Here is a 280,832-nt window from a genome sequence, read left to right as displayed (position 1 = left end):
GGCAGCCCCTGCTCGCAGGTTTATAATCTGTAAGGCATGACACAAAAGGAAAGGGGATGGGGAGGGAAGAGGAAAAAGGGGCTGGAGCAGTGGTGCAGTGGCACTGGGTTTCACGGGGTTGAAGTGCCAGGACATTTTGATTAGCAGGGACGGTAACGTCATCTGCCACCCCCCGCAGGCTTCCCTGTTCTTCTGAGCTGAGCTGCAAGCCCCACAGTAGCTGTGGGGGAAGTGGATTTTCCCAGCAGCAATATATCGTTGTAAGTTATCCCTGTTTGTAATGCAAAGTATTTGGGGGTGGCTTGGTCTTGATTAGACCCACTAGCTTTACAAAAGACCTGCTCCTGGTGGAGATGAAGGGTGTTTCTACATTAAGCAAAAAACCCACAAAAGCCCACATCCTTTCTGGAGCTTCCTGCCTTCAAAGGCCGCCTTTACATGGCAGCCATGTGGTTTGAACTGAGGGAGTGCCTTCGTCCCTCCCTGGCATGTGTGCAAAGGGAGGGGGGAAGTCTTGTTTTCGCAGCTTAACTTCTGCTGTACTCTTTTCTCGCATTCCCCAGGAAACCTCTGACTTACTTCTGAGTAGAGATAATACCGCACTGTAAGTCTGCAACCCTGGGCACACTTACTTGGGAGTAAGCCCCATTGAACTTAATGAGGTGCTCTGTATCAATAGAGGACATTGCTTCTGTGCTTGGTGGAGTGGGGGATCAGATGTGTCTCCCTTCGTTGCAGGGAAGCATTTTACCCTCTTCTCCCTCCAGTTGAGAAATGCAGAGGCAGGAGATGCAATCAGCAGGCAATTCTTACCCTCGCACCTGTCAAATCTCATCCTGATCACGCCCCCCACAACTGAAAACAAACGCCCACAGCAGGCAGACACAGCAGTTTCTCCCACTGTTGGAGAATTTCACGGGGAGGTCATGGCGCTCCTGTTCCATGGGATGGAAAAAATACCACATTTTTTGCATTTGGGGAAAGCACAACATAGGCTGGAGGAAATGGCAGGAGACACCCTGGAGGGTAACGGCGCCATCTAAGGAGCCCGCAAACTTCCGAGAGAGAGCCATCTCAATAGCAGGATAAAAGCTCCATGTGATGAACCCCAAAAACTGCTGGACTGGTTTGTTGACTTTGAGATCGATGTTTCTCCCTGGTGCTGGGGGAAAAAAAACCCTCCCGAATAATCTTGAGCTGGTGGTCTCATGCTGTTTGGGGACATGTGGGGTCCCTCTCTTTCCCTTCCTCATGCAATCTCAGGTCTTTCCAGCCAAAAGTCCAATCTGCTAAACACTACACTGCTCTTAGTCAGCTCACTATTCTGTGACTGTCAGCTGATCCTAATAAATTGGGTACCAGGGCGTTATGCTGTGTATACACAGAGAGAGAAAGAGAAAGAGATCAACGTGGCTGCTTGCATTTCAGGACTCTCCCTGGGAGCGTGGCTATGGGGACGGTCATGAGGTCATTTTGCACACAGACCAAGGAAATGTCAAACTGCTAAACAGTGATGCAATTTGGTCATTTCTAGAGATGTAAATGCCCGGGGGAAAAAACAGAAAAATTCAGAAAAAGAACAGTTTCTTTCCAAGGACAATTTTTGTTTTTTTTCCAAAAAATTGGAAAAATTGAACAGCTTTGGATGATGAAATATTTTCTTTTGGAATTTAAGACAAAGTATTTATATATTGTTACCCACCCTTTACTCCCTTCCAAATGATTTCTAAAAACTATGTAATAAGAACACTTTTATAGAAAGACTAGAGATGTAAATTGTCTGGAAATAATGAAGCCATGGGGAAATACTTTTTTTATCCTGTCTGTAAGATTCCCAGCATAGTTAGTTCTTTCATTCCTTATTAAAATTATTGGTCTAAACTATATTTTACTGATAGACGATTATGCTCAGTTTCCCAACATGTGAGCAGAGTCACCATTGTGCATTCTTGGCAGCTTGGCTTTTGTTCTACAGAGTCCTGTGTTTCTGATGCTGTAGCAGTCATTTAATGTAGTCATTTAAGGCGCAATCCTATGCGGATAGGCGGCCACCTCCGAACTCGGAGGCGACCACCTATCCAATGCAGGGCAGGAGAAGCATGGAGGGGATCTTTCCCTCCGTGTTTCTCCTGCCCTGCATTTGCGGCTAGACAGCCGATTTCGGCTGTCTAGCCGCAGGACAGCGGAGCTGGGGAGGAGGCTGCTGGACGACATGTAGGATGTGTCGTCCCAGCATTTCCACCTGGAACGCCCCGTTTCAGCCACTCCGCGCTCCTTTTCCAAGCGGGAAGCGCAGGGCCGTTCCATGCTGCCTGCAAGGCAGTGCAGAAGCGGGGGAAGGCTGGTTCTCCAGAAACCGACCTCGGAACCGACCAGAAAATCACATATCCTACGGCCGTCTAGGCGCTGACCAGCAGCCATAGGATTGCTCCCTTAATGTAATTCTAATCTATTCAGATTATAATTACACATTTACTAACTGAGCTTATTTTTAAAGGTTTTACAATATAATGATACTTTTATGAACAAACTAAGTCATACATAAAATAACTTTAGAAACAGAAAGGCTGCTTTATCTTCCTAAAGCAGCCCTCCCCAACCGGCTGCCCCCCGGATGTTTTGGAGTACAGTGCCCAGCATCCCTGATCATTGCCCATGATGCCTGAGGTTGATGGGAGCTGAAGTCCACAATATCTGGAGGGGACCAGGTTGGGGAAGGCTGTCTTAAAGCAACAAAGTGGTGCTAAAGAGTGCTAAAAAAAAATAAGTATTGCTTATTTTTCAGTTTTTCCAACATTTTCAATTTTTCCAGGGGAAAACGAGTGGGGGAGTATTTTTCCCCCATGGCCTCAACATTTCCGGAAATTTTACATCGCTAATCATTTCAGACTCTGGACTTAATGGCCTTACCAGAGGTTGGGGAAACTTTTCAGATGGTGCTATGTACTATTTTACTTACTTCAAAATGTGGTGAGTCAGCCTTGCTCTCTTTGGGGACCTCCTGCTCATTTTGTAATTTTGGCCCCACCCCTTTTCCTTTGGTGCAGCCCACCCCTGGAAGGCAGCCCCACAAGTTTGTCCATGCTTCCTTTCGCTTTCACAAATAAATGCCACATTTTCCCTGCTCTAAAAAAAACTCGCCAGAAGTGCTGGTTAGACACAGAGGTGAAACTGGGGGGTCACATTGTTGTCTCAAGAACTCGTAAACAACCATGAGTAGGAAATGACAAGTGTGTGATAAATGTCTTGTGTAGAAAAGCCCTAAGACTCCATGCATCTGATGAATTGGGCTATTGGCCACAAAAGTTTGGGCCAGAATAAGGCTGCAATCCTATGCATGTTTAGACAGAAAAAAGTCCTACCTCTCCCAGAATTCCCCACCCAGCTGGCTGGGGAATTCTGGGAGATGTAGGACTTTTTTCTGTCTAAACATGCATAGAATTGCAACCTAAATTTGTTAGTCTAAGGTGCCATAAGACGCCTTGTTGTTGTACTATACAACTTGTTCTGTCAACATAGGAACATGCCTTATCCCAAGCCAGACCATCGGTCTATATAGCCCAGTATTGCTGGGCCATCATGGCTGGCTAGGGAATGCTGGGAGCTGTAGGACTTTTTTCCGTCTAAACGTGTATAGGATTCTGCCCCAGGGTTTCAGGCAGAGAAACCCTGCTACTTGATCCTTTTTTCCATTGAGAATACTGATGCTTGAACCTGGGACCGTCTCTGTGCTAAGCATGTGCTCCAGCACTGAGAGATGTCCAGTGTAAAGCCAGGGCAGACAAAGGAAAGAAATCAACACACATCATTTAGCAGGGACCCTCCCTAAGGTCTGTGATACATTCATGGCTTTACTCATTTGTTTTCCTGGATGATTGTAATGGCATGTTTTGGCACTACAGACAGGCCTTTTTTGGTGGTGGCCCCATATCTCTGGAGTTCCTTCCCTAAGGAGGAATATATGGCCCCGACTCCACTGGGTTTTAAATGGACTTTGAAGAGGATGTGTGTCTGTCCGTCTGTGCCATAGCACCAAAACCTAGACACCTGAAACTTGGCTTGCATAATAGGGGGACCCTATGTGTTCTTCTTGGTGTTCTTTTGTTTTTTAAAATGCATTAATTAATTTAAATGTGTCCATGTGATTGAAGCCTGCAGTAACACCTTCAGCCACCAGGGACCAGCTTCCCTAACTAGCACACAGCTTTGCTGTCCATATAATCTGAATCATAGAATCATAGAATAGTAGGGTTGGAAGGGGCCTACAAGACAATTGAGTCCAACCCCCTGCTCAGTGCAGGAATCCAAGTCAAAGCATCCCTGACAGATGGCTGTCCAGCTTCATCTTGGATGGCTGCAGTGTGGGAGAGGTAATTTGTTCCATTGTCGTATTGCTCTAACCGTCAGGACGTTTTTCCTGATGTTTAGCCGGAATCTGGCTTCCTGTAACTTGAGCCCATTATTCCATGTCCTGCATTCTGGGATGATCAAGAAGAGATCCTGGCCTTCCTGTCTGTGACAACCTTTCAAGTACTTGAACAGTACTATCCTATCTCCCTTCAGTCTTCTCTTCTCAAGGCTAAACACACCCAGTTCTTTCAGTTCCTCCTCACAGGGCTTTGTTTCCAGTCCCTTGATCATCTTCATTGCCCTCCTCTGAACCCTCTCCAGTTTGTCTGCATCCTTCTTGAAGTGTGATACCCAGAACTGGACACAGTGCTCCAGATGAGGCCTCACCAGTGCTGAGTAGAGGGGAACTAGTACTTCCCGGGATTTGGAAGCTATGCTTCTATTAATGCAGCCCAAAAGAGCATTTGCCTTTTTTGCAGCCACATCACACTGTTGGCTCATATTCAGCTTGTGATCAACAACAATCCCAAGATCCTTCTCGCTTGTAGTGTTGTTGAGCTGCGTATCCCCCATCTGGTAACTGTGCATTTGGTTTCTTTTTCCTAGGTGCAGAACTTGGCATTGATCCTTCTTAAATATCATTCTGTTGTTTTCTGCTCAGCACTCCAGCCTATCAAGATCACTTTGAATTCTGTTTCTGTCTTCCAGGGTATTAGCTGCCCCGCCCAACTTTGTGTCATCTGCAAATTTGATCAGCATTCCCTGCACCTCCTCATCCAAGTCATGAATAAACATGTTGAAGAGCACTGGGCCCAGGACTGAGCCCTGCGGTATCCCACTTGTTACCTCTCCCTAGTTTGAGAAGATCCCATTGATCTTCTTTGAGTCCGATTCTGTAGCCAACTGTGGATCCACCTGATAGTTGTTTCATCTAGCCCACTTTGAGCTAGTTTGCTCATCAGGATATCATGGGCACTTTGTCGAGAGCTTTGCTGAAGTCGAGGTATATTATGTCCACAGCATTCCCACAGTCCACAAGGGAGGCTACCTGATCCAAAAATGAGATCAGATTTGTCGGGCAGGATTTGTTCTTGACAAATCCATGTTGGCTTCGAGTGCTCACTGCATTGTTTTCAAGGTGCTTCCAGATGGATTGCTTTATCATCTGCTCCAGAATTTTCCCAGGGATTGATGTCAGACTGACTGGTCTGTAGTTCCCAGGTTCCTCCTTTTTACCCTTTTTGAAGATAGGGACAACACTGGCCCTCCTCCAGGCATCTGGCACTTCACCTGTCCTCCATGATTTCTCAAATATAATAGGCAGTGGCTCTGAGAGTTCTTCTGCCAGTTCCTTTATTACTCTAGAATGCAATTCATCTGGCCCTGGAGATTTGAACTCATTCAAAGTAATTAGGTGTTCCTTGACCATATGCTTATCGATCTCAAGCTGCAATCCTGCCCATTCAGCCTGTACTTTGCCTTTGCCAGTGGGGGTCATAGACCCTCTTTTGGGAGAAGACTGAGCCAAAGTAGGAACTGAGCACCTCTGCCTTTTCTTTGTCATCCATTATCATTTTGCCATCCTTATTTAGTAGTTGAACCACCATTTCTTTCCTCTGTCGTTTACTATGCACATAGCTGAAGAAAGCTTTTTCGTTGTTTTTAGCATCCCTCGCTAACCTCAGCTCGTTCTCAGCCTTCCTGACGCCATCCCTGCAATTCTGTGCTACCTGCCTGTACTCTTCCTTTGTAGCTCAGGCTTCCTTCCACTTCCTATATGTGTCCTTTTTTGTTTTCAGGTCATGCCTAAGCTTTTTGTGAAGCCACATTGGCTCCTTCTGTTGTCTTCCACCTTTTTTTCTTGTTGGAATTGTTTGTAATTTTGCCTTTAGAATTTCCTTTTTTAAAAACTCCCACCCATCTTAGACTCCTTTTCTCGTTAGAGTCGCTTGCCATGGGACCCTACTCATCATTGTTCTGAGTTTATTAAAATCAGCGTTCCAGGGTACACGTTTGACTACACTCACCTTTTGCTTCCCTTAGAACCAAGAACTCAAGTACAACATAGTCGCTTTCCCCCAGAGTTCCTGTAACTGCTACTTGATCCACTAAGTCATCTCTATTGGTTAGGATCAAGTCAAGGATAGCCGATCCTCTAGTTCCTTCCTCTACTTTCTGTAGGAGGAAATTATCTGCCACACAAATCAGGAATTTCTTGGAGAGGCCATGTTTTGCAGAATTTGTCTCCCAACAAATATTGGGGAAATTGAAGTCCCCCATTACTACTACATCATGATTCCTTGAAACATTGGCTATTTGCTTTTCAAAAGTTTCATCCTCGTCTTCTCCTTGATTGGGTGGCTGGTAGTAGACTCCGACCACCATGTTCCTTTTATTCTTTGCTCCATTTATTTTAACCCAGATGCTCTCGATGGGGCTACCAAGCTCATCCTCCTGTATTTCTGTGCAGAGATATGTATTTTTCACATATAGTGCAACCCCACCTCTCTTTCTGTTCCTCCTGTTCTTTTTGAACAAGTTATATCCTTCAATTGCTGTATTCCAGTCATGGGAATCATACCACCAAGTCTCAGTTACCCCTATCAAGTCATAATTTCCCTCCTGTATTAAGAGTTCAAGTTTGTTCTGTTTGTTTCCCATACTCTGGGCATTAGTATATAGACACCGAAGACCATGTGCTTCATAGTCTGGCTTTCTTCCTACATGTTTGTGAAGACTATGATTGGGCGCTATTAGAGCTGTTCTCTCCGTTGCGGTGCATGAGCCTTACCCCCCAACTTTACGTTTCCCTTCCCCATAGGATTCAGTTTAAAGCCATCCTGATGAAGTTTGTCATGCTGTGGCCAAACACATTCTTCCCAGCCTTTGTGAGGTGCAACCCGTCCCTTGCCAACAGCCCATCTTCCAGGAAGTATAGCCCGTGGTCCCAGAATCCAAATCTCTCTCGTCGGCACCACCTTCGTAGCCAGTCATTCTCCCGGAGTATTTTTCTTTCCCTTTCTGTCCGTTTTCTAACTACTGGAAGGGTGGATGAGAAAACTATCTGGGCCGCAAAGTTCTTGAGTTTCCTGCCCAAAGCTTCAAAGTCTGATGTGATTTTTTCGTAGCTCCGCTTGGCGGTATTATTTGTTCCCACATGGATGAGAAGAAGGGGATACCTGTCAGTGGGCTTTACGAGTGCAGGCAACCCTTCAGTCACGTCTCTAATCCGTCCTCCCAGGAGACAGCATGCCTGGCAAGTCCACGGGTCTTCGCATACTTGAGTTTCAATCCCAGGCAACAAGGAGTCTCCCACTACTACTACTCTTCTGTTCTGCTTGTTGTAGGCCTGGGTTTCATCCCCTCTGCTTGGCTGACCTTCAGCCTCTTGCTCGCTCTCTTGCAGGTTCCCCTGTAATTCTTCCTCTGCAGGCTGTCCTCCAGTCTCATCCGCAAGTACCTGGAATCGGTTCCACAGCTCCACTGCTTCCACTGGTGCAGAGTGGCGTCTAGTTCTTCTGCTCCTAACTGTCACCCTTTTCCAAGGAGTATCCTCTACTGCATTTTTCCTCACCTCTGCATTTTCCTCTTTTGCCTCAGCTTGCTGTTGCTCTTCAAGCTTCTGTTCTTCTCTTTGCTGCTGTAGTTCCACCGTTCTGTCCAAGAACTCCTCATCTCTCTTACTCCCTTGAGGGTCGACACTCGCTGCTCCAGTCCTCTTACTTTTTCTTCCAGCAGTGTGATCAACTTGCACTTTTTGCACGTGTAGGCCATGTTGATCTCAGGCAAGAAAACAAACACTGCACACACCTTGCTTGTCACCACCACTGGAGAGTCTTGTCCTTCCATAGTCTCTATTTGCTTTATGTTTCTAGCTTTCTGATTGTACTGGGATAGCCTGTGCTTTGTCCTCTATTCTCTGGGGGTTAACAACAGAGTCCCCTGGTATGGAAGCGTGTGTTACAAGAAAAAGAAATTTTTAAAAAAATGTTAAGGGCCTCCCCCTTGGCCTCCCCTGCTGAACTCCTGTTTGCTCTCCCTGTTTGCTCGCCCTAATCGCTCGCTCTCCAGGAGCTTGCTTGCTTGTATAGCCCCAAGACCGGCTGGAGCAGCTTCCTCTGCTGTGCTCTGCTCTGCTCAACTAGGAGGTGGGAAACAGACTGAAACTTCCTGCCCACACAGCTGCTGGGAGTACTCAGGCCACACCCCTTCAACTCAATTGGAGCTCTCAGAAGCACATGGTGAGAGCACAGCAACTCAGGATGGAAAGGACAGTCCCCTGGGCTTACTCCAGCCCACTCACCACTTTGCCTTTGTCTCCTCTTCCACTGCAACTCCCCTTCCGAACTCCTGTTTGCTCGCCCTGTTTGCTCGCCCTGATCGCTTGCTCTCTGGGAGCTTGCTTGTATAGCCCCAAGACCAGCTGGAGCAGCTTCCTCTGCTCGGCTAGGAGGCGGGAGACAGGGGGACAGAAGCCAGGGGAGACGGGGACAAAATTATATGCCTCCCCTCTTCCCTGCTGTGGGGACCCCACCCCACAGAGAAATGGAGTAGACAGACCCCTCCCCCAGGGCTATCGGGGTGCACCATAGCAAGGGCCATCTCTAGGGGAGCCAGTCTCTAGGGGCCCCCTCAGGGGAATGGAGTGGACAGAACCCACCTTCAGAGGTTTGTAGGGATGCGCCGTGGCAGGGACCATGCCCAGTGGTTGTGGCTTCACTCAGACAGGCCAGGCACAGTGTGTCCAACTCTGACAGCTGCGTGAGGTTGCTTGAAGGCCTTGCTGTATCAAACGAAAGGCTATTCCAATCCGTGTAAAGCCAGGCCCATTTGCTCGCAAAGAAAGCCATGTTTTCATTGATCTGAGGCATTGTTTCTCCAGTGGCTTTCATTTGGGTTTCCCTCTTTATTCCAGCAGGTGATGTGTGGGAGAGCGAGGATGAGGGGGAACTGCCTGGGATGTCATCAGAAACAGGCACACATGAGGCGCTGAAAGAGAACTTCTGGAATCAAGATGGATCAGAAAGGCAAGAGGGAATTCACCTGGAAAAGGGGAGCGATAAAGTAATTCCTTGTCAGGATGAGGACTTCCACGAAATCATAATTCAAGAAGAAGAACAAACAGACAAGAGAAGGAACACGTGCCTTGGCGCACGTTGGAGAATCCACCCAGGGGAGAAACCCAACAAAAGCTTCATGTTTGGGAAGAGCTTTAATCCACACAGAAACATGACTGAATATCCGATGCTCCACTCAGGGGTGAAGCCATATAAATGCCTGGAATGTGGAAAGAGTTTCAGTCAGAGCACACACCTTACTTCACATCAAAGAATCCACACAGGGGAGAGACCATACAGCTGCACGAATTGTAGCAAGAGCTTCAATCAGAGCACCAGCCTTATTCAGCATCAAAGAATTCACACAGGGGAGAAACCATATAAATGCCCAGAGTGTGGAAAGAGCTTCCGTCATAGCACGAGCCTTACGTCACATCAAAGAATTCACACAGGGGAGAAACCGTATAAATGTTCTGATTGCGGGAAGGGCTTCTGTAACCAATCCGGCCTTATTAACCATAAGACAATTCACACTGGGGAGAGGCCATATAAATGCCTGGAGTGTGGAAAAAGTTTCAGTCAGAGCACGCATCTTACTTCACATCAGAGAATCCACACAGGGGAGAGACCGTATAAATGTTCAGACTGCAACAAGACCTTTTGCGATCAATCAGGGCTTGTTAAACATCAAAGGATTCATACAGGGCAGAAACCATATAAATGCCTGGCCTGCGGAAAGAGCTTCAGTCAGAGCACAAACCTTATTAGACATCAGAGAATCCACACAGGGGGCGAAGCACCCATATTGACATCAACATACTCATAAAGCAGCAGACGAGGCCCTGCTCAAAATGCCTTCAGTTTCCAAGGCTTGGAAGTTAGTTTCATCAAGCAGGGTCTCTTCAGTGGCTGCTCCTTTGTGCTCCTCCCTGTGTCAGGTTTGTGACTCATTTGTGGTTTTAATTGGATAGTTTCAATTGCATGTTTTAATTAATTAGTTTTAATGGTGCAAATACTTTAATTGGGTTAATTGTTTCATGTAAATTGCCTGGCGGATTCTTCTGGATCGGAAGGTGGAGCTGAAATGATGTCATAAAATAGTTGGGAGTATGGAAAGTGCCCTAATCAGAGCTCTTGTCTAAATTCGCATTAAATAATCTATTGGGGGGGGAACATACATAAATCAAGTTTCCCCCCCCCCCGTCCCGTCCCCCCCACACACAGTAATCATAGCTGCCATCTTATTTATTGTCTGGGTATTGTCACTACAGAGAAGCCATATAAATGAGGGGTGTTGAACCTCTTTCGGCCCAAGGGCCAAATCCCATTTTGGAGAAGCTCTCAGGGGACGCATTTCAGCAGTGGGCAGGACTGAAGGCAAAAGGGGTAGAGCCCCAAATGCCAGCATATTCTAGTTTAAAGCTCTTACTGCCCAGTAACGAGGCCTTAGGAGAGGCAGTTCAACCTTATAGAAGGGGGAGGGGGTTGCACAAAAGTCCGGAAACCACCAAACAATTTGTGTGGCGGGGAAGGTGGCGGGGCCTTTTGAGGACCCCTAGAAGGTCAGATGTGGCCCCCGGGCCTGACATTCTGCACCCCTGATATAAATGCTCAGATTGAAGCTTTCGTGATAAATAGGTGGGATTATGCATCAGGGTAACCATGCAGGGGACTGTGGTGAAAAATTGAATCAACATTGAAGAAAGACGGAGGAGAGAGAGGGAGATAAATGTTTGCAAGGCTTCTGTCATTTCTGCATCATGCAGTCAAATTGTAAACTGGGACACTAGGTGCAGCTGCTTTTGAGAGCAACATTTTATTTGGTAATAGTTTAACAGCCCAGTCCTGTGCAAGAATTCCAGGTGTCTAAGCAGATGGATTTCAAAGGGCCTTTGAGGCTGCAATCCTATTGCAGCCTCAAAGGCCCTTTGAACCTTCCCCAACCTGGTGCCCACCAGATGTTTGGGACTACAACTCCCGCCATGGCTGACCATTGTCCATGCTGGCTGGGGCTGATGGGAGTTGTAGCTCAAAGCATCTGGAGGTCGCCAGATTGGGAAAGGCTGCCCTAGGAAGTCACCCCCATGCGATACTGCTGAGTAAACATGCCAAGATTGCACTGTGCTTAGGATCATGCTGAGACTGTGTGATCATGTAATGAGTATCGTGTGTTTGTTTTCACTAGCAGGCTCTATATGTCTTCCCCCCCCCTGCTATATTTTATTACATTTCCAGTTATAAACTAGAAGAGTGACATAGCTTAGGAATTAAATTACAGCTGTACACCAAGGAGTACAGTTCTGAAAAGGAAACCAGATTTTTTGAAATTCAGACGGCTGTCTCTGCCTTTCCCAACTGGCTGCAGTATTCATACCATCCAGCCAACTGCGGATCTCTCAAGCAGATCTAGATTGCCGTCCTGATTTAGTCGCTAATCCAACCTCTTTGAAGCCAAAGTTCTTCATACCCAATTGATAGGAAAACATCCCGTAACAATATGTCGACATAGTAGGGACAGAACTGTTCCCTCTATTTCCAGTGTTCAGGTTGTGAGTGCCATAGCTTTTGTAGCCAAAAATGGTACCACCCACACAATTGAAGAAGTACAAAAGCGGGGGGGGGGGGGGGGTCGGTCCAAAAAAGTTCAGTGTAGACTGAGCTTGCTGAGTGGGTACAGAATGCTGACTGATTGTTGGAGGGAAGGAACAGAAAACCAGGGGAGGGGAATATATGACTGGAATCCTGAACAGAAGCAGGATTCATTTTGTTGCAGGTCCCACTTATTATACTCGTATTATGATGTGCTTATAGGAGCCTCCAACACTGTTTGACTGAGCTGGTTCATCAACATTCCAACTGCTGAGCGAGAGTCGTCAGGAGGTCTGCTGTCTGTCTAGCTTCTGTGAGGGAAGGGAAAATTGTCAGTAAGGAAAGGGCACAGGAGAACTAGGCTCTATTAACAGGGAGGATGGAGGCAGCCAAGAAGACGTAAAGCAGAGCTGCATTGAAAGGGAATTCTGCCAGTTGTACCGGGGTGCTACTAGGTTGTGGGCTCTCCCACACTGGAGGCATTCAAGACGAGGCTGGACAGCCACCTGTCAGGGATGCTCTGACTTGGATTCCTGCATTGAGCAGGGGGTTGGACTCGATGGCCTTGTAGGCCCCTTCCAACCCTACTATTCTAGGATTCTAGGACCAAAGTCTAGGGCCCCGCAGACCAGTCGGTGGGCGGCAAAAGCAAACTCCATTTTATTCTTGTTGTCATGATAGTGCTACGATTTAAGTGAGGTTAAAATGCAAACATGCACATGCTTGGAGTTTGCTTTTTTAAAATCAGGGTTGGCAAACAGCATGGTTGTTCTAACATATCAGGAATGTAAAAGCAGTTGTAAAGCGTGGAAAGGCATTGGCAGGGCGATAAATGTTAGCTGTTCGCTTCCCAACTTCACCCATGGCCAGCGAAAGGGACCATTAGACCAGGCAGTCCAGGCAGGGTCTGACGTGACTTAGCTGCACTAGTGATTGTGGCTTCTACAGTCACCACAGCATTGTGACCTAACCATCTTAGGGCGCAAACCTGTGCATGTTTAACCAGAAAAAAGTCCTGCAACTCCCAGCATGCCTCAGCCAGCAACTTGCATATGCTCATTCATATGCACTGATGCAATTTTGAAAATAACTTCTATAATTTAAATAGGAAGGTGAAACATCACACTGTGGTGGGAAAGATTGACTAAGGGCACAATCCTATGTTTGTTTAGATAGAAAAAAAAGTCCTACAACTCCCAGGATTCCTCAGCCAGCCCATGCTGGCTGGGGCATGCTGGGAGTTTAGGCCTTGTTCTGGCTAAACATGCATAGGATTGCAGCCTTAAGGACCCCAAAAACTTCGTTATAGAGTCATCCCATACGTGACACTAAACCTTCACGTTGATCCACCTCTCCCTCCAGCAGGTATGCTTTACGTTACACCCCAACAGATAAGAAGGGAGCGGTATGGAAAATGAGAACACAAGTCAGTATACAACCCTAAAAACACCATAAAACACACGCAAAATGTCTGATAAAAGCTTGCAGCGGCCTTCCCCCACCTGGTGCCCTCCAGATGTTTTGGACTATAGCTCCTATGAGCCCCAGGCAGCATGGACAATAGTCCGAAGTAGTCCGAAACATCTGGAGGTCAGCAGGTTGGCTTTCAGGTAACATCATAATTTAAAACTCTGGGTGAGTCAAACGCTTCTTCTGCCTGGGGCCTAAAAGATGGTGCTGGGTGAGCCTTCTTGGGAAGAGTCTTCCCTGGTGGACATCCCCCTTGTCTATGAAGGAGGAGGCATTCTGAGAAGGGTGTCAGTAGAAGATCTTAAGGTACAGGCAGGTTGGTTTGAGATGGAGTCCATTCTCCCTTCAGGTCCCAGGGTCTCCAGCCAGAGCTGGATCTAATGGGCTTAAGTTACAGGAGGGTAGTACGCCTTGACTGAGCATCAGCAGAAACATCTGGACAGAAAGAGAATGGAACCAGTTATTTAGAGAGCTGTTCGGTTCTTCCATGCTGGAGGTCTTCAGGTAGAAATGGGACAGCATTGAGCAGGGGTGCAGAACCTCAGACCTGGGGGCCAAATCTGGCCCGCCGAGATGCTAATCTGGCCCTCTGGGATTCCCCAGAAGGCCATGCCCCCTTCACTTGGCCCCACCCCCTTTCCCTCCATCACCCTTCATTTGCTGGTTTTCCGGCATTTGTGCAGTTCCCCCCACCCCCTTCTAAAAGGCTGGGATGCCTCACCCAAGGCTGAATTACTAGCAGTAAAACTTTCAGCTAAAATATTATGGTATTTGGGGCTCTGCCCCTTTTGTCTTTGGCCACGTCCGCTGGTGCGGCCCCCCGAGAGGTTCTCTGGAATGGAATTTGGCCCTCGGGCAGAAATTGGTTCTGCACCCCTGGACTAGATGGCCTACAAGCCCCCCTCCAAATCATTGGTTCAAAGCCGTTTAAAACTTTGAAGGTACGTTGCAGTATTTTAAGAATGTAAGAGCTGCGCTGGATCAAAACAAAAGCCTATCTAGTCTGGCATCCTGTTTCCCATATTGGCCAACCACTGGTAGGCAAGCCTGTAGCTGGCAGGGGGTGCTGGAGGGGACTGTCCCCATACATTTTCTCCCCCCACCCTATTTTTTTTTTTACAAACAATTAAAAAAGTTTACGATTTTGTCTTTAAAAGGCCTGCAAACCCGATGAACTCCCGCCCCGCACTTTTTGGGTCCCCCCCTCCAAGAACTTTTAGGCTAGCTATGTGCCTGCTGGTAGGGTGGCCTTGTGTCCTACATTACAGAGGACAGCCTTCTGTGTGAAGCATTGTCAGGGGGGAAGTCCTCTATTTGAAGTACTGCCCACTCCAAGCCCGAAGATAAAGAACCCTAAGAAAAGAGAGCAGAGAGGCTTTGAAGTTGTGCCTGGAGAGTGAACTGAGCAGGTTATATGGTCACAGTCTTCCTTACTATAGTGAGATGCATTTTTTTATTTAAATTATAGTAATCATTTCTAAATTTGCACCTCTCTAGAAAAAGGAGCACACGCACATTTTATGCAAATGTGTGACCTTTTTTTGTGGTGTGTTTCCTCTTTGGGGGGCAATTCCTATGTGGCTATCCTACCAACCAGATGCCGCAATGGGAAACCCACAAGAAAGACACCAGTTGTGACCTATAAAGCCCTATACGGCTTGGGACCAGGCTACCTGAAAGACCGCCTTCTCCCATACGAGCCTGCCCGGTCCTTGAGATCTTCTGGAGAGGCCCTTCTTTCAAGACCAGCACCTTCAGAGGCACGTTTGGTGGCGACACAAGAGAGGGCCGTTTTTGGTGGCCACTCCCAGGATGTGGAACTCCCTCCCAAGGGAAGCGAGTTTCGCTCCCTCTCTGCTGTCTTTCTGACGGCAGGCAAAGACCTCTTCATTCAAGAAAGCCTTTGGCCTGCAAGCGGGTATGTGGTCTGGGTGCTGTTTTTATTCTGTAATTGTGATGTTTTTATTGTATTTAATGTGTTTTATTCTTTTAATCTGTTTTAAATTGTTTTGTAAGCCACCTTGAGTGCCATTTTTAGGTAGAAAGGTGGGGTATAAATCAAATAAATACAAAAATATGAGAATAGCCCACTCCTGTTGTTGTCCTCCAACAAATGCTGTTCAGAGGCATTCCAGCTCTGATCCTGGAAGTAACCTATAGCCAATATGACTTTGTAGCCATGGATAGATGTCTCCTATATGAATTTGCCTAATCCCCTTATAAAGCCATCCAAGTTGGAAGCCATCATCCCCACTGTCTTGTGTCAGTGAGTTCCATAAGTGAACTATGCGTTGTGTGAAGAAGGACTTTCCTTTGGTCAGTCCTGAATCTCCAGCCAGCCAGCGGCCTGTGTTCTTGCTGTTTCTTAATAAAATTGCAGCCTTGTACACCATTAAATATTTTTTAAAAAATAGCCTGGGAGTCTGAACTGCAGGCAAAGGGATTGTGACTCTACATGTTTTACATCTATGATGCAAAGGGAGGGCGTCTGAGCAAATGCTCTGCCAGGGGAAAAAGAAGAGTGTGGGCAGGACAGAGCAAGCAAACAAATAAAAATCAAAGCCCACCTTGCCTAAGGAGAGCTCAGCGAGGAACAGAGCCTGGATGCCTAGAGAGGAGTTGCAAATTATAGAGATAAGAAAAATTAGAGGCATAGGTCAATTCGGAGTTTAGATAGGAAAAGCCATTTCTTAAACGACCCCTGGTGTGGAAATTTGTGAACCGCCCAGAGAGCTTCGGCTATTGGGCGGTATAGAAATGAAATGAAATGAAATGAAATAAATAAATAAATAATGAATGAGAGCTGCCCATAGGAATCAATGGAGAAATCCAAGATTTTAACATAGCTTTGAGCGACTGGGCACCAGTATGTCTCCCTAACCCACACAAAGTAATGTACCTGCTCCGTCTAATTCAGGTCTTCCTTTGTGTGAACCATTTAGGGTGCAATCCTATCTTTGTTTAGACAGAAAAAGGTCCTACAACTTCCAGCATTCCCCAGCCAGTATGGCTGGCTGGAGAATGCTGGGAGTTGTAGGACTTTTTTTCTGTCTAAACATGCATAGGATTGCACCCCTGTTTTTTTTAAAGTTCCTAAACATTTGAAAAATAGCTGCACCAATCTAAATTCCACTGCCAATACATTCCATACATGACCCCTATATTACGGGTTAGAGCAGGGCTAAGCCCTCCAGACATTTAGGACTACAACCCCACCCAGCATGGCCAGTGGCCTGGGACCAAAACATCTGGAGAGCACAATGTTGATCTAACAGAAGGGTTATGCATAGAATGTATTGGCACTGGAATTTGTATCAGTTGCTGTAGCTGGGAGAGAGTAAGTGTTTTACAACAGCCCTGCAGTGTTGTTGTTGTTGTTCAGTCGTTCAGTCGTGTCCGACTCTTCGTGACCCCATGGACCATAGCACGCCAGGCCTTCCTGTCCTGCGCTCTCTCCCGGAGTGTGCTCAATTTCATATTCATTGCATCCGTGATGCTATCTAGCCATCTCATCCTCTGCCGTCCCCTTCTCCTTTTGCCTTCAGTCTTTCCCAGCATCAGGGTCTTTTCCAGGGAGTTTTCTCTTCGCATTAGGTGGCCAAAATATTGGAGCTTCAGCTTCATTATCTGTCCTTCCAATGAGCAGTCAGGGTTGATTTCCTTTAGGATGGACTGATTTGACCTCCTTGCAGTCCAGGGGACTCGTAAGAGTCTTCTCCAGCACCACAGTTCGAAAGCATCAATTCTTTGGCGCTCAGCCTTCCTTATAGTCCAGCTCTCCCAGCCATACATTACTACGGGGAAAACCATAGCTTTCATTAGACGGACCTTTGTCGGCAAGGTGATGTCTCTGCTTCTTACTATGCTGTCTAGGTTGGCCATAGCTTTCCTCCCAAGGAGCAAGCGTCTTTTAATTTCATGGCTACAGTCACCGTCTGCGGTGATCTTGGAGCCCAAGAAAGTAAAATCTGTCACTGCTTCCATTTCTTCCCCTTCTATATGCCAGGAAGTGATGGGGCCAGATGCCATGATCTTCGTTTTTTTAATGTTGAGTTTCAAACCAGCTTTTGCACTCTCCTCTTTCACCCTCAACAAGAGGCTCTTGAGATCCTCTTCGCTTTCTGCCATTAGGGTGGTATCGTCTGCATATCGGAGGTTGTTGATAATTCTCCCAGCAATCTTAATTCCGACCTCTGATTCACCCCAAATATTGCAGGTTTGTTAGCGGAGGGACTCAGATTTAGCGAAAACCTTATAGTGTAGTCCAGGATTAATCATGCACATTGGGGTCAGGCTGAGAGTGGTCTACAGTGTGGGTCAATTTTGCAGGTTGGGGGTCAAATGGCAGCTGAGAGAGCAGCATACAACAACCCTGCAATATGGTCCACTGTTAATATTGGAAGTCATAAGGTGGGGCTGAGGCTGGTTTGGTATGCCCGTTAACAGTTGCCCCCATAACTCTCAGGTTGCAGCAGTCGCCCCTTCGGACCCCCTCCCAGGCCAAATCCAGCACTCAATTGCATGCCAAAGCCATTGGTTTGGATGCAAACATCTTTCACTTTTAAACAATGAAAAACCCAAGAAAAGAAGATCCAAATTAGAAAGAGCACGGACTCCTGTCTTTGCTGCAATTTCCAGAGGGTGGCTGTGTAAGTCTGTTGAAGCAAAAACAACAAAGGGTCTTATGGCACCTTAAAGACTAAGAAATAAAATTATTCTGCACAAGCTTTCCTGGACACTTTCTACTTCATCAGATGCATGAAGCCTTAACCTCAAAGTGGCAGATTTAAATACACCGGGGGGGGGGGGGGGATGTAAACTGTGTTACCAGAGGAAATTGAAATGCAAAAAGTACAGACAGTGACTATTACCTTAACAGTAGCCATTCACAAATGTTGTGGGGTGATTACACAGACATCATCGCAGTAGGGAGCCTGTTAATATGTGTAGCATGATGATGATGATAAAAAAAAACATCCTTGTTCAAACCACAGGAAATAGAGTTGAATTTCCTAACGAATTGTACTTCAGCAATTTCACCTTACTATCTTTCTTAGAAATTCCTTTGTTCAAGAATGGCCACCTTTGCCTAAGAAATTTAGGGCACCATCCTATTCATGTTTAGACAGAAAAATGCTGGCTGGGGCATGCTGGGAGTTGTAGGACTTTTTTTTTCCAGGGGAGGCCGGTGGATCCGATTTCGGTGGGGCTGAGATTCCATTCTGGGTTTTCATTACAACCAGCCAGAACGCTAAAGAAGCTATCCATGGTGCTGGACTGTATTCCCATATGGGTCCAGCACCTTGGATAGCTCCTTTAGAGTCGTGGCTGGCTGTAACTAAAACCCAGAATGGAATCTCTGTCCTACTGTAATCGAATCCACCAGACTCCCCTGCTTTTTTCTGTCTCAACCTTCATAGAATCATAGAATAGTAGGGTTGGAAAGGGCCTGCAAGACCATCTAGTCCAACCCCCTGCCCAGTGCAGGAACCCAAGCCAGACCATCCCTGACTTATTTTGTTTGTGGGGGAATCAGGGGAGGCATACTAATTGCCCAGTCACATCTGCTCTAAAATCCTGGATTTCTTCTTTCTTTTTAACGGGACTGGGGCAGAGGGAGGTTGGAGAACTTCATCTGAAACCAGAGAGAGCCCCTCACGCATTAGTCTACACGCTGACAAATCTATGTTCCGAATTCGGGTCCACCCCTTTTTCCTGCTCCGTTCCTTCTCTTCTCGCCACCCCCTCCGGAAATTAACCTACTGGCTGCTCTTTTGAACGTGCTTCCCTCCCACCGCTGCAGCTGCCGCTGCTTTGTGGACCTTGCTTGGCTTTCTGGGTGAGTTTAAAGAACGGGGTGGGGGTCCGTCCTTCCTTCCTTCCTTCCTTCCTTTTTTTTGGATGCTTCCAGAGAAAAGAGAAGCAGAAAAGAGGAGATCTCTGGCTGGGGGCAAGGAAGGTGGCCAAGAAGGCAGGACAGGAGGTGGAAGGGGCTTATTTGGGCTGCTGCATGCAGGGGGTCCTTGCAGCAATGCCAGTCGCACGCACTGCCGGCTGGGGGATGCTGGGAGTTGTAGTCCAACACATCTGGAGGGCAGCAGGTTGGAGGAGGCTGTGGCAAGGCGGGATTCTGAGGCAGCTGCTCTTGCGACCCCCCAAAACAGAAGGGTGGAGGTTAGGGCTTTAAAGTGCTGCCCAAGCAGACTGGGCGGAGAGTGGGATGCAGTGGCGGCTCCGATGCTAGTGGGGCGGAGAATTTTATTTATTTATTTTATTTATTATTGCATTTATATCCTGCCTTTATTCCTCTTGCAAGGAACCCAAGGCGGCCTACATTATCATCCTCCTCTCCATTTTATCCTCACAACAACGACCCTGTGAGGTAGGTTGGGCTGAGAGTGTGTGACTGGCCCAAAGTCACCCAGTGAGCTTCCATGGCCGAGTGGGGACTAGAACCCGGATCTCCCAGCCCAACACTCTTGCCACTACACCACGAATCCACTCCGGGTTTCAGTCAGAGCCAGCCAGAACTCGAAAGGAGCAGTCCAGGGTGCTTGGATGGCTCCTTTAGAGTTCTGACTGAAACCCTGAGCGGACCCACCGCCCCACTGGCATCGGAGCCACCAGCTTCCACTGGTGGGATGTTTCAAAGAAATGTCATTGAGGGACTGGTAGTTTGAGGGGGAAAGCAGCGAGACTGCTTTAAGGATCGTTTCCTGGCCTGCCTTCTTCGGGAGGGCGGACCACTGCAGGGGAGAGCACATGCTTTGCGCACAGAAAGCCCCAGGTTTGATCCTTGACAACTCCGGTTTTGTGTGTTTTTTTAAAAACACGTAGTAAGCAGGCGATGCGGAAGACCTCTCTCTGCTGGAGATCGTAGAGGGATGCCACTGGCAGTCTCCGAGTACAGTAGATGACACTGTATAATGGGCAAATATCCTGTCTTGGTCTAAGGCAGCTTCCTATGTTTCTAGTCCTCAGTGAGGATGCAGCTGATCCTGAAACATAGATTGTCTGTGTGCTGCACCCTACTCCATCTGTCGGGGGGGGGGGTTGAACCTAGCCCCTTCCCTGTATGAGAGTCAGCTAGCTACCTTTAATTTGGGGGGCAGGCTGAGCTTAGAGGTCAATGATCCTCTTCCTTTTCTTGTACCTTGGAGCTTGTTATGAGTGCAAAATGAAGCAATTTTGGCCCAAAGTAACTGTTGGTCCATCTAGTCCAGTATTGTCTACTCGGTGCCTCCCCTGGATGTTTTCGACTGCAACTCCCATCATTCCCAACCAAGGGCATGCTGGCTGGGGCTGATGGGAATTGAAGTCCAAAACATCTGGAGCATGCCAGTTGCCTACCCCTGCCTTAAGGTATGGAAGAGTAAATTTCACCCAGTACTGTTTCTCTTTCCCCTGCATGACAAGCTGCATTGGCTAAAATTCCCTCTTTAGCCCAGCTGCTGGAAGCTGTCCTGCTTACTTCTGAGTATTATTTATTTATTTATTGCATTGATATCCTGCTTTTTTTTCCTCCAGGGAACCCAAGACAGCTTACATGGTCCCCTCCCCTCCATTTTATCCTCACAACAACAACAACCCTGTGAGGTAGGTTGGGCTGAGAGTCTGTGACTGGCCCAAAGTCACCCAGTGAGCTTCCATGGCAGAGTGGGGACTAGAACCCAGATCTCCTGGCTCATGGTCAAACACTCTAACCACTACACCACACTGAGTATACATTCTTCCTACTATAAATTGGGAACAACAGGATTTGGGGGCGGCTGGGGAGGAGGGTGGATTTTTCAGCCCCACCCACTTCCCTGTGGCCCCGCCCACCCCCAGAATGTAGCCCCAGGGGTTTCTCCAAAATGGAACCAAGCCCTCGGGCCGCAAAAGGTTCCTCAGCCCTGTTATACAGCTTTGGACCTCAGTAGCAACTTTCGGAATGCGCCAGCATGAGAGCAGTTGGAGGCTGATGGCTTAGATAGCTTTAAAGGGGGATTCAACCAGTTCAGTGAGGATGCAGCTCTCTGCAGCCGTTAACCATGATGGGCCAGCGATGGACCCTCTACGCGTAGAGCCTGTCTGCTTCTCGAAAGGAGTTGCTGCAGATACCTGACATTGGCCTGGGCGTGGTGAACCTTAGGTGGGAGCAGCCAGTGGGGAGTAGGTGTGGCTAGTTACCACGGAGACAGGAGAGTAGGCAAGGAGGGGAGTCGGATAAGGGGGCAATGGGAGGAAAGGGGAGGAAAGTGATGAGAGCTGCTGGGGATCTCGGAACTATAAAGATATTTCTGCTGCTGCTCTTACACAGGGTGGTTTTCTGTCTTTCCCCCTTCCTTTAAAAAAAAAAAAAAGTACATTTCCCCTCCCTGGGTTAATTTCACATTCCTTGTTTACCCAAACTATTCTGGTCCTGTTCTTTGTAACCCTCTTTCTGAGGAAAGTCCAGAAGTGTACTGTTTTCCAGGCAGAACCTGCAGTGGCTGGGTTTGAACACCACCCCAAGAAATATTAAACTTTACAGCAGGGCCGTGTGGAACCACAGGCTTCATTAGTGGCAGTAGGAGCTTTAAGGTACAATGTGCCGATATTTTGGCCTTGCTGCTTTTGCCTTCGGCCCACCACCACCACCAGAACGTGGGCCCCAAGACTGAATTTGGCCCTCGGGATTCGACATCCGTGCTTTACAAGCATTAGCACAGCATCCTATTCACAGCGGCCAGACAGGCATATGCTTGGCCACTCTGAACAAAAAGATAAGTCCGAGGGTCCATCTAGTCCAGTATTCTGATCACACAGTGGCCAACCAGCTGCCCACAGGAAACCCACAACCAGGACAGGCGTGCAACAGCACCCTCCCGCCCATGTTCCCCAGCAACTGGTGTTCTGCCTCTGAGACTGGAGGTAACACATAGTCGTCAGGACCCATAACCATCGATAGCCTTCTCCTCCAAGAATTTGTCCAACCTCCTTTTAAAGCCATCCAAATGGGTGGCCATCACTGCATCTTGTGGTAGCGAGTTCCATAGTTTAACTCTTGCACCATGTGAAGAAGTCCTTCTTTTTATCTGTCCTGAATCAGCTTCATGGGATGACCCATTTGGGTTCTAGCATTATGAAAGAGGGAGAAAAATGTCTCCCTTTCCACTTTCTCCACACCATGCATGATTTTGTACACCCCTATCATGTCCCCCCTTACTCACCTTTTTTCCAAGCTAAACAGGCTCCGGCCATTTGCCTGACTAATGGACAGTAAGTCTGATCCTATGCCTTTACTTTAATAAATAATAAATTAATAAATAATAATAATAATAAATTAATAAATTTGTTAAAGGCTACTGGAGCTTCCAAGGGCTGGGTATATTCTCCCTCATTTCTGAACTCTTTTTTCTCCTCCGCCACCATCCAGGACAAAGCCCAACTGAAGGATAAGGTTATGGCCTTGGAGAAGCCGTCAAGGTCAGGATTTGGCCTCCAGTTCCCAGCAGAGCTGGAGCAACGACAGCCGACAGGCTTCAAAGTGGAGAGTCAAGATACAGTGGGCCTCGGTTCAGAGGGGGAATCAGGGGGTGCAGGAAACTCTCCCATCCTGGGTGACAGGAAGCGTGTCGGTGAGTTCCTGCAAAGGCCCCCAGGAGAACAAGTGAAAAAGGAACCAGGTGAGGCTGTCCTTCAGCAGTGGGAAGTCCAGTGGCAGGAGTTTCTGAAGACAGTGGAGTCTCCTCGTTCAGGCTGGGGGCCCCCACAGTTGCCAGAGGAGCCCACCCCGTGGGAGGACGCTATGGCCTTCTTGGCCTCCTTCGAGCAAGTGGCCAGTGCCTGCCAGTGGCCCAAGGAAGAGTGGGCGGCCCGGCTCCTGCCAGCCCTCAGCGGAGAGGCCGAGCAGGCCTTTAGCAGTCTGGAGGCTGGAGACAAAGAGGATTATGGGAAAGTGAAGGCCATCATCTTGCGATGGGACGCTCTGGCCAGGGAGAGGTGGCGTCAACACTTCAGGCATTTCCGCTACCAGGAGGCCGAGGGGCCGAGAGGGGTCTACAGTCAGCTACAGGAGCTTTGCCGTCAGTGGCTGAAGGTCGAGAGACACACGAAGGAACAGATCATGGAGCTACTGATCCTGGAGCAGTTCCTGACTGTCCTGCCGCCGGAGACACAGAGCTGGGTGAGGGAGCACGGCCCAGAGACCTGCTCCCAAGCAGTGGCCTTGGCAGAGGAATTCCTCCAGCTGCAGCGAGAGGCTGACGAGAGGCTGGAACAACAGGTAAAGGGGATTTTGTTTCTTTCTTTTTTGAGTCTCTCAAGTAGACTTGCCAACTGACCAGAAAAAATGGGGTGGCCTGCACCTGGGCCTTTAACAACAACATGTCCTGCAGAAGCTGGAGCTTCTCACAACATGGAGATAATGCTACTGACTGCAAGAGAACCTGCTGTTAAAGTCGCAGGAGCACCATCCAGCAAAATGAAGTCAGCAACCTTAGTCCCAAAGTTTTCTGCCTGCCTCAATCAGTAAGAGAAGGTGTGGGATGGGATTTATTTATTTATTTTCTAGCCTGGCTTTCCACCAAAAAGTAGCACGCAAATGGCTAACAATAGCAACCATGTTAATAAAATCTTAATTAAAATGTAACATAAAAACCAACACATTAAGAAATACTGTTAAAACACAGCAATAAAAGAATTAAACAGCACCAACCAATTAAAAAACTCTTTGAGAACAGACTGGATTATATGCCAAAGGCCTGCTGGAATACAAATGTCTTCGCTTGCCAGCCAAGGGACTAGCTGTGGCCGTCCCAGTGGAACATCTGGTTGGCCACTGTGTGAGCAGAATGCTGGATTAGATGGACCCTTGTTCTGATCCAGCAAGGCTCTTGCTATGTTCTTATGTTAACAGAGAGTGAGCCAACCTAGCCTCCCTCAGCAGGGAATTCCAGAGCTTGGGAGCAGCCACCAAGAAGGCCCTCTCTTGTGCCCCCACCAAACCTGCCTCCGATGGTGGAGGGACCAAGAGAAAGGCCTCCCCTGAGGATCTTAAAACCTGGGTAGGCTCCAATGGGAGAAAGTGGTCTTTCAGAGAGCCTGGTCCTGAACTACCTTGTCGTCTTCTTTTGTCTCTTGGATTGCTGAGCAACCAGGGAAAACCTTAGCCTGGATTCGACCTCTCGTGGATTGTCTGTCATGGGGTGTGTTGGGGAGGAAAAGGCCTTCCTTTTTGTTAGCAGAATCAATTCATAAAAATGAGATACAGAAGTGAACAACAACACAGAAAACCCCCGAGAAGTGGTAAACGCAAGAGTGGTGGGCAAAACTGAGGAAAAGTAAACAACAAATTCATTCCCAGTCAGGCTACCGCTACCTGATTCCCCCAAAACTATAAGCATAAAGCATAAAATGATGCGGCCAACAGGGCCTATGTAGAGAGGGCATTGTACAAGAAAGGGAACATGGTTGTGAAGGCCCTGTTTGTGAAGACCCACCCACCAAACTTCAGACAGAGGCAGAGATCAAGCTTGAGGGGTACAGAGCATGAGTATTGCATGCTGATGCCCTTGGGTTCAATCCTCAGCATGTCCAGGCAGGGCTGGGGAAGACACTAATGAATATAGAGGAACTGGAACAGGTTAGGAGGGCAACCAAGATGGGCAGCAGGGTGGAAAACCAATTCTATGAGGATAGGTAGATGCCCTACTCTAAACTGAGTCCTGGCTCTTTGCTAAGGAAATAAAGGGATGTATACAATAGTCAATCTGGCAGGCAAATGGTTAAGCCCAGTTTTAGCAGACACATCAAGGTTTCCGGAGCAAGGTTGGAGGTGCAGCCAGGGTCATAGAGTCATAGAATAGTAGGGTTGGAAGGGGCCTATAAGACCAATGAGTCCAACCCCCAAAGCCAGGAGATTAATCAAGTAAAAACGCACTCCAAAACTAGAGTCAGACAGAAGTCCAGGGGTCTGTAGCAAAGAGATCCAAACACCCGGCAGGGTCAGGGAGGAAACAGGATAAGAACAGCCCTGCTGGATCAGACGAAAGGTCCATTTAGTCCAGCATTCTGTTCCCACTGAGAAACCTACAAGCAGGGCATGAGCGCAACAGCACCCTCCCACCCATGCTCCCCAGCAACTGGTGCGCATAAGCCTATTGCCTCTGAGACTGGAGGTAGCATATGACATCAGGACTCATAGCCATTGATAGCCTGATCCTCCAGGAATTTGCTGAACCCCCTTTCAGAGACATCCAAATTGGTGGCCATCACTATGTCACGTGGTAGCAAATTCTATAGTTAGACTCTGCGCTGTGTGAAGAACTCTGCACTTCCTTTGATCTGTGCTGAATCTCTCACAATTCACTTCATGGGATGACCCCATTGCGTTCTAATATTTTGAGAGAGGGAGAAAAATGTCTCCCTATCCACATTCTCCACACCACGCATAATTTTGTACACCTCTATCACGCCTCCCCTCACCTTCCTTTTTTCCCAGCTAAACAATCCCAGCTGTTGCAACCTTCCCTCCTAGGGAGTTGCTCCAGCCCCTTGATCATTTCAATTGCCCTTTTCTACATTTTTTCCAACGCCACAGTATCTTTTTTTAGGCACAGTGACCTGAATTGTACACAGCAGTCTTAACTGTGGTCACACCATAGATCTGTAGAAGGGCGCAGAGAATACAGCTGAAGATCAGGCACTGTTTCTAACAGCTTTCAAGTTACCAGTGAGAGCTGATAGAGCCAGAGCTCCAACAGCCCCACCCAGGGCTCAGCTGCATCACATTGGAGGCTTGTCTGGTGTCCTCCTCATGAGGAGAGCCTGACTCGTGAGTAGTCCTCTTCAATAAGCGAGCACTCCTCCTGGCCGCTGTCCTGTCATGGATCTTAAAGTGCTGGCATTCTCGGGCGACGGGTGGGGAAGCTGAGCAATCTGCCTCTCCAGGAGGCATATCCAAAGGCATCACACCTAAGGGTCCGGACTGTCTTGACCATAGTGCCAGGGTCTTCTGAGGGGCCGACTGGCTCAGAAGGTTCTAGCTCCTCCTCCAAAGATGACGCCAATGGTGGCATGACACCTGGGACCATGACAGTAGAAGACTAAGCAGGGAATCCTTCAGATACTTGAAGGGCTGCCACCTAGAAGAGAGCAGAGACTTTTTCTCCACTGCACCTGAGCTCAGAAATAGACTTAACAGGCTTCAGTTCCAACACGGTCGATTTCGTATGAACATTAGGAGGCATGTCTTAATGTGAAGAGGAACTGGGCAATGGAACCCGTTACCTAGAAGGCCGTTGGGTTCTGCCTCTCTGGAGGTCTTCTGACAGAGGCTGGGCAGCCATCTTTTGAGGAGATGGCTGCCCAGCCTCTAGCTGTGGATTTCCTGCATCGAGGAAGGGGTTGGACGAGCTGGCCCAGACGGCCCCTCTCTAACTCTTGGTTTCTATGAAACACTGGAGAGGACGCATGAGCCCACATCAGGGGTGTCTAACCAGTGGACGCTGGTGTGGCTCCGATGTCAGTGGGGCAGTGAATCCGCTCCGGGTTTCAGTCAGAGCCAGTCAGAACTCTAAAGAGGCTATCCAAGGGGCAAAGCACCTTAAATAGCTCCTTTAGAGTTCTGACTGAAACCTGGAGAGGATTCACTGCCCCACTGACATCAGAGCCACTGTGTCTAACCTCAGGCCATGGGCCAAATCCAGCCTACCTGAGCTCCCAGATGGCCCCGTCCTTTTCTCCCCAACTGCCAGTTATTTGGTGGTTTCCCGGCTTTCTCACACCTTCCAAAATGTTGAAATGCCTCTCCTAAGGCTTAGTTCCTGGCAGTGAGAGCTTTAAGCTAGAATATGCGAGTAGTTTTTATATTTTGGGGCCCGCCCCTTTTTGCCTTTGGCTCCGCCCAGCACTGGAATGCGGCCCCCAAGAGCTTCTCTGAAATTGAATTTGGCCCTCAGGCTGAAAGAGTTTCCACACTCCTGGTGTGAACAATACCAGTTTAAGTAGACCCATGGTCTGACTCAGTAGCAGCCCCGTTGGGTGGGCAAAGAGCAGGACCTCAGACGTTAATCTGCGTAGTGGAGAGGGAAGAGAACTTGTATTATTATTATAAATTATTATTATTATTATTAGAAATTATTGTAATAATTTATAATTATAAACATATCATTATAAATATTATAATTTATATATTTATAAATTATAAATATATTTAATTTATAAATAGAAATTATAAATATATAATTATAAATTATAATTAATAATTATGAATTATTATGATTATTATTTCAGTTCTATACCGTCCAATAGCCGAAGCTCTCTGGGTGCTTCATAAAAATGCACATCACAATACAAGATAACAAAAACAAAATATAAAAACCTCTAACATACAAAATTTAAAACAATTTAAACAGCTACAACATTCACAATAAGTTACTGGACCTGATAGAAACAACATATATAAATACCCCGTCATATGCTGTCAAATGCCTGAGAGCAGAGGACAGTCTAAACCTGGCCCCGAAAAGATGTCAGGGTTGGTGCCAGGCAGACCGCAGTGGAGAGAGCATTCCATAATCGGGGGGGGGGGGGACCACTGAGAAGGCCCTCTCCCTTGTTGCCACCTTATTTATTTCTTTATTTTGTTGTTGTTGTTCAGTCATTCAGTCGTGTCCGACTCTTCGTGACCCCATGGACCATAGCACGCCAGGCCTTCCTGTCCTGCGCTCTCTCCCGGAGCGTGCTCAAGTTCATATTCATTGCATCGGTGATGCTATCCAGCCATCTCATCCTCTGCCGTCCCCTTCTCCTTTTGCCTTCAGTCTTTCCCAGCATCAGGGTCTTTTCCAGAGAGTTTTCTCTTCGCATTAGGTGGCCAAAATATTTGAGCTTCAGCTTCAGTATCTGTCCTTCCAATGAGCACTCAGGGTTGATTTCCTTTAGGATGGACTGACTTGACCTCCTTGCAGTCCAGGGGAATCGTAAGAGTCTTCTCCAGCACCACAGTTCGAAAGCATCAATTCTTCGGCGCTCAGCCTTCCTTATAGTCCAGCTCTCACAGCCATACATTACTACTGGGAAAACCATAGCTTTGATTAGACGGACCTTTGTCGGTAAGGTGATGTCTCTGCTTCTTACTCTGCTGTCTAGGTTTGCCATAGCTTTCCTCCCAAGGAGCAAGCGTCTTTTAATTTCATGGCTACAGTCACCGTCTGCGGTGATCTTGGAGCCCAAGAAAGTAAAGTCTGTCACTGCTTCCATTTCTTCCCCTTCTATATGCCAGGAAGTGATAGGGCCAGATGCCATGATCTTAGTTTTGTTAATGTTGAGTTTCAAACCAGCTTTTGCACTCTCCTCTTTCACCCTCAACAAGAGGCTCTTGAGATCCTCTTCGCTTTCTGCCATTTGGGTGGTATCGTCTGCATATCGGAGGTTGTTGATAATTCTCCCAGCAATCTTAATTCCGACCTCTGATTCATCCAACCCGGCATTTCTCATGATGTACTCTGCATATAAGTTAAATAAGCAGGGTGACAATATACAGCCTTGTCGTACTCCTTTCCCAATTTTGAACCACTCGGTTGTTCTATGTCTGGTTCTTACTGTTGCTTCTTGACCCTCGTACAGGTTTCTTAGGAGACAGGTAAGGTGGTCTGGTACTCCCATCACTTTAAGAATTTGCCACAGTTTGTTGTGATCCACACAATCAAAGGATTTAGCGTAGTCAATGAAGCAGAAATAGACGTTTTTCTGGAATTCTCTTGCTTTCTCGATGATCCAGCGAATGTTGGCGATTTGATCTCTAGTTCCTCTGCCTCTTCGAAACCCAGCTTGTACTTCTGGTAGTTCTCGGTTCGCATACAGCTGAAGCCTAGCTTCTGGATTTTGAGCATCACCTTGCTGGCATGTGAAATGAGCGCAATTGTGCGGTAGTTTGAACACTCTTTGGCGTTGCCCTTCTTTCGAACTGGAATGTAAACTGACCTTTTCCAGTCTTGCGGCCATTGTTGAGTGTTCCAAATTTGTTGGCATATTGAATGCAGCACTTTAACAGCATCATCTTTTAGGATTTTAAATAGCTCAGCTGGAATACTGTCATCTCCGCTAGCTTTGTTGTTAGTAATGCTTCCTAAGGCCCACTTGACTTCACTCTCTAGGATGTCCGGCTCAAGTTCAGTGACCGAACTATCATGGCTATCAGGGACATTCAGATCTTTCCTGTATAGTTCTTCTGTGTATTCTTTCCACCTCTTCTTAATCTCATCTGCTTCTGTTAGGTCCCTGCCTTCTTTGTCCTTTATCATGCCCATCTTTGCACAAAACGTTCCCTTGAGATCACCAATTTTCTTGAAGAGATCTCTAGTCTTTCCCATTCTGTTGTTTTCCTCCATTTCTTTGCATTGTTCATTTAAGAAGGCCTTCTTGTCTCTCCTTGCTATTCTCTGGAACTCTGCATTCAGTTGGATATATCTTCCCCTTTCTCCCTTGCTTTTTGCTTCCCTTCTTTCCTCAGCTACTTGTAAAGCCTCATCAGACAGCCACTTGGCTTTCTTGCATTTCTTTTTCTTTGGGACGGATTTCGTTGCTGCCTCCTGAACAATGTTACGGACCTCCGTCCATAGTTCCTCAGGCACTCTGTCTATCAGGTCTAATCCCTGAAATCTATTCCTCACCTCCACTGTATATTCATAAGGGATATGATTTAGGTCATACCTGAATGGTTTGGTGGTTTTCCCTACGTTCTTCAATTTAAGCCGAAATTTTGCAACAAGAAGCTCATGATCTGAGCCACAGTCAGCTCCAGGTCTTGTTTTTACTGACTGTATGGAGATTCTCCATCTTTGGCTGCAAAGTACATAATCAATCTGATTTCGATATTGACCATCTGGTGATGTCCATGTGTAGAGTCGTCTCTTGTGCTGTTGGAAAAGAGTGTTTGCTATGATCAGCGTGTTCTCTTGGCAAAACTCTATTAGCTTTTGTCCTGCTTCATTTTGTACACCCAGGCCATGCCTGCCTGTTATCCCAGTGATTTCTTGACTTCCTACTTTAGCATTCCAATCCCCTATGATGAAGAGGACATCTTTTTTTGGTGTTAGTTCTAGAAGGTGTTGTAGGTCTTCATAGAACTGATCAACCTCAGCTTCTTCGGCCTCAGTGGTTGGGGCATAGACTTGTATTACTGTGATGTTGAATGGTTTGCCTTGGATTCGTACTGAGATCATTCTATCATTTTTAAGATTGTACCCCAGTACTGCTTTTCCCACCCTTTTGTTGACTATGAGTGCTACTCCATTTCTTCTAAGGGATTCTTGCCCACAATAGTAGATATGATGGTCACCTGAATTAAATTCGCCCATGCCTGTCCATTTGAGTTCACTGATTCCCAAGATGTCGATGTTCAATCTTGCCATCTCATGTTTGACCACCTCCAGCTTACCTTGATTCATTGATCTGACATTCCAGGTTCCTAAACAATATTGTTCTTTACAGCATCAGATTTTCTTTTCACCACCAGACACATCCACAGCTGAGTGTCCTTTTGGCTTTGGCCCAGCCACTTCACTGTTTCTGGCGCTGCTTGGAAATACCCTCTGCTCTTCCCCAGTAGTATATTGGACACCATCCGACCTGAGGGTCTCATCTTCCGGCGTCATATCTTTTAGCCTTGTGATATGTTCCATGGGGTTTTCTTGGCAAGAATACTGGAGTGGGTTGCCATTTCCTTCTCCAGTGGACCACATTTTGTCAGAACTCTCTGCCATGACCTGTCCGTCTTGGGTGGCCCTGCACGGCATAGCTTATGGCTTTACTGAGTTATGCAAGCCCCTTCGCCACAACAAGGCAGTGATCCATGAAGGGGATTATTTATTTAGTTTATTTATTATTATTTATTTAGGGGATTATTTATTTCTTTATTTAGTTCAGTTCTATACTGCCCAATAGCCCAAACTCTCTGAGCGGTTCACAAAAACTAAAACCACAAGGTCCAACATAAAACAATGCAAAATATGAAAGCTTTAAAATACAGTATAAAAGTCCAACCAGGATAAAACCTAGCAGCAATGCAGAAATTTGGAATACAGATTTAAAACAGCAGAGCTAAAAGACTAGAATGCTAAAATGCTGGGAAAATAAAAAGGTCTTCACCTGGTGCCAAAAAGAGTATAATGTAGGTGCCAGGCAAACCTCTATCAGGAGCTCATTCCACAGCTGGAGTGCCACAGTAGAAAAGGCCCTCTTTCTGGTAGCCACCCATCTTACTTCCTTTGGCAGGGGCTCCTGGAGAAGGATCCCTTCTGAGCCTCCCAGCTTTGCTTCCCTATGTTGAAAGCCAACCTTCCTAATGTTTCAGATGCCAGTGCCAGCAGCAGTACCCATCTCCGAAGCAGAGCAGGCCCAATCTGACAGTGGGAAGAACGACCTGTCTGGAGAGGCCAAACAGGAGGAGGAGGATGGAGAGATGAGCTCCCATGCTGAGCCGCTAGGTAAGGCTTCCTGGCTCCTGATTTCTAAGGCAATGGAATAGTATCATTCCCTCTTTTTCCGATGTTCAGGTGGAGAGTGCCGTTGCTTATGTAGCCAAAACAGCACGACCCACACAAAAGAGGGAGGTATCTGCAGACTTGGAGGAACACGGAGGCTTGCAGAAGCCCAAAGAAAATCTTCAGGAAAGCCTCCGAAGGTCTGGGAAACACATCCCAGTAGGGACTGAGCGTTGTCACTGAAAGCTGATTGACTGTTGAGATACAAAAAAGGTAACCCAGGTGGGAGAGGGATAAGAACATAAGAACCTAAGAATATCCATGCCTGATCAGACCAAGGGTCCATCTAGACCAGCATTCTGTTCACACAGTGTCCAACCAGCTGCCCCAATAGGAAACCCACAAGCAGGATATGAGTGCAGCAGCAGTCTCCCACCCATTTTCCCCAGCAACAGGTGTACATAACCATACTGCCTCTGATACCGGAGGTAGCACATAGCCATCAGGACTAGTAGCCATTGATAGCCTTTTCCTCCAGGAATTTGTCCAACCCCCTTTGAAAGCCATCCAAATTGGTGGCCGTTGCTACACCCTGTGGTAGTAAGTTCCATAGTTTGACTCTGCACTGTGTGAAGAAGTACTCCCTTTTATCTGTCCTCAATCTCTCACCTATCAGCTTCATGGGATAACTCCAGATACTAGTAATGGAAGAGGGGACAACTAGCTGGCATGGAACAGCGATTGGGAGCTTTCCACGCTGCAACGTTTTGTTGCAGTTCCCACTTGATTTTTGCGTTGTGGTTGTGGTTGTGGTGGGGGAATACTTCCCTTCCCTCTAGGGCAGCATCACACTGACCCACATTTTGTAGGTTGAAATGTGAGCAATTTAAATTTAAAATATCCCAGTGTCCCATTGCTGACACCTTTAATATACAGTAGGTCTAATCATGCAAATTACATACTTGTTTTCCCCACATATTCCCCCCCATATTTTCCTCTAGTATAGGGGGACCCAACCTTTCTGGGTCAGTGGACACATTTGGACTGCTGAGAGTGTTGTGGGCACTCTCACAAAATGGCTGCTGAGGGGGCAGCTTGCCCGTTCATAAAATGGCTGCCGTGGTGGGCACAGCTGGTCACAAAGCACTCATTTCCCAGAAGACAAACTGGTGAGATTAAAAGAAAAGTAACTTGCCCCAGAACCTAAGTCCAAGGCAGAGGTGAGGTCTGAGCTCCAAAGCCCAAAACCACCTTTTTGAACCCAAATAAAGATGGCTGGTGGGCAGCACTTTGCTTTGCAGCAGGCTAACTTCCCAGTTAACAAAAACGAATTTTAAAAGATCTTAAATAAAAGTGAGGAGGGCCAGCTACTTGGTCTTATTCCCTTTCCACCAAGCACCTCTTTGCTTATCACTGAAAAATAGATATGAGGGAGACAACAGAAGAAGGGGATGGAAATTCAGGGGGAAGAGTATGCAATTGTTGCACAACGGAGACTGACCTTCACACGCCACGCACCCTCCCAAGCAGGATGGCAGGCAGCGTGTGAATGTGCCCTCCAGATGTTTGGGACTACAACTCCCAGCATTCCTGACCATTGGCCGTACTGGCTGGGGGTGATGGGAGGTGAAGTCCAAACCATCTGGAGGGCCCCAGGTTGGGGAAAGCTGATTTTAGCCCCTCACTCAGCACCCATCAGGCCTCATCTGGAGTACTGTGTCCAGTTCTGGGCACCGCACTTTAAGAAGGATGCGGACAAACTGGAGAGGGTTCAGAGGGGGGCAACGAGGATGATCAGGGGACTGGAAACAAAGCCCTACGAGGAGAGACGGAAAGAACTGGGCATGTTTAGCCTTGAGAAGAGAAGACTGAGGGGAGAGATGATAGCGCTCTTCAAGTACTTGAAAGGTTGTCACAGGGAGGAAGACCAGGATCTTTTCTCGATCATCCCAGAGTGCAGGACGCGGAATAATGGGCTCAAGTTTCAGGAAGCCAGATTCCGGCTGAACATCAGGAGAAACTTCCTGACTGTTAGAGCAATACGACAATGGAACCAGTAACCTCGGGAGGCGGTGGGCTCTCCCACACTGGAGGCATTCAGGACGAGGCTGGACAGCCATCTGTCAGGGATGCTCTGACCTGGATTCCTGCACTGAGCAGGGGGTTGGACTCGAGGGTCTTGTAGGCTTCTTCCAGCCCTGCCATTCTATGATTCTATGCTTCTATGAACCCCTGGGTGTGGCTGTCTTTGGCTTTCCCTGCGATACAATGATTTATTGTTTGCTAAGGCACATTTCTTGGCTGCTGGCTTATTACAAAGGAAATGAGCATGTACAGAGCCGGAAGGAGAAAGAAGCAGACCTGGGTCTCTGAGAGAGGAAGGCCTTTGCCAGCCCGGCGTCTTGATCTCCTTTCGATGAAGATGCTGAGGACCTTGGACCTCATGTAGGTATGCAAAGCATGTACTGTGCACTGAACTATGGTCCGTCCGTCAGTGGGGCAGGGAATCCGCTCCAGGTTTCAGTCAGAAGCAGTCAGAACTCTAAAGGAGCTCTCCAAGGTGCAGAATGACCACTGAAACCCGGAGCGGATTCACCACCCCACTGACATCGGAGCCGCCAGCCTCCACTGGGTCCATCCCTTTTGCCGAGCTGTTAGTTCAGTTTGATCACTACTTAAAGAGGTGCTGTGTCTTCCTTTTCTTCATCTTCTCCATCTCTTTATTCCAGCAGGTGATGTGTGGGAGAGCGAGAATGAGGAGGAACCGGACAGCGTCCGGTCAGAAATAGCAGAGCCTCGAGAGCCAGACGAGCACATTGCGGTTCCAGAGGGACCAAAGAGAAAGGAGGATAAACACCGAACAGAGAAATGGAGGAAAAAACCCAGTAGTGGTCACTGCAGTGCCCCCCAAGAAATCCAAACCCAGCAAAAAACGTACAAAGGAAAGAGATGGATTAAGTGCCCTGTCTGCGGGAAAATCTTCTGTCGTCAGTCCAGCTTTAATGCACATTGGAGGGTCCACACGGGGGAGAAGCCAAATAAAAACTTGCATTTTGGGAAGAGCTTTGGCTGGAGCACAAGCCTTACATCACATCAAAGAGTCCAAACAGGGGAGAAAGCTTATCAGTGCCCGGGCTGCGACAAGAGCTTTTCTGATCTGCCGAGGCTTAAAAGGCACCAGAGAACCCACACGGGCGAGAAACCATACAAATGCTCATACTGTGGAAAGAGCTTCAGCCAGAGGCACCACTGTGCTTCTCACGAAAGAATCCACACAGGCGAGAAGCCGTATAACTGCTCGGACTGTAGCAAGAGCTTTTGTACTAAATCGAGTCTTAATGCACATCGAAGAATCCACACAGGAGAGAAGCCCCACAAATGCTTGGATTGTGGGAAGAGCTTCAGCAAGAGCACCAACCTTACTTCGCATAAAAGGCTCCATACAGGAGAGAAACCCTACAAATGCTTGGTGTGCGGAAGGAGCTTCAGTCGGAGTGAACACCTTACTTCCCATCAAAGAATCCACACAGGGGAGAAACCATACATCTGCTCATACTGTAGCAAGAACTTTTGTAGCAAATCCAGCCTTAAGGCACATCAGAGAATTCACACAGGGGAGAAACCGTATAAATGCTTGGAGTGTGGCAAAAGCTTCAGGTGGAGCACATACCTTGCTTCACATCAAGAAATCCACAAAGAGGAGAAGGAGTATAAATGCTCAGAGTGTGGAAAGAGCGAACACCTTACTTTACATCATGGAATGCACACGAAGTAAACACTGTGGAAATCCTGTCCGAGCATTCAAGCCTTATTTGCCGTCAGAAAACTCACACAGGGGGAAACTTTATACTTGTTCAGAAAATGGCAGCACATTCAAACAATGGGCAGCTTGTGATACATGTTTGTGTATTTAGGAACATTTGGGACAGGAACATTCTGAGCATGGGGAAAGACTTAGTTTTGAACCAGAACATCTCGCGAGGCAAGTAGCCATGTAACTAGTAGGGCTTCAGCGTTTACCCAATTAATCAGTTAGGTTGTTCCATTTAAATGAATGTTTAATAGAATAAAAAGGTGCCCCAATTAATTGGGCAACAAATGTGTTAATAAAGTAATTGTTAAATTTTAAGACAAGAGCTTATTAAAACTGCATCACTTTAAAAGAGGCATTTTCCCTTCTTTCACACACAGAACAAATGCCTCTTAAACTCAGACAAGTCGGATATGCAACAAGACATTATAGTGTGGAGCGACTCTGTACACTGTTTCAGCCAGCCATGCCCTCTTCCATGATATTCCATTCCGTTCCCCCTCCCCCCTGGTTTTCTTTTTTTCCCCATGGGCAGTCAGCATTCTGTAACAGCTGAGCATGCTCAGACCTCACTTGGATATTTTTGGAGTCCCCTCCCCTTATGTTCCCCCTCCCTTTTTTTGTACTTCTGCAAATCTTGGTGTTTCCACAAGCCTGCCAATACTTCCCTCTTGTGCACGAGTGCTGCCATTTTGGCTACATAAGGATTGGCACTCACAGCCTGAACATCAGAAATAGAGGGAATGATAAAACAAAACAAAAAATATTTATTGCTGCAGAAATACTGTATTTACCCATCTGCAAATTTCATCTATAGATCGGTTGGTTTAAAATTGATTTGGGGAGCAATCCTATAGCCCTCACACAGCATCAGAGGGGTCATGGGGTACTTTGGATTCCCAGATCTGAAGTCGGAGAACTGTCTGATCTTGGAGGGGGGTATCTGCGCTTAACACACACACCCCTTGCAGCTGGCATAGAACCAACTGCACCAGCTGCTCTCCAAGGTCAGGAGAGGGGGACAAGGGGGCATTTCAGGGGGAGGGGAGGGGACGAGACTGGAGAGGACAAGATATCATGAGCCTCTGCTTCCCTCCCCCTCTGAAATGCCTTTGCTAGACTGGTAAAAAAGCCCATCTATCGAAAAAAGCGGGAGGACAGGGAGGCAAAGATCGCCTCTGCCATTCCTGCTGCTCTGCACTGGAGGATTGTAAGCCTCCGAGTTCAGTGGCTTACGATCAGATCTCAGTTTAGTAACTACGTGGGCTATCACCTAATTAAAGGAACTAATTGTATGTTTTTTAATTGATTTTAATCTAGTGATTAACTCTATATGCATTTGCATAAGTGAAAAAAACAATATTGTAAAGAAAAAAAGAGACACACTTCGTTTTAAGGTAGTCATAGAATCATAGAGTCATAGAATAGTAGGGTTGGAAGGGGCCTACAAGGCCATCAAGTCCAACCCCCTGCTCAGTGCAGGAATCCAAGTCAGAGCATCCCTGACAGATGGCTGTCCAGCCTCGTCTTGAACGCCTCCAGTGTGGGAGAGCCCACCACCTCCCTGGGTCATTGGTTCCATTGTCGTATTGCTCTAACAGAAGGTTTTTCCTGATGTTCAGCCGGAATCTGGCTTCCTGTAACTTGAGCCCATTATTCCATGTCCTGCAATCTCAGATGATCGAGGAGAGATCCTGGCCTTCTTCTCTGTGACAACCTTTCAAGTACTTGAAGAGTGCTATCATATCTCCCCTCAGTCTTCTCAAGGCTAAACATGCCCAGTTCTTTCAGTCTCTCCTCGTAGGGCTTTGTTTCCAGTCCCCTGATCATCCTCGTTGCCCTCCTCTGAACCCTCCCCAGTTTGTCTGCATCCTTCTTAAAGTGTGGTGCCCAGAACTGGACACAGTACTCCAGATGAGGCCTAACCAGTGCTGAGTAGAGGGGAACTAGTACTTCCCGGGATTTGGAAGCTATGCTTCTATTAATGCAGCCCAAAAGAGCATTGGCCTTTTTTGCAGCCACATCACATTGTTGGCTCATATCCAGCTTGTGATCGACAACAATTCCAAGATCCTTCTCGCTTGTAGTGTTGTTGAGCCACGTATCGCCCATCTTGTAACTGTGCATTTGGTTTCTTTTTCCTAGGTGCAGAACTTGGCATTTATCCCTATTAAATGTCATTCTGTTGTTTTCTGCCCAGCACTCCAGTCTATCCAGATCACTTTGAATTTTGTTTCTGTCTTCCAAAGTATTAGCTATCCCGCCCAATGACCCACCGGATCGTTGTTTCATCTAGCCCACTTTGAGCTAGTTTGCTCATCAGGATATCATGGGGCACTTTGTCGAAAGCTTTGCTGAAGTCGAGGTATATGATGTCTACAGCATTCCCACGGTCTACAAGGGAGCTTACTTGATCAAAAAATGAGATCAGGTTTGTCTGGCAGGACTTGTTTTTGACAAATCCATGTTGGCTTCGAGTAATCATGGCATTGTTTTCAAGGTGCTTCCAGATGGATTGCTTTATCATCTGCTCCAGAATGTTCCCAGGGATTGATGTCAGACTGACTGGTCTGTAGTTCCCAGGTTCCTCTTTTTTACCCTTTTTGAAGATAGGGTCATCATTATCCCTCCTCCAGTCATCTGGCACTTCCCCCGTCCTCCATGATTTCTTAAAGAGAATAGACAGCGGTTCTGAGAGTTCTTCTGCCAGTTCCTTTATTACTCTAGGGTGCAGTTCATCTGGCCCTGGAGATTTGAACTCATTCAAAGTAATTAGGTGTTCCTTGACCATATGCCTATCGATCTCAAGCTGCAATCCTGCCCCTTCAGCCTGTACTTCGCCTTTGCCGGGTGGGGTGGGGTGTCATACACCCTGTTTTGGGAGAAGACTGAGCCAAAGTAGGAATTGAGCACCTCTGCCTTTTCTTTGTCATCTGTTATCATTTTGCCATCCTTATTTAATAGCTGAACCACCATTTCTTTCCTCTGTCTTTTACTATGCATGTAGCTGAAGAAAGCCTTTTGTTACTTTTAGCATCCCTCGCTAACCTCAGCTCGTTCTCAGCTTTAGCCTTCCTGATGCCATCCCTGCAATTCTGTGCTACCTGCCTGTACTCTTCCTTTGTTACTTGGCCTTCTTTCCACTTCCTATATGTGTCCTTTTTTGTTTTCAGGTCATCCTTAAGCTTTTTGTGAGGCCACATTGGCTTCTTCTGTTGTCTTCCACCTTTTCTTCTTGTTGGAATTGTTTGTGATTGTGCCTTGAGAATTTCCTTTTTTAAAAGCTCCCACCCATCTTGGACTCCTTTTCTCGTTAGCGTCGCTTGCCATGGGACCTTACTGATCATTGTTCTGAGTTTATTAAAATCAGCTTCCCTAAAATCCAGGGTACGCGTTTGACTACACTTGGCTTTTGCTTCCCTTAGAACCAAGAACTCAAGTGCAACATGGTCGCTTTCCCCCAGAGTTCCTGTAACTGCTACTTTATCCACTAAGTCATCTCTGTTGGTTAGGATCAAGTCAAGGATAGCCGATCCTCTAGTTCCTTCCTCTACTTTCTGTAGGAGGAAGTTATCCGCCACACAAGTCAGGAATTTCTTGGAGGGGCCATGTTTTGCAGAATTTGTCTCCCAACAAATATCAGGGAAATTGAAGTCCCCCATTACTACTACATCATGCTTCCTTAAAACACTGGCTATTTGCTTTTCAAAAGTTTCATACTCGTCTTCTCCTTGGTTGGGTGGCCGGTAGTAGACACCGACCACCAGGTTCCTTTTATTCTTTGATCCATTTATTTTGATCCAGATGCTCTCGATGGGGCTACCAAGCTCATCCTCCTGTATTTCTGTGCAGAGATAGGTATTTTCACATACAGTGCAACCCCACCTCCCTTTCTGTTCCTCCTGTTCTTTCTGAACAAGTTATATCCTTCAATTGCTGTATTCCAGTCATGAGAGTCATCCCACCAAGTCTCAGTTATACCTATCAAGTCATAATTTCCCTCCTGTATTAAGAGTTCAAGTTTGTTCTGTTTGTTTCCCATACTCTGGGCATTAGTATATAGACATCGAAGACCATGTGCTTCATAGTCTGGCTTTCTTCCTACATGTGTCTGAAGACTATTATTGGGTGCTATCAGAGCTGTTCTCTCCGTTGCAGTGCATGCGCCTACATCCACTGTTACCCCCAACGTTACATCTCCCTTCCCCGTAGGATTCAGTTTAAGGCCCTCCTGATGAAGTTCTTCATGCTGTGTCCAAACACATTCTTCCCAGCCTTCGTGAGGTGCAACCCGTCCCTTGCCAACAGCCCATCTTCCTGGAAGTATAGTCCGTGGTCCCAGAATCCAAATCTCTCTCGTCAGCACCACCTTCGTAGCCAGTCATTCACCCAGAGTATTTTTCGTTCCCTTTCTATCCCTCTTCTAAGTACTGGAAGGATGGATGAGAAAACTATCTGGGCCCAAAGTTCTTGAGTTTCCTTCCCAAAGCTTCAAAGTCTGACGTGATCTCTTCGTAGCTCCGCTTGGCGGTATCATTTGTTCCCACATGGATGAGAAGAAAGGGATACCTGTCAGTGGGCTTTATGAGTGCAGGCAACCTTTCAGTCACGTCTCTAATTCGTCCTCCCGGGAGACAACATACCTGGCGAGTCCACGGGTCTTCGCAACATACTTGGGTCTCGATCCCACGCAGCAAGGAGTCTCCCACTACAACCACTCTTCTCTTCTTGTTGTTGTAAACCTGGGTTTCATCGCCTCTGTTTGACTGACCTTCAGCCTCTTGCTCACTCTCATGTAGGTTCCCCTGTGATTCTTCCTCTGCAGGCTGTCCTCCAGTCTCATCCGCAAGTACCTGGAATCGGTTCCACAGCTCCACTGCTTCCACTGGTGCAGAGTGGCGTCTAGTTCTTCTTCTCCTGTCACCCTTTTCCAAGGAGTATCCTCTACTCCATTTTTCTTCACCTCAGCATTTCCCACTGTCTCATCTTGCTGTTGCTCTTCAAGCTTCTGATCTTCCCTTTGCTGCTGTAATTCCCCCATTCTGTCCAAGAACTCTTCGTGTTCTCTTATTCCCCAGAGGGTCGACAGTCGCCACTCCAGTCCACTTACTTTTTCTTCCAGCAGCGTGATCAACTTGCACTTGTTGCAGGTGTAGGCCATGTTGTTCTCAGGCAAGAAAACAAACATTGCACACACCTTGCAGGTCACCACCACTGGAGAGTCTTGTCCTTCCATAGCCTCTTCTCCCTTTTTGTGTCTAGCTTTGTGATTGTTCTAGACTAGCCTGTGCCTGTTCTTCTACTCAGTAGAGGTTAAAAGCAGAGTCCCACTTGTGTGAAAGTGTGTGTTACAAGACAAATAAATGGAAAAAAGTTAGTTAAAAAATAAAATAAAATAAAAACTGGGGAAAAAAGTTAGGGGCTTCCCCCTTGACCTCCCCTGCCGAACTCCCCTGGCCAACTCCTGTTTGCTCCCCCTGTTTGTTCACTCTGGTTGCTCGCTCTCTGGGAGCTTGCTAGCTTCTGTAGTCCCTGGACCAGCTGGAGAAGCTTGCTCTGCTCTGCTCTGCTCAGCTGGGAGGCGGGAAACAGACCGAAGCTTCCCGCCCAGTCAGCTGCTGGGAGTACTCAGGCCACACCCCGCCAATTCAGTTAGAGCTCTCAGAAGCACCCGGTGAGCTCACAGCCAATCAGAAGGATAAAGGGCAGCCCCCTGGGCTTCCTGCAGCCCACTTACCTCTTAGCCTCTGTCTCCTTTGTCTCCTTTGTCTCTTCAGCCACTGCAACTCCCCTGGCCAACTCCTGTTTGCTCCCCCTGTTTGCTCGCACTGGTCGCTCGCTCTCTGGGAGCTTGCTTGCTTCTGTAGTCCCTGGACCAGCTGGAGCAGCTTGCTCTGCTCTGCTCTGCTCTGCTCAGCTGGGAGGCGGGAAACAGGTAATGCACGTCTATGTCTCATCTTGGAGAAGATATTCTGCTTCCTATCTAAAACCAGAGACAGAATGTCTTGTGTTGCTCTTTGTTCCTCCCCATGGTTAGCATAGTTTTAATTCTCCTTTAATTTGCATGATTTATGCAGATCTCAGAATTCTGAACTTTCCTAGGTACAGAATTTTGAGTTTTCTCTAAGTGTAGAGTATATTCCGCCCCGTTACTGTTGCCAAATTAACTGTATGATAATAACTGTATCAAACTGGCAGTTATAAATCTGATAGCTCTATAATAATAAATAATAATAATATATTAGGCTGACCACTGATTAAAGAAATCTGTCAGTTTGATGTATGAGTTACATCAATGTATAATCTAGGGGTGCATGGATGCAGCCCTCCAATGCCTTAAATGTGGCCCTCCAAGGGAGCGCTTATGTCCCCGCTGCCACCAAATTCCCCCACTTCCTGTACTCTCCACTCCCTCCCCCAGAGATCCTCATACAGATTGTTCTTTCCCAGGCACTGCTAGCAGTGAGGAAAGAGCAATCTTTTATCAGCCATTCAGCCAGCCACGCCCTCCCGCATGATATTCCATTCCATTCCCCTTCCCACCTGGGTTCTTTCCCAACAGGCAGTCAGCATTCCGTAGCAACTGAGCATGCTCAGGCCTCGCTGGAATATTTTTAGAGTGCTCTCCCCCTTATGCTTTCCCCACCCCTAAATATTTTGTTGTACTTCTGCAAACCTTGGTGTTCCCACAAACGCACTGATACTTCCCTGTGTTCGTAAGTGCCCCTCAATATCCAAACCACCCTCAGGGCCAAATAAGTTGTGCTCCCCCTGGTACAATCCATTTACCTGCAGAAGTTTGCATATGAGAAAACAATAATTATGCTGAAAAATGCACACTTCCCGTATTTTTTACATGACGTGTTATAGGAGGCCCCTTTCTCACTCACATAGGATAGGGAGTATCTCTTCTAAGATGACATCTGTACTCTGTAGCTTTTCAAAAATATATATGTTTTATTGATTTCAAACATTTCATTAGAAACATTCAACAGTTAACAATTCATAACTAACTGTAAGTGGGATGAAAATCATCAGCATGGCTGGCTGGGGCATGCTGGGAGTTGTAGGACTTTTTTTCCTATCTAATCATGCATGGGATTGCACCTTAAGAGATGGAGATTATTTCCACATGGACTGTTGCCAAGCCAGCCATCTGCCACTGTATACATGTGCCTTTGATTTTTTTATTATTATTGTCATTATTTTTGCAGCTATACTGGCTGGGGAATACTGTAGGGCTTTTTTCTGACTAAATATGCATAGGACTGAGCCCTAACATAGTCCTCCGATTTATTTGTGGTAGTTTAAGGTAGCCCAATAAATTCTTCCGTAGGTGTCTCATCTGCAGCTTTTAGAAGTACTTGTAGTTAAAAAAAAAAAAACCATGCTCAGAAATTTACAATGTTAGCCTTCATAAATAAAAACAAAGAAACTGAAATAAATGGATTTGGGGGGGTGTTTTAGTACCTCCAAGCCACATTCCAGTGTATCTTTGAGCGGTAAATGTCCCCCAAACAGAAGAAGGGCGCTTTCTGCATCCCTGTATCATGGAGCATTTTTTATCCCAGTTCTGGAACAAAGAAACACCATAATGGCAAAACTCAATCAATCTATTTCTTGGGGGCGGGGTGGGGGGATATTGTTTTTCCCCTATCCCAGGCGCTTTTTGGTTTTCAGACAGAAAACCCGGCACGGAGACATAAAACCTGCTTCCCTGGATCAGTTTTTTCTGGAAGATATTTTTACCCCCAACAAGTTAGATTGGCTGGGGCAAAAAAGCACCCCTAAATGCCAGAATCAGTTGGGGGTTTATGGACGCTTTTATCCCAGGTGCTTTTTGAGTTCAGCTACAGCCAAATTCAATTTCAGAGAGGCTTCAGGGGGCCACATTCCAGCAGTGGGCAGAGCCAAAGGCAAAAATAAGCAGCGCCGAAATACCGGCATATTTTAGCTTAAAGCTCTTGCTGCCGGTACATAAGCCTTAGGAGAGGCATTTAATAACCTAAGAAGAGCCCTGCTGGATCAGACCAAGGGCCTATCTAGGCCAGCATTCTGTTCACACAGGGGCCCACCAGCTGCCCACGTGAAACCCACAAGCAGGACAAGAGTGCAACAGCACCCTCCCACCCATGTTCCCCAGCAACTGGTGTACACAGGCACACTACCTCTGATACTGGACGTAGCACATAGCCATCAAGACTAGTAGCCATCGATAGCCTCCTCCTCCATGAATTTGCCCAGCCCCCTTTTAAAGCCTTCCAAATTGGTGGCCATCTTGTGGAAGTGAATTGAACTCTGTGCTGTGTGAAGACATCCTTCCTTTATCTATCCTGAAACTCCCACCAATCAGCCTCATGGGATGACCCCATCGGGTTCTAGTATTTTGGGAGAGGGAGAAAAATGTCCATATCCGCATTCTCCACACCATGCATAATTTTGTACACCTCTATCATTTCAGGCTTTTAGAAAGGCATGGGGGGGGACCACACAAAAGCCAAGAAACCACCAAATGATCAGTAGCTGGGGGAAGGGGGTGGAGCCAGTGAACAGGAAGTAGCCATCTGGGGAAACCAGAAAGGCCGGATTTGGCCCCCAAGCGGACAAGACTTGGCCCGCTGACATTCGGTTCTGCACCCCAATGTACACACAAAAACTGTAAATGGTAAATGGCTGAAATTTGGGGAATCGATTTACGACCGTGCAGGTGGCAATCTCCCAGAAGGACTACATTGTACTACTTCTGTGTAAACTGTACAATGAAAAGTCCAGCCTGGGTAGAATCTTCCCAGTACCATTGGAAGATGAATTCAGTGCAACTTCTTAGATGACGAAGGGGAGGGCAAGGCCTTTCTTTTTGTTAGCAGAATCATTTCATAAAAATGAGATGCAGAAGAGAACAAAAACACAGAAAACCCCCAAGAACCCATAAATGCAAGTGTGGCAGGCAAAACTGATGAAAAGTAAACAACAAATTCATTTCCAGTCAGGCTACCGCTACCTGATCCCCCAAGAACTATAAGCACAAAATGATGTGGCCAGGAGGACTATGTAGAGAGGGCATTGTACAACAAAGGGGACACGATTGTGAAGGCCCTGTTTGTGAAGAGCCACCCACCAAAGTTCAGACAGAGGCAGAGATCAAGCTTGAGGGGTACAGAGCATGTGTATTGCGTGCTGATGCCCCTGGGTTCAATCCTCAGCATGTCCAGGCATGGCTGGGAAAGACACTTGTCAGATATAGAGAAACTGGAACAGATTAGGAGGGCAACCAAGATGGTCAGCAGGATGGAAAACCAATCCTACGAGGATAGGTGGATGCCCTGCCCTAAACTGAGGCCTGGCTCTTTGCGAAGCAAGTAAAGGGATGTATACAATACAGTAGTCAATTTAGCAAGCAAATGGTCAAGCCCAATTTTACCAGACACATCAGGGGGTTTCCAGAGCGAGGTCTGAGGCGCAACCAGGGTCAAAAGCCAGGAGATTGATCGAGTAAAACCGCACTCCAAAAGCAGAGTCAGATAGAAGTACAGGGGTCTGTAGCAGAGCAATCCAAACACACAGCAGGGTCAGGGAGAAAACAGGGTAAGAACAGCCCTGCTGGATCAGACCAAGGGTCCATCTAGTCCAGCATTCTGTTTACACAATGGCCAACCAGCTGCCCACCCACCAGCAGGGCATGAGTGCAGCAGCACCCTCCCACCCATGTTCCCCAGCAACTAGGGTACAGAGGCACACTGCCTCTGATACTGGAGGCAGCATATAACCATGAGGACTAGTAGCCATTGACAGCCTGATCCTCCAGAAATGTATCTAAACCCTTCTAAAGCCATCCTAATTGGTGGCCAGCACTCCATCTTGTGGAAGTGAATTCTACAGTTTAATTATGTGCTGCATGAAGAAGTCCGTCCTTTTATCTGTCCTGAATCTCCCACCAATCTGCTTCAGGGGATGAGGCCTTTGGGTTGTAGGATTACAAGAGAGGGAGAAAAATGTCTCCCTATTCACTTTCTCCACACTACGCTTAATTTTGTACAATTCTATCGTGTCTCTCCTCACTCGCCTCTTTTCTAAGCTAAACAGTCCCAGCTGTTGTAACCTTTCCTCATAGGGGAGTTGCTCCGGCCCCTTGATCATTTTAGTGGCCTTTTTCTGCACTTTTTCCAACTCCGCCCTTCCAACAACAGTGCCATTCACGATTCGAACTCGAGGTCATGAGTCTAAAAAGCAGGAAGGAAGCAGCCAGGCACCAGCAAAGCTTCTACTGTTACCCCTCAGCTAAAAACAGGCAACAGTTTGAAGAGTGGCAGGCAGAGCAGTCCTACCAAGACAGGGGAGGGAGAAGCCACGGCATATGAACTGCCAAATCCGAAAGCCCACCCCGGCTCGTACCAGCAGGTCGAGGGCCTCTGTATTTCCACTTCTTTGGCTTTTTTCTTAAAAAAATATTCCCTGCCCGTTGCTCTCAATGGGAGGGAAATTTGTTTAAGTAAAATATTTTTATCCCGCTCCTCAGCCAAATGGGGTTCTCAAACTGAAAAAAGGACATTATTTTTCATATCTAAAAACAGCATGATTCGGCTAACCACGAGGCCTATGGGTATTTGTTTTATTTAAAATATTTACATATCATTTTGCCCAGAGCTTAGGTACAAACATAATTAAAAAAATAAATAAATTACAAAACAGTATGTTTCTTGTAAGTACATTTAAAAAAAAACGTAATAAAGCATTTTTTAAAAAAGCAGCAATTTAAATGTAAATCAGCAAAGGACGTTTGAACAGCTTACACAGGGCCTCAGCGGCCATGAGGTTTCCAAAGTCAGTTTTACAAGCCCTCCAAAGATGTGGCCCTCCAGTGGGTCAGCCTGTTAAACCACCTCAGGCTCCATGGCATCCATTTTTTTACATGCAGGAAAGCTTTGACCCAAGGGATTTTTAAAAAAAATTGCATCCCTGACATGCAGTTGGAAGCAGTACAGGCTGTTCTATCACCACAACATACTACTGCCTCCTCCTTACTTCCTGGGATCCACCAGGCTCAGTTTCAAGTGCACGAAGGGGAAATGGGCCATTCCGTCCTGCACATGCTTTGCTTGCTCTGTGCTGGGGAGACTCCCTGTATTAACATCAGCTCAACCTCATGAGTGTTAAACTTTGAGGTACAAGCAATGGCCCTTTTTTCAGACTCTCCTAGTAATCAAGGTCTCTCTTGCCTACGTTTGTGCCAAATTCCATCTTCCTAGCTAGCATGGGAACAAGCTCAACCACATTTTGAGGGACACTTCTCAAAACATTTTGAGGGACACTCTCCCACACTGGAGGCATTCAAGACGAGGCTGGACAGCCATCTGTCAGGGATGCTCTGACTTGGATTCCTGCACTGAGCAGGGGGTTGGACTCGATGGCCTTGTAGGCCCCTTCCAACCCTACTATTCTATGACTCTATGACTTTTTGACACCCACACCCACCATTTTGAGGGAGAGAGGTGTACCAATGTTTCTCCTTCAGACTTTCCTAGCAGCCAAGAGGGCCTGAGGCTATGCGTGTTCCACATTTAATTCCTCTCCCCCACACGGCCACCCTGTAGAAGTAAACTCAAACATTCTGGGGAGGGACACACTTTGAATGCCCCTGTTTTCAAAGAGAGATATATACATACACCCCATTTCTGAGCAGAAGGCCTCCCTTGCCTTATCAGGCAGTTGAACACATGGAAGAATCCCCTCTCAAAGCTTCGCGTTCAACGTCCAACCACTGGGAATGGAGGCGGTGGGGGCAGCATGTGCAGAGCCATTGGGGGCAGGGGCAGCGCATGTGTCCTTGCCCCACAACACACGTTGTGCCCTCACACAGTCAGGCTGAACACCACACAGCAGGGGTGGACAATTGGTGGCCCTCCAGATGTTTTGGCTCCCATCGCTCTCACCATTGGCTATGGTGGGCAAGGCTGATGGGAGCTGTAAGCCAAAACATCTGGAGGGCCAAAGTTGTCCACCCCTGTTTTAGAGTCTACTAGTCTTCAGGCTCTCTTGGGCTATGTGTGCCAATGTTAGGCCTCTTGGGGGAAACCACCATAACAACTTCACTGTGAATGGGAGTGTCAGTGAGGCCTACCTTGATAGATCAGGAGTGGGTAACTCGTGGCCCTCTGGGTGTTAGACAACAATTCCCATCAGCCCTAGCCAGCATAGTCAATGGTGAGCGATGATGGGAGTGGTGGCCCTCCAGATGTTTTGGCCTGCATTCTCCCTCATCCCTTCTCAGCCTCAGGATGGATTTTTTTAGTTATTTTAGTAGGAATCTTGAAGGGCTTCGGAGAGTGTCGAGAACATGTTCACAAGTTGATGTTTTGTTGTGGCGCAAGTGTGCAGGAGCAAATGATTGCCGCTAGAATATTTTTGTGATTTCCCCCTCCGTTTTACTGCCCTGCCATGAGATTTGCACAATTTCCTCCTCCGTTTCGCTGCCCTCCCGTGAGATTTGTTCAGTGTTCCCCTTAGTTTTGCTGCTTTGCAGTAAGGCATGGGGTGGGGAGCCGAAAGCAGCTGGTGGTTGAAGGAGTTTTAGGGACAGGTGTTACTTCAGCGTAACGTGAAGCAGCCTTTAAAAAAAAAAAAAGTGTTAGCTAGCAAGGGAAGCGCCAAAACAGAGGACATTGACAAGAGGGGGATAGGGATATGCTTGTCTAAATAGGGGACAGGTGCTTTTGCGGTCTTGCTCACTGGCATAAAACTCCCCCCCCCCCGCCCCGTGAATGCATTCCCGCATTTCTAAGGGCTCAGAAAACTATTTCCTTTTTTGCAATCTGATGTCGGGGAGGGGGGTTCCCTTGTCAGGGGGTGGGGTGGAGTTTCCCTCATCAGCCAGCAACCACAGCAGACCAGTTACAGAAAGGGCACTTCCTTTCCTAGTGAACACCATTTATTGTTAAAGTCTGCTTCACATTACACTAAAGTAATAACACCTACCCCTAAAGGACCTTCTCTCCTGCAGCCACCAAGCATTCAGTTTCTCCCTGCCTTTGTGCTTGCTGCTTCCCTTCACTGGTCTCCATCACTAGCTGTCAGGTTATATGAGAGTTACAGAGCAGGGTCACAAACATTACGCAAAATTCATGGCAGAGCAGTAAAACAGAGGAGAAATTTGCGCGAATTTCATGGCAGGAAACATGAGAAGAAAATGTTTGCGAACACCTTCCCGTGTTCGTAAGGGCTCAGAAAATTATTTCATTTTTGCGATCTGGGGTGGAGGGGTTCCCTTGTCAGCTGGCAACCACAGCAGAGCAATTGCAAGAAAGGGTGCCAAAGGAGGGAAAGAGGATTTCTGCCACAAAGACCTCTGGGATATGTGCCAGCAGCAGGCTGGAGGACTGAGAAACTGATGGAGAAACCAACCACAGGAAGCCACCAAGCGGGTGATTGTTGTCAGGAGTAAGGGACAAGCCATCCACCCAACGTGGCTTCTTCTCAGGGTGGCTTAGTGTGATGTGCGAACGCACCCAGTAGCTGAAGGTTACTTGGCTTTTCCAGGCAACAATATATTATTTGTTCCCTGCTGTAATGCTAAGTATTTTGGGTGGCTTGATCTTGAATGGGCAAATAAGAGCCATGAGCTTTACCAAGGGCCTGCTCTCGGTTAGAACTGGTTTGTTGATATGGATCCGTTAAGGTCTCCCGCTTCCTTTAGCGGAGAGGCAGAGTCTGCGGGAAGCACACCGTGTTAGCTGGCTACCAAAATTTGTGATGTGTGGGGACTACAACTCTCACCATCCCAAACCAGCAGGAGTACTCAAGCAGATTGGGGAAGCTTGTGCCAGAGCAGGGGCAGAGAACCTTTTTCGGGCCACATTCCATTTCGGAGAAGCTCTGGGGGGCTGCATTCCAGTGGTGGGTGGGGCCACAGGCAAAAGGGGTGGGGCCAAACATACCAGCATATTTTAGCTGAAAGCTCCTATTGCCAGGCATTAAGCCTTAGGAGAGGCATTTCAACCTTTTAGAATGGGGGGAAAAACAGCACAAATGCTGGGAAGCCACCAAATGATCGGAGAGAGAGGGGAAGGGGAGGGAACCGGGGAAAGGGGAATGGACAATTGGGGAAACCCGGAGGGCTGGATTGCAACTTCATGTGGGCCAGATTTGGCCCCTGGGCCTAAGGGTCTGCTCCCCCATGCTAGGGGATGGAGTTATGGAAGAGGGAAACTTTGGTTCTTGAAGAGCTAGATTGGAGGAGTCTGCCCACCACCTCAACCTGAAGAAGTTGGCCATCACTGACTTACAGGAGCCAAAGAGAGAGAGAGATTAAGAAAGCGATTTTCAATGCCCCACATCAAACAAATCAAGAACACCTCTCTTAAGAAACCTCTGATGTTTTTATTGTTTATGAAGCCCTGCCTTTTGAAACAGCGAATCCACAGTGGAGAGAAGCGTACACATGGAGAAAAACACTACTCCCTTTTTTTAAAAAAACAATTAGGAATGACTACAAAGAATACATGAGAGCACTTTCACAAACAAGGCAAAGACACGAAGCATCCAGCTACCTGTCTGTTTCTCCCACCGTTCCGTCACATGCTGGGGTGACCAAGGAACAGAAACCAGGACGGGGCAATGCCAAAAGAGAAAGAGGCTCCATTCTGAATGGCAGGCAGGTGACAAGGCAGAGAGGAGATTCCTGAGTGCACCCCTGTACTTTCTCCTATATAAGCGAGTGGCTGTTATGCATTCCTATACAGAGGGGCAAGGGGTGAAGCAAAGCGCTACCCTTGCAGTGTGGGACAAACCTAACCACCACCATTCCCACATCTGGCTGAGGAGGGGAATGGTGTCTTTTCTCCCTTTCTTATTGCCCGAATTGCAGCAGAGGGGGAAAGCAGAGGAGGAGATCAGATTTTTATGTTTATTTCTTCCTAGCTCTTGACCCCTCTCCTACTCCATGATTGGACACACTGGTACTGTAACAGGTGGAAGAAAGGTACGGTTGGCAGACCGGCCAGTTGAACAGTCAAATATTTGTCAATCTCATAATAATGTTATTTGTTAATATTGTCATTATTATCTGAACATGGTCAAATATTGGTAGGTATTCCAAGAAAGCCACTGCAAAGATGGCAGCTCATCTCTTTTATCGCATCCTGGTGTCATTTGTTAGCAAGGTTGGGGGTGTCTTGCTTTTAGTCTTAGCATATACCTGCATGCCCAAGTCACCATTTTGCACCTGGGCTCGGTGGGTCTAGGGGTTCTAGTAAAAAATCAACACAACCCCAAAGTAGACCCTACAAGCCTAGTCCTACAATTTTTGTGAGTTGAGAAAAGCCAAAACAAAATTTCAGGAGGTGTGCAGAAAACGCTGTTTTTGTTTTACGTTTATATACTTTGTGCAACCTCTGTGATAATGCAGCCTTCTCCAACTCTCCAGATGGTATCACGCTTGCTTATAAATGCCACATAAGCATTTTAGCCTGGCAAAGCTTTCTCCCTCCTTGCGGAGGCTCACTACAGCCGCAATATATGGCTTCTGGTCTGCTTGCCTCTGGTGCGTAAGCTTGACTTTGGGGGAGAGGAAACTGTGGCCCTTCCAGATGTTGTTGGACTGCAACTCCAATCAGCCCCAGCCAGCACAGCCAATGGTCAGGAATGCTGGGAGTTGAAATCCAACTGGAAGCCACCAGTTTCGGGGAGGCTGTTATCATTTAACTTGAGCAGGCCAGAGGCCTAGCTTTGTCACCGTGTATTTGGCCTAAACTAGTCACGGTGGCTTATGAAGGGAGGCTTCAGGCAGTGACTCAGTTCACACAACACGCTAACCCACACTCAGCAGCCGAGTGTGGGTTGTTGTTGAACTGTGGGTTAGTGTGTTGTCTGAACGCAGGATATTTTTCACAGAGTGGCTTGTTAACCATGCAGTGTGGCTTATTTTTCTCAAACAAGCCACCTTGAGAACCCATGGTTTGTTGCTAGGTTGTTCAGTGTCACACAAGCCACACTGCATGGATTACAAGCCACCCTGCAGAGAATGTCCTGGGTTCAGACAACATGCTAACCCATGGTTCAACAAACAACCCTATGGTTCAGCAATACCCCACACTCAACCACTTAGTGTGGGTTAGCATGTTGTGTGAACAGCCCCTGAGTTTAAAATGTCTAGGGGAAGAAGATACCTTTGTTTGGATTGGCCAAGTGGGTCAGACAAAACCAAGTGGGAGCTCCATATGGAACATGGTTGGCCAGGAGATTTGAAAAATGGTCAGTTAAGATACAATTAGAGTCAGCTGGTATCAGGGCAGCTGAAGTCAATGGTTGTTGGCTGAAGGAAGCAGTGCTCAGAGGTGGAATCCGGAGCTGGTGGCTGTGGAGAGCAGGCCAGGCTGTGTGAGGCTGCGATGTTACCTCAGGCAGGCTGCAAAGCCCAACACCACAGGGATTCAGTCACAGGTCTCACCACAGGGGACTCCAGGGAGACTACTTGAAACTATCATCATCCTAGATAGTTAGAGGCAACAGGAAGAGTTGGAAGCAGAGGAAGGCTACTGTACAGCTTCTGTTCCTGGTTGTGAGGGCCTGGCTGCAGTGGCGTTTAGGGGAATTCGAGCTGATGGGAAAGCTACTGAGAACTTATTAGCAGGGAAGACTATGGCTGGCTTCAGAATGCTGGCAGTTGTAGGACTTTTTCCTGTCTAAACCCGCATAGGTTTGCGCCCTTAAGCATTCCCATCCTATTATTTGAAAAATAACACTCTATTCCCATATGTATATAAATCCATTCATAAACCTCTTCGTTTCAGTTATTTTGTCTCTAGTGGTAGTGTCAATCCCATCCCATGCCTAGGCCTTGTTACCAGGCTACTGAGGTGTACAAGATACACTGGGTTTATTTTGGTGACAGCGGTTTTATGGTTAAGGGGTGTTTTTATTGTTCAAGACAGGGCGTTCCATAGGTCCAACTCTCAAAGTGTTAAAAAGGGAACAGCATGGAAAGCCTATGTGGTTATTCCACATTTAACTCACAGCTGTTCCTCCACATTTGATGTTAGCAGCAAGATGCCCTGAAGGATTCCTTCATGGGATGCAATATTTTTAAATATCTGACCAGTGTTTGACAACATCCGACAATACGTGACAATATTTGATGGTTTAATTGACCAAAGGTATTTTGACAAAAGCCCAGACCTAAACAAGGGTGAAGGTCTGCTTGAGTAGATGTGGTGAATGGGAAGTGGAAGTGGTCCCAGAGACCAGAACTTGACATTCCTCCTTCTTCCCTCAAGCCTGAGAGGCCTAGAGCCAGTTACCAAATAGCAGCAGCATATACTGTTGCCCAGTTTGTATTTCCACCAAAGGATGGAAACCCTTCAAGTATTTATATTGCCCTTTTTGCAGTGATGGCATTTACGCATGTGGCTGTAATCCCTGTTGGAGCGGAAGCTCATCTGGTCACCAGGACGCAAACTCAACTCGCCATAGGCAACCCATCAAGAGACTAATTACTAGGATGCTCAGAAGTCTCATAAGATGTTGTCTCCAACTGAAGTTTTTCCCCAGATTCGAAAACATTGATAGTGTCACTCAGTGTGTACACTTTCTGATGTGCCACGCACAATGCATGCTGATTTAAGTTTTGGCCATATTCAGGGCATTTATATGGTTTGTCCTCAGCGTTAATTCTCTGATGGTGAATGAGGCTGGCTTGCTCGGAAAAGCTCCTAGTGCAGTCTACATTTTTATATGTTCTCTCTCCCGTGTGTATTCTTTGATGGGAAGCAAGGTAGGTGCTTCGACTGAAGCTGTTTCCACACTCCATGCATTTATGTGGTTTCTCCCCTGTGTGAATTCGTTGATGTGAATTAAGGATTGCCTTCTGACTGAAGCTCTTGCCACACTCCATACACACGTATGGCTTTTCCCCAGTGTGAATTCGCCGATGTTTAATAAGGGTGGATAAATCGCAGAAGCTCTTTCCGCAGTATGAACAGCTATATGGTTTCTCTCCTGTGTGGATTCTTTGGTGCGATGCAAGGAGGTCACTCCGAATGAAGCTCTTCCCACACTCCAGGCATTTATATGGTTTCTCCCCTGTGTGGATTCTGAGGTGTATTTTAAGGCTTGACTTATAACTGAAGAATTTCCCACAGACGTTACACTTATACTTTCGCTTTTCATTTGGTTTATCTTCTGGGACGGAAGCATTATGGAACCCGGCACCCTGACAAGCAACGGGGGTTTTCTTCCATTTGTCTGTTTGGTGGTTTCTCGCCCTCCTCCTTGGCGCACCTTGATTCCCAATGTTCTCTTCCAGCTTTTGCTGCTCAGCCCTTTCTGATGGGACCCCAAGCAGTTCCCTGCTGTTCTCACTCTGCCAGACATCACCTGCTGGAATGGAGAGAGGTTTGACAGAAAGGCAGAAGGGAGCACACAGCCTCTAAACTAGGAACTGAACTGAATTAACCAGCCTTGTAAATAAGCCCACAAAAGTTACTAGCCTACTAAGCTGGTCCAGACTACTGTGGCCAGACTGTTTACCAGGTTACAGGGGGCACGTGATTCCCTTGTTACAAGAGCTTTATTGGCTACTGGTGTCCTTCTGCTGGTAGGCAAAGACATTTTTACTGAAACAGGCCTTTGGGAGGTAAGCTGGTTTGTTGGGTTTGGTGCTGTTTTTATTTTTTTGTTGTTGTGTTTTTTAATTGTGTTTTTAATGTATTTTTTATAATTGTTTTAACCAAGTTTTTATTTTAAAATTTTGGTTCTTAGTATTGTTACCCACCTTGAGCGCCATTTTCTTGATGGAAAAGCGGGGAATAAATCAAATCAATCAATCAATATGGGAATAGTAGCTTATGTTTCCGAGCTGGCTGTGGAGGCGCCTAGGCTCTTACCAGGCTAATTTTTTAAAAAACTGCCTCCTCCAGATCCAACCCTCCTTCACCAGCCACAGAGTAAGGGGAAAGGATCCGCCCCTTTGCACTCACCTGCTTAAAATTCCTAGTCACCTATGGCCAGTTGTACAAGGCTGGAATTAACTGCTGTGCAGAAAAACAGTTCTTTCCAAAGGGGCTGTTTCACAAGTATGCAACCTTTAGCAACACGATCAACAGTTCAGTGCTCATTTTCAATTCATACTAAATTCTCATTGGGTTGGGGTTGCGTGGCTTAAATTTTTCCCCCTAGAGATTTGTTGTATTTCTGCAAACCTCTGGGTTACCCCAAGACTGCTGATATTGCCCTCTTGTGCATGGATAATGCCATTTTGGCTACATAAGGGTCTGTATTCATAAAACGGAGATCACTACAATTTATTATATTCCTAAAACGGAGATCCCTCTTCTAATAGGAGAAGAAGGACGAGAATAATGATCACGATAAACAATTTTAAAGCGTCATTCAACTGCTTCAGAACACAAGTGCCCTATATGTTTTCAGTCGCCTGGTGTTTCGCTTACCATGCGAGTTCACATTTCCAGCATCAGGCTCCTGCTTAACTACCGTGCACAGCGGCCTCTTCCCAGCCTCCAACGTAGCTGACTCTGCTTCAGCCAGCGGGGCAGCCACTGCCGCCAAGGGCACCGCCGCCGTCACCACCTGAAACAGCAAGGAGGATCAGGCCCTGAAACAGCACAGAAGAACAGGGAACGGCAGGACGATGGCTGTCAGGATTCCTTTTGCCCCCCTGAACTTCAAACGCCGAATCAAACACCGACGAGAGGCTTCAGTCTGCAGCTTTTAATCCATACCTCAAAGGGCCATGCAGATACAAACTTTCAGTGACTCTCAGCCTACAAGGAAATGCCTTCAGGGGGTTCAAAAGGTAGCTAAGAAAGTTGCCCGCCATTTGAAAGGAAGGCGGTCTCACTAGCCCTACTTAAGGGGTGGGGGGAGGTCTCTGTCTCTCTCGTGAGGTCTCTAGGCGCAGCTGTTCACGCAAGGCCAACCGGGTGACCGTCTAAGTTCCGCTCCGGCCTTCTCCCTCTTGGCTCTGCATCTGGCATCTATTGATTCAGACTCCCCAAACCCTGCCTCTCCTTGTTCGCTATCTCTCACGGGGGGGCAGGTGTGTGTGTGAAGAGGGACCCTCCTCCTCCAGCTGGACCTTTGAAACCTGAGGAGCCGGCCTAGCCATGTCTGGACTAGCTTGGGAACATACCTCCCCCAGAACTACTAATCTGAACTACTCTCCCACTCCCTTCGCTCAGAAACACTCCTGACAACGGCAGAGCAGAAGGGCCAGGTCTCTACCTACCTCCCCAGCCCGCCTTGCACTCTTACATCCAGCAGGCCCACTGGATTCCATCTTGGGGCGGGGGGGGGGATCCAGACCTGTTCAGGTTCCAGCTACACCTGTGGCGGAATGAGGGAATCGGATGCTGAGGTGGCACAATGGGCTGTATGCTCTGTGTGTGTGATTTTGTAACGTTGCTTGGAAGTAAAAAATAAAACAAAGCCCAACCCTACCATCTTCCTTTCTGAAGCGCTAAGAATTTTACATGTAGTGAATTTATATGGGGAGCATTCAGAAATGTACTTCTCTCGCTCACCACTACCATGTGCAATCCTACTTGTGGGCCCACCAGTCAAGATCTGTTAAATTGAAGGCACAAGGAAGGGCCTTTTCAGTATTTGTGGAACTCCCTCCCTAAGAAGATGCACATGGCCTCTCCCTTTACTGGCTTTTACTGCTGGATAATACAGACAACTCTGCTTGCTTCCAGGCAATAGGGGGCAATGGAGAACGTGTTGCATGGCCAACAGGGAGTTCTCTAGCTCATCCCCTTGCTGTCCTCTGGCTTCCTCTTCCTCCGTCTTGCCTCCGCAACAAGCACGCATGCCATGTGCTTCTCTGACAAGGTGTGTAAAAGCACTAATAAAGTAAGTTGATCTGAACATCTTTTTTAATTGGCTCTAGCCTACGTTTATTGCCTCCAATGCCAAATGCTGCACTGCCATGCTTCCTCTGTAGAAAAAGCAACTCTGCTGTAAGTTACACCAGATTTTCCGACATTTAGAACAGACTTCAAAACCCTCTTAAAATTTCAAGCTGTTTTTTTGCTCTGTTTTGTCTTAACTGCTACTCTTGTTAATGTCGGAACATTTAAATCTTTTTAGCGATGAATTGTGGTTTTATCGATTTTGGCTGACCTATACATTATTGTGGAGACATAGGCCTCCTTGGGATGAGATGGCCTATAAATCTTTGAAACAATTTCATTAATTCTTACCACCTCAGGACATCACCACCTTGTCCTGCTTACAGGTGTAGATGAGGCATCAAAATGGGCCAAACCCTCCATATGCCTCTCCCCACAGACCATAATACACTCAAGAGCAGCAGGAAAAAAAGGTCTCACCTGCTGTTCCCACCTCAAAGACTCTCTTTGCATCCAGAGGAAATCCTCAGCCAGGGCCACCGCTTGAGCACAGCAGCCTGGGCCACGTTCTCTCACCCAGCTCTGGATCTCTGGGGGCAGGACAATCAGGAACTGCTCCAAGATCAGCAGCTCTAGGATCTGCTCCTTGGAGTGTTTCTCGACCTTCAGCCACCGACGGCAAAGTTCCTGGAGCCGGTTATAAACCCCTCTTGGCCCCTCGGCCTCATGGTAGCGGAAATGCCTGAAGTGCTGGCGCTGCTTCTCCCTGCTGATGGCGTCCCCTTGCAAGATGGCCGCCTTCACTTTCCCATAATCCTTCCTGTCTCGGCCCTCCAGGCTGCTAAAGGCATGCTTGGCCTCACCGCTGAGGGCTGGCAGGAGTCGGGTCACCCATTCTTCTTTGGGCCACCGGCACGCTTCAGCCACTTGCTCGAAGGAGGCCAGGAAGGCCTTGGCGTCATCCCATGGGGTGGGCTCCTCCAGCATTGATGGGGCTCCCAACCCTGACTGAGGAGACTCCACTGTCTTCAGGAATTCCTGCCACTGGACTTCCCACTGTTGAAGTAGCCCCTCGCGCGGCTCCTGTTTAATCTCCTCTCCTGGTTTCCTCTGAAGGAATTCCCGGATACTCTTCTCTTGGATGATATGAGGGGCCTGTTCAGCAGCCATTTTCCTCTCTCTTCTGAAGGAAACCCTTACCCCAACTCAAGGGATGGAATCTCCCGAACGTGTCCAACAAGAGAAGGGAGTTCTGGATGCGTCTGGTTCCTGGTTTTCTTTACTCATCCACGTCACCGCGATAGGCTTATCCCACGGCAACTCCCGTGGTATCAAATACCCAACATTAAAAAGGAGTGACAGGTTTCCCTAAGGAAAAAAGCAGAATTTGGACATGGGAGAAGGTGTGTAGACAGAGGCCTCACTGAGGCAGTCACTGTGTGGTCTGGGCTGTACCATGTCTGACCGAAGTTGGAAGGTCCTGTGACAGAATGCTTCTTGGCTCAAAAACAAAGCAAAACAACTCCCTGTACCTAGAAAGCCAGCGAGACTAAGAGAAGGCTAGGCTAATATGACTTTAGCTGTAAGAATGTGCATTGCACAAAACTAGAGGTCAAATGCTATTTTGGGCTGCATTCATAGAAGCATCGCTTCCAAATCCCGGGAAGTACTAGTTCCCCTCTACTCAGCACTGGTTAGGCCTCATCTGGAGTACTGTGTCCAGTTCTGGGCACCACACTTTAAGAAGGATGCAGACAAGCTGGAGAGGGTTCAAAGGAGGGCAACAAAGATGATCAGGGGACTGGAAACAAAGCCCTATGAAGAGAGACTGAAAGAACTGGGCATGTTTAGCCTTGAGAAGAGAAGACTGAGGGGAGATATGATAGCACTCTTCAAGTACTTGAAAGGTTGTCACAGAGAAGAAGGCCAGGATCTCTTCTTGATCATCCCAGAGTGCAGGACACGGAATAATGGGCTCAAGTTACAGGAAGCCAGATTCCGACTGAACATCAGGAAAAACTTCCTGAGTGTCAGAGCAATACGGCAATGGAACCAATTACCTGGGGAGGTGGTGGGCTCTCCCACACTGGAGGCCTTCAAGACGAGGCTGGACAGCCATTTGTCAGGGATGCTCTGACTTGGATTCCTGCATTGAGCAGGGGGTTGGACTCGATGGCCTTGTAGGCCCCTTCCAACCCTACTATTCTATGATTCTATGAAAAGAGTCTCTTTGTTGTAGGTGTCTTTATAAATATAAGACTGTGGTACTTAGGGACAAAGTTATAGCCACTGTACGTTACAAAACAGGGAATTTAAGCACTATTGAGGAGTCCGTTAAAAATCCAGAATACTTCTACACCTTGCTGGAAAAAGCCAGCTTCATAACCTATGGCTTGAAATTAGCTTGTTTCAAAGAAACCATAGTTAAGATTAACCATAGTTTTTTGGCCTTGATACCAAGACCGGCCAAAATCTATGGATCCCCAGAATAACTTGGGGGGCAGGGGCTGTAACGTCTGGAATGCACTCCCTTTGGAGTTGCAACTTGTCCGCACTCTTTTTGCATTTGAGAAGGGCGTCAAGTCACATCTTTTTAACTTGCCTTTTTAAATGGTGGCTTAGGCTTTTAAAGGTTGTTTGTAAACTTTTTTTCCCATTATGCTTTTTTATTTTCTGAAACTGCTGTAAACCACCTTGGTTGGCTTCAGAAAGATGATACAGAAATACAATAAATAAGTGAACTTTTAAGGTTCCACTAGCCTTGAATGGGAGGACTCAGAACCACCAGCTCTGATGCCCTGTTACTGAGGGCCATGGCTGGAAAAGGAGCACCTAATCCACCCGCCCACCCTTGCCTCACCTCCCTCCATCCTGAAAGACAAGAGGACAATCCCAGGATCGCTTTTGTTTGGATGAGGGAACCCCAGATCTTCAGCCACATCTGCCTTCCAAGGATTGACAAAAACGTAGCACGGCAGCAGACGGAATGTTTTAAAAGCAGAGGAAGTGGTTTGCAGAACTCACATTATCTCTCCAGAAAACAAACCCACTGGAAAATGCAACAGATACAAGTTCAGACCACTTCCCCTAGACTTAGAACGTTCCATCTCTTTTTCACCCTTAAGAGATCCCAGTAGCCGCTATATAGGCTTATACTCCCCGCTCTCTGTTAAAGGAGAAGCCCTCACACCCCTAGCCTCAGCCAATATGCCATTTCCCTACTAACCCCCCTCAAAAGAAACCCCAACCCACTAAAAACACACACCCTTCACTGCAATGGTTGCGTACAAATGCCACATAAGCATTTTAGCCTGGCAAAGCTTTCTCCCTCCTTGCGGAGGCCCAATACAAAAAATTACTAGTCCTATATACCAGCCTCCCCCAACCTGGTCCCGTCCAGAGATTTTGGACTTCAACTCCCATCAGCCCCAGCCACCACAGCCAATGGTCAAGAATACTGGGAATTGACGTCCAAAATACCTGGAGGGCACCGGATTGAGGAAGCCTATTATCAAGTAACTCAGTAGGCCAGAGGGCTAGCTTTGTTAGTGTGGCCTAAAAACAGTTGTGGTTGCCTCGGTTACAGTGGCTTATAAAGGAAGGATTCAGGCAGTCTTTAAAATGTCTAGGGGTGGAAGAAGTGGGGCAAACTTGGAGATCGACTTGGATTTCAACTCCCATCAAATTACTAGTCCTATATACCAGCCTCCCCCAACCTGGCCTTTTCCAAAGGTTTTGGACTTCAACTCCCATCAGCCCCAGCCAGCATAGCCAATGGTCAGGAATGCTGGAATGGTAGTCCAAAACATTTGGAGGGCGCCAGGTCAGGGAAGGCTGCTAATTACAAAATTCTCTGAGTGCTGATTCTTACATAGCCAAAACAGCACCACCCACCCACTAGAGGGAGGTATCTGCAGTCTCAGGGAAAACTAAAGCTTTGAAGAAGTACAAAAAATCTTCAGGGGAGAGCGGGGGGCGGGCACCCCAAAACAGCCCTATGAGGACTGAACATGCTCAGGGGCATGGAGTGGTAGTTGATTGTTGGGGAAACGGAATGGAGTTCCCTGGAAAAAGTCATGGCTGGCTGGCTCCCTGAACAGGAGCACTCCACACTGCAACATTTTGTTGCAGGTTCCACTGGTTTATGACATTTATATCCCAACTTTCATCCAAGAAGTTCAAGTTGGCGTATAAGGTTCTCCCCCCGCCACTCCATTTTACTCGGACAACAACCCTGTGAGGTAGGATTAGACACAGAGAGAGAGAGAAAGAGAGAGGAAGAAAGTAACTGGCCCAAACCCACCAGTAAGCTTAATGTCTGGAGCAGGGATTTGAACTTGGGCCAAGGATGACTGTTTTTTTCTTGCTGCCCTCCTCCCAATTCCATTTCTCTCAACTTGGCTTGGGTGGCTGAATTTTAAAGTAGTTTTTATTTGGATTTGATTGTAAATGGATTTATTCCAATGTCCTAAACCACCTTGAAGGCTCATACCGATGGAAGAAATTTTAGGCTGCAATTTACTGGGAGTTGTAGGCCTTTTCTCTTCTAAACACCCATAGGATTGCACCCTAACTGATTAAAACTGCATATATTTGAATGCGACTTAAGTCACTGCAAGCGATTTGCAAACAGCAGCAGCAAAACCAAGAGTGCAGAACTTCAGGCCTGGGGGCCAAATCCAGCCCTCCTTGGGTCCCAATTCGGCCCTCCTTGGGTCCCAATTTGGCCCTCGGGGCTCCCCAGAAGGTTACACCCCTTCCTGCCCTGCCCCCTGCCCCCTCACCAATCATTTGGTGGTTTCCTGGCTTTTGTGCAGTTTTTCCCCCATTCTAAAAGGTTGAAATGCCTCTCTTAAGACTTCGTTACCAGCAATAACAGCTTTCCGCTAAAATATGCTGTTATTTTTGGCCCCACCCACCCACCCACTTATTTATTTATTTATTTATTTATTTTATTAATTGCCCATCTGGCTGGTCACCCAGCCACTCTGGGCGATGTACAAAGTATATAATAAAACAGTTTAAAACAATAAAATTCTACAGTAAAAACATTTTCTAAAATACTCTAACCCACCCCAAATGCCTGCCTGAATAACCACGTTTTCAATGTGCGGCGGAAGCTCATTAAAGAGGGGGCATGGCGGAGTTCCCTAGGGAGGGAGTTCCACAGAGTGGGGGCCACCACAGAGAAGGCCCTCTCCCTCATCCTCACCAGCCTAGCTGTCCTGGCTGAAGGGACAGAGAGAAGGCCATCCGAGGTTGATCTTGTTAAGCAGCCTGTCTGATGTTGCTGGAGGCGCTCCTTCAGATAGGCTGGGCCGGAACCGTATAGGGTTTTAAAGATCAAAACCAACACCTTGAATTTGGCCCGGAAAACAACCGGTGACCAGTGCAACTCCTTCAGCACCGGAGTGATGTGATCTCGCCAGCGGCTGCCCTTAATCAGGCGAGCCGCTGTGTTCTGTACCAGCTGCAGCTTCCGAACCGTCTTCAAGGGTAACCCCACGTAGAGCACATTACAGTAGTCTAGACGAGAGGAGACCAGGGCATGTACTACCGATGGGAGCAGATGGTCGGGAAGGTAGGGGCGCAGCCGCCCCATCAGTTGGAGTTGATACAGCGCTGTCCGGCTCACAGCTTACCTTACCTTTTTTGAGTCACTTTTGAGTCACTTACCTCCCTTACCTTTGTCCCCACCCATTTTGCCTTTGTCCCTGCCCACCACTGGAAAGTGGCCCCCAAGAGCTTCTCCAAAATTGAGGGCTGAAAGCGGTCCCAAGCCCCTGGGCTAAACCAACAGCTAAGCTAACCTGCCATCTGCAGTTTTATTTCTTGAGATATGTGAACCGGGAACACTGGCTTGTCTCTCCCTAGGTAAGCCAGAGTCATAAGCCATGGTTTGTTTTTGCCTCCTGACCCTGGTTTGTCTGGGGGGAACCAAGCCAGGGCTCTCAGTTCGTACATCACGATAGGCAAGGTTTGCTTAGCTGTTTTCACTAGAAGTGGGAGTAATCAGGCAGGAACACTAGCAAACTGCCTCATCCACAACAAGCCAGAACTCTTTCAATTTCTCCCTTATTGTGCCATGCAAATGTGGCCACTGTGTATAGATTATCAGTGTGCATGTCACAGAAGGCAAATAGGAACATAGGAAGCTGCCTTATACTGGGTCAGACCATGGGTCCATCTAGCCCAGTACTGTCGACACAGACTGGCAGCGGCTCTCCAGGGTTTCAGGCAGGTTTCTTTCTTAGCCCTACCTGGAGAAGCTGGGGATCGAACCTGGGACCATCTTCATGCAAAGCATGTGCTCTATCACACTGAGCTATGGCCCCCACCCCATAATACTAATACTACTAATAATAATCTGCTCTTTTAGAGATGTACCCAAAGCAGCTTCCATAAAATATCTACACAAAACAATATAAAAAACACAGCATCTAAACTAAGCTAAACAGAAGCTCTGTGTAAAAGGAAGGAGATGCGGGGAAACACCTCTTCTAAAATGTTGCCTCCCATCTGCATTTGTAAAAAGTATTTATACTACATTAGCCTATAAAAATGTTGCCCAATGAACAGGGGAAGCCTTTTTTGAGTCACTTAAAGACAGAAAAAAAAGGCCTACAACTCCCAGCATGCCCCAGCCAGCCATGCTGATGATTTCCATGTTGGGAATTGTAGGACTTTTTTTCTGTCTAAACGTGCATAACTGTGCCCTTAATCAGTGACTATTAAACGACTGAGGTTGCAATCCTACATGCACTTACCTGGGACTTACCTGGGAGTGTGCCCCACTATACTCTGTCGGACTTACTTTTGAGTAGATGTGGGTAAGACTGCACAGTCTACATTGCAGCCATACTTGAGAGCAAAAGGCAGGGTCCCTAAACTTTTAAGCAAAGAAATATCTAAGAAAGCCACTGCAGTGTAGCGGCTAGAGCAGACTTCCTCATCCTGGGGCCCTCCAGATGTGTTGGACTGCAACTCCCATCATTCCATGGGTGGGGATGACGGGAAATGCAGTCCACAAGATCTGGAGGGCCCCAGGTTGGGGAAGGCTGGGTCAGGGTGTCGGGTCAGGCCCACGGAGGCCCGGGTTCGAATCCCACCTCAGCTGCGAAGCTCTCACTGGGTAAACCTAAGCCGTCATTATCACCCAGCTTGATCTACCTCACAGGGCTGTTGTGCATGGAAAAGGGTGGAAAGAACCACATATGCCACCTTGACCTCCCTGGAGGAGAGGAAGTAATGGAATAAATGAAATTGAGCTCCACCGCCAAAGTCCTGCTTTGGAGGATATGAAATTAGATTCCTCCTCTCCCTCGTCATGACTTTGAATAGGCAAACAAGCGACCAAACTCTCTCCCCTCCTGGTCTAAGGGGATCCCTTGATTCCTTGCTTCCACCCACCCCTTCGCACCCAGACGAGGATCGCCCCCTTTCCCCTGCTCCTCTTGGACACGCAACTCACCCAGGCGCCCACGCCAAAAGGGGTCAGTTTCCTCCCGGACCCCAAAGCTGCAGCCGCTCCCGGGGGCGAAGAAAAAGTACATTCACAAGACTCGGTTTGCAAGGGAGGAGGCAGTGCAGGAAGAGGCGGGTCCAAATCTTGGGGCTCCGGTCTAGGGATCGGAACTCCCTTTCTCCCCAAAGACGGGTGTTTGGGGATGCAAGTGCAGTTTTGCAGGAGTCTGCCTGGCTTTCTTTCAGTTCCGTCGTGTCTGTGCATTTGCTAAAACACACACACGTAAAACTTTGCTGTTGTTTTTGCACAAAGAAAACAAGCTGGCTGGTAACCGCTCATAGTTTGCAAGGGTTTCTGGGAATTGTAGTTCATAGCAAGGGAGGAAAAACGGCTTGTTATTACCGCAGAGAGCCGTGTTCGTCTGCTGCAGCAGAAAAAAGAGGTGGGGGGGAAGCATCTTGTGGTACCTTAAAGACCAACACAGCGATCCTGTCCCCGTTAACTGGGGAGCAAGTCTCCTGGTGGAGCCCATTAGGACTTACTCCCAGGTAAGTGTGTGGAGGATGGCAGCCTAAAGGTTGGATCCAATCTTAAGTCACACATGGAGGAGACTCGTTGAAATCAATGGGATTTAAATTAGTCGCGACTAACTCAAGGCCCATTGCTTTCAGCGGGTCTCCTCTGAGTTTGAGTCTGGATCCAAAGGCGTGGGAGAAAGCTCAATTGAACTTAATAGAGCTTACCTCTAATGCATAGGGTTGAATGGTAAGTAATCTGTATGGAAGTCCACTTCAGCTGAAATATTTATTATGATTATCATCATCATTCTAACAGCAACAAAGCAGTCAAGCCTTTAGGAAGAAAACCCAATCTATTTTTATTTTGCTTTTATTCAGCCTTCTCTTCTTTTTCTTCGTCTTCTGTAAGGGTGCTTCTAAGGAAGGTTTTTATCCTGCAATTGCCCTGCGTCAAGCATGGAAGTTTATGGTGGGTGGGTTCCAAATGTCGTTGTCTTCCATTTGTAACATTCCCATGTTTCCCCACTGCTTCTTCCATCCATTCTCTTACCACCACCATCCCTGAAGAAAGTGTGTGTGTGTGTGTGTGGATTATGCAAATCTGCATGAAACTTGCATACGCTCATTCATATGCACTGATGCAATTTAGAAAATAACTTCTATAATTTAAATAGAAAGGCACATCTCACTGTGGTGGGAAAGATTGACTAAGGGCACAATCCTATCCGTGTTCAGATAGAAAAAAAGTCCTACAACTCCCAGCATTCCTCAGCCAGCCATGGCCAACTTACTCCCTGGCTCTCTGTTTGTCAAGCATGGAAATGGTAGCAATGAGAAGAAAGAGGAGCGGGAGCATCTGGTGACAATGGCTGTGAGAAGGTAGTCTCACGAAGAGAGGGAGCCCATTGAGGATGTGTTGCCCAGGGGCCCTCAAAAATCTGGAGCCAGCACTATTACCAATGCATGGGTTCCCATGGCCAGGCTATCCCTGTCCAGGAACGGCCATTGCTTGCAACCTCCTAGGCCTCCAGTAGCCTGCTGCCCTCCAGCTCTGTTGGACTACAATTCCCAGTATGGTGTAGAGAGCTAGCGTGGCATAGTGCTTGGCCTGGAACTGAGGAGACCCGGGTTGAAGTCCCCCCTAGGCCATGGGAGGTCACTGGGTGACTTTGGGCCAGGCACTGACCCTCAGCCTCACCTACCTCACAGGGTTGTTGTGAGGATAAAATGGAGAGGAGGGGGATTGTATATGCCACTGTGAGCTCCTTGGAGGAAAAAGCAGGATATCAGTTTAGGAAATAAGTAATAAACAATGCTTCAGTCAGCTGACATGGGGATTATGGGAACTGTAGTCCACCTCATCTGGTGGGCCCCAGGTTGGGGCAGGTTGGCTTATGTTCTTAAAGGAAGGCAGAAGGATAAACTAAGCGAAACACACGCCCAAATCCGCCCCTCCTCCTGGTTTTTCCACAGGCGACCAGCTTCTCAGGGTTAAGTTGACAGAGCGCTTATTCCTAGAGAAGCCAAGAAATACATGGAAAGGGGTGCGAGGGGCTGAGGGTCTTCGCTGGAAGCCCCTTTCCTGGAAGGAGCAGAGGGAGGGAAGAGAAAGGGAGAGATTGAATTGCATGTGAATGTCCTAGCAGTTTTCAACCAAGGCAGAAGAAGATACGGAGTCAGACCGGTGAAAGGTGAGCTGGCCTTGCAGAGATTTGATGAGAGAAGAAGCAACTACAGGGGAAGGATGGCTATGGAGAGAAAGTGTGTGTGTGTTGGGGGGGGGTGACCTCCGCTTTGCACCTCTAAATCAGGACCAGGGGCGGGGGTCAAAACAAGGCATGCTTGTTTGCAGCATCTTCCAAAATCCCCACGTCTCCTCCTCCGCAGAGTTCCATAATCCACTGTGGAAAAACTTGGTTGCATCTTTGAATTTGAGCGGGGTACGGTTTGTTGCAAGGCACCTCTCGAGATCAGGTTGCTTTCCAGCACACAGATGTGCTTCCGCTCCTTGCGGCCTGCTGGCCGTACCTGTTTTTGTTTTGACAGGAGGGAGGAGGGAGGGAGGAAGGACAAAGGATGGATCCTTTGGGCAGGACCGGCCCTACCATAAGGCAGAGTGAGATGGCTGCCTCAGCCGGCTGATTTTGGCTATCATGAAAGGGCATGAAAATGTTAGTGATTTAATGTATTATTGTATTATTTCCTGCTACAGAGCAGGAAAGGTGCTGGGGGTGTGTGTTTCTGCCTCAGGTGACAGAATAACTTGGCTGGTCTAAGATGTGGGGCCTGGCCCTGGGGTTCCCTAGAAGGCTATGCCCCCTTTCCTGGCCTCCAACACTAATCATTTGGTGATTTTCCAGTCTAGACCAAGGGTGCAGAACCTCACGTCTAGGTTCCAAATCTGGCCCTCTGGGGTTTCCCTGAAGGCCCTGCCCCTGCCCCCTTTCCCCCAACCACCAGTCATTTGGTAGTTTACCAACTTTTGTGCAAAGGTTGAAATGCCTCTCCTAAGGCTTAGTCAGGGGCAGGAAAAGCTTGAATGTAAAATATACTGATATTTTGGCCCTGCCTTCTTTTGCCTTTGCTCCACCCCTTTTTTTGCTTTATCCCCACCCACTACTGGAATGGAGCCCCCGAAAGCTGCTCTGAAATGGAATTCAGCCCTCGAGCTGAAAAAGGTTCTGACCCCTGGCTAAGGGTGTTATGTATCTTGACTGGGGGTGGGGGGCTTTTTTAGCCAGCCCCTACCCTTGGGTATTGGTTAAATTTTACATCTCTGCACTTGTCACTAGCTCTACCCATTGTCCCTTCCCTGGGATGGCCAAGAAAGAGGACAAAAGAGGGCACAGATTTACATAGAATGTGCTTGTGCTAACTTAAGAACATAAGAAAACAGCCCTACTGGATCAGACCATGGGTCCATCTAGTCCAGCATTCTGTTCACACAGTGGCTGACCAGCAGCCCACAGGGAACCCACAGGACAGGAGTGGAACAGCACCCTCCCACCCATGTTCCCCAGCAACTGGTGTACATTGGCATACTGCCTCTGAGACCAGAGGTATCATAGAACCATCAAACCTAGTAGCCATTGATAACCTTCTCCTCCAGGAATTTGTTTAGCCCCCTTTTAAAACTTCCCAAATTAGTGGCCATCACTACATCCTGTGGCAGTGAATTCCATAGTTTAACTCTGCGCTGTGTGAAGGAGTCCTTCCTTTTATCTGTCCTGAATCCCCCACCAGTCAGCTTCATGGGATGACCCATTGGGTTCTAGTATTATGGGAGAAGGAGAAAAATGGCTTACTGATACAAATGCAAATATAGAAATCGTTCTTATATTTTAAATAGAAATACAATTTCAAACCAGGGAAGACTTTAACCAGGTGACCCACGTGCCTGCCTGTTCAGTTTGCTGTCCAGTTGCTAACAGCGGATGAGTAAACTACAAGGCCCCTGCTCTCCCTTCCTATGATTATTTATTTGTTCAGTTAAAGTTTTTATCCTACTCCTCAGCGAAAAAGCCTCCCAAAGCAGTGTACATGCAATTAGTAAAACAAGGCAGTCCTTGCCTGTAGGCTTACAATATAAAAAGACATGACACACAAGGAAAAGGGATGAGGAGGGAAGAGGAAAAACGTCTTTCAGTAGTGGAATGGCCTTACTTACCTTCTCAACTTGCTCTCTGTACAGCCTGCTGGAATGGCTGCCATTTGAAGGGCTCTCCAAGGACAGTCCTCTGTTTGAAGGAATTCTCTGTCCAGTCCTCATCCAGTTTAAAGATCCGTAAGACCCAGGGCCCTTGAAGTTGCCCATCAGCGGTTAACACCTGGACAGCAAACCGAACAAGCACACAACTCTCCCGATTATAATCTTCCTCGCTATGATGATATGCATTGTATTCCTGCTTAAATGACAGTAATCATTTCCAAATTTCTCTCTCTCCATATAAATTACCGTATGCCGATGTCATGCAAATCTACATCCTCTTTTGTGCCCCGTATTTAGCGACGACACCCATTTCTCCCCCGCTGTTCTTCACATCCAGCCTGATGAAGAGTTCTGGAGAACCTGGAAGCTTGCTTGCTTGATATTTTTGGTGACATTTTGGTTGGACCTAATAAAGGCCTAGCTGCCCGACTGTGGCTTGTGCAATTAATTGGATCAGATAGTGCCTGGTATAAAACAGATTTCAGATTGTGCTGCGGGCTGCAGGGACACAGTATATGCATATCCATATAAATTAGCATTTGCAAATGTTTTGCAAATTGGTGTCTTTTTCTGGGCAATGCGTTTCCTCTTTTTGGGCAAGGTGTAAACAGCCACCCTAGGTAGAAGGACCTTAAGCGAGCAGGAAGACAGATCCTGGATCCAATCCAAGAATTTTAAATAAATTAATAATGTGTTGTTGTTTTGAAAAGAGTCAATAGAAGCCAAACCAGGTAGTGTTACCCAGTGGTTACGTACAGTTTACAACCTAATCCCAAGGGGAGTAGCTTTGAATGATCTCCTTTCCCTTACATTGGTAGAACTTGCCGGTTTAATTTCTTTCTTTCAACACTTTCTCTGCGGCCATTCTACTTAGTGTGTCTAGGCTCCATTGGCAATGCTAAACCCCTGAGCCAGCCCATCTGAACTGAGATGTAATTAACTTAACCCTGCTGCCTAGCAACCATCCCATGTTTTTTTCTACAGTTTCAGGAAACTAGACACCCAACTGTGTAAATTCCACTCCTACAACCCAGAGGCCCCTGTAGTTCCAATTTTTCCTCGCTGTGTGGTTGGATTCTTTTGCTCAGAGACCATAAAAGACCGGGGGGGGGGGGGGGGGACGGACAGAAATTCATAACCAGAAATCCAGGATGGGGCTGGCTTTCTTCCTCCCAAACTACCTTTTGAACAGGGTTAGACACAGAGGTGGGCAAAAGATAGATTAGGATCCACTGCAGGGGTGGAAACTTCTAGAGGTCTTGAGGCCATTTTTGACCCCCAAACCCCGCCACAGAGTGCCACACGGTCCAGGTGGTACCCCCCCAAAAGGGGGGGGAGTGCCAAAATTGCTGAAATTCAGTGAGAAACCACTCCGTAGCACGACAATAGCTAACTTTAGCTTGTTTGAAGAAGAGTTTGGGGTTTCGGCACTGAGAGCTGGTGAGGTGTAATAGTTCAGCTCTTTCCCAGCTGTGGGTCCCTGGCTGTTGCATTGGGCTACAAGTCCCATAATCCCCAGCCAGCATGCCCAATTTATTTATGATAGGATTGTATGCACTGGATTGTGCTCTAAATAGTTCATTGGTTGCTTCGCTCTTCAGGAGATACCCTTCTGGTGGCACCCACAATTTTGGAGGTCCGGTCCATGACAGCTCAGATTAGGGCTTTTAGTATCTCTTCTACTGCAGATTAGACAGGCACCAACCCTTCTGGGTGTCCGGCATCTACTGAAAATGTTGTCTTCTGTATAAAGTCATAATATACAGACTTTAATTATGATCTTACACTGTATTGTTTTGTGCATCACTTAGAAATTTCTATTAATGTAAGCAATGAATTAATGAACTATTACATTTATATCCCGCCTTGCAAGGAGCCCACATTCTCCTCCTCCTCCTCTCCATTTTATTCTCACAACAGCCCTGTGAGGTAGGTTAGGCTGGGGGTCAGTGACTGGCCCAAAGTCACTCAATGAGTTTCATGGCCAAGGGGAGACTTGAACCCAGGTCTCCCCAGTCCCAGTCTTATCACTACACTACACTGGCATTTTCCCATTTCCCATTATACCACCACGCTGATGCAATTTATGCTGTTAAAGCAGTAAAGTAAGTTTAGCTTTGATTGTATGTATTTAATTCCACATAATTTCCACTTCCCCCTCTAGGCATTATTATACGGCGAAAGTATTAAATACATTTTAATACATTATTATTATACCTAGAGTATATTATTATACCTAGACAGGGAAATGGAAACTGGACGTTATTATACCTAGAGAGCCTTATTATTATTAGTGCCTTCTCCTTTACCAACCTGCCCAGTCACTGAGGTCATCAGAGGGCATGCTGTTGGTGGTTCCACATGGACCTATGGCCCAATTGGAGAAGAGCCTTCAGTGTGGTGGCCCCCTTTCTTTGGAACTCCCTGCCCCTGGAGGCCAGGCAGACGCCAAAACTGCGTTGCTCCCATCACCTTCTGAAAACAGTTCTGTTCCAGGAAGCATTCCTTAAAGGACTAGCTATGTGGTGGCTTAGTGGTTAAGACGCTGAACCACAGACTGGAAGGTCGGCAGGACAGCAGTTCGAGACCCAAGTGCCGCGTGACGGAGTGAGCTCCCGTCTTCAGTCCCAGCTCCTGCCAACCTAGCAGTTCGACAGCAAGAAATTGCAAGTAGATAAAAAGGTACCGCTTTGGCGGGAAAGGTGACAGTGTTCCGTGCACCTCGGTGTTCAGTCACGCCGGCCACATGACCACGGAAGCATCTTCGAACAGCACTGGCTCTTCGGCTTAGAAATGGAGATGAGCACCACACCCTAGAGTCGGACACGACTGGTTGGGAACACCTTTACCCTTTTTACCTTTTTATATAATATATAATTATAATATAAATATAATATATTATATAATATATATTATATATATCTATATCTATCTATCTATCTATCTATCTATCTATCTATCTATCTATATATAGGGGCTGCGGTGGCTTAGTGGTTAAGACGCTGAACTGCAGACCGGAAGGTCGGCAGGACAGCAGTTTGAGACCCGAGTGCCGCGTAACAGAGTGAGCTCCCGTCTTCAGTCCCAGCTCCTGCCAATCTAGCAGTTCGAAAGCAAGAAATTGCAAGTAGATAAATAGGCACCGCTTCGGCGGGAAAGGTAACAGCGTTCCGTGCACCTCGGTGTTCAGTCATGCCGGCCACATGGCCACGGAAGCGTCTTCGGGCAGCGCTGGCTCTTCGGCTTAGAAATGGAGATGAGCACCACACCTTAGAGTCGGACACGACTGGCTGGGGACACCTTTACCCTTTTTATGTTTTTTATTGGCATTAAAAGTTTTTAATACTTTTAATATGGTATTTTAATCTTTTATCTTTTTTTTACTGTTGTACCTCTTATGTTCACTGCTCCGTAATCTGTTTCGGATGGGGAGTGGCATACAAAAGTTGTAAATAAAATAATAAATAAATAAATTATGATATCAATTGGTTTTCCCTTTTAACAGCTGCACCCAAACAGGAGTTCTGTTTGACTCAGAAAGTCACTGCTGAGCTGTAGCTCTTTCTACCGGGCACAACAGTTGTGTCTCCATCTCTTGTCTCATTTTCCTGATAGGCTTGAGCTGTCACCAAGAGACCATTTTCAGCCCTGTGGGTTCACCCTATTGGCTGTAAGAAAGGAAAAGGCCGCGGAGCAAGGGGTGGTGGTGGTGGTGGTGGTGGTGGTGGTGGTGGCGGCGGCGGCGGCGGCGGCTACAGCCCTGCAACTGGGCCAGAAGATGGAACAGGAGGCACCCATGGACCACCGAGAGAGTAGAAACATTTTGGGAGGCTCCGGGAAACCTTTTAACATGCAAAACTCCCTTCAGAAAATGATGGAGAAAGACAGAGAAGTACTCCATCTTTGGGAAATGCGATCAAAGGAGATCCAGGTGCCACTCACAAGCTGCAGACCAGAGGACCAGTGTCTGCTCAAGTCGTGGGATGATCAAAAGGGTCTCCGGGCTTCCTTCGAGGGAGCAGCTGGCGAGAGCTGGCACCCGAAACGAGAGGGGGTGCTTCAACCCCCCCAAACCTTCTGCAGAGAACCGCCACAAATGTACAGTGTGGAAGCTTATGGGAACACAGAGGAAGAGACTCTGGAGAAGGGCATCCTAAGAGGAGAGACCCAGCGCCAACACTTCAGGGACTTCCGCTACCAGGAGGCTGAGGGGCCCCGAGAGGTTTGCAGCCAACTCCGCGACCTGTGCCACCAGTGGCTGAAGCCAGAGGACCACACGAAAGAGCAGATCCTGGAGTTGCTCATCCTGGAGCAGTTCCTGGCTGTCTTGCCACGAGAGATCCGGAGCTGGGTTAGCCAAAGTGACCCAGAGAGCTGTACCCAAGCAGTGACCCTGGCAGAAGATTTCTTGTGGGAACAATGCAAGGCCGAGAGACGGGAGGAGCAGGAGAGAGACTCCTGTCTGGATAATCCTGACTGGGCCAGGGACTCCTTGATGGGACAACGAGTAAGATTTTCTTCCTGTGTAAAGGTGGGAGGGGGAAGATTTTCTTCCTGTCTAAAGGTGGGAGAGGGAAGATGCAAGGCTGCCTGGAAGTGACACTTCTATATTTACTGCCTGACACAGTCATTAGCACAGCCTAATTATTACATGTCTGTTTTAAAAATTAGGACTGCCACATCTAGTTCATTAATCAGTTCATCAATCAGTTAGCAACATTTTGATTGGCTAGGAAAAGTACTTTCGATTAATTGGTCAAGAGGTTTTTAAAATAAATTATTTTGAATACAAGTTCTTATTAAACTGCAGCAGGCAAGCACCAAATTTCAAGAGGCAGCCCCTCCTATGTGACAGAGACAGTGGGGATGCCTCTTCTAAGATGATATTAGAAGAGTCATTCCCTTCTGTGTGAGAGACAAGGGGGAAATCCCTCTTTGGTAATGATATTTGAAGAGGAATTTTGTTCTGTGTTAGTGAAAACGGGGAGTGCCTCCCCTATAATGGTAATAGGGGAGACATTCTCTTCTATGTAAGCAAGAGGGGGAAATCCATTTTGTAAAAGGATATTAGAGGATATTCCTTCTGTATGTGTGAAAGACAAAGGGGAATGTCTCTTCTATAATGGTTTTAGAAGAGTCATTCCCTTCTGTGGGCATGAGAGATGGGGGAATGCCTCTTCTAAGAAAGTGTTAGAAGAAACATTCCTTTCTGTGAAGGACAGAGAGAAAAAAGAGAATGTCTCTTGTATAATGGTAATAGAGGAGGCATTCTGTTCTGTGTGAGCAAGAGGGAGGAAATCCTTCTATAATGGCATTAGAAGTGGCATTCCATTCTGTGTGTGAGAAAGGGGAATCCCTCTTCGGTATTGATATTAGAAGTGGCATTCCTTTGTGTGTGAATGAGATGGGGAGGATGCCGTTTCTCAGATGGTTTTAGCAGAGGCATTCCCTTCTGTGAAAGACAGACACACGGGGGGGGGGGGGAATGCTTCTTCTAAGGTGATGTCTGCAGCAAGAATGGGACTTACATTTGCATAAACATAGGTTTGGGATTTTGCTGCACAGGAGATAAGCCAATGTCCATGCAGAAAGGTGGGTTTTGAGAAGGGATTTTAAGGGAAAGAGAGAGGTGGCACCAAATACACATGCGGGGTGGTTCTACACATAGGGGGAAGCAAGGGACAAAGGGTGGAATTGTTTGAGGGAGTAGGAGGCCTTCAGAAAGCTGAGGGTGGTGGAGGAGTGAAGGTAATGGACAGGGATATATCAGGATATAAGAGTAGAGAGATAAGGGGTAAGGTAAGACTACAGAGAGCTTTAAAGGAGTTGGTGCTGGATACAGGATTCCTTCCTTTGAGTCCTCCACTGTGATCTTTAAGCTGTTCCCAGAGGAGGAAGTGAACCTTGCTAAGGAAGAATGGGTTCCATCAGAAATGCGGCAGGAGGCACCTTTGGTGAAGCAAGAGGTTGCTGATAGTGGCAATACGCAAGGTAAGGAGGGCTTCCAGCTCAATTCTTGGATGCTCCCTTATGAGGCAGAGTCTAACTTCCGAGTAAATATGCATGGGATCATCCTCCCCAATCTCTACCCTTTCTGAGTGTGTCAGAGTAAAGATCAGGACAGATCTGAATCTGGACTTCTGGCTTCTTCCCCAAAGCAATGTGTATAAAATGTTTCAACCCAACATCATTCCCGCTAATAGCAAACTCAGGCGGTGAGTGCTGATAGAAATGGAGCTGAAACAAGGCCACTGAGAAACAAGAGGGTAGGGTCAGTATGCTCGGGGAATCCTGAGGTTTGCAGGGAAAAAAAAAACACCATAAAGGGTCCAAATTCCCCCCCAAACAGCTCAGTGAGGACATACAGTTGCCACAGTGTTAAGTTGTTTCTTGTTTTTCATTTATCGATTTTTTTTCAAAGTAAAAATGAACAGTAACAAATGTAAGTACACTACATGTGAGTCAATTTCTTTACAATCTTCCTGATCACTCAGGATCTCTACATGATACAAGCAAGATTGTCTGATAAAGTTATCACTCATCATCCTGAGAGATCAGGCCAGAGGGTTCTGTGTGTCTTAGGAGGTTGTCATATAGTTTTCTCAGTATTAAAGAATTCAGTACATGGATACCATATTCCATACAAAGTGTCCATTTCTACTTGGCCCCTTTGTACTTGAAGCTGTTTAATGAGTTCCTCCATTAGTACAAGGTCCCAAATTTTCTGTTTCCACATGATTGATAAGAGAATATTCATTTGCTGATTTCCACTTAGCAGCTGTGACCGACCTGGTTGCTGCCCAGAAAAAAGTCAGGAGTTCTTTATGTCTTATTTGTGTGAGGGACAGAGAGAGAGAGAATGCCCCTTGTACAATGGTAATAGAGGAGGCATTCTCTTCTGCGTGAGCAAAAGAGAAGGGGGGAACCCTTCTATAATGATATTAGAGGTGGCATTCCCTTCTGTGTGAGAGAAAGGGGCTGTCAGGAATGCCCCTGTAGTCTTCTGAGCCCTCCAACAGCCAGAATCAACAGTCAGACAAAGGGGCTGCTTTCCAAAGCTTTATTTCCATTCAACCTAATGAGGTTTACAGATGCTAATTGCCTGAGAAGAAAGACAAAGGAAAAGCTGAGAGAGGCATCTAGCAGTAATCATTTGAAACTCTATGCCCCACACTTTCAAGTGGTGAGAGTTTCATTCATGGGCGGTTTGTGGTTGCAGAGATGACTACAGACTCAAATCTATACTGTTTGACCTGTTTTGTTAGCCTTTCCATCCGTACAACAGACCAGACTTCTCCATACACTAAGGGGTGGGGCCTTTTTGATGGTGGCACCAAGGGCTGAATTCAATTTTGGAGTAGCTCTTGGGGCCTGCATTCCAGTGGTTGGCAGAGCCAAAGTCAAAAGGGATCGAGTCAAAAGTACCCAATAAATCGCCATATTTTAGCTTAAAGCTCTTACTCCCAGTAACAAAGCCTTAGGAAGGGTGTGCCAAACCATCAGTAGTAGGGGAAAAGAGGTCGGCATTTTTTTCTCCCCAAATGCCCAGAAGCAGCTCTACATGATCACATGATATCATTCTGTTGGAGGATTCTAGGGGGGAAATGGGTGGCCAAGGTTGTATGCCAGTCTGGGAGTCCTTGTGACTGATGTAATGGGATATAAGTTTAACCAGCCCCCAAACATATTTGATCTAATGAGTCTCTCTTCGTTCCAGCAGAGGGAGAGAGTACCGCGAAGAAGCTAGAGGGAAATCCACAAAATTCTGAGGGAGCCGAAAGAGCCTTGGGCATTGCTGAGGAAGGTGTTTCTCAGTGTTATGAGAAGGAAGGATCTCTTGAGATCCAGCAGAACCTGTTGTGTGAGCAAGAAGCTAATTCAGAGAAGATGCCTGGTGATCTTCCTCCATCTGTGAGTGATCTTGGAAAAAACGCAGCCAGACAGGTCATCCAGGAGGGTGGGAACAGCGAGGGACGCTCCAAGAGTAGACCAGACTTCGGCCTGAGCCCAGCCCTTAATATACCTCAAAGAATCTGCATGTCAGAGAAGCGTTACAAATGTTCGGACTGTGGGAAGAGCTTTGGTGTGAGATCAGGCCTCACCGCCCACAAGAGAACCCACACAGGCGAGAAGCCGTACCAATGCTCAGACTGTGGGAAGAGCTTCAGCGTGAGCTCCAGCCTCAGTGCACACAAGAGAACCCACACAGGTGAGAAGCCGCACCAGTGTTCGCACTGCGGGAAGAGGTTCACTGTCAGCTCGGCCCTAAAGAGGCATTACAGAACACACACAGGTGAGAAGCCGTATGAGTGTTTGCACTGCGGGATGAGATTCTGCCAGAAAGCCAGCCTGATGATCCACCAGAGAATCCACACGGGAGAAAAGCCCTGTCAGTGCTCGGTCTGTGGCCTGAGCTTTAGCGACCCCTCGGTCCTTTTTGCACATTACAGGACCCACAAGGGAGACAAACCATACGAGTGCTCCGAATGCAGCAAGAGCTTCTACCAAAGACGGGAGCTCATGAACCACCAGAAGATGCACTTGGGGGAGAGGCCATACAAATGCTCCGAATGTGGGAAAAGCTTCAGTGTGAGCTCGCGCCTTAAGAAACATCAGAGAATCCACACAGGGGAGAGGCCGTTTCAGTGTCGGGAATGCGGGAAGAGCTTTTGCGTGAGCACAGATCTCATCATCCATGAGAGGGCCCATGCTGGAGACAAGCCATATATGTGCTCCTTCTGCGGGAAACGGTTCTGCCGCAGCTCTGAGGTTGTTAGCCATGAGAGAATCCACACGGGTGAGAAGCCATACAAGTGTCTCGAGTGCGGGAAAAGCTTTAGCGTCAGCTCACGCCTTAGTACGCACAAGAGAGTCCATACAGGGGAGAGGCCCTTTAAGTGTCTGGAATGCGGAAAGGCTTTCAGTTACAAAGCCCACCTTGTCACCCACCAGAGAGTCCACACAGGAGAAAGGCCATACAAGTGCTCAGTGTGCGGGAAGACCTTCCGTGGGCGCACCTGCCTTATGGTACACGAGAGAATCCACACTGGGGAGAGACCGTTCAAATGCTTGGACTGTGGGAAAAGCTTCCTTAACAGCTCAAATCTTGTTAATCACCAGAGAATGCACGCAGAAAGAAATTGATAAAAATGCAGAGGGCTGAACAATGCAGAACATAACTTCTTGAAATGCAGGATTCCATGAGGAATGTAAATCGTTTCTAGCTGGCTGGTTGCTTTTGCTGTGGTGCTAGATAGAAGCATTCAAATATAACAACAGGCAGTCCCAAACAATCTGATTTGAGATATATTAATCAAGAGCTGTATGGAATTGCCACCCTTTTGTTCTCTCATTTCTTACAGAGAATCCAGATGATACTATTGCCAGTCAACTGCATTCCAGTGTTTTCTGTGTTGTCCTCTCAATTCCCTCCCACACCTGACTTGTGACAAATAAAAAACAACTTCAGCATCAGCCTTTTTGGTGTCAACAGGCAAAGCACCACTGAGGCTTTTTCAGGGCTACTGTGGCTTTAATTAAACACTTCCTCTGTATAGGTTCTGTCCCTTTTATTGCTTCCCTTTGAGCACAGCAGTGCGATTATTGATGGCTATTAATTACCCCGTACTGTCACTTCCTGTTCCCATTGAGCACAGCAGTGGGATTACTGATGCCTGTTCATCACCCCTTAATGTCAGTTCCTGTTCCCCCTGAGCACAGCAGTGAGATTACTGATGCCTGTTCATTGCCCTTCAGTGTCAGTTCCCACTCCTGTTGAGCACAGCAGTGGGATTACTGATGGCTGTTCATTGCCCTTCAGTGTCAGTTGGTTCTGACTGAAACCCAGAATGCATGATCTCAGAAGCTAAGGAGGGTCAGCCCTGGTTAGTACTTGAATGGGAGACTGCCAGTGTCCTGGGTTGTTTCATTATGTGTGAACCCTGAAACTATGGATTAAATAACCCAGCATTAACCCAAGAATTGCCCATGGTTGTTGGGTTAACTCGGTTGTTTAACCCATAAACAACCCAGACTTTCCAGGTTCATACATCATAAAACAACCCAGGATTGTTAATTGAAATGGGAAATGGCTCAAGTGTGGTGTTCATCTCCATCAATTGCCTCCATTATGAGTGAACCAAGTAATAGACCTGGTTGGCATGTTAACAACAAGCCAGAGTACTGTACAACTTGGAAAAATAGCAGCCTTGCCAAAATGAAACTTGCCCAAGAGTTTTCCTCACACCAAAGAAAGCTCTTTCTAAACACAAAGTTCTTAACCCGCTGTCTATCAAGGTCTGAGTGATGCACCCTAACATGCCTTTATGGGTAGAGATATGAAAAGACCCCGTTGGATGAGAAGCTGTCAAGTCCAGTTTGCTGTGTCCAACAGGGGGAAGCAAGATGTTCCTGCAATGCTTCCAGAGAGGACAAGAAAGCAACATCCCCCCCCCCTTTGGTTCCCTGGCATCTGGCGTTTAGGGGTAGTCTGCTGCTGCATGCTGAGGATTCGTTCTTAGCTGCTGATAGTACCGTGAACTTATATAATCTTTTCTACCAGGGGTGTTGAATCTTGTTTTCCCCTGCCCCCATCAAGGGCTGCAAATTCTGTGGGGCACATGCCAGTGTTGGGTGGGGCCACAACCAAAGCCAGTCAGTTTGCAACACTGCAGAATTATACAGCATGTGTGCTCTCTTTCTCTGTGCTACCCCATCTCTCTGTCTCTCTCTGCCACCCCATCCCAGCTCTCTCCCTTTATCTGAGTTGCCCCATGTCTTTTTCTCCTTGCCATCCCAGCTCTCTCAGCCATCCCATCTCCATCTCTCTCTCTCTCTCCCCCACTGCAGCTCTCCAACTTTCTCACTGCCATCCCATCTCCATCTCTCTCACTTTCTCTCTGCCATCCCATCTCTTTCTCGGTGCCACCCCATCTCTCCATCTTTCTCTCTGTCCTACCCCCATCTCTTTCTGACATGCCTTCCTTCTCTCTTTCTCCCACCCTATCTCTGTCTTTCTCACAGTTTCATCAGTGGCTTCCCCACCACCACCTTCAAAAAGATACAAATATTTAATTATTTTTAAAATACACACCCTGAAGAGACATAAATGACTTTGCTGGGACTCCCTCTCCCCACTGCAACCTTGTCAGTTTCACCAAAAACACAAGAGGAGGGACAGTGAACCAAATAGGCAGACCTGGGCAGTCTGCGACAGGGAGTTCTGTCATAAAATCTATGCTTGGATGACTCCCGTTTTTCCAACAATTTTCATAATTAACAATAAATCAGCATCTGCTGCATACAATTGGGTAACATTGACTGCATCTTTTATCTGCCATTCCGCGCTATTCAAATCCTGCCTCTGTGTCTGAAATGAGGGAGGGAGACAAAGAAAGACCGCTTCCTGAACACCAGGGCTCATCTCCCTGTATCTTGCATGCTTCTGTTTGCAGGATAATTTCACTCAGGGCACAATCCTATGCATGTTAAGACAGAGAAAAGGCCTACAACTCCCAGCATCCCCCAGCCAGCATGGCTGGCTGGAGAATCCTAAAAGTTGTAGGACTTTTTCTGTCTAAACATGCATAGGATTGCATCCTTATCTTTGGGGTCTACTTAAGCTGGTCTCAAAATAGGCCAGCTTTTGAGTTTCCCAGAATGCTTTGTAAGGCAGCAAAAAGGAAGACGCAAGGACAATAGAGTCCCGTGATACTTTGAAGATAATAATTGTTTTAGGAGCTTCCTTTATCAGGGGCACCTGTAGAAGTCCTATACTCCTTTGAGACCCCGCAAAGAACATTAAAAAGGACGGGGGTTCAGTTAACACATGATGGATACACCAGTGAGATCCGGTCAGCTGAGCACAAGACAGAGCCTCGTGATATCAAGGGCTGCCACTCTTAGGGTGCAATCCCATGCACTTTTAAAGGGAGAATGCGAAGAGAAAACTCCCTGGAAAAGACCCTGATGCTGGGAAAGACTGAAGGCAAAAGGAGAAGGGGACGGCAGAGGATGAGATGGCTAGATAGCATCACGGATGCAATGAATATGAACTTGAGCACGCTCCGGGAGAGAGCGCAGGACAGGAAGGCCTGGCGTGCTATGGTCCATGGGGTCACGAAGAGTCGGACACGACTGAACGACTGAACAACGGACCTACAACTCCCAGCATCCCTCCAGCCAGCCATGCTGGCTGAGGCAAGCTGGGAATTGTAGGACTTTCCCGCACCCCCTGTCTAAACATGCATAGGGTTGCACCCTTAATAAATAAATAAGGCACAGTCCTGTGCATAAAAAGACAGAAAAAGGCCTACAATTCCCAGCATTCCACAGCCAGCCATGTGGGACTAGGAGATGTAGGGCTCTTTTTTTTGACTAAACATGGACAGACATAGACTCATAGGGTTGGAAGGCGCCTACAAGACCATCGAGCCCAACCCCCTGCTCAATGCAGGAAGCCGTCTCCCACCCAAGTACTAACCAGGGCTGACCCTGCTCAGCTTCCGAGATCAGCCGAGATCCCTAAGCCGATCTCTTCCTGTGCCCTTAATTAACCGTGCGGCAGGCAGAAATCCGACAGGAGGTGCTCCTTCCCCATCAGTAGGGAGGGGTACACGGGGGGAGGAACGCCCACGGTGCAACAGGCATAGGAGAGAGGAGAAAAAGAAAGTGGGGGGGGGAATCCTGTTCCAGACCTCTTTGCATTTAGATGAGCTACTGAAAGAGGGCTCACCCCGGCTTCCTAGAGAGGCCGGTGGGCGGAATGGCTCGTGATGTCAAGGGCTAATCCAGCCCCTTCCTGCCGGGGCCCCCTCCCTCCTCCTTCCCCTCGCGCGTGGGAAACTGGAGTCCGGATTTCCCAGGCGCCGGAGGGGAGAAGTTTGCCCATCTGGGCAGGGCAGAAGAGGGGTGAGTCGAGCGGGCCTGGGGGGGGCGCCTTTCCCCCTCCCTCTCCCCCTCTGGCCGCCCTCCTCTCTTTTCCCGACCCCCTCCCTGCTTTCTCCCCCTCCGCTCCTGCCTTGTCCATCTAGATGCGGATCGCAAAATAAATAATAATAGTAATAATAATACATAACGACCACCATCCTCTCGGCGAGGATGGCACTGCGCCGCGTATTTCCTTTGCACGGCGCCTGGCGCGCGATCATGTGCGCGCAACCTCCGCGGAATGGAGCAGGCGGAAAGAGGGCGGCGCAGGCTGGCTGGCGGGCGGGCATGAGCGCCCAACGGGGCGCAAGCGGGGGTGGGGGGCGCCTGTCCCGTGGCGCTGTCCTGGCGGAGGGGGGGAGCCCCTCCCCGGCGCCTCGTGTGAGCCTACGCGGGGGTCTCCGCCCGGCCATGCTCAGGCGCGGCGGGGGAAGCCGCCGCGTTCCCTTGCTGGTGTTCCTGCTTCAACAAAGCGCAGGCGGGGCAAGAGGGGAGGGGAGCCCTTGGGAAGGATGATGGGGTGGGTGGGTGGGTGGCAGGGCGGGGATAGGTGTGTGTTTCCGAGCGGGTTAGGGCATGGAAGGTGCATTTGGGGCGGCGGGACGGACTCTGGCCTCCTCCCTCTCCACTCACCCTCTCCACTCACCCTCCAAAATAACCCCTGAGCTTCGCAGTCCTAGGGATGTGCCTTGCACCTATTTTGCGCCACCACGACTGAGGCCGTGAAGGGTGATGGTTTCACGCCGCTCTCACATAGATGGTTTGACACAGAATCGTAGGGTTGGAAGGGGCCTATAAGGCCATCTAGTCCAGCCCCCGACGTAGTGGGACCTAGTGCAGAAAACATGGTGCAGAAAAGGGTGAAAGCCCTACAACTCCCGGCATCCTTCCAGCCGGCCATGCTGGCTGTAGAATGCTGGGAGTTGTAAGGCTTTTTTCTGTCTAAACTTTTATTATTATTAATTTATATCCCACCTTTTTTCCTGTTGCAAGGGGCCCAAGGCGGCGTACGTAGTCCTCCTCCGCTCCATGTTATCCTCACAACAACAACCCTGTGAGGTAGGTTAGGCTGCACTCGGTGAGCTTCAAGGCCAAGTGGGGACTAGAACCTGGAATTCCAGAGTCCCAGTCCAAGACTCTAATCACTACACCACACTGGCTCTCAAACATGCATAGGATTGCGCCCTAAAATGGTCAAGGGGCTGGAGCAAGTCCCCTATGAGGAAAGGCTACAACGTCAGGGACAGGTTAGCTTAGGAAAAAAGGTGAGTGAAGGGAGGCTTTCTCGGTGTACGAAATTATGCATGATGTGGAGAAAGTGGATCGGGAGACATTTTTCTCCCTTTCTCCTAATCCTAGAATCCAAAGGGGTCATCCCACAAAGCTGAATGGTTGGACATTCAGGACGGACAAAAGAAAGGACTTCTTCACACAGCACATAGGTAAACTGGAATTTGCCACTGCAAGTATGGATGGCTTTAAAAGGGGGTTGGACAAATTCCAGGAGGAGAAGGCTATGAATGACTACTAGTCCTCATGGCTGTATGCTACCTCCAGGATCAGAGGCACTATGCCTCAGTACACCCATTGCTGGGGAACATGGGCGGGAGTGTGCTGTTGCACTCCTGTCCTGCTTGCAGGTTTCCTGTGGACAGCTGGTTGGCCACTGTGTGAACAGAATGCTGGACTAGATGGGGCCTTGATCTGATCAGGCATGGCTCCTCTTATGTTCTTACATTCTTAAATTCCTCTCACTTTGTTTTCATAATACACACCCCTGTTTCACCCATAATGCCAAGTTAATTTTCTTAACACAGTTTTAGCCCGTCCTTTTAAAATACCAGTCGCTTAATTTCGGAATTTGCATTGCTTTAACTTCTCAAATGGAAACCTCTTAATACAGTTAGCACAAGAACATTTTAGGGATCTAAGCTAGAGAGAGAGAGATGCAAAAATAACAAATAGCTCTGTTTTTTTAATCCCCCCCCCCCCCCGGGGCTTCTCTGAAATAATTTTCCGCCCCTTGAACTGAAAGAGGCTAGACACCCCTGCCTTAAAGGAAGTGTTCATCTCATGGGAGCAGATGCCGCTTTTAAGATGACAGTTCGAATAATATATATCTTTCATGGAAGTACTTTTTAAAACCTCTGCCCCATTCATCAGGAGTACCTTTTCAGTCCACCAAAGCATTTGGAGGGAGCAATGCTATGGCCGCTAGTCAGTGGCTAGACAGCCATAGGATAGGTCGGTTCCCTGAGAACCGACCTCCACTCCCAGGCAGTGCGGAATGGCCCTGCACTCCGTGCTCAGAAGAGGAGTGTGGAGCGGCAAAAACGGGGCATTCAGGGTGCAGGGCGGCTGAAGCACAGAGGGGACAATCCCCTCCATGCTTTTCCTGCTCTGCATTGGATAGGCGGTTGTCTCCGAGTTCAGGGGCAGCTGCCTATTCTAATAGGATTCCACCCTTAATTGAGTAATCTAACTGATAGGCTAAACATTGCAGCCAAAATGACAATATCTGTCATTTCATCATTGCAAGCCTTTAAGAAAGCCCTGAAAACATACCATTTTACTTTGGCCATCCCCTAATATGTTCACTCTTGTTGCTAGTTTTACAGCTGTTTTTATTGTGTTTTTATTTCTGTTTTTCCTGTTTTTATTGTGTTTTTATTGTATTTTAAGACTGTGTTGGTTTTTATTATGTGTTTTATTATAGTACACTGCCTTCGGAGGGCTCCTGCCCTGAAAGGCAGCAAAGAAATATTAATAATAATAACAACAGCAACAACAACAACAACAATAATTTTTTTCTTTCCCCTCAGGAGCAAACCTAGCCCTCTAGGCCTGGAACATCATCGGCTGCTGTGTAACTTTCAGCTCGACCACAATATTCTCCGTTTTCACTAAGAGACAGACACACACACAAACATAGACAGAGGGAGACCCATGGCCAGAAAACACGTTTTGAGACATGATTGCCCTAGGCAAAGGGTTTGGGGTTGAACTTGGATAAAAGGCTGGTTCTGTTCAGAGCAAAAGAGAGAGAAAGTCAGCGGCAGAAGGGCCAGATTCGGCCTCAGATTCGGGGTTAAAGGCTGCCGCATTGGAACAGGAATGAAAATGGAAGACCGGGACCCAGAAGTCCTCAAACCGTTGCCAGGGTTGGAAGGAAAGGCCAAGGGATCTCACGCCATCCCGTTTGGGGCCACAAGGGCATTTCTTGGATGGGTGCCGCCGCAACAGGTCAAGCAGGAGCCCGATGAGGGGCTGCCCCAGTGCTGGGAGACCCAGTTGGAAGAATTCCCCGAGGCAGCAGAGTCTCCTCAGTCTGGCCGGGGGAATGTGCAGCTTCTGGAGCCCACCCCCTGGGAGGACACCAAGGCGTTTCTTGCTTCTTTCAAGGGGGCGGTGGAAGCCAGCCAGCAGTCCTGCAAAGAAGGGGCCCCCCGGCTCATTCCGGGTCCAGAAAGGGGAGGCTTTGGGACAGCGAAGGACGAGATCCCAGGAGGGGATACTCTAAGCAGGGATGTGCTCCGCCAGCGCTTCCGGGAGTTCCGCTACCAGGAGGCTGAGGGGCCCCGTGAGGCCTGTGGCCGCCTCTGGTACCTCTGCCATAGGTGGCTGAAGCCGGAGAGGTTCTCCAAGGAGCAGATCCTGGAGCAGGTGATCCTGGAGCAGTTCCTGACCATCCTGCCGTCAGAGGTCCAGAGCTGGGTGAGGGGAAATGACCCGGAGACTTGTGCCCAAGCGGTGGGCCTGGCCGAGGACTTTCTGCAGATGAAACAAGAGGCTGAGAGGCAGGAGCAAAAGGTGAGAGGCAGTTCACACGGCTGCCTGTGCCCTTGCCAAACTGTGGAGCAATCCATGGCTGGTAGCTGTGCTGACTGGGGATTATGGGATTTGTAGCCCAGCATCCCTTGAGGGCACCAGGTTGGGGAAGGGGGCTCTAACCACTACGCAACACTGCCATTGTTTCCAAAGAAGGAGAGCAGTAGCTGAGCATTCCGCGTGGCTCTGGAGGCATCTAGTTGGCTGCTGTGGCAGAAGAGGACGCGAGACCCGACAGGCCTTTGGCCTAATCCAGTATGGCTCTTCTTATGTCCTTACGAGAAGCAGCTGGAGAGATGAGATTGGAAATGCTGGAATTCCTTCTCTCCCGACAACCTTATCCCTGATGGGATTATTTAGTAGTGATGCCTCCTGTTAGAAAGGCAAATAGCAGAGGGACAATAAAAAGGCAAAACAGAATGAGCATTTACCAGTCCCACATGCACACAGGCTATCTTAGAAGAAGAAAAGGAGACTTGCTAGAAAGGCAGTTAGCAGAGAAAAAAGGAAAAGGCAAACTGAAGGAGCGTTTACCATGCCCACAGGCTATCTTAGGGCAATAAAGGAGACCACACCCTCCTTCAGTGAAGGAAAGAAAACATTTTAACTCACAAATACTCTTGCATATACAGCGCAGGTACAGTGTACAGTTTCCAAAGGGTTTGTTCAATCCATTTTGTGTTCCGTTCCACCGGCAGGAGCAAGAGAGCAAACACAACTGCTCCCAGCAATGGAGGAGATCGGGGGCGGGGGGAGCAAAAGGAAGAAAACACAGGAAACTGCACTGTAGGCTACAGAGATCCTGAGGCTAGCTGTGGTCAAAATTCCCATAAATTAATTCACTGCAGCACTTCCAGTAACTTGCTGACGACTAACTTGTAATAATCCCGACGGTTCCCACTGCTCCAGCTCCCAGACACTTTGGAAAGGGCTGTAGGTCTGTGAGTAACAGCCCCTGCTTTGCATGCAGAAGGTTCAGTCCCCGCCATCTCCTGTTAAATAGGGCGCCCCATTCCCTTGCCCCCATCCCCTTTTATTTATTTAATTTTTTATTACATTTCTATACCGCCCAATAGCCGCAGCTCTCTGGGCGGTTCACAACAATTAAAACCGTAAAATACAAGACGATAAAATACAACATAGACGTTTGAAGCGACAGTATAAAAAAATAAAAATACTAACCGCATAGAACATAGCAGCGGTGCAAAGATTTGAAATAGTGTCAGTTTTATAACAGAAACTGGAAAAGTAAGATTCCCAAGAGAATAAAACCTGGCGCCAAAAGAGCACAGTATAGGAGCCAGGCAAGCCTCTCTGGGGAAGTCCGGGAAGCTTTCCCCCAGTCACCAATCACTGGGTGGTTTCCTGGCTTTTGTGCCACTTTCCCCCCTTCTAAAAGGTTGTAATGTTTGTTTATTTTTAATGTAAAAAATAAACTAATTAGAAAAAATTCTACTAGGTGTTTCTATATCTCCCATTAGCCGAAGCTCCCTGGGCAGTTTTAAAACCACGAAAGCAGAAGGAGGTGAGCATCCAAAGTAGATTACAAAGAAGCAAAACGGGTTCTCCGGATGCAAGACAGAATTTATTATAAGAAGGAGTTGAGCAGCCAAAGTAGATTATGAAGAAGCGAAACGGGTTCTCAGGATGCAAGTCAGAATTTATTATAAAAAGCCCACCTCGTTTCGGCCCTTTTTCTTATTTTAGGCCTTCTTCAGAGGATTACTAACGAAAAAAGGCTGCAGAATTTTTGCAGCAAAACATTGTCTCCTGCGTCAGTCCACTGGCAACTCAGCCAGTGATCCCAAAAAACAAAAAAAGGCCGACACACGTCGGGCTTCTTATAATAAATTTTATCTTGCATCCTGAGAGCCCGTTTCTCTTCTTTGTGATGAGTTTTAAAGCATGAAATACAATCACATAATAAAAGAATATAAAACCGTAAGTTTAAAACAGAATACAACCAGAGTAATAACCAAGATAAAAGCCAGCAGCAGTGCACTCTCCCAAATCCACTCTCCGAAGGCTTTTTTTTACTGGCAGCTAGAGCCTTGAAATGAAATATGCTGGTATTTCGTAGCCCTGCCCCTTTTGCCTTTGGTCACGCTCACCACTGGGATGTGGGGCCCCCGGAGCTTCTCAGAAGTAGAGTTCGGCCCTCGGGCTGAAAGAGGTGCAACAGATTGGAGTTAAAGATTCTACTAGGAAGTGATGGGAGAGACGCCTTGTGTCACATTCCTTAATCCTCCCCCTTCGCAATCAACACACTCCAGGAAACAAAGCTTCAGGCTAACGCGGCTTTATTAGCAAACGGACTCACTTCTTTACAAGTGCAGATTCTAGGAAACGCTCAGACTGCCTTTTGTGAACCGCTCAGAGGGCTTCGGCTATTGGGCGGTATAGTAAATACATATATACATACATACAACCAGCTAATCCACACATCTACCAATATCAACAGGATACGAGGTGGAAGTTAGAGAAGCTCCCTGCAGTCTGGGCATGAACTTCTTGGCCAGACATGCTTGGCAGGGATGCCCCTCCCTTTGGGTGGCTCCCTCCTACGTTGGCTTCCACGAGCGGCCAGACTGGTGGAGCATCTGAGCCCTGCCCCTCACTTTTCCTGCTTCGCTTTGCGACGGACCCTAGTGTCCCTGAAGTCACACCCCTCTCCCTCCTCCTCCTCTCCCTCTGAAACTGGAGTTCTAACGGTGGAGGAATTGGGGAGCTATTCAGGCTGGGCCATCGGTGTGTCAAGGTCTTGGGAAGAAAGTCTCGCCGTATCTGGGCTCGCTAGGGAGGCTGCCTTCCTCTATTCTGGCTGTTCCCATTCTGATTCCAAATCTGAGCTGCTAGACATCTCCACACGCTCAGATTCATTCCTGACACTTTGCTGCTGAGACCCGCTACCTGGACTAAATGGACATATTGTCCAACATCGTCTAAAGCCGATTCCTGCTTTCCTAATTGCCTGGCAACGTATGCCCTTCTTTTTCATTTCCTTTCATTGTTATTCATTTTCTTTTTCTTCAGCATACACATCTGGGCACTGACCCGGAGGCCTCCCGCTTGGCCGTGGAGCACTTCCCTTTGTCCGATCCCATCCCGAGCCCTCCAGACGTGGACCTTCCCTCCCCGGAGCCCCGGAGGCGGCGAGACGCCTGGTCCCGCAAGGAGACCATTGCCTTCATCGACATCTGGAAAGCAGAGGATGTCCAGGTCGCCCTGGGCCAGCAGTATCGCAACATGAAGCTCTTCGCCTGGATCGCCGACCGGCTGCGGGAGCGGGGCTTCGAGCGAGACGCCGAGCAGTGCCGCAGCCGGGCCAAGGACCTCAAGCGGGGCTACAAGGAGATCAAGTGCGGCAACCTCCACTCAGGCCGGGCCCCCAAGACCGCCCCCTACTTCAAGCTCCTGGAGCAGTTCCTGTGCCTCCGGAAGGGCATTGTCTGCGGGAAGGTGTGTGGCGCCGGTGTGGTGGAGCGCCTGGACAAGAGGCGGAAGCGGCTGCCCCTCAACCCCATGGCAGCCACCAGGATCGCACGGGGAGGCGCCGAGGCGGCCAAGGCTCCAGAGCAGCGCTTTGTTGCCCCGTTGCCGCAGGCTGCCCTGCCCAGAGAGCTTCAAGCTGGCCCTGGTGAGCAAGGGCACCGAGCCCAGAAGGTGCCCGAGGACGACGACGACGTGCAGATTGTGGAGAACGAGCAGCCGCCTCAGAGCGCAACTCTTCCGTCGTCCCCCAAGGAGAGCCCAGCGGAACCTCAGGCAGCCGGTGAGTGATCGCGGCTGGTTTCTATTTATTAATTACATGTTTACCCTCTCCCTGCCGGCCTTTCTTCCAAGGAGCTCAGGATGACTTGCAGCGGGTGTGCGGAATTTGGCCCTCCGGGGTTTCTTGGACAACCACACGCTTTCCCCAGCCTGTCAATGGTTTAGTGTTCCCCCGGCTTTTATGCAGATTTTTCCTCGTTTTAAAAGGTTGCAATGTCTTTCCTCAGGCGTAGTTATTGGTGGCGAGGGCTTGAAGCTGAAATGTACTGGTATTTCGTGGGCTGGCCCCACCCCTTTTCCCTTTGGCCACACCCACCCCTGGAATGTGGCCCCTGAACCGATTGTGGCCCTGAGGCTGAAAGGGATTCTGCATCCCTGACATACGCACTCAGCCTGTCCCCCCATTTTATCCTCAAAACCACCCTGTAAGATCAGCTAGGCTGAGTGTGTGTGTGTGTGTGTGTGTGTGTGAGAGAGAAAGACTGCCTCATGGTCTGTCAGTTTTCCATTTCCACTCCACAGCCGTTAAGTCAGCATTTCGGAAGTGCCGGCTGAGGAGGCTCAATCTTTGTTTATTTATTACAACTATTTATACCTGGCCTTACAGGATAAAATCCTACCTATAAGTAAAACAACAAATTAATGAAAAACCATTATTTGTTGTTAGTAATCTTTTTTATCATGATTTTAACGAAACAAAAACAAATTGTGCAGAAAAAAGGGGGGAAAGACAAGAAATTACGTGCATGAAAGGAAAGGTTCCTCCTGTGCAAGCACCGAGTCATTGCTGACTCCTAGAGGGATGCCACTTTCACTGGTGTTTTCATGGCAGACTGTAGAGGGTGGTTTGCCATTGCATAGAAATCTCCAAAAAACATTATAAAACAAGACTGAAAATAACAAAAAGGATCCTCAAAAATAACAAAAGGATCCTCAAAAGGATCCTTCCCACAAGGTAGTTGATGGTAGAAAGCCCTGTGGGGGAAAGGAGTAACAGTCCATTCAGAGCAGGTGCCTGAGCTAATCTTCGCCTGCCTGCCTCCTGCTCCCTTCAGTCTTCGTTGAGCTGTATTTGGGGTTTCCCTTTTATGGTTTTTTTCTTTCCTAAAGACTTTTTGTACCGGTGCAAAACTTGGGCTTCTCCCAAATCCCCTCATACCTCCCTCTTGCATGTGGGCGGTGCCCTTTTGGCTTCGTAAGGAATGGCACGCACAGCGTGAACATCAGAAACAGAGGGAATGATGGGTGACGCTCTGCTTTCATTTCATTCTCCCTCTTCCCCCTGTGTTTCTCGCAGAGCCTGTGGAGGAGCCGAGGAGGTTGCCCGTCAACAGCACCGACCGCATGCGCTATAGGCGGGAGCGCAACTGGAGGCAGCGCTTGGAGTCCACCAGGCGCCTGACAGACTCCACGTCGTCGTCTTCTTCCAAGACGAACTCTGACCTCGTGGACACCCTCCGGCAGCTGCACCAGCAGGACCTGAGGGCATTTGAGAGCACGAGGCAGGAGGAACGGGCGGAGGACAAGCAAGAGCGGCGGCAGGAGAAGCAAGAGCGGGAGCAGGACCGTGCCACGACACGCCGCATGATCGCCGCCATCGAGCGGTCCCACCAGACCCTGGCCGATCTCATGGGGCGGCAAACATCCGCCATGGAGGCCATCGCGACGGCCTTTTCAAGCCAGAGGTACCCCTCGCCGGGCCCCTTTCCGGGCTGCAACATGTACCCAGGGTTCAGCCCACCGTGGTCCGCTCCTGACTCCGGCGAGAAGCAGGCCGACGCCTCTGGGGACAGTGCCACAGCGCCCCTGGGTTCCGCTGTTCCGGAGGAACCCGGGGCGCAAAGCAACAACCCGGGATCTGACCCAGCGCTGCCCCTTGTGGGTCCCTCCACCAGCAACCAGGCTGAACCCCATTGCCTGCCGACCCCGAGTCCCGGGGACGTCTCGAGCTCCTCGCCGGCACCCCCGCACCCCCTTGGCACCAGTCCAAAGCAGGGCGCGAAGAGAAAACATTGGGACTGAGGCATCGCCGACCCATACGCTATCAGATCTGACCAACTTTGATTTCCTTTCCAAGTGATCTTGTTCCATTTTGAATTAAATATATCTGTTTGTTGTTGTTTCAAGTTCATGTCCACCTCGGTTGCTTCCCTTGCAAAAAGGAATGTATGCTGTACCTTAGGGAAATCTTCATTCTTAAGATTTTTTCAGTAATTCTCATTCTTTATTGATTGATTATTACATTTATGTCCTGCCTTTTTTTCCTCTTGCAAGGAACCCAAGGCTTACATAATCTTCCTCCTCTTCATGTTATTCTCACAACAACCCTGTGAGGTAGGTTAGGCTAAGAATCAGTGATTGGCCCAAAGTCACCCACTGAGCTTCATGGCCGAGTGAGGACTAGAACCCAGATCTACCGAGTCCTAGTCCAGCACTCTAACCACTGCACCACACTGGCTTTCAGAAGCCTGAACAGTAACCTTGCAATAGAATGCAGAGTTTGGTAGCTGGCAAGCCCAGGCCCAATCCTGTCCACCAAATAGGGTCATCTGCCCACCCTCCAGCCCCATGCCCAGACCAAATTTGTCCTTTTTCTCCCTGCAAAATCTGCAAAAACGTTTCAGACACCACGCAAGAACAAACGTTGGTATTGCTATGATTGGAGGATCTTGGATTTTGTTAAACAGTGGGGTCCCACAAAGATCTCTGCTGGAACTACGGAAGCTGGAGAAATTCAAAATGGAGTAAAATAAGCTCACATTTCTAAGAAACCAACCTGCGGAATCCACTGCGGAGTGACCCCCCCCTCAGGCCGTGCAGAGTCCATGGACGTTCGGATTTTTTTTTTTACTTTCCTGAAATGTAGTCATATTTATTCGTAGGAAAATACGCACATTTCTGCTGAGGAAAAGTTGAACGGAATGGGGGACAATATGCCAAATGTTAGGTACAAAGGTAAATTATATAAATTGTTGCAAACCCTCTTATGGAATTATTTGCGTATTTTTCCACATAACGGAAAAAAAATTGAATCCGTCTGTGAACGGAAGATGGGACAAAAGGCGCCTGACAATCCGCAAAACACAGACGGAGCGGATTTCACACAGTACATGCGTCCTTAATTGGAACCAACGCTTTCCAGCTTGTTCATAAATGATCTGGAATAAGGAGTGAGCAGAGAAGTGGCTGAATTTGCTGATGACACCAAACTATTTAGGGTGGGCTACAAAGAGCTCCAAAAGGATTTCTCCAAAGTGGGAGAATGGGCGTCAAAATGGCACATGCAGTTCAGTGTAAGCAAGCGTAAAGCGATGCACCTTGGGGCGAAAAATCTCAACCGCATATAAGCTGATGGGACCTGAGGTAGTGGTGATGGACCAAGACAGAGATTTGGGGTTGTGGTGGACAGCTTGATGAAAATGTCAACGCAGCTGTGAAAAAGGCAAATTCCATGTTAGGCATAATTAGGAAAAGTACTGAAAAAACCCCAGCCTTATAGAAATCTATGGTGCAGCTACACTTGGAATACTGTGTACAGATCTGGTCACCGCATCTAAAAAAAGGATATTGTATTTATTATTAAATGTATTAATCGCCCATCTGGCTGGACACGGCCTATTGTAGAGTTTGAAAAGGGGCAGAAAAGGGCAACCCACATGATCAAGTTGCTGGAGCCAGTCCACTATGAGGGATGGTTTCAACATGGTTTGGAGAAAGTGGATAGGGAGATGTTTTTCTCCCTCTCTCATAATCCTAGAACCCAAAGAGGTTGTCCCATGGAGCTGATTGGTGCGAGATTCAGGACAGATAAAAGGAAAGACTCCTTCACACAGCACAGAGTTAAACTGGAATTCTCTACCACAAGATGTTGTGATGGCCATCAGTTTGGATGGCTTTAGTAGAGGGGTGGACAAATTCATGAAGGAGAAGGCTATCGATGGCTGGTTGGCCTCTGTGAACAGAATGCTGGACTGGATGGACCCTTGTCTGATCCAGCACAGCTCTCCTTAGGTTCTTATTTCTTAAAGCCCAGACAGGCTCATACAGGAGAATGGGAAGCCTTTACAAGCATGTCTGAATAAGAACAACGGTGTAGCTAGCCTGGTCTGCCTTGGCAGGGAGTTCCAGAACCTGGGAGCAGCCACCGAGAAGGCCCTCTCTCATGTCCCCGTCAAATGGCAGGTCTGGATCTGGTCAGTGCTTGGAGGGGAGACCACCTGGGACCCACATGTGGCCACCTTGAGTTCCACAATGGAAGAAAGGTGGGATATAAATGTAATAAGTGCTTCTCCAGAGCATCTTAAAGCCTGGGCCGGCCCATAAGGGAGAAAGCTGCCTTTCAAAGAGCGTGATCCCAAGCTTTATAGGCCATAACCAGCTTTACATTGTTCCTGGAAACCAGTGGTGTAGCGGAGTCAGGGCTCACGGGATCAAAGTACCAGGATGTTTCTTATTACCAGGGACGCATCCAGTGGAGGCTGGTGGCTCCGATGCCAGTGGGGCATTGAAACTGCTCCAGGTTTCAGTCTGACCCAGTCAGAACTCTAAAGGAGCTATACAAGGTCACCTTGGATAGCTCCTTTAGAGTTCTGACTGAAACCCGGAGCAGATTTGCCGCCTCACTGACATCGGGGCCGCCAGCCTCCGCTGGCTGCAGGTGTCCTCTGCCACCCCGTCAGGCATCCCTGTTCTCGCTGAGCTGTAATCCTCAGAATAGCTGGGGGAGAAAGGATTTTCCCAGCAACAGTGTATGCCTGTGAGCTGTCCCTGTTGTATTGCAAAGCCTGTTGGGGTGGCTTGGTCTTGAATGGGCAGTTCAGACCCATGAGCTTTAGGAAAGACCTGCTCCAGGTGGAGATGAAAAGGGCTGGGACTGGCTTGTTGATACGGATCAACCCAGCTGCCTGCATTTCTGGACTCTCCTTGGGGGCCTGCCTAGGGGGACTGTTACGATGAATGCCTGCCCTCCAAAATTTACCACTACACCAGTCAGAAACAGCCCACTGGCCGGTGAAGCTGTTGTCATGACAGAGTCACGTACTCCCTGTAATCCGCTCTGGTTAATAGTTGGGCTTCCGCTTTCCAGACCAGCTGACATTTCCGCACATTTTTCAAAGGCAGCCCCACGTAGAACGTCTTGCGGTAGTCTAAACAGGATATAAATGAGGCATATGTCGTCATGGCCAGATCGGACAGCTCCATCCTGCACAGACGCACAACAGTCAACCTGAGAGATGGCCAACGCATGTGCCACAGGGACTTGGCGGCAGGCCATTTTCTAGGGTGATGCCTTCCCCTGACCTGCGCCTTCCTTGACAAAACGAAAGTTAGCTGACAAAGGTCATAAAGCAGCCCTCCCCAACCTGTTCCCATCCAGATCGTTTGGACTACAGTTCCCATAATCTCTAACCATTGGCCATGCTGGCTGGGGCAGATGGGAGTTGGAATCCAAAGCAGCTGATGAGCACCAGGCTGGGGAAAGGTGTCATAGAGTGTGGTTAACATTGTCTATTACTATAGAGCTCAGAGCATGCAAATTAAGGGAGAGAGGAGGTATTTGATTGGCCTATGACTGTTTATGTCACAGCAGCCCTTAACAGTGTATTCAGAGAGCTTTTACTTACCGCTGTTTCTAGCAGGGTGGATTGTTGTTCAGTCGTGTCCGACTCTTCGTGACCCCATGGACACCAGGCCTTCCTGTTCTCCGCTCTCTCCCGGAGCGTGCTCAAGTTCATATTCATTGCATCGGTGATGCTATCTAGCCATCTCATCCTCTGCCGTCCCCTTCTCCTTTTGCCTTCAAGCTTTCCCAGCATCAGGGTCTTTTCCAGGGAGTTTTCTCTTTGCATTAGGTGGCCAAAATATTTGAGCTTCAGCTTCAGTATCTGTTCTTCCAATGAGCACTCAGGGTTGATTTCCTTTAGGATTGACTGATTGGACCTCCTTGCAATCCAGGGGACTCGTAAGAGTCTTCTCCAGCACCACAGTTCGAAAGCATCAATTCTTCGGCGCTCAGCCTTCCTTATAGTCCAGCTCTCACAGTCATACATTGCTACTGGGAAAACCATAGCTTTGATTAGACGGACCTTTGTCGGCAAGGTGATGTCTCTGCTTCTTACTATGCTGTCTAAGTTTGCTATAGCTTTCCTCCCAAGGAGCAAGGGTCTTAATTTCATGGCTACAGTCACTGTCTGCGGTGATCTTTGAGCCCAAGAAAATAAAATCTGTCACTGCTTCCATTTCTTCCCCTTCCATATGCCAGGAAGTGATGGGGCCAGATGCCATGATCTTAGTTTTTTTTAATGTTGAGTTTCAAGCCAGCTTTTGCACTCTCCACTTTCACCCTCAACAAGAGGCTCTTTAGATCCTCTTCGCTTTCTGCCATTAGGGTGGTATCGTCTGCATATCTGAGGTTGTTGATAATTCTCCCGGCAATCTTAATTCCGACCTGTGATTCATCCAACCTGGCGTTTCTCATGATGTACTCTGCATGTAAGTTAAATAAGCAGGGAGACAGTATGCAGCCTTGTCGTATGCCTTTCCCAGTTTTGAAGGGGCAATGCTTTCCCAAGTAAAAGATCCCATGTTCCTCAAACACAATGTATTACTTCCCCATCCACACAACTATGTGATGGACTCCTTTCTGCACACATTGGTTGGCGTGGTTGAGGAGGAAGAGATGGACAGGTGTTCACAGACATCTGGACTGAGATTAACAAAATGCCCTTCGTTAGGAGGGTGTGTGTGTGTGTGTGTGTGTGTGTGTGTAAGAAAGAAAGCAGGCAGGCAGGCAGGCAGGCAGGCACAATCTGTTAACTGCAGGGACCCTGTGCACTCGTCATTGAGCTCATCCCCAACTTCTCTTATTATCCCCATTTTACAGATGGGAAAACCGAGGGTGGGGTCTCGTCTTTGCAATCTGCAAATCCTCTCACAACCACATCCATCCCCCACCCCCCGGCGTGATTCTCCTGCACGTCAGATCGATCCAGGCATTCTGCTTCTACCTGTTAAAAATTCCCAAGACAGCAGGAGACAGAGAAAGACTGAGGGCTTCACAGTCATTGGTTCAGCCAGTGGTGGGGTAACACTGGAGTTCTACGTGTTTCAGGTGTGGGGAGAAGGATAGGGGAAGAAAGGGGGGGTGGAAGGTGGTTGGGGACCAAATACAGGCATGGCTGCCAGATCGCTACACTGCGCATTGGAGGCAAGTTCGCCCTGGTCCCTGTGCAATGAAGAAGTGGGGCAGGATGCATTCCAGCAGACAAGACAACTTTACTTCTGGGTGATAACCTCCCTGGCTGTGCATCCTAAAGGAAGCTTTGCCAATTTCACTTGCAAGGAAATTAAATGGGCATAGAACTGTCCCTGTTCTAGTTTGAAAGATCAGTCAGTCAATCCTAAAGGAAATCAACCCTGACTGCTCATTGGAAGGACAGATACTGAAGCTGAAGCTCAAATATTTTGGCCACCTAATGCGAAGAGAAAACTCCCTGGAAAAGACCCTGATGCTGGGAAGGATTGAAGGCAAAAGGAGAAGGGGACGGCAGAGGATGAGATGGCTAGATAGCATCACCGATGCAATGAATATGGACTTGAGCACGCTCCGGGAGAGCGCGGAGGACAGGAAGGCCTGGCGTGCTGTGGTCCGTGGGGTCACGAAGAGTCAGACACGACTTAACGTCTGAACAACAACAACTGGAGCAGAGCATGAATAACCCCACCCCCACCCCGATTTCTAAAAAAAAGTAAAAATAAAAAATGCTCTGCTCAACAGACTGGCCACAGCATTCTGGACCAGCTGAAGATTTCAAACAGTTTTCAAAGGCAGCCCAATGTAGAGCGTAACACCATAAGAACATGAGCAGAGCCCTGCTGGATCAGACCAAGGGTCCATCTAGTCCAGAATTCAGTTCACACAGCTGCCAACCAGCTGTCGACTGCTTTACACTTGACAGTGCAAGCGCTGGTGTACAGCACTTTACAGTAGTCCAGTTACTTGGGGGGGGGGGGCAGGAGGGGCAAAGAGAGGAAATTGCCGTTCTGTAGTTATCACCACCGGTGTTGAACCGCTTTCAGCCCAAGGGCTGAATTCCATTGGGGGGGGGCATTCCAGGGGTGGGGGGGGACAAAGACAAAAGGGGTGGAGCTGGTGAGCAATTCAGAATGTGCTGCCAGAGGATGTAGCGATGGCCACCCATTCGGATGGCTTCAGAAGGGGGTTGGACAAATCCCTGGAGGAGAGGGCTATCAGTGGCTACTAGTCCTAGTGGCTATGTGCTCCCTCCAGTACCAGAGGCTATGCACCCTATGTACATCAGTTGCTGGGGAACATGGGCGGGAGGGTGCTGTTGCGCTCATGCCCTGCTTGTGGGTTCCTGGTCGATAGCTAGTTGGCCACTGTGTGAACAGAATGCTGGAGTATATGGGCCCTTGGTCTGATCCAGCAGGGTCTTTCTGATATTCTTATGAGCCAAAGTAGCAGTATATTTATCTGAAAGCTGTTCCTGCCAGTGGCTATGCCTCAGAAGAGGCATTTCAACCTTTGAGAATAGGCAAAACATTGCACAAAAGCCAGGACAACCCCAAACAATTGGTGGTTGTGATAAAGGGGAGAGGCAACGAAAGGGGGCGTGGCCATCTGGGGAACGACACCCCTGTTATAAGGGCACCTTAACTGCTGTTGACAACACTGAGCGCAAGCTGGACCAGGTCCCTGTGGCTGAACAAAATTTGTGCTCCGCCTCACCAGTGGCATCAAAAGTGCAAGAGCCCTTTGGGATAAGCCACAAGGAAGGGGCAAGATGGCAACCCTTAAATGGTCATAGATCAGCCTTCCCCCACCTGGTGCCCTCCAGATGTTTTGGGCTTCAACTCCCATCAGACCCAGCCAGCACGGCTAGTGGTGAAGCATGCTGGGAGTTGTAGTCCAAAACATCAGGAAGGCATCAGGTTGAATGCCCTCCCAATGTTTTAGACTACAACTCCCAGCATGCTTGAGGTTGAGGTGCCCCAGGTTGGGGAAGGCGGACATAGATCATCAGTCCCTCCATTTTCAATGTTCATACGGTGCGTGCCATTGCATATGTTAGCCAAAACAGGACCACCCATGCACAAGATGTAAGGGTCAGCAGGCTTGGGGAAACCCTCAGTTTTGCAGGAGAGTACAAAAATATAATACAGGTGTGTGTGGGGGGGAATCCTAAAGTGGGGGGGGGTCCCAAAACAGTCCAATGGGGATTGAGCTGGGGTGGAACATGAATATCACAACATAAGAAGAGCCCTTCTGGATCAGACCAGGGTCCATCTAGCCCAGCATTCTGTTCCCACAGTGGCCCACCAGCTGCCCCAATGGGAAACCCACAAGCAGGACAGGAGTGCAGCAGCACCCTCCCGACCATGTTCCCCAGCGGCTGGTGTACACTGGCATACGATACTGGAGGTAGCATAGAGCCATGAGGACTGGTAGCCATTGATAGCCTCCTCCTCCTGGAATTTGTCCAACCCCCTTTGAAAGCCATCTAAGTTGGTGCCATCACTACATCTTGTGGCAGCGAGTTCCACAGTTTAACTCTGCACTCTGCACAGAAGACGCCCTTCCTTTTGTCTGCCCTGAATCTCAAGAACAGCCAAGGGTCCATCCAGTCCAGTGTTCTGTTCCCACAGTGGCCCACCAGCTGCCCCAATGGGAAACCCACAAGCAGGACAGGAGTGCAGCAGCACCCTCCCGACCATGTTCCCCAGCAGCTGGTGTACACTGGCATACGATACTGGAGGTAGCATAGAGCCATGAGGACTAGTAGCCATTGATAGCCTCCTCCTCCTGGAATTTGTCCAACCCCCTTTGAAAGCCATCTAAGTTGGTGCCATCACTACGTCTTGTGGCAGCGAGTTCCACAGTTTAACTCTGCACAGAAGACGCCCTTCCTTTTGTCTGCCCTGAATCTCAAGAAGAGCCAAGGGTCCATCCAGTCCAGCGTTCTGTTCACACAGTGGCCGACCAGCTGCCTGCAGAAAGTGGAGCAGCTTGAATCCTGAACAGGGAGCAGCCCTCGCCGCAAGATTGTCCCACTTGTAATCTCGGCTTTCTGGAATGGCCTGCTGAATCTTCCAAGGGGAGGCGGAAGAAGAGCAGGGGGAAGACTCGCTGTTTTTTTCTGGCGAGGTCCCGGGAAGGGTTAAAGCGACTGAGGTTTTGGTTGCTAGAGAGACGAGGGAGGAACCTGAGAGCAAGGCGGGGAGGTGGGTAGCAAGTTCCTTCCTGTTGCTGGAGGGGAGGAGAAAGGGGTTAGTTTTATGGTTGTGGGGTCGGGGAGGGGGGCTTGCATGTTGGATCCAGCTCGCAGGGGCTGCATTGCATCCGTCCTGCAATCCCTTTGCAAAGGTGAGTTACTGATCTGGGGCTGGGGAGGGGGGGTGCAGGTGCAAAAACAGAGGACCCTTAATAAGACTAATGAACAAATCAAGGAGAAAAATTGCAAGAGGGAGGAGACTTGAGCCACTCCTCTCTGTCTGATCATGGTAATAATGATACATCATAATATATGTTGATTTATGCAATGCTCCGCCACCCACACACCTCTACTAAGGTTGCAGTCCGCTGACCACAAGGGGAGTTACTTCTTAGTAACCAGGCAGGGGATGGTGGGGTTAACAAAGCTATCCTGTGCATGTCTACTCAAACGTACGTCCCATTGAGTTCAGTGGGAGTTACTCCCAGGGAAGGGTGTACTGCAACCTTTTCCAACCTGGTGCCCTCCAGATTGATTGATTGATTGATTGCATTTCTATCCCGCCTTTTTTCCTCTTGCAAGGAACCCAAGGTGGCTTACATTCTTCTCCTCCTCCTCCATTTTATCCTCACAACAACAGCCCTGTGAGGTCGGTTGGGCTGAGAGTCTGTGACTAGCCCGAAGTCACCCAGTGAGTTTCCATGGCCAAGTGGGGACTTAGAACTCGGATCTCCGGGCTCCCAGTCCAACACTCTAGTCCCTCTCAGTTGTGGGGGACTTCAACTCCCATCAGCCCCGGCAGCATGGCCAGTGGTCAGGAATGTTGGGAGTTGTAGTCCAAAACATTTGGAGGGCACAAAGTTGGGAGAGGCTGGCATACACCTAAGGGTGCAACCCTATGCATGTTTAGACAGAAATAAGACTCTTATGAGTCCCCTGGACTGCAAGGAGGTCAAATCAGTCAATCCTAAAGGCAATCAACCCTGAGTGCTCATTGGAAGGACAGATACTGAAGCTGAAGCTCAAATATTTTGGCCACCTAATGCGAAGAGAAAACTCCCCGGAAAAGACCCTGATGCTGGGAAAGACTGAAGGCAAAAGGAGAAGGGGACGGCAGAGGATGAGATGGCTAAATAGCATCACCGATGCAATGAATATGGACTTGAGCACGCTCCGGGAGAGCGCGGAGGACAGGAAGGCCTGGCGTGCTATGGTCCATGGGGTCACGAAGAGGCGGACACGACTGAACAACAACAACAAAGTCCTACAGCTCCCAGCCAGCCATGGCTGGCTGGGGCTAGTGGGGAATGTAGGACTTATTTCTGTCTAAACATGCATAGGGTTGCGCTCTCAGTGTCCCATGCTCTCCCCATACATACTGGGACATAAGAGTGTGGGACTAGGAACTGGGGAGACTTGGGTTCAAATCCCCACTCGGCTCTAAAGCCCAGTCATTCTGACCTTGAGCCAGTCACTCTCCCTTAGCCTAACCTACCTCACCAGGTGGTTGTGAGGATAAAATCGGGGGGGGGGGGTGGAAAGAGCCACGTATGCCACCTTATTTCTTTGGAGAAAAGGTGGGGTATGAATGGAGCAAACAGATAAATGATCTCTGTCATTCATTATATCAGAGAGTTGGCATAGCATGCTGGCTAAAATGGCCTTCCCCAACCTCGGGGTGAGCAACCTCAGATGTTTTTGCCCAAAACTCCCATGATCCCTCACCATTGGCTATGCTAGCTACAGCTGATGGGTGTTGTAGGCCAAAACATCTGGAGGGGGCCCAACCTAGTGCCTTCCAGATGTGTTGGCCTACAATACCCATCATTCCCAGTCAGCATGGCCAATGGTGAGGGGTGCTGGGAGTTGTAGTCCAGTATATGTAGAGGGTGTCAGGTTGTGGATGGCTGGGCTCAGAGAATGAGCTGTGATCCAGGATGTAACTGATTCAAAGTCACCTCTACAAGAAACACATTAGGTAGGCTTAGGCATGTCACTCCATCCTCACAGCTGCAGTATGAGACTAAATAATACTGTTGTGCATTGTGCTGAGCGCCTGAACATGCTAGATAAATGCAAAGTTAATTAATCATCCTTCCAATGCAGCCTCTATATGGAAAACCAGGATTCAGGTGATTTCTGGATGGATGTTTTGGTTGCAGTGTGTTTTAGGATAGAAACGCCATTATTTATTTATTTATTTATTTATCATAATTATTTTTATGCCACCTTTCAGGATAGAAATCCTACCAAGGTGGCTTACAAGAAACATAAAAATAATGAAATCACAATAAACAATTTTAACAGTTTTAAAAAATCTTACTTTTAGTAAATCTATGCTGTTATAATGCTATTCTCAAAGGCAGTTTAAGGCCATGAAGAGGGAAATGGAGTCAGGAGTAAAACGGGGGGTCAAAAACATGTGTTTGTTTCACTTACAGGTCCTTGGGCTTTCTTATTACACCTGTAGTTCAATCCTATGCATGTTCAGTCCGAAATAAGTCCTGCAACTCCCAGCATTCCCCAGGCTGGCTGGGGAATGCTGGGAGTTGTAGGACTTTTTTTGGTCTAAACATGCATAGGATTGCGCCTTTAGAGATGCACAATTGCAGATTTTAAAAACTAGTGCAAGGATGAGATTAATTAAACAATTGAAATGCAAGCCTTAAAGGTAAAGGTGTCCCCAACCAGTCGTGTCCGACTCTAGGGTGCGGTGCTCATCCCCGTTTCTAAGCCGAAGAGCCAGCGCTGTCCGAAGACGCTTCCGTTGTCATGCCTTAATCAAACATAAATCAGAGGCAATAAAAAGTATAGCTTTAAAATTTATAAAATTTGTATACTATTTTTCCCCCACTAAGAAAGCCCAATTTAGCTAAGACACCCACCAACACCCCCAATACAGACAAGGTTCCTGGGTTGCTCCCATTTAAAAACAAAATGAAAAAACAGAAAGGTTCTTTTTGTCTGTTCAAGGCTTGGTGTTCTTTTGAAGAATACTTATAATTGTTTTTAATTATTCTGAGGGGAGGAGGGATGGCTCCTATTTCTGAAATAGAATCACATTTTAAGTTTTAACTCTGTATGTGTGGATAGGAGTGTTTGGGGGGGGGGGGTTGCTTTAAACCCTAAATGCAAATGTTTTGCAGTTCCCCTCAGAATTATTTCCCCTCAGAATAATTAAAAACAGTTATAAATATTCTTCCAAAGAATTCCAGCATCTAAACAAAGAAGTCTTCTGTTTAACAGAGGGGAACAAGATTATTCGGTGGGGGTGGTTTTGCAGTTGTTTTGTGCTTTGATTATTTTATGAATGATATCTTCACGTTTTAGGAAATGTGTTTGCATTCCCAAAGCGGCATAGAACAAATTGACAAGCAGTACATACATTACTTAAATAAAGTGGGGGGGGGGACTGGGTGCAGAGGGGGAATGGAATGGAATAGAGTATTCTGCAAAGGGCATGGCTGGCTGGAACCTTGAACGGTCAACATTGCAACACAGCTTCAGGTCCCCCTTGTCTTGCTCTGCTGACAAACCTCCCTATGTATATCACTCTGAGTAGGAAGGCTAGGATAAAAATTCATGTCAGTGTCTATTTTATTTATATACTGTCCTTCCATATTATGCTCATGGTGGTTTACAAAATTATGACGGTATAAAGAAATCAGAAACAATTGCTCTAGAGTATTCCAGTATATAGAATGCAACCATTCATAATAAGACAATACATGGGTGTCTCATTATTAGATAACAATCCATAAACTAAGTATTTTTTTAATTTGTTGTTGTTATTATTTTACTGAGTTGGATCCAGACTCTTTTCATACCCAGAGTAGACCCATTCAAATCAATGTGCAGAATCCAATGGGGCTTTTACACCCCTGCCGATCCCTTTCCACCATGCCATTTCTCTTCCAGAAGTGGTGGGTGCTGCCATCTCTGTTGCAAAAGTGGGACCCGCCGCTTACACCAGGGAGATTTAGTGCTTTCTAGGGGAAGCCCCGAAACGAGCAGAAACACTGGGTTTGGAAAGGAGGCAGGCTGGCAGAGCTCCATTACGTGAGCAGTGCCAACCTGCCTCCTTCAAGAAACGGGCATTTGTCCTCATTTCAGGAAGTCCCGGAAGCACTAAGTCGCCATTGTACAAGAGGTGGGCTGTAAGAGAATCGGTGGGGGTGTAAGTGTGCCGTTCTGCTTAACTCTGCCCAGTGGGAGTTAAGTTAATCTTAACTAACTTAGGTCCTATTGATTTCAGTGGGACTCCTCTAAGTATGACCAAGTCTGGATCCAACCCATTGTCAGTTGCCGCAGGAAACATACATTTATGTTGAAGGTGCAGGATAGAAATGATGTAAATAAATCAGACCAATACGATCGGTAAGACCCATCCCATAGCAAGTCACTTCATAATGACTAATTCCTAACAGCATTCTGAAATGTCTTAATGTTTGTGAGATCTTAATGTTTTTATAGTTAGGCACTATTTCTGCTTGGTAATAGCTTTAATAGTCTAATATTTGTAAGACTGATATAATTTTTTTATGTTCTTAATTAAAAAAAGTTAAAACTCAGAAACATCCAATAGAAATAACATTTTCCAGTGAGTAACAAAAAAGAAAGAAAAAGAACCCAACTACAATAAAATCAATAACCATTAACAAATCCAGAAGCCTAAAAATGTATAGTTAGGATTAAAATGAATAATTGGGAATACATTATATTATTATTACATTTTTATCCCACCCTTACTTCAATGAGATCAACATGATATTCATAGTTGTCTCCCCACTCCATTCCACCCTCATAACAACCCTGTGAGGTAGGTTAGACAGAGAGTGTGTGTGGCCCAAGGTCACCCAAAATCCTTACTTCATGGCTGAGCAATTATCTGAACCAGATGTCCTCCATAAATAAGTAAACACAATGGAAATAAATTACACCCTTGCGCCATGCAGATCCCCTCTGTGGCCAAAAGTGGAACTTGGCTGTGCCCTTCTCAGCCTCCACACCAGCTACGTTTGGCGACAAGAAACAGAAACGACGAGGGGTCAGAACTGAAGTGGAGACGTTGGAACTGGGCTAAAGGTGCCCCTTGATCTGGGGGAGAGAAAATGGCTTCAAAGGACGAGAAAAAGGAGGTGGCTGTCCCCTTGAGACTCCAAGAATATTTTCCAACCAGGGGACCAGGTGAGAAAATGGCGGAGCAGAGCCCGTTGGGACCCAGTGGGCAAGGAGATGTTTCTGGGGTAACCGGAATGAGTAACCACACAGCCCTGGTGAAAAACGAAGACATAATGGCATGTGAGAAAGATGCCATGGGAATGGGGGAAACATCTCCGTCAGGACCAGAGAACCCCCAGCTTCCAGACCCCCCGCGCTGGGAGGATATATTTCTGACCTCTGTGGAGCGGGCAATTAACACACAACCGGGCAAGTGGATGTCCCAGCTCATCCCAGGCCTCAAAGAAGAAGGACAAAGGTTTGAGGACAGAGAAACGGGAGACTTTGGGAAGGTGAAGGCAGCCATCTTGCGGGTTGATGCTATCAGCACAGAAGTCCAGCGGCAACACTTCCGCCGTTTTCTGTACAAGGAGGCCGATGGGCCCCGCGAGGCCTGCAGCCGGCTCTGGTTCCTTTGCCATCGGTGGCTGAAGCCGGAGAGGCACACCAAGGAGCAGATTCTGGAGCTGCTGATCCTAGAGCAGTTCTTGACTATCCTGCCGCTGGAGATCCAGAGCTGGGTCAAAGATGGCTGCCCAGAGACCTGCGCCCAGGCGGTGACTTTGGCAGAGGATTTCCTGCTGAAGCAGCGAGAGGCCGAGACACCAACACAGCAGGTGAGATTTTGGTACCTTTGTCATTCCATGGTGGGTGGGTGCTGGTGATAAGAATTCTCTGGAGGTATTTGAGCAGAAGCTGGATGGGCATCTGTCAGGGAGGCTGTCGGAGCAAGATTCCTACACTGATCGAGGGAGGTTGGATGACTCTAAAACGCTAACTCCAACTCTAAAATTCTATGATTCTGTGAAATTTTAGGGTCTCTCTTGGCTTATCAAAGACTGTATAAGGCAAGGCTGGGCAACGTGTGGCCCTCCAGATGTTGTTGGATTGCAATACCCATCAGCCCCAGCCAGCATATCCAGTGGTGAGAGAAGTTGTAGTCCAACAATATCTGGAAGGGCACAGATTGATCACCCCTGGTAAAAGGGTATCCATGGATGATTAAGAACATCAGAAGAGCCACGTTGGATCAGACCAAAGGTCAATCTAGTCCAGCATTCTGTTCACACAGTGGCCAGCCAGATGCCTGTGGGAAACCCACAAGGAGGACCTGAGGGCAACAGCACCGTCCTGCTCATGTTCGCCAGCAACTGATACACTGAGGCCTACTGCCCCCAATACTGTAGGTAACATATAGCCATCAGGACTGGTAGCCATCGAGAGCCTTCTCCTCCATGAATTTGTCTAATCCCCTTTTGAAGCCATCCAGGTTGGCGGCCATCACTACATCTTGCACTAGCAAATTCCGTACGTTATTTGCTGCGTGCTGAAGGACTTCCTCTTGTCTGCCCTGAATCTCCCTCTGTCCGGCTTCATGGGACCACTCCTTTGGGGTCTAGGATTCCCATGCACTTTCTTCACACCGTGTATAATTTTATACATCTCTATCCTGCCCCCACCGCCGCCATCTCTTTGGCTTTTTTTCTCAGCGCCTGTGTTGAGCGTGGAGGTCTGCAGCAGCCTTCGACTCGCCTTGGCTTAAACACAAGTAAAAGCGCTGGGCGCGATCAGGAACCCTGAGAAAGCAGGGTTCCTGGCTGCAAGGAGGTTTCTATTCGCATTCAGATGAACGCAACTAGGCTCCTGCTGCAGGACTATCCACTCAATGCAGGGAGATTTACGGTGGGGCCAGCATGTGTAAGTCTGTCCTCCTCATGTGTGTTGCTACTTGGCACAATGCCTGAATAGGACTAGTGACGGCACTGAAATCTGTTAACACGGTGATTTTCCTGGAGATCCAAGTTTCCTGCAGGAGCCAACCAGGTGCTTTTGGGAAGCTCACGGGCAGGACACAAAAACAACAGCCCCACTCCAGCTCTTACTCCCCAGCCAGTGGTATTCCTTCTTCTGAAACTGGAGGCTTCTGGCCTCCATCATAGCCAGTAGCTGTTGATAGGCCTTGTCAGGGTTCCCCTCATGACCTGGATCCCTTGAGCAACTCCTTAAGGATCTGTTGCCCCGTTAAGAGTCCCACCTTACTTCTTTCAAACTTCCCCATCCCAATAACTTGGGGTTTAGGCTGTAGACATGGGGGGATTGGCACTCCAGACACCTGGGTGTTAACCACAACAGTTTACTATTAAATTAAAAGCTAGCAAATCACAACTACAGGTATTTACAGAATAGAGCTGAGTGATACAAAAAGCATTAAGAGAAAATAAAGGTTGCAAAACACACATTCCTCAACCCTAGCTGCACTTAGACTTCTCCAGGCTGCTTCTTCCTGCTCTCTCTTCATGCTCTGGTCTTCCTCTCTCAATCTCTCCCGCTCACTGGCACTCTCTCCCTTTTTATTCCCTCCTTCCCCAAAATCGAAAGTGCTGTTTCAAACCTGGAGAAATGAAACCTAACTCAGGAAATGAAACTTAACCAGGGAAATGAAACTACTCTTCTCAGGGTTACCCCCTCCCAACAAAAAAACCCAGGCCTCTAGGCCTGACCCTTTTACCTTGCCTCTGTAGGCCTCAAACCTTCACAGACCTAAACACTGTCCAGTACAGCAACACGTCCTTCTCTTTAACCCTCATGGCCCTGCAAAATAACCATTAAATATCCTAGATACCACCCTGCTTCTTTGAACATAAGAAGGGTCCTGATGGATCAGACTAAAGGCCCATCTACTCTTGCATCCTGGTTCCCAGAGAAGCCAATCGGATGCCTCCGGGAAGCCCACATATGGGGCACTAAGACAACAAGCCTCATAATCAAAATCATAATAATTAAAATTCATTTTATTAATAGTAGCGTTCATTAATGTATTCTTAATAGTAGTATTTGTTAGTGATTTAGTAATAATTATAGTAAATCATTACTATGATTACTGTTAATAACAGAATAATATAATTTATGTAGCTACAAATTTTCTTTTCCTTTTTTTGTTTTGTTTTGTTGAAATTTCACAATAAAAATAAATTTAATAACAATAATGAATAATATAACATGACTTGGGACTGCAGTACCTGACAGAGCACCTTTCCTGGTATGAACCCACCCATACACTACAATCAGCGTCAGAGGCCCTCCCCCAAATACTTCCTCTGAGGGAAGTTCGGAGGATGGCAACAAGGGACAGGGCCTTCTCAGTGGTGGCCCCCTGACTGTGGAAGATTCTCCCCAGTGAGGTCTACCTGGCGCCCATATTGTCATCTTTCTGGCACGAGGTTGAAACTTCCTTCTATTCCCAGGCATTTGATTGCATATGATATTGTGAACCACTGAGAGATTTTATGATATTCAGCTGTCTATAAATGCCACAAATAAATAAATAAACATGATAACGCTTTTTAATGTTAGTTGTTTTATCAGGACTTGGCAGTTTTAATTGTTTTTAGCTGTTTTAAATTGTTTCAAGTCGTTGCATGTTTGAACCCCTGTTGTTAAACTTCTTGTTTCTTTTTTAGAGAAAGCTGAATCATGATCACTAATAATAATTGCAATAGGGTTGTTGGGCAGGATTAAGGATTTCCAAAACGAAAAAGCAGTGGGGTAGACAAAGAAGGTGTTTTATTCCAAAGTGGTTTACTGTTCCAACACCTTTCAGACCTCATGTAAGTCCTTCTTCAGGAAAATGTGTGTGTTCATGTGTATACATAGTTTATGTTATAAGGTTTAAACATGCCCATACATACTTAAGATATGCATATCCAACATGCTTGAAACAATAGCGTTATGTTAAAAATATTTTGAAAACAAAACTATAAATTTATAGTTCATATAAGCCTCATATATGCCTCATAGATCATTAATCCAGCAAAAGGAGTTTTCTCTGGCCAGTCAAGTGTGTAGTAGAAAAACTAAACTTCTACTTTGCCTTTCAGTGATCAGAGAAAAATCCTATTATATCTTCGCCAAGTTACCCATTTAGACATTTGTAATTTTAAAAAAACTATACCCCATTGCTTTTTGGTTTTGGAGATCTACTCTGGGGTTCCCGTTCTGTTGGATTCAGGGTTGAGGATAACCTAGTGTAGGTTCAGGACTGGAGTAGGATATTGGGCTTCCTGTCGTGTTCCCTATACCAGCCCTCCTTGAATGGGATTCTTTCTTCCTGCTGTTTCAGGAACCGGAATTGTTTGAGGAGGTCGGGGTGAGCTCCCCAAAGGCAGAAGGAGCTTCGTTGGACACCGACCAGCAGCCGCTGTGCCTGGAGGTTAAAGAGGAGGGCGCCGGGGGTGGTGGCACGTTAGGTGAAGTGTTGTGGTTTGTTTTAAATGTTTTTACCATTTAAAAGTTAATTGAAATGTGTTTGTTAATACTGGATTACAAAAACACAGATCCACAGATATCCGTCCCCTGTGGATATCCCCCATCCAGCGGCCCATACCCTGAGGCTCAAACTTAAATCTGGTTCACTCAACATAAGCCAGAGTACAGGTTGAGTGTAGCTTGTCGTTGAACTGCGGCTTGTTGTTTTATTGTGGGTTGTTGTGTTGTGTGAACCCAGCTATGCTAACAAACCGCGGTTAACAAACCACAGTTTGTTAGCACAGCTGGTTTCACACCACACAGCAACCCAAGATTCAGCAACAACCCACAGTTCAACGGCAAGCCACGCTCAACCTGTACTCCGGCTTGTTGTGTTGTGTGAACCCAGTCTAAAAGATTGGCCAACAGAAGGAGCTTCACTTCTCACCATACAGATTTTCTCCATTCTCAAAGAAGCTGCATTTGGTCTTAGTCCTTACGAGGAGGACTGGGTATTTAGTGGAGATCAAAAAACGGTGGCCACCTTGAATACATAACAGTGGTAATCAAACTCAGAGAATGCAACTAAGTCTCTCTAACCGTCGGCCAACTAATTACAGAACCAGCGGCCTTTTTGAGGATATCAGGAATGTATCCCTGTCTTAATTTGAGCTTCACAGGGCACCTTTTGAATGCCCCGGGTTTCGTGCTTTTGTCACTAAGGGCACAATTTTTGTTTCGTTTTTTCCAAGCCACTGGATCAGATAAAAGGGGCTGTAGCTCAGTGGTAAGAGGACCTGCTTTCTTTGCACACAGAAGGTCCCAGGTTCGATCCCCGGCATCTCTAGGTAGGGCTGGGAAAATGCCTGCCTGAAACTCGGGAGAGACGCTGCCGGTCAGTGTCAACAGCACATGGACCAAGGGGCTGACTCAGTATTGTAAAGGTAGGCCTGGCTAGGCCCTGTAAGTAGCTTGGTTCATGTGAAGTGTCTGATGGGATTGAGAGAATGTGTCTGACCATGAGAAGGTAATTGTAACTTGTTCGTAAGCAGGAAATTCCTATCCACCAAAGTAACTCATCCCTAAAGATGAGAAGGCCGCTGTGCTGATAAGACTGTTGCTAAGCTAAATTAGTTCTTGAGCATGCACGGTGTATTTTCTTTGTTCTCCAACTTTCAGTCTGCATAAATGCATCCTGTTTTCTTTTCTTTTAGGGAGGCACAGTTTCGTCTGTCTCTCCCACGGCCGTGATGTGCTTTAATACGTTTCTGACTGTTCAGCCTAACCTGCCTTAGAGATTTGCTTAACTGTATAAAGGCAGCTGCCTATATTCCTGTTTAATTCAGTCCTTTATTCAGAACCACGAGGAATGGAATCTTAACTTAGGTGAATAGCTCAGTGGGGGAGCCCCTGCTTTGCATGCAGGAGGTCCCAGGTCCAATCCTTGACATCTGCAGGCAGGACTAGGAAAGATTCCTGCCTGATACCCTGCGGAGCCGCTGCCAGTCAACGTGACAATACTGGGCTGGATGGACCCAGGGTCTGACGTAGTATAAGGCAGGTTCCTATGTCCAGAAATTGTGGGGAGGGGGGAATCAAGATTGAAGGGGCACTTAGAACCTTTTTATTTTATTTTCCTTTCTGTGTAATTACCCCATTTTTGCTTAATGTAAACCCATTAAATAAGCCTTTATTGCTTAAATACAGGATGCTATGTATGAAGAAGGGAGGGAATGGGGGCTGGGGGCAGGAAGGGGTTCCCATTTACTGTTTACTGTTTGTATTGTATTGAGAAAATGGGCAGGGGGAATCTAATGAACTTAAGATGCAATCCTATGCATATTTAGACAGAAAAAAGCCCGCACCTGCCAGCATTCCCCAGCCGGCCAGGTCAGCTGTTGGAGTTGTAGGACTTTTTTCTGTCTTAACATGCATAGTATTGTGCCCTTGATACCAAAAAAAAAAAAAAGATTGAGAACTCTTGGAATTCAGACCAAGTGCCACTGGATTTTTGACCAGGTACGGCTGAATTTTAGTGTTTCGCGATTGTTCTACTCTCGCTTGTGGCTAATCAAAGCAAAATAGTATTATTGGCGGTGCTAATCCTGTACCGTTTCTTTGGGGTTTCTTTATGTTCCCCCAGGTAATCTGTGCGTCAGTGAGAACAATGCAGGGAGTCCCCCACCAGAAAAGAGCGAACACGAGTCATGTGGGGCAACAGAGGGCAGCATGGAGCACCCGTTTCCCCCCCGTTGTGAGCAGGGAGATGCTTCCGAACATCAGAAGAGGCCAGAGAAACCACCGAAAAAGCCCCCGAGGAAAAGGGTGCAAAAATCCATTCCACTGGTGGGGGGTTACGAAGATCTTGCTGTAGCCGCACCGGAAAAGGAAGCCAACGATGATGAGCCGCCCATCAGGATCATAGTATGCGAAGAAAGCTTCAGCCAGGGTTCAGATCACGCAGGAGAGAAAATCCACAAGTGTTCGGTGTGCGGCAAATGTTTCAGTCTTCGGTCGCGCCTCATCGTCCACGAGAGAACCCACACGGGAGAGAAGCCGTACACATGCTCCGATTGCGGGAGAAGCTTCAGCGTGAGCTCGAGTCTTATAGCTCACAGGAGAACCCACACGGGAGAGAAGCCTTACAAATGTTCTCACTGTGCAAAGAGCTTCAGCGTGAAGTCGGGGCTGATCGCTCACGAGAGGACTCACACAGGGGAGAAGCCGTACAAGTGCTTGTACTGCAGCAAGAGCTTCCGGCGCAATTCGGGCCTCGTTAGCCACCAGAGAATCCACACCGGGGATAAGCCTTACCAGTGTTCAGTGTGTGAGAAAAGCTTCAGCGACATCTCAAACCTGATTACACATCACCGGATCCACACTGGGGAAAAACCGTACAAATGCTTGGAGTGTGGGAAAAGCTTCAGCCAGAGTTCATACCTTAATAGCCACCAGAGAATCCACACAGGAGAAAAGCCATACGAATGCTCAGAATGTGGGAAAACCTTCAGTGTGAGCTCTCGGCTTAGGAAACATCAGAGAAGCCACACGGGTGAGAGACCATTTATATGTTTGGACTGTGGGAAAACGTTCAGTGAGAGCTCAGATCTCCTCGCACATGAGAGGGCTCACACCGGGGAGAAGCCCTATCGGTGTTCTTTCTGTGGAAAGAGCTTCTTGCGCAGTTCAGAAGTAGTTAGCCACGAGAGAATCCACACTGGTGAAAAGCCATACCAGTGCGGGGAGTGTGGGAAAAGCTTCAGCGTGAGCTCACGCCTTAGCGCGCACCGGAGAATCCACACAGGGGAGAAGCCTTTTCAGTGCGTGGTGTGCGAGAGAAGCTTCAGTTACAAATCACACCTCATTACTCATCAGAGAATCCACACCGGTGAGAAACCCTTTCAGTGTTCAGTCTGCGGGAAGAGCTTCCGTGGGAGTTCCAGCCTTGTGGCACATGAGAGGACGCACACAGGGGAGAAACCGTACAGATGCTTGGACTGTGGGAAAAGCTTTACTCAGAGCTCAAACCTTATTAGTCATCAGAGAATCCATGCTGAAGGAAATTCCTGAAAAATTGGTCAGATGAGCCTTGGTAGATTATCTAACCCCCCTCTCCTTTTCTTAATGAGACTTGGTTCTTTGGTGCTTTGTTAATGGCTCCTCTTCTCTCTTCTCTGCTCCAAGAGGGACATTTTTCAGCAGTCGTGCAATAGCAGTCAGTTGTTCTTTTTTGCAGAGCAAGGCACTGGTATAAACCCCTTTAAAAATGAATAGGGAGTTTGCTAGCGCATCTGAAGCAAAACGGGTGACACTTAACCATTGTTAATTGTTTGCTCTATGAAGACTGGTGCGTTAACTCCATTAAAGGACAGTTGGACTGAAGGTAATCTCTTAACTGCCTGTTGTGGCAGCTGTTTGGATCTTCAGATGTTTTTCTCCCATTTTCTAGAAGGAGGGAAAGAGAATCCTACAGGCTTTTTGGACTGGGGAGTTCAGAACAGAAAGCATCAAGACACTGAAATCTACAAAGAGGGATCTGACCTTTGGAAGCTTGACCCGACCACTCTGCCTTTTATACCTGGGTTATCAGTGACAAGAATTATAGATGACAAGAATTCTGCCGCTTCAAAAAAGGACTGGTTTCTGCGTGACGGAGAGGCACAAGCAACGTGCTGACCCTGAGGGCCGCCAGGGTCTCTGAGCAGGGAAACGAAAGGGAGGAGGGAGGGCGATGCAGTTTCGTGACCCTGCACTTAAAATCTCATTTCCACTCTCGAAGATACTGTTCTGTTTTTATGTCCCCTCACCCCATCCTGACCTAAACAACCTAGAGCCTAATGTTAGGAAATGTTATATGCCTTAGTTTCCAGTGTGTCTGAAGCCCTAGATTAGGGTGGGGAGAAGGTATTTGGGAGTTCCAGCTCCCAGAGGGCCCTGCCAGCACCCTCAGTGGTCAGGAATGCAGGGAGTTGAAGTCTAAAACATCTGGAGATCTACTTTCTGCCCACCTCTGCCCTAGATGACAACAAAAAGCAGAAAGAGAAAGGAGAGCCAGAAAGAAGTATTTAGATACATTTTTAATCTCCCCCTCCCTCCTTTGTCCTTTACTAACATACAGTTCATACAATCCACAGAATCAAGCGGTAAATCTTTGCTTGGACTGTACCACGTTATGCAGCGAGGGGCGTTGCATTACATGTTGGAACCCCCCCCCCCCCGATTAAAACAAAATTATCCATCTTTGCAGGTAGATAAATAGCATCAGTAGCAAGGCTTTCCTTGAGCCTGGTCCAGAAACTGGAGCTGGTCCAAATTCGGCAGTTAGGTTGCGGAATGGGGCGGCCCGGCACAAGCTTGTTACACCTTTACACTGACTGTAAATATGTTACTGGGCCAAGTTCAAGGTGATGTTGATATATGAGGCTCCAAATAACTTGGAATCAGGTTACCTGAAGGAGCACATTTTCCTATATCAACTAGGGGCGTTGGAGAAATCTGTTTGGGGGGTGGAGTTCCACAGGTTTTCCTAGACTTGCCCCCCCCCCCCCGCCGGACTTCACAGATTTTCCAAGAATTTTGCACATTTTGAGGGAAAAGTTCTGCAGTTTGCACAAATCATGGCTGAATTTGTGTAATTTGCACAAAATCGGCTGTAATTTGCAGAAATTGCTCCAGATTTGCACAAATTGCAGTACTTCAAAAAGAAAATGGGCAAAAAAGTTCCCAGAGTTTGAGGAACAGCCCTCAGGTTGGCTTGCAGACAGAAAGGGAGTTGTACACACTGCGGAACTCCATTAGGCCAAAAAAGAGCCAGATTTCCCAGTGATGGGCATCCCTAATATCAGTCTGGCCATTTCATTGACATCTACAGATCAGGGCCTTCTGGTTCTCCTGTTACCTGCACAGGTACATCTGACAGCAAGTGGGGGAGGGCCTTTTTGATGGTGGCCCTACCCGTTTGGAATTCTCTCCTCCTTACAGTATGATAAGTGCCAACCTAGATGGATAGGTGCCAAACTAGATGGTCTTTTGGCACCTGTTAGAAATGTATTTCTTCAACCATGCATTTTCTGTTTCATTGAGTAGATTAGTGGGAGCCTTTGTTTTTACTGTAGGTTTTAATTTTCAAAGTTGTTTCGACGAATTGTGCACACTACCTTGGAACTGGTTGATGAAGGGCAGTATATCATTTTCAGCTGACCTGTTTTAATAAATTTTGTACACCATCCTCGAATTGATTAATGAAGGGCAGTCCATAAATATTTTAAATAACTGAAAATAAATAAGTATAAGGGATACAGCTCGGCTGAGACCTTCTCCTTGAGAGGGTAGTTTTCTACTTGCAGCTTTACCCCCACACTCAAACACACAGGAATGTCTGTGATTTCAAAGATGTGATTCCCCCCCCCACCCCTTTCTCTTTTCTAGCTGGAAGTGGTACAGTCCAAGAATAGCATTATCAGTCGATTTTGTCATTGTATAAGCTGGTCAAATGTCTGGGGGCGAGTCCTTTAAAAAAAAAAAGTCCGTAGAGATTGAGAATTAGTTTTAAGTTGGGAAGCTTTGTTGAACAAACCTAGAAGAGAAAATTGGCAAGGCAGGGGTGGAGGAATTGGAAACTTGGAAGAAAAAAAGTGTGTGCGGGGAGAGAGACCCTGCATGAGCATTCAAGGTTTTCTCTTCATTTTTAAATTTTTTTAAACTGGAACAAACTATCCAAAAATGTTCGAGGCAGGAGCTTGAGACAGTCAGCACTCGGCATGCACACGGAAATGTATTTAAAGTGTGTGTGTGGTGGTGGGAGGAATGGTTTATGTGTGCTGACATCCCGTTGCAATAGCTGGTAGTCCATGACGCTAGTGATGCGAACTTTCCTCTCCTCGTATGACGTTGCCGCGAGTCCACCGCAGAGGCCGAGGCAAAATGCCGAAATTGGGCTCCCTCTCAGTCTCTCACTGGACAGTAACAATTGCTTCCCATCCTTTTGGCTAAAGATCAAGCGTCGCTTTTCTGACGTTCTTACAAAGGGACCAATTTGGGGGCTGTTCTGTCTTGATTTAAAAAAATAACATGCGAGTGAGAAGACTTGTTTTAAACCAATTTTTAAGGCCACAGTTTAAAGCAGGGGTGCAAATCCAGCCCACGTGCCCCTGGCCGCAACCCCTTTCCTCCTACTGCCGGTCGTTGGGTTGTTTCCTGACTTTGGTATACTTTCCCCCCTGTTTGGAAGGTTGAAATGTCCCTCCAGCTACGTTTTGCCCTGCCCCTTTTGCCTCTGGCCACACCCACCACTGGAATGCGGCCCCCGAGAGCTTCTGCAAAATGGAATTCAGCCCTCGAGCTGAAAGAAGTTCAACACCCCTGGTTTAAAGGCAAGATATTAATTTGCATTGGATTGTTCGGAAGCCTTGTTCCCCGTGTGTTTCAGATGATGTACCATCTTCCCCTGGGATGGTGGGGAGGCTACCTCTGCCTGTCCCATCTCATCTTAAATGCCACGACAACCTGGTAGGTGCATTCTCAATTGTGGAAACTTGTTGCCTACGATCCTCTTAAATCGGGGGTAGGGTGTTGTCCAAAGAGAGTTCCCCTCCAAAGGGAGGGGGAAAGTTTTTTTTTCTTTTTTCATGCTGAAATAAACTTGCATTTGCAGTTTCACCCGCTTCGTGGAGTGGTGGTGGCGTTGTTGTTCAATAAAGTGTAACATTTTTTAAACATTTTATGTAGCTTAATTCCACAGTACAGTGACAAAACACAGCAGTAATAACGTAAAATGCAAATGGGGAGTGGAAGAGCTGAGAGAGGAGGATGAAAAGGCAAAACAGCAAAACAGGAGTGGGAAGTTATAATCAGTGGTGGCTAGTCCTCATGGGGCCTGGTGGGGCGGAGGGCAAGGCAGATACTAAATATTCTACTGAGATTGTTGGAGGAGGACAAGAGAAAATCACGTGCAGCAATCGGCAACTGCATACCGTGCATTGGAGCAAATGTACCTAGTTGTGGGGGGATTTCTCTGCCACAAGTGGGTGGAGGAGAGACAGAGGGTCGCCGCCCCATTCGCCCCAAATATAGAGTTACCTCTGGTTGTAATACATTTGTCAGGAGATTAATGAAGGGACACATGCAGAGAAAATAGAATTTACACACGACACCACATTGGCTCACCCATAATTATAGGTGGTTGTATTTGTTTTGTGAACTGTTTGAGTACAACTTGTGGGAAGGGTGGTATACAAATACATTGACCATGACTGTTTGGGATGCAGTGGATTCCTGCACTTAGCAGGGTTTTGGAGCTCTTTCTGCTGCCCCCTTATTCTCTGTGTGTCTCTTTTGCCACCTGCTTTCTCTCCCCCCCCTCTTTCTGCCACCCCCTTTCTATGTGTGTCTTTTTGCCACCCCCTTTCTTTCTGCCACCCCCTTTCTCTCCCTTTTTACCTCCCCCTTTCTCTCTCTCTCCTTCTACCACCCCCTTTCTCTTTCTCCCTGTTCCTTCCCATGCAGCAGGCTGCCAGGAAAAGGACAAATCACTCTTGCCAGAGGTCTGAACTGATTGCATGCAGAAGGTTTTTGAAATGAGGCCGAGGGCCACAGGATGCCCACTCCTGCACTAGGTCCTGTGCAGCATTACTTGCTGCAGCCTCGGTTACTTGCAAGAAAATCTCCAAAATTCGGTGAATACTGAGAGCCATGTGTAGATGCTGGTGAATTGTGTTTCATGTCCCCAAATATTCCCATCTTTGTTTAGACATCTGTCAGTGCTGACGCTTGCATTTCAGTGACCAAACATAAGAGCCATGCTGGTTGAGACCAAAGACTTATCTACTCCAGCATCCTGCTCCCCACAGTACCCAACCCGATGCCTCTTGGGGAGGCCATGTTAGGGCAATAGCCCTCCCCCACTGTGGCTTCTGAACCTAGAGGTGACATACAGTCATCCTTCCACAAATTGATCCCAATCCCCTTTCAAAGCTGATGAGGCCAGTGGGCATCACCACATCTCCTATCAGCGAATCCAGTCATTCCCTCTATTTCCGATGTTCAGGTGGTGAGTGCCATTGTTTTTATAGCCAAAACGACACCACCACCTGCGGACAAGAGGGGGGGATCAGCAGGCTTGGGGGGAACCCAGAGATTTGCAGAACTACAAAAGTGTTTTGGGGGGGGAGAACTCTTAACAAGAGGAAACACCCAAAACAACCCAATGAGGACAGTGTGCTCAATGGCTATGGAATGCTGACCAACTGTTGGGGTGGGGAGTGGAAAACTGGGTGGGAGGGGCAACAGAACAGAGTATCCAGGAGGAGGGCACTGAACAGAAAAATTCCATACTGCAACATCTTGTTGCAGGGCCCACCTGCACATGTAGTATGAAGAACATCTCTGTCCTGAATCTACTGCCCATCAATTTTAATTGGGTGTCCCTGGCTTCCAGTGTTATGAGAGAGGGAGGGGGGAAAAACCTTTCTCTCTGCTTTCTCTCCACACCATGCATAATTTTATGTACCTCTATCATGATGCCATTATTTGCCTTTATTCCAAGCTAACGAGGCCCCCAACACTTTACCCTTTCCTCATAGGTGAGGTAATTCATCCCCCTGATGTGTTTGCCTGTTCTTTTCTGCACCTTTTCCCATTTTTGCATGTACCGGTAAAAACTCAGGACATATCGGCTACATTCGGTTTGGACCTCACTCTAAACTATAGATTAGCATGAAAAGAAGAGCCTAGGCAGCACCCCGCACCCTTCTATTTCTCCAGAGCAGCTGCAAGGAGGAAATAGGGAGCATTTGCTTTTAATTTCAATTCACCACAGTTTAGTGACTTGTCCAAACGGTAAACAGTGGTTAATCTTAACTCTGCTTTGTTTGAAACAAGCCAGCTCCCTAACCCATGGTGTGAAGTTGCTTTGTTTCAAACAAACCAGAGTTAAGATTAACCACAGTTTGTCGGGTTCAGATGACATGACAAGCCACAGTTGATAGAACGTCCATAGTCGCTCATCATTGGCTATGCTGGCTAGGGAGCTGGAGGCCAAAACATCTGGGAGGCCACTAGTTGCCCAGCCCTGCATTAAACTATGTTTTGTGTGATGCCGGAACCAGGCTGAAGTTTTGCTTATAACAGAGGACGGTGATCCCGTGCAGAGCTAACATATGAGATTATTGGGCTGTGGAAATTCTGTTGGTTTTTGCCACCTCTGACTCAGACTCATGGGGGAGATTCCCAGCAGCATCGGGAAGGAGTCTCTCTCTTTACAGAACGAAAGCTACACTTGCTAGCAATATGTGTCTGTGTGTACATAGAATGGTTCTGAAAAAAGCAAAAATAGTCATGGGAGGAATGAAGAACATTCTTTATTGTCTTCGCAATGGAATGCTCCTGCATTCTACAGCGTCTGAAAACATGGAATTTCTGACGGAAGCTTATCCCAAGCGAGCAATTACTCGTCGGCAATACTGATCTCCCAGCACTGCCACCATCCCGCAAAGAAAGACAGTCCGAGCATCTGTACAGCTAACGTGTTGCCGTGTGAATCCTCTGGTGTCTATTAAGGCACGTGTTGCGAGAGAACCTTTTCCCACACACTGTGCACTCGTGCGGCTTTTCCCCTGTGTGGATTCTGCGGTGGGTGTTCAGGTTTGCTTTCTGGCTGAAACTCTTCCCACAGCGAATGCACTCGTAGGGACGCTCGCCGGTGTGGATTCTCTGGTGGGTGTTAAGGTAAGAGCTGCGAGAGAACCTTTTCCCACAGGTTGGACACTTGTGAGGCCTCTCGCTTTCGCACCTTTTACGGTGCCCAATGAGGTGGAATTTCTGGCCAAACCTCTTCCCACAGTCCGAGCACTTAAAGGGCTTTTCTCCCGAGTGGATGCTCTCGTGTTTAAGGAGGTTCGGGCTCTGGCTGAATCTTTTCCTAAATGCATTGCAGATGGTTTGTCTCTTACCAGTGTGGATTCTCCTCTGGAAGGCTTCCTCCTTCAGATCCTGGAAGGGTCCCCCAAACGGAATAGAAATATTGATCTCTTGCCCCGAGTCGATGTCTGGATGACTCCCTGGAGTATTTCCCGGCTCACAAAACTGGGGGATACACTCGGCTGCTCTCCAAATTGATGTCCTGTGCAGTGGCAATCGCTCCGATTGATCTGGAACATATTTCTCCCCTTCATTGAGGCTCATCCACCCTTTCCCTCCTGAAGGAGAGAGAACAAAATTCACCATTTTTGCTACAGAGGAAGATAATTATCAATAATAATAAAAGATGCTTGCCTCTGTCTGGCCATCCTTCTGTCAGTGTCATAGCACCAAGACTGTGAAACCTAGACACCTGACGCCTAGCGTGCATACTAAGAAGACCCTAGAGATGAATGCCTTGGGGTTATTTTGTTTCTAAAGCTCATTCATTGAATTCATTAATTTTAATTAATATAAATGTGTCCATGTGGTTGAAGCCTGTAGTAACATCCTCAGTCACTAGGTGGCAGACTTCCCAAACCACCCGGTAGCTTTCCAGTCGCTACAGTTTGAAGCCAGGGGAGATTAGCAGGCCGAGGGACAGAGGTCTCTACCTGCTGTGGGGCAGCCCACCCCCCTCAGGGAAATGGAGTGGGCAGACCCCTCCCTCAGGAGGCCATAGGGGTGCACCATGGCTGTGCCTAGGGGTGCCAGCTGGTATAGCTGCACTCAGACAGGGCAGGCACAATGCATCCAGCTCTGACAGCTGTATACGTTTGCATGAAGGCTTCACTGGATCCCAGAAAAGGCTCTTCCAGCCCATGTGAAGTCAAGTCCATTTGCTAGTAAATTTATAATTTACAGGACAGCCCAATGGGGGCAGCAGAAGAACAGAGGCTAGAGGAACTGTCAAAACCAAAGCCCGGCTGCACTCACACTGCATGGCACAAGGAACATGTGCGTGTGTGTGGGGGGGGGCCCTTTTTGTTTTCTTTTTTTCTTGCCAGGTTTTTATCCTTCAGACATTCCCTCTCATTGGTCCCAACATCGGTCTGTTGATCCTGTTGGAGACAGGAGCAGGCAAAGGAAACATCAGGACCTGCTCCAGTTGGGCTGCCCCCTCTGGGAGATGGGAGAAATAAGCAGGGCCATTCCACCAGCCCTGCTGACAGCCTACTTATTTTTTTCCTCTTCCCTTCCCTTCGCCTTTTCCTTGTATGTCATGTATTTTTAGACTGTAAGCTTGCAAGCAGGGACTGTCTTTTTCGCTGAGCAGGATAAAGATATTATAAATAAATAAACAAATAAAATAAGTATTTTACTTATTTTATTAATAAGTAATAAATTTACTTATTAATAAAATAAGTATTTTACTAATACTCTCCCACACTGGAGGCTTTCAAGACGAGGCTGGACAGCCATCTGTCAGGGATGCTCTGACTTGGATTCCTGCATTGAGCAGGGGGTTGGACTCGATGGCCTTGTAGGCCCCTTCCAACCCTACTATTTTGTGATTCTATGATTCTAAGTACGCAACTTCCAGAACTGGTCTACTCCCCACTCCACCATTCTTAGGGTGCGAGGGGGAACAGGAGGGTTTTGAATTCAAAGCTTCCCCAAATATGGCTTGTCCCTAGAACAGGCCTCTTTTTGCTTTTTCCACCATCGGAGTACCAATGGTGCAGTGGCAACCACAGGGGATGTTTCCACACCCACAACAGGGAGTTTTGTGAGGGCAGCCCACGGACCTCCTTCTCCGCAGGCAGAGAGAGAGATCCTCTCTTTCCTATGGCCCCTGGGACGCCTTTTCTGACACTGCAGGATTGCAGCCTGAATCAATAAATTTTAATATGTGACTGCGTTTTACAGACCAATTTACACAACGTTTACAAAGTTAACCAGAGGGCTGTGTATTATTTCAGATAATTTGCTGGAAATGAGGAAGGTAAAAGATTTAGGGCACAATCCTGTGCATGCTGACTGGAACATGCTGGGAGTTGCAGGACTCTCTTTTGGCTGGGGAATGCTGTGAGTTGTAGGACATTTTTCTGTCTAAACTTGCGTAAGATTGAGCCCTTAGTGAATTGTTTAATGCGAGTATATATTGCTATTGGTACTACATATTGTTAACCAACCTTCCAGTATGTCTTGTGCTTACTTAGATGTTGATGTTCTAAATGAATTGTAATTGAGTTAATGTTTTATTGTAATTTACTTATATTGTTGTTGTTGTTGTTGTTGTTATTTACATGTATAGCCGGCCTTTCCTCCAAGCAGCCCAAAGCAGCTTACATGGCCCTCCTCCTTTCCATTTTATCCTCACAGCAACCCTGCGAGGTAGGCTAGCTTGAGAGTCAGTTACTGGCCCAAAGTCACCCAGTGAGCATTATGAACAAAGTGGGCGGGGGGGCTAAAACCCAGTCTCCTCAGCACTTTTACCCCGACACCACACTGACTCACCCATAATTATGGGTGATTGTACTTATTTTGTGAACCGCTTTGAGCACAACGTCTTGTGGGAAGTGCAGTATACAAATACATTGACTGTGACTATGTCTTTTAAGAATGCTGCTGATTTCTTCATTGAGGGCCCTAACTGTAAAATTCTATTATTCATTTATTTCTGCCTTCTCCAACCTGTTGCATTCCAGATGTGTTGGACTCCAACTCCCATAATTCTCAGCCAGTACAGCCATTGCTCATACTAGCTGGGAATTAAGGAAGCTGCAATCCAACACATCTGGAGGCCGCCGGGTTGGGAAAGGCTGATTTATTTATTTACTGCATTTTATCCCACTTTTCAGACAATTGTCTCCCAAACTGGATTCAAATTCCACGATTTTCGTTTTTACCCATCAAGATGGCCTCTCCATTGCCAGCCTCCTGCTTGGTCTCCTTGTGCAGCGGCCTGTGGCCGGGGTCAGATGGAACCATTTCTGGCTGGCGGAAACTCAGAGCCACCTCCTCAAAGGGTGTCGTCACCTGGAAGAGCAGAGGAAGTTCCTGTCAGAGGAGCAGAAAAAGAGGGCTTGGGACTTGCTAAAGCAGGGGTCCCCAACCTTCCTGGGTTGGTGGGCACGTTTACAATTTTGAGAGAGTGTCACGAGCCCTCTCACAAAACGGCTGCCATGGTGGACACGGCCGGTTACAGAACACTCATTTCCCGCAAGCCGCACTGCTGAGACGAAAATAAAAGGTAACTTGCCCAAGAACCGAAGTACAAGGCAGAGGCGGGGGCTGAGCTCCCAAACACAAACCTATTCTTTCAAATCCAAATAAAGATGGCACTAGAGGGCAGCACTTTGCTTTGCTGTCTGCCAGCCTGCCAGTCAAATTTTATTTTTAGAAATCTTAAATACAAATCAGGAGGGGCAGGGGGCCCAGAACATGCCAGGAGAGGTGTCTGCAGCCCCATTGGAGACCCCAATACTAAAGCGTTCTTAGGGATCAAACCCTTTCTCTCACCTGCGTTTTCTGTCGCTCTGCCTCTCGCTGCAACCTCAGGAAGTCCTCGGCCAGGAACACCGCCTGGGAGCAAGTCTCTGGGCCTCGTTCCCTGACCCAGCTCTGGATCTCCGGTGGTAGGACAGTCAGGAACTGCTCCAGTATCAGCAGCTCCAGGATCTGCTCCTTCGAGAGCCTCTCGACCTTCAGCCACCGACGGCAAAGTTCCTGGAGCCGGCTGTAAGCCCCCCTGGGCCCCTCGGCCTCCTGGTAGCAGAAGTGCCTGAAGTGCTGGCGATTCTTCTCCCGGCTGACAGCATCTCCTCTCAAGATGGCTGCCTTCACTTTCCCATAATCCTTTCTGTCTCGGCCCTCCAGCCTGCGAAAGGCCTGTTCAGCGTCTCCGCTGAGGGCTGGCAGGAGTCGGGCCGCCCACTCTTCCTTGGGCCAGCAGCAGGCCTCGGCCACTTGCTCAAAGGAGGCCAGGAAGGCCTTTGTGTCATCCCACGGGGTGGGCTTCTCTGTCAACTGGGGGGCCCCCCAGCCGGCGTGAGGGGACTCCACTTCCTTCAGGAACTCCTGCCACTGGACTTCCCACCTCTGAAGCAGCCCCTCGCCTGCCTCCTCTTTAACCTGTTGCACCGGCATCTTTTGCAGGAATTCCCGGATGCAGCCCCTTTGGATGACGTGGGGGGCTTTTCTTGCCCCCTCCGATCCCTCCAACAGCTTGGGGCCCATTTGGCTTTGCTCCTCCATTTTCATCCCCAGCAGACCTCTCAGCATCAAAGGCACTCGAACAAAGTGAGGGAGCGAGTCACAGATTTGTGTCTGAAGACCAGAGTGAGGGATTCCTCCCTGGGTGAAAGATGTGTGAGAGAATTAGCCACAGTTCCGGCAACACTCTTACCCCTGGAATGTGCCGGGGCTAGGGATGAGCGAACCAGTCAGTATTTCAGCTTTCTCCTGAACTTGATCTTTTTAAAATCTCAGGTTCTTTCTCTCCTCAATACCAAGAGTTTCACGCATGTTGGTGAATTCTTTTCAGAACGGAACTGAAATGAAGTTCTCACCCATCTGCACCAGCTAAATTCAGTAGGTACAGATGTTCCCAGCATGGAGGCAAGGTTGGCGTCAGGGGCCGGCATGTTTGGGCACCTGCCGAGGGCCCACGCCCCAGCGGGGGCCCACTGACAAGAACTGCTTGGAGTTGCTCCGCTTCTTCACCGTTGCAGCCTCCTTTGCAACCTGCCTCTCGCTCTGGCCCAGACAACAGCAGTTGTGAGAAGGAGGAGTAACAGATGCCACGGCCTCCTTGCTCCGTGGCACTCTGCCCGTCAAACAAGCAAATGGTGGCCATGAGGAAGAAAAGGAGGAAGAGGACAGTGGTGGCAAGGAGGTAGACTCACGGAGGGAGGGCACTCACAGAGCGTATCTTGCCCACGGTCCCTCCAACGCCTGGACCTGGCTCTGGTTAGCAGGTTTCTCTCCCTGGATAGTCTTATAGTTTTCTCATTGTCACATTTGATGGTGTAACACTGGGTGTGACACTATGGCTTAGTTAACGGCAGTAAGAGCTTTAGGGCACAATCCTATGCATGCTGAGACAGAAAAAAAAGTCCTACAGCTCCCAGCAACCCTCCAGCCAGCCATGCTGACTGGAGCATGCTGGGAATTGTAGGCCTTTTTTTGGTCTAAGGACTGCACCCTTAAGTTACAACATGATGGTATCTGGGGTCTTTCTAGCACCGCCCCTTTTGCCTTTGGCCTCGCCCACCACTGGAATGCGGCCCCCGAGGACTTCCCCGAAACTGAATGTTGCCCTTGAACGGAAAGAGAGTCGACAGCCTAGATGCTGAACAAAGTAGGAAGGAGGGAAAGGGAGTCAGGAAGAGAGAGAAAAGCTGACTTAATGCTGAAGTCACCTAGTCTGCATTTAGTCAGAGTCTTAAAATGGAATGTCAAAGGCGATTGCAGGCTTGGCTGGATTAGGCCCGCTTGGGGCTGTGCCAGTTTCAGGTTACACCTCGTGTTGCTAGGACAAAGAAGCAAAGAAAGGCAGATCCTCCATTACTTAAAATATCACATCTGGCAATTGCCCAGATCCTGAAAGACTATCTGGATGACCTAGAATTTTCTCTTAACGTCAGTGGTTCATAGATATTGTTAAATAAGTAAATAAATAAAGCTGGAAAAAAGATTATTTTTCTACCAGCTGGAGATGGGGCTTTATTTTTTTGAGGCTCATGCTCCCTCCAGCCACTAGGCCATGCTACCCAAGTTGGCTCCTTTTTAAAAACAACGTCTAGAATTAGGGTGCAATCCTATGCATGTTAAGACAGGGAAAAGTCCTACAAGTCCCAGCATGCTGAGAGCTGTCGCACTTTTATCTGCCTAAACATGCATAGCGTTGCACCCTTAATGTCCAGCTTTGCTAATATTATTATGGGGCACACAAAGAAGTCACTATCTTTTCTCCTTCCTCCTAAATCTACTGCCCATTTCATTGGATGAGCCCAAATTCTAGTATTATGGAGACAGATGGGTGAAGTTTTCCGCTTTTCCTTTTACTGAAGTAGAAGAATCCTCCCTGGCTTGATTTTTGACCCATCACCCAGGTCTTAAAACAAGGAAGCCCAGCTCTCCAGAAAAAACATCAGCCAAGCCTACTCTTTTCCTTTTAAGAGAGCCTTGATCCACAGAAATCAGCTTTTCAGTCTGGACCATCATCATTCTTATCCCTTCCCTTCTCTAAGGAACAGTGCACAGTTCCTCTGCATTTTATCCTCACAACAACCCTGTGAGGTAGGCTAGGCTAGGCTGAGAGACAGTGACTGGCCCAAGGTGACTCAGTGGGAGAATTGGGGGGGGATTTGAACCCAGATCTCTAGAGTCATAGGAAGCTACCTATACTAAGTCAGACCCCTGGTCCATCCATTGTCTGCAGCGATGTTCCCCAACAGGGTGCCCTCCAGGGGTTGTATCCAGATTGACGCTGGACCAATTGTGCTGGCAGAAGTGGGCTTCCCCGCCCCCTCCTTCCCGTGGCAGCCTCTCCAGCCCCCTGGAAAGACTACCCAGGCGCTCAGGGGACCCTGCTGAATGGGGTGAGCTGTGGTGGGACAGGGAGGAGGGGTCTCCAAAAATCGGAGGCAGAAGGCAGATCCAGGATCCAACCCCAGATGCGTTGGAGCACAACTCTGGCTGGGGGATGCTGGGAGTCGTAGTCCACCCAGAAGGCACCAAGTTGGGGGAGGCAGGTCTCTACACTGAGTGGCAACGGCTCCGCAGAGTTTCAGATGGTGGCCTTTCCCAGCGCTGCCTGGAGATGCTGCGGCTCGAACCCAGGACCCGCATGTGCGGCACGTGCCCTACTACCGAGTTTCCGACCCTTCCCCTAAATCCCGGTCTGACACCACTACATGACACCATCAGCTGCCGGGTGCTGTTAAAGGGACGTCTGCAAGAGTTCAGATTTCGGCAACGCAAGTCCTGTGCTGGGGGAGGAGAGGAGAATCTGTCTCTTGTCTCCCTCCCCATGCCCACCTCTCTTTCTTTCTTTCTTTCCTTCCTTCCTTCCTTCCTTTCTTTCTTTCCACACACCAAAGAATCCGTCCCACTCGTTTTTTCCTGGTCCTGCATCTTTCCTCACTGTAGATGCAACATTTAATTTAAGCACAAACACACGCGCGTGCACGCACGCACACACATATATGTGTATATATCTATATCTATATAGATATAGATATATACACATGCACACACATGCATGACTCACCGAAGTCCCCCAAAATCACACTCCTTGGCAGCTTTACACAGCCTCCAAAAGAGGAAGGGACAGCACAGGAAGTGAGCTTGTGACTTTTTACATCCTGGCTCAGCTCTCTGTGGCTCGCACGCACGCACACACTCACTCTCACATGCACACACACACACACGGGCGCGCACACTTCCGCATTTCCACTCTAACCGGCTTAAAAGAGCCTCCCAGAACCTCTCTCGGTTTAACCCTTCTGATGCCCTCGCCGAGAGGCCCCGTGACGATGACGAAGCGTTGTGGTACCTGAAATGATCCAGGGGCTGGGGCAAGGCCCCCCCTGAGCGAAGGCTGCAACAGCCAGGATTGTTCAGCTTGGAGAAAAGACGAGTGAGGGGAGACAGGATGGAGGTGCACAAAATCACGCATGGTGTGGAGAATGTGCGTGGGGGGACATTTTTCTCCCTCTCAAAATCCTAGACCCTGGGGTCACCCCATGAAGCTTGAGTGGTGGGAGATTCATAGAATAGTGGGGTTGGAAGAGGCCCACAAGGCCATCAGCATAGTGAGAAGCAGAGACATCACCTTGCCGACAAAGGTCCACATAATCAAAGCTATGGTTTTCCCAGTAGCAACGTATGGCTGGGAGAGATGGACTATAAGGAAGGCCGAGCGCCGAAGAATCGATGCTTTCGAACTGTGGTGCTGGAGAAGACTCTTACGAGTCCCCTGGACTGCAAGGAGGTCAAATCAGTCCATCCTAAAGGAAATCAACCCTGAGTGCTCATTGGAAGGACAGATACTGAAGCTGAAGCTCAAATGTTTTGGCCACCTAATGCGAGGAGAAAACTCCCTGGAAAAGACCCTGATGCTGGGAAAGACTGAAGGCAAAAGGAGAAGGGGACGGGAGGGGATGAGATGGCTAGATAGCATCACCGATGCAATGAATATGGACTTGAGCATGCTCCGGGAGAGAGCGCAGGACAGGAAGGCCTGGCGTGCTATGGTCCATGGGGTCACGAAGAGTCGGGCACGACTGAACAACTGAACAACAAGACCATCGAGTCCAACCCCCTGCTCAGTGCAGGAATCCGAGCCAGAGCATCCCCGACAGATGGCTGTCCAACCTCGTCTTGAAGGCCTCCGGTGTGGGACAGCCCACCACCTCCCTGGGTAAATTCTAGGACAGTTCAAAGGAAGTTCACAGTCAGACTTCTGGAATTTGCTGCCACAAGCTGTAGTAATTTAAATCCCCCACTTTGGGTGGCTTTCAAAAGGGGTTAGACAAATTCCTGGGGGAGAAGGCTGTCAACGGCTACTGGTCCTGATGGCTATGTGCTACCTCCAGGATCAGAGGCAGGATGCCTGTGTGCACCCGTTGCTGGGGAACATGGGTGGGAGGGTGCAGCTGCACTCCTGTCCTGCTTGTGGGTTTCTCGTGGGCAGCTCGTCGGCCACTGTGTGAACAGAATGCTGGCCTAGATGGACCCTTGGTCTGCTCCAGCAGGGTTGTTCTGATGTTCTTATGGTAGGATACACACATCAAAGGTCTGGTAGTCGCCCCTTATCTCTTTCTTTTTTAAAAACTATGTTTTATTAAGCATTTGAGAGTAAAAAAAAAAGAAGCTTTCTTAAAAATCCTAATTAGTGTATGATTGTATATTAATATTTGTATTAATATTGGTATGTTCATTATAATTATAGATAGATTTGGATCCAGACTTAGTCATACTTAGACCAGACCTATTTAAACTAATGGGGCTTACTTTACTTAAGTACCATTGATTTCAGTGAGTGTGGGTCATAGAATAGTATAGTAGGGTTGGAAGGGGCCTACAAGGCCATCAAGTCCAACCCCATTGGGCCTGAGGGTGAGGAACCTCAGGCCCAATGGGCCAAATCTGGCCCTCCTGGAGTCCCCAAATAGCCACACACCCTCCCTTGGCCATGCCCCCTTTCCCCCAACCAGTGTTTTCCCCTTTCTGAAAGGCTGAAATGCCTCTCCCACAGCTTAGCGACTGGCGGTAAGAGCTTTAAGCTAAAATAGGCAGGTCTGTTTTGTATTTTGCCCCACCCCCTTTCCTTTAGCTCCACCCCTTTTCCTTTGGCCCCACCCACTACAGGAATGTGGCCCCCAAGAGCTTCTGCAAAATTGAATTCGGCTCTTCGGACTGGAAAAAGGTCCCCACATCTAGTCTACTGTAAGTATGGCTAAGCATGGATCCAACCCATCATTAATTCCTGAGGGGTGGCTGTGGTAGTCTGCTACAGCCAAACCAAAAAAGGGTCTTGTGGCACCTTAAAAGACGAACAAATTCATTCTGGCATCAGTGTTTGTGGACTATGACGTGGACAGACGCATCTGATGAAGTGGGCTATAGTCCACGAAAGCTTCTGGCAGAATAAATTTGTTCATCTTTAAGGTGCCACAGGACTCTTTGTTATATATAATTATGAAAGAACGGATGGCTTTCAAAGGGGATTAGACAAGTTCCTGGAGGAGAAGGCTAGCAATGGCTACCAGCCCTGATGGTTATATGCTCCCTCCAGTACCAGAGGCAGTGTGCCTATGTGCACCAGTTGCTGGGGAACGTGGGCGGGAGGGATATATAATGTTATATATTTATGGAAGTATTTCTGGTTTCATGATATATAATAAAACTACAAATGCTAATACAATATAAGCAAAAGAAGTGCAAGCTGCCACAAAATGTTTGCAGCGTGGTGTGCTGCTGTTCAGGATTCCAGCCACTCGCTTCCATTTGCCTCCCACCCGATGTTCCCACAAGGGTGAGTAAGCATTCCATAGCCATTGAGCACACACAGACCTCAGTGGGCTGTTTGGGGGGTTTCTACCCATAGGGTTGTTTTTTTCTAAAGATTTGTTTGTACTTCCGCACAACATGGGGTTCCCCCAAATATATCGATCCCCCCCTTGTTCTGGGGGAGGTGCTGTTTTGACGACATGAGCCACGGGTGGGGAAACTCAGGCACAGGAGCCAAATCCAGCCACGCCCATCCCCTGGCCACTCCCCCTTTCTCCTAACCACGGGTTGTTTGGTGTTTTTTCCGGCTTCTGTACAGGTTTTTCCTTGTTCAAAAAGCTTGAAATGTTCCTCCCGAGGCTCAGTTACTGCCAGTAAGAGCTTTAAGCTACAATAGGCTGGAGTGTTTTGGCTCCACCCCTTTTGGAACATAGGAAGCTGCCTTATACTGAATCAGCCCCTTGGTCCATGTAGCCCAGTATTGCCAACACTGACTGGCCGCAGCTCTTGAGGGTTTCAGGCAGGATTCTTTCCTTGCCCTATCTGGAGAAGCCATGGATCGAACCTGGGACCTTTTGCATGCAAAGCATGTGCTCTATCATACTGAGCTATGGCCTCTCCCCCAAACATTGGGTTTTGCCTTCAGCCCTGCCCCCCAAGGGAACACAGCCCCCAAAATCTTCTCCAAAATTCAATTTGTCCCTTTGGCTGAACAAGCCTTCCCACCCCTGACGTGAGCAACAGCACTTGGAAATAGAGGGAATAAGAAAATATGCCCAATCCTGTGCAGATGTCCCTCGGTAGATGAGCTTTGGAAGAAAGTTGCAGAAGTTATTCGTGTCGGGAGCTCTAAGCTTTCCTTGCAGGGGAGTCGCTCCTTCCCACTGATAGCATTGGTTACTCTTTTCTGCAGCTTTCGCCAGCAATACAAAATCCTTCCTTGAGATGCCGCAGCCAGAGCTGTACACGGAATTCCAAGGGCTCCTTCAAACCAGGCTTTTATCCTGCGATTGAGATTGCTCCTTCAGAGAAGTTTGCGGGCTCTTTACGTGACTTTGTGATCATTCAAGGCGTCTCCTGCACTAAATGCCCTTTGTTCCGTTTTTAAATAGATCGTAGATCATGAGCTATCAAATTACCCAGTTGTGTTCCGCTTCAGTTTCCTCCGTGAAAAGAGTAAAAGCGGCAAGAAGAAGAGCGAGATCAATGAAAGATAATGGAAGACTCAGATATGGGGAGAAGGAGCGGGGAAGGAAGCGCGTGTAAAGGGAGTCAGTTGTGATCCTGCATTTTAAACGGAAGCCAAAAGCCCCGTTTTAAATGCAGGATTTTAGGCTAGTATAGAAATGCTCCAAATGCAGTTGCACCATAGATTTATATATAAAAGCATTATATTATTGGTAGTTTTCAGATTAACTCAACGTTATGTCTATGTCATTGTCAAGACAGACATACAGACAGATATAATTTTAAAAATGTAAAACGCAGATTAGGTTTTAAGGTGGATCCTGGGTCTGAAGAGGTTGACACTACTGCCCCACAGAAAGTAATGAGGGCAGGGGCAAGCAACCAAAATTAGATGGGGGCTGGATGACCACTCACCCAGCCCTCTACAGGCAGAATGACATCAAAATTCAAGCTTCTGATGCCGTTTGGTCCCCAGCAGGCACACTGGAACGATGATTCTCTCGGCGCGTCCGCCAGGAACCGGCTTTGCTGTGTGCGAACCTTCTCCCATTGGTGAGAGGAACTGGGGCAGGTGAAGCCGCCGTGGTTGTGCCGTGGCTGGAGGAGTATCCCAAAGGAGAACGTGAGATCAGGAGAAACTGCAAATCTTACACACAAATAATAATATAAGTAAATTTGTAAAACACTATAAAACATTTATAAAGTGTGGCTTAAAATTGCACAACAAAAGGTGCAAGTAAAGAGTACTAATGCAATTTATAAAACACTATAGAACATTTATAAGAGATGGTAGAACACAGCTAAAATGATACAGCAAAAGGTGCAAATAAAAGTTTTTTGCTGTTTAATTTTTGCTGTTTTTTTACCATTTCTTATAATGTTTTATTGCATTTTATAGATTGCATTACTACTTTTTACTTGCACCTTTCATTGTGCAGCTTTAAGCCACATTTTATCAAGGTTTTCTAGTATTTTATAGTTATTATTGTTATTTGCATGTAAGATGTGAAGTTTGTCCTGATCTCTCATTCTCCTTGGGTTTTTATTGGTCAGGAAATTATCTTCTTTGTTTAATCGGGCTCCGTTCCAGACGCTTCACCTGTGCAGAAGCTTGGGGAAGGTGATCTGTGACTGGAGATCAGTGGTGACTCCTACAGGGGGTGGGGTCTGGAGGCCAAGCCCCGCCCCTGGAGGAATCAAGGAAGACACTGTAGGCCCCTGTGATAAGGCCTCCCAGGGCCTTACGATTGACACCTCTGTTCCACTCAGTGCAAAGTGGTGTACTTAAACCAGCCTTCTCCAACCCTGGTGCCCCTCTAGATGGATTGGACTACAACTCACATCATCCCCCAGCCATGGGGATGATGAGAATTATAGTCTGACCCATCTGGCGGAGTGCCAGATTAGGGAAGGATGATTTGGACTTTCAGAAAAAGTTTGACAAAAATCACACCCACAGACACGCAACTTCACAACCAATAAAATGTGGGATTTTTTTTAAACGGTGAAGTCAAGAGAGTGATGGAAACTGACTTTATTGCGGTAAGGAATATATAAGAAATCAGAACGTTGGCGCTTTTCAGTCCAAAACCACAGCATTTCCTCTGGAAGCTTCTCTCTGAATATTCAAGCCGTTTCTCTCTTGTTAAGCAACTGCCTTCTCGCGGCCAATAAGAACGGAGGGTTTTGCCACAGGCCAACATCATGTGTGGGTTCTCTGATGTCTGCTAAGGACAGTTGTGTTGGAGAATCTTTCCCCGCAAACAGAACACAGGTACGGTTTCTCGCCCATATGGATTTTATAGTGCCGGTTGAGGCTGCATTTATACGGGAAGCTTTTCCCACAATATAAGCATTCGTAGGGTCTCTCCCCGGTGTGGATTCTCTGATGAACAATTAAGTCAGATCTGTAACGAGAGCCTTGCCCACACACTAGGCATTTGTACGGTTTCCCTCTTACGTGCGATTGCTGATACTCAAATGGAACAAGATTCTGTTCACTGTTCTTATTAGTGTTGCTAATATTCAGCTTCTTAGCAGTCAGTGTCGTTTGTTGGGTTATAGCTGCCTGAATGTCCTGGTAAACTCTTCCATAAGGAACAGATTGATCCAGTCTCTCCCCAAGGTGGTTTGTCTTCTGGAATTTTTCCCTGTACTGATTCTCAGTGGTCCTTTCCTGCTCGGGACACTGATAAAAGACCTCTTCTGCTTTCCACATTGACGTCCTGCATGGTTCCACACTCTCTAAATAGTCTGGTGCATTATCCTCTCCCTCTTTGACAGTCAGCCAGCCTTTACCTACTGGAGAAATAAGAAAATCCCAAATCCAATCTAATCCCTGAACTAGAGAAAAAAATAGAACGTTCCATTAGGATTGTGATTAGAACGTTGGCTAATACTAAGGGATCTGAGTTCAAATCCCCACTCAGCCATGAAACTCTTTGGATTGGCATGGGCCAGTCACATCTCCCAAAGCAGCCTACCTCACAGGGTTGTTGTGAAATAAAAGGGAAGGTTGGGTGGGAACCATGGGTCGTGGTATGAGCTCCTTGGAAGAAAGACAGGATCTTCATTTCACAAATCGGAGGAAGGGAACCTGTGCCCCTCTACATGTTGTGGGACTCCAACTCCCATCACCCCCAGTCACAGTAGCCACTAGTTGGGGATTGTGGGAGTTGTAGTCCCAATGATATCTGGAGGGCCACAGGCTCTTAACCCCTGTTATAATAAACAAGCATCCTGCAGCAGTGAATTCCCCAAGTTCATTCTGCATACGCCACATTAGCTTTCAAGCTAGTACGTTAAGGCGGGGGTGTTGAACTGCAGGCCTGTGGGCCAAATCTAGCCCTCCTGGGGTCCCAATGCGTCTCTGTGGGGTTCACCAGATGGTCACACCCTCTACCTGTGGCCCCCATCCCCTTCCCCCACTGATCGTTCAGTGGTTTCCCACCTTTGCACAGTTTATTCTCATTCTAAAAGGTTGATAATGCCTCTCCTAAGCTTGATCACTGGCAGTAAGACCTCTAAGCTAAAACATACAGGTATTTTCCATATTTCTAGCCCCGTCCCTTCTGCCTTTGGCCACACCCACCACTGGAATGCAGCCCCCTAGAGCCTCCCTGAAACTGAATTTGGCCCTCTGACCGAAAGAGGTTCTGCACCCCTGTTGGAAGACCGTAAGAAGAGTCATGTATCCTCTGGTATGACCCTTAAGCCTATTTGACTGGTGAGCATGTTTCATCATCTGCTCATGGCCTATTTCCTCCCCCTCCCCATTTGGGCAATCAGAAACATGTTCATCTTCATCCCTTGGGGATGATTCTTCCCAAACTGGATGCTTCCCAGCTCCTGTCGGCTTTCCCCCAGGATTCAGTTTAAAAGCTGCTCTGCCACTTTTTTACATTTAGCACCAGTGATCTGGTTCCATTTTGGTTCAAGTGGAGCCTGTTGCTCTTGTACCGTCCCGGCTTGTCCCAAAATGTTCCCTGGTGCCTAACCAATCTGAACCCCTTCCCCCTACACCAAGAAAATGCTCCAAAAGGCTATGTAAATGCTGGGTGTCGTGAAGTTGGCACGAGACCCTCTGAAAATTCAAGAATCGCCAACTTACCCAGTGGCCGGCTGTCCCCGTCCCCTTTCTGCTTGGGCTGTCTACGCATCTCCTCCACATCAGACAGAGCCTGTCCTGTCTCAAAGACATTCACAGTCATGTCCTCACATGGGGCCAGTGCCTGAAAAACAAAGGAGGTCTCTCTCAGGGCTGGAAGACTGAGCTGAGATGGCGAGCGACAGATCTTAAGGAGCCTTGCAAATAAGCCCACAAAAGTGATCAGCCTGTGGGGGAAATAGTTACTAGCTCACTAAGAGGCTACTGCCCCCCTTTTCCATGCTGGCCGCAGAGGAAGATAAGCTCCCTCCTCTGCAGGCAACAAGGAAATGGAGACTGGGGAAAATATAGTCTTCTATCAAGCAGACTGGTGGGAGACAGACAAAGCAATCCGTCTCTCCTCTGCCCTCCCGGTTACTCGTCTACATGGAATTTCTGGGCGCCTGGGGTGACTGTTAAGTACAAGTCTGGATGTAAAGGACCATCTTCTCCCATATGAGCTTCCCCCGTTATTAAGGTCATCGTCAAGGGCTCCCCACACCTTCTGAAACGAGGTGGGTGATGGTTGGAGAGAGGCCCTTTTAGGTTGTGACGCCCCACATGGAGAGTGCCACTCAGTGCCAAATTTGAAACCTTCCCAGTGTCAGAAAAGGGCTTCCCTCCTCTGGCAGCTAGCCTCAATCCTATGCTGGGCATGGAAAAGCAATGAAGCACTCCACGACTCTTCTGCTCGTCCACACAGTCACCTGCATGCAATTCCTTGTCACCTAGGGCAACCAGGCTAGTGCTTAAATACAAGGCTGCTTTAAAAACTCATTCAATTTATAATTTCGTCGGCAAGAGGCAGATGCCCAAACTGGAGAGCCAAGTCTCGTTTTCCTACACTGAGGTGGGGCAAAGATCTCAGTCTGTGCTCCATCACAATCCCTGGTATACACACACAACAGCAGGATGAAACGGCCTCACCTGGTGTTCCTGTCTCGGGGGCTCTTCTTGTTTCAGCAGAAAATCCTCGGCCAGAGCCACCGCCTGGAAGCACGTCTCAGGCCCGCAGTCCCTGACCCAGCTCTGAATCTCCAGCGGCAGGACGGCCAGAAACTGCTCCAGGATCAGCAGCTCCAAGATCTGCTCCTTGGAGTGCCTCTCAACCTTCAGCCACCCCTGGCAAAACTCCTGGAGTTGGTTGTAAGCCCCTCTCGGGCCCTCGGCCTCCTGGTAGCAGAAACGCCGGAAGTGTTGACGGTTCTTCTCCCTGCGGGTGGCATCCCCTCGCAAGATGGCTGCCTTCACTTTCCCATAATCCTCTTTGTCTCTGGCCTCCAGGCTGCGAAAGGCCTGCTCAGCATCTCCACTGATGGCAGGCAGGAGTCGGGCCGCCCATTCTTCCTTGGGCCACCGGCAGCCCTCGGCCACTTGCTCAAAGGAGGCCAGGAAGGCCTTGGCATCGTCCCACGGGGTGGGCTCCTCTGGCAACGGTGGGACCGCCCAACCTGAGTGAGGAACCTCTACCGTCTTCAGCAGCTCCTGCCACTGGACTTCCCAGCGTTGAAGCTGGCCCTTTCCATGTTCCTGTTTCACCTCTTCTCCTGGTCTCCTCTGAAGAAATTCCCCAGCACTCCCAGCCTGAATGACGTGGAAGGGTTTCCCTGGTCCCTGCAATCTTCGGCCTGTTGTGGAGTCTGCAACCTCTTCCATTCCCATCCCCCAAACAATCTCACAGAAACAGCCTCTTTTACGCAGAAAGCTCTAAAGCAAAAGGAGGTGTTCCAGGCAGAAACAATTGTCTTTTCCCTGGGTCAGAGAGGTGGGGGAGGGAATGAGAGAGAAGAGAGAACAATTCACAACTGACAACGCCCCTGGCAGGGCTGACAGCTGTGTCACCTGGAGATAAATTTTTAACGCCAGAGGCGACCAAGCAAAAACACAAACAGACAGACAAATAGTCCCATGGCACTTTTAAATAGGGCCTAAGTATTGGGTGGGAAAAACATACTGCGGCATTCCTGCCTTCTCCTAGTGATAATTCCCCTTCTCTAAGGCCTTTCTCACCCTCAGCAGGAACCACCTTCTCTCACACCGGGTTTTGCTGCCACCAGGACCGTTAAGGCTGAGGTCCAACCCTTTACTCAGTCCTCTATCTGCGAGGACACACAGACTTTACTTATAACCTTGTACTGTTCCCTTTATACCTTCCCCGTATGTGGCCCAGAGCAGAAGGTGTAGGATTTGGTTAAACAAATATACTTTATTAACTGCAGCAAATAAGTTGTTGAATAATAAACATGTAACTCTTAACGCGTTATCAATATATGTTCTCTCATAAACCGTGCTCTAGATCACACTCTCAATCACTTCACAAATACACACAGATCTCTCTCTCTCTCTCTCTCTGTTCTCAGTCTTAAAATGCTAACCCTATCTCTATCTAATCATATCCCTGTCTCTGTCCCATCTGACTCCCACAGCATAGTGCACAACTTATATAGCACACTTCACACACACCCTCAGCCATTTATCTCACACATGCAAATCCACCATTCTCCCTGTCACTCATCCCATTCTCACCTTAAGAGACACTCAGCATAAACATAGATTTAACAGGAATATATAACCATAACCATAACCATAGACATAATTATATACAGACGTGTAATGTCATGCATACCCTTTACAGCGCCCAGAGATCCAGCAGCAACCCTATTACCATGAGGCTAGAATTTAGTCCCAGAATTCCTTATGTGTAGGAAGAAAGGAGGGGCAACCCCCATTGGCCATGTAATAAGCTCTGTAATAATCTGGGCCACTGGTCCCAGGGACAGAGGGAACCAGTGCTGCCGGTTGCTTTTACAGGTCCCAAATATATGTGAATAATTGTCTCGTTCACACACATACCCCCCCAACACACACACACACACACACACACACAGACCACACTGCTGTATCTATCTAATCAATATACAAATCAAGCAACCAGAAAGGTAAGGTGGTTAAACAAAGGGAATTCTAAAAAATGTTTTCCAAATGTTCTTGGACTCCAGCTCCCATCAGCCTCAGCCAGCATGGCTAATGGGAGTTGTAGTCCAAAGCATCTGGTGGGCACCAGGCGGTAACATCTCAGATAATCTACCATCCTCTCTATTAAAAAGGAATGCTTTCGATCCAACTTTGGACAATATTATTTGTGAACTGGAACAGAGATTCAAAGCCATGATGTTTGTTTGCATTGTGTCTAAATATGTACTTCACGATTATCCTGTAGATCTTTCTGAGAATTTTCCTGTGAAATGTTAGATCTGTGGGGTATGGGGGAGAAATCTTCAAGTCTATTTTTGGAAAAATGTATGAACCGCCCCCACATATCATATTAAATATTTACAAAGAACAACTGCTGCCCTTTTATGTATTTCAATGCCTCTGACAACGCTGTTTACATTTCTCTCCTGCTGCATCAGCCAATTTGAGGTTGACACATTATGCATGTGATTAATTCCAGAATAAATAAATGTGTTAGTCCTTAAGATGCCACAAAACTCTTGAACGTTTAGTGAAGTGTGCATATCCCTCGGGGGGGGGGGTTGTTTGCACTCTGGCAGAAGCTGGAAGAAATTTCAGCACGCTCACATCATCAAAAATTGGTAGGCATTCTGCAATGTGGCAACAACGGTTAAACAGCTGAGCTATTTCGTCTGTGAACTTGCAAAAGAAATTGCCTTTGTGGGGATAATTCATAATTTTGCAATGAAAAAGTCCAGGGCAAAATGCTTTAAAGTGAATTGGTCTTATTTATTTATAAAATGTTTTGCAGCCACATTAATCTAGTAGATTTAAAAAAAAAAAAAACATGGACAGGATAACACCTTTATTAGGACTGTTCCCAAAGTTACAAAAAAGCCAGCAAGAGTTGCAGGGTTGTTCTTCAGGCTGGATGTTAAGTTCAACAAAAATAGCAAAAGGCAAGGAGGAGGGCTTGTGTTTCAGAGTGGGTGCTATGGTGCAGTTTCAGAAATCTAGAAATTGCAAATGTGGCTGGAATGAGGAGGGAGCAGTGAAGTGGCCAAGTTTGCTGATGACACCAGATTTTTCAGGGTGGCCAAAACAAAAAGGGATTGTGAGAAGCTCCAAAAGGATCTCTCCAAACTGGGAGAATTGTCATCTAAATGGCAAATGTGGTTCAGTGTAGGCAAGTCTAAAGTGATGCACGCTGGGGCTAAAAATCCCAACTTCAAGTATAACCTGATGGGATCTGAGCTAGTGGTGAGACCAAGAAAGAGAACTTGGGGTTGTGGTGGACAGCTTCAAAATGTCAACCCAGTGTGCAGCTGCTGTAAAAAAGGCAAACTCCACGTTAGGTATAATTAGGATAGGAATTGAGAATAAAACTGCCAATGTCATACTGCCCTTATACAAATCTATGGTGTGACCACACTTAGAATACTGTGTACAGTTCTGATCACCACACCTAAAAAAAGATATTGTAGAGCTGGAAAAAGGGCAACTAAAATGATCAAGGGGCTGGAGCATCTCCCCTATGAGGGAAAGGTAGAATAGCTGGGATTGTTTAGCTTGGAAAAAAGGAGGGTAAAGGGAGACGTAATAGAGGTGTACAAAATTATGCGTGGTGTGGAGAATGTGGATAGGGAGACATTTTTCTCCCTCTCTCATACCAGAACCCAATGGGATCATCCTATGAAGCTGATTGGTGGGAGATTCAGGACAGATTTCTATGCACAGTGTAAAGGACTTCTTTACACAGTGCATAGTTAAACTATGGAACTCATTTCCACCAGATGTAGTGATCAGCACCACTTTAGATGGCTTTAAAAGAGGACTGGACAAATTCCTGGAGGAGAAGGCTATCAGTGGCCATATGCTACCTGCACTACCAGAGGCAGTGAGCCTATGTGCACCAGTTGCTGGGGAACATGGGTGGGAGGGTGCTGTCACGCTCATGCTCTGCTTGTGGGTTCCTGGCTGACAGCTGGTTGGCCACTGTGTGAACAGAATGCTGGACTAGATGGATCCTTAGTCTAATCCAGCAGGGCTGTTCTTAGGTTCTTAAATTTCAGAATTAAAATAGAAGCATTTCTTGCATGACTTATGAGACTATGCATATTGCAGGGGCAGGCCAAATTCAATTCTGAATTTAAAAACCCAAAGGCGAAATTCAGTGTTGTAGAAGCTCTCAGGGTCCATATTCCAGGGGTGGGTGGGGCTGAAAGCAAAGAGGGTGAAGCCAAAAGCCAAAAGGGGTGGGGCCAAAAATACAAAAGATAACCACATATTTTCGCTTAAAGCACTCACAGCCAGTAACTGGGGATGGCTGCCAGGGGGAACTCTGACCCTTTTTAGGCTTGCCAGATTTCCCCAGAGCCCCTGGTTCGGCTTGCATTTTCCCCAAAATCTGGGAACTGTTCTCGAGGATTTGTTTTTCCTTAAATTGACATTGACGCAAATTGCAGCAAACAGTCTTGTACCACTATAAAGAGCAACACAAGTTTTATTTATATAAATATATATATATATATATATATATAAATAAAACTTGTGTTGCTCTTTATAGTGGTACAAGACTGTGTGTATGTGTGTGTGTGTGTGTGTGTATATATATATATATATATATATATGAAAGTACAAATATTCATACACTTTCCAGAAAGGTCACCGTATTAGTCTGTTGCAGCAAAAGCAACAAAGAGACCTGTAGCACTATCAAGACCAACAAATGCACTCTTTCCAGTGACAGGTAAAACACCTTTTTATTTTCTCAGACATTTTAGTGGTTTTAAGGTGCAATCCTATGCATGTTTAGACAGGAAAAAGTCATATGACTCCCAGCATGCCCCAGGCTTTTTCCTGTCTAAACATGCATAAGATTGCTCCCTTAGTCGTTTGGCCCTTTTGTTTTAAATCTCTTATTGTATTTTAAATCCCTGCGTTACTGCTAGGTTGTATTGCAGTTTGTACTTCTATATTGTAGTTTTAAGCGTTTATGTTTTATATATTGTATTTTACGATGCGTTTTGTGGTTTTAATTGTTGTGAACCGCCCAGAGAGCTTCGGCTGTTGGGCAATATAGAAATAAATACATACATACATACATACGTTTTGAAAGTACAAATATTCATACACTTTCCAGGAAGGTCGCCATGTTAGTCTGTTGCAGCAAAAGCAACAAAGAGACTTGTGGCACCTTAAAGACAAACAGATTTATTCTGGCATGAGCTTTCGTGGGCCGCCACGGCCTGCTTCATTCATTGCAGTGGTTCCTCTCACTGCCATTCAACCTCCTGCTGCTTCTCCTCGCCCCCCCCGCCCCACATGGCCTTGCACAAGCATCTGGGCTCCCCCACTTCCCTGCCCACCTCAGCACACCCCACTCTTCTCCTTCCTCCTCTCCTCCAGAGGAGGCAGCATCCCTGTTTGCAGCCCCCACCCCACCCCGCAAGCAACAAGAACACCCCACACAACAACCCGGAGAATCTCCTGTGGCACCTTCAAGGCTTAATGATGCTTCCAGTCCCAGTTTCCACATCAGATTCTCTTGCAGAGAAACAGAAAATCAGACAGCCTACCCTCCAAGACCATTTCTTTGATTTTCTCCTTCTTTCTTTCTTTTCTTTCTTTCTTTCTTTCTCTGTGTGTCAAATTCCCCTCTAGGAAACACAGCTCTGTTAGCTTAACCCTTACACTTACCCAGGTCGAAGAAGATCTCTACCAAATGCACCTGCTTAGAATGAACAGAGGATGGTTGACTGTTTAAAAAAAACAGAGGCCAAAAGAAGCACTTTCAGCTCAGTCCCGGCGGCTCTGTGCTGCCCAACAACACGCACACAAATTGCACCACGTGGGATTTGGGCGTAACTGTCTTTGAACGTGCAGGTCCCATTACGCCTGATCTTAATTCTCTCTTGAATTCATCTAGGGCTGCCATGAATTGTACAGACGCTTCCTTTGGAACAGGCCCCACTGAACACAGCGGGCCTTCCTTCCAAATGAGCACGCACCGTGTAATCCTTGTAAAAGCCATCCTGGTGCGAATGTCCGGGGCTGGTGTCAATAGGAGGCGTGTTTGGGCACCCGCCGAGGGCCCAGGCCCCAGCAGGGGCCCGCTGGAAACAGCCCTCTTGTGCTGCTCCGCCTCGCCACCATGGCAACCTGCTTGCTCACCTGCCTCTGGCTCTGGCCCAGACAATGGGGGTGGTGAGGAAGAGGAGACGCCACGGCCCCCTTGCTCCCTGGCTCTCTGCCTGGCAAGCAAGCAAGCAAACAGGAGCCAGGAGCAGAAAGGGGAGGCGCAAGAGCAATTGGTAACAATGGTGGTGAGACGGTAGACCCATGCACCCCCCAAAACCTGGAGCTGGCGCTGCAGGGGGCTAGCGGTCCACCTTCTGGTGATATGTGCCGCCATTTGATTATGTATTGTATTGGATGAAAAATACATTTCCTTCTGTCAGTCCTGAACGTACTCCCAAACAATGTCATAGGATAGCCCCGAGTTCTAGTATTTTGTGCACGAAAAACAATCTATTTCCCTTTTTCCGTTATAAACCATCAGATTTACTCCCTTTAATTCCCCCCGCCCAAAGCCTAAACAGCTTTCCTTGACTTATACGTTTGCCTTGGGAATTTTGTTTGCAATACCTCCTATACCCATTTCCCATTTTTGACCTCTCTCTTTTCTTCTTTCTTTCTCCTTTTCCTTCCTTCCTCTTTCTCTCAATGGCTTTTTTTAAAATAAAAATAAAATTTATATCCTGCCTTTTTTCCTCTTGCAAGAAACTCAATGTGGTGTACATCCTCTCCATTTTATCCTCACAACAACCCTGTGAGGTAGGCTGGGCTGAGAGTCAGTGACTGGCCCAAAGTCACCCAGTGAGCTTCATGGCTGAGTGGGGTCTAGAACCCGGATCTCCCAAGTTCCAGTCCAGCATTGTAACCACTACACCACACTGATTAATTCTCCTTCCTTCCCCTTGCTCTCTTCAGCCTGCCCACCACTTTAATGCTGCCCCTAAGAGCTAAGGGGTTGGACTCGATGGCCTTGTAGGCCCCTTCCAACGCTACTATTCTATGATTCTCTGAAAATGAATTCAGCCCTTGCACTGCAAGAGGATCTGCATTCCTGGTTTAGGTCTACTTGAAGTATGGCTAATCTGGAACCAACCCAATGATTTGGACCTCCATTTTGATCCATTTCAATAGCTCAACAGTCCTTTGCTGAGCCCTGAGAGGACTCGGCCCCTTAAAACCGAGATGGCTAATCCGAGGGAGCAATTCTGAGGCAAAATGTCTTCATTCCTGCCACATGGCACGATTGGGGAATTGAGGGGCCCTTCCCACACCTGAAGTGTGAGGAACTGCAGCATTTAGAGCGGTCTCTCCAAGATATTTAACTGTGCAGCTTAGCCCTGGTTTCCTGCTAGGAGGGCAACTTCCCTTTAGTACAGCTAACCACAGGAAGGAGCATGGAGTAATGCTTAATGCTCTAAATCCTAAACCATGGAAAAAAAGTTAAGCAAAAGGAGAAGTCAAGAAGTCAAGATTTCCTCAAAGAATCATGGTTAGCAGCACAATGTTTTCAAGAAAGAGGATACCCTACCCAGGTGGTAAAATTGGCTATGAACAGAGCGAATGCCTGTAAATGAGACGTTTTCTTGTTGTTCAGTCGTTCAGTCGTGTCCGACTCTTCGTGACCCCATCGACCATAGCACGCCAGGCCTTCCTGTCCTGCGCTCTCTCCCGGAGTGTGCTCAAGTTCATATTCATTGCATCCGTGATGCTATCTAGCCATCTCATCCTCTGCCGTCCCCTTCTCCTTTTGCCTTCAGTCTTTCCCAGCATCAGGGTCTTTTCCAGAGAGTTTTCTCTTCGCATTAGGTGGCCAAAATATTTGAGCTTCAGCTTCAGTATGTGTCCAATGACACATTGCAGTCAGGGTTGATTTCCTTTAGGATGGACTGATTTGACCTCCTTGCAGTCCAGGGGACTCGTAAGAGTCTTCTCCAGCACCACAGTTCGAAAGCAACAATTCTTCGGCGCTCAGCCTTCCTTATAGTCCAGCTCTCACAGCCATACGTTGCTACTGGGAAAACCATAGCTTTGATTAGACGGACCTTTGTCGGCAAGGTGATGTCTCTGCTTCTTCCTATGCTGTCTAGGTTTGCCATAGCTTTCCTCCCAAGGAGCAAGCGTCTTTTAATTTCATGGCTACAGTCACCGTCTGCGGTGATCTTGGAGCCCAAGAAAGTAAAATCTGTCACTGCTTCCATTTCTTCCCCTTCTATATGCCGGGAAGTGATGGGGCCAGATGCCATGATCTTCGTTTTTTTAATGTTGAGTTTCAAGCCAGCTTTTGCACTCTCCTCTTTCACCCTCAACAAGAGGCTCTTGAGATCCTCTTCGCTTTCTGCCATTAGGGTGGTATCGTCTGCGTATCGGAGGTTGTTGATAATTCTCCCGGCAATCTTAATTCCGACCTGTGATTCATCCAACCCAGCGTTTCTCATGATGTACTATGCATATAAGTTAAATAAGCAGGGTGACAATATGCAGCCTTGTTGTACTCCTTTCCCAATTCTGAACCAATCGGTTGTTCCATGTCTGGTTCTTACTGTTGCTTCTTGACCCTCATACAGGTTTCTCAGGAGACAGGTAAGGTGGTCTGGTACTCCCATCACTTTAAGAATTTGCCACAGTTTGTTGTGATCCACACAATCAAAAGCTTTAGCGTAGTCAATGAAGCAAAAATAGATGTTTTTCTGGAATTCTCTTGCTTTCTCCATGATCCAGCGAATGTTGGCGATTTGATCTCTAGTTCCTCTGCCTCTTCGAAACCCAGCTTGTACTTCCGGTAGTTCTCGGTTCACATACTGCTGAAGCCTAGCTTGTATGATTTTGAGCATCCCCTTGCTGGCATGTGAAATGAGCACAATTGTGCGGTAGTTTGAACACTCTTTGGCGTTGCCCCTCTTTGGAATTGAAATGTAAACTGACCTTTTCCAGTCTTGTGGCCACTGTTGAGTCTTCCAGATTTGTTGGCATATTGAGTGCAGCACTTTAACAGCATCATCTTTTTGGATTTTAAATAGCTCAGCTGGAATGCTGTCATCTCCGCTAGCTTTGTTGTTAGTAATGCTTCCTAAGGCCCACTTGACTTCACTCTCGAGGATGTCCAGCTCAAGTTCAGTGACCACACTATCATGGCTATCGGGGACATTCAGATCTTTCCTGTATAGTTCTTCTGTGTATTCTTGCCACCTCTTCTTAATCTCATCTGCATCTGTTAGGTCCCTGCCTTCTTTGTCCTTTATCATGCCTGTCTTTGCACAAAACGTTCCCTTGAGATCTCCAATTTTCTTGAAGAGATCTCTAGTCTTTCCCATTCTGTTGTTTTCCTCGATTTCTTTACATTGTTCTATTAAGAAGGCCTTCTTGTCTCTCCTTGCTATTCTCTGGAACTCTGCATTCAGTTGGATATATCTTCCCCTTTCTCCCTTGCTTTTCGCTTCCCTTCTTTCTTCAGCTACTTGTAAAGCCTCATCAGACAGCCACTTGGCTTCCTTGCATTTCTTTTTCTTTGGGATGGATTGAGTTGCTGCCTCCTGAACAATGTTATGGACCTCCGTCCATAGTTCCTCAGGCACTCTGTCTATCAGGTCTAATCCCTGAAATCTATTCCTCACCTCCACTGTATATTCATAAGGGATATGATTTAGGTCATACCTGAATGGTTTAGTGGGTTTCCCTACGTTCTTCAATTAAGCCAAAATTTTGCAACAAGAAGCTCATGATCTGAGCCACAGTCAGCTCCAGGTCTTGTTTTGACTGACTGTATAGAGCTTCTCCATCTTTGACTGCAAAGGACATAATCAGTCTGATTTCGATATTGACCATCTGGTGATGTCCATGTGTAGAGTCATCTCTTGTGCTGCTGGAAAAGAGTGTTTGCTATGATCAGTGTGTTCTCTTGGCAAAACTCTATTAGCTTTTGTCCTGCTTCATTTTGTACACCCAGGCCATGCCTGCCTGTTATCCCGGTGATTTCTTGATTTCCTACTTTAGCATTCCAATCCCCTATGATGAAGAGGACATCTTTTTTTGGTGTTAGTTCTAGAAGGTGTTGTAGGTCTTCATAGAACCCATCAACCTCAGCTTCTTCAGCCACAGTGGTTGGGGCATAGACTTGAATTACTGTGATGTTGAATGGTTTGCCTTGGATTCGTACTGAGATCATTCTATCGTTTTTAAGACTGTACCCCAGTACTGCTTTTCCCACCCTTTTGTTGTCTATGAGTGCTACTCCATTTCTTCTAAGGGATTCTTGCCCACAGTAGTAGATATGATGGTCACCTGAATTAAATTCGCCCATGCCTGTCCATTTTAGTTCGCTGATTCCCAAGATGTCGATGTTCAATCTTGCCATCTCATGTTTGACCACCTCCAGCTTACCTTGATTCATTGATCTGACATTCCAGGTTCCTAAACAATATTGTTCTTTACAGCATCGGATTTTCTTTTCACCACCAGACACATCCACAGCTGAGTGTCCTTTCGGCTTTGGCCCAGCCGCTTCACTCTTTCTGGCGCTACTTGGAAATACCCTCCGCTCTTCCCCAGTAGTATATTGGACACCTTCCGACCTGAGGGGCTCATCTTCCGGCGTCATCTCTTTTAGCCTTGTAATACGTTCCATGGGGTTTTCTTGGCAAGAATACTGGATTGGGTTGCCATTTCCTTCTCCAGTGGACCACATTTTGTCAGAACTCTCTGCCATGACCTGTCCGTCTTGGGTGGCCCTGCACGGCATAGCTTATGGCTTCACTGAGTTAAGCAAGCCCCTTCGCCACAACAAGGCAGTGATCCATGAAGGGGGACGCTTTCTTAGGTCCCCCAAAAAGGAACGGTAAAGAACAAACTGAACAGTGAGCAACGTGTATTCTTTCTTTTAACCAGGTCACAAAACAATTACAAACGCACATTTTTTTCCAACTGGCTTCTTATTCAGGATTTGCCAGGTTTAACTACAAGACCCAGAGCAAAGCTTAAGAGAACAAAAAGCCTCAAGGACTGGTTAATGTAAACAAACTGCACATGGCGCACAAATAATATCATGCAACCGGCAGTGTTTAATACACCAAGGCCAAAATTATCCATGTGGCCATTGCACATACTGCAAGTTCACCAAAAAGAAAACATATTTTGCCAGTCCAAGCACTGGAAACCTTATTCAAATCTCTGATTTCCTAACCTGTAACTCCTCAGGAGTACTTTATGCCATTGTATGCCCATGCAAAAAGATCCATATTTGTAAGACTTCGAGACCTTTAAAGCTTAGAATAGGGGAGCATTTGTGTAATTTAAGGCATCAAAGGGCGGGAGCACCAATGGTTAAGCATTTTAGTGAAAAACAACATAAACCAAAGGATATCTTTTGGGGGGCTATTGAAAAGGTGAATGGAAACGATACATTGCTAAGCAAAAGAGAACTATTCTGGATGATTTCCCTAAAAAGTATGTGGCCCACAGGACTTGATAGGGATTTAGATTTCTCTGGGTTTAAATAAAGCCAGCAAAGGATATGGGATCAGAGAAAAGATGCATTAAACATTATAGTAATACAAAATGAATATAGAAAATTGTAAGTACATGCAACACTAACCAGTAATATCATGTGTGAAATGTCATCTGTAAGTTGCAACGTGACCAGTACATTGTGTAAGGGTAGAACACACATTGGGGTGGTATTCAGCTTTAAACCTTCTGGGATATATAAGAGCATCTCTACACCAGCCTAAAATCCCGCATTTAAAACAGGGCTTTCTACTTCTGTTTAAAATGCAGGATCACCCCGAATTCCCATTACACACGCTTCCTTCCCCCACTCCTTTCCCCCCTTATCTGAGTCTTCCATATGTTTCATTATACAGCCACTAGATGGCGCAGTGGTCTAGCTCCTCTTATTGCCAATTTTCCTCTTTTCACTGAGGAACTCAAGTGAAAATCAAGCACTGTAATTTGATAGCTCATTATCTCCGGAATAAAGGTAATTTAGCATGGGAGATGCCCCGGCGGAGGTTTATGACGTCATCTAAAGGACCCGTGAGTGGGCAATCTCAATAGCAGGATAAAAGCTCTGTGTGGAGAAGCCCTAAGTCACATCTCAGGCTCTGTACCTGATGTGACAGCAATATGTTTTAGCATGTCAAGGAAAGGCATCACTGTTCATTTCAAAGTTAAGCGACGGAACGGCTTTAAATAGGTCAGTTTATGCCTATGTGTTTGTGAGGAGAGTAAGAGTTGGTATAAGGAGTATTTTTTTGTTAAAAGCTATGCAGCTGTAAGAAGGTCAATATTTTTATTATTTTTTTGAGTAAGAACTTAAAATATGGGAGCATTTTATGCCATGTCTAAGTGGGATCTGACTGAAAAAGTCATTTTAGGTTGTGGAATTTTAGTATAGACAAGTCCTTTGAACCTTTGTAATAGGGAATAGGGTGTTATCCATAAGATATTATTAATGTAATTGTTTTATTTGATATATAGCTCCTGAAGAAGGAGACATAGCCAAAACACATAGAGCTCAATACACTATCCTTTTTCGAGCACCAGAGTCTGCCTCCCCCTTCTTTGTCATTAGCTTTAAACCAGAATCGGACAGGACAGAACTTCGAGTTCGGTCTTCAGAGAATGGCCTCCGGCAGCCCTTCAAATGGAGGAATGTCTTCTGTAAAAGAGAACACACTGGCAGCCTAGGAAGGGCTGTCACAAAGCAGACTTGTTCTCTGTCTCTCTCCAGAAAGCAGGATTAGAACCCATGGTGGAAATTGTAAGGAAGCCGCTTTCAGCTAAATGTTAGGAGAAACGTCCTAACAGTATGAGCTGTTTTACAGTGAAACAGACGGTCTCGGGACGTGGTGGGATCTCCTTTGCTGGAGGTATGTAAGCAGAGGTGAGATGGCCATCTGTCTGGATCACTGTAGCTGCACCCTGCAGTACAGAGCCTGGGCTGAGCAGGGGGTTGGACTAGATGACCTCCGACGTCCATTCCAGCTCTATGATTCTACCTTCCAAATCTTGATTCTAAAGTAAAAATAAAATAAAACAAATTATTCTACCTCAGGATTCTCCCACCGAAATGCTCCAAAGGCACAGACGTTTTGGCATGCCCAAGCTACAGCAATAACATCTTACAGGTTTTGATAGAAATGGATGCCAAACTAGGATTTTGTACTGTGCGATAGCATCAGTTCATCCCCTAAACCTGCATAAAGAACGTCTAGTTTATTTCCAACAGCGAAGGTAGCTTGGGCAAGAAAGTAGAAGCAACACAAAGGTTTAATCCCCCACCCTCCAAAATGGGTATCTGAAATACAGGATGTTATGATAACACATGAAGTGACTTGCCAGGTTCATCTTGTTAGCATGCGTGGGAACCACCTCTCTTTTCTAGAAACGTAATTATTCTTTTTCGTATACCAATTCCCCTTCTCGGATCACCAAGGCGCCTTATAAATGAATTTGCTTGTATGGATAGAGCAGTACTCCTCACGCAGACCATATGGGTTTAGCCTTTTTTGTGGACGCCACCACCACCGAAATTACTGCTGAAATACAGTAAAATCATGGCAATTTGGCTTCAGAACAAGGCACGTGGGGAGCATGGGCCTTTTCAAATAAAATCACCGCCTTTGTGCCACAGTGGCAAATTCGGTAGCATGGCAGCAGGGGGGCAGAGGTGCAGCCCTCTATTGAAGATTTCGTCAGAAAGATCATGTATTTTACCTCCTAGAGAGGTGAGGGTGATGGGGACTCAAGACAGGGCCTTCTGTATAGTAGCACCCCAGTTGTGGAATTCCCTTCCAAGGGAGGCTAGGTTGGTTCTCTCGTTGTTGGCCTTTAGATGGCTGGTAAAGACTATACTGTTCCGTCAAAGTTTTAGTGATGAATGCCACTTATTTATCTGAGAATGTTTCCTACATTGTCCACACCTGTGATAGGGAAGAAGCTCAAGACCATTTGATTGGGAATTCATGTAATATTCCCCCCCCCTTTTCTCTCTCTATAATTCTGTCAGATCTTCACCTTCTGTCATCTATAGTGAGCTGATTATTATTTTACAAGTCAATTCTATTTATTTATTACATTTCTAATGGCCACGGTGGCTTAGTGGTTAAGACGCTGAACTGCAGACCGGAAGGTCAGCAGGACAGCAGTTCGAGACCCGAGTGCCGCGTGACGGAGTGAGCTCCCGTCTTCAGTCCCAGTTCCTGCCAACCTAGCAGTTCGAAAGCAAGAAATTGCAAGTAGATAAATAGGTACCGCTTTGGTGGGAAAGGTGACAGTGTCCCGTGCACCTCGGTGTACAGTCATGCCGGCCACATGACCACGGAAGCGTCTTCGGACAGCACTGGCTCTTCGGCTTAGAAATGGAGATGAGCACCACACCCTACAGTCGGACACGACTGGTTGGGGACACCTTTACCTTTTTTTATTACATTTCTATACCTCCCACTAGCCGAAGCTCTACCAGCAATTAATGAGCTGCTGTGCTACAGTTCATGTTTTCTTGTTTTGTTCTTCCTCTTTATTTTAGTTGTCTTTATTTTTCATTTATTTCACATATTTCTGAGGTGCCTCTCCACTCAACAAGCACTCGATGTCACATATAATTAAACCATAAAACACAATAAAATACAACCATTCCAAACAAACCAAAACCTAAAACAAAACTGATAAAATACGCACATGGCAACAAAACAGGAAACATTCTCAAATAAGCAGCATTCATCACTAAAACGTTGGCGGAACAGTATAGTCTTTCCGCCATCTAAAGGCCAACAACGAGAGAACCAACCTAGCCTCCCTTGGAAGCGAATTCCACAACTCGGGTGCTACTACACAGAACGCCCTGTCTTGAGTCCCCATCACCCTCACCTCTCTAGGAGGTGAAATACATGATCTTTCTGACAAAAACTTCAATAAAGGGCTTTTTTAGTTTTTTTTTTTTTAAGTATTCTTCCACCCTGTTCTGCTGAAGGTGTAGACCAGGTCTAATAAGTTGAGAAAACGAAATAAACCCCCCACACCCCAGTATTTACATCAGGGGTGTTGAACCTCAGGCCCGTGGCCCAAATACAGCCTGCCTAGGTTCCCAAGACGGCCACACCTCACCCAGCCATTTGGTGGTTTCCCCAACTTTCACATGTTTTCCCCCTAGTGTAAAAGCAGTAAGAGCTTTAAGCTAAAATACGCTGGTTGGGTTTTTGGGGCCCCTCTCGCCACTGGAATGAGGCCCCCAAGGGAAATGAAATTAAATGAAATGAAGGGAAATGAGAAATGAAGGGAAATGAGAAATGAAATGAAGGGAAATGAGAAATGAGAAATTAGAAATGAAATGAAGGGAAATGAGAAATGAAATGAAGGGAAATGAGAAATGAGAAATGAAATGAAGGGAAATGAGAAATGAGAAATGAAATGAAGGGAAATGAGAAATTAAATGAAGGGAAATGAAAAATGAGAAATGAGAAATGAAATGAAGGGAAATGAGAAATTAGAAATTAGAAATGAAATGAAGGGAAATGAGAAATGAAATGAAGGGAAATGAGAAATGAGAAATGAGAAATGAAATGAAGGGAAATGAGAAATGAGAAATGAGAAATGAAATGAAGGGAAATGAGAAATGAGAAATGAGAAATGAAATGAAGGGAAATGAGAAATGAGAAATTAGAAATGAAATGAAGGGAAATGAGAAATTAGAAATGAAATGAAGGGAAATGAGAAATGAGAAATGAAATGAAGGGAAATGAGAAATGAAATGAAGGGAAATGAGAAATGAGAAATGAAATGAAGGGATATGAGAAATGAAATGAAGGGAAATGAGAAATGAGAAATGAAGGGAAATGAGAAATGAGAAATGAAATGAAGGGAAATGAGAAATGAAATGAAGGGAAGGGAAATGAGAAATTAGAAATGAAATGAAGGGATATGAGAAATGAAATGAAGGGAAATGAGAAATGAGAAATGAAATGAAGGGAAATGAGAAATGAGAAATGAGAAATGAAATGAAGGGAAATGAGAAATGAGAAATTAGAAATGAAGGGAAATGAGAAATGAGAAATGAAATGAAGGGAAATGAGAAATGAGAAATGAAATGAAGGGAAATTAGAAATGAAATGAAGGGAAATGAAAAATGAGAAATTAGAAATGAAATGAAGGGAAATGAGAAATGAAATGAAGGGAAATGAGAAATTAGAAATGAAATGAAGGGAAATGAGAAATGAAATGAAGGGAAATGAGAAATGAAATGAAGGGAAATGAGAAATGAGAAATGAAATGAAGGGAAATGAGAAATTAGAAATGAAATGAAGGGAAATGAGAAATGAGAAATGAAATGAAGGGAAATGAGAAATGAAATGAAGGGAAATGAGAAATGAGAAATGAAATGAAGGGAAATGAGAAATTAGAAATGAGAAATGAAATGAAGGGAAATGAGAAATGAAATGAAGGGAAATGAGAAATTAAATGAAGGGAAATGAAAAATGAGAAATGAAATGAAGGGAAATGAGAAATGAGAAATGAAATGAAGGGAAATGAGAAGTTAGAAATTAGAAATGAAATGAAGGGAAATGAGAAATGAAATGAAGGGAAATGAGAAATGAAATGAAGGGAAATGAGAAATGAAATGAAGGGAAATGAGAAATGAGAAATGAAATGAAGGGAAATGAGAAATGAGAAATGAAATGAAGGGAAATGAGAAATGAAATGAAGGGAAATGAAAAATGAGAAATGAGAAATGAAATGAAGGGAAATGAGAACTGAGAAATGAGAAATGAAATGAAGGGAAATGAGAAATGAAATGAAGGGAAATGAAAAATGAAATGAAGGGAAATGAGAAATGAGAAATGAGAAATGAAATGAAGGGAAATGAGAAATTAGTAATTAGAAATGAAATGAAGGGAAATGAGAAATGAAATGAAGGGAAATTAGAAATGAAATGAAGGGAAATGAGAAATGAGAAATTAGAAATGAAATGAAGGGAAATTAGAAATGAGAAATGAGAAATGAAATGAAGGGAAATGAGAAATGAGGAATGAAATGAAGGGAAATTAGAAATGAAATGAAGGGAAATGAGAAATGGAATGAAATGAAGGGAAATTAGAAATGAAATGAAGGGAAATGAGAAATTAGAAATTAGAAATGAAATGAAGGGAAATGAGAAATTAGAAATGAAATGAAGGGAAATGAGAAATGAAATGAAGGGAAATGAGAAATGAAATGAAGGGAAATGAGAAATGAGAAATGAAATGAAGGGAAATGAGAAATGAGAAATGAAATGAAGGGAAATGAGAAATGAGAAATGAAGGGAAATGAGAAATGAGAAATGAAATGAAGGGAAATGAGAAATGAAAAATGAGAAATGAAATGAAGGGAAATGAGAAATGAGAAATGAAATGAAGGGAAATGAGAAATGAAATGAAGGGAAATGAGAAATGAGAAATGAAATGAAGGGAAATGAGAAATGAGAAATGAAATGAAGGGAAATGAGAAATGAAATGAAGGGAAATGAGAAATGAAATGAAGGGAAATTAGAAATGAGAAATGAAATGAAGGGAAATGAGAAATGAGAAATGAGAAATGAAATGAAGGGAAATAAGAAATGAAATGAAGGGAAATGAGAAATGAAATGAAGGGAAATGAGAAATGAGAAATGAAATGAAGGGAAATGAGAAATGAGAAATTAGAAATGAAATGAAGGGAAATGAGAAATTAGAAATGAAATGAAGGGAAATGAGAAAAGAAATGAAGGGAAATGAGAAATTAGAAATTAGAAATGAAATGAAGGGAAATGAGAAATGAAATGAAGGGAAATGAGAAATGAGAAATTAGAAATGAAATGAAGGGAAATGAGAAATGAGAAATGAAATGAAGGGAAATGAGAAATGAAATGAAGGGAAATGAGAAATGAAATGAAGGGAAATGAGAAATGAGAAATTAGAAATGAAATGAAGGGAAATGATTCCCCACCACTGGAATGAGGCCCCCAAGGGCTTCCCCAAAATGGGATTCAGCCCTCAGGCTGGAAGAGGTTCAACACCCCGGTTTACATGGTTTTCCCTGTGCGAATGATTTTGTGTTTAGTCAGGGTCGAACAACTGCTGAAGCTCTTCCCGCAGGTCATGCAACAATATAGCTTCTCGCCCTTGTGCATCCACTTATGGAGAGCAAGGTGGGTGTGCTGGTTGAAGGCCTCCGTGCAGTAAGAGCACTGCTACGGTTTCTCCCTGGCATGGATCTTTTTGTGATATATCAAGCCCTGATGGGAACGGAGGCACTTTCTGCACTGCAAGCACGGGTATGGCTTCTCCCCCGTGTGTGCCGTCACGTGGGCGAGGAGGAGGGATTTGTGGCTGAAGCTTTTCCCGCAGGTGGCACACTAGTGCGGCTTCTCCCCAGTGTGAATCCGTCGGTGCATGATGAGGTGTGAGTTGCAGCTGAAGCTTTTCTCACAGAGGGAGCACCTGTCTGGTCTTCCCCCCATGTGGGTCCCCTCGTGCTGCGTGAGGTCTGAAATCTGAACAAAGGTCTTGCCACAAGTGGAACAGTTGAAGGGTTTCTCCCCTGTGTGGATCACTCTGTCTTTTACTATGCGCATAGCTGAAGAAAGCCTTTTGTTACTTTTAGCCTCCCTCGCTAACCTCAGCTCGTTCTCAGCTTTAGCCTTCCTGACGCCATCCCTGCAATTCCGTGCTACCTGCCTGTACTCTTCCTTTGTTGGTTGGCCTTCCTTCCACTTCCTATATGTGTCCTTTTTTGTTTTCAGGTCATCCCTAAGCTTTTTGTGAAGCCACAGTGGCTTCTCCTGTTGTCTTCCGCCTTTTCTTCTTGTTGGAATAATTGTGCCTTGAGAATTTCCTTTTTTAAAAACTCCCACCCATCTTGGACTCCTTTTCTCGTTAGAGTCACTTGCCATGGGACCTTACTGATCATTGTTCTGAGTTTATTAAAATTGGCTTTCCTAAAATCCAGGGTACGGGTTTGGCTACACTCGGCTTTTGCTTCCCTTAGAACCAAGAACTCAAGTATAACATGGTCGCTTTCCCCCAGAGTTCCTGTAACTGCTACTTGATCCACTAAGTCATCTCTGTTGGTTAGGATCAAGTCAAGGACAGCCGATCCTCTAGTTCCTTCCTCTACTTTCTGTAGGAGGAAGTTATCCGCCACACAAGTCAGGAATTTCCCGGAGGGCCATGTTTTGCAGAATTTGTCTCCCAACAAATATCGGGGAAATTGAAGTCCCCCATTACTACTACATCATGCTTCCTTAAAACATTGGCTATTTGCTTTTCAAAAGTTTCATCCTCATCTTCTCCTTGATTGGGTGGCTGGTAGTAGACTCCGACCACCAAGTTCCTTTTATTCTTTGCTCCATTTATTTTAATCCAGATGCTCTCGAAGTTGGCAGGGTGGGACAAGCGGTGAACATGATCTTCACCTCCCCGTCCTCTGTCATTTGCGATTTCCACTAGATGGGCTTTTCAGCCCTTTTAGAGAGGGCGCTTTGGAGGGGGAGGCTGGAGGCGGCTCAGGGTAAATCATATCCTGGCCTCTCCAGTCTCCTCCTCTCCCCGCCCACTGGAATGCCTCCTTTCCTCCTCCTCCGAAGTCACTTTTCTGAGCTGGGAGGGCAGCCGGTATGGTTCTTTCTATGCCACCTGTGAGGGGGACAGGGGTGGATCTCTGACTCCCCCGTCCAAGGTCAGAGCACTGTCTCCGATCTCGGAAGAGTTTTTCCAAGCAATCCTATGGTCCCTGGGATGGTCTCCCAAGGACCATAGGATTGCTTTCTTAGTATTACATGTATTGTCTTAGGTTTCACAAGGGCCAGGTTCCGACTGAAACTCTTCCAAGAAATACTGTATACATTTCATTCCTTACCAGCATGGGTTTGTTGGTGGACAGCAATTTCCACATCATCTCTTTCACAAGGAAAAGTTTCTTGGTTGATCTTCTCTGGGCAAGCTTCCCATTGGTCCCCTGGTCCGGCCTGATCCCCAGAGACGTTCTCCTGCTCATGACCCTGGGGAATGTTCTCTTCCACTTTCCCTGCAGACGTTCCGTGTGGACCTCCCTGCTCCAAAACATCTGGTGTATATTTTTCCTCCTTATATATCCCTCCTGTATATATCCTTCCACCCTTTCGCTGCTGGGAGAAAAGAAACGCAGGTCATTCTCCTGGGCAAGAAAAATCTGGAATTAAGGAATGAAGAGAAGGAAATGTATTTATTGTATTTATTTAGTACATTCAGAACCAGTACAGTGTAGCGGTTAGAGTGTTGGACTGGGATTTGAGAGACTTGAATTCTAGTCCCCGCTTGGCCATGAAGCTCACTGGGTGACTTTGGACCAGTCACAGACTCTCAGTCTAAACTGCCTCACAGGGTTGTTGTGAGGATAAAATGGAGGAGGAGGATCATGTACCCCACCTTGGGTTCCTTCGAAGAGAAAAAAAAAGCAAGATATACATATAATAAGTAAAAAAAGGTAAAGGTGTCCCCAACCAGTCGTGTCCGACTCTAGGGTGCGGTGCTCATCCCCGTTTCTAAGCCGAAGAGCCAGCGCTGTCCGAAGACACTTCCGGGGCCATGTGGCCGGCGTGACTGAACACCGAGGTGCACGGAACGCTGTTACCTTTCCCGCCGAGGCGGTACCTATTTATCTACTTGCAATTTCTTGCTTTCGAACTGCTAGGTTGGCAGGAGCTGGGACTGAAGACGGGAGCTCACTCCGTCACGCGGCACTCGGGTCTCGAACTGCTGTCCTGCCGACCTTCCGGTCTGCAGTTCAGCATCTCAACCACTAAGCCACCGTGGCCCTACATAATAAGTAAATAATAACAAACATAATAAGTAAAGACATCAATAAATAACTTCCCAGTGGGAATGATTTGGAGCTCCGTGGAGGTGACGTGGGATAAAAATGGAATAAAGAATAAAGAATAGACTAGGAAAAGGAGAAGGATATCTCTGCATCAGGAATGTTGGGAGGGAGGCGAGATTCAGACCTCCATCTCCTCCCCACAGCCCTAGTAATCCTGATCCAGTTCACTATTTCCCCATGCTACTCACTGCAAGGAAACAGGGATGTGTTCTCTGGCTGCCAGCTGATGGCTGATCAGCTGGGCAGGGAGGAAAAGTGGGCCGGGCACCCCAGGCCTCCACAGGCCACTTTGAAAGCAGCCAGGGGCCATATGTGGCCTGTGAGCTGCCCCCATACATGAGCTAAATGGCAGCGTTCTGTATTCCTAAGAGTACTTGGATAAAAAGTGCAAGGAGAGCTGGTGCCTACATTACTGTCTTTCCAGCGCCAGAGGAAGACCTTTTTAATCTCCCACACATTTTAAAACCTGTTTTTACTGCTTTTAGTACTCTATTCTGCTGCTGGCTTTAATTTAGTTTTCTGATGTTTTAATTGTTTTATTCTTTGGTGCTGGTTTTACCTTGATTTTATTCTGCGTTTTTTTGTTTTTTAATGCAGGGGTAAGGCAACCTTTTTGGGCCTGTGGGCACATGTGGCAATTTGAGAAACTGTCCTGGGTGCCACCACAAAATGGACATGATGCAGAGAAACACCTCGGCATTCAGCCACCCGCCATCTTTATTTGCTAAGAATGTATCTGGGCCCTATGTGTGGCCCAGAGGCATTTATGGGAAAGAAGATGGGAGACCCTCACATGCTTTGAAGCAATCCCAGCAGTCAGTAAGATTTTTTTTTAAAGTCAGGTAGGCCATCTCGGCAGGCGGCAAGAAACTTGTTCAAGGGCACACTGGTGTCACGGGCACCATGTTGGCTATCCCTGTTTTAATGCTTGTACTGTTTTTAGTGTATTGTACACAGCCCAGAGAACTTTGGTGGTTGGGTAGTTTAAAAGTACAGTAAATAAATAAAATAATAGGTGTCTTATATATGCCAGTGTGGTGTAGTGGTGAGAGTGCTGGACCAGGAGCTGGGAAATCCAGGTTCTAGTCCCCACTCGGCCATGGAAGCTCACTGGGTGACTTCGGGCCAGTCACAGACTCTCAGCCCAACCTACCTCACAGGGTTGTTGTTGTGAGGATAAAATGAAGAGGAGGAGGAGGAGGAGAATGTAAGCTGCCTTGGGTTCCTTGCAAGAGGGAAAAAGGCAGGATAGAAATGCAACAAATAAATAAAATAAATATATGTGTGTGTGTTTTATAGATTTGTCAAGAAAACCAGAATGTGGCTTCCAGTAGATACACAGGAATTCAATTAAGTTTATTTATTTATTTAACAACATTTGTATACTGCTCCACACATAAAACAGATTCCGGAGTGGTGAACATAACAGGTAAAAGAATAAAAAGATAAAAAGAATTTAAACACCATATTGAGATTGTTCTTTTAAAAACAGAATACCAATAAAAACTGTGGCTGGTCAGTTAAGGAATGCTTCCTGGAAAACAGCTGTTTTCAGGAGGTGCTGGAAGCAGTACAGAGCTGGTGCCTGTCTGACCTCCACTGGCAGAGTTCCACAGAAAGGGAGCCACCACACTGAAGGCTCTTCTCCTGGTGGACTCGTCGGAACCACCAACAGCATGCAATGTAGATGGAGCAGCTGCAGAGATAGTGATACAGCCACAGAAGCCAACCCAGAAATCTCAGAGCGCTTAAAAGCTGAAGTGTGAGCAAAATCCTTACCCAGCAGCTCAGCATCCTTGTCTCTCACTACCTTGGCCTCCTGGCTGAACGGGCTCCGTCCAGTATCAGCCAGAGCCTGCTTGGCCTCAGAGGAACTCACAGCAGCCTCTGCCCCCAGAGGATGCGGCCCCTGAAATGGCAGCCAAGATGTCTTAAGATAGATGAACAAGAGGCGACGATGAACGCTACCACCCCAGGCCAGGAGTGGGCAACTTGTGGCCGAGATTTTTGGCCTACAATTCCCATGATCCCTCACCATTGAGTATGTTGGCTAGGGCTGATGGGAGTTGCAGGCCAAAAAAACTCCGAGGGCCACAAGTTGCCCAACCCTGCAACTACATCTTGTGTTACCACAGAGCACATGGCCCCACTGCAATCCAGGGGAGCTGCCATCGGCTGGCTTAACAGCAAAGACGACGGAGCAGTGTTCTTCTCTTGCTGCAGAAGGCTCGACTGGAATCGCTATGCAGACGTTGCAGGGAAGCAAATTTCAGCCAAATGTAAGAAGAGGATGGGATGCTATTTATTTATTTATTTATTGCATTTATATCCTGCCTTTTTTCCTCCAAGGAACTCAAGGCAGCGTACATGATCCTCCTCCTTCCTCCATTTTATCCTCACAACAACAACCCTGTGAGGTAGGTTGGGCTGAGAGTCTGTGACTGGCCCAAAGTCACCCAGTGAGCTTCCATGGCCGAGTGGGGACTAGAACCCGGATCTCCCGACTCCCAGTCCAGCACTCTAGCCACTACACCACAGTGTTCCTACATTGTGCAGGGGGCTAGACTAGATGACCTCCAAAGTCAAGAGCTCCGCCAAGCACTGCTAGGCGTTCAAATAAAATAAAATAAAAAGGACAAATGAGAGCGGGGAAAACCCACTTTTGAGGCTGCCATCCTATGCACGCATTCCTGGGAATAAGTCCCATTGAATCCAGTGGGGTTTGTTTCTAAGCAAGCAAGCTGTCAGATGAATGCTCTGCAGAAGTCTTTTCCACTTCCAGGTCCCCATTTCCAAAGGTGGGTGGGAGAGAGGAGGGGCCTCTCTGTATTTAAAAAGGGGAAAAGCTCTCTCATTTTGCATGTGATGCGAGTTACCTACCTGTAATTCCCTTCCCTGCCTATATTTCCCCTCCAAAGGAACTACACAACTTCCGGTTCCCAACTGAACATGCGGGGCGCATTCGCCCGTTGGGAACCAGAAGCGAGGGGGACACACAACCTCATCTCTCTTTGGCTAGTCTCTGGTCACTTCCGTTGACTCGCAGAGACTCCTGGGAACTGTAGTTTACACGCCAATGAGAAACTCCTTAGAGAAGAAACTAACGAAAAACGGCAGACATCGCGTGAAATATAGTAAGAGGCTCCACTGGCGTCGGCACTACAGTTTTAACCCGGCACAGAAAGGGCGTTTGTGTTTGCCCAGGCATTTTAGAGGAAATTTTGCTCTTTTGTTTTTAAACTGCAATCTTATGCGTGCCTACTCAGAAGTAAGACTCACTGAATTAAAAGGTTCTTACTCCCAGGTAAGCGAGCACAGGATAGCAGCCTTACGGTTTGTATCCAGGTAATCATATTTAGGATTGTGTGTTGCAATCTTATACTCGCTTACCTGGGAGCAGGTCCCATTGCACTCAATAGGGCTTACTTCTGAGTAGACATGCATACGATTGCACTCTCAGGGCGGAATCGTGTGCATGTTTAGACAGAAAAAAGTCCAACAGCTCCCAGCATTTTGTCAGCCGAGGAATGCTGGGAGTTGTAGAACTTTTTTCCGTCTAATAGGATTGCACCCTCAGTCTCTTTTTTTCTGCTGAATTGATTACGGTATTCTGTTATGGTTACTGGGTTTTTCTATGTTGTATATTTATATGAATAGTTTTACTGACACTTTTGTACACCCACCTGGAATCCTTTCGATGAAGGGCAGTTAAGAAATATTTGAATATATATTCTTAAAATAGAAATATAGTTTAAAAAACAAATTTTGTTGAAGACAAGCCTCCTGGTTTTTCTCATCTATTCCCTTTGGTGTTTTCCACCTCTTTCTCTCCCTCCCTGCTTTCATATATTCTCTAGATTCAATTGGACCATATGCATTTTGACTGCAGGCACTCCTACAGTGAAATCCTACAGGTCTACTCAAGTCCCACTGCGCTGAACAGGTCTTACTGCAAGGCAAATCTGTGTAAGATTGCAGCCTTACAGCACATAATCCTAAACATGGTTACTTGAATACAAGTTCCACTGTGCTCAATGGGATTCTTTTCTCAATGGGTATATTTAGGATTACAGACTAATATATCGGGACATATAAGCAGGACATGAGCGCAACTGCACCCTCCTGCTCATGTTGCTCAGCAACAGGTATTCAGATGCTCGCTGCCTCTGACACTGGAGGAACTATATTGCCATCATACCTAGTAGCCCTTGATAACCATCCTCCAGAAATTCGTCTAATCCTCTTTCAAAGCCATCACTACTTCTTGTGGTAGCGAATTCCAACTGAACTATCTCCTTCCTTTGGTCTGTCCTGAATCTCCCCCCATTTAGCTCAGGGGTGCAGAAAGTCAGGGCTGGGGGCCCAAATATGGCCCTCTGTGGGTCCCTGGATGGCCACGCCCCTTTCCCCTGGCTCTGCCTCTTTCCCCCAACCACCATTCAGTGGTGCCCCAGTTTTTCAGCAGTCCCCCCCCCCCCATTCCAAAAAGTTCAAGTGCCTCTCCTAAAGCTTAGTTACGGACAGTAAGTGCTTTAAGTTAGAATTATGCTGGTATTTGGGGCAGGGGGGTTGGTGGTTGTTGTTGTTCAGTCATGTCCGTCTCTTCGTGACCCCATGGACCATAGCACGCCAGGCCTTCCTGTCCTGCGCTCTCTTCCGGAGCGTGCTCAGGTTCATGCCTCATTACAAAGCCCAAATAACAAGGCAAGGGGGGTTGGACCTGCTCTTTTTGCTTTTGGCCCCACCCACCACTTTGGAATACGCCCCCCCTGCCCAGAACTCCTCCAAAATGGAATTAGGCCCCCTTAAGAATATAAGCAGAGCCCTGCTGGATCAGACCAAGGGTCCATCTAGTCCAGCATTCTGTTCACAAGGGTGGCCAAGCAGCAGGAAACCACAAGTAGGATACAAGCGCAACAGCAACCCGTACCCATGTTCCCCAGCAACTGCTGTACATAGGCATCCCGCCTCTGATACTGAAGGCAGCACAGAGCCACCAGGACTTGTAGCCATTGATGGCCTTCTCCTCTTTGTCTAACCCCCTTCTAAAGCCATCCAAGTTGGTGGCCATCACTGCATCTTGTGGTAGCGAATTCCATAGTTGAACTCTGCGCTGTATGAAGACATCCTTCCTTTTATCTGTCCTCAATCTCCCACCAATCAGCTTCCTGGTGTGTCCCCATCAGGTTCTAGTATTTTGAGAGAGGGAGAAAAATGTCTCCCTATCTACATTCTCCACACTGTGCGTAATTCTGTAGACCTCTATCGTGCCCTTGGGCTGAAATAGGTTCTGTACCCCTGAGTCAGCTTCCTGGGATGACCCCAGGTTCTAGCATTATGAGGGAGAAAAACCTGTCCCCACTTATATTTTCTCCACACTCTGCTTAGTTTTACGCACCTCGATCAGGTCCCCCCTTCCCCCCCTTTCTTCTAAGCGAAAGGGCCCAAATGTCTCAATGCATCCTCACAGGGGAGTGGCTCCAACTCCTGGATCATTTGGGTTGCCCTTTGCTGCAGTTTGTCCACCTCTACAATATCCGTTCTGAGGTGCGGTGATTGGAACCGCACACGCTATTCCAAGTGCGGTCACAGCATCGATTTGCATAAGGGCAGTATGATGTGACCTACTGTGAGCTCTGTGGCTGAGGGAGGATTTGAGTCTGGGTCTCTCTGGTCTAAACCCAACAGTCTAAACATTGCACCGCACAAGCTCTCATACTGGTCCACCCTGCAAGGTTGTTGTGATTGCTCATGTATTGTACTTTGAGTGGTGAGGCTGGGCATGAAAGAGGCTGTCACCAAAAGGGAAGAAAACACAGCTGCCAGTCCTAACAGAAGTGAGATCCACCTGGATGCTTCCATCTTCTTCACCTCCACAGCAGAGACTGCGCCCCAACTCTCATGGGGATTTCTGGAGAAGGCCCTTCCACCTGAGTAACAGCAACAAGTGCAGCAAAAGAGGGACGTGCATTTATTTCCTCCAGCCTCTTCCTTGCGTCTTGAGCTTTAGAAGGCAAAGAACCTTTGCTAATGATCTCCAACATGGAGTCTTGTAGCATATTAGAACAAGGAAAGCATCTCAAAGATGTTAAGATATATACTGAAACACAACCAGGATGCCAGCTCCATAAAAATGCGGAAAATATGAAAACACACTGTAGCCACGCTTAGGATTAGGACATTGTAAACTAACTGCATCGGGTGTGCTTTGAGCAGGGCGTAACGATCGCCCAAACTTGCCCATGAATCAGGTCCCTGCAGCAAATAGTGGAGTTCTTCCAAGTGAACCAGCGTATGAATCTTTTCTACAAACTCAGGACTTGTAAAAGGGACTATTTCCACCACTTCAAATCATCGGATTCAAAATCCTGTTAGAATAGCCAGCGAGAGTCCAGAAGTACTTGGCTAGCAACAAAGCCAGCGTCAAGAGTAGGCACGGATGGGCACCTGCCGAGGGCCCACACCCCAGCAGGGGCCCACTGACTAGCGTCCCCTGGAGCTGCTCCTCCTCTTCACTACGGCAACCTGCTTGTTCACCTTCCTCTCGCTCCGGCCCAGACAATGGTGGGGTGAGAAGGAAGATCAGAAGATTATGCCTGGCCTCCTTGCTCACGGGCTCTCTGCCTGGCAAGCAAGCAAGCAAGAGGAAGAGCAGCTGCTGACAATGGCAGTGAGAAGGGAGACTCACGGAGGGAGGGGTTCCACGGAGCGTATCTTGCCCAAGGGCCATCCAACGCCTGAAGCCGGCACTGTGATAGTTTTATGGTTTCCTCGTAGCCAAGTCTGATCATGCACCACTGGGGTCTCCAACGTGGTGCCCGTAGACACCTCTCCTGGAGCCCACCAGGCCCCTGCCTCTCCTGCTTTTTTAATTTCTGTTTTTATTGTGATTCCTTTTTAACCTGGGAGGCTGGCCTGTTGCAAAGGGAAGGGCTTCCTCCCCAGCGCCACCTTTCTTTGGGTTCCAAAGAGTTTGGCGTTGTGTTTTGGAGCTCAGCCCCCACCTCGTATGTGGGTTCTTGGGCAAGTCCCTTTTCTTTGAGTCTCACCAGTTTGCCCTCTGGGAAAGGAGTGTTTTGGGACCAGCCATGGCAGACATTTTATGAGTGGGCATGCACGCCCCATGGCAAACATTTTGTGAGAGTGCCCACAACACTCTTTCCAAATGTCAAATGTGCCCACTGACCCAAACGGGTCGGGGATCCCTGAAACAAGTCAGCAAAGAATCTCACAAAAGTCCTTCCCAGGCAGGTCAGAACACATAGGAGGATAGGAAGATGCCTGATATAGAGTCAGACCACGGGTCCATGTAGTTCAGTGTTGTCAACACTGACCGGCAGTGGCTCTCCAGAGTTTCAGAGAGGAGTCTTTTTCCAGTCCTACCTAGAGATGCCGGGGATCGAACCTGGGACCTTTTGCATGCCAAGTATGTCCTCTACCACTGAGCTATGGCCCCTCCCTCCTGCATGGCGCCCTTCATGATACATAAGGCCTGGCATGAACTGAACCCATTCCCGCTCTTTGAACGTTCCTGTCGTTTCTCCTCCAGGCACGTTCTTTGATATCAGATAAGGAGAAAATTACAACTGGAATTCTCTCACAGACAGAGCTCTTATACAGATTTTTTTTCACCAGTGCGGATTCTTTCATGAGAAAGAAGGTACATGCTAGAAACGGGGTTCTTTCTTCCAGCCAAGCGGTCGCATCCTTTCACCGCATCTTTCGGGGAGTCGCTCACTCCGACGGAAGCTCTTTCCATGCTAAACAGTTGCAGGTCTTCTTCCTGGTGTGGATTCTCTCATGTTTCATAAGGTGCGACTTCTGAATGAAGGTTTTCTGACAGACGGAGCATTTGTACGGCTTTTCGCCCGTGTGGGTCCTTAGATGCACCGTGAGGTTTGCGTTCTGGCTGAAGCTCTTGCCGCAGGCAGCGCACTTGTACGGTTTCTCCCGGGTGTGAATCCGCTCGTGGACAATCAGCTGACAAGTGCTTCGGAAGTTCTTCCCGCAAACGGAGCACTTGTGCGGCTTCTCGCCCGTGTGGATCCTCTCGTGAAAAATAAGGTCCGACCGCTGCCGGAAGCACTTCCCACAATAGGAACACTGGTGAGGCTTCTTCTTCCTTGTGTGGATTTGCTGGTGCCTCTTCAGGTGGTCCTTGCGGCTGAGGACTTTCCCGCACTCTGCGCACTGGTACAGCCCCTCCTGGACATTGACTCTGTCGTGCTTAGCAAAATCGGAGCCCTGCCTGAAGCCTTCCTCGCATCTGCTGAGTGAACTTCTCCTCTGCCACTCAAGGGTTTCGTTGAAGGCCTCCTTGTCTGACATGGAGGAAACTGATCTATCCACTGCGGTCCTCAGGCAATAATTGCCTGGCTGCCTCAACGATCCGTGTCTGTCTTCAAAGGCTCCCCTTTGTCCATGACCCTGGGACAAGCTCTCTCTGGCTGTTCTTCGAGACGGCTCCAGCTGCTTAGGATCTTGAAACTTGTTTTCGTCACATTCACCTAATGGTCTGTAATCTGTTCAAATGAGGAAAAGAGAAAATGTGACAAGGGTTAACTATAAGAGACCATTTTCTATGATCCTACAGGAGCTAAGGATTGTATTTATTTACTTGCCTATTTTTTGGCTGCAAAAAAGGCAAATGCTATTTTGGGCTGCATTCATAGAAGCATAGCTTCCAAATCCTGGGAAGTACTAGTTGCCCTCTACTCAGCACTGGTTAGGCCCCATCTGGAGTACCGTGTCCAATTCTGGGCACCACACCTTAAGAAGGATGCAGACAGGCTGGAGAGGGTTCAGAGGAGGTCAGCGAAGATGATCAGGGGACCGGAAACAAAGCCCTATGAGGAGACGGAAAGAACTGGGCATGTTTAGCCTTGAGAAGAGAAGACTGAGGGGAGATAGGATAGCGCTCTTCAAGTACTTGAAACGTTGTCACAGAGAGGAAGGCCAGGATCCCTTCTCGGTCATCCCAGAGTGCAGGACATGGAATAATGGGCTCAAGTTACAGGAAGCCAGATTCCCGCTGAACACCAGGAAAAACTTCCTGACTGTTAGAGCAATATGACAATGGAACCAATGACCTAGGGAGGTGGTGGGCTCTCTCACACTGGAGGCATTCAAGATGAGGCTGGACAGCCATCTGTCAGGGATGCTTTGACTTGGACTCCTGCGTTGAGCAGGGGGCTGGACTTGATGGTCTTATAGGCCCCTTCCAAGCCTACTATTCTATGATTCTATGATTCTATTTGTGACACTTATATACCACTGAATATAATGAAATCCCTCAGCGGTTCACAATAAATATTAAAATACATTTAAATTCAACATTAAAAATGCAACATTAAAAACGCTTCCAACTATGGTGAAAAACAATGCAAGGAGCAGTAAGATGGAGCGGCAGGATTAATTTAATTGCAGCCCAGGGAAAGCCTGGTGAACAAGTGTGTTTTCAGGAGGTGTTTGAAGGTTGCCACAGTTTCTGTCTCCCGAACTGCCCAAGGGAGGGTTTTCCAAAGGGTGGGTGCCGCTACGGAGAAGGTGTCAAGGAAAAGGCCTGACGGGGCCAAAGCGGTGATGGGAAAGAGTTAATTTTACCTTGCATAGTTTTAGATGGTGTTTTAGTGTTTTATGGTAGGAGGGAGTGGGATCCTACAAGAAGATTTACAAGTCAGGCCACCTGGATGGAGGAAGAGATGTGGGCATACCAAGATTGAAGGCCCCAGGACGGAGGCCTTATCAGGGGCCCATGGTCGTAAAACAGTTTGGCCTGCCAAGAGGCCAGCACAACTGAAGAGGTGTGAAAAAACCCAGCTCATCCTCCCTGAGGGAAGGGTGGGGGGATGAAACAGTGAAGGATTGTTTGGAATAGGATAAGAGACCAGCAGCCATTCATCTTGGTTCTTTGGGTCCCCTCTGGTCCAGGTGGAAGGTGTTGGAGCGCTGGCATTAACTAAGGATCCTACTTGGAGGTGTGAGTAGACTAGGGTTAGGTAGTCTTTTATTGTTTTAGTCTGTGTTGGGTTTCCAAATGGGGAACTGATATTTGGGGAAATTCTAAATTGTACTTTGTCTTGCCTCTCTTCTTATTCCCTTACCCCTTACTTATAAATAAATATCTACCTCCAAACTATTGCTGCTATTTCTTTCCTGAGTCAGTGCTAAATTCAGTGACTACCGTCTCCTCCACTGGGTAGGGAGGGGGTTGGGGTGCACTCACAGGCTAAGCTGAGCTGGCTCTGAGAGGTGGGGGGCTATGGGTCAAAGGGGCTGAGTGAGCCCAGAGATCCGGCCTTCCTTTACAAAAGGCCCTGCATTGGGGTATTGAATGGCGACATTCTGTTAGTTTCAGACCAGCAAGGCCTCCTCTGATGATCTTAAAGGATGCCTGGTTATGCACAAGGGAAGGCGGTCTGCTAGGTATCCTGGTCCCAAGCTTTGTACGACAATAACATAACCTTGTCCGTGGCTGAGTAGCTAACAGGGAGCCCTGCGAGGCCGTAGACAGAGGTATAACCGCAGAGGGGGAAATGAGAGCATGGTTTCACCCCCCCAGCGCCCCCAACTGTCGCGGAAAAGCTCAGCAGCAGCTCCCTCCCTGGAGGGGGGTGTCACAGGCTAGAGAGAGAAGGAAATAGGTGTGTTGGAGGCAGGCCAGTGGGTGGGGACAGGCCATGAATCCTCCAGATCCAAAGGCCTCCCAGCATCTGTCTCCAGCAAAGAGAGCGCGTTAGACAGGCTCAGAGGCCAGTGTAATGCAAAAAGGATTTTGGGAGAATGGAGAGGGTAAAAAAGCCTTTGCTGTTCCTCCCACCCTGCCAGCTTTTGCAGGCAGGATGATGGATACCTGGAGCGCTCCAAGATTGGAGCTCTCCGTCATCTGGGTGTTTACTTACTTATTAATTTATCATATTGATTAATATAATTAGAGAGCAATCCTATGGCCCCTAGACGGTGTCTGGGGGGCCATAGGATAGTTCGGATTCCTGGATCCAAGGTCGGAGGCAGCGCTCCAACCTTGGGCCCAGGAGTTCGAGCTCCCTGCCCCTCTCCATTGCAGCCAGCACGGAGAGAACTGCGCCAGCTGCTTCTCCGAGATCACAGAGGCAACCTCGGAGAGCACAGAAAGTGGGCATTCCCAAGGGCAGGGAGGGGAGGAGACTGGAGAGGCCGGTTTACGCCGTATCGAGAGCACCCCCTCCGGCCTCCTTCCCTCCCCCTCCCTAATGTCTCAGCTAGATGGGTGAAAACGCCCGTCTAGCTGAAATGCAGAGCAAGGAGGAGCACAGAGGCGGAGATCGCCTCCACCACTCCTTCTGCTCCGCACTGGATGGCCATAAGCCTCCAGGTTTGAAGGCTTACTGCCATCCCCATAGGATTGCACCCTTAATCATACTATTAATATATTATTATTAATTTCTTAATAATAGTAATTATTATTGTCAGTATTGAACAGTATTATACACTTCCTTCGAGGAGATCAGGACAATGTACATGGTTCTCCCGAACCCCACATTTTTTATCCTCACAACAATCCTGTGAGGTAGGCCATCTAGTCTAACCCACTCATCAATACAGGAAATTCAGAGATAGAGTCTTCGCAACAGATGGCTGTCTGAATTTTCGAAGGTTAAACACACCCAGTTCCTTCACCCTTTCTTCACAGGGCTTTTGGGATTTACATTGTTGTTTTGTTTGTTTACTAGAACCCTGAGCTCTACCAGCTGGAGGCAAGTGTAAAATAATGCATCAGGATCTGGAGCCAATGAACCAACGGCACCGCATACACTGGGATCACCTGCATACACAAATACCAATCCACAACTGAGTTACTACACAACAGAGATCCTAACAGCCTATTTTTGTGGCGGGTGAGGAAGAGGCATCGTTGTTGCTTTTTATCCCGCTCCTCAGCCCCAAAAGGCTCTTGGAGTGGCTTACAATCAATCAGCAAAACAAGACAGTCCCTGCCCGCAGGCTTTGAGTCTAAAAAAGACACGACATACAAGGCAAAAGGGATGGGAGGGAAGAGGAAAAAATTAAATAGGCTTTCAGGAAGGCTGGTGGAATGGCTCTGCTTATCCGCTCATCTTTGGAGAGTGTAGGGTGAGGGGGAATAATCCAGCTGGAGCCCTGATGTTCCACTGTGAATCATCCAACTATCTACTAATAGCTCCAGGTTTGCCTCCTACCTGCTTCTGTTCTTGGGATTATACAGGAACAGCAGGCCCAGGACACCCTGGACCGGAAGGAGGATGGCTGTGCAGGAACTGCAGAGCACCCGTGAACTCAGCCGCCCACTTACCCAGCAGTAGAGCGTCACCCCCCTGCTTGGTTTCCACACACAGCTGTCTTGGCTTGAGGTCGGACGGGGTCTCGGAGAAACTCACAGCCACCTCCACAAAGGGCATCAGCACCTGGAAAGAAGAGGGAGGGCCCCTTTCTGAGAAGGGAGACATGGACTGATGGGCAACGCCGGTCGGGATTCGGCCTGTTCCTGATGAGATCACGCCGCCCCTTAAGGACTGCAACTGGACCAGGTCTGTGGCTCGGTTCCGCGTCTGGATCGAGGCCTGGCTGTGGGAGGCCCAGGTGGCACAGAGCACCTCTCGTCCAGTTGGGTGGGTGTGCCCTTTGCACCCCCCTGCTGGCAAGCAGATGGCCCGGCCGAGATTAGCCATGCTTTGGGAACGCCCGGGTGGGACCACTGCAAGGCGTTGTTTGGGGCCGCCTCTGGAGAGCATTTGGAAACATCGACCGGGCAAGAAGACGGTGGCTGGGTGCTCAAGTCGAGCCTACAGGCCTGCGCCGAACTTACTTCCCTGTTGTCCCTCACATAACTTAGTGTAAGCTCCTTGGGGGCAGGGAACCATCCATTTTTTGTTGACCAAACTATATAGCCAGGGCACTGCATAGCACATTCATTTAAGAAACCTTCAGGACAGAGGAGGCCGGTGGCTCTGATTTCAGTGGGGCTGGGATTCCATTCTGAGCACCTTGGACAGCTCCTTCAGAGTGCTGGCTGATTCAGCCCGAAACCCAGAATGGAATCCCAGCCCCAGCAAAAATGGAGCCGCCGGCCTCCCCTGGTTCATGACGGCTCCACAGTTGGGCACCTGTCGTGAGGCCACAAGTGCAATTCCCAGCTCTCCCCAGCTTCATGATCTGCGCTGGACTCCGGCGTGTTTCTGAGCTTAACCGAAGGTGCTGCTTTTAACCAATAAAGCCCTAAATCAGGGTGCAGAACCTCAAACCTGGGGCCCCGATCTGGCCCTCTGCGGTTCCCCAGATGACCATGCCCCCTTCCCTCTAGCCTCTTCTTCAAGGCCTCCAGCGAAGGACAGCCCAGAACCCCTCTGGGTAAATGGTTCAACTGCTGAACCCTTACCGTCAAGATGTTTCTGCTAACGTCCAACTGAAATCTCCCCTCTTGTAACTTCAGCCCACTGGATCGAGTCTGGCCTTCTGGGGCAACACAGAACAGGCCTTCAGGTCTCTGAAGCATGCCCCCATGTCCCATTTCGGTCTTCTCTTCCCCTGGCTAAACATCCCCAGTTTCTTCAGCCTTTCCTCACAGGCCTTGTTTTCCATGCTTCTGGCCATCTTCCTTGCCCTCCTCTGCACTGGTCCCGATTTATCTACCTCCTCATTTTGGTGCAGTGCTCAGAACTGGACACAGTTCTCCAGCGGAGTGGGGCTTACTCCCGGGTCAGTGGGTCTAGGATTGCAAAGAAGGGAAACAAGTTCTCAGGATGCAAAACTGAATTTATTGTAAGAAGCCCAATACAATAAATTCAATTTTGCATGCTGAGAACCTGTTTCTCTTCTTTGTGATCTACTTTGGATGCTCACCTCCTTCTGTCTTCTTGGTATAGGATTGCAACCTAAATGTAGCATCCAATGTTAGTCCTACATAGAGTAGACCATTGAAATGAATGAGAGTTAGGTCAGTTATGACCGTCGTAAGTCTCATTCATTTCAATAGGTCTACATAGGAATAACTACCCTTTCTTTCCCATCCCACACACATTTTCTCCGAAGGCCTATTAATTTTGACAAGAGGTAACTTTCAATATAAAACACTTACATTGGCAGTCTTAAATGAATTTAGATTATAGGCCTGCGGTCTGGGACTTAATTTGCTGATTGCATGTAAGCCGAGGAGCAGGATAAAAATAATTTAAATCAATCAAACAATACATGTCAGGGTTGGATCTGAGCCCATAGAGTCCCAAAGCAGCTCTGATTCTGAGGAGGAGAGACAACTCGTGGGGGAGGAACTTTCTCAGACTTCAGAGGTGCAGCTGGAGGGGGAGCCCCACCCCCTGCTCACATCCCTGGGAGTGACAGTGAATCAGGCGTGGAAAGGGAGGGACAACCTGAACTTTTAGTCGCGAGGCGCAGATGCAGGCACAAGTGAGAGGTTGCAGGGGCCGAGCTTTGGCGCTCAGCCCAATTGGCTTGACATCAACAACTGCGCCCAGAAGCATCACGGGAGAGGGGGAGATCTTCCCCTCCCACCCCTTAAGTTCAGAGAATTGCCGCCCTTTTCCCAACGGAGATCAACTGATGTCCTAACCCTTAGAAACCCCTAGATGGCTGTTCCTTTGTAGTTTCTCTAAGTCTCAAGCAATTAGCATCTGTATGCCTCATTAGGATAAATGGAATTAAAGCCTTGGAAAGCAGCCCTTTTGACTAAGTGTTGATTTTGGCTATTGGAGTATTCAGTAGGCAACCGGGGAACCTTGACAATACATTTCCGGTTTGTGATTCAGTTATAATTATCAAAAGGCTCTATCCATGGCAGGAGAAGGGGAGAAATACTTGTTTGGGGCACTTCTCCTTCACCCTCTCCCCCTTTGGTGCCACCTGTGACCAGGGTCAACGTCAAGGGTAGGCATGTTTGGGCACTTGCCAAGGGCACACCTCAGCAGGGGCACACTGACAAGGGTCCCCGGAGTTGCTCTACCTCTTCACCATGGCAACCTGCTTGTTCACCTGCCTCTCCCTCTGGTCCAGACAGCGGTGGTGGTGAGAAGGAGGAGCAGGAGACACCATGGCCTCCTTGCTCCTTGGCTCTCCGCCTGTCAAGCAAGCGGCAGCTATGAGGAGAAAGAGAGGAGGAGCAAGACCAACTGGGGACAATGGCAGTGAGATGGTAGACTTAGCATGCAATCCTATGCATGCAATCCTATGCATGTTTAGACAGAAAAACGTCCCACAACTTCCAGCATTCCCCATGCTGGCTGGGGAATGCTAGGAGTTGTAGGACTTTCTTCTCTCTAAATATGCATAGGATTGTGCCCTTATGGAGGGAAGGGACCAACTGACGGTGTCTTGCCTAAAGGCCCCCCAAAGCCTGGAGTGGGAACTGCCTATGACCTGTGCACACTTCCTCAGAGTAGACACCTAAAAAAAGAGCAGCCATCCTCTTCCAAAGTGCCCTGGACTTAGCAAACCGTCTCCAGTCACAGTTTACTATGGTAGGAGAGGGAATTCCATTGGTTTGGGGCCACGAAAAACCCTCACCTGTTTTTCCTCTCTCTCAGCCTCTCGCTGCCTCAGCAGGAAATCCTCGGCCAAGGCCACCGCCTGGGCGCAGGTCTCTGGGCCGTGTTCCCTCACCCAGCTCTGCATTTCCCGCGGCAGGATGGTCAACAGCTGCTCCAGAACCAACAACTCCAGGATCTGCTCCTTGGTGTGTTTCTCAACTCTTAGCCACCCCTGGCAAAGTTCCCAGAGCCGGCTGTAAGCCCCCCTCGGCCCCTCAACCTCCTGGTAGCAGAAACGCCGGAAGTGTTGACGCTGCTTCTCCCTCCTCAGGGCATCCTGGCGCAAGATGGCTGCCTTCACTTTCCCATAATCTTCTCTGTCTCGGAACTCCAGCCTGCGAAAGGCCTGCTCGGCTTCTCCTCGGAGGGCTGGCAGGAGTCGGGCCACCCACTCCTCCTTGGGCCACCGGCAGGCCTCGGCCACTTGCTCGAAGGAGGCCAGGAAGGCCTTGGTGTCGTCCCATGGGGTGGGCTCCTCCGGCAACTGTGGGACCCCCCAGCCTGAGAGAGGGGACTCCACCGTCTTCAGGAACTCCTGCCATTGGTTTTCCCACCTCTGAAATTGCCCCTCATCTTGTTCCTGCTTAATCTGTTCCTCCGGTCTCCTTTGCTGGAATTCCCTGATGCTCCTGGCCTGGAGGACCCGAGGGGCTACTCCTGCTCTTTCAAATCCATCCTTCACTATGGCGCTTGACGCGTCTTGCTCCTCCATTTTCATCCTGGCAGCACCTTGGCTGATCCTACTCAGCGTATCAGAGACTCTGTATCCTGAAATGCATAATACAGAGCAGGTTACAAGAGCAACCACAGCCATACCTGCTCAAACCCTTTGGTCATCTTCAGAGACCCTACTTTGGGGGGGGCCTACCAAAGGAAGCTAGGTGGGTGGCTACAAGAGAGAGGGCCTTTTCAGTGGTGGCACCCCACTCTGAGAATAAACTCATGGAAAACCAGAACCGAAGAAGTTCGTCTGGCACCTACGCTGATATCTTTTCAGCGCCAGGCAAAGACCTTTGTTATCTCCCAGGCATTTGAGAGACCTAGTTCTAGGTTATTATGGCTGTTTTATAGATTCCTGTGGTGTTTATTGCTTTGCATTATATTGTATTTTATTCTTTTAAATATTTGTATTGTACTTTATATTTTTAACTGTGTTTAAAATGGCATTTTAGTTTTTTAACTGGTTGTAATCAGCCCAGAGAACATTAGTTATTAGGCGGATTAGAAATGTACTAAATCAATAAATCTTATCCCTGTCATTGACTTACAAAGTAGCCTCAGGGAAACTATGTTCTCTCTCCTGGCCCACGCACCGAACAGACGGTATGGTTTTGGGAATGGAGTGTGTAAGTTAGAATGGGGAGCCCCAGGTGAAAATGCCTACCCAAATTTCAGTATAAAAAGGTCAGACCAAAAACTACAAAGATTACTGAAAAGATGGAGACATTTTTACACAATAGAATATATAAACATTCCGAGCAGAGCAGAAAACACCAGAATATACTGATATTTGTGTTTGTATCATCAAGATATTATTCCTCTTTGGTTGACTTGGAAAATCCCTACCCAGTCAAGAAGCTCACTGGATAACGTGGTCCAGACCATGTCTGACAGACTCAACTACCTCACAGGGCTGTCATGAGGGCAAAAGTGAGTGACCACAGAGGCAGCTCCAAGCTCCTTGAACAATGGGGATAGTTGTTTATAATTGCATTTTCACAGTTTTTATTGTTACTAAAAGCTGCCCAAGAACTTGAGAGCCAGTGTGGTGTAGCGGTGAGAGTGCTGGACTGGGAGCCAGGAGTTCTGGGTTCTAGTCCCCACTTGGCCATGGAAGCTCACTGGGTGACTTCAGGCCAGTCACAGACTCTCAGAGCACCCTACCTCACAGGGTTGTTGTTATGAGGATAAAATGGAGAGGAGGAGGATAATGTAAGCCGCCTTGGGTTCCTTGCAAGAAATAAATGCACTAACTAAAATAAACTTGGTTACTAAGCGGCATATAAATATTGGTAATATATATAATTTAAAATGTAAGTAACTGGTATTAATAGATATGGGATGTATTTGGTGTGGATAATCTTTCTTCTACACTCAAGGTCACAGCTACAGTATGTTATAAAAAATTATTGCTGGGTAAGGAGGGGGAATTTTTTTCTCCTGTGGAGGAAAATTGCTTGTTTTTTTGTAACTGCTTACAGGAATTTCTAACGGCATTGTGTAAGAGACCAATATTTCTTAATTATTATAAGAATTCATATCTTGCCCTTCAAATAGATTCTTGGGGCAGCTTGAAATAGTAAATGAAAAGTACAATAAGGCCACACTCCTATACAGATTTACTTGGGAGTAAGTCCCACTGAACTCAGCCAGACATACTTCTTAAGTAGACATGTATAGGATTGCACTGTAGATGGCTGAGGCATGCTGGGAGTTGTAGGACTTTTTTTTCTATCTAACAGAATCGATCTGACTATATCCTAAAGCTGCCATCCTATACCCACTTGTCTAAGAATAAGACCCATTAAACTCACTCAGTTTGAGAAGAGACATATAGGGCAGCAGTTTTAAAACACAGCGTCTAGAAGATTTCCAACCAGTTTTTACTGACCGCTGTCTGTGAGAAATGCAGCATGTAAACACTTAAGCTAGGCCAATTAAAATCAAGTTAAATTATGGGTGCTTTTGCCCTTGTGGAAATTTCATCATCATCAATTTTAAAAGCTAGCCTTTATTTTCATATAAAAAAACAAAGATAAGCCACATTGGTCTGAGAAAAAAAAATCCAAAATCCCCAGTTGGGCAATACTTTTATTAGGACCAACCAAAATTCCACAAAATTGCACAAGCTTTCAGGTTCTACAGAACTTTTAATCAGGCTAGGTGATACAAAGAGCTGAGGACAGGGGGAATAATTTTCTTCCCTCATCTCCTGCTTTTTGTACTACTTTTGAGAACTGGAGAACTCAAAAGCTTGCGCAATTTTGTGGAATTTTGGTTGGTCCTTATAAAAGTATTGCCCAACTAGGGATTTTGGACTTTATTTTCATAGTAGCAGTGAAATCGGCCACGCACGGTGCAATCCTATGCATATTTTCTCAACGGTAAGCCCCAATAAATTCAATGGGATGTACTCCCGGGCAAATGTGCATGGAACTGTTGCAGCCTTAGGGCTGGAAGAGGACGATGATTTGCGCATCAGCTGTTTACTCCCACCCTGGCCCCTGTCAGGGGTGTTTCTGAGCGCAGGGAGTGGGATAGCAGTTCAGATTCTGAAGGAGGACCATCAGACATGGGGGAGGTGTTTTCCCAGTCTAGTCCAGATATGAGTAGGCCTGCTTCTCAGGTTACAAACGTACAGACGGCTGAGCTTGAGGGTCCCTCCTCACCCCGCCCCCCCATGAGAGGCAGCAAACAGGAGGTTGACCTAATAGATGCCAGGCGCAGGTGCAGAGCAAAGAGAAAGAAGGCCGGGGTGGAACTTAGAAGGTCTACCTGATTGGCCTTGCATAAGAAGCTGCGCTTGGAGGCCTCACGACAAGAGAAGGACCTCCCCCGCTTAAGTTAGGCTAGCGAGACCACCTCCCTCTTCAAAGGGTGGGCAACTTTCATAAATTCCATTTGAATCTCCTGAAGGCATTCTTTGTAGGGAAAGTTTCTCTGAGAATTTGCACCTGTATGACCTTGTGAAGTAATGGATTAAAAGATGTAGACTGAAGCCTCTCGTCTATGTATGTTTTGGCATTGAAGTGAAGTGGGGGCGAAGGGAATTTTGACACCCCCGATCAAGGCTTTCTCCCTACAATAAGCAATCCACCCCACAACTAGGCACTGACTGCAGAACTAGGAGAAAGCTTGCTAGAGGATCACCCATTTATATGCACATTGAGTTATACTTCAACAGAGTTTCCAGAGGGGTAACTGGTATGCGTGTTTTGACAGAAAAAAAGTCCTACAACTCCCAGCATTTCCCATCCAGCTTATGCTGGCTGGGGAATGCTGGGAGGTGTAGGACTTTTTTCTGTCTAAACATGCATAGAATTGCACTCTTAGTCTGTTGCAGCAAAACCAACTAAGAGTCTTGTGGCACCTTAAGTCTAACACATCCATTCTGGCATAAGCTTTCTCAGACACGGCATCCAACAAAGTGGACAGTGTCCATGAAAGCTTGTCCCAGAATAAATCTGTAAGTCTTTAAGGTGCCATAAGACTCTTTGTTGCTGTTTTCCATACTGTTTGCTCTTTCCTGATCCCCAGTATTTATTTCTTCCCCAAACTTTGGGTTGGATCTGGATTTCGTCACACTAAGTGAACACTGGTTAATGGGTAGATCAGAAATGTAATCAATGAGTCAATTGAGAATAAACCTGCCAATATCATGCTGCCCTTATACAAATCTATGGTGCGACCACACTTGCAATACTGTGTACACTTCTGGTCACCGCACCTCAAAAAGGATATTGCAGAGCTGGAAAACGTGCAGAAAAGGGAAACTAAAATGCTCAAGGGGCCGGAGCAACTCCCCTACAAGGAAAGATTACAACATCGGGACCGTTTAGCTCAGAAAAATTGTGAGTAAGGGGAGACATGATAGAAGTGTACAAAAGTATGCACAATGTGGAGAAAGTGGATAGGGAGATATTTCTCTCTGTCTCATAATACAAGACTCTCAAAGGGGTCATCCCATGAAGCTGATTGTAGGGAGATTTAAGACAATAAAAGAAGTACTTCTTGACACAGTAGTGCAGTTAAACTATGGAATTTGCTACCACAAGCCACAGTGATGACCACCAATGTGGATGGCTTTAAAAGGGAATTGGACAAATTCCTGGAGAGGGCTATCAATGGCTACTAGTCCTGATGGCTATATGCTGCCTCTAGTATCAGAGGCAGTATGCCTATGTGCACCAGTTGCTGGGGAACATGGGAGGGAGTGCGCTGTTGTGCTCATATCCTGCTTGTGGGTTCCCAGTCGACAGCTGGTTGGCCACTGTGTGATCAGAATGCTGGACTAGATGGACCCTTGGTCTGATCCAGCATGGCTCTTCTTATGTACATGGGAGTTAGCTCCATTAAATTCAATGGGACTTACCTCTCCGTAGGCATGCATAGGCTTGTGCTGTGAATGTAGTCTATTTGTTGTTGTTGTTCAGTCGTGTCCGACTCTTCGTGACCCCATGGACCATAGCACGCCAGGCCTTCCTGTCCTGCGCTCTCTCCCGGAGCGTGCTCAAGTTCATATTCATCGCATCCGTGATGCTATCTAGCCATCTCATCCTCTGCCGTCCCCTTCTCCTTTTGCCTTCAGTCTTTCCCAGCATCAGGGTCTTTTCCAGGGAGTTTTCTCTTCACATTAGGTGGCCAAAATACTGGAGCTTCAGCGTCAGTATCTGTCCTTCCAATGAGCAGTCAGGGTTGATTTCCTTTAGGATGGACTGATTTGACCTCCTTGCAGTCCAGGGGACTCGTAAGAGTCTTCTCCAGCACCACAGTTCGAAAGCAACAATTCTTCGGCGCTCAGCCTTCCTTATAGTCCAGCTCTCACAGCCATACGTTTCTACTGGGAAATGTAGTCTATAGGGATGTAAAATGTGACAGGTTGGCTTGGTTTGCATTTCAATGGACCCTCGATCTGATCCAGGAGGGCTCTTCAGTCAATCAATTAAAGTAGACCACTGAAACCTGCAGGATTTAAATTAATCATGATGCCTTCAGTCCCACTGATTTCAGGGGGGCTACACACTCCGGGAGAGAGCGCAGGACAGGAAGGCCTGGCGTGCCATGGTCCATGGGGTCACGAAGAGTCGGACACGACTGAACGACTGAGCTACAACAACAACAGCTCTAAGGAGGGCCAAATCTGGACATGGAGAGTGCAAAAGAGGCCTCTCCTAACCCACGCAGAGTGAAGAAAACAACACGCTCTCTTGCTTTCCTCCATCTTTCCGCTTTTTTTCTTCTCTGGCAGCACATCCCCCCGTCTTTGGGGATCCCTTTTCTCTCCCACTCCCCCCCCCCACCTCCCTTTTAAGCTCAGAGTTTTCACTCACCCAGAGCCACGCCGTTCCCTGGGAATCTCTTGCCTTCGAAAGAGCCTTTTCCAAAAAGAAAAGAAAAATTGCTTGGATGGGGGCGGGCGGGGGGCGTGAGAAAAGCCCGTTTCCGGGGGAGGGGGCAGAGGGGGGAGGGGCTGCTGGCGCGGACATCCTTCCTCTGGGGAAAGGCGCGTTCGCAGGGCGCGGGGGCGCGGAGGGAGATGCGCGCACCGGCCTCCTCGCCAGGATGGAGGGGCGCGGCAGACCCTTGTCGGGGTCAGCCCGGGGAAACACGGTGTGCGCCGTTTCCGCGGCGTTGCAGAGAACCGCAGCCGCAGGCATCGGCGCTGCTTTGCTCGGTTGCAGCAGGGGGCTGTACGAGCTCTCGCCGTGGCCGAGGAACTCCTCTTGCAGGGCTGGCGGAACACCCCGGTCGCCCGGCGTCCTGCAGCGGCCTGGCGGCCTCACAACACCGGCCCCCTCGAGGAGAACACGCGGCCGTCGGCAGCTGCGTCTCCGGAAGCCATTCGGCCGGCCTGCCGCAGTCTCTGCGAATGCCTTGGGTCGGCGGCGTTTTCAAGTTGTTGTTGTCGTGATGGTGATTTTAATGTCTTTTTAAATGCTGCCTTGCAATTCTTTTTGTCGCCTGCGCAATTTTTACTGCATGTTTTGTTTCTGCTTTGTATTGTTGTTTTTTTATGGCTGTAACTTTCCTTGAAAAAATTGTAAAAGTTAAATGAAGCATTATGAATAATAATGCTTTAAGGGGCCCCCAAGACTTCTTTCTTGTGTGTTTTTTTATTTATTTATTACATTTATTTATTACATTTATACCCCACCTTTTTTCCTCTTGCAAGGAACCCAAGGCGGCTTACATTATCCTCCTCCTCTCCATTTTATCCTCACAACAACAACCCCGTGAGGTAGGTTGGGCTGAGAGTCTGTGACTGGCCCAAAGTCACCCAGCGAGCTTCCATGGCCGAGTGGGGACTAGAACCTGGATCTCCCAGCTCCTAGTCCAACACTCTTGCCACTACACCACACTGGCTCTTTTTAAAGGCTAAGGGTGCAGTCCTATGTATTCAAGGCAGAAAGAATGCAATCCTGTGCTTTCTAGAATCCTATGCAGTCCTATCGAGGCAGAAAGAAGTCCTACAATTACGAGCAGATTTAGAGCGCAATCCTATGCATGTTTAGACAGAATAAAGCCCTACAGCTCCCAGCATGCCCCAGCCAGCATGGTTGGCTGGAGAATGCAGTAGTACTTTTTTCTGATTCAACATGCATAGGATTGCAGCCTTTATGCGCGCTTACCTGGGAGTAAGGACCCTTGGAAACAATGGGGCTTTCTTCTGAGTAGAAAACTGCACTATGAGGGTTGTTTCCGGGATCTGCCTTAGAGAAGGGTTCCTCTGCCCAATTTTTGGGGATCCCTCCACACACCACAGCTCACTCCATTTAGCAGGGTCTCCTGACTCTCTGTGTAGCATTTCCAGGGGGCTGGAGTGGTGCCCCAGGAAGGAGGGGGTGGGGAAGACCTCTTCCACCAGTGCAGTTGATCCAGCGTAAATCCAGCATAGTATGGCATTTCTACTCCTTCTGCAAACCTTGGGGTACAGTCTCAAAAACAATAGAATGATCTCAGTATGAATCCAAGGCAAACCATTCAACATCACAGTAATTCAAGTCTATGCCCCAACCACTGAGGCCGAAGAAGCTGAGGTAGATCGGCTCTATGAAGACCTACAACACCTTCTAGAACTAACACCAAAAAAAGATGTCCTCTTCATCATAGGGGATTGGAATGCTAAAGTAGGAATTCAAGAAATCACCGGGATAACAGGCAAGCATGGCCTTGGTGTACAAAATGAAGCAGGACAAAGGCTAATAGAGTTTTGCCAAGAGAACACGCTGATCATAGCAAACACTCTTTTCCAACAGCACAAGAGGTGACTCTACACATGGACATCACCAGATGGTCAATATCAAAATCGGATTGATTATGTCCTTTGCAGTCAAAGATGGAGAAGCTGTATACAGTCAGTCAAAACAAGACCTGGAGCTGACTGTGGCTCAGATCATGAGCTTCTTGTTACAAAATTTTGGCTTAAATTGAAGAACGTAGGGAAACCCACTAAACCATTCAGGTATGACCTAAATCATATCCCTTATGAATATACAGTGAAGGTGAGGAACAGATTTAAGTGATTAGACCTGATAGAGTGCCTGAGGAACTATGGACGGAGGTCCATAACATTGTTCAGGAGGCAGCAACGAAATCCATCCCAAAGCAAAAAAAATGCAAGAAAGCCAAGTGGCTGTCTGATGAGGCTTTACAAGTAGCTGAGGAAAGAAGGGAAGCAAAAAGCAAGGGAGAAAGGGGAAGATATATCCAAGTGAATGCAGAGTTCCAGAGAATAGCAAGGAGAGACAAGAAGGCCTTCTTAAATGAACAGTGCAAAGAAATCGAGGAAAACAACAGAATGGGAAAGACTAGAGATCTTTTCAAGAAAATCGGAGATCTCAAGGGAACATTTTGTGCAAGGACAGGCATGATAAAGGACAAAGAAGGCAGGGACCTAGCAGAAGCAGATGAGATTAAGAAGAGGTGGAAAGAATACACAGAAGAACTATACAGGAAAGATCTTAATGTCCCTGGTAGCCATGATAGTGCAGTCACTGAACTGGAGCCGGACATCCTAGAGAGTGAAGTCAAGTGGGCCTTAGGAAGCATCACTAACAACAAAGCTGGCGGAGATGACAGTATTCCAGCTGAGCTACTTAAAATCCTAAAAGATGATGCTGTTAAAGTGCTGCACTCAATATGCCAACAAATTTGGAACACTCAGCAGTGGCCACAAGACTGGAAAAGGTCACTTTACATTCCAATTCCAAAGACGGGCAATGCCAAAGAGTGTTCAAACTACCATACAATTGCGCTCATTTCACATGCCAGCAAGGTTATGCTCAAAATCCTACAAGCTAGGCTTCAGCAGTATGTGAACCGAGAACTACCTGAAGTACAAGCTGGGTTTTGAAGAGGCAGAGGAACTAGAGATCAAATCGCGAACATTCACTGGGTCATGGAGAAAGCAAGAGAATTCCAGAAAGACGTCTATTTCTGCTTCATTGACTACGCTAAAGCCTTTGATTGTGTGGATCACAACAAACTGTGGCAAATTCTGAAAGAGATGGGAGTAGCAGACCACCTTACCTGTCTCCTGAGAAACCTGTACGAGGGTCAAGAAGCAACAGTAAGAACCGGACATGGAACAACCGATTGGTTCAAAATTGGGAAAGGAGTACGACAAGGCTGCATATTGTCACCCTGCTTATCTAACTTATATGCAGAGTATATCATGAGAAACACCAGGTTGGATGAATCACAGATCGGAATTAAGATTGCCGGGAGAATTATCAACAACCTCCGATACGCAGACAATACCACCCTAATGGCAGAAAGCGAAGAGCCTCTTGTTGAGGGTGAAAATGGAGAGTGCAAAAGCTGGTTTGAAACTCAACATTAACAAAACTAAGATCATGGCATCTGACCCCATCACTTCCTGGCATATAGAAGGGGAAGAAATGGAAGCAGTGACAGATTTTATTTTCTTGGGCTCCAAGATCACCGCAGACGGTGACTGTAGCCATGAAATTAAAAGACGCTTGCTCCTGGGGAGGAAAGCTATGGCAAACCTAGACAGCATAGTAAGAAGCAGAGACATCACCTTGCCGACAAAGGTCCACATAATCAAAGCTATGGTTTTCCCAGTAGTAATGTATGGCTGTGAGAGCTGGACTATAAGGAAGGCTGAGCGCCGAAGAATTGATGCTTTCGAACTGTGGTGCTGGAGAAGACTCTTACGAGTCCCCTGGACTGCAAGGAGGTCAAATCAGTCCATCCTAAAGGAAATCAACCCTGACTGCTCATTGGAAGGACAGATACTGAAGCTGAAGCTCAAATATTTTGGCCACCTAATGCGAAGAGAAAACTCCCTGGAAAAGACCCTGATGCTGGGGAAGATTGAAGGCAAAAGAAGGGGACGGCAGAGGATGAGATGGCTAGATAGCACCATCGATGCAATGAATATGGACTTGAGCACACTCCGGGAGAGAGCAGAGGACAGGAAGGCCTGGCATGTTATCGTCCATTGGGTCACGAAGAGTTGGATACGACTGAACAACAACATGCAGCCTTTTAGGGCTAACCCCGCCCCCCCCAGCTAACCCCCCTCACATCAAACTAAAACATAAGTAATCCAGTAAACTTCATCATAATATAACACAGAAATTGTTTCAAGCAATCCAAAGCTCTATGTAAATGTTAGCATGCCCCAGGCAGAAAAAGGTTCCACAACTCCCAGCATGCCCCAACCAGGAAAAGGTCCTAGAACATGCATTTTCAGAGCTTTGGAACTGCTGCTGGCTTTTCCCTTTGGTTTTATTCTGTTTTAAACTTAAGATGTTTATATTTTGTGTTTATTTATTATTTGTTACATTTATTCCCCACCTTCCCTCCCAAGGGTCCAAAGCAGAGTACATGATCTTCCTCCTCTCAATGGTTATCCTCACAACAAATCTGTGAGGTAGGTTACGCCGAAAGTCAGTGACTGGCCCACAGCCGCTCCGTGAGCTTCAATTCTAACTCCGTAAGTGGGGTCCAGAGCCCGGATCTCCCGAGTCCCAGTGCAGGACTCTAACCTCTACACCACATTGGCTCTCAGTGTTGAAGGCTTGTTGCCTGGTGGAGCAGAGGAAGTCGCAGCCTCACACCACGAGGATTATGGGCTGTGGTGTGAATGCCCGAGCTGGAACTGCCTTCATTCTTTTCTTTGTGCAAGAGCCCTGAGGGCACCGAACACTAGTGTGTGGCTCCCGGTGCTGCCTAGTACCATTATCCTCACAACAGTGTTTTCCCTTGTAGAAGTGGCCACCGCTTGGTGGCCATGTTTTTCATCCATTGCCATGGGCCCCCTTCCATGCTCATATCAGAAGTGCCCATACAATGTCTCCTCTCTCGGGAGAATTTGGGCCAGTGACCATAGGAATGTGAGGGCTTTCATTTCTGTGTCCCTACAACTGTACTGACCATTCCTGGGTCTTGTAACCCCCCTACTGATGGGTCAAGGGGAGGGTGGATTTTCATCATAGATTTGAAAGGTCAATTCTGTGAGCGTGCCTGTTTGTGTGAGGTAAAATGGGAATGAGGCAAACGTATTTTTTCTGGGGTGGGGGGGTGGGACTTGACTTAATAGTTTCTTTCACCCCGCAAAACGCGCTGCAGTCATTTTCTGCATCTCAGCACGTCAAACAGCCTTGTGAGGTCAGGTTCATTTACATGCTGGTCTTGAAAATGTTGATCCTCTGTTCTTGATTGACAAATGAATGTTGTTATATACCATTGGTAAAAGTTATTCTGCCATCTCAGGTTTCAGGGAGCCGGGAGGAAGGAAGCTAGGAACAGTGCGTGAGATTGCGTAAGGGTGTTGACGGGGCCACCAGTCAAGCTTTGGAGATCCCTTGGACAAGATCCCAGATCTACAATAATGGTGCACCTTTCTTGGTACACCCACCAGCATCCGTGTCCCTCCTGATTTTTATTATGTTTCATAAGATATTTTAATTTTGTTTTTAACTGGGAGGCTGTCATGCTGCAAAGTGAAGTTCTGCTCTCCAGCACCGTCTTTATTTGGGTTCAGAAGAGTGGGTTTGTGTTTTGGAGCTCAGACCCCCACCTCTGCCTTGTACCTCAGAATTCTTGGGCATGTTGTTTTTCTTCTAGTCTCACCAGTTTAGCTTCTGGGAAAAGTGTGTTTGGTGACCAGCCACGGACACCCTGAGAGCCATTTTATAAATGGGCTGGCTCCCCAGCCCTGGCAGCCATTTTGTGAGGGTGCCTATGCCCCTCTATCAAAATTCCGACTCTGGCCACGGATGCAAAAACGTTGAGGGACCCCTGCAGCGCAAACTCTTGTGAGTCCCCTACGCCGTGTGGGTTCGCTCATGGTTGATAAGCAACCACTTATACGTAAAGCTTCTCACACAGGAGGAGCATTTATAGGGCCTCTCAACCGTGTGGGTCCTCTCATGTCGAACGAGCTGCGACCGTTCGAAAAAGGCCTTCCCGCATACCGAGCATGGATAGGGCTTTTCACCACTGTGCTTCCTTTTGTGCCGAATGAGGTGCCAGGTGCAAACAAAGCCCTTCCCGCAAGCCGAGCAATGGAACGGCTTCTCGGCCCCATGGGTCCATTCATGTTTAATGAGGTTTGACCTCTGGCAGAACGTCTTCCCGCAGGAGGAGCATTTGTGTGGTTTTTCCACCGCATGGGTGCGCTGGTGCCTCAAGAGGCTGTCCTTGCGAGAGAAGCTCTTCCCGCACTCAGCACATCGGTAGGGTATTTCTGGAGCATGCGGTGCCTTGGATTTTCGAAGACCTGGGTCCTCCTGGAAGCCTCCATTAGGCATAACTGTTCTTTTTTGGTCCTGTGGACCTCTACTGAAGGTTTCTTCCTCTGCCGCGCCAGAAATGGATTCGCCCATTCCCAGATGACTTCCTCGCCCCCACTTTGGTCCACACAGATTCTTCGGAGCTGCTTCCTCACCCTGCAGAATGTCTTCTGTTGCTCTCTTCTGGAACGCCCCATCTGGCTCCACCAGCTCAGAATTTGCCGGAATGTCCCCTCCACACTCACTTGCCTGCATGTAATCTTTCAGAATGAGAAAGAGAGAGAGAATGCTGAAGTTATTTTTGAAACAGGAGTTTTGCAGAGTGCAGTCTCCCGCCCTTGAAGTGCGGAGCCTCTTTCTGCTCAAGGGCTGAATGCCGTTTCGGACCATTCCAGTGGAGGGCGGGGCCAAAGGCAAAAAGGGCAGAGCCAAAAATCTGAAAAAACCCAGCATATTTTAGCTTGAAGTCTCTTCCTGCCAGTAACTAAGCCTTAGGAGAGGCATTTTAACCTTTTAGAATGGGGGGGGGGCAGGGGGGGGCAAACGCCAAGAAACCACCAAATGATGGGTGGTTGGGGAAAAAGGGCTACTAGTCTTGATGGCTATGTGCTACCTCCAGTACTAGAGGCGGTGAGCCTATATACAACAGTTGCTGGGGAACATGGGCGGGAGGGTGCTGTTGTACTCATGCCCTGCTTGTGGGTCCCTGGTTGACATCTGGTCAGCCACTGCGTGAACAGAATGCTGGACTAGATGGACCCTTGGTCTGACCCAGCAGGGCTCTTCTGATGTTCTTAAAAGGGGGTGTGGCCATCATGGAGAACCTCAGAAGAACCCCAGGCGGGCTGGATAAATCTTACTCCCATACAAGTGGGACCTGCAGTAAATTGTTGTGGCATGGAGTGCTGCAGTTCAAGTTTCCAGATGGGCATGTCCTTTTCACTGGACACTCTATTCCATTCCCCATTTTCTGTATTCTCCCCTCTGCATTGATGCCAGGTCTTCACTGGGCTGGGATTTGGGGAGGGTTGTCCCCCCATAGGAGTTCACACAGACACCCTATAAATCTTGGGGTTCCTGCAAGCCTTCTGATATTTGCCGCTTGGGCATGGATACTGTTTTGGCTACTGCTGAACTTCAAGGCATCTGAGGAGTTAGCTGCCAGCATCCCTTACCCAGCACCCTGGTATCTTCTTCCCTTTCTTGCTTGGCCTCCCTGTGGGCATTTGGAATGGGCTCCACTTTTAAGGAACCCACAGTGGCTTCTTCCAACTTTGACAGCACCTGGAACAACAATGAAGATCCTCATAGAATCATAGAATAGTAGGGTTGGAAGGGGCCTATAAGACCATCGAGTCCAACCCCCTGCTCAGTGTAGGAATCCTTTTTATGAAGGACCCCAAAACAGCCCAGTGAAGACTGGGCATGTTTCGTGCCCACAGAATGCAGAGGGGAGAATACAGAAAATGGGGAATGGAATAGAGTGTCCTGGGAAAAGGACATGGCTGGCTGGAAACTGGAGCACCTAAAAATCAATGGATCCTCAATATAACAAGGAAGCTCGAGATAAGAATGTATTTCATATATATAAAAAGTAGATTCATGCACACCAAACAGGACTAGCTGTAACAGGTAGAAGTTCAAGATCTCATAGCCAATGGACTAACATACTTGAAAAACATAGCCAAGGTGGTAACAATTCGATTAACTGCAGAAAAACTCTGTGTAGCGAGAATGTAGGTAGGACAATACTGCAAACACAGAGTCAAAATAGATAAGCGATTAGTAAATTTGAGAAATACAGATGGTATGACATCTACGATGGAAAACTGAGTGATTTAACCAATGAGTGATTATAAATAATATACATTTAACTTGCAAGTAATTACAATTTGAAAATATCTCTTAATATTCACAATGGTAAATATATTCATACATTCACTTTGATCTGTTTGGTTCTCTTCCTTGAGGGCTCTCCTCCTTCTTGCTTTTGCTTTGGCTGGAAACTGGAACACTCCATGCTGCAAAAATTTATTGCAGAAAGGTGCTCTAAACTGAGGTGCAGAACTTCAGGCCTGGGGGCCAAAGCCAGCCTTCTTGGGGTTGCAATCTGGCCCTTCAGGCTTCCCCAGAAGGCCACACCCCCTTCTCCTTTCCCCCACCGATTATTTGGTGGTTTCCCAGCTTCTGTGCAGTTTTTCCTGCATCCTACAAGGTTGAAATGTCTCTCTTTACTCTTAGTTACTGGTAGTAAGCTAAAATACGTTGGCATTTTTGGCCCTGCCCCGTTTGCCTTTGGCCTTGCCCACCCCTGGAATGCGGCCCCTGAGAGGTGATGGGTGCATCGAGTGCAATATTGCCTACTCTGGCTGGCAGTGGCTCCAGACAGGGAAAGGCAGTGGTGTAGTGCAGCCAAGGCTCACAGGGATGCAGCACCGGACACTGACGTCATCTGCCACCCCACTCAGAATTTCATGCTCCCTCTGGGCTTACCTGCAATCCTCACATTAGCAATATGAACAATATATTCTTCCCTGTTATAATGCGATATTTTGCAGTGGCTTAGCCTCAAATGGGCAATTCAGGCCCGTTCGCTTTACCAAAGACCCACTGCATGCAAAGTAGGTGCTGTACCACTGAGCTACAGCCCCCACCCCTCCAAATCCCAGCCCACAGAGCCCCCCCTCCAAATCCCAGCCCACACAGCCCCCCCTCCAAATCCCAGCCCACACAGCCCCCCCTCCAAATCCCAGCCCACACAGCCCCCCTCCAAATCCCAGCCCACACAGCCCCCCCTCCAAATCCCAGCCCACACAGCCCCCCCTCCAAATCCCAGCCCACACAGCCCTCCCTCCAATCCCCAGCCCACACAGCCCTCCCTCCAATTCCCATCCCGCAGAGCTCCCCCTCCAATTCCCATCCCACAGAGCTCCCCCTCCAAATCCCTTCCCACAGAGCTCCCCCTCCAATTCCCATCCCGCAGAGCTCCCCCTCCAATTCCCATCCCGCAGAGCTCCCCCTCCAAATCCCTTCCCGCAGAGCTCCCCCTCCAATTCCCATCCCGCAGAGCTCCCCCTCCAATTCCCATCCCGCAGAGCTCCCCCTCCAAATCCCTTCCCGCAGAGCTCCCCCTCCAATTCCCATCCCGCAGAGCTCCCCCTCCAAATCCCTTCCCACAGAATTCCCCCTCCAATTCCCATCCCGCAGAGCTCCCCCTCCAAATCCCTTCCCACAGAGCTCCCCCTCCAAATCCCTTCCCACAGAATTCCCCCTCCAATTCCCATCCCACAGAGCTCCCCCTCCAAATCCCTTCCCACAGAGCTCCCCCTCCAAATCCCTTCCCACAGAGCTCCCCCTCCAAATCCCTTCCCACAGAGCTCCCCCTCCAAATCCCTTCCCACAGAGCTCCCCCTCCAAATCCCTTCCCACAGAGCTCCCCCTCCAAATCCCTTCCCACAGAGCTCCCCCTCCAAATCCCTTCCCACAGAGCTCCCCCTCCAAATCCCTTCCCACAGAGCTCCCCCTCCAAATCCCTTCCCACAGAGCTCCCCCTCCAAATCCCTTCCCACAGAGCTCCCCCTCCAAATCCCTTCCCACAGAATTCCCCCTCCAATTCCCATCCCACAGAGCTCCCCCTCCAAATCCCTTCCCACAGAGCTCCCCCTCCAAATCCCTTCCCACAGAGCTCCCCCTCCAAATCCCTTCCCACAGAGCTCCCCCTCCAAATCCCTTCCCACAGAGCTCCCCCTCCAAATCCCTTCCCACAGAGCTCCCCCTCCAAATCCCTTCCCACAGAGCTCCCCCTCCAAATCCCTTCCCACAGAGCTCCCCCTCCAAATCCCTTCCCACAGAGCTCCCCCTCCAAATCCCTTCCCACAGAGCTCCCCCTCCAAATCCCTTCCCACAGAGCTCCCCCTCCAATTCCCATCCCACAGAGCTCCCCCTCCAATTCCCATCCCACAGAGCTCCCCCTCCAAATCCCTTCCCACAGAGCTCCCCCTCCAAATCCCTTCCCACAGAGCTCCCCCTCCAAATCCCTTCCCACAGAGCTCCCCCTCCAAATCCCTTCCCACAGAGCTCCCCCTCCAAATCCCTTCCCACAGAGCTCCCCCTCCAAATCCCTTCCCACAGAGCTCCCCCTCCAAATCCCTTCCCACAGAGCTCCCCCTCCAAATCCCTTCCCACAGAGCTCCCCCTCCAAATCCCTTCCCACAGAGCTCCCCCTCCAAATCCCTTCCCACAGAGCTCCCCCTCCAAATCCCTTCCCACAGAGCTCCCCCTCCAAATCCCTTCCCACAGAGCTCCCCCTCCAAATCCCTTCCCACAGAGCTCCCCCTCCAAATCCCTTCCCACAGAGCTCCCCCTCCAAATCCCTTCCCACAGAGCTCCCCCTCCAAATCCCTTCCCACAGAGCTCCCCCTCCAAATCCCTTCCCACAGAGCTCCCCCTCCAAATCCCTTCCCGCAGAGCTCCCCCTCCAAATCCCATCCCGCAGAGCTCCCCCTCCAAATCCCATCCCACAGGACCCACTCTACAGCCCCACCTCCAAATCCCATACCACAGCGAGCCCACTTTGTGGCTACGCCGCACTACCCATGGTGTAGGAGAGGCCGTGAACAGACCCGGCGCTTTGAAGGCATGTTAATTGCCCCCCTTTGCTCCGGGAGCTGCACCCAGCCATTGAGCCTCGTTGGTATTGTCAGGATGAAACCCCCTCACCTCTTGTTCCTGCTCGTTCGCCTCTCGTTGCGTCTGGAGGAAACTCTCGGCCTGGGCCACCACCTGAGCGCAGGTCTCAGGCCCAGCTTCCCTGACCCAGCTCTGGATCTCCGGCGGCAAGATGGCCAGGAACTGCTCCAGGATCAGCAGCTCCAGGATCTGCTCCTTGGAGTGCCTCTCGACCATCAGCCACCCTCGGCAAAGTTCCCACAGCTGGCTATAGGCCCCTCTCGGCCCCTCGGCCTCTTGGTATCAGAAATGACGGAAGTGTTGACGCCGCTTCTCCCTCCTCAGGGCAGCTCCTCGCAAGATGGCCACCTTCACTTTCCCATAATCCTCTCTGTCTTGGGCCTCTAGGCGTCTAAAGGCCTGATCGGCTTCTCCTCTGAGGGCCGGCAGGAGTCGGGCCACCCACTCCTCTTTGGGCCACCAGCAGGCCTTGGCCACTTGCTCAAAGGAGGCCAGGAAGGCCTTAGCATCGTCCCAGGGTGAGGGCTTCTCTGGCAACTTTGGGATTCCCCAACCTGGCTGAGGTGACTCCACTGTCCTTAGGAACGCCTGCCACTGGGCTTCCCAGTGCTGAAGCGAAGTTTCACCTGGTTCCTCATTGACCTGCGTTTCGGATATTCCCTGCAGGACTTTACTGGCACCGGTATTCCCAGCCCAGAGCGCAAGAGGATTTTCCCCATCCTCCTGTTGCATACAGCCTGCTGGATCTTGCTCCTCCATTTTCATCCCTGCCTGATTCCACAGAAGCAAACCTTCTTTGGAATGGAAAATTCTAGAATAAAAACAAGGATGGACACAAAGTAATGGCGGTCTAGACTGAGGTAATGGCCTTGTCCAGGGGGGAAAAAGAAGTGGAAAACAGGAAGGAGAGAGAACAGGCACAAACATTCAGGTTCCAATAAGGAGTGGTAATAATAACTGGACACACAATAACACAAACAGCCTTCTTGGATCAGACCAAAGTCTACATCGTCTAGTATCCAGATTCTGTCTCCAGGAAGCCCACAGGCAGGTCATAAATGCAACAGACCTCCCCTGTTGTCCCTCTGCCCCAGCAATTGTCCCTGAACATAGTTCCACCAGTAAAGATGGCCTAGAAATAAAGATAGATGATAGATAGATAGATAGATAGATAGATAGATAGATAGATAGCATTCATTCATTCATTCATTCATTCATCCATTACATTTTTATACTGCCCAGTAGCTGAAGCTCTCTGGGCGGTTGACATTAGAACACTAAAATACAAGACCAAATCAGACCAAAGGATCAGACCAAAGTCTACATCATCTAGCATCCAGATTCTGTCTCCAGGAAGCCCACAGGCAGGTCATAAATGCAACAGACCTCCCCTGTTGTCCCTCTGCCCCAGCAATTGTCCCTGAACATAGTTCCACCCGTAAAGATGGCCTAGAAATAAAGATAGATAGATGATAGATAGATTGATAGATAGATAGATAGATAGATAGATAGCATTCATTCATTCATTCATCCATCCATCCATTACATTTTTATACTGCCCAATAGCTGAAGCTCTCTGGGCGGTTGACATTGGAACACTAAAATACAAGACAATAAAATACAGATGATAAAATATAAAAGTTTAAAATTACAATATTAAAATAAAAATAACCAAACTGAAGCTAGCACTGGGAAAAAAAATTAAAATACAATACCAGACAAAAACAAACTGAAAAATTAAAATATCTGGGAGAATAAAAAGGTCCTCAAGCTGGCACCAAAATGAGTGCAATGTAGGCGCCAGGCAAACCTCTCTGGGAAGCTCATTCCACAATCAGGGTGCCACAGTAGAAAAGGCCCTCTTCTTTGTAGCCACCCACCTCACTTCCTTCGGCAGGGTCTCCCAGAGAAGGACCACAGAAGCTGATCTTAGTGTCCAGGCAGGGGTATATGGGATGATCCTTCATAGCATGGCCCCAGGCCATTTAGGGCTTTGAATGTTATTATCAGCACTTTGAATCACGCCTGGAAATGGACTGGCAGCCAGTGCAAATGAAAGAGTACTGGCATAATATGACCATGTTGGCCAGTCCCTGCTAATAGTCTCGCTGCCCTGTTCTGGACCAGCTGAATTTTCCAGACTGTTTTCAAAGGCAGCCCCATGTATAACGCATTGCAGTAATCTAAATGAGAGGTTATCCGAGTACAGATAACTGTAGCTAGACTATCTCTGTCCAGATAAGGACGTTGTTGGTATATCTGCACAATCTTATCATTCCCTTTATTGCTGATGTTCAGGCATGAGTGCCGATCCTTATGTAGCCAAACGGCGCCACCCAGGCACAAGAGGGAGGCTATGAGCAGACTCGGGAGAAACCCCCATGGTTTGCAGTACAAACTTTTAGGGGGGAAAAACCCCTAACCTAAAGGGGTGGGAGGGCGAAGAGCTCATTGAAGAGTGAATGTAGGCAGTCAGCACACAGTGTAGACTGACTGCTGGAGAACGGGGGGAAGAAATCTTGGGGAGGAAAGGGAATGGAGCAAACAGGCTTATTAGAAAGCTTGGAGAAGCCCCAGGGTTTGCAAAAAATCTTTAGGGGGGAAATCCTAATGGGTAACCCTCCCCGCTGAGCCTATTGAGGACTGGGCATGCTCACTGGCCACAACGTTGCCTGTTTGTTGAGGTGGGGATACAGAAAATTGGAGGAAAGGGGGAATGGAGTTTCCTGGAAATGGTTATGGCTGTCTGTTGTTAGCAATACCAGCTCCAGGCTTTTGAGGGCGCTTGGGCAAGACCCCCTCCGTGGGCCCCCTCCCTCAGTGAGTCGACCTTCTTGCCGCCATGGTCACCAGCCGCTCCTCCTCCTCTTCCTCCTCATGCCGCCCACTTCCTTGCTTGGCAGGCAGAGAGCCAGGGAACAAGGAGGCCGTGGTGGCATCTGCTCCTCCTCGCCACCACCGCTGTCTGGGCCAGAGTGAGAGGCAAGTGAACAAGCAGGATGCGTTGGTGACGAGGATGGTCACCTCCAGAGAGCGCTTGTCAGCGGGCCCCTGCTGGGCCCTCGGCATGTGCCTGACCATGCCTACCCCTGGCGCCGGCCCTTTCAAGACCAAGCAGCAGTGCCAGTGCCAGATTTTGAGGGCCCCGGGGCAAGACACCCTCCATGGGCCCCCTCCCTCAGTGAGCCGACCTTCCCACTGCTCTGGCTCATTCTCCTCACGGCTCCCACTTGTTTGCGTGGCAGGCAGAGAGCAAGGAGGCCGTGGCGGCGTCTGCTGCTGCTCCTTCTCACCAACACCGTTGTCTAGGCCGGAGCAAAAAGCAGCTGAGCAAGCAGCTTGCCGTGGTGAACAGGAGGAGCAACTCCAGGGGATGCTAGTCAGTGGGCCCCTGCTGGGGTGTGGGCCCTTGACAGGTGCCCAAACATGCCTACCCTTGACGCTAGCCCTGATTTACAGATATCACAGGTCATAGCTAATAGCTGTTGACAGACCTCACCTCCCTGAATTTTTAAAAACCCACCTGAGCTAGCTTCCACCACCACACATTGTGGCCCTGAAATCCAGAAAGATTGCTGGCTGGGGGATGCTGGGAGTTGTAGTCCAAGACATCTGCAAGGCACCAGGTATGAATAAGACAGCTTCCTATAAATGAATCACTGGGTGCTAGATGGGAAAAAGTTTAAGCCAGCATTAAAAGAAGGAAACTGTATGGAGGTCAGCAGGTGCGGGAGAGAGTATCTGTTTTATGATTCTATAGTATTTGTTCAAAACAAGGGTTGATATGTTTGTATCTCGGTGTATCAATATGTGAAGGACTTCTTCCCGCAGCGCATAGAATTTGCTACCACAAGATGGGAGTGACTGCCACCAATCTGGATGGCTTTAAAAGGGGATTTTAAAAAATTATTTGCAAATACAACAATAACAAGCAAACAAAAGGAGGGCCAAGCACAAGATACGAAAGAAGAAATAGGGAAGAAAGTAGATACTATAAGAAAGAAAGAACATATTAACAAAGAACATATAAGAAAGAACATATTAAAAGGAAGAACATATTAAGAACATATTAAAAGGAAGAACATATTAAAAGAACATATTAAGAACGTATAAGAAAGAATAAATTAAAAGGAAGAAAGAGGATATTATAAAACATCCATAAACAATAATCATTTATCTCATCACCCTTACTATAAAAAGAAAAAGTGGAAAAGAAGGATTTAACACTTCCATTTCAAATATGTATGTTAATATAAGCCATCCATATATCTAAAAAATATCCATATGAAATTTAACATGGGATTAGACAGATTCCTGGAGAAGGCTGTTAATCTGGTACTAAAAGGGTTCACAAAGAGTAAAGATGGGTGATTTGATCTGGGGCCAAGGATGACCGGGAGTTCAAAGAAGATATACCAAAGAGAAATGCATCAATCAAGATAACATGCTCAGACGGCAAATTTGGGATCATATTTTGGGACATTTCAAAGTAACCCGTTCGTGATGGTGCCAGACACGTTCCCCAGACACATGAAATCATGGGAGATTGATGGGACACCTTGTTTCTGATTGGTGAGCAAATGCTCTAACCATGTGCACCTAGGGATGTTAGAGAATTCCTCCACGGACTCCCCCAGAGTCCGTGGCGGAACAGAACAATCCCCCCTGCCACCCCACAGAATTCCCCTGGGGACGGAGCCTACCTTACCTACCCGCGAATGGCTGCCCCGGTCTGCGGCCACCATTTCCTCCTCTCTACTTTAGCCGTGATAGGCTACCTAAGTATTTACATAGCCTATCATGGCTAAGGCAGGGACGCCATTTGCATCCCTGCCTTTTGCCGTGATAGGCTATGTAAATATATACGTAGCCTATCACGGCTACCGCAGGAACGCAAATGGTGGCTGCTACGGCGGCCGCCACTTGCGGCCGCAGCCCAGCAGCAGACAGAAGTCTGGCTGCGGGTGGCCCCGGCTGGCGGCTCCGCGGGCTCCCCGCAGAGCGGAGCTGGCTGGGGAGGATTCCGGGGGGGAGGGACGGATCGGCCCCCGCAGCGGACGGCCCCAGCAGAACTGGGTAGGTAATCCGTACACCCCTACGGGGTGCACCCCATTTTTCAATGCAGGCTGATTGTCCCATTGCTCCGAGGCCCCACCTCTGACCAGGGCAAGGGTACAAAAGCACAGGGAATGGAGCCCCGGGTGGTGCTTTGTTGCGCTGGTTCCTGGTGCTGCTGCTCCACTTCCCTCTTCCCGTCGTGCCGCCAGATCCAAGGATTGGGGTAACTATGGACCTCTTTAGACTCTTAGATTTTGGAACTTAGGTTATCTTCTGAAAGTAGAACTTAAAGAGTTATTTCTGAGTTTAGGACTTAGAGTGCTTTCTAAGCTTGAGACTTGGATGTTATTTCTGAGGAGGGGATTTGGAATCCCATCTTCAGAGGTGGCAAATGGAATTATTTCCAGGTCTCAGGTTTTCCGGTCACTCTGACTCCTATTCTTCATATGCCTAGAGGAGCTTAGTAATGCTTTAGCAGAGCTTTTGTATTCAAGTAAGAAGCAGGAGGAGGTAATGGGAGGGTTAACACTTGGTTTAGGTTGTTTTGGTTTAGCTTTGGACTGCAAGTAGTAAACAGGAGTAAGTTAGAAAGAGGAGTCATAACAATGTTAGAAGCTCAAGCCGCTATCTTATTGGCCAAGTTCATAGTACCAGTTTTGGCAATTGCAATTCTTTTGATTTATCTTCTATTTTTGTTGCATTTTCTTTCCGTGATTGTAGATGTCAGGGTGGACACTGAGCCCATAGAATCCCAGAGTAGTTCTGATTCGGAGGAAGAGCAGTCGCTCCTGGGAGAGGAGCGCGCCCCTTTTTCCCAGGGCCCGCAGCTGACAGAGATTCCTCCCACCAACATTCCTGGATTAGAAAGCAGTCCAGGGAGTGACCCAGCACCGATAGCAGACTGGGTGGATGCGTGGCGCAGACAGAGAGCGGCACCAAATGGAGAGCGCAGAAAGGAGGCGTAGCGCCCGGTTGGCGCTCAAAGAACGGTTGCGCCCAGAGGATCCAAGGGAAAAGGGGAGGGACTCTCCCTAGTCCTTATGTTCAGGGGTCTGCCAGTAATTGCCTTTCAAACGGGGACCAACTGTTCCAACTTAGGGCATAGGGATGCTGCTGCTCAGATCTAGTTGCTACCTGTAGAGTTGTAAGTTGTAAAAGAAGAATAAAGCTTTGAAAAGAATCCCTTTGTCTGCGTCTGGACTTGGCTACTGGATTAGACTGAGACAGCCCTCCAAGGAGCCCTTGACAGTAGAGAAGTTTCTAATGCTCATATAACCTCCATGCCACTTTCTTTATTTTGTATTTTCCCTAAAATAAAGCCTTGGATAGATTTCAATCTACGCTTTTGCCTGTAGTGATGTTTGTCCGTTGGGATTAGCTTGGTTACCCACTGGGGTGCTTCGGACCCATTTGGTGCAGGTTCTGAGGTTAAACAGGACCGTATTTACAAAGGCTATCAAGGCTTCTAGTCCTGATGGCTATATGCTACCTCCAGAACCTGAGGCAGTGAGCCTATGTACACCAGTTGCTGGGGAACATGGGCAGGAGGGTGCTGTTGCACTCCTGTCCTGCTTGTGGGTCTCCTGTGGGCATCTGGGTGGCCACTGTGTGAACAGAATGCTGGACCAGATGGACCCTTGGCCTGATCCAGCAGGGCTCTTCTTATGTTCTTAAGATATCATATATTTATATCTCAGTGTATCAATACATGTTTCATCTGGAGGACAGGTAAAAGTTAAATCCTCTGCCATCCCTCCTCCCAACCAAAACGGGGAAGAGGAATGTTCTTTTATATTTTATTTATATCCCGCCTTTCTGCCAAGAAATGGCACCCAAGGAGGATCACATATGGATTAAAAACAACTTCTGAATTAAAATAACATAAAATAAAATCCATGAAAAACCCAGTTACAAGGACCTCCTTACCCCTGCTCAGGACTTTTAATAGATTTTCTTGCCCAGAAATCTGCCTTGCATGAGGCGGAGAGAAAGAGAGGTAGAGAAACGAATTTCAGGAGGAGAAAATTTCACCCTACTCGCTGCATTTTTTTTTGTCCCCATCCCTCCCCACGCCAGTAATTTATTGGGGGGCAGACCTCTCTTAATTCGGATTAGGGGAATTCTCTCTTTCCTTGGGGCCGCAGAAGGAGCTGCAAGGATGGCATCATCATATTATTCTATTATTATGCCTTTGAACTGAGAAAGAAAAGGGAGACACTGTCTCTGATGTAGAAGTCATTGAGAGGGACCCCCCTGGAATCAGACACCCCTTGACCAAAGGGAGAGGGGAGGCTTAAAGATGGAGTAAGGGTCTTTCTCTCCTCTAATTTGCTGTTTCTGTCCCCCCCTTTCCTCCTTCCCCTCTTTCCAGCTCACCTGTCCATGCACCAAAGACATTCTCTCCTCCTCTGATTCTGGAGCAGAAATTCAAAACCAAACCCCACCTCCTAACAGGAAAAGAGCCTCTGCTGCTTAACAGACCCCCACACCCCCTCCACTTCTTTGCCTCTCTAGCAAACAGGGTCCTGTTAGCTTTAACCCTTTGAAGCACTGAGGACAAAGAAACATGGGTTTAATTTATAAGGAGGTGGGGGTGTGAAGCCTCCCCTTTTTAAGCTCCATCCTCTGAGCAGGAATTTCTTGTTGCTTCTTTCTCTTCATCCCAGGTGTGTGTCAAAGAAAAGGCTGGCTAGGGTTACCAGGTAGCCTTGGAAAGACACTCTGCTCATGCTCAGAGGTATTTATTATAATTGGAGGTGGGGTGGGACAGGACTAAGGAGCTCAATCCAAATAAGATGGGGTCCAGGAGAGTTCTGTTTTTGAATTTTATTCTTTTTGCAAAAAAGAGAAAAAAGGAAAAGGGGGGAAATAAAAACCCACCGAGTGATCTTGATTTATTATTATGTATGTTCTTCTTGTTGTTGCTTTTAACTTTATTTTGAAATAGAATAACATTTTGTGATTTAAAAAACCAACCAACCACAAAAAGAACCACAATGAAACAGAGGGAAAAAAAATCCCATTCACAGTAACTGTTCGCAACCCTGTTAATAAAAGGGGACTTCAGATGTTGTGGGTTTGCCTATCCTAGATTTGAGGGGAGGGGGCTTTATTCCACAAATGATAAGGTGTTCAGTTTTGGAGGGCTCCTCAGTTTTGCCCCTGGACTCTCTGGTCTGTCTCACCCCACCCTACCTCACAGGGTTGTTGTGAGGAAAGAATGTGGGGAGAAGAGCCGTATACTTGTTTTTACTATTACAAGTCACTCTATGCACTCTTTTGGAGGAAGAGCAAGTAATGAGAATTTTAAATAAATAAATATACACTGCCATTAGCTCGGTGGAGGAAAACTGGGATAAAAATCAAATCGTAATAGAATCGTAAGAGTTAGAAGGGGCCTAGTAGTTCACCTATTCCAGCCACTTACTTGGTGCAAGATTCAATTTATCCCTGATAAATGAGCGCAGAATAAAGTCTGCTTTTAAGCCCCATCATCTGACCTGAAATATATAACTCTTCAGGCTGCAGTCCAAACTCGATGGAACTTACTTCTGAGTAGACAGGGGGTCAGAGCAGTGTAAATCTGATTACTCAGTGGTGAATGACTTAGGTTGGCATGGGAAACCGGTTGCCCGCCAGATGTTTTGAATGTCAGCATTGGCCACTTGCAGTCCAGCACAACTGGAGGACACTGGGTTGCCAATCCGTGACGTAAGCACATGCTTAAAGACACTTGGTCAGCACAAAATGAGGTTGTAAGCAGCTTGGATCTCTCATTAGAACACAAGAAGAGCCCTGCTGGATCAGACCAAGCGTCCATCTGGTCCAGCGTTCTGTTCACACAGTGGCCAACCAGCTGTCGACCAGGAACCCACAAGCAGGACAGGAGTGCAGCAGCACCCTCCTGCCCATGTTCCCCAGCAACTGGTGTACATAGCCATACTGCCTCTGGTACAGGGGGTAGCACACAGCCATCAAGACTAGTAGTCATCGATAGCCTTCTCCTCCAGGAAATTATCCAACCTCCTTTGAAAGCCATCCAAATTGGTGGCCATCACTACATCCTGTGGTAACGGCTTCCGTAGTTTAACTCTGCGCTGTGTGAAGTTGTCCTCCCTTTTATCTGTCCTGAATCTCCCACCAATCAGCTTCATGGGGTGACCCCTTTGGGTTCTAGTATTTTGAAAGAGGGAGAAAATGTCTCCCTATCCACATTCTCCCCACCATGCATCATTTTGTAGACCTCTATCCTGTCTCCCCTTACCCTCCTTTTTTCCAAGCTAAACAATCCCAGCTGTTGTAACCTTCTCTCATAGGGGAGCTGCTCTAGCCCCTTGATCATTTTTGTTGCCCTTTTCTGCCCTTTTTCCAGCTCTACAGTATTTTTTAGGTGTGGTGACCAGAACTGGACACAGTATTCCAAGTGTGGCCACACCATAGATTTGTATAGGGGCAGTATGATATTGGCAGTTTTATTCTCAATTTCTTTTCTAATTATGACCCAGTCCCAGGCACAAATTGGGTCGGGGCACAAAATTTGCCCCCAAAGGTCACATAATGCTGAAAGCTCCCTTGTGGCCCTGCCTAGTTGAGCCCAACACATTTCTCACCCTCATTTACATTTTGATTTCCCTCTTCTATCCTCTCAGGCCGCTCCTTCTGTCATTTTCAGGCCAGGGAAAGTGTTAGCTGGCAAGTCTCTGCCTGCTATGCAACAGTAAAGGTTCGACACACCTGGTCAGGAAAATAACAAAGTGTGTAACCCTAACATGTAATCCCTTATTGGATTCTAAATGGTTTTATGTTTGTACAAGTAAGCTGTTATGTCTGCTTTGACACAGTGTTTTTTTAAAAAACACTCCTTCTAATAACAAAAGCAGGTGGTGAGTGCCGATAGGGCTGTGGCCACAGCAGGGACACTGAGAAACAGACACCCAGAACAGGAGCACTCCTAGTAAGAGGTGAAAGTACACTGTAGTGCCTGCTCTTCTCAGGTGCTTCAAACACAGGATTTCCAGTAGCCAATCATGAGCCACATTAGGGCCCAATATGGAATCTCTTTTTCTTGGAGGAGGTCATCAAGCTGCAAAGAGGCATTACCAGAGCTAGTTTCAGCTAGCCAAAATACCACAATACTTCAGCTTAAAGCCCTTGCTACCAGGAACTAAGCAGGAAGAGGCATTTCAAGCTCTTAGAATGGAGAAAAAACTGGCCAGGATCGGGGAAACCACAAAATGATAGGTGGCTGGAGAAAAAGGGTGTGGCCATCTGGGGACCGATGGAAGGCCAGATACGGCCCACAGGCCTGAGGTTTCTGACCCCTGCTCTACAATAAAGAACAGCATCACCTCATCCCATATGAACCTGCCTAGTAGACTGTGTTCTTCATTTGAGGGCCTGTTACACATCCCACCACCTGAAGAGCTGAGGTTGGTGGGGAGCCAAAACAGGGCCTTCTCTGTAGCAGCCCCCCCATTGTAGAACACCCTTTCCAGGGATTCTAGACTGGTTCCCTCATTATTGACCTTTAGACGGTTGGTAAAATATACTGTTCTGCCGAGCTTTTAATGATTTAGGCTGTTCTTCGGTTTTAGAAGGTTCCCCTGTTCTACTATTATGCATGTCATTAGTTTTGTTTTAGCTTTGTTTGGAATTGTTGTATTTTATTGTGTTGAGGGTTTTATTGTAAATTGTCCTGTGTGCTTATTGATTCAGCAAGGTTTTAAATAAATAAATAAATCCTTTGAGAAACCGTTTAACATTTTAATGTGTGCCCCCCCCCCCCCCACACACACATTAATGTCTTGTCAGGCTAATGTATAAAATGGAGAACTGAGTGTGGTTTCCCTGGTGCATAAAGAACAATTTGCTCTCTTTTTAAATAAGTATTAAGTGCAACAGAGAACACGTGTGTGTGTTTTTAAATGCAAGGAAAGCAAATCAGTTACACATTCATGTAGTTAGCAGAAGGTGACGATTCCCAAACAAAGGGTTGGATCCAGATTTAAGTGGAAGCCACTGAGCTGGTGGAAATAGACTTCCCTGCTCTGTCCTTCTCATGGCAGCCCCTCCAGCCCCCTGGAAACTTTTCACAGGGAAGTCAGGAGATCCTGTAGAATGGGATGAGCTTTGGTGTGTGTGGAAGGAGGGTGGATTCCCCCAAATCAGGCAGAGGGTCCTTCCGCAAGCAGAGCCCTTCCTCTTGTGGAAGGTCCCTTCCTCTTGCAGAAGGCAGATCCTGGATCCGACCTAAAATGTGTATATTTGAAAAGCAGCCCAAATCCTGTCCCCATTGGTATTTTAACTGACTGTTGGAGAAACAACAGAATATGTTCAAATGGTGGTTGTTAATCCTCTATATCTGTTCCGCTTTGGTCCCAGTTTCTCAAATAGGCACTTGTATTTTTTCCGGGATGCCTGATCAGCTTGCATTTATCATTTAAGCTTTCGCTCCAATCCGAGCACTTATATAAGGGGGGCAGAACCTCAAATCCGCCCCTCCGGGGATTCCCAGAAAGCCCCACTTCCTTCCATGGCTACGTACACACACACACCCCGACTACTTGACGGTTTCCTGGCTTTTGTGCAGTTTTCCCCCCGTTCTAAAAGTTCAAAATGCCTCTCTTAAGGCTTAGTTACTGACAGTAAGAGCTTTAAGCTACAATATGCTTGTAATTTTGGCCCTGCCCCCTTTGTCTTTGGCCCCGCCCACCACTGGAATGCAGCCCCCCAGAGCTTCTCCTAAATGGAATTTGGCCCCCAGGTGAAATAGGTTCTGCACCCCTGGTATAAGTGCTTCTCTGTGGTGAGACTTCCTTGGTGACTAACAATAGGGTAGCTGTATTGGCTCAGTGTCTGGGGGAAAGCTTCATTTTTATGATTTCTCCCCCGTGTGCATCCTTTTATGTGAAGTCAGATGGTCGCTCCGGCTGAAGCTCTTTCCACACACCAAGCATTTATACGGCTTCTCCCCAGTGTGCATTCTCTGATGTATAGTCAGACGGTAACTCCGACTGAAATTCTTTCCGCACTCCAAGCATTTGTATGGCTTCTCGCCAGTGTGGATCCTCTGATGTGAGGTGAGGTCTGTACTCTGGCTGAAGCTCTTCCCGCACTCGACACACGAGTAAGGCTTCTCCCCCGTGTGCGTCCTTTGGTGTAAAGTAAGATGGTCGCTACGGCTGAAGCTTTTCCCACACTCAGCACACTTGTACGGTTTCTCCCCTGTGTGGGTTCTTTTATGGGCAGTGAGGTTGGAGACTTGAATGAAGCTCTTTCCACACTCCGAACACTTATAGGGTTTCTCTCCGGTGTGGACCCGCTGATGTGCCTTGAGGCTCGATTTGCAGCTAAAAGTTTTGCCGCACGCGGGGCACTTATTTGACCGCTTTCCCTTCTGTAGGCTTAGGAATTCATGGAGGCTGCCAACCTGGACGGCAACAGATTTATTCCTCCTCTTCTCGTTGGCTTCCAAACTCCTTCCCTGCTGCCAGTCTGGCCCACCTTGATCGCCAGCGTTGTCTTCCACCTCTGGCTGTGGAACTCTTTCTGGAGAAACCTCATCAAGTTCCCCCCCCATTTCGCAGTTCCACACAGCTCCAGCTGGAATAAAAACAGAAGCCCAGTAACAGCCCAAGGGAAAAGACTCCATTTTGCAGAGGCAGTCATTATTTATTTACAATGTTTGTATACTGCTCCACAGCCAAAGGTTTTGGAGCAGTGGACAACAGACAGGATAAAAGAATAAAAACACTATGTTAAAATAATTAATATTTTTTAAAATAACAGAGTTCCGACAAGCCAAGTTTAGATAAACCGTAGCTGGTCACTCAAGGAAGGCCTCCTGAAATAACAATGTCTTCAGGAGGTATGGGAAGCAACACAACGTTGTTTCCTGCCTGACCTCCAAAGACAGGGAATTTCACAGGAAGGGGGCCGACACACTGAAGGCTCTTTTTCTGGTGGACTCCAGCTGGGCCATGGGTCCATGGGGACCCACCAGGAGCAAACCCTCCGATGACCTAATTGACTGGGCAGGTTGGCAAGGAAGAAGGCACTCGCTCAGGTATCTGGGTCCCAAGTTGCCTAGGGCTTTGTACGCTAGTACCAAAATCTTAAACCCGGACTGGTAGTGAATGGGCAGCCAGTGCAGTTCCCTCAGCAAAGGAGTTGGATAGTGAAAAGAGGCAGCTCCCGACAACAGCTGAGCTGCTGCGTTCTGCACTGGCTCCAGCTTCTGGACCAGCCTCAAGGGCAGCCCCACATAGAGCACGTTGCAGTAATCTAGTCTTGAGGTTACTAGCACTTGTACCACTGTGGCCAAACTTTCCCTGTCTAGGAGAGGCCATAGCTGGCAAACCAGCTAAAGGGGTGGTCATTATCAGCTACAGCAAATCTGCCACTGGCAGACTTGCCACCATACATGTTGTTTCCATGTTACTTTTGCCACTGCCACGGTGACAAACTCAGGGGTGGCAGAGACCCAGAGGGAGACCGCAAAAATGGCTGTATGTTGCCCACCCTTGAACTGACTTATACATCCCTATATGGCTTGTGCCCTGGCTACCCGAAAGACTGCCTTCTCCCATATCAGCCTGCTCAGTCCTTAAGATCTTCTGCAGAGACCCTTCTTTTGAGACTACCACCACCAGAGCAGCGACGGGACCAATGCAAGACAGGGCCTTTTTGGTGGCCACTCCCAGGCTGTGGAACTCCTTCCCAAGGGGGGCTAGGTTCAGTCCCTCTGTGCTGTCCTTCTGATGGCAGGCAAAGACTGCTTTATTCAAGAAAGCCCTTGGCCTGTAAGCGGGTATGTTCGTTGGGTGCCATTTTTATTCTGTAATTGTTACATTTTTATTGTATTTTAATGTGCTTCATTGTTTTAATCCGTTTTAAATTGTTCTGTAAAATGCCCTGAGTGCCAAGAGGGTCTTTTCTGCTGTGGCCCCCCAGTTGTGGAATGAGCTTCCCAGAGAGGTTCGCTTGGCACCTCCACTGTGCTTGCTTCAGTGCCCGGTGAAGACGTTTTTATTCTCCCAGGCATTTCAGTTTTTCAGTTTGTTTTTATATCTGGTATTACATTTTAAATGTTTGCACTGCTGCTAGCTTCTGTTTGGTTATTATTTTTATATTGTCGTTTTAAACTTTTATATTGTATTTCATCATCTGTATTTTATTGTCTTGCATTTCAGGGTTTTAATTGTTGTGAACCGCCCAGAGAGCTTGGGCAGTATGAACATTTAATAAATAAATAAATAAATAAATAAAAATTTTATTAGAAAAGTGGGGTATAAATCAAATAAATAAACAGACCTTTATTCAGGCAGCCAGTTCCCCACGCCCGCCTCCCCCAGTGATTAGAAACGAGGGACAGCAGGAACACCCTCATTAGCTCCGCCCCCTCCATCACATTCCTGTGCTCCGCTCAGCCACTCTCCATGAGCTGAGAGTCTGTGTATGCTCCAAGCCATGTTCCCCAGCAACTGGTGTACATAGGCATACTGCCTCTGATGCTGGAGGTACCAAAAGGCCAACAGGACTAGTAGACATTGATACTCTTCTCCTCCAGGAATTTGCCTAACCCCCTTTTAAAGCCATCTATATTGGTGGCCATCGCTACGTCTTGTGGTAGCAAATCCCACAGTTTAACTGTGCGCTGTGTAAAGAACTATTTCCTTTTATCTGTCCTGAATCTCCCACCATTCATCCCCATCAGATGACGCCCTTTCAGTTCTAGTATTATGAGAGAAGGAGAAAAACATTTGCCTATCCACTTTCTCCAAACATGTCTTCCCTCACTTGCCTTTTCTCTAAGCTAAACAGTCCCAGATGTTGTATTTGGACCCGTAGGCACATTTGGAATGTGAGAAACTGCTGTGGGCACCACCACAAAATGGCTCCCATAGAGGATGTGGCTAGTCACATAATGGTTGCCGTGGGGTCCTGGCTAGTCAAGAGATGGGGAGGGGGGAGAAAAATAGCTAGGTTAGAGGCTGGAAGAGAGGGGGAAATAGAGTTTCTTCCTGGCCCACCCAATTGTCTTCCGTCCAGAGATGGTTCCCATTTGCGCGCGCTCTCTCTCTCTCTCCCCCCGTTCCCAGCCTCTAACCTCGCTATTGCTCTACCACAATCCCTTTCCTCACTATTTCTCTCTTTTCCTCGTCCCTAGCCTTCTTCTTACTTTCACTTCCTAGCTCCTAGCCTTGCTCTTTCTCTCTCACTCACTCCTTTACCTTGCTGCTTCTCCTCGCTCCTAGCCTCTAGCCTTGCCCTTTCTCTCCCCTCCACCTTGCTTTCTTTTCCTGCCCGCTGAATAGCTAATGAGCAGCAGGTTCAGGAACGGAGAACCTGGGGCCTAACATTTTTCAATTTTGAATTAATCTCTCTCTTTTTTTTTAAGGGAGCAGGGAATTAAGAGCTGTGTGGGCACCATTGGAGGTACCTCTGGGCACCACACTGGGGACCCCTGTTGTAACCTTCCCTTGCAGGGGAGCTGCAGCTTTTCGGCACTTTTTCCAACTCTACAATATCCTTTTTAAGGTGCTGTGACCAGAACTGTACACAGTATTCCAAGTGTGGTTGCATCTATTATATTGTTCCCTACTGTAATGCAATGCCCGTTGGGGCAGCTTGGTCTTGAATGGGCAATGAAGACCCATGATCTTTAGAAAAGATGTGCTCCTGGTGGAGATGGAAAGGGCTAGCACTGGTTTGTTGCTTATGGATCAAACCAGCTGCCTGAATTTTTGAATTCTCCTTTGGGTGTGGCAGTGGGGACTGCACTTCCAAATTTATCTCCGCTAACTGCTTCGGGGTAGGGATGTATGGATTATGTAAAAGCTATTCCGTCTATGTTTCGCGGATTGTGAGTCGCCTTTCGTTTCGTTGCCCATTGTTCCGTCCATCAACGGAATCAGATTTTTTTTATTTCTGAATTTGCACAAATTCGCATTTCAGGAAAGGTGCATTTGTGCAAATCTGGCTGTGCAAAAAAGCGCAAATTCCTCCCAAATGTGCATTTTCACACTTTTGTCTATGGGGGAAATGTGAATTTTTGGCCGGGTGTTTTTCAAATTTTGCATATTTTTCTATGACAAGATTTGTGCAAAATTCAGGAAAGTTAGAAAACCGGTCCACAAGTCCGCAGAATCCACCCGACAGGGGAAAAGCCGGTCCGCTACGGAATCTGCAAGTTGGAGTCATGAAAATCTGAACACATTTGGTTCTGTTCTGGATTTCTCCGACATCCCTACTCAGGAGTAGTAGACTTCAACTTGCAAGGAAGCACTATAAAGCAGCGATGGGGAACCTCCAGCCCAGAGGACTGATATGGCCTGCAGAGGTCCCCCTATCTAGCCTGCAGGGCCCCCTTGGAGGGGCTTCCAAGCCTTGTCCTCTGAAGGAATCCCCAGTGTTATCTCCAATCACTGGCTGGAGATAACACTGGGGGGTCGGCTTTGTATGAAAACAAAAACAGGATAAATAGTTTCCTGACCAGATAGAACCAAGAATGAATAGGACATCAGGGCAACTTTGCAAGCTGTACACCTGGTTTGGCCACTTCTCCAAACACCGTCTAAGTCCTTTGCTCCATGCAGAGACAGACACAGAGTTCTTGCCTCTATCTGCATGGAGAAAAGCTAAATGGGTTGGTGGCAGGCCCAGATGATGTCAAGCAGGGGGTAGGGCTTCAGGGGTGGGACCCGACACCCCCCCCCCATTATCCAGCCCACCAGATTAGACTGGGGGGGGGTGAATCCAGGCACCCAGATGAAAAAAAGTTCAACACTTCTGCTATAAAGAAATAACATGAGAAACATGCCCCAAAGAAATAAATTCTGAGATCATTTCATTTCATTCATTTATTATCTTTCTATACTGCCCCATAGTTAATATAGAGAGACAGCCAGTGTGGTGTGGTGGCGAGAGTGCTGGACTGGGAGTCGGGAGATCCAGGTTCTAGTCCCCACTCAGCCATGGAAGCTCACTGGGTGACTTTGGGCCAGTCACAGACTCTCAGCCCAACCCACCTCACAGGGCTGTTGTTGTGAGGATAAAATGGAGGACTATGTACGCCGCCTTGGATTCCTTAAGGTGGAAAAAAGGCGGGATATAAATATAATAAATAAATAAATAAATAAATAGCTGAAGCTGTCTGGACGATTCACAAAAATTCATGCGCAATTTCCCCATTTCCCTTAGAAACCAACGCTCTGGGAATTCCAAGGAGAGAGAAGCCCCTGAGCTGCTCTCAAAGGAGAGAAGGAACCCCACTGCAGGTCAGCTGAGGAACCAGCATCAGAGGACCCCCAGCACTCAGGCGCAGAAACGCATCTCCCTCCTTACCGAACAAGCTGGCCTCCACGCCATCACCTTCTTGCTTGGTCTCCCTGCGCAGCTGCCTCAGTTCAAGCTCAGACGGCATCCCAGAGAAACCCAGAGCTGCCTCCTCAAATGCTACCTGCAGCAGCAGAGAAGAAGCATTTCAGAGTAGGGCCACACAGTTGGATGGGCAAGGGCCAGATGGAAGGATTTGATTCTGCTCACCCACCCTCAAACGGGGCCCACTTAAACTATGGAATCCCCTTCCGCAGGATGTAGTGATGGCCACCAGTTTGGATGGCTTTAAAAAGGGATTGGACAAATTCAAGGAGGAGGAGGCTATCAATGGCTACTGGTCCTGGTGGCTATAGGCTACCTCCGCTATGAGGCATTGAGCCTCTGTACACCAGTTGCTGGGGAACATGGGTGGGAAGATGCTGTGGCACTCTTGTCCAGCTTGTGGGTTTCCCATTGGGGCAGCAGGTTGGCCACTGTGGGAACAGAATGCAGGACTAGATGAGCCCTTGGTCTGATCCAGCAGGGCGCTTCTGATGTCCTCTCCTTGATGCGTCTCTCTTCATGTGCCAGGCAAGAGGAATAATCTCCTCTCTCTGACGTTTTTTGGAGAGGCTCACTCTCTAGCAGGGCTGAGTAACCTCTGGCTCACCAGGTGTGGTTGGAAAGTGGACAGGGAGATATTTTTCTCCCTCTCTCATAATGCTAGAACCCAAAGGGGTCGTCCCATGAAGCTGTTTGGTGGGAGATTCAGAACAGGTAAAAGGAAGGACTCCTTCACACAACGCAGAGTTCAACTATGGAACTCGCTACCACAAGGTGTAGTGATGGCCACCCATTTGGATGGCTTTAAAAGGGGGTTAGACAAATTCCTGGAAGAAAAGGCTATCAATGGCTACTAGTCCTGATGGCTATGTGCTGCCTCCAGTATCAGAGGCAGTATGCCAATGTACACCAGTTGCTGGGGAACATGGGTGTGAGGTGCTGTTGCATGCGTGTCCTGCTTGTGGGTTTCTGGTCGAGAGCTAGTTGGCCCCTGGACTAGATGGACCCTTAGCCTGATCCAGCATGGCTTTTCATGTGTTCTTAAATCATGAGCAACTTTCCTTAATAACTATCAATTCCTCTATTTCTGATATTCAGGCTGTAAGAGCTGTAGGTTTTATTGCCAAAATGGGAGTACCCATGCAGAAGAGGTATCAGCGGGTTTGGGAGAACCCCAACAATTGCAGAAGTACCAAAAAAAATTAGGAAAACCCTGAAACAGAGCAACGAGGACTGAGTGTGCTCAGTAGCCACAGAAGCCTGAGAGTTCTTTGTGGGGAATCCTGAACAGGCAGCAACTCTCACCGCAACATTTTGTGAACTTGTGTATAATTTATTTATTATACTGATTTTTACCTCGCCCTTCAAACAAGCTCCCTGGGTGACAAATGAAGTCCCCCCAAAATACAGTGAAAAAAATAAAACAAACTGATTAAAAAAGAACACATATGCTAGCAAGGGCATTTGAATCCATGATCAGGCCTGGATATATATGAAAAAATTGGGATCTGCTGATCTGCAGATCAATCTGCAGAAAATATATATGAAAAAATTGGGATCTGCTGATCTGCAGATCAATCTGCAGGAAAAAATTGGGATCTGCAACAAATTTGAATGGAGCAATAGAATCAGAAAACATCACTTAAAGGAGACTGCAGACCAAAGAATACTTACCTGGAACCTAACCCTGCCACCAGGATAAGTCAAATAAAACAAAATTCAGGACAGATAAAAGGAAGGACTTCTTCGCACAGTGCATAGTTAAACTATGGAACTCACTACCACAGGATGTGGTGATGGCCACCAATTTGGATGGCTTTAAAAGGGGGTTGGACAAATTCCTGGAGGAGAAGGCTATCAGTGGCTACTAGCCCTGATGGGTATGTGCCACCTCCAGTACCAGAGGCAGTGAGCCTATATGTACACCAGCTGCTGGGGAACATGGGTGTGAGGGTGCTGTTGCACTCATGTCCTGCTTGCAGGTTCCTGGTCGACAGCTGGTTGCCACTGTGTGAACTGAATGCTGAACTAGATGGACCCTTGGTCTGATCCAGCAGGGCTCTTCTTATGTTCTTAAAATTATATGTTCATATTAAAGGAACCTGTTATATATGTACTAACCTAGACATTTTAGCCTTTAAGGCAGGGGTGCAGAACATCAGGCCTACGAGCCAAATCCCCAGACAGCCATGCCTCCTTCCCCTGGCCCACCACCAATCATTTGGGGGTTTCCTGTTTTTGTGAGATTTCTTCTCCATTCTAAAAGACTGAAATGCCTCTCCTAAGATTCTTCTAAGGCAGTAAGAGCCTTAAGCTAAAATATGCTGGTATTTCGGGTATTTTGGCCGGCCCCACCACTGGAATATGGCCCCTAAGAGTTGCTCCAAAATGGAATGTGGTCCTCAGGCCGAAAGAGATTTAACACCCCCCTGCTTTAAAGAGTGAGTAACGAGTGATGGAGATCATTGGGGGGCAGGATTATAAATGTGTATATATTTTCATGGTTGTCATTCTAAAAAAAACTAAGTAAAACAGAATGCTATTTTTTAAAAACTAAAAATGGCAAAAACCTTCAAAGGAGATCAAACAAGTGGAGATGGGATGACTCCTTTGGGTCCTAGTATTATGAGAGAGGGAGAAAAATGTCCCCCTATCCATTTTCTCCACACCATGCATAGTTTTGTACACCTCCATCATATCTCCCCTCACTCGCCTTTTTTCCAAGCTAAACAGTCCCAGTCGTTGTAACTTTTCCTCATAGAAAAACTGCTCGTGCCATTTCACCATTTTAGGGTGCAATCCTATGCATGTTTAGACAGAAAAAAGTCCTACAACTCCTAGCATTCCTCAGCCAGCCATGCTGGCTGGGGAATGCTGGGAGCTGTAGGACTTTTTTCTTTCTAAATATACACAGGGTTGCACCCTTAGTTGCCCTTTTCTGCTCTTTTTCCATCTCCACCATATCCTTTTCTAGGTCTGGTAAGTTACTTTTCTTTGGGTTACATTACTAAAAGAAAAGTAATGTAACCAAAGAAAGGTAACTCACCGCATCTAGAAAAGGATATTGTAGAGATGGAAAAAGAGCAGAAAAGGGCAACTAAAATGGGGAACTCACCTCTTTGCCTACTGGGAAATGGGTGTTTCGTGACTGGCCATGCCCACCATGGCAGCCATTTTGTCAGGATGCCCACAACACACTCCCAACAGTCTAAATGTGCCAACTGGCCCCAAAAGGTTGGAGACTCCTGATTTAATCCATCCTGGTCTGCATCTCGCCTTCTCTACTGTGAGATGGAAAGAGATCTTGACCGTTGCCCCATGGCTGGGCTGGCAACAACCCAGCACAATCGGCTCACCTGGCTTGCCTGTCTCTGGGCCTCCTGCTGCCTCAGAAGGAAATCCTCAGCCAGGGCTACAGCTTGGGAGCAGGTCTCGGGGCCGCGATCCCTGACCCAGCTCTGGATCTCTGGCGGCAGGATGGCCAGGAACTGCTCTAGGATCAGCAGCTCCAGGATCTGCTCCTTGGAGTGTCTCTCGACCTTTAGCCACTGACGGCAAAGCTCCTGCAACCGGCTGTAAACTGCTCTTGGCTCCTCGGCCTCCTGGTAGCAGAAACACCGGAAGTGCTGTCGGTTTTTCTCTCTCCTCAAGGTGTCCCCCCGCAAGATGGCTGCCTTCACCTTCCCATAATCCTCTCTGTCTCGGGCCTGCAGGCTGCAAAAGGCTTGCTCAGCTTCTCCTCTGAGGGCTGGCAGGAGCTGGGCCACCCACTCTTCTTTGGGCCACCGGCAGGCCTCGGCCACTTGCTCGAAGGAGGCCAGGAAGGCCTTGGCATCATCCCATGGGGTGGGCTCCTCCAGCAACAGTGGGATTGCCCAGTGTGACTGAGGGGACTCTACTGTCTTCAGAAACTCTCGCCACTGGGCTTCCCACTGCTGAAGCGAGCCCTCGCCGGGTTCCTGCTTAACTTGTTCTCTCGGAATCCTTTGCAAGAATCCATGACTCCCAGGCTGGAGGACATGAAGGGCTTTCCCTGTTCCTTTGGATCCCTCTCCTAAGGTGAGGCCAGTGAGGTCTTCCATTTTCATCCTCAGGTGAACTCACAGAGACAGCACGCCAGCAGAGAAAACTCTAGATGAATGACAGCAATCCAGACTTGGGTGCTGAGCCACTCGCCTGGGGAAAAGAGAGTGAAATGGGGAAGGGGGAGGGAATGAACACAAGGGAACTGTCAGCACCCGATAGGGTAGCCACCATTTGCTTTTAGACATTCTGGATGTATGCTAAGTACCATGTTGAACTGAACAACTCATCTGGTCGCTTATGACAAACAAGAATTCCATGAAGGCAAGTGCATAGAATACCATGCAAACAAGTAGGCAGGCAGAGGAAAGATGGATCTTTCCATTCCTCTTCCACCGGTCTGGTTGTTTTCTGTGCTGTCACCCTCTGCTTGCTTGTTTGGTAGAAGGCTTGGGGGGGGGGGGGCTTGCCTGCTTAGAGGCTCGTATCCTGTGTTTCCATGCTCAGGTGCAAAGAAGCAATTTAAGAAACAAAAACAGAACTCATCATTTCGGACAAATACAACTGTGTATTACTAGGGCAGCTTAAGAAGTTCTAGGCTGTGGATTCAAGGGTGACTTTGGGCTAGTCACTGACTCTCAGCCTAACCTACCTCACAGGGTTGTTGTGAGGATACAACTGGAGAGAAGAAGGACCATGTAGCTGCCTTGGGTTCCTTGCAAGAGGAAAAAAGGTGGGATATAACTGTAATAAATAAATAAATAGCAAGAAGCTGGACGGACATATTTGGACAGAGATGGAGAATCATGTTGGTCATTGCAGCCCCACAGCAATCCAGTATAACGAAACATCCCAGATTAAATGCGTGGGAGGAGGCAGGTGTAATTTATTTATTATTTATTATTATTATTTATTATAAACGTTTATACCGCTTAATATATTAAAAGCCTTAAGCGTTTCACAAGAAAATGCAATATAACAATATAAAAACCAGATAATTAAAAATATGACAGCACCTTAAACAATAAAACGGGGTAGTAGCAGAGACTCTCACAGGTCAGGCAAAGCCTGTTTGAACAAATGTTTTTTCCAGAGGAGTTTAAAACTAGCCACCATTTCTGCCTCTCAAGCTTGAAGTGGGAGAGTAGCATAGAATCATAGAATAGTAGGGTTGGAAGGGGCCTATCAGATCGAGTCCAACCCCCTGTTCAAGGTAGGAATCCAAGTCAGAGCATCCCTGACAGATGGCTGTCCAGCTTCATCTTGAATGCCTCCAGCGTGGGAGAGACCACTACCTCCCTAGGTAATTGTTTCCATTGTCGTATTGCTCTAACAGTCAGGACGTTTTTCCTGATGTTCAGCCGGAATCTGGCTTCCTGCAACTTAAGCCCATTATTCTGTGTCCTGTACTCTGGGATGATGGAGATCCTGGCCTTCCTCTCTGTGACAACCTTTCAAGTACTTGAAGAGCGCTATCATCTCCCCTCAGTCTTCTCTTCTCAAGGATAAACATGCCCAGTCTTTCAGTCTCTCCTCATAGGGCTTTGTTTCCAGTCTCCTGATCATCTTCATTGCCCTCCTCTGAGCCCTCTGCAGTTTGTCTGCATCCTTCTTAAAGTGTGGCACCCAGAACTGGACACAGTACTCCAGATGCGGCTTAACCAGTGCTGAGTAGAGGGGAATTAGTACTTCATGTGATTTGGAAGCTATACTTCTATTAATGCAGCCCAAAATAGCATTTGCCTTTTTTGCAGCCACATCACATTGCTGGCTCATTTTCAGCTTGTGATCTACAACAATTCCAAGATCCAACAATTCCAAAGATGGGTACCGCCACTGAAAAGGCTTATGTGCCACTAGCTGGTGACATTCTATTGGTCACAGATCGATCAATAAGGCCTCCTCAAAAGATCTCAGGGGTCAACTGGGTATATGTGGGGGAAGATGGTCAGCTAGGTAATGTTTGTGGCAGATCCAGGCCAGGATTTCGAAGTGCCCTGGGCTAATCACAGAGCAGTCCACCCCAGAACTCACATTACACTGGAGAGGAAGAAGAGTCAGCCGTGGCTATATGCAGGGAAGAAACTATAAAATAAAATTCTGCACTTGTTCAGCCTTGGCCTGAACCAGACTCCTTTTTCTATGGGTGCAATCCTATGCATGCTTAGACAGACAAAAGTCCTACAACTCCCAGCATTCCCCAGCCAGCAGTCCCCCAGGCCTCTGAACACAACAGCAGGTCTGTCTCCTACAACCACTAAGGTGGTACTGCTACACCTTCTGCGGCTCTCAAAGAAATCTCATTTACAACGGAGGTTTGTTTGTTTATTTATTTATTTATTTATTTATTTCATTTCTATACCGCCCAATAGCCGAAGCTCTCTGGGCGGTTCACAAAAACTAAAACCAAACAACACACAATAAAACAATTTAAAATATATAGAACATTAAAACCACAATATAACAATACAACCACAATAAAACCTAGCAGCAGTACAGGAGTTTAAAATACAGATTTAAAACAGCAAAGATAAAAATTTAGAAAGCTAAAATGCCTGGGAAAATAAAAAGGTCTTCACCTGGTGCCGAAAGGAGTACAATGTAGGCGCCAGGCGAACCTCACTAGGGAGCTCATTCCAGAGCCGGGGTGCCACAACAGAAAAAGGTTGGGGAGATCATTGCAGGGGAACAGATAAGAAAGCCAGCGTGGGGTCAACTTCTGCCCTGGTAGCACTCTAAGGGCTCAGTTGATTTATTTGTTTTTTTGTCAGCCCTAGCAAGAATTACTTTGTTGCAGCAAAGGCAAGAAAAGTCCTGTGGCACCTTAAAAGGCTAACAAAATTATTACAGCATAATACACTTTCATGCAGCAGAGCCCAAATTATTATTGTGCCGTAATACGTTTGGAAGAAACGGTAGAGAAAATAAAGAAAAAAAGAAAAATGTTATGCGCAGTGATAATTTATGTTAAAGCAGGGATGGGGAACCTGTGCCCCCTCCCCATGTTGTTGGACTCCAGCGCCTGTTGTCCCCAACCAGTGCCCATGCTGGCTGGGGATGATGGAAGTTGTAGTCCAACGTCTCCGTTGGGGGAAAGCTGCCTTAAGGTGCAATTCTACGCATGTTTAGACCAAAAAAAGGCCAACAACTCCCAGCATCCCCGAAGCCAGCATGGGAATGCTGGGAGTTGTAGGACTTTTTCCCGTCTAAACATGCATAGGATTGTGCCCTTAGAGATAATTGTGCCCTTAAAATAATGACTGGGACATCCCAGCACAGATGAACTTCTTTCTCCCCCAAGCAAGAGCACCCATAGGCGCCGCCCGTCAAGACCAGGGGGTCTTCCCCATAAGGCAACTCTCCTTCTTCACCCCTCTCCCGGATTGCAACTTCTGCCCTCTCCCTCAGCGCCCTGCTGCCTTGTTGTTGTTGTTTATTCGCTCAGTCGCTTCCGACTCTTCGTGACTTCACGGACCAGCCCACGCCAGAGCTTCCTGTTGGCTGTCGCCACCCCCAGCTCCCCCAAGGTCGAGTCCGTCACCTCCAGAATATCATCCATCCACCTTGCCCTTGGTCGGCCCCTCCTCTTTTTGCCTTCCACTTTCCCTAGCATCAGCATCTTCTCCAGGGTATCCTGTCTTCTCATGATGTGGCCAAAGTACTTCAGTTTTGCCTTTAAGATCCTTCCCTCAAGTGAGCAGTCTGGCTTTATTTCCTGGAGTATGGACTGGTTTGATCTTCTTGCAGTCCAAGGCACTCTCAGAATTTTCCTCCAGCACCACAGTTCAAAAGCATCTATCTTCATTCGCTCAGCTTTCCTTATGGTCCAGCTCTCGCAGCCATAGGTTACTACGGGGAATACCATTGCTTGAACTATGCGGACCTTTGTTGTCAGTGTGACGTCTCTGCTCTTCACTATTTTATCAAGATTTGTCATTGCTGTCCTCCCAAGAAGTAAATGTCTTCTGATTTCCTGGCTGCAGTCAGCGTCTGCAGTAATCTTTGCGCCTAGAAAGACAAAGTCTGTCACTGCCTCCACGTTTTCTCCCTCTATTTGCCAGTTATCAATCAAGCTGGTTGCCATAATCTTGGTTTCTTTGAGGTTTAACTGCAACCCAGCTTTTGCACTTTCTTCTTTCACCTTCGTCATGAGGTTCCTCAGCTCTTCCTCGCTTTCAGCCATCGAAGTGGTATCATCTGCATACCGGAGATTGTTAATGTTTCTTCCAGCGATTTTAACTCCAGCCTTGGCTTCATCAAGCCCAGCACGTCGCATGATGTGTTCTGCGTACAGGTTGAATAGGTAGGGTGAGAGTATACAACCCTGCCGTATTCCTTTCCCAATCTTAAACCACTCCGTTGTTCTGTGGTCTGTTCTTACCGTTGCTACTTGGTCGTTATACAGATTCCTCAGGAGGCAGACAAGATGACTTGGTATCCCCATACCACCAAGCACTTGCCACAATTTGTGATGATCCACACAGTCAAAGGCTTTAGAAGAGTCAATAAAACAGAAACAGATGTTATTCTGAAACTCCCTGGCTTTCTCCATTATCCAGTGGATATTGGCAATTTGGTCTCTAGTTCCTCTGCCTTTTCTAAACCCAGCTTGTACATCTGGCAATTCTCATTCCATGAATTGCTGGAGTCTACCTTGCAAGATCTTGAGCATTACCTTACTGGCATATGAAATAAGTGCCACTGTTTGATAGTTTGAACATTCTTTGGTGCTTCCCTTTTTTGGTATGGGGATATAAGTTGATTTTTTCCAATCTGTTGGCCATTCTTGTGTTTTCCAAATTTGCTGGCATATGGCATGCATCACCTTGACAGCATCATCTTGCAAGATTTTCAACAGTTCAGCTGGGATACCGTCATCTCCTGCTGCCTTGTTATTAGCAATGCTTCTTAAGGCCCATTCAACCACAGTCTTCAGGATGTGTGGCTCTAGCTCACTGACCACACCGTCAAATCTATCCCCGATATTATTATCCTTCCTATACAGATCTTCCATATATTCTTGCCACCTTTTCTTGATCTCTTCTGCTTCTGTTAGGTCCTTGCCATCTTTGTTTTTGATCACACCCATTTTTGCCTGGAATTTACCTCCAATGTTTCTAATTTTCTGGAAGAGGTTTCTTGTCCTTTTTGTTCTGTTATCTTCTTCCGCTTCTGCGCATTGCTTGTTTAAAAATAATTCCTTATCTCTTCTGGCTAACCTCTGGAATTTTGCATTTAATTGGGCATATCTCCCCCTCTCACTGTTGCCTTTTGCTTTCCTTCTTTCTTGGGCTGCTTCCAGTGTCCCAGCAGACAGCCATCTTGCCTTCTTGGTTTTCTTTTTCTTTGGGACGTTTTTTGTTGCCGCCTCCTGAACAATGTTGCGAACTTCTGTCCATAGTTCTCCCGGGACCCTATCTACTAAATCTAGTCCCTTAAATCTATTCTTCACCTCCACTGCATATTCATGAGGAATATTCGTGAGCTCATGTCTAACTGATTCGTGGGTCTTCCCTATTCTCTTGAGTCTGGTTCTAAATTGTGCAATAAGAAGTTCGTGATCTGACCTACAGTCAGATCACGAACTGCTGCCTTAGGAGAAAGAAACTGCAGGGTTCCCCCCAAATGTTTTGGACTACAACTCCCAGCATTCCTGACCCTTGTCCCTGCGTGCTGGGTCTGCTGGGAGTTGAAGTCCGGAACATCTGGAGGGCAGCAGGCTGGGAGAGGCTGCCTTAGGAGAAAGAAAGAAAGAAAGAAAGAAAGAACCCGCGGGGGATGCCCACCCGCGTGCCTTCAAGACAAGGAAGGTCCTGAAAGGGAAGGACCTTGCTAGAACCAGGGTCCAAATGGACGGGGCGGAGAATGGAGGAGCTGGGTTGGGGGGTCTGGTCTCTCTCCGCCAATTTCCTGCCCCTCCTGCTGCTCCCAACAGGGGTGGTCTTCCATCCCCCTTTCTTGCTCACCTCTCCATGCACCTCCCCAGTCTGAGCTTTTTCTGCAGCTGCAGGGAAAACCAAAGTCCTCCCCCCGCCCCTCCCTTCTCTCTCACAGGAAGGAGCGCATTTGCTGCGCTTGGCATCTCTTTCCTGCCCCCTCTAGGACGCGACGCTCTCTATCAGCTTAACCCTTTGGATTTGGCACGGAGCTGCAGCAGGGCAGCGACGTCTGGGTTTGAGTAGAGCTCAGGGTTCGAGCACAACTGTTGCAGGCAGAAGATCGCAGGTTCGGTCCCTGGCACGTCCCGCTAAAAAGAGCAGATTCCAGAGGAAGGGAAAAACTCCTTTGCCTGAGATCCTGAGGAACTGCTGCCGCCAGTCATAAGGACACAAGAAGAGCCCTGCTGGATCAGACCAAGGGTCCATCTAGTCCAGCATTTTGTTCCAAGAAGCTGCCCACGGGAAACCCACAAGCAAGACACGAGTGCAGCAGCACCTTCCCACTCATCTTCCCCAGCAGCTGGTGCACATAAGCATACTGCCTCTGGTACTAGGTATCAGGGTAAGGTGACCTGGTCCTCTCCCGATGTTTTGGACTACAACTGCCCTCATCCCCAACCAGCATGGCTGGCAGTCAGGTATTATGGGAGTTTATTTTTCACTTTTATTTATTTCATTGCTATACCGCCCAATAGCCAACGCTCTCTGGGCAGTTCACAAAAAAATGCCAAGCTAGAAATACAAGATAATAAAAGCAGGATATAAAATCTGTATCATACAAAATTCAAAAGAGCTACAAACAATTACAGCACAATATTGGACCTGACAAAAACAACTGACATAAAATGCCCCATCATATGCTGTCAAATGCCTGGGAGTAGACAACAGCCTGAACTTGGCATCAGAAAAATGACAATGTTGGTGCCAGGCGGACCTCAGTGGGGAGAATATTCTACAATTGGGGGGCCACCACCAAGAAGGCCCTCTCCCTTGTTGCCTCCAAGGAAGCACTTGGAGGAAGGCCTCAGATGTTGATCATAGTGTAGCTCAAACCATCTGGAGGGAGCCAGGTTGCCTACCTTGGAACAACTCCCATAATTTCCAGCTAGCACGGCCAATGGTCAGGAATTTTGGGAGTTGTCATCCAAGTGGTCTAATAATTTGGAGAAGGGCTCTAGCTCAGTGACAGAACATAGAGACCGTGGAAGAGAGCAGCAGAGGATTTTAATTTCCTTTAATTTTCTCCTATATGTTTATGAATTCCAGAGCTGCAGGAACAGCTCTATAGTTACAGTGAGTGACTTTCAAGCTTTCTGCTGGAAAGAAGGGTGAATTTGTAGATAGAATCCTAGGGTTGGAAGGGACATCAAAGGTCATCCAAACCAATCCTTCAGCAATGCAGGAAATGCATTGCAGCACCCGTTAGGATGCTACCATCCAGGCTCTGCTTAAAAACCTGTAACACTGGAGACTCCATCACCTTCTGAGGCAGTCTGTTTCACTGCTGAACAGCTCGTTCTATCAGGATGTTTGTCTGAATTTTTAGTCGAAATCCTTTCTTTTAATTTGAACCTGTTGGATGGCCAAAGAGGAACTGCTGAATCTATGCGTTTGCATGCTGCATGTTGCTGCTGCATGTGCTGCCTCATGTGCTTTTGCGTGTCATGCGTTGCTGTATTTATGTGAAATGTGTTGCCATGTGTTACCATGTTTGCATGTCAAATTGTTCCATGTGGCACCTGTGTGTTACTGTGTTTGTGTGCATTGTCTTGCCACATGCCTTTGTGTGCTGTCTTTTCATGTGTGTTTGTGCGAGACATGCTGCTGAACACATTTATACCTGCTGTGCTGCTGCTGCTGTGCCCTTTTGCTTGGTGCTGGAAGAGGGCTGAGGCTGAAAAACCAAGAGAAAGTGTGGGTGGGTGGAGGCTAAGTTGTAAGTGAGCATAATATGTGAGTTTGCAGAATGCGTTTCAGACATACATAGTACAGATGTTGAACCCAGGTGCCTTAACTTGTAATTTCTATTCTTTGAGGCATGTGAATGAATGTGCAAGCAGCTTCTCTTAAACTTCCCAAGGCTAAACATGCCCAGCTCTTTCAGTCTCTCCTCGTAGGGCTTTGTTTCCAGTCCCCTGATCATCTTTGTTGCCCTCCTCTGAACCCTCTCCAGTTTGTCTGCATCCTTCTTAAAGTGTGGCGCCCAGAACTGGACACAGTACTCCAGATGAGGCCTAACCAGTGCTGAGAAGAGGGGAACTAGTACTTCCCGGGATTTGGAAGCTATACTTCTATTAATGCAGCCCAAAAGAGCATTTGCCTTTTTTGCAGCCACATCGCGTTGTTGGCTCATATTCAGCTTGTGATCTACAACAATTCCAAGATCCTTCTCGCTTGTAGTATTGTTGAGGCAAGTATCCCGCATCTTGTAACTGCATTTGGTTTCTTTTTCCTAGGTGCAGAACTTGGCATTTCTCCCTATTAAATGTCATTCTGTTGTTTTCTGCCCAGCACTCCAGACTATCAAGATCACTTTGAATTTTGTTTCTGTCTTCCAGGATATTAGCTATCCCGCCCAATTTTGTGTCACCTGCAAATCTGATAAGCATTCCCTGCATCTCCTCCTCCAAGTCATTAATAAAAATGTTGAAGAGCACTGGGCCCCGGACTGAGCCCTGTGGTACCCCGCTCGTTACCTCTCCCCAGTTTGAGAAGATCCCATTGATAAGCACTCTTGGAATCCGATTCTGTAGCCAACTGTGGATCCACCTGATAGCCTTACTGATGTCTTCTCAATAAGTAAGGCCTACTCAGTTCAATGGGGCTTACTCCCAGGTAAGTGTGTATGGAATTGCAGCCTGCATGCTACCTCTTCCAACGCTCCATCTTAAGACTGAACCACGTTAGTTCTCATGGTTCTGCAGGGAGTTCCTCAAAGAAGGGGCAAGCACAGAAAAGCCTCTGCTTCCACATCAAGACAGCTTTCCTCCCCTCATCCCCCTCTCCCCAGTTAACATCCAGGCTGATGAAGAGTTTTGGAGAACATGAAAGCTTGCTCACTATTTTATCACATTTTGGTTGGTTCTAATACAGCAGGGATGCTCAACCATAGGTCCCGATATGTTGTTGGATGACAGCTCCCATTATCCCCACCAAGCATGGCCAAAAGTCAGGGTTGATGGGTGCTGTAGTATCTGGAGTCTCCAGGTTGGGAACCACTGTAACCAAAGCATTGCCTGACTGTGAATTTTGGAATCATTATACAAACCATGTGAAAAGCTGCTACAACGGCTCTACTTCCAGTTTACATTTCAACTGAATGATGGCGAAATGGCAGACATCTTTCAAAATTTTGCTCTCTCCTCAGTCTGTTTGCATTCAGTTTTCTGTTCTGCCAACCTGAGCATTTATACAGTTTCTCTGCTGCAAGAATTTGCTGATGTCTAAAAAGATAATGGCTGTGATTGTTCTGTCTGTGGGAAAAAAGCATAATTTATCTGGTTTTTCACATGTCAATTTCCCCCCCCACGTGATTTTAGATAAATGCTCCCCTGGCAGGCTTTCCACGCTCCACACGTGTATACAGTTTTCTGATATATTTCATATACGTACTTAACTTCTACCCCCCCTTTCGAACTAGAAGAATCCCCAATGCAATTTCTATGAGACAATCAAATGCAATAAACCAGCTAATCAAAATTATGCAACTGAAACATGCAGTGAAAGCCACAGGCAGGGAATTCCACAGAGGAGGGGCAAGTACTGAAAAACCTCTGCTTCTCAAGACTCAGAAATCTCAGGCAGTCAAAGCAGGGCCCCCATCTTGTGAGCTAAGCAAATGTGAAGGTTCAGATGGGAATTTCTCCTCCTATGTCGATTCTTTGGTGTAAAGTAAGGCTGAAGCTGTTTCCACACTCCAGGCATTTATTTGCTTTAGTGTGGATTTTCTTATGTTTAGTAAGGCTTGACTGATCAACAAAGGTCTTGCCGCAGTCCGAACATTTGTACGGCCTGTCCCCTGTGTGGGTTCTTTGGTGTGCACAAAGGCTCGTTTTATAAGTGAAACCCTTTCCGCAGGCTGAGCATTTATACGGTTTCTCCCCGGTGTGCATTTTTTGGTGTGAAGTCAGGCTTGCGCTCACAGTGAAGCTCTTCCCACATTCCAGGCATTTATGCGGTCTCCCTCTAGTGTGAATTCTCTCGTGTTTACTAAGGCTTGATTTATCTCCAAAGCTCTTGCTACAGTCTGAGCATTTGTATGGCCTCTCCCCTGTGTGAATTTGTCGGTGCGCACGAAGGCTTGCCCGGTAAATGAAGCTCTTCCCACAGGCTGAGCACTGGTATGGTTTCTCCCCTGTGTGGGTTCTTTGGTGCGAAGTAAGACTTGTGCTGTGATTGAAGGTCTTTCCACACTCCAGGCATTTATATGGTTTCTCTCCTCTGTGAATTCTCTTGTGCTTAATGAGACTGGATTGAACACAGTAACTCTTGTTACAGTCTGAGCATTTGTATGGCTTCTCTCCGGTGTGAATGCTTTGATGGGAACTAAGGCTTGCCTTGTAATTGAAACCCCTTCCGCACACTGAACATTGGTACGGTTTCTCCCCCGTGTGGATTCTTTGATGCGAGACAAGGCTTGTGCCGTGAAGAAAGGTCTTTCCACACTCTGAGCATTTATATGGCGTCTCTCCTGTGTGGATTCTTTGATGTGTTATCAGGTGGACCTTCTGTCTAAAGCTCTTTTCACACTCAGAGCATTGATACGGTTTCTCCTCTGTGTGTATCCTCTTGTGCTTAATCAGGCTTGATTGATCACAGAAGCCCTTTCCACAGTCTGGGCAGCTATACGGTTTCTCCCCAGTATGGATTCTTTGGTGTGAAGTGAGGCTCTTACTGCGATTGAAGCCCTTTCCACAGACTGAGCATGTATAAGGCCTCTCCTCTGTGTGAATCCTCTGATGTTCTTGTTGGATCGGGTTCTCATGGACATCCCCACCAAGACAAGGAATGGATGTATCCCTTCTCTCCTTCATGCAGTCTCCCTCTCGCCTCCTTGGTCCATCCGGATTCCACGAGTTATCTTTCTGACCTTCATGGTCTGCTGTTTCTGACGATATTTCACATGCTTCACCCTTACTCTCATTCTTCCACCCATGACCTCCTGGAATAGAAAGAGAGAAATCTGATAAGAACACAATGAAGGAAGGAAGAAGAAAAAAGCTTCAAATTTCTCACTCCTAAATAGGGCTGCAACATTTAAATTGATGTTTTTCCCCTGTAAACACCGTAAGCATTTCACTTCTTAACAAGCTAAGTACAAAAGAAAGAGGGCCGTCTTTGTGGTGGCCCCCTGATTATGGAACACTCTCCCCGGTGAGGTCTGCGTGGCACCAACATTCTTGTCTTTTCAGTGCCAGGTTAAGACCTACTCCCAGGCATTTGATTGCATATGATAGAGTGTTTAATGGATCCTGGGATTTCTTATTGCTGATTATTAAAATTGTTTATATTTTTGTATGTAAATATGTTTTTTGTTAGTATTATGTTACTATATTGTATTTTTCAGGTTTTAATCTTTGTAAACTGCCCAGAGAGCTTTATCTTTTCGGTGGTATAGAAATGCAATAACTGAAATGAAAAGGAAATGAAAAGAAGAGCCATGCTGAATGAGACCAGTGGCCTACCTAGTCCAGCATTCTGTTCCCACAGTGGCCAATCAGATGCCCCAATGGGAAACACACAGGTAGGAGGACATGAGTGGAAGACCACCCTCCCACCGCTGTCCCCCAGCAACTGGTATCTAGAATCATACTGCCTCTGATACTGGCAGTAGCATATAGCCAGCAGGATTAGTAGCCATTGATAGCCTTCTCCTCCATGTATTTACCTAACCCCCTTTTAAAGCCATCCAAATTTATGGCCATCAGTACACCTTGTGGAAGCAAATTCCACAGTTGAACTCTGTGCTGTGTGAAGAAGTCATCGATGACCCCTTTGGGTTCTAGTATGATGGGAGAGGGAGAAAAATGTCTCCCTGACTGCTATTTTCCCTGTTCTTACCAGCCTCAATTCCTGTCTGCGCTGCAGTTTCAATGACGGTCTTGTCATTTTCCCCACAAGGAGCGGGAAACCCGTTTTTCTCCTCAAAACACCAGGAAATGTTCTCTTCGACTTTCCACATGAGCGTGCTATGTGGTCCCACTGGGGTGGAATCTCCTTGCACACATTTCTGCCTATCACCTGTGGTCATCCACTTTTTGCCTGCAGAAGAAGAAGAGGGAGAGGATCACAAACAGGTCAGTCCTTTGGACAGAGAAAAATGGAATTTGAAAGCAGGAATTAGACAAATAAGATAACAAGGAACAAAGTCATGCATTGGAAAGTCTTTATGGGAATGGGGTTTAGTAAGGCAGGAATGGTTCTTCCAGAGAAGCAGTGAAGAAATGAACTGGAGGGTGATGCTGACGCTGGAGAATTTGGCCTAACTGCATCGTGCCTGCAGACAGCTGCACTCTCAGGCTTATGAGAAAGTCCACTGAACACAGTGCAAGCCTGTCCTGTCATCTGCCTACCCCATGTGCCCAGTTCCATGTGCTCTGGCAGCCAGACACCAACTCATAATTCAGGCTTTTAGCAACCAAGGAGAGAAAGAAATCGGGCAAGGAGAAACTGCAACCAATACAATCGAAACCAGAGAAGCAGGAAGTTGAGATAAGGCCCAGGATGACAGTGGATGACCTTGCAAAAGCTATGCCTAAAGACATAGATCCTATATATGATGCCCTGCTAAACACAGACGCGGATTTAAACTCGCTAGAACCTGAGTCGGTCTTAGACGAACTGCGGAGTTTAGTAACAGAAGCCAGGTGTTGGCATACTGGGCACTTGCCTAGGCCTACAGCCCAATAGGGACCCCACTGCAAATCCCTGGAGATTCCTGGCCCTGCTTCTTCTCTGCCTTGCTGTTCCTTCCTGTTCACCTGCTCTTCTCCAAATGAGCAAGTCAGTGAGCCGTGAGAGGAGCACGGAGAAAGAGCGAGTAACTTTGGTGCACCTGGTCCTTTCTCTGAGAGGTGGCGACAACTGAGCCAGGAAGAGGGGCGTGCAAAAGGGCAGTGGCAACAGTGGTGAGGAGGAGTTGGGAGCAGAAGCAGCATGCAGGGGAAACCTCACTGTCATCTTTGGTCTGAGCAGCCAAGCCCTGCCTCCTGGCGGAACCCAAGGACTGCTCTGTGGGCCGGATGCGGAACCTCTTCAGGCCAGATAAGACCAGCAGGCCAGCGGTTCCGCACCCTTGTTTTACAATATCCAAGTTCTCATGCACAAAAAAGAGACGCATCCCACCTTACCCAGCAGGCTGGCCGGGTCGTTGTCATCTTCCTGCTTGGTGTCCGTGCACAGGTGCCTCTGTTCATCGGAGAGGGCCTGGTCTGCCTCGAAGGAACTCACAGCCCGCTGCACCACTGGAAATGTCATCTGCAACAGCAGACAGGAGGCCTTTCATGGGAGAGCAACACAGCAGGGCTGTGGGCAGGACCGGATGTAAGGGCCAAATCCTGTCCCCTGCGTGGTGCTTGTATGAAAGAGAAATCAGGACTGAGTTTCACTAAGAAATATAGAAATATACACTTGAGAACCAGAGTAAAGGGCTGTCGCATAGCTGAGGGAAAAGACTTGTCCTCTGCAGCCGTAGAGGGCAGGACTAGGTCTAATGGGCTTACAGTGAGAGTAGATTTTGGTTGAGCATTAGGCAAAATAAGGAGGACCGGCAACAACATATTGCAGTGTGGAGGGTCCTGCACAGGATTCCACTTAGCCAGCCATGTCCTCCTCCACAATGCTCCGTTTCATTCCCCCTTCTGTCTCCACCGTTCACACAGAATAATTAGCATTCTGCAGCCATCGAGCATGCTCAGTCCTCATTGGGATGTTTTCGGGGTTGTCCCCTCCCCATAAAGTTTTCTTAATATGTTTAGTACATCTGGAAACCTTGGAGTTAAAAACATAAGAACGTAAGAAAAGCCCTGGTGGATCAGACCAAGGGCCCATCTAGTCCATCATTCTGTTCACACAGTGGCCAACTGGCTGCCCATGGAAGACCCAGAAGCAGGACAGGAGTGCACAGCACTCTCCCACCCATGTTCCCCAGCAACTGGTGTACAGAGGCATACTGCCTCTGATTACTGGAGATAGCGTACAGCCAGCAAGACTAGCAGCCATTGATAGCCTTCTCGTCCAGGAATTTGTCTAACCCCCTTTTAAAGCTATCCAAATTGGGGGCCATCACTGCATCTTGTGGTAGCGAATTCAAGAGTTTAACTCTGCGCTGTGTGAAGACATCCTTCCTTTTATCTGTCCTGAATTTCCCACCAATCAGCTTCATGAGATGACCCTGGATTCTAGGATTACGAGAGAGGCAGAAAAAATGTCTCCCTATCCACTTTCTCCACACCATGCATAATTTTGTACACCTCTATCATGTCTCCCCTCACTGACCGTTTTTCTAAGCTAAACAGTCCCAGACGTTGTAACCTTTCCTCATAGAAAAGTTGTTCCAGCCCCTTGATCATTTTGATTACCCTTTTCTGCACCTTTTCCATCTCTATAATACCCTTTTTAGCTGCAGTGACCAGAACTGTACACAGCATTCTAAGTGTGGTTGCGCCATATATTTGTATTAGGGCAGTATGACATTGGCAGTTTTATTTCTGATTCCTTTCCTAATGATCCCCAACATGGGATTTGCCTTTTTCACAGCAGCCGCACACTGGGTTGATGTTTTCATCGAGCTGTCCACCACAATCCCAAGTTCTCTTTCTTGGTCAGTCACCACTAGCTCAGATCCCATCAACATATACGTGAAATTGGTATTTTTTGCCCCAATGTGCATCGCTTTACGCTTGCTTATATTGAACCGTATTTGCCATTTTGATGCCCATTTTCCCAGCCTGGAGAGATCCTTTTGGAGCTCCTCACAATCCCTTTTTCTTTTGACCAAGACAAATAAATAATTTGGTGTCATCAACAAACATGGCCAACTCACTGCTTACTCCTAATTCCGGATTGTTTATGAACAAGTTGTGAAGCATTGATCCCAATACAGATCCCTGTGGGACCCCACTATTTACTTCCCCCCATTGGGAGAATTTACCATTTATGCCTGCTCTCTGCTTTCTGTTCTTTAACCAGTTACTGAGCCATAAGAGGCCCCGTCCTCTTATTCCATGACTGCTAAGTTTGCTCAGGAGTCTTTGGTGAGGGACTTTAGGAAAGGCCTTTTGGAAGACCAAGTAAAACGTGTCTACCAGATCACTCCTGTCCACATGTTGATTGACACTCTCCAAGAACCAGTGCGGGGAGTCCTCTGTGGTGGGGGTGGCTGTGTGTTTGTGTGTGTGTTTTCTGTGTGAGGGTGTGTGTAGCTGGGTCTTTATGTATGTGTATGCCTTTTGTGGTGTGTGCATGTAAGTGTATGTCTTCTGGGATGGGGGTGTTTGTGTGAATGGCGTGTGTGAGGTCAGCTCATTGAATCCAGACTACATAATTGAGGAAGGTAGGATTCTGAATATTTGGGGGGTTATTTTAAAGCAGGAATGGGCAACTTGTGGCCCTCCAGATTTTTGGCCTCAAATTGCCATCATCCCCCACCATTGGCTTGCTGGCTTGGATTGATGGGCGTTGTAGGCCAAAATATCTGGAGGGATACAACTTGCCCACCCCTGCTTTAAAGTCTTTCTAAACTCTCTTTTGGAGTTTGCTTTCTTTTCTTTAACCAGTTTCCAACCCATACGAGGATCTTTCCTCTGATGCCCATGACTGCTACGTCTGCTCAGGATTCTTTGGCGAAAATCATAGGACTTTGGGCACTTCCAGCCCTGCCCCATTCATGGAGTTTTACCAGGTGTCCAGACATTGTCTTCCAAACATAAACCCTCCCGTGTTTTCCCACCGCTTCTTCCGTCTTTTTTTCCTTACTGCAGAAAACCTGTTAAGGAGGGGAAGACGGAATAGCTGCACATCTCAGTGGTACCACGGGAGCACTAGGCAGGGCCGGCTCTACCATTAGACAAGGTGAGGCAACCGTCTCAGGCGGCAGATGGGGGGGAGCAGCAGTGGAAACCTCCCAGCTGTTCCTCATGAACTTTCCAGCTGTTGCCCTGTGTTGGAGGAAAGAGCTGTGTATGCCACTCAACTTTTTCCTGCCCCCCACACCACCAAAAAGCCCTAGCTTTTTGCCTCAAGTGTGGTGGAGGACACTATCCCATCACAATGTTAAAGTAAGATTCAGCTGCCAATTCAGTCAGCCTCTTCATGTGGACTGGGGAGAGGGAGTCATCTTGTCCCTTGCCTCAGGCAACAAAATGTCTTAGGCTGCTCCTGGCACTAGGCATCCTCTGTCTGGAAGCCCCCTCCGTTTTATAGATGTTAGACAGGGGGACAACAGCTGCTATTTATCACACTCTTGTCATTAACAAAAATGATGGTCTCCCCTTCTCTCGTTCCTCCCATGGGCAGAAATCTCCAGTCCTGTCCCATCACAGGCTTTGTGCCCCATGGAAAACGATGCAGTGAAATGGCCTCACCTGTTTTTCCTCTCTCTCGAAGTCTCGCTGCCTCAGTAGGAAATCCTCGGCCAGGGCCACTGCCTGGGAGCAGGTCTCCGGGCCTCGTTCTTTGACCCAGTTCTGGATCTCTGGTGGCAGGATGGCCAGGAACTGCTCCAGGATCAGCAGCTCCAAAATCTGCTCCTTGGAGCACCTCTCAACTTTCAGCCACCCCTGGCAAAGTACCTGGAGTTGGTGGTAAGCCCCTCTCGGCCCCTCGGCCTCTTGGTAGCAAAAACAGCGGAAGAGCAGGCGATTCTTCTCCCTGCTGATGGCGTCTCTGTGCAAGATGGCTGCCTTCACTTTCCCATAATCCTCTCTGTCTCTGGCCTCCAGCCTGCTAAAAACCTGCTGAGCTTCTCCTCGGAGAGCTGGCAGGAGTCGGCCTGCCCACTCTTCCGTGGGCCACCGGCAGGCCTCAGCCACTTGCTCAAAGGAGGCCAGGAAGGCCTGGGCATCGTCCCAGGGCGATGGTTGGTCAAGTAACTGTGGTCTTCTCCAGCTGGAATGAGGGGACTCCACGGACCTTAGGAACTGCTGCCACTGGGCTTCCCAGCACTGGGCCAAAGGCTCTTTTTGCTCCTCCTTCACCTGAAGTGGAGTTTCTCTTTTGAAGGAGCCCCCATTACTCCCAGAATGCATTGCTTCAGGGGGTTCGCTTCTTCCCTCAAGGTCCATCTTGGGTCCGCAACCAGCACTGGTTGGGAGAACGTGAGAGGCTTTTCCTGAGACCTCTGATGCTTCCCTTCCTGTATGCCCTACGCGGTCTTTCTCCTCTGTCTTCATCCTTGGAGAGACCCCCCTAAGAAAGTGCTGTGGAAAGCTCTAGAATAAATGACTGTGATCTATTCTAAATGGACGTGCCGGACATCTCCCTGGAGGAAGAAGATGGAAATAGGCACGAGATAGCGAATTACCACTGAGAAACGGTGAATTGATTTTAAACAGAAAAGTGAAAACTAAATAAATTACACAAGGACATGCCGGCACTACAGACCCAGCTGGTTTCAACATCACTCCCTCCGTGGTGTTATAAGGAATGAAACTACACGTTACGTGTCACTCAGGCGTGGGCATTTTTGGCCTACAACTCCCATGATCCCTCTTCATTGGCAATGCTGGCCTGGGCTGATGGAAGGTGTAGGACCAAATATCTCGAGGGCCACAAGTTGCTCACTGCTGGTGTAGCTGAAAGTTGGCTTTTTATTTACTCCAGTGTAAGCATGCGTGGCCCTGATTCGGATCGGGACCACTGCCCAATGGGAGTGGAGGATTAAATCAGTGGAAGGCAGGTTAGGCTGAGAGTCCGTGACTGGCCCAAAGTCACCCAGTGAGCTTCATGGCCGAGTAGGGACTAGAACCCAGATCTCTCCCAGGCCAAAGCTCTAAACACTACACCACACTGGCCCTCAGTTCGGTCCTGCACCTCCTCTAGACTAAAATAAATGGGCGGGCGGGGGGGAGACGTAGCTTCTAGATCCGGATTTAAAGTCATGTGATAAACTTTAATCGATCCTGCATTGTCTTATGGTTATGGTTGTTTGCTTGAGATTGTTTGTTTGAATTGCTTTAGATATATGTTCTCTTATGTATATTGTCTGTTCGGGTGTTTTTTATGTAAATAACTTTTAATCTCTGTATACTGTATCTTTAATGTTTTTAATCTCTGTAAACCGCCCAGAGAGCTTAGGCTATTGGGCGGTACAGAAATGTAATAAATAATAATATAATAATATAATAATAATGTCAGTTTTGGGCCTCACCCACCTGCCTTTGATCAGAGAAGGAGGGAAATTTGCACAGATCTTTCCTCCTTGGCCTGACCAGAAAGGATCTGAGTGAGAACGTCCCTCCTGGGACAAGGATCAAAAGATTGGGGGAAATGAAGGAGATGGGGGTCTCCCTTCCCCCCTTTCTCTTGGAGGCGTCCCTCCACTCCTCAGTCTAACCCCAGCCTTCTCTCCTCTCTCTCTGCCTCTTCCACCTGTGCTCCCTTCTGACTCTCTTTCTACAGACCATTCAGAAGCAGCCCCCTCCTCCCCTAAGAAGAAAAGACCCTTTCCCTCCTCTTTTCATCTCTATTCCTCTTCCTCCACTCTGTTGCCTCCACCCCTTTGAAAGACTGCATGAAGAGGAGAGAGGGGAAATACACTCATTGCACTTTACACCAGGGGTCAGCAACTTGAGGCCCAAGGGCCAAATAAGGCCCCTAAAGCAGGATGGGCAACCTGTGTTCTGTCCTTTTCTCTTTCCCCATCCCCTTTTCCCTCTCTGTTTTTGCCCACCCCCTTACTTTTGTCTCCCTCCCCCTCTCTCTTCCAGCCCAGCGGGCAGTCAGGGGAGGGACAGATCTGAACTGATTGCATGAGGAGGCCCCCAAACCTGAACATTTTATTGCCATATAGCAGCCATCCCCAGATGTTTTGAACTGCAAGTCCCAGCATCCCTGGCCATTGGCCATGCTGGCTGGGGCTGATGGGAGCTGAAGTCCAAAACATCCAGAGGACACTAGGTTGTAAAAAGCTGCTATATAGAAAGGAAGAAAAATTTCGGGACAGTAGAGAAAACGGAAAGTTGTTGTAGTTGTAGTTCTTGTTATTTTATTATTTCATTATTTCATTTCTATACCGCCCAATAGATGAGGCCCTCTGGGTGGTTCACAGCAATTTACACACACACACACACACACACACAATACGAACTACAACACTGTATAAACCATTACGTAATACAACATTATAATAAAGCATAGTATAAAAATGGATAACATACAAAATTTAAAACAATTTAAACTGCTAAAAACAATTTCAATAAATACTAGGCCTGTTCAAGACAGCTGACATAAATGCCACATCATATGCCATTAAATGCCTGGGAGTAGAGGGCAGTCTCAACCTGGTGCAGAAAAGATGACAGTGTTGGCAGACCTCAGTGGGGAGATCATTCCCTTCCACAGTGGGAGGCCACCACTGAGAAGGCCCTCTCCCTTGTTGCCACCTTCCGAGCCTCCCTCGGAGGAAGGCCCCAGATGTTGATCATAGCCTCTAGGTAAGTTCATGTCAAGTTATCCTGAACTTCCCCATATGTTATGGGGAACTGAGTCTCCACCACCACCATCAAACCCTAAAGTCCACCTCCAAGATCCTGGAAGCAGGATTCAAGCAGGCCCATTCCCACCACCACACACACACACACACACACACACACACACACAAATATAAATTTCTCTTTCCTCTTTTTCTTCTTCCAACTGACTCTCAACATTCATAGGTCTGGAAGCCACTCAGCCTGCTCAATCCTTGTCAGGCCTTTTGTTTAACACCCCGCCCTGCCCTGCCCTGCCCTGCCCTGCCCTGCCCGGCCCCCAGCTGTGTGCCTTTTCTCTTTTAATGTCCAAATAATCTTCTTCTGCATACTTAGGGCATTTCCCAAGTATGCAGAAACCACTCTCCTATCTGTGGGTGGTCCTACTTCTCCGCCAATCTGATTGGCACGGGACCACCTGCGTTCGGTATTAGAAGGAACAAGTGGGGACCCACAACAAAGCATTGCAGGGTATGTTCCTAGCCCTTAGGAGGAATGTTCCTGATCAAGACTCCAGCCAGCACGGAACAGGAAGGAGCCTTGTTTGGATCTAGCGAAAGGAAGGCAGAGGGGAGATTTGTGAAGATGGGAAAAAAGAGGGGGTGGGGATAAATTTGTCCTTTAAAAGATATGTTACAAAAGGTCTCGTAACCTGTGGATTTCATGTTTTTAGCTTAGATTATTATTGTTATATTTTAAATGGTTTTATTGTGATAGAAGGATTTTATTGTTTTATTGGTACTTGATTTATTATTATTGTAAGCCACACTGTGCTCCTTTTAGAGGAAGAGCAGGGAATAATAATAATAATAATAATTTGTGCAATATAATCCTCCTGTCTCTCATCCCCAGCAGTTGAATCACCATCAGCAGCGGTTTAAATCGGTGTTTAGCAGCTATGCCTTTTTTCTCCATTATGACTCTATAGTAAGTACAGGGCCCCAATTCGGTTTGGGACCCAGGGGGCGGGCTTTGGTGGGCTTTGAAGATCCAGATCAGGCCTCTGCAACTACTCCAGACTAAGTGAAGTGATGCACCTCAGCTCCTCCCAACAAGGGTTACCCCTGTCTCTGGACATGGGAGGTCTCAGCTAGGTGGGTTTCCAGCTGTTGCTAAGACGTGTCAGCTTTTGTCCAGACGATGACTCCACATGGGGACCCTGAGGAATGCACAGGCGCTAAATAGAACCTAAACAGACATTAAGGGTGCAATCCTATTAAATCTATAACTTTTGTTCATTTTTAGTCATGGGCCAATCTGGATCTAAAAGCCCCCTATGTCCCCACGCTAGGATCCCAGTCTGAATTGAGGACCCCGTACCTACTGTACAGTCAAAATGAAAAAAAGGAAAAGGCATAGCTGCTGAACAGAGATTTAAAGCCTTGTCAGTTTTGGCCCTCAGCCTCTTACGAGTCCCCTGGACTGCAAGGAGGTCAAATCAGTCAATCCTAAAGGAAATCAACTCTAAGTGCTCATTGGAAGGACAGATCCTGAAGCTGAAGCTCAAATATTTTGGCCACCTAACGCAAAGAGAAAAGTCACTGGAAAAGACCCTGATGCTGGGAGAGATTGAAGGCAAAAGGAGAAGGGGACGGCAGAGGGTGAGATGGCTAGATAGCATCACGGATGCAATGAATATGAAACTGAGCACACTCCGGGAGAGAGCGGAGGACAGGAAGGCCTGGCATGCTATGGTCCATGGGGTCACGAAGAGTTGGACATGACTGAATGACTGAGCAACAACAATTCTCTCAATGGGACCACCTCTTTCCTCCCATAGCCTTTCCAAAGCCACCCACCTCCACCTTTGCTCTAGAAGAAGCAGCCATGATTCCCATATGACATCTCCAAGCCAAGACAGGGGAGGGAGATTTCTTTCCCTGCTGTGGAAAGGAGACAGTGTGGTGTAGTGGCAAGAGGGCTTGACTAAGATCTGGATGCCTTGGGTTCAGATCCCCATTCAGCCATAAAAGAGCTGGGTGACTTTGGGCTAGTCTCTCTCTGTCTCTCTCTGCCTAACCTACCTGACAGGGTTGTTGTGAGGATAAAATGGGTGTGTGTAGGGTGCCTTGTGCTCCTTGGAGGAAGGGCAGGATGTAAATAGAAATACAGAAATCTAAGCTGATCCTGCTGGGACCAGAGCTGGGCTGGGGAGACAGAGGGACTCTGGGGGTCTCTCTCCTCCCTTCCAGTTTGCTGCTTCTCCTGCTATTTGCCCTCCTTTTTTGTGGCAAATGCACCTCACCTCTCTCCATGCACCCGGATCTCCTTCTCCTCCCACCTCCTTTGTTTGGGCTGCAGAGAGAAATTCAAAACCAGACCCCTCCTTCCCCTAATAGGAAAAAGAACCTCCACTGTTTTGACAGGCTTCTTTCCCTTCTGTCTAGGAAACTCAGCTCTGTCAGTTTAACCCTGTGAGACCATGAAGCCAGCATCAATGGCAGCGTCCACTCTTGCCATGGAGGCTTTCCTCTCAGCTAGGCAGGTTAGACATGCCAGCTGTCGTCCTGCTGATGGCTCCACGTAGGGATGTACAGGTTTTCTTAACCCCGTTCCATCTGTGTTTTGCAGATTGTCCGGTCTTTCGTTCGGTCGTCCGCTCATTGCCAGAATCAGATTTATTTGGGGGATGTATGAGAATTTCATTCCACTTGCACAAGTGTGCATCAGTGCTGATGTGTATCAGCGCAAGTGCACATTAGCGCAAATCCCTCCCCAAAGTAAAAAACCGGCCCGCAACTCCGTGGATGCACATTAGCACAAGTGCAAATTTGCACAAATCCGCCCCCAACATTTAAAAAAACTGGTCCGGAAGTCTGTGGAATCTGTGCAGCCTGGAATCTGAACTCACTAGAATCCCTTGCGAATTTCTCCTGCATCCCTAGCTCCACATGGGATTCATTTCAGGACTGCGGGAAGTGGACAGATATTCACTTGCACTGTCTCTACTTGAGATGGTTGGCGTTTCCATGGGACCACCTTTTCTCTCTCTTTGCCTTGCATTTGCAACGCCCACCCCCCTCCCCACTGGCAACTCATCCTAGCAGAAGTTACAGTGAAGCCCGTATCACGCATTTGAGCAGAGATGGGAGAGGCAGAATCCTTCTCCTGATGTGGAAGGAAGACAGTGTGTTGTAGTGATTAGATTCTAAAAAACAGCAAGAGGGGAAGGCACCGATATATCACAAAACAGAGGAGAAAAGAAGTTCTTGGGTGCCTAAATGAAATAGTTTCTTCTGCCCATTAAGATAAGATATTCTAAAATATTTTGTTCAGGCACCCGATAACTTCTTTTCTGTCTTGTGGTCAGACCCTTAACCATTGGAGAGTCTGACCAGGAACTCTCCATATCTCATAACACTAGAACCCAAAGGGGTCATCCCATGAAGCTGAATGGTGGGAGATTCAGGACAGACAAGGAGAGCCACTGTGGTGTAGGGGCGAGAGTGCTGGACTGGGAGCCGGGAGATCCGGGTTCTAGTCCCCACTCGGCCACGGAAGCTCACTGCGTGACTTTGGGCCAGTCGCAGACTCTCAGCCCAACCCACCTCACAGGGTTGTTGTGGTGAGGATAAAATGGAGAGGAGGAGGAAGAGGGTTCCGCCTTGGGTTCCTTAAAGAGGAGGAGGAGGAGGAAGGAAGGAGGAGGAGGAAGAGGGTTCCGCCTTGGGTTCCTTAAAGAGGAAAAAAGGTGGGATATAAATGTAATAAATAAATAAATGGAAAGACTTCTTCACACAGCACATAATGACTATGGAATTTGCTGCCACAAAATGTGGCAATAGCCACCAATATGGATGGCTTTAAAAGGGGATCATTCAAATTCATGGAGGAGAACGCTATCAGTGGCTACTAGAGGTGGTAGTTCCTGGGGAACATGGGCGGGAGGGTGCTATTGAACTCATGTCGTGCTTCTGGGTTTCCCACAGGCAGCTGGTTGGCCACTGTGTGAACAGAATGCTGGACCAGAGAGACCCTTGGTCTAATCCAGCATAGCTCTTATGTTCTTAAAGCTCCGAAAGGAACTCTCCAGTTTGAAGGAATGGGCTGCTGAATGCCCAGTGCCATTAAAATGGCAAATGCGGTTCAATGGGAGCAAGTGTAAAGTGATGCACACTGGGGTAAAAAAATTCTAACTTCACATATGTGCTGATGGGGCTGGTGGTGAGTGACCAAGAAAGAAATCTTGGGATTATGGTGGATAATTCAATGAAAACATCAACCCAGTGTGCAGCTGCTGTAAATAATTCCATGTTTGGGGTCATTAGGAAAGGAATCCAGAAGAAAACTCCCAATATCGAACTGCCCTCATACAAGACGAGCAAAGGGCTGGATGCGGCTGATCTTGGAAGCTAAGCAGGGTCAGCCCTGGTTAGTACTTGGATGGGAGACCGCCTGGGAATCAGGCTTCCTGCATTGAGCAGGGGGTTGGACTCGATGGTCTTGCAGGCCCCTTCCAACCCTATGATTCTATATAATAAATCTGCAACCACACCTGAAATACTGCACCTGTTCACTGCCCCTCAAAAAGGATATTGTAGCACTGGAAAAGATGCAGAAAAAGGCAACCAAAATGGCCAAGGGGGTAGAGTAACTCCCCTATGAGGAAAGATTATAATGTCTGGGACTGTTTCACTTAGAAAAAGGCAAGTAAGGGGGGACATGATAGAGGTGTACAAAATTATGCATGATGTGGAGAAAGTAGATAGGGAGATGTTTTTCTCCCTCTCTCATAATACTAGAACCCAAAGGAGTCACCCCATGAAGCTGATTGGTGGGAGATTCAGGACAGATAAAAGGAAGGACTCCTTCATGCAGCACAGAGTTAAACTATGGAATTCACTGCCACATGATGTAGTAATGGCCACTAATTTGGGAGGCTTTAAAAGGGGGTTAGACAAATTCCTGGAGGAGAAGGCTATCAATGGCTTCTAGTCTTGCTGGCTGTATGCCACCTCCAGTATCAGAGGCAGTATGCCTCCGTACACCAGTTGCTGGGGAACATGGGCAGGAGGGTGCTGTTGCACTCTTGTCCTGCTTGTGGGTTCCCGCTGAATAGCTGGTTGGCCACTGTGTGAACAGAATGCTGGATTACATGGACCCTTGGACTGATTCAGCAGGGCTCTTATGTTCTTATCTCACCCTAGCTACTGATAGTGAACTCACTCTATGAGTGTGGATCCTTATCTAGCAAAACGACACCACCCACACACAAGATGGAGGTATCAGCAGGCTTGGCAGAACCCCAAGGTTTCCAGAAGTACAAAAAACCTTTCAGGGGAAAAAACCCTACCGAGGTGGAGGAGAAAACCCAGAACAGCTCAGTGAGAACTAAGCATGCTTAATGGCTACAGAAGGCTGTAGGAGTGGAGAAAATGGAAAACGGAGGGAGGGGGAATGAAATGGAGTCTCCTACAGAAGGGCATGGCTAGCTGCTTGGAACCCTGAACAGGAGCACTCCACGCTGCAACCTTTGCAACCACGCTGCAACCTTTGTCGCAGCTCCCACTTGTTTCTCCTGTGTGGATTCTTTCATGAGAATTTTTGAAATGTGCTTTGTCCAGAGCCCTTCCCCACACTCCAAATATTTATCCTGTTTTATTACTTTTTATACACACTATTTACATAAAATAATGAAAATACAATGACGCTATTCAGACCACCCCACTCAAACATACAACTGAAACCACCAATGAATTGCAAAACAAAAAACCGTTCGGCAGGGAGTTCCAGAGAGGATGAAGTGACCAGTGGAAAGATGTTCTCTCTCTTAGCTACCTTCTGTGGTTCAGGAGCCTGAGGGCCTTGAAGTAAAAACCCCGTCTGTTGACAAATGTGTATGCATGTCTAGTCCATGACATCTCACAGGGATGCCACAGGGTGTGAGTGAGTTCTTAAGATGCCACCAGACTTTTTGTGGGGTTGGCTGAAAAGACCAACATGGCCACCCCTGTGTTAAGTATCGGGGTAGGCTCATGGGGAAGTTTCCCCTCTGCATGGATTCTCTGATGTAAAGTCAGGTTTGTGCTCTGGCTGAAGCTCTTTCCGCACTCGGAGCATGTATACGGTTTCTCCCCCGTGTGGATTCTCTTATGCCTAATAAGACTCGATTGATCACGGAAGCTCTTGCTACAGTCGGAGCAAGTATAGGGCCTCTCTCCTGTGTGCATCCTTTGGTGCGCGCTAAGACTTCCCCTGTGACTGAAGCTCTTCCCGCATTCCAAGCATTTATACGGCTTCTCCCCTGTGTGAACCCTCTGATGCTGGATAAGGCTTGGCTTGTCGGAGAAGCTCTTGCTACAGTCTGCGCAACGGTGCGGTTTCTCCCCTTTGTGGATCTTCTGGTGCCTGAGGAAGTTTGTGCTCTTGTTGAAGCTCTTTCCGCACTCGGAGCACTGGTACGGCTTCTCCCCCGTGTGGATGATTTGATGCGAAGCAAGGTGGGCACTCTGGACGAAGCTTTTCCCACATTCCAAGCACTGGTAGGGCTTCTCCCCTGTGTGGATGATCTGATGTGAAGTGAGATGCGCGCTCCGGCCGAAGCATTTCCCGCACTCCAGGCATTGATACAGCTTCTCCCCTCTTGGCGCTCTCGGGTGTTTGGTAAGACTGGATCGATCACAAAAGCTCTCGCTTGAGTCTGAGTGCTGATATCGCACATCACCTGCCCGGATCGTTTCATGTGATTGAAGAGTTGTGCTATGGGGGAAGCTCTGCCCACACTCCAGGTATATGTATGAGCTCTCCCCTTCCTGGAGCATGTCACATTCAGTCAGGTTTCCACTCTCGCTGAAGCTCTTTCGAAAAATCAAGCTTTGATTTGATTCCTCCTCGCTGTTAATCCCCCAATGGTCACTGAGACTTGTGTCCTTTCTCTTTTCTTTCTGGTTTTCTTGCTGGACTGAGATCACATGGAAGTCTCCAACCTGACCAAGGATGGATTTGTCCCTCCTCTCCTCCATGTGGTTTCCCTCTTGGCTCGCTGGTCCATTCTGACTCCAAATTTTCAACTCTTCATGTTCATCTTTTTCTGACAAATCTCCACAGAGTTCCTCTTGCTCACTTTTCCACTCATCAGCTGTTGGAATTAAAAACAGAACCCCAGTAAGAACCCAAGAAGAAATACTTAGAAGTGTTAGATCTTCCTAAACATGTGTGCGCTTTAACCAGGGCTGGCTTCAAGAGTAGGCATGGTTGGGCACCTGCCAAGGGACCACACCCCAGCAGAGGCCCACTGACAAGAGCTCCCTGGAGCATGCCTGTTTACCTGCCTCTTGCTCTGTCCCAGGAGGACCTGGGCTCACCCCATGAAGCTGACTGGTGGGAGATTCAGGACAGACAAAAGGAAGGACTTCTTCACACAGCGCAAAGTTAAACTATGGAATTTGCTTCATGAGATGTAGTGATGGCTTTGAAGGGAGATTAGACAAGTTCATGGAGGATATGGCCATCAACGGCTGCTAGTCACAATCAGAGGTGTAGTGGTCCATTTTGCAGTACAAGTTCTCATCGTGACAGTCCTGATAGCCAGGCCCCCAAGGAGAGTCCAAAACTTGCAGGCAGCTGTGTTGATCCAGATCAACAGACAAGTTCTAGGAATTTCCATCTCTACCAGGAGCAGATGTTTGGTAAAGCTAATCGGTCTCAACTGCCCATTCAAGGCCAAGCCACCTCAAAATACTTCACGTTACAACAAGGAGGAATATATTGTGGCTGGGAAAATTAATTTCCCCCCAGCTATTCTGAGGATCACAGCTAAGCTCAAGGGGAGCAAGGAATTCTGGAGGCGGGGGGACAGATGACATTTGTGTGCCTGCTAAGAAGAACGTGTGGGCCTGTGAGGCCCACACGTCCCTGTGAGGCCTGGCTGCTTACAGCACTGGGCATGATAGTTGTAGATGACCTCCAGTATTGGAGGCAGTATGTGTCTGAGCACCTATTGCTGGGGAACAATAGTGGGAGGGCGCTGTTGCCCTCGTGTCCTGCTTGTGGGCTTCCCATTGAGGCATCTGGTTGGCCACTGTAGGAACAGAATGCTGGCCTAGAAACAGGCCTTTGGCCTATCCTGGCATGGCTGTTCTTACAACCTAGGGGTTCCCGAGCTTTTTGGACCCATGGGCACATTTGGGAATTTGAGAACTCGCTGTGGGCTGCCGTGGGGGTTTGGCTAGTCAAAAGAGGGGGAGAGAAATGGCGAGGCTAGAGGCTGGGAGGGACGGGGGCAATAGCAAAGGGGTAGAGGGATGAGAAAGAGCAAGGCTAGAAGCTTGGGAGGGGGAGAAACAGTGAGGCAAAGTGGTGGGGGGAGAGTGAGCGAGGCTAGGGGCTGGGAGTGGAGAGAACCAGCAAGGGGTAAGTGGGAGAGAAAGAGCAAGGCGGGATAGAAAGAAGAAGGCTAGGGACGGGGAAGAGAGAGAAATAGCAAGGAAGAAGACTGGGTGGAGAGAAATAGCAAGGCTATGTATAATTGCTAGGAAGTTGTATCTTCATATATAGGCATTTCATATGTATTCATTGCTATGGATATATACAAATCCATGTATGTAAAGTTAAAAAAAGTTTAAAAAAAAAACTTTACAGGTGCTCACGGGTGCCACATTGGGGACCCCTTTACGGGTGTCATTGAGAGGCCCTGCAGTGCCGTTAGTCCCATGGGTGCCCTGTTGGGGACCCGGTATAACCTGTCTCTTTTTTCACTCTGTTTCATCATCCTGACTTGGCCAACCAGAGAAAAAATGACTAAGGAGGGGGAGACTCCGTGGCCCAGAAATTCCCCACCCATGCCTTCGCTTAGATCATCAAAGGTTCTGGTGATTCTAAGGGAGAACAGCCCTTGAACGCCCTCTAGAAGGGAGAAGGAGAAGCCGCCATCAGAGAACCTCAGAACCCAAGGACAAAAGAGACGTCTCTTCATACCCAACACCATGGCCTCCCTGTCGTCCTTTTCCTGCTTGGTCTCCAGGCACAGCTGCCTCCGCTGGACGTCAGGTGGAGCCTGGCCTGCGTTGGAGGAACTCACAGCCTCCTCCGATGGGGCCTGCAATAGCAGAGGGGGATTCTTTCAAGGGAGAGCTAAAGAGAAGGGGCTGACCTTGTTCCCTAGCCTGCACTTGGCAGGCTCTTTACCACTTATTGGCAGTGGGGAAGAAACAAAGGAAAATATAGAAACATTTTGAAACTCTCCTAGGGTGGAGCGCAGATGAAAAGACCAGAATCACCTGGGTTCAACAGTGGTACATTCAATGTTTTGTCTCTGGCACCACCTGCATGCTCCAAATAGGCAGCTCCCAAAAGCAATCTGTCAGCAGCATACTGGACCAGGGGTCCACAACGTGGTGCCCATGGCCACCATGGCACCTACAGGGACCTCCAACAGTGCCCACGAAGCTCTCCAGTCCCTGCCCCCTTCAAAAAATGTTTTAAAATAAGAACCTTGAAAAATGTTGGGGCAGTCTTATTTCTCTCCCTTTCTACCCTCTAGCCTTGCCCTTTCTCTCCCCTCTACTCCTTTGCCTGTCTATTTCCCCCTCCCTCCCAGCCTCTAGCTTTGCTCTTTCTCTCTTCTACTCCTTTGCCTTGCTATTCCCCCCGCAGCCTCTAGCCTCACTATTTCTTTCTCCGCAACCACTATAGCTTACTTTTGACTAGCCAGCCCCCCACAATGGCCATTATGTGACTAGCCACATCCTCTATGGAAACCATTTTGTGATGGTGCCCTCAGCAGTTTCTCAAATTCTGAATGTGCCCACAGTTCCAAAATGGTTGTGGAGCCCTGTTCCGGACCAACTGAGTTTCTGAACTGGCCTCCAAGGCAGAGTGCATTGTGCTGGAAGTAACCAAGAAGTGTGTGTTGGTTTTCAGAGATGCATCCATTCCTAGTCGTCTGAGAGCAGCAACGGGTTGAGGAGCACCCCCAAACCATAAATCCAGCCTTTCTGAGGGAATTCTTCCCCATCCGGCACCATTTGACCATGTCTTCGATATTTAAAAGTATCAAAAGACCTAAGTCTTCCCAAGCTTTTAGTGCATATTTGTCAGGCCTACCAGATCAATGGTGCCATTAGGACAGGACTTTGGGACAGACATCCAGGGCGGTGCTCAGCAGAATGATTGGGAAGGTCCCCAAATGCTGCAGGACTGACTTACCATCTTTTAAAGTCAGGGGTCTGCAACCTTTCTGGGTCAGTGGGCACATTTGGAATTTTTAGAGAGTGGCATGGGAACTCGAACAACATGGCTGCCATGGTGGGCACAGAACACTCATTTCCCAGAAGGTAAACTGATTAGACTAAAGAAGAGTAATTTGCCCAAGAACCTAATTTGTCCAAGGCTGAGGTAGACTGTGAGGTGGACTACACTCATCATCTAAGGCCCTCCTCCAGCTGCCTCCTCCGAGGGAGGCTCAGAAGGTGGCAACAAGGGAGAGGGCCTTCTCGGTGGCAGCCCCCCAATCCTGGAATGAACTCCCCAGCGAGGCCCACCTGGTGCCAACATTGTTATCTTTTCGGCCCCAGGCTAAGACCTTCCAGGTCATGGGATATTGTTTGGATATGTGTCTGCTCTGTTTATATGTTTGTAGCTAAACTTTTTAAATATCATACATAATACTGTATTTTTAAGGTTTTTAATCTCTGTAAACTGCCCAGAGAGCTTTGGCTAATGGGTGGTACAGAAAGGTAATCATTGACATGAAATGCGAGCTCTAAAACACAAAACTACTCTTTTGAACCCAAATAAAGATGATGCTGGCAGGCGGCATGCTGACCTCCCAGTTTCTATAAACCTTATATCAAATAAAAACCAGGAGGGGCATGAAGCATGGTGGGCATAAAAAGAGGTGTCTGTGGGTTCACTGGTGCCCACAGGAACCACACTGGAGACCCCAGAATACACTTTACCACAGGGGTGCAGAGCCTCCATCTTAATCCGGCACGCAGGACACCCCAATCTGCAGCCTTTTGGGATTCCTCCAGGAGGCGGGGCTTAAGCACCAAGCCCCTCCCTCCCAAAATCTCCTCAGCGGGCATCCACCGGCTGCTTTCTGTGATCTGGGATTGGAGATAACAGCGGGGGATACCTAGGGATGTGAAGGCCGGTGGAAAACAAATGTAAACATTCAGGGGGGAAACATTTTCGCCCCATTTTTTCCCCAAGGACTATTTTTGTTTTTTCCCCGAAAAATTGGAAAGACTGAACAGCTTTAGATTATGAAATTCTTAGAATTTAAGACAGGGTGTTTATATGTTGTTGCCCAGCCTTTACCCCCCGCCCCCCAAAATGATTTCTAAAAGCTATGTAATAAGAACGCTTTTATAGAAAGACTAGAGATGTAAAACGTCTGGAAATAACGATGCCATGGAGAAAATGTATTTTTAATCGTCTCTGTCAGATTTCCAGCATAGTTGTTCCTTCCATTCCATTCCTTATTTTCATTCCAAAACAAAGTATTGCTTATTGTGCAATTTCCCCACAAATTTCCACATACATACATACATACATACATATATATGGAAATTTATATATATACTTCCATATATATAAATTTCCTAGGGATTCTGCTCATGTACCGTCCACCCCGCTGCACGACTGACTCCCTGGCCGAGGTGCTTGAGGTGGTCTCTGATGTGCGTGTACAGTCCCCTAACTTATTGGTGTTGGGGGACTTCAACGTACATTCGGAGGCCATCCTCACAGGAGCACCTCGGGACTTCATGGAGGCCATGGCCTCCTGGGAGCTGCACCATATTCTAACTGGGCCCACCCATGTAGCCGGTCATGCACTAGACCTTGTGTTTGTTTCTGGAGAAGTGGGGAGTGATCTGGAAGTCGGGGGTATATCCACCACCCCCTTGTCATGGTCAGATCACTATCTGGTGACGTTGGACTTCTCGGTTCCACCACCCCTCCGCAGGGGTGGAGGACCCATTAAAATGGTCCGCCCCAGGCATCTTATGGATCCAAATGGATTCCTGAACGCGCTTGGGGATTCTCTGGGGCACGCCAACGGCCACTCGGTCGAGACCCTGGTGGGTGGGTGGAATGCCGCAATCACTGGGGCAATAGATCGGGTGGCTCCGAAATGCCCTCTCCCCCTGAACAGGGCTCGGACTGCACCATGGTTCAATCCGCGGTTACGAGCTCTGAAACAGGAGGTGAGACGGCTAGAGCGCCGGTGGTGGAAGTCTCGCTCCAAAGACGATCAGACACGGGCTAGAGCTGTATTTTCAGCCTATCAAGTGGCGGTGAAGGCAGCAAAAAAGGAATATTATGCTGCCTCTATCGCGTCTGCAGAGTGCTGTCCCAGGAGGCTGTTCCAAGTGGTCCGGAGCCTGGTCGGTCCTGTGGCTCCAGAACCACTGGAGCATTCTAAGGCCTCCTGTGAGGCCTTGGCAAGGCACTTTGCCCATAAAATTGATCAGATTAGGTGTGTTACTCTGCACACTGTGGATACAGTTAGTGAGCAAGAGGCGGCCTGTGGCAAACCGGTTTTGTGGGATCGGTTCCAGCTTCTTCCTCCTGATGAAGTGGACAAGGTGCTTTCATCTGTAAGGCCGACCACCTGCTTACTTGATCCTTGCCCATTATGGGCTGCAGAGAGAGACTGGGTGAGGGGATCAGGGCGGTGGTGAACGCCTCCCTTGAGGAGGGAGTGATGCCATCAGCCCTCAAGGAGGCAGTGATAAGACCGCTCTTAAAGAAGCCCTCCTTGGATCCTCAAGTTTTGAACAACTTTCGCCCAGTCTCAAATCTGCCATTTTTGGGCAAGGTGATTGAGCAGGTGGTGGCGGTGCAATTAAAGGCACACTTGGAAGAAACTGATTATCTAGACCCATTTCAGTCAGGCTTCAGGCTTGGGCATGGGACAGAAACGGCCTTGGTCGCCTTGGTAGATGATATGAGGACGGCTCTGGATAGGGGTGAATGCTCCTTCCTTGTTCTCCTCGACCTCTCAGCGGCTTTTGATACCGTTGACCATGGTATCCGCCTGGACCGCCTGGAGGGATTGGGCATTGGAGACACCATATTGCGGTGGTTCCGGTCCTTCCTCTCCGGCAGGTACCAGAGGGCAGCACTGGGAGAGGAGGTTTCGGACCCGTGGCCACTTACTTGTGGGGTGCCACAGGGTTCCATCCTCTCCCCGATGCTATTTAACATCTATGTGAAGCCGCTGGGGGCTATCATCAGGAGGTTTGGGGTGCGGTGTCATCAATATGCGGATGACACGCAGCTCTACCTCTCATTCAAATCTTCACCAAGGTTGGCCGTAGAATCCCTGTCCAAATGTCTGGAGACGGTGAGTGGCTGGATGGGGAGGAATAAGCTGAAGCTGAACCCTGACAAGACCGAGGTACTTTTGGTGGGAGACAAGAGGAGGCTGGGGGATGTTGACCTGGTGTTGAATGGGGTACGGCTACCCTTGAAGGACCAGGTCCGCAGCCTGGGGGTCATTTTCGACTCCCAGCTGTCCATGGAGGCTCAGGTGTCAGCTGTGAGCCGGACAGTGCTGTATCAACTCCATCTGATACGGCGGCTGCACCCCTTCCTTCCCGACCATCTGCTCCCATCGGTAGTACATGCCCTGGTCTCCTCTCGTTTAGACTACTGTAATGCACTCTACGTGGGGTTACCCTTGAAGACGGTTCGGAAACTGCAGCTGGTACAGAACACGGCGGCTCGCCTGATTAAAGGCAGCCGCCGGCGAGATCACATCACTCCAGTGCTGAAGGAGTTGCACTGGTTACCAGTTGTTTTCCGGGCCAAATTCAAGGTGTTGGTTTTGACCTTTAAAACCCTATATGGTTCCGGCCCAGCCTATCTTAAGGAGTGCCTCCAGCAGCACCAGACAGGCCGCTTAACAAGATCAGCCTCGGATGGCCTTCTCTCTGTCCCATCAGCCAGGACAGCTAGACTGGTGGGGACGAGGGAGAGGGCCTTTTCTGTGGTGGCCTCCACTCGGTGGAACTCCCTCCCTAGTGAACTCCGTCATGCCCCCTCTTTAATGAGCTTCCGTCGTGCATTAAAAATGTGGTTGTTCAGGCAGGCATTTGGGGTGGGTTAGGGTATTTTAGAAAATGTTTTTATTGTAGAATTTTATTGTTTTAAACTGTTTTATTGTATGTTGTACATCGCCCAGAGTGGCTGGGTGAACAGCCAGATGGGCGATTAATAAATTTAATAATAAGAATAAGAATTATAATAAATAAATAAATAAATAAATATATATATATATATATATATATATATATTACAGCTTTTTTCCATAGCTTCAAAATTTCCGGAAATTTTACATCTCTGGGGATACCCATGCTGGTGTGCAGTAGCAGCAGAGATGTGGGGCGGCCTGGGCGTTGGCTCACCATCTAAAGAACACCCCCCTTGCCCCCCTGCAGCACCACGGGCTCAGAGTCTACGATTACCTAACAGTATCGCTGTGCCACGCTTTTAAGTACCACCCATAGGACTGGGATCACAACACGGGAGAAATTTGACAGGCAGAGAGCCGCCCGCAGGAACAACACAGCCCAATATTTTCACCTGGTTTTCCTGCCTCTTGGCATCTTGCTGCCTCAAAAGGAAGTCCTCGGCCAGGGCCACCGCCTGGGAGCAGGTCTCTGGGCCGCCTTCCCGGACCCACCTCTGGATCTCCGGCGGCAGGATGGTCAGCCACTGCTCGAGAACCAGCAGCTCCAGGATCTGCTCCTTGGTGTACATCTCGGCCTTCAGCCATCGTCGGCAAAGTTCTTGGAGCCGGCTGTAAGCCCCTCTCGGCCCCTCGGCCTCCTGGTAGCGGAAACGCCGGAAGCGCTGGCGCTGCTCCTCCCGTCTCAAGGCGTCCCCTCGCAAGATGGCCGCCCTCACACTCCCATAATCCTCTCTGTTTTTGACCTCCAAGCCGAGAAAGGCCTGCTCGGCCTCTCCGCTCAAAGCCGGCAGGAGTCGGCCTACCCATTCTTCCCTGGGCCACCGGCAGGCCTCGGCCACTTGCTCGAAGGAGGCCAGGAAGGCTTTCGCGTCCTCCCACGGCTCCTCCGGCAACCTAGGACTGCCCCAGCCTGAGTGAGGGGATTCCACCGTCTTCAGGAACTCCTGCCACTGGGCTTCCCACTGCTGCAGGGAACCCTCATCCGGTTCCTGCTTAACCTCTTCCCCTGGTCTCATTTGCAGGAATTCCCCGACCGTCCGAGCCTGGAGGACGGGAAGGTCTTTTCTTGTTCCCTGCGATAGCTCCCCGGGTAGATGGCCGGCAGGACCTTGTTCCGCCTTCTTCATTCCTCAGGCAACCTCACAACAACAGCGTCGCGCTGCTGAAAATTCTAGAATCGACTGGAGTGACCCAAGTCGTCGTGCTGAGCTTCTGCCAGAGAGAAACAACAGAAAAGGCTCATGAGTCCAGATCATATGATATCGTTGTCATCATTTGTCTCTAGAAAAACCTTCTAGAAACGTTTCTGGAAAAACCCTCAAGAAATGTCTGTAGGGGGGAAAAACACGCAAGAAAACGTTTCTGGAGAAACCTTCTAGAAACGTTTCTGGAGAAACCTCCTAGAAACGTTTCTAGAAATGTTCTCTAGAAAAATGCTTCAACCATTCCTCGTAGGACTTGGCTTCCAGATCTCATTCATTCACTTACTACGTTTCTATACCAGCCAATAGCCTGTGGGAATATTGGGAAGTCGTTGGATAAATCTGCAGATGGCAGTTGCAATAAACAGTCTGTTGAGACTTCTAGTCAAGGTGAAAAAGGAGGATAAAAAACTTTATTCAAAGTAAAAAAGGAACATACATAGTCTTCTCAGCTGCCAAGAAAATAAAACAACACCTCATTGCAGATGGAGGAGAAAAAAAGGAGGAGGCCCAGAAAAAGGGCAATTAAAAGACAAGTTAAGCAAGTTAACCCCTTATTTACCGGAGAGAGGATTATTCAGCAAGGACAGAAAGAGTATCACAACTATCACCTCCCACTGGCCCAAATAATTAACTAACACGCGTTGTTGCCCATTTCTAACAAAGCCAAAGCTCTCTGGGCGGTTGACAAAGATTAAAACCCTAAAAATGCAATACAGTAACATAATAAACTATTTACATACAAAAATAGAAAATAATTTTACACAATCGACAATAAAAATCCTAGGACCTGTTAAGAATCTTATATGCTGGCCTCAGGCAGACCTCACTAGGGAGAGTGTTTCATGGTCAGGGGGCCACCACCACCAAGGCCTTCTCCCCTGTTGTCATCCTCTGAATCTCCCTCGGAGGAGGCCCTTGGAGGAAGGCTTCTCCTACCATCTGGTTCCCTCTTATCTGGACACACTCTAATTTGTCAATATCCTTCTTTAAACATGAAGCCCAGCACCCGGGACCAGAATATCTAAAGGAACGTCTCCTCCCGCATGTACCTGCTCGGACCCTTAGGTCATTTCCAGAGGCCCTCCTCTGGGTGCCCTCACCATAGGAAGCTAGGCAGGTGGCTAAAAGAGAGAGGGCCTTCTCGGTGGTGGCACTGCACTTATGGAATAAACTCCCCAAAGGTTCGCCTGGCACCTACGCTGTTATATTTTTGGCACCAGGCAAAGACCTTTCTTTTCTCCCAGGCATTTTAAAGACCTAGTTCTAGGTTATTATGGCTGTTTTACTGATTCCTGTGCTGTTCATTGTTTTGCATTATATTGTATTTTATTCTTTTAAACATTCATATTGTATTTTATATTTTTAACTCTTATATGGCATTTTAATTTTTTAACTGTTTATAATCTGCCCAGAAAACATTAGTTATTGGGCAGATTAGAAATGTGATAAATAATTTAATTTAAAGTGCTGGTTTTGACCTTTAAAGCCTTAAACCGTTTGGGACCAAGTTACCTGAAGGACTGCCTCTGCCCATATTAGCCTGCCCGCACTTTAAGATCAGAAAAAGAGGCCCTTCTCATTTGCCCAACCATAAGAGCAGTCAGGTGGTTGAACACAATGAGAGGGCCTTCTCTGCAGTGGCCCCACACCTTTGGAACAAGCTGCCATCAGAGGTGCGCCATGCTCCATCATTGCAGGCTTTTAAGAAGGTCTTGAAAACATATTACTTTACCATGGCCTTCTCTTGATATGACTGCTGTTGTTGCTGTTACTGCTGTTGTTGCTTTTTTATTGTCAGCGTTTATTGTTGTTTTATTGCAATTTTATTATGTTTTTATTGCTTTTAATATTTCAACTATTTGTATGTATTTTCTTGCTCTGAGAAGCCTTGGGAGGGCTTCTGCCCTGAAAGGTGGCCAAGAATTTTTTTAAATAAATAAAATAAAGAAATTGGACACAATACCCCAGATTTAGCCTGACCAGCACAGACTCGAGTGGAACTATTACTTTTCATGAACTGGACACTATGCTTCTGTTAATGTGGGCAGGGGGTGGGGTGTAGGATTTGCATTTAAAACACGTAGTTAATGAGAAAAAAATAGAAAAGTAGTTTAAAACAAGATTCTAGTCCCCCTTGATGCTCTGAATACCTCTCCTGCTTCCCCAAACATGGCCTTCTAAATAGCAAGCGGTTCCCCCTGCTTTCTCTCTCTTCCCCACTACCAGAAATATTCCTTGGGAATGTTTGCAATTTAATATTTATTATTTGATTTCCACCCTATCTTTCCACCAAAGGCAACTAATTTTGGTAAGAACCAAAATTTAAAATAAAAACTTCAGTAGAACTAAAATCACAAAAAACAAATTCATTAAAAGACACAGCCATAAAAGAAATGAAAACAGCATCCAACCCAACAAACAAGCTTACGTGCTTGAATCAAAACAGCTTCGGCAGCAGGTAGAAGGACAGCAGAGATGGGGCCAACCTAGATTCACTCAGCAGGGAGTTCCAGAGCTTGGGAGCAGCCACCTCTCACGTTCCCACCAAACGTGCCTCCAACGGCGACAAGACCGAGAGAACGCCCTTCCCTGAAGATCTTAAAACCTGGGCAGGCTAGTATGGGACAAGGCAGTCTTTCAGGGAGCCTGGTCCCAAGCTGTATAGGGCTTTATTGGGCATAAGCAGCAGCTTGAATTGTGCCCTGAAACAGCCAGTGAAGCCCTTGTAACAAGACAGTCATGTGCTCCCTATAACTGACCTTGGTCAACAGTCTGACCGCAACATTCTGCACCAGCTGAAGTTTCTGAACAGTTTCCAAGGGCAGCCCCACAAACAGCCCGTTACAGTAGTTCAAACATTATGTAACTAAAGCATGCATCACTGTGGCCAGATCAGACATCTCTAGGAATGGCAACAGCTGGCGCACTAACCTCAGCTGTGCAAACACTCCTGGCCACCACTGGAACCTGGGCATCCAGGTTCAGGGCTGAATCCAGGAGTACATGCAAACTGCTTATTAATCCTGTGAATCTCTCTCCCTCCCACAACCCTCACTGCTTGTGTAGATGCCTGCTGTTGATGCAGCTTCTCAAAATCTTGGGGGTGATCTGAGGGGGGCCATATGCCAGCAGTAGACAAGGCTACCCTTCCTTCCTTCCTTCCTTCCTTCCTTCCTTCCTTCCTTCCTTCCATTCTTCCCTCCCTCCCTCTTCACCCTGCAGGCTGCCAAGGAAGACATGAATCAATCTTGCCAGAGCTCTGACCTGATCACTTGGAGGGAACTTTTGAAATGAAGGCCACATGGGGCCATAGGGCGGCAGGTTACCCACCCCCTTCTTAGTAAGTGCTGCAAGAATTTCCCCCTCCTCTCACTCTTCAGAGGAAGGATGGAAGTGGACAACCAATAGGCCAGAAAATAAAATAAAGCCACAGCCAGAAAGGGAACCACAGGCTGACTGCCTCACCATAGAAACGCAGAGTTCTACAGTCAGAGGGTACCTGGAGGTCACCTAGGCCAACCCCCTACTCAGTGCAGGATCTAGTGGCGCAAGATGCAAGTACAGCAGGGGCCTCAACATGGTACCCACAGGGACCTCCAGCAGTGCCCACGAAGCTCTCCACTCACTGTCCCCTTCAAAAAACTTAGTCAAATATGAAGTTAGACCAGTTTTATTTCTCTCCCTTTCTACCCTCTAGTCTTGCTCTTTCTCTCCCCTCTCCTCCTTTGCCTCGCTATTTCCCCCTCCCTCCCAGCTTCTAGCCTTGCTCTTTCTCCCCCCGTGCCACCTCTTTAACTCTGGTCCAGCATTCCTTTTACACAGTGACCAACCAGCTGCTCACAGGAAACCCACAAGCAGGACATGAATGCAACAGCACCCTCCCACCCATGTTCCCCAGCAACTGGTGTATGTAGGCATACCACCTCTGATACTGGAGGCAGCATAGAGCCATCAGGACTAGCAGCCATAGATAGCCTTACCCTCTGTGAATTTGTCCAATCACCTTTTCTCAGCCTCTAGCTCAGATATTTCACTCCCCACTTCTTTACCTTGCTGTTTCTCCCCCCTCCCAGTCTCTAGCCTTGCTCTTTCTCTCCCTTCTAGTCCTTTGCTTCCGCCACCGCCTCTTTAGCTCACCTTTGGCTAGCCAGGCCCCAACGGCAGCCATTATGTTCCTAGCCACATCCTTCATGGAAGCCATTTTATGGTGGTGCCCACAGCAGTTTCTCAAATTCCCAAATGTGCCCACAGGCCCAAAAAGGTTGGAGACCCCTGAGCTGCAGCATGCCTGACAGCAGGCCTTCCATATTCTGCTTCAGTACCTCTAGCAAAAGCTATTGCTCTCAGGATCCATCTCTACATTTTAATAGTGTTTTCACACCTTCTACTATTTAAGATGGATGCAATCCCCCACTGTACTAGGGGTTCAGCACAGGCTGAACAGAAAGTATATCTGGAACTACCTGTAGATCTCTGGATGACTTGCAGTCGATCAGCAAGGATTTCTGACTCCCAAATGTTTACATACTTCTTCCAACCAGCGTTCCCAGGAAGATCATCCTGTCTTCTGTACACAATAATAAAATACACTATTTTAATGATGATCTTACGCTGCATTTTTGTACATCACTGAGAAACGTCTTTCAGTGCGAGCAAGTCGTCCATGTGGGCCTATTAAATAACCGTAGAGGCACACCGGCTGCACTACAGGGATCTCCCTCTGTTTACAGGATTCCCTACAAATGTTAGAAGAGCCTTCGCCAACATGGGACCCTACAAATGGGGTGAGTCGTCCCATCAGCCCCCAGCCACTATGGGCAATGGTCAAGGATGATGGGAGTTGCAGCAGAAAACCTCTGGAGGGGCCCAGTTTGGGGAAGCCTGGTTTAGAAGATGCTGTCAGGATTTCCCCCCAACTTCCTATTCATTTGGAGCAGATTAAGGGCGCAATCCTACGCATGGTTAGACAGAAAAAAGGTCCTACAACTCTCAGCATTCCCCAGCCAGCTCTGCTGGCTGGGGAATGCTGGGAATTGTAGGACCTTTTTTCTGTCTAACCATGCGTAGGATTGCACCTTAAGGGAAGCAAACTTTCTCTCCTTCTCGCACAGGCGGGCTGTTTCTCTGCCTTGCAAGCGCCTCTTCCTGGCTTCTCATCTCCTTGCCTTCTTCTTTCCCGCCTGGAAAAGCAACATTTCTCATCGCATCCACACACACACAGCCCTCTCAAACTCACCCAGATCTCTCCAGCTTCTTCCTCAATATAGACCAGAGAGCCACTACTTGGACAATCTTTTCCCCACCCTCTCTCTCTCTTTCTCTCTCCAATTCCCTATGCATTTTTTTAAAAGCAGTTTCCGGGGGAGGGGCCAGACGAGGAAGAGGATTCCGCAGTTCACATCCTGGTCCGCTGTCTACTAAAAAATAAATAAATAAATGATAAACACGTTGGTTCCTGTCTAGGAATCTCTCTAGCCAAAGGTCTTCCTGGCCGATCCTTTGTGGCTCTCACAGCGCAATCCTACACAGGGCTCAGCAAGCCCCGCTGAGTTCAGCGGGATTTACTCCCAGGTAAGCGTGTGCAGGATTGCAGCCGCAGCCTAAAAGGATTTGTGGCAGTGGAGGCTGGTGGCCCCGATTTCACTGGGGCTGCGAATCCATTCTGGGTTCAGTCAGAACCAGCCAGAACTCTAAAGGAGCTATCCGGGGTGCTGAATCCTATCCCCCAAAATAGGGTTCCTCCCAGTAGCCCTTAATTCTCTCCCTATTTTACGTGGTTTCGGGATGATGGGTCTTCTCGTTTCTTCCATTTCTGATGTTCAGGTTGTGAGTGCCGTTCTTTATGTAGCTAAAACAGCACAACGAGGTGAAGCCCAGCACCCAACAGCACTTTTTACCTCCAAAAAGGAGGTATCGGCAGGTTTGGGGTAAGCCCAAGGTTTGCAGAAGTACAGAGCATATTTAGGGGGGGACCCCTAAGCGGGAGGGAACCCCCAAAACAGTCCAGGGAGGACCGAGCGTGTGCAGCGGCTACAGAATAGTCTGACCCGGGGGGGCGTTTTGAGGGGGGCGGGAGGCATGAAAAAATGGGTGCCATAGTGGAATGGAGTATTCCGGAAAAGGACCCACAGCTGGCTGGAACCCTGAGCAGAAGCACTCTGCTCTGCAGCACGTTGCTGCATTTATACATACAATAAACTACTTGGTGTCCCCATGTCAAATACTCGTGAAGGGAGGAGTATTTCAACTGGCTGTTCAGAGTTGTTTTTAGTCATGTTGTCTTTGTGTCTATTGCCTGTTTACATAACTTTGCATATTGTATTCTAGAGCACAATCCTATCTGTGCCTGTTTAGACAGAAAAGAGTCCTACAATTCCCAGCATTTGCCTAGCCTGTCCATACTGGCTGGGGCATGCTGGGAATTGTACGACTGTTTTGCCGTCTAAACATGCATAGGATTGTGGCCTTAAATGTTTTAATCTCTGTAAACCGCCCAGAGAGCTTCGGCTATGGGGCGGTGCAGAAATGTAATAATAATTTGGTTGAATGTATCACATTATTTATATAATGCCATCCATACACATAATACTTGACACAGAGGACAAAAGGAAAAGCCCCTGCCCCCAAGGATCCTACAATCTCAAATTCAATACAGGGGAAAATAACAGAAAGGTGGTGGTAGGGGCAAACGGAGTTAATATCTGTGCTTAAGGCTGAAATCCTATACTCACTGAGTATTGAACTCAATGGGAGTTACCTCTGAGTAGGCATGTAAGCTTGGTTACAGCTTAAGTTACAGCTGGGAGAGCAGTAGCGCACCCCAATCCACTGGGGTCGCTGCCAGACTCTTCGCCCCTCCTGATTTTTATTTTATTATTAAAGATTTGTTTATTTAATAAAAATTAACTGGGAGGCTGGCATGCCATAAAGCCACCCACACCATCTTTATCTCCAAGAACATCTCCAGGTTCTCTGTTTCTCAGCTTCAGCAGTTTGCCTTCTGCGAAATGAGTGTTGGAATAGAAAAATGTGGATTCCAAAGAGCGGTTTTTGGAGCTCAGGCTCCATTTTGTGAATGGGCAAACCCCCTCCACGTAGCCATTTTGTGAGAGTGCCCACATCACCCCTTCAACATTCCAAATGTGCCCACTCACTGAAACAAGGTCGGGGAGCTCTGTAACTTGGATCTCTCTCTCTGAAAGAGGAATACACAAGGAGGGGTGGGGTGTCTAAAAGTTCACTCCCCACAACCAGCGTTCCTCCTCTCCCTGGAAAGATTGCAGGGGGTAAATGCCTGTTGAACTCCCAAGCTAGGAGCTAGGGAGGGGGATGCTGGCTGATGTGGATTTGGTGGTCTAAGCCGAATGATCTGATCAGAATGAAAAATAAAGTTCTAAGCAGAGAGCCAGTGTGATGTAGTATCTAGAGTGTTGGACTGGGAGATCTGGGGTCCAGTCCCCACTAGGCCTCAGAAGCAGACTGGGCGACTTTGGGCCAGTCACAGACTCTCAGCCCAACCTACCTCACAAGGTTGTTGTTGTGAGGATAAAATGGAGAGGAGGATTATGTATTCCGCCTTGGGTTCCTTAAGGAGGAAAAAAGGCGTAATATGAGGAATAAATAAGTAAATCAATAAGCAGTGGTAAATTTGGAAGTGCAGGCCCTCATCATGACAGTTGCTGTAGCAACGCCCCCCAGGAGAATCCAAAAATTGCAAGCAGCTGTGTCAATCCATAGCAACAAATCTGTTCCAGGAGTTTTCATCGCCACCAAGAGCAGGTCTTTCGTAAAGTTCATGGGTCATATTTGCCCATTTAAGATCAGGCCACTCCAAAATACTTGCATTGCAATGGGGAAGAATATATAATTGCTGGGGGAAAATTCATTTCACCCCAGCAACAGTGAGGGTTGCAGCTAAGCTCAGAGGGAACAGGGGCTTCCCAGGGGGGTGGGGGACAGATGACAGTGTCCCTGCTACTCAAAAAGTGCTGGGTCCCTGTGATCCCTGACTCCGCTACTACTCTGAGTACATAGCATAATATTTATTAGTATTAGCTGACAGATGTAAAATAGTGTTCTGGCAAAGGGCAGTGTAGTTGTTAGCATGTTGGACTTTGGCTGGAGATTGCATGAGAAAGGGAAAGAGAAGGATACAACACAGCCCCGAACAGCATAAGACCACCAGCTCTCGATTAACCAGGGGTTTCTTTTCCCAGCACCAGGGAAAAACATTGATCTCAAAGTCAACAAACCAGTTATAGCAAAATTTGGTCTGGGCTCACACAACATAACAAGCCATAGCACAGACTGAGTGTGGGTCGTCATTGAATCGTGGGTTGTTGTGTTGTGTGAACCCAGCCACACTAAAAAAAACCCCATGGTTTGTTCACCACGAACAACTCAAGAGTTCACAACCCAACAACAAACCATGGGTTCTTTTTGTGGGTTGTTCGTGGTGAACAAACCATGGTTTATTAGTATGCCTGGGTTCACCCAACACAACAACCCACGATTCAACAACAACCACACTCAACCTGTACTCTGGCTTCTCACGTGAACCCAGCCTTTGTCTCCACCAGGAGGAGGTCTTTTGTAAAACAACTGGCCATCCAAGAGCAAATCCCAAAATATTTCGCATTACAATAGAGATAGCTGACAACACTGTATGTTGCTGCTGGGAAGATCCATTCCTCGTCAGCTAGCGTGAGGACTGCAGCTAAGCTGAGAGGGAAGCCTCAGAAGGGGCGGAAGATGACGTCAACACCCCTGCTAATAAGCAAGTCTCAATGCTTCGACCCTGGAAGGCCTGGTTCTGTCACACTACTGGTTCTAAGTCACAAGACAATAAATATGGGAGCGTGTTTGCAGTATAGTGATTAGAGGCCACCAAGCAGGGCATTTTTCTTGGTTGTTTTTTTGCATGCAGGTCACAATTCAATCTTATGTAAGGCAAGAGTGTTGGACTAGGAGCTGGGAATCACAGAATCATAGAATAGTAGGGTTGGAAGGGGCTTACAAGGCCATCGAGTCCAACCCCCTGCTCAATGCAGGAATCCAAGTCAGGAGATCTGGGTTCTAGTCCCCACTTGGCCATGGAAGCTCACTGGGTGACTTTGGGCCAGTCACAGACTCTCAGCCCAAACCACCTCACAGGGTTGTTGTTGTGAGGATAAAATGGAGAGGAGGAGGAGGATAATGTAAGCCGCCTTGGGTGCCTTGCAAGAGGAAAAAAGGCGGGGTATAAATGCAAATAAATAAATAAATAAATAAATAAAATGACATCAATTTAAACCTTCTTCCCAGCCTAGAAAAACAGTCTTATTTTATTCCATCCCAAACCACCTAGAGTACATTTCATGCCTAGAGGGGCCGGGTTCATTGGCTGACGTTCCTTCTTTGCAAAGGATGCAGTCTCAACGTTCGTGGGTTTGCTCCTGGGTGGATTTGATGATCCACGTTTCAATTCTGCTAAAATACACGCTTTGTGCTGCTGTGATAGGACAGTGCAAGATCTTCTTGGCCTTAGAGAAAATCTTACACTGCAACATTTTAGACATCACAACCAATTTCCATTTTGCACTGGAGCTTGAGGGCTTTGGGAGGGATGCCTTTTTAAAAATTCTTTGGTAACGCTCTGCTTTTCTCCTCTTTCTGTATTTGGAGCCTAGGTGAACATCAGACCCGTACTCTGCCCACTCCCCTCCATAACCACACGGGGGAGTTGGGAAGCTTTCTCTTCTGTTTTGATTGACCTCAACTTGTGTCCTCCGAGCCCAACAAACGGTAGCTAACCTTAACTCCGACTGGCTTGAAACAAGCCAACTTTAAACTGTGGATTATGAAGCTGGCTTGTTTGAAGCAAACCATAATTAAACTTGGCTAGACTTAGGGTGCAATCCTATGCAGGTTTAGACAGAAAAAGGCCCAGCATTCCCCTGCCAGCCATGTTGGCTGGGGGATGCTGGGGGTTGCAGGACTTTTTTCTGTCTAAAAATGCACAGGATTGTGCCCTTGCGGGTTCTCGATGTGCCAGAGGAGAAGGAGGCTTGTAAACCTAAGGCTCATTCTCATTACAATAAACCATGCCTTATGGCAGCCTTCCCCAACCCGGTGTCCTCCAGATGCAGTGGCTGACCAGCGGCCCATGGGAAACCCACAAGCAGGAGCGCAATAGCACCCTCCTGACCATGTTCCCCAGCAACTGATGTACATCGGCTCACTGCCTCTGGTACTGGAGGTAGCACATAGCCATCAGGACTAGTAGCCATTGATAGCCTTCTCCTCCAGGAATGTGTCTAATCCCCTTTTAAAGCCATCCCGATTGGTGGCCATCGCTACATCCTGTGGCAGCGAATTCCGTAACTCTGCGCTGTGTGAGGACGTCCTTCCTTTGATCTGTCCTGAATCTCCCACCAATCAGCTTCATGAGGTGACCCCTTCGGGTTCTAGTATTTTGAGAGTGGGAGAAAAATGTCTCCCTAACCACATTCTCCACACCGTGCATAATTTTGTAGACCTGTATCACATCTCCCCTCATTCGCCTTTTTTCCAAGCTAAACAGTCCCAGCTGTTGTAACCTCCCCTCGTAGCAGAGATGCTCCAGCCCCTTGATCAGTTTAGTTGCCCTTGTCTGTACGTCTCCCAGCTCTACAATGTCATTTTTTAGGTGTGGTGACCACAACTGTACACAGTATTCCAAGTGTGGTCGCACCATAGATTTGCATCAAAGCAGTATGATATTGGCAGTTTTATTCTCAATTCCTTGCCTAATTATACCTAACATGGAGTTTAGGCATGGTTAAAGCTCTTACAGACATAGTTAACCCTTAGGAGAGGCATTTCAGCCTTTCAGAAAGGGAGAAAAATTGCACCAAGGCCATGAAAGCACCACATGATCAGCGGTTGGGGGAAAGGGGATGGGGCCAGGAAAAGGATGTGTGGCCATTTGGGGAAACCTGGGGGGCCAGATTCAGGCCACAGGCAGGCCAAATATGGGCCATGGGCCTGAGGCTCAACAATCTTGGTATACAGCAACAAGTGTCATCCTCTCAGTCATGAAACGACAATAAAAGATATCCTCTGATGGTCAAATGATCCACTGTCATCCAAAAATCCAACAGCATATTCTCATATAAAAGGCAAAAGATTTACACAATCTAAAAAGAAAGCAGAGTATTCTCACAGAATTTTCATTCCATTATTTTCCTGGCTTTCCTCAGGATAGTAAGTTGGTTTCCCTCCTCTACGTTTATCCTCATAACAACCCTGTGAGATGCTGAGAGACCTTTGACTCCCCCGGGGTCACTGCATAAGCTTTGTGACTCAGTGGGGATTGGAACTCAGGTCTCCCTGGTGAAAGCCCACCGATCTAACCACTGCACCATATTCACTCTCATGTACATGATTTTGCATTGGCAGAATCAGTTCAGGATCTAGCTTTTGGAATAGATATGTATTTACTACGCAGGCTTTTTTTTTCTTAATAATTCTTTATTAGTTTTTAGTTTCATATCGCAAAAGAACAATATATCAGGAAATCAACAGTGACTGCTAGTCTGTGTCTTTGTACTGATTAAACATGAATAAACATTCCCAAATCCTGGACACTGTTGCCTGACTTTCCATTTCTTTTTCTTACAGTCCTCACTACACAGGCTTTTATAAATCTTTTCAAATATATACTATTATTTCCTAGTTTGGGAATACTTATTTTTTTCCCTTTCTTTTCCTCATGTATTAATAAATCTGACTGACTAACTGCGATTCCTGAATAGATTCTCTTTTGTGGGCTAATTTAGGACAGAATCTTGTGCTCTAGTCTGACCATTTATACGGTTTCGCCCTGTGTGCATTATCTGGTGTGTAATCAGGCCCTGCTGGTTGCTAAAGCCCTTCCCACAGTCCAAACACAGATATGGCTTTTTTCCCAAGTGGATGCTCTGATGTCTAATAAGGCTCGATTTAAAAGCAAAGCTTGCCCTGCAGAGTGGGCAGTTGTATCTTTTGTCTCCAGAGTGGACTCTCTGGTGCCTGCTCAGACTTGATTTGTAGCTGAAACTTTTGCCACAGTCTGCACACTTGAAAGGCTGCTCCCCTGCATGGATCCTCTGATGCATAGCCAAATTCGAGCTCCACCTGAAACTTTTCCCACATTTGATGCATTTATACGGCTTCTTCCCTCGGTGGAGCCTCTCATGCCGAGCGAAGTTCTGGCTGTGGTTGAAGCTCTTTCCACACTTGAGACACTCGTGGGGTTTTTCTCCCGTGTGGATTCTCTGGTGAGCGATGAGGCTGGTGCTCCAACGGAATCGTTTCCCACAGTCCGGGCATTTATAGGGCTCCTCTCCTGTGTGGATTCTCTGATGCCTAAGAAGGTTTGATCTGCGGCTGAAGCCCTTCCCACACAAGCTGCATGTGTTCTGCTTTTTTTCCAGCCACATTTTCTGATGGACGGAGATCTTGTAAGATTTTCTGATGGACGGAGATCTTGTAAGATCTCCTAGCTGGCTCAGAATGGGTTCCTGCCTCCACTCCTCCCTTTGATTTTCCTCCTGCGCCTCAAGGTCTTCTCGGAAGCTGACACTCCCTTCCTCCTTGCAACTCCCGCTTCCTTCTGACCACACCTCACGGGGTTCCCGCTCATTCTCGCTTCCCCAGGTGTCAGCTGCTGGAATAGAACGGAGGCACCGATGTGAGTGCAAACAAGGAGGGAGAGACAGGAGGGATCAAGGAATGCAGCCCTAAAGAGCATCTTGGAAACTGAATTTCGCCCTCAGGCAAAAAGATGTTTTACACATACGCACACGTACGTGTGTGCATATTTCTAAAAAAATTCACTATGATGTTATTTTTGGTCCAGTTCGTCAAATCCACACCCATGTTTCCTTTGAGCCACCTGAGGCGCTATTATTCCTAACAAGATTTGGGTCCGGGTGTGGCAATACGTGTCAAGTCTGACCAAGATTCCCAGGGAAAGCTTTTTATGAAATCCAGTGTCAGCAGAATTTATTTTATTGGTTTAAGACAGCCTTCCCCATACTGGTGCCCTGCATATGCCCAGATCCTAACATCAGCTTCAGCGGTCCTTCTCTGGGAGATCCCACTGAAGGAACTGAGGCAGGTGGCTACGAAGAAGAGGGCCTTTTCTGCTGTGGCACCCCAGTTGTGGAATGAGCTTCCCAGAGAGGCTCACTTGGCACCTACATTGTACTCTTTTCGGCGCCAGGTGAAAACCTTTATATTTTCCCAGCCATTTTAATCTTTTCGCTCCGTTGTTTTAAATCTGCTATTGTGTTTTAAATCTTTGCACTGTGGCCAGGTTCTATTTGGTTATTATTTTTATATTGTCCTTTTAAACTTTTAAATTTTCATATTCTATTTTATTTTATTGTATTATATTTCATGGTTTTAATTGTTGTGAATTGCCCAGAGAGCTTCAGCTGTGGGGCGGTATAGAAATGTAACAAACAAATAAATTAAAAAATGTTGTGGGCTCCAGCTCTCATCCTCCTCAACTGACATAACCCAATGGTTGGGGGTGATGGGAATTGGAGTTCAACATCATCTGGGGACCTTAGGTTGGGATACGCTCCATTACATCCTCTTCTGCTCCTATTTGGGTATCTAAAAGATACAGTCACTGCAGAGGACTAGCTTATAATCCCATACAGATGTAGTGAGTCCAGAGGGGGAGAAGGTAGACAGAGGCAAAAATTAGGGTGAGGGAGGTTGAAGTAGATGGAGCAATGGAAGGAGGCTCTGGTCTCATCCACCAGCAGCATGTCGCCCCCGACAGGTCACCCCCAAGGGAATGCATTCCCCTTAGAAGAAAAAAGGTTCCTTGCCGCTCATCTATGACTTACTGGGATGTGCTGAATTTCACAAATCTGTTTGAAAAACAGCAGAACAGATCCTTACGCAGAGATATGACCTTCTCTTCACTCCCCTGTTTGACCTTCATTCCGGGGAACCTCTGTCCAGATTCAGACGAAATCTGCTCTTTGTTGTCATCAGGGAAACGCAGAGCCCCCACCGGGGCCAGACCCGGCACCTGTAATAGCAGTGAGCATTTTAGTTTGGGAAGGTCTCTGCCTCCTAAGGGTTTACAGTCTGTGCTCCTTCATTTAACTGAATTTTAGTTGAAATGAATGTACTTATACCTTTCATAGCAAAGCCCTCCCAGGGCAGCTTACAAAAGACAATCAGTACCCTAAAACAAAGTTTAAAATACAAATAAAAGCCAATCCAGTTACAAAAACTAAAAACACCAGCAGTTTAAATTGCAGCTCACAGCAGTTCTAACAGAGGGCAGATTGAAACAGATTGTCCAGGTGTCTTCAGAGGCGGCTCTATATTTGGGGCAAATGGGGCAGTGACCCCACCTCTGCCCCACCCACTTGTGGCAGAGAGATCCCCCCACAACCAGGCACATTTGCTCCAATGCACAGCATATAGCTGCTGAGTACCATGATTGCTGGAGGACAACAAAAGATCAATCTCAATCGAGCACTGAGCACTTGCCCGGCCCACTGCCCCACCAGCCCCAGTGGACCCAGCTGCCACTGGGTCTGTTTAAAAAAAAAAGGACTTCTTTTTTTGAACAGGCCCATAAATACTTCTTTTAGGAGAGAGTTCCAAAGGTATGGGGCAACCACTGAAAAGGCCCTGTCTCTAATGCCCGCCAGTCCGATGGACCTCGACAACAAGCCTGTGAATGGGCCCTCAGAGGCCGATATTAAGGCCTGGGCAAGTTCATATAGGTGCAGGCAGTCCTTAAAATAAATGGGCCCAACCATCTACACAGGGCCAAGATAAGCACACACCCTTCCTCACCTGCTTTTCCTGTCTCTCGGACTCTCTTTGCCCCAGCAGGAAATCTTCGGCCAGGGCCACCGCCTGGGAGCAGGTCTCCGGGCCACACTCCCTGACCCAGTGATGGATGTCCGGCGGCAGGACAGCTAGGAATTGCTCCAGGATCAGCAGCTCCAGAATCTGCTCTTTGGTGTGCCTCTCAGGCTTCAGCCACTGATGGCAAAGGAACCAGAGGCGGCTGCAGACCTCTCGGGGCCCCTCCGCCTCCTGGTAGCAGAACTGCCGGAAACCCTGACGCTGGGCCTCCGAGCTGACAGCACCCTTGCTTGGCGTCTCCTCTTTGACTTTCCTGCAGGTCCCCCAGTTTCCAGCCTCCGGTGCGATGGGCTGCTCTGGCAAGGCTTGACGGCTTGCGCGAGGCCTTCGTGCAGGGAATCTGTCTCCCTGCACATCAAGGGAAACGGCTCCCTCAGGGTGGGGAAGGAGGAGTCTGCTATCACCCCATGGTGTACTCCCTGGCAGCTGGAGGCTGCCCCGATCTGAGGGAAGGCTCCTCTCGGCCTGCAGGAATCCCTGCCATTGGGCTTCCCAGTGCTGAGACACCGTCCCCTCAGCTGGTTCCCGTTTAATCTGTTTCGCTGTCCACCTCAGAAACCGCCCAATGGTTCCCGTCCAGCCGCATTCTGCTTCTTCCTCTGTCTGGGAGGCAGGCGGTTCCAGCACCTCAGACATTGTCCCTTCCTGAAGCCACTGTTCTAGCGCAGCCTGGAACTTGATGCCCTGAGGGGCTGAGAAGACCCTCTCCTCAGCAGCGGCCATTTCCTCTCGTGGGGAAGATCTCCACTCCGTTCTTCTGCCCGTCCTTCGTGAAGCGTACACAGTGCTGTGTGTCGTCCAGGTTGCTTTTAGGTGGGGGTTCAGGTACACTGGGGACACAGGCCTATAGGAGCTGTGGAACAGAGGGAAAACTTTGGTCAAGGGGAAAAGCGAGATGTGGTGGAAATGTAAAGAAGCGAGATGTAGAACCTCTTTCAGTTCAAGGACTGAATTCCATTTCAGAGAAGTTCTTGGGGGCCGCATTCCAGTGGTGGGTGGGGCCAAAGCAAAAAGGGGCAGGGCTAGAAATACCAGCATATTTGAGCTTGAAGCCTCAGGACAGGCGTTTCAACCTCTTAGAATGGGGGGAAAGTTGCTCAAAAGCCGGGAAACCACCCTGATCAGTGGTCAGGGGAAAACCTAGTGAGCCCTGGGGAACCCTGCAGAGCCAGATTGGGACCCAAAGGGCCAAGATTTGGCCTGCAGGCCAGAGGTTCTGTACCTCTGTAATAGGAACATAGGAAGATGCCTTACACAGAATCAGATCCTTGGCCCATCTAGCCCAGCATTGTCAACACTGACTGGCAGCGGCTCTCGAGGGTTTCAGGTAGGATTCTTTCCTCGCCCTACCTGGAGAAGCTGGGGATCGAACCCGGGACCTTCTGCATGCAAAGCAGGGGCTCTATCACACTGAGCTATGGCCCCTCCCAAATAAAGAGAAGGGAGATTTTTATCATTGGTGGTGTGAGCATAGTCAGGCTAGGAGATAATTCCTTTTTGCCGACTCTTATATAATGTTTTTAAGCTGTGTTGTTTTTATTGTTGGATTTTTTGTTAAATTGTTTTTAGGTATATATGAGCATTTGTATATAGGCAAGTTAGAAATTGAATAAATAAATAATATTGGCCACAAGTGTTAGCATCAGTTAATACAATGGAGGGGGAGCACTTAAGATTTGTTTATTAACACACTTTAAAAGGTTTATAGATAAGGATAAAGAAATACTCCTTTATCACATGACTGTTGCCACCAGAATAGTATACACAAAGCATTGGAGAGAAACAGTTTGGGTTAGATAAATTGGTTTATAACTGGGATGTTGAACCCCTTTCAGTCCAAGAGCCAAATTCCATTTCAAAGAAGCTCTTGGGCCACATTGCAGTGGTGGGCGGGACTGAAGGCAAAAGGGGTGGGGCCAAAAAGAGCAGCATATTGAAGCTTAAAGCTTTTACTCAGAGTGATTAAGCCTTAGGAGAGGCATTTCAACCTTTTTGAATCAGGGGAAACTGCACCAAAGCCAGGAAAGCACAAACTGAATGGTCGCTGAGGGAAAGGGGCGTGGCTATCTGACAAACCCAAATCCCCCCCCCCCCGGGGGGGCCTATTACCTGCTTCACTCCATACAACTACTACAAGCAGTTGGTTATCTACTTAGAGCACAATTCTATGCGGGTTTAGACAGAAATAAGTCCAACAACTCCCAGCATTCCCCAGCTAGCCATGCTGGCTGGGGAATGCTGGGAGTTGCAGGACTTATTTCTGTCTAAACCTGCATAGGATTATAGGCTTAGAGAACTTTTAAAAAAATAACCACCCTGCCTTTTAATACTAGATTTTCAAGGTAGTTAAACAGAGCAGTATTATTAGAATAGTGGCATCCCTTCAGTAGGAGCTAAAACCCAATCTAAATGCCAGTACAATAGCGGGGAAACAAAAGAATTGGGTTTTATCTTGTGCCTAAAGGACTAGAAATGTATCTAATGCTTTATACAAAGAGCCCTGCTTGATCAGGCCAAGGGTGCAATTAGACCAGTATGTCACATCTAACAGTGGCTAGCCAGATGCCTCAAAGAAGCCCCCAAAGAGGGCATAAAAGCAACACACACATAGCAGTTTTCTGTCCAGTATCTGGTATTAAGGAATATACTGCCTCTGTCAGTAGAAGTTCCACTGAGGCTGCAATCCTCTGCGCACACTTCCCTGGGAGTAGCTCTCACTGAACTCAACGAGACTAACTTCCGAGCAGACGTGTATAGGGGCGCAGCGTTAAGTGATCCCAAGTAACTTAAATTTATCAGACAAAGCTCTTCATTTTCCATTTCATTTATTGCATTTCTCCACCGCCCAACAGCCAAAGTTCTCTAAGCGGTTTACAAAGATTCACATCCTTAAAAATACAATACTGTACATCATATATATATATATATATATATATATATCAATCAAGCTTCGGCCCCGGTTTTTACCTCCTCGCCAAGGAAAGATGTCTCTCTTAAATGTCTGCTGACTCAAGGCTACTGCTCTAAATATAGGAACAGCTGTACTTATAGCAGGAGGAAAAAAGGTGGCAAGCCGGCTGAGGAACCAAACAACACGTGCACGTAATCCTATGCGTGTCTGCCCACGAGTAAGCCCCCACGGAGTTCAACAGGGCTTTCTTCTGGGCAAGCCCGCATGGCAGCCTTGCTCGCAAACCTGGAGCCTTCCAGATGTGCTCGACTACAATCCCCATCATCCCCAGCCAGCGTGGCTGCAATCCCCATCATCCCCAGCCAGCACACCTGCGGCATTTTTCTCACACACCTCCTTTCCTCGCTTTCACGGATTGCAGTTGCCGCTCTCTCCGTGCACCGACCTCCCTTGCAAAGACAAAAGTCCCAACCGCACCTGCTCCGGCTGCAGAGCACCGCAGGGAGCGCACGCGAGATTGACATTTAACCCGCCCCTCGGTGCCTTCGCTTTCCTGCCTCTCGAGGAACCTGGGCGCAGCAGGTGGATTTAACCCTTAGGACGACGCCAAAACAGTTCATGCCTGGCTGCTACAACTAAGCCCTATAGAATAACCAAGCGTGCAGCTCAAGAGGCTTTTCGGTATATAAACTGGTCTGTTGCTGACGGGTGTGTGTGTGTGTCTTTGTGTGTTTAATTGGTCGGGTTTTGTTTCTTTCTCTTTATTTAAATTTAAATTTATTTATTTATTTATTTATTTATTTTCTTGATCGCCCATCTGGCCAGTCACCTGGCCACTCTGGGCGATGTATATCAATACAAACAGTTTTTAAATTTTTATTTAAATTTAATTGTGCTTTAAATTTTTGTGTGTGTGCATTATGTCTTAATTAAGATTTCGTTTTTAATTTGCATTTTATGGTTAGCTTCCGTTAGTGCCAGGTTTCGATGGAAAGGTGGGAGAAAAATTAACTAAGTTATTAGGAGTGCAATCCTATGCATGTTTAGGCCGAAAAACAGTGCTACAACTTCCAGCATTCCCCAGTCAGCAGGCTGGGAGTTGTAGGACTTTTTTTTTTTTTTGTCTAAATATGCATAGGATCATATGGTTTGCCAGACAGGCCAGGTTTGCCAGACAGGCCACTTAATAAGATCAGCCTCGGATGGCCTTCTCTCTGTCCCATCAGCCAGAACCGCTAGACTGGTGGAGACGAGGGAGAGGGCCTTTTCTGTGTTGGCCCGCACTCTGTGGTACTCCCTCCCTAGGGAACTCCGACATGCCCCCTCTTTAATGAGCTTCCGCCGTGCATTAAAAACGTGGTTGTTCAGGCAGGCATTTGGGGTGGGTTAGGATATTTTAGAAAACGTTTTTATTGTAGAATTTTATTGTTTTAAACTGTTTTATTATATGCTGTACATCTCCCAGAGTGGCTGGGTGACCAGCCAGATGGGCGATTAATAACTTTAATAATAAATAAATAAATAAATAAATAGGATTGCACACTGAGTAAATATATAACGACAGTAATAACCCTTTCCTGTTGCTGCTCGCTAACTGGTATTAAGAATATAAGAGCCATGCTGGAGCAGACAAAGGATCTATCTAATCCAGCATTCTGTTCACAGAGTGGCCAACCAGATGTCTCAATGGGAAACCCACAAGCAGGACGTGAGTACAACAGCACCCTCCTGCCTATGGTCCCCAGCAACTGGAGTACATAGGCAGACTGTTTCTGATACTGGAGATAATATATAGCCATCACAACTAGAAGCCATTGATAGCCCCATCCTCCAAGAATTTGTCCAATCCCCTTTTAAACCGTCCAAACAGAGGGCCATCATTACATCTTGTGGAAGTGAATTCCATAGTTTAACTATGTGCTGTGTGGCTGTGGGTTTCCCATGGGCAACTCGCTGGCCACTGTGTGAACAGAATGCTGGACTAGATGGACCCTTGGTCTGATCCAGCACAGCTCTTCTTGTGATCTTAAGAAGTCCTGCTTTTTATATGTCCTGAATCTCCCACCATTCAGTTTCAAGGGATGACCCCATTGGCTTCTAGGATTATGAGAGAGGAAGACATTTCCTATCCACTTTCTCCACACCATGCATAATTTTGTACACCTCTACCATGTCTCCCCTCACTCGCCTTTTTTTCCAAACAGACCCAGGCATTGTAACCTTTCCTCATAGGGAAGCTGCTCCAGTCCCTTGATCATGTTGTCATTTTCTGCACTGCCCTTGAGCATAGAGGTTTGAGCGAGACCTCAAGAGAATATCTTTTCAGGATGGGCTGAAAACTGATGAAAATAGCTCAGTCCTTTGTAACATTTTGGTTGGTTCTAATAAAGATGCTAATACTATTTTCAGGATTTTATTTATTTATTATTGAGCCCCCCCCCAGATGTTTTGGCATAAAACTCCCATCAGCCCTTGCCAGCATAGCCAATGGTCCGGGATTATGGGAGTTATAGTCCAAAACATCTGGACTGCCCCATGTTGCCCATCCTCCTTTTAATCCATTTCTTAGCCACCTTTCAAGACCACGATCTTCCCAAGGGTGAACAGAAGATAGAGCTCCAGATGTTTTGGGCTTCAACTTCCAGAAGCCTCTGCCAGCATAAGCTAATGTTCAGGAATGCTGGGAGTTGAAGTCCAAAACATCTGGACATCTACTTTCTGCCCAACCCTGACTTGCAACATAAAAACAATACAAGTCAACAAATGTAGTAATAAAGTTGCATTAAATATAAACAATTTAAGGTAAAATCGGTTACAATAAAATACAAATTAAAAATATTCATCACCAGTGAATACCATTTCACAAAAATTAAGTTAAAAGCCAGGGAGAACTGAGGAGTTTAAAAAAACCTTTTTAAAGGCCACCGGAGATGGGGTCGGCCATATCTCTCTCAGGAGGGAATTTAGGATCTTTTTTATTTTATTTTATTTTTGTATGGAATTTAGAATATTCCTTATCTCTGCTTATTACTTTTCTATTGCTACTTCAAAGGGTTAAATTGGCTGAGCTTAATTTCCTAGAGTGGTCCTAGAAATTTGGAGGGGGGGGGAGTAAATAATGAAGACAACTTCCTGGGGCTAAACTCCTCCCCACTCTGGCTTTAGAATCTTGCAGAAGGCTGACAGGTGAGTGGCTGATGTTGCATCCACAAAGCTAGGATTGTACTTACAAAAAAACTCCATCTGTATGAATTCATACAATGCAAAACCAATTTTAAAAACCAGTGACCTTCCCAGTGTGGTCTTACCGCAAGACTGCTCTCTTAAACAGACTTTCTCCGGGGTAGGTCTATTGAAAGCAATGGGATTTACCTCTGAGTAAATGTGCATAGGGTTTTTCCAGAGGAGTAGCTATGTTAGCTTCTTGCAGCGAAAACAACAAAGACTCTTGTTGCACCATAAAGACACATTTATTTTGGCGTAAGCTTTCATATGTGTGAAGTGTCACCCTCAAATTGGCAGATTTATATACACTTGTGTGAGGAGCTGGGGGGATGGGGGAGATATAAACTGTGTTGTCAGAGGGAGTTGAAATGTAAAAAAATCCAGATCTTGATAATTACCTTAACATTTGCCATTGTTGGGTGATAGGACAGACATCATTGCAATGGTAAGCCAATTAACATATTTAGCAGGAGTGATTAAAGAAAGCCTTTGTCCTTATTTAAACTACAGGAAATATAGTTGAATTCCAATGGTGAAATCTTGTACATGTTTACTCAAGAATAAACTCCACTGTGTTCAGTGAGAATTAATCCCCAAATAAGTGTGTTAAGGATTGCAGCCCGAATTTCTTGTATTTCTGCAGGTATTTTAAACTACATATCTTACAGGGGGAAATATTTTCATTTCCACCCATGTGCAATCACAGTAGAATATTGTGTTAGTGCAAATTACTGCTTTTGTGAACAATCCTTGGGCTTATTTTAAGTACATCTGGGGTTGAACTGAATTGTCACAGGCTCTGCCTTTTGCATTTCATTGCCTGTGCGGTGTAACACAAGCCTTGGTGGACTTCAGGCTTGAGAACATAAGAAGACCCCACTGGATCAGACTGCGTTCTGTTCACACAGTGGCCGACGAACTGCCCACGGGAAACCCACCAGCACAGCATGCGGCTTGTGGAATCTACATAATTTTTTTACTAGAATCCACCAAACAGAGACTGGTGCAAAACACACACACACACACACACACACACACATTGAATTCAAGAATTCTGAGCCCCAAGAATTCGTTTTGACCACTGGAACTGAGCACAAATATCCACTCCTGGTTCTTTCCTCACGCTTTCTTCTTCATTTCAGCAGTCTAATATAGGACTGGAGTGGCGAGGGTCATTTTGTTGATGCTATTAAACATTTGGGGGTCAGAAATCCTTGCCGATCTGCACATTTTATTTCATTTTATTCCATTTATTATAGTTCTATCCTGCCCAATAGCCAGCACTCTCTATAAATCACCCAGAGATCTCCCAATAGATGCTGATCTACCTTCTGCCCAGCTCTGGTTTAGCCCTAGCCAGTGAGGTGAGTTTTCTGGAAAACTCTGAATCACAAAATTTCCCGCTGCTCTAATCTTTCTGGCTCTCCTTCTGTCTCAGGCAGGGAATTTCGCTCTTCCATGCCAGGAAAATGGCCACAGAGGAAAGGGGAGCGGTGTCCGTTTGCCCAGGCTTCAAGGTCCTGGGAATTAAAGCAGAGAAACTGGACCCGGCGGGACCCGATCGACTGGAAGGAGCAGGGAAACCCCCTCACATTATTGGGGCCAAGAGCCTAAGGGAGTTCCTGAGGTGGGCCACACCACAGCAGGTGAAACGGGAAGTGGAGGAAAGCCTTCCTGTTCACTGGGATGCTCAATGGCAGGAGTTCCTGAAGGCAGTGTGGTCCCCTCGCTCAGATCGTGAGAACCCACAACTGTGGGAATCCACCTCCCAGGATGAGGGGAAGGCGTTTCCAGCCTCCTTTCTGGGCACAGCTGGGAACGGTTGGAGGCCTCGAGAGGAGAGGAGCATGCCACTCCTCCCAGGACACAGCGGGGATGCCCATCAAGCCCGTTGCAAAATGGACTCCGGAGACAAAGGGGATTGTGGGGAGTTTGCCAGAACAGAAGCCAACCGCCAGCACTTTCGGCAGCTCGTCTACGAGGAGGCCGAGGGGCCGAGGGAGGCCTGCAGCCGACTCCAGCAGCTTTGCCGTCAGTGGCTGGAGCCGGAGCGGCGGACCAAAGAGCAGATCCTTGAGCTGGTGACCCTGGAGCAGTTCCTGACCTTCCTCCCTCAGGAAATGCAGAGCTGGGTCAGAGAAGAGGGGCCAGTGACCTGCTCCCAAGCAGTGGGCCTGGCGGAGGACTTCCTGCGGAGGCGACAAAATGCGGAGAAGCTGGAGCAACAGGTGAGACAGTGTTCCTGCGGGCTCCTTTCAGGTATGGTTGTTGGATTGAAAGCCAGAGGACGTTTGTATACCTTTGAATCTCTCGGTTGTGGCAGAAGACAAGGCAGGTGCCATTTCTTTTGCTCGTTTTCTAACTGCCCCTGTTGTCTGCCCCTGTCCCCTGCTTCCTGCAAGGCATAACTGGAGCCATGATCAGTTACAGCAGATCATGCAGGTATACTTCCCCTAAACATGGAGGTTCCAGGAAGTCATCATTCTCCAGGCTAAACTCACCCAGTTCCTTCATTCTTTTCTCATAGCACTTGTTTTCCATTCCCCTGGCCATTTTCCTTGCTCTCCTCTCAACCTGTTTCAATTTGTCTACACTCTTTGTAAAGTGTGGCATCCACAGCTGGATGCAGAGTTCCAGCTGAGTCTGACTGGCACAGAATAAAGTGGAACCATTGCTTCCTGTGACTTGGAAACGATGGTTGTATTCGTGCAGCCTAAAATCACACTCACCTTTTTTGCAGCTGCACCACAATGCTGGCTCATATTGAGCTTGTGATTGGTTGCAATCCTGAGATTTTGTAATATGTTAGTGACCTTTAGAAGTTCTCTATTGTCCGGGGTGGGGGGGGGTGTCTTTGTTGTTAAGAACGTAGCATTTATCCTCTGGGTCATCCCCCCCCCCCATTGTCTCAAAAGAAATCCTGTCTGTTTCTTCAGGAGTCAAAACCATATGAGAAGGTGGTTGTGGGTTTCCCTGAGGAAGAGATTGCTCGGCAACACCCAGAGCAAAGGAGACCCATCTACAGGGAAGCCAAGCTGGAGTGTGCTGGGGAGAACCACCTGCAAGGTCAGGATCATTGAATCGTAGAATTTTAGGGTTGGAAGGGACTTTAGATAGGATCACCTCCCAGCTCACTGCAGGGATGCCAAAGGATGTGTGCCTAAACAACGTAATGTACTGGAAACCTGTTATTGTTTATTTTGTGTACATGGCATGGTACTTCACAGAACACAACAGGATAGTGCCCTGCCCCAGGGAGCTTACAGTTATCTATCTATCTATCTATCTATCTATCTATCTATCTATCTATCTATTCTATCTAATCTATCTATCATACAAATGAATATATTGCTTTCCACAAAGTTATCAGAGTGGGGACCATGCAATATCATTACAACTGAAATCTTAACAATGAAACACAGCAACAGAACAGTACAATTATCAAGAATGACTGATTAGTGATAAAACTATATAACTCTGCAGTATACTGCAGACTGTATCTGGCCGGGGCACAGTTCAGGGAAAGCCTGTGTGAAGAGATGTGTCTTGAGGAGACGACAGAATGTCAGAACTGTGGGGGCCTGTCTAAAGTCAATTGATAATGCGTTCCAGAGGATGGGTGCTAGGGATGGCGGAGAATTCCATCACGGACTCCAATGAGGCCGGATTCTAAAGAATCCAGCCCCCCAGAGTCCGTGGTGGAACAGAAGACTTACCTCCGCCTCCCTGCGGAATCCTCTTTGGCCGGATCCTCTGGCTCCGGATTGCCAGCGATATGGCTGCCATGCTGTATCACTGGCTGAGGGGGACTGACTGCAGATGCAAATGGCATCCAGGACGCTATTTGCAGCTGTAAAGGCCTTAGTTTAAGGTAAATGCAGCCGTAAATTGAGGCTCCGTGGAATCGCTGCGGAGCAGAGCTGGCTGGCAAGGATTCCGGGGGGAGGAACGGATCGCCTCCCCCCCTGCAGACCCCGCCCCCCAGACTGGCAGGCATGGGATTCGTACATCCCTAGTGGGTGCAGGGATAATAACTGTTCTACAGCATATGCTCCTGAGGCAAACCTCCAGACCATGTGGCACCCCCAGAAGAGCCCTTTCTGAAGATTGCAGGGACATAAGGGGTGTTGTCCAGTCGTTAAGTCATGTCCGACTCTTCGTGACCCCATGGACCACAGCACGCCAGGCCTTCCTGTCCTCCGCTCTCTCTCTGAGTGTGTTCAAATTCATATTCATTGCATCGGTGAGGCTATCTCATCCTCTGCCATCCCCTTCTCCTTTTGCCTTCAATCTTTCCCAGCATCAGGGTCTTTTCCAGGGAGTTTTCTCTTCGCATTAGGTGGCCAAAATATTTGAGCTTCAGCTTCAGTATCTGTCCTTCCAATGAGCACTCAGGGTTGATTTCCTTTAGTATGGACTGGTTTGACCTCCTTGCAGTCCAGGGGACTCGTAAGAGTCTTCTCCAGCACCACAGTTCGAAAGCATCAATTCTTCGGCGCTCAGCCTTCCTTACAGTCCAGCTCTCACAGCCATACATTACTACTGAGAAAACCATAGCTTTGATTATACGGACCTTTGTCAGCAAGGTGATGTCTCTGCTTCTTACTATGCTATCTAGGTTTGCCGTAGCTTTCCTCTCAAGGAGCAAGCGTCTTTTAATTTCATGGCTACAGTCACCGTCTGCGGTGATCTTGGAGCCCAAGAAAATAAAATCTGTCACTGCTTCCATTTCTTCCCCTTCTATGTGCCAGGAAGTGATGGGGCCAGATGATCTTAGTTTTTTTAATGTTGAGTTTCAAACCAGCTTTTGCACTCTCCACTTTCACCCTCAACAAGAGGCTCTTTAGATCCTCTTCGCTATCTGCCATTAGGGTGGTATGGTCTGCATATCTGAGGTTGTTGATAATTCTCCTGGCAATCTTAATTCTGACCTGTGATTCATCCAACCCGGCGTTTCTCATGATGTACTCTGCATATAAGTTAAATAAGCAGGGCAACAATATGCAGCCTTGTCGTACTCCTTTCCCAATTTTGAATCAGTCGGTTGTTCCATGTCCGGTTCTTACTGTTGCTTCTTGACCCTCATACAGGTTTCTCAGGAGACAGGCAAGGTGATCTGGTACTCCCATCTCTTTCAGAATTTGACACAGTTTGTTGTGATCCACACAATCAAAGGCTTTAGTGTAGTCAATGAAGCAGAAATACACGCTTTTCTGGAATTCTCTTGCTTTCTCCATGATCCCGCGAATGTTGGCGATTTGATCTCTAGTTCCTCTGCCTCTTCGAAACCCAGCTTGTACTTCCGGTAGTTCTCGGTTCACATACTGCTGAAGCCTAACTTCTGGATTTTGAGCATCACCTTGCTGGAATGTGAAATGAGCGCAATTGTACGGTAGTTTGAACACTCTTTGGCATTGCCCTTCTTTGGAATTGGAATGTAAACTGACCTTTTCCAGTCTTGTGGCCACTGTTGAGTGTTCCAAATTTGTTGGCATATCGAGTGCAGCACTTTAACAGCTTCATCTTTTAGGATTTTAAGTAGCTCAGCTGGAATACTGTCATCTCCGCTAGCTTTGTTGTTAGTAATGCTTGCTAAGGCCCACTTGACTTCACTCTCGAGGATGTCCAGCTCAAGTTCAGTGACCGCACTATCATGGCTATCAGGGACATTCAGATCTTCCCTGTATAGTTCTTCTGTGTATTCTTTCCACCTCTTCTTAATCTCATCTGCTTCTGTTAGGTCCCTGCCTTCTTTGTCCTTTATCATGCCCGTCTTTGTACAAAACGTTCCCTTGAGATCTCCGATTTTCTTGAAAAGATTTCTAGTCTTTCCCATTCTATTGTCTTCCTCGATTTCTTTGCATTGTTCATTTAAGAAGGCCTTCTTGTCTCTCCTTGCTATTCTCTGGAACTCTGCATTCAGTTGGATATATCTTCCCCTTTCTCTCTTGCTTTTCGCTTCCCTTCTTTCCTCAGCTACTTGTAAAGCCTCATCAGACAGCCACTTTGCTTTCTTGCATTTTTTTTTCTTTGGGATGGATTGAGTTGCTGCCTCCTGAACAATGTTACGGATCTCCATCCATAGTTCCTCAGGCACTCTGTCTATCAGGTCTAATCCCTGAAATCTATTCATCACCTCCACTGTATATTCATAAGGGATATGATTTAGGTCATACCTGAATGGTTTAGTGGTTTTCCCTACGTTCTTCAATTTAAGCCGAAATTTTGCAACAAGAAGCTCATGATCTGAGCCACAGTCAGCTCCAGGGCTTGTTTTTACTGGCTGTATAGAGCTTCTCCATCTTTGTCTGCATAGTACATAATCAATCTGATTTCAGTATTGACCATCTGGTGATGTCCATGTGTAGAGTCGCCTCTTGTGCTGTTGGAAAAGAGTGTTTGCTATGATCAGCGTGTTCTCTTGGCAAAACTGTATTAGCCCTTGTCCTGCTTCATTTTGTACACCAAGGCCATGCTTGCCTGTTATCCCGGTGATTTCTTGACTTCCTACTTTAGCATTCCAATCCCCTATGATGAAGAAGACATCTTTTTTTGGTGTTAGTTCTAGAAGGTGCTGTAGGTCTTCATAGAACCGATCAACCTCAGCTTCTTCGGCCTCAGTGGTTGGGGCATAGACTTGAATTACTGTGATGTTGAATGGTTTGCCTTGGATTCATAAGGGGTGAGGTGCTCCCTAAGGCACCAGTGTTTCAAAAACTGGCATAACATGCTTCAGGCATCCAGCCCTAGTTTGCAGCCGTGCTGCTATGTTTTGCATGTAGGGTGCCGTTTTCAAATGGTCTTCCAAGGCTGGTCTACATATGATGCATTGCAATATGTATTTATTATTTATACAGGGCAGGAGAAGCACCGAGGGGATCATTCCCCCCGCGCTTCTCCTGCCCTGCATTTTCGGCTAGACAGCCGATTGCAGCTATGTAGCCACAGGAGGGTTGAGCGGGGGGAGGAGGCTGCCAGATGACAGATTGGATGTGTGGTAGAGGCATATTTGCCCTCCCTGCCCTGGAACACCCTGCGGGAATGCCCTATTTTGGCTGCTCCGCATACCTCTTGAGAGCATGGGGCACGAGGCTGTTCCGCTCTGCCTGCGAGGCAGCGCAGAAGTGGGGGAAGGTCAGTTCTCTGGGAACGGACGTCGGAGCGCAGGCTCTGAGGTTGGTTCCCAGAAAACCAGATATCCTATGGCAGTATAGCCACTGACTAGCAACCATAGGATTGCTCCCTCCATTGGTTAATGCTTTGTCTTAGTTTTTTTAAAACCCCGCTCTTCAGCAAAAAAACCTCCCAAAATGACTTTACATAATATTGATAGCAAACACAAAACAGTCCCTGCCCACAGGCTTGCAGTGTAAAAGGAACGACACAAAAGGAGCAAGGGATCAGGAGGGAAGAGGAAAACAAGCAAACTCGGGCACCTATCTTCAGCTTAGATAGCCATTCTTATCATGACCATCTGGAACGGAAACGGTTTCAGGAACAGAGGAGCTGGAAGGCAGCTGTTGTCTCAGCAGAGCCGGTGGGGTGGGCCCTGCCATCACATCTCTCCTTCCGTTGCTGCATCAAGCCAGAATGATTGTTGCCAGATGATAGTTGAGAGAGATGAGGAGCCAAAGGGAGCTGTTGTCTTAGCCAAGGCGATGGAGTGAGTTTCAGTGTGTTTGTCCCCATCCAGAGCAATCTTACCAGCCGACCCATTTCTCTTTTATTCTTGTAGGTTTAGGTCCTGAGACTGAAGACAAGGGAAGGAGGCATGGTGCAGAAAGGTTCCAGCAAATAGAACCAGGCGAGATCTCTCTGCGGGAAGCTGAAATCAATGTTGTGCGGATCCAGAACCATGTGGCAGGGACACTCCTTGAAAGCAAAGGGAGGACAGCACGCATGGGAGAGAAGCCGCATAAATGCTCTGCCTGTGGGAAGAGCTTCATCTATGGGTCAGATCTCATTAAGCATGAGCGAACGCACACAGGGGAGAAACCGTTTGTGTGCGTGGACTGCGGGAAACGCTTCAACCAGAGCTCACACCTCATTTCCCACGAAAGGGTCCACACAGGGGAGAAGCCCTACCGGTGCCTGGCTTGCGGGAAAAGCTTCGGCTGGCGGTCAGACCTGGTGAGACATCAGAGAATCCACACGGGAGAGAAGCCCTATATATGCCCCGACTGTGGGAGGAGCTTCGGGGCAAGCTCGGACCTGACCAGGCATCAGAAGACCCACACCGGGGACAGGCCCTATAAATGCTTGCTCTGTGGGAGAACCTTTCTTGGGAGATTACAAGTGGCCAGCCACCAGAGACTCTGCACAGCGGGAAATTCCTGAAACTGGAACCGCCCAAATATAAAAAGGGCGTTCTTGCTGTCTGACAGCAGGCGGCGTTGCTCCATTTGCTTCAAAAATGAGAGTGTCAGGGGCATTCTCACAAAATGGCTGCCACGGGGGGTAGGGTGGCCCATTCATAAAATGGGTGCTGTGGTAGGTCACAAAACACCCATTTCCCAGAAGGCAAACTGGTGAAATGAAAAGTAACTTGTCCAAGAGCTTGGATATAAAGCAGAGGATGGCTCTGAGCTCCAAAACAAAAAACCACTCTTTTGAACCCAAATAAACATAACATTGGTCACTGGGCAGATTAGAAATTTAATAAATAAATCAAAGACAGTGTTGGAGAGCAGCACTTCGCTTTGCAGCATGCCAGATTCCCGGGAAAAAAATATTTTTAATTGTAATTTTATATCTTTTTTTTTTTAATCAGGAGGGGCAGGGAGCCTGGCAGGTGTCAAGAGAGGTGTCCCCAGACACCTCTTTTGACTCCAGCGATACATGTTGCTGGACTGCAACTCCCATAATCCCCAACCATTGGCTATGCTAGCTGGGACTGATGGGAGTTATAAACCAACACCCATCTGGAGTAGCATGCTCAATAAATTATTTGATTGGGGAAACCAAAGCCCACAGATGGAACTGTATAAGGCTGAAAAACAAAATGGTGAGAATGCACGAAGCTGTTATTTCTTGGCAAGCTCTCATGCCTGTTACCTACTCTTTAATTTTACAGAAACACACCCCAGAAAGTTAAAGGCACCCCCCCACACACACACACACACACACACCCTACACACACAGATGGGAATCTTTCTGTTTTCTTCACTTCCTAACTGGCAAGTGTTAGATGTTTGATCAGGGAAAATGTGGGGGGAGATTGCAAATGGCGAAAAGCTTGTTTTGCATCCCATAAAGAAATATATGCATGTTTGTGTGTGTTTCTAAAAAATACTCTTATGACAAACCAATGACAGTTTGACAGTGTTGTCCAGATCTGCAGAAAAGGGGTGGCGATAAGAAAGTGAAGAGAGTTGGATTAAGCTGGGATTATACGGTGACTGTGTGCCTTCCTTTTCAGCGGACAGCCCTCTAATGAAGGGCTGCTACAGGAACTTCCTTTATTTCAGGGAGGGAGGTCAATGCCAGCCTGCTGGTGTTCCCTATATGGCCACGCCCCTTTCTGCTGGCCGCACCCCCTTCCTACTACCACCAATCGTTGGGTAGCTTCCCAGCTTTTGTGCAATTTCCCCCCCATTCTAAAAGGTTGAAATGCCTCTCCTGTGGCTTAATGACTGCCAGGAAGAGCTTCAAGCTGCAATATCCTGGGATTGTTGGCCCCACCCCTTTTGTCTTTGGCCCGCCCCTTTGCCTTAGGTCCCGCCCACCACTGGAGTGCGGCCCCCAAGGGCTTCTCTGAAATTGAATTTGGGCCTTGGGCTGAAAGGGATTCCCCACCCGTCAGTTTTATTTCAAGGGCTGCCCAGTCCAAATCCAGCTTAAAAATAAAGAACCATGAGAAGTGTTGGTCATCCACAGTTCGTACCTAGGTAGCCGACTGAACAGGTAGGCTCACAGGTTACCTGGTCACAGCCACCCGCATTCTGGTGAGATGTCCTGTATCTCTGTTTAAATCATAACAACGATTTCCAAATTTGCATCTCTACATATGAAACTGCACATGCCAATTTTATGCAAATTGGTGTCCTCTTTCATCCTCGTTTTTGGCGATGCATTTCCTCTTTTTAAGAACCTAAGAAGAGCCCTGCTGGAAGGTCCATCTAGTCCAGCAATCACACAGTGGCCAACCAGCTGCCCACGGGAGACCCACAAGCAGGACATGATTGCAACAGCACCCTCCTGCCCATGTTCCCAGCAGTTGGTGTACACAGTGGGAGAATTTAGCCATGAGGACTAGTAGCCATAGATCGCCTTCTCCTCCAGAAATTTGTCCAATCCATCCAAATTGGTGGCCATCACTATATCTTGTGGAAGCGAATTCTATAGCTAACTTTACAGATGTCCTGTATGTCTGTTTAAATCATGTTTATTTCTAAATTTGCATCTGTTCATAAAAATTACGTTTAAACTTGCACATGCAAATTTTATGCAAATCAAGTGTCCTCTTTTGTCCTCCTTTTTGGTGATGCATTTCCTCTTTTTGAGCAATTCGTAGTGGCCATCCTAGCTGGGAAACAGTAGGAACAGGTGGGACCTGTGGTATGCATTTGTTCAGGGCACTAGCCAGCCATGCCCTTCTCTGTGATACACCATTCCATCACACTCGGTTTTCCATTTGTCCTCTTTCAACAGTCAGCCAGCATTCTCCGACCACTGGAGTCGCTCAAACCTGATTGCGCTCTTTTGGGGACAAGGTTGCCCCCGTTGAGGTCCCCTCCCTCAAGATTTCTACTCCTTCTGCAAACCTTGGGGTTCCATGGAGACTGTTGATACCCCGTCTTGTTTCTCAGCAGCCCCATTTTGGCTTTATCAAACCCTGTATGTGATTTTGATTATGGGAAGGGGTTAACCGTTGGTCTAAAGTTGTTACAAGGTCATTTGAAGCAGTCTTGGATAGAGGGGGGTGTCTTTCTCTTACTCCCACAGGAAGGAAAAATGCTTTCGTTTTTAGAAAAACTCTTGGCAGGTAAAGGAATACACCTCAGGCACTTCTACCTTCCAAGTGCTTGGACTGGAGCGTTGGGGCTGCCAGCAAACCCTGAAGGGTTGGATTGGGACCCCAGACCTGAGATTCTTCACCCCTGTTCTAAGCTGTTCATCTTCTGTGTTACCGTTCTCCCCGTTTGACTACTTCAGCAGTCAACGTTGTATGATTTTACTGTGTTTTAGTGGGGGGTTTGTACCCCACTTTGAGATGATTTTATAATGGGGAAATAGGTTATAACTTCCATAAATAAATCAATAAATAATAGTGCCCACCAGCACAGTGGTGGCTCAGTTTTATCCTCACCCTCGCTCACTTGTGGGTGAGGCTCTGCATCCCAAACTCTCCCTTACTGCAGGAGTGGGCATTCTGGTGCCTTCCAGGTAGTTTGGACTACAACTCCCATCACCACAGGAAGAGTGGCCAACGATGAGGGATTGTAGGAGCTGTAGTCCAAAACATCTGGAGGGCACCAGGCTGCCTGCCCCCGCTTTATCAACTAAGCCCAAGTACGTGTAATTGAAATCCTCGCGTTTTCCTCTTTGGCTGACCCAGATTTTTGAGGGCCCTTGGGCAAGGCATCCACAACGGGCCCCCTCCCTCAGTGGGTCTACCTTCTCGCCATCATTGCCACCAGCCAGGCCTGTGGGCTGGGGGGGGGGCTGCCCCCCTAAATTTTCTCTGCCCCCTAATCTTTTTTTACAAACCAAAATTAAAACACAGTTTACAATTTTGTCTTTAAAAGGCTTGCAAACCAAATGAACTGTCCCCCCTGCTTTTTTGACTTCCCCCGCCCTCCACCCCAGCCATTTAGGCTGGCTATGGGCCTGCCACCCATTGCTCTTGCCCCTCCTCCTCTTTCTCCTCATGGCTCCCGCTTGCTTGCTTGGCAGGCGGAGAGCGAGTGAGCAAGGAGGCCGTGGTGCCGTCTGCTCCTCCTCCTCGCCACCACCTTTGTCTGGGCCAGAGCGAGGGGCAAGTGAAGAAGCACGTTGCCATGGCGAAGAGGACGTGCAACTCCAGGGGGCTCATATCAGTGGGGCCCCTGCTGGATTGTGGGCCCTTGGCACATGCCCGGCCATGCCTACCCTGACGCTGGCCCCGTGCTTACTCTTGTCTCCGTTTCCCCCTTCCTCTGCTGTTTTCCATGGGTCTAGTTTAAATTGTAAGCCCATTGGGGTACAGACCTCCATAGCTGTTCTTTGTAAAGCACCATGTACGTACAGAGCAGCTATGGCCAACCTAGACAGCATAGTAAGAAGCAGAGACATCACCTTGCCGACAAAGGTCCGTCTAATCAAAGCTATGGTTTTCCCAGTAGTAATGTATGGCTGTGAGAGCTGGACTATAAGGAAGGCTGAGCGCCGAAGAATTGATGCTTTCGAACTGTGGTGCTGGAGAAGACTCTTACGAGTCCCCTGGACTGCAAGGAGGTCAAACCAGTCCATCCTAAAGGAAATCAACCCTGAGTGCTCATTGGAAGGACAGATACTGAAGCTGAAGCTCAAATATTTTGGCCACCTAATGCGAAGAGAAAACTCCCTGGAAAAGACCCTGATGCTGGGAAAGACTGAAGGCAAAAGGAGAAGGGGACGGCAGAGGATGAGATGGCTAGATAGCATCACGGATGCAATGAATATGAACTTGAGCACGCTCCGGGAGAGAGCGCAGGACAGGAAGGCCTGGCGTGCTATGGTCCATGGGGTCACGAAGAGTCGGACACGACTGAACGACTGAACAACAACAACAACAACGTACAGAGCCAATGTGGCGTTGGACTGGGACCTGGGAGACCTGGGTTCTAGTCCGCCACTCAGCCAGGAAGCTCCCTGGGTGACTTTGGGCCAGTCCTGGACTCTCAGCCTATCCTGGACTCTCAGCCTATCCTACCTCACAAGGTTGTTGTGAGGATAAAATGGAGAGGAGGATCTTGTACCTCACCTTGGGCTTCTTGGAGGAAAGGCGCCATAAAAACATTTCATCATCATCAGTTGTAAAGCACGGAGGGAGCCCCACATTAGACAACAATGTTTGTTGATGTAATACACGTTGTTGTCTAATAAGGGACCTCACTGTACCACCACCGCCATGGTGTGTCTTTTTCAGAGCAGTGTGTTTCTCCTCTCCTGCCCTTGGCTGAGCACACATAGGATTTGGCAGACAATGCGCCAGTGAAATCTCTCTCCCACAGGTCTCTTTGGTGTGTAGGATTGCTTGGTTACCCCGTGATAAGACTGCATTCCCAAGTGGGGGAAAGAAAGGTGGCATTTCAGAAGCCTCTCTTAAAGCAGTCTTTTCTCTCCCACGGGGGATATGCCATCTGTTCTCCTTTCCAAGCCAAAATCAGAATTATACTTTTAATGGCCAGGATCTAAATTCTACTAAAACTTCCACAGGTAAGTGTTGGCAGGTTTCTATTGGCTTAGGCTGCAACCATATAACTTTACCTGGGAGTAAGCCTTAATGAAGATAATGGGACTTCCTTCTGCGTAGACATGAGTAGCATTGCACTGTCAGTCTCACTGGTTTCTGCACCTCCAAACTGTAGCAGAGTTTTACCTTATCAGTCCTGGCAGAAAGAAAGCAAATCACTCCTGCATGCTAAACTGCAGTTTTTCTCCCCACAGTTCCTTCTCTTTGTGCCCTCTGTTTCCATGCCAAAGGGCCAGGGGTGTTGCTAGGCACTGAAAAGATTCGGGCTCAGGCTCACAGGACACAAACTCTGCATATGTTCACGTATACTGTGGGATTCAGATTCAACGGCTGGTCTGGTTGGATTCTGTATGTGGAATTGGGGTGGGGGGCTTGCGGGGGAGATGCCATTTTGTCCTTGGCCTCAGGCAGCAAAATGTCTTGGCACGGCCCTGCCGGGCAAGTTAGTGGCAAGGGTGAGATTCAAACCGGAGACAACATAGCTTGTGCTGTAAGCCTCTTGGCTTCAGCAGCTCAAGGATGTGGGTGTCATGCTGAATCGTTCGCCACAAAGCCCTCAACTCCATGAGCAGCAGGGGTGAAAAAAGTACATTCGGTGGCAGAATGTATTCAATTATTTACGTATTTGTGACACTTTCTAGCCCACCTTTTCTCCAACGCACTCAAGCCAGAATACATGGTGTATGTGTGTCCCCCCCAATTTGCTCTTAACAACAACCCTGCAGGGTTGGTTAGGCTGGGAGATGGTGACTGATCGAAGGTCACCCAATGATCCCTATGGCTGAAGGGCGATTCAAAGCCAGCTCTCCCCACCCTTTTTTAATTTTTTAAAAAGGAAATTTTAATGTTTTTTTTTAATTTAAATGTCTTAAAAAACACACACATCCATTTCCCACTCTGTGCTTTTTTACTTTTTTACACACCAAACGTGTGTGTTTTTTTAATCCCCCTTCTGTTGCTGAAGGAGGTTTTAATTGGTTGCTGCTGTTTATTTCTTTGTCATCTTTTTATTTTATTTTTTTAATTTATCTGTTTGAATTAAGGTTTTTTTCTTAATTTGGATTTTATTCTTCACCACACCGAGCACCATTTTGGGGTGGAAAGGCTAGAAATAAAATAAATAAATGGAGAAACCTAACCCACGTTAAAAATTAATAAATTAACATGTTAAAAAAACAAAAACAAAAAGAACCACCACAGCTTTCACCTAATTAAAAAAGAAGAAGAAAATAAATAGCACAAACAGACAGGACAAGATCTCAGGGAAGAACAGAGAAACAGGGAAAGCTGGCCCCCGTAAATTAAATTCATAAAAATCTCATATTTATTTGTTACACTGCTATCCCGCCTTTCCTTCAAGGAGCCCAAGGGGGCGAATGTGGTCTCCTCCTCCTCTCCATTTTATCCTCACAACAACCTTGTGAGGTAGGTTAGGCCAAGAGTCAGCGACTGGCGGCCCCAAGGCACTCAGTGAGCTTTCTGCTGACCTTTTAAACCGCTTGTGGCCCTCCAGCTGTTCTGGCTTGCAACTC

At 47.5% G+C, this 280,832-nt stretch overlaps 13 protein-coding genes and 1 pseudogene across 29 annotated transcripts in view; 6 read left to right on the top strand and 8 right to left on the bottom strand.

The window, feature by feature from the left end:
- LOC146356132 (uncharacterized) overlaps window positions 1-10,536 on the top strand; it is a 16,414-nt gene extending 5,878 nt beyond the window's left edge. Inside the window, exon 4 of the mRNA XM_084831595.1 lies at window positions 9,266-10,536. Within this exon, the coding sequence (XP_084687721.1) occupies window positions 9,266-10,233 (968 nt within the window). The 3' untranslated portion in view covers window positions 10,234-10,536. The remainder of the gene's footprint in view (window positions 1-9,265) is intronic.
- Window positions 10,235-36,249, top strand: LOC146356131 (uncharacterized). Of its 5 annotated transcripts, none has more exons than XM_084831465.1 (5): window positions 10,235-10,345; window positions 20,994-21,062; window positions 22,867-23,715; window positions 31,789-31,921; window positions 34,648-36,249. In XM_084831465.1, exons 1-5 carry the CDS (start codon window positions 10,259-10,261, stop codon window positions 35,691-35,693), a joined length of 2,184 nt encoding a protein of 727 aa, XP_084687591.1. In that variant the 5' UTR covers window positions 10,235-10,258; the 3' UTR covers window positions 35,694-36,249. The 5 variants fall into 5 exon arrangements, with proteins under 5 accessions (XP_084687591.1, XP_084687592.1, XP_084687595.1 ...); XM_084831466.1 differs by having other exon boundaries at window positions 10,259-10,345; window positions 34,651-36,249; XM_084831467.1 differs by lacking the exon at window positions 10,235-10,345 and adding an exon at window positions 19,096-19,305.
- A 13,839-nt stretch (window positions 36,250-50,088) lies between these two features.
- On the bottom strand, window positions 50,089-64,152 carry LOC146356130 (uncharacterized). Of its 3 annotated transcripts, none has more exons than XM_084831668.1 (4): window positions 64,062-64,151; window positions 57,071-57,958; window positions 55,169-55,307; window positions 50,089-54,098 (listed from the first exon to the last, which is right to left on the bottom strand). In XM_084831668.1, exons 2-4 carry the CDS (start codon window positions 57,758-57,760, stop codon window positions 53,209-53,211), a joined length of 1,719 nt encoding a protein of 572 aa, XP_084687794.1. In that variant the 5' UTR covers window positions 57,761-57,958; window positions 64,062-64,151; the 3' UTR covers window positions 50,089-53,208. The 3 variants fall into 3 exon arrangements, with proteins under 3 accessions (XP_084687794.1, XP_084687796.1, XP_084687795.1); XM_084831670.1 differs by having other exon boundaries at window positions 50,089-54,095; XM_084831669.1 differs by having other exon boundaries at window positions 57,071-64,152.
- A 7,751-nt stretch (window positions 64,153-71,903) lies between these two features.
- LOC146356129 (uncharacterized) lies at window positions 71,904-77,829 on the top strand. The gene is made up of 3 exons (XM_084831420.1): window positions 71,904-72,789; window positions 74,162-74,273; window positions 76,000-77,829. The coding sequence occupies exons 1-3, from the start codon at window positions 72,061-72,063 to the stop codon at window positions 77,424-77,426; spliced, it is 2,268 nt and encodes a 755-aa protein (XP_084687546.1). The 5' UTR covers window positions 71,904-72,060; the 3' UTR covers window positions 77,427-77,829.
- A 4,449-nt stretch (window positions 77,830-82,278) lies between these two features.
- On the top strand, window positions 82,279-117,678 carry LOC146356127 (uncharacterized). The gene is made up of 5 exons (XM_084830019.1): window positions 82,279-82,651; window positions 84,032-85,019; window positions 88,071-88,809; window positions 90,106-90,819; window positions 110,628-117,678. Exons 2-5 carry the CDS (start codon window positions 84,324-84,326, stop codon window positions 112,073-112,075), a joined length of 3,597 nt encoding a protein of 1,198 aa, XP_084686145.1. The 5' UTR covers window positions 82,279-82,651; window positions 84,032-84,323; the 3' UTR covers window positions 112,076-117,678.
- LOC146356128 (zinc finger and SCAN domain-containing protein 30-like) lies at window positions 99,116-108,717 on the top strand. The gene is made up of 3 exons (XM_084831800.1): window positions 99,116-99,192; window positions 103,996-104,877; window positions 108,381-108,717. Exons 2-3 carry the CDS (start codon window positions 104,152-104,154, stop codon window positions 108,546-108,548), a joined length of 894 nt encoding a protein of 297 aa, XP_084687926.1. The 5' UTR covers window positions 99,116-99,192; window positions 103,996-104,151; the 3' UTR covers window positions 108,549-108,717.
- Window positions 117,679-118,336: 658 nt separating the features above from the next.
- On the bottom strand, window positions 118,337-126,230 carry LOC146356126 (uncharacterized). 3 transcript variants are annotated; one of them, XM_084831692.1, is made up of 4 exons: window positions 126,180-126,230; window positions 122,426-123,259; window positions 121,813-121,942; window positions 118,337-119,199 (listed from the first exon to the last, which is right to left on the bottom strand). In XM_084831692.1, exons 2-4 carry the CDS (start codon window positions 123,185-123,187, stop codon window positions 118,523-118,525), a joined length of 1,569 nt encoding a protein of 522 aa, XP_084687818.1. In that variant the 5' UTR covers window positions 123,188-123,259; window positions 126,180-126,230; the 3' UTR covers window positions 118,337-118,522. The 3 variants fall into 3 exon arrangements, with proteins under 3 accessions (XP_084687818.1, XP_084687819.1, XP_084687817.1); XM_084831693.1 differs by having other exon boundaries at window positions 122,426-123,232; XM_084831691.1 differs by having other exon boundaries at window positions 118,339-119,199; window positions 121,813-121,963.
- Window positions 126,231-131,609: 5,379 nt separating this feature from the next.
- LOC146356125 (zinc finger protein 397-like) lies at window positions 131,610-142,082 on the bottom strand. 4 transcript variants are annotated; one of them, XM_084831720.1, is made up of 5 exons: window positions 141,883-142,082; window positions 140,412-140,442; window positions 134,685-135,509; window positions 133,722-133,842; window positions 131,611-132,412 (listed from the first exon to the last, which is right to left on the bottom strand). In XM_084831720.1, the coding sequence occupies exons 3-5, from the start codon at window positions 135,417-135,419 to the stop codon at window positions 131,814-131,816; spliced, it is 1,455 nt and encodes a 484-aa protein (XP_084687846.1). In that variant the 5' UTR covers window positions 135,420-135,509; window positions 140,412-140,442; window positions 141,883-142,082; the 3' UTR covers window positions 131,611-131,813. The 4 variants fall into 4 exon arrangements, with proteins under 4 accessions (XP_084687842.1, XP_084687846.1, XP_084687844.1 ...); XM_084831716.1 differs by lacking the exons at window positions 140,412-140,442; window positions 141,883-142,082 and adding an exon at window positions 140,291-140,361 and having other exon boundaries at window positions 131,610-132,412; XM_084831718.1 differs by lacking the exon at window positions 141,883-142,082 and having other exon boundaries at window positions 140,412-140,967.
- A 14,844-nt stretch (window positions 142,083-156,926) lies between these two features.
- LOC146356124 (uncharacterized) lies at window positions 156,927-179,699 on the bottom strand. 2 transcript variants are annotated; one of them, XM_084831690.1, is made up of 5 exons: window positions 177,262-179,699; window positions 176,304-176,785; window positions 171,189-171,979; window positions 167,965-168,076; window positions 156,927-164,176 (listed from the first exon to the last, which is right to left on the bottom strand). In XM_084831690.1, exons 3-5 carry the CDS (start codon window positions 171,927-171,929, stop codon window positions 163,389-163,391), a joined length of 1,641 nt encoding a protein of 546 aa, XP_084687816.1. In that variant the 5' UTR covers window positions 171,930-171,979; window positions 176,304-176,785; window positions 177,262-179,699; the 3' UTR covers window positions 156,927-163,388. The 2 variants fall into 2 exon arrangements, with proteins under 2 accessions (XP_084687816.1, XP_084687815.1); XM_084831689.1 differs by lacking the exon at window positions 176,304-176,785 and having other exon boundaries at window positions 156,928-164,176.
- A 3,529-nt stretch (window positions 179,700-183,228) lies between these two features.
- Window positions 183,229-227,198, bottom strand: LOC146356122 (uncharacterized). Its single transcript, XM_084830018.1, has 10 exons — window positions 226,370-227,198; window positions 223,136-223,262; window positions 222,960-223,079; window positions 221,847-222,047; window positions 219,685-220,947; window positions 217,627-217,680; window positions 209,181-209,923; window positions 205,789-205,903; window positions 200,325-201,045; window positions 183,229-183,646 (listed from the first exon to the last, which is right to left on the bottom strand). Exons 1-10 carry the CDS (start codon window positions 227,174-227,176, stop codon window positions 183,229-183,231), a joined length of 4,569 nt encoding a protein of 1,522 aa, XP_084686144.1. The 5' UTR covers window positions 227,177-227,198.
- On the bottom strand, window positions 183,707-191,551 carry LOC146356123 (SCAN domain-containing protein 3-like; annotated as a pseudogene). The gene is made up of 4 exons (XR_014788149.1): window positions 191,473-191,551; window positions 188,416-188,994; window positions 183,852-183,956; window positions 183,707-183,721 (listed from the first exon to the last, which is right to left on the bottom strand). The product of XR_014788149.1 is annotated as an SCAN domain-containing protein 3-like (transcript).
- A 7,706-nt stretch (window positions 227,199-234,904) lies between the features above and the next one.
- Window positions 234,905-250,174, bottom strand: LOC146356121 (uncharacterized). Of its 4 annotated transcripts, XM_084831536.1 has the most exons (5): window positions 250,059-250,174; window positions 249,286-249,389; window positions 244,010-244,829; window positions 238,391-238,511; window positions 234,905-236,552 (listed from the first exon to the last, which is right to left on the bottom strand). In XM_084831536.1, the coding sequence occupies exons 3-5, from the start codon at window positions 244,742-244,744 to the stop codon at window positions 235,369-235,371; spliced, it is 2,040 nt and encodes a 679-aa protein (XP_084687662.1). In that variant the 5' UTR covers window positions 244,745-244,829; window positions 249,286-249,389; window positions 250,059-250,174; the 3' UTR covers window positions 234,905-235,368. The 4 variants fall into 4 exon arrangements, with proteins under 4 accessions (XP_084687662.1, XP_084687663.1, XP_084687664.1 ...); XM_084831537.1 differs by lacking the exon at window positions 249,286-249,389 and having other exon boundaries at window positions 250,059-250,172; XM_084831538.1 differs by lacking the exon at window positions 250,059-250,174 and having other exon boundaries at window positions 249,286-249,611.
- A 6,129-nt stretch (window positions 250,175-256,303) lies between these two features.
- Window positions 256,304-263,109, bottom strand: LOC146356120 (uncharacterized). The gene is made up of 4 exons (XM_084831638.1): window positions 263,034-263,109; window positions 259,655-260,582; window positions 258,740-258,872; window positions 256,304-257,489 (listed from the first exon to the last, which is right to left on the bottom strand). The coding sequence occupies exons 2-4, from the start codon at window positions 260,450-260,452 to the stop codon at window positions 256,612-256,614; spliced, it is 1,809 nt and encodes a 602-aa protein (XP_084687764.1). The 5' UTR covers window positions 260,453-260,582; window positions 263,034-263,109; the 3' UTR covers window positions 256,304-256,611.
- A 2,685-nt stretch (window positions 263,110-265,794) lies between these two features.
- On the top strand, window positions 265,795-276,311 carry LOC146356119 (uncharacterized). Its single transcript, XM_084831714.1, has 4 exons — window positions 265,795-265,826; window positions 267,304-268,093; window positions 268,802-268,931; window positions 273,601-276,311. Exons 2-4 carry the CDS (start codon window positions 267,335-267,337, stop codon window positions 274,200-274,202), a joined length of 1,491 nt encoding a protein of 496 aa, XP_084687840.1. The 5' UTR covers window positions 265,795-265,826; window positions 267,304-267,334; the 3' UTR covers window positions 274,203-276,311.
- The last annotated feature ends 4,521 nt before the right edge of the window (window positions 276,312-280,832 follow it).

Source organism: Heloderma suspectum, chromosome 2, assembly GCF_057233095.1.
Source record: "Heloderma suspectum isolate Gila_16-S chromosome 2, 16-S_ref, whole genome shotgun sequence".
NCBI lineage: Eukaryota > Metazoa > Chordata > Lepidosauria > Squamata > Helodermatidae > Heloderma > Heloderma suspectum.
The sequence above is the reverse complement of the archived record's forward strand: the minus strand, read 5'-3'. Positions and strand labels throughout refer to the sequence as shown.

Coding starts and splice junctions, on each gene's coding strand:
- LOC146356131 (XM_084831465.1), top strand. CDS start 10,259: ATGCCTTCAGTTTCCAAGGCTTGGAAGTTAGTTTCATCAAGCAGGGTC. Junction 10,346..20,993: donor TGTGCTCCTCCCTGTGTCAG/GTTTGTGACTCA, acceptor TTTTTCCTCCAG/GGAACCCAAGACAGCTTACA. Junction 31,922..34,647: donor CTCCCATGCTGAGCCGCTAG/GTAAGGCTTCCT, acceptor TCTTTATTCCAG/CAGGTGATGTGTGGGAGAGC.
- LOC146356130 (XM_084831669.1), bottom strand. CDS start 57,760: ATGGCTGCTGAACAGGCCCCTCATATCATCCAAGAGAAGAGTATCCGG. Junction 55,308..57,070: donor CTTTGAGGTGGGAACAGCAG/GTGAGACCTTTT, acceptor TTGCTGTTTCAG/GTGGTGACGGCGGCGGTGCC. Junction 54,099..55,168: donor TGGAAATGTGAACTCGCATG/GTAAGCGAAACA, acceptor TCTCCATTCCAG/CAGGTGATGTCTGGCAGAGT.
- LOC146356129 (XM_084831420.1), top strand. CDS start 72,061: ATGGAACAGGAGGCACCCATGGACCACCGAGAGAGTAGAAACATTTTG. Junction 72,790..74,161: donor ACTCCTTGATGGGACAACGA/GTAAGATTTTCT, acceptor GTGATCTTTAAG/CTGTTCCCAGAGGAGGAAGT. Junction 74,274..75,999: donor TGATAGTGGCAATACGCAAG/GTAAGGAGGGCT, acceptor TCTTCGTTCCAG/CAGAGGGAGAGAGTACCGCG.
- LOC146356127 (XM_084830019.1), top strand. CDS start 84,324: ATGAAAATGGAAGACCGGGACCCAGAAGTCCTCAAACCGTTGCCAGGG. Junction 88,810..90,105: donor AGCGGAACCTCAGGCAGCCG/GTGAGTGATCGC, acceptor TGTTTCTCGCAG/AGCCTGTGGAGGAGCCGAGG. Junction 90,820..110,627: donor GCAGGGCGCGAAGAGAAAAC/ATTGGGACTGAG, acceptor CCGTTTCTTTGG/GGTTTCTTTATGTTCCCCCA.
- LOC146356128 (XM_084831800.1), top strand. CDS start 104,152: ATGGCTTCAAAGGACGAGAAAAAGGAGGTGGCTGTCCCCTTGAGACTC. Junction 104,878..108,380: donor CCGAGACACCAACACAGCAG/GTGAGATTTTGG, acceptor CTGCTGTTTCAG/GAACCGGAATTGTTTGAGGA.
- LOC146356126 (XM_084831691.1), bottom strand. CDS start 123,187: ATGCTGAGAGGTCTGCTGGGGATGAAAATGGAGGAGCAAAGCCAAATG. Junction 121,964..122,425: donor CAGAGCGACAGAAAACGCAG/GTGAGAGAAAGG, acceptor CTCCTCTGACAG/GAACTTCCTCTGCTCTTCCA. Junction 119,200..121,812: donor TGGAGAGGCCATCTTGATGG/GTAAAAACGAAA, acceptor TCTCTCCTTCAG/GAGGGAAAGGGTGGATGAGC.
- LOC146356125 (XM_084831720.1), bottom strand. CDS start 135,419: ATGGGAATGGAAGAGGTTGCAGACTCCACAACAGGCCGAAGATTGCAG. Junction 133,843..134,684: donor CCCCGAGACAGGAACACCAG/GTGAGGCCGTTT, acceptor TTTGTTTTTCAG/GCACTGGCCCCATGTGAGGA. Junction 132,413..133,721: donor CGGGGACAGCCGGCCACTGG/GTAAGTTGGCGA, acceptor TTATTTCTCCAG/TAGGTAAAGGCTGGCTGACT.
- LOC146356124 (XM_084831690.1), bottom strand. CDS start 171,929: ATGAAAATGGAGGAGCAAGACGCGTCAAGCGCCATAGTGAAGGATGGA. Junction 168,077..171,188: donor CTGAGAGAGAGGAAAAACAG/GTGAGGGTTTTT, acceptor TCTTCTTTCCAG/GTGCTGATGCCCTTTGTGGA. Junction 164,177..167,964: donor GGGTGACGCTCTACTGCTGG/GTAAGTGGGCGG, acceptor TCATTTGAACAG/ATTACAGACCATTAGGTGAA.
- LOC146356122 (XM_084830018.1), bottom strand. CDS start 227,176: ATGAAGACAGAGGAGAAAGACCGCGTAGGGCATACAGGAAGGGAAGCA. Junction 223,263..226,369: donor TCGAGAGAGAGGAAAAACAG/GTGAGGCCATTT, acceptor CTGCTGTTGCAG/ATGACATTTCCAGTGGTGCA. Junction 183,647..200,324: donor AGGATGCACACGGGGGAGAA/ATCATAAAAATG, acceptor TGCTCCAGAAAT/ACCCTACCGATGTGCTGAGT.
- LOC146356121 (XM_084831536.1), bottom strand. CDS start 244,744: ATGAAGAAGGCGGAACAAGGTCCTGCCGGCCATCTACCCGGGGAGCTA. Junction 238,512..244,009: donor CCAAGAGGCAGGAAAACCAG/GTGAAAATATTG, acceptor CTGCTATTGCAG/GCCCCATCGGAGGAGGCTGT. Junction 236,553..238,390: donor CAGGGAGGCCATGGTGTTGG/GTATGAAGAGAC, acceptor TAATTCCAACAG/CTGATGAGTGGAAAAGTGAG.
- LOC146356120 (XM_084831638.1), bottom strand. CDS start 260,452: ATGGCCGCTGCTGAGGAGAGGGTCTTCTCAGCCCCTCAGGGCATCAAG. Junction 258,873..259,654: donor CCGAGAGACAGGAAAAGCAG/GTGAGGAAGGGT, acceptor CTGCTATTACAG/GTGCCGGGTCTGGCCCCGGT. Junction 257,490..258,739: donor AGAGAAGGTCATATCTCTGC/GTAAGGATCTGT, acceptor GTTCTATTCCAG/CAGCTGACACCTGGGGAAGC.
- LOC146356119 (XM_084831714.1), top strand. CDS start 267,335: ATGGCCACAGAGGAAAGGGGAGCGGTGTCCGTTTGCCCAGGCTTCAAG. Junction 268,094..268,801: donor CGGAGAAGCTGGAGCAACAG/GTGAGACAGTGT, acceptor CTGTTTCTTCAG/GAGTCAAAACCATATGAGAA. Junction 268,932..273,600: donor TGGGGAGAACCACCTGCAAG/GTCAGGATCATT, acceptor TTATTCTTGTAG/GTTTAGGTCCTGAGACTGAA.